Consider the following 288,358-nt stretch of genomic DNA (forward strand, 5'->3'; position numbering starts at 1 on the left):
AGTTCAAATGTTGTAATTCTTATGCTGTTCTTGTACTTTGTGTTGCAACAAAAAAAATTCCTCACTTTGGACTGAATACAATTTCTATTTTCTTGTCTTCAACATATTTCTCCATGATAAATATATTTTTTCCTCATGTCATCCAAGGCAGGCGGTAGAAGCATTTTCCGTTTATAACCCTTTCAACTTTGGTGCTTTCCGTCCGAAATGTTGTGGTATAAACAGGTCCAGGTTGCAAGGCTCAAGTAACAGGCCTTTACATGAGCTCGTGGCTGGGAGGCAGGGAGCAGAGGTCTAAGAGAAGTGATTGTAGATACGGTGGTAAAACCAAATTTGAGCCCACATGAAAAATGGTGTACAGGCTTGGGTTTTCCACAAGGGCACTTTCCTTTATACTGTTAGCTCCCATAATTTATGTGTCTCTCTGCAATGGAGTTATTTGAAAGTAACCTTTGGCCATTGGATGTTGTCACAGAGTAGACAAATAGGCTTAAATGAACTTATTCTCTCTGGTGGCGCATAGGAGCTGGATATCCAAACACCGAATTTCATTTCGCTCACCTGCTACCCCCGCTGCATGTTAAAATGTGAGGCCATTGTGTGGGCGGATGATTAAACAGCCATTGTGAAAAGAGGACGTGTATTTCTCCGGGGCCATGGGGCAGCGCGGGCTCCTGGGCTGAGGGCCGCGGGTCCAAGGACAGCCGCTGGAGCTCTGCCTGCAAACAATATACACACTAATAAACTAAAATGGAGAGATATGGTCCACTAATGCAACACATATATTATACGTCTTAATAAAGTAATCTGGAGAAGTGAGGTCCACTGTGTCTATTCTGAAGAAATACACTGTTAATAGGAACAGTTTACTTCACTTCTTTATTCATTTTATTCCAGAAGTTGCCGTAGTCGCTGCCACAACTATTCAGGTTGTATTATTTTGCAGGAGGCTGACGATCTTGACAGCAAATAAGTTCAATAGGGACGACAAAGCCATTTTAATACCTCTAGAGAATCAGTGCAGTGTTGACTAAACATTGACCATTTGACACAAATCAACTTACTTTATATCATGTTTTAGTAGCAAAACTTTTCCCAAATTCTCCATTGAGAGGAACGGGATTCCCACTTATCCGGCAGTACCAAGAAAGCGTGGTTTAGTCGTATTTATGGAAAAAGTGGGCAGGGCTGAATAAGGTAAATAATGCCTCATCAATCGCATACTATCTCACCTAGAAATCAACCGATACGGGTTTTTTCGTAGCCGATGCGATAACAATTGTTTAGAATTCAAAGAAACCGATGGCCGATAAGCTCTGCCGATATTTTCTGGGCCGATATGTAAGGCTGATTTAGATTATTTTCCCCAAATTAAGTATTTAATTACTTAATTTACTACAAACTCCCCCGCAACCCTTTTTAAAAACAAACCATGAGAGAGCAGTTTAGTGACATCTATTTGCACCAAAGTGTTCAAATAAAGCTTTGTGAGTAATGTTTAGGCAGCAGGTCAACCAAACCTAAACATGGAGATTGAAGGCAGATAGCCAATACGCTAAAAAGTGCAAATATTGACCTGATATAACGGCCAACCCATATGTCGGTCTATCTTTAATCTCAACTCAAGTTAATCATAAATCATCAAACTACTATATGTGGAAAATCATTCTTCTTCAAATAATAAGTCACATATGTGTTCAAAGAATCGTAAAACATATGAAGCAATAAAAAAAAACAACTCTAAAGTTCATGAAGGGGACCTCATGAATGTCGATTTTATAAAATATCAAACAAATAAAACAATATAACTTAGAACAAACACAATTGATCAACATGATGAACCTCGTTAGCTAGGATCTCTTCAATAACACACAGATTGCGTCGCGTTGTGCTCCTCTTCCTCCCAGAGCAGTGGACAACCGACCTGCAAAGACACAATCCAAACTGTACTCAAACGCATAAGCCATTTACAATACTGTCAGCGTTTCAGAGCCAGCAGCTGCAACCTGTGAAATCCTACTCCGTCCTGAGAGTCATCCTTCAGATCCAAAGCCTCCCCTCCTCACCCCTGTACCCCCCTCATCTCCCTCACACCTTCCCCGCTGCTCCGGACTCGGCCCAACAGCTGATGTACAGTCGCTGATAGAAGTCTGCGGGTTCGTCCTGGTTTACGGCCACATCAGCACCTGAGACTTGACTGTGAATCAACTAGACGTAGAACGAGGAACATCAGCGTGTCGGGTACATTTGGGATCATCGTAGTTGAACTGAAGCTATATTTTTTCATAATTCAAATTTTTATTACATTTTCAAAGATATAAAATAAAAGTGAGCTGCAGCATCAAAACATTTAGAAATTTAAACAGGGAAAGAATTGCATCTGTTGGTTTATCATTTCACTTTTCTATTTTGGTTGTCGTAGTAACAGCTGTTCTTTTTTTGTTCGGTTTTTTTTTTCATGTCAGATGCCTTTTGTGTCACAACCAATTACATACCTGTTTCTAGTCTGAGAAATGTGAAAACACGAGGTTTAAACCGGTCGCCGTCTGGTTCGTGGGCAAATACTCAACCCACTGCTTCACTGTCACCCTGCAAAGAGACCCACACGCATAAACATCTTGTCATCTTGTCAATATACTAATTTATGTGCTGCTAATATTATTAAACATATTCAGACACTTTACACGACACGTTGATGTTGACTTTGTGGAAATGGCACCTCCTTTGTTTGGGCCCACACTTAAGATAAAAACATGAATATTCAGCAGTACAATACAACTGCACTTTGTCTTAGCATTTTACTGCAACTGTAGTCAGAGGATAAATTTGTACTTCATGGACACACTCTCCTTTTATGTGTACTTGGATAATAACAGTACTCTTACTTGAGTAAAAGTTTTGGTTCCTCTTCCCACTGTGAGTAAGTCGACAAGTGACAAAAGTTTAATGTTGATAATATGAAATAATTTGAACATTTGTGTTTCTTGCAGCACTCTTTCAGATCTTATTTAGTTTGTTCTTCAAATCTTTGCGTCTGTGTAATGTAGCTATGTAGTCCATTACATAGACCTAAACTTAAAGCGCAGAGGTAAAAATGACAATACTCATAAAAAGTTTTAAATGTTTGTCAGTTGGTTGCAGTTAAAATGGCCTGTAACAAAAGAAATGAGGAAGAGCATTGGCTAACTACTTGTAATTGAATTGTTTGAATTTTTACTTACCTGTATTGTCGGCCATCTTAGGTGTTACGGCCAAAAGAGTCCCCAGGCAGCTGGAGCACATTAACAAAGTTCCGGGGCAGACAACCAGCCGTGTCTCAATTCGAAGTACCGTTCGCTGTACCCTGCTGACGAAGGGTGCTCCTTCGTGTAGCCTCCGTCGACCACAAAGGCCGTGCCGAAATGGGACACAAAGCGTACGTCAACTGCTGTCTGTGCGCTTACATCGCTTATGTTAAGTCACCGAGCAATCATGACGGTTGCTAATTAATGAGCTAAACATGCAAAATGGACACCGAAATAATTAGTTTTATTTTTAATTGTTTATTATTTCATTGAGGAAGAGTCAAGGTGTCGTTGTCGCAAGTGTTTATTTCTCTTTAGATTGAATGAAGTAAGGAATTTATCTTTCCCTTTGAATATCAATAGGCAAATATAACTTTATAGGTGATTTTTTTCCCAATTGTAGCTAGTATTACATAACTAAGAAAATATATTACATTTCTCCCATAGAAGAAGTCACGCACGGTGCATCCCCATGGAAACGCTGGAAACGCAGGGCACGTTTGTCGACCACATTCATGGAGTACATGAAATGGGACAAGCCAAACACAGGAAGTGACGTGAGTGCCCTTCAAATGCAGCCGACAGTGTGCCATTGAACTGTGCTAAGGAGGAGGTGTTTAAATATTTGAGCTTTTTGGTATCGAGTTAGTTTTCTACAGTTAACTCTGCTAAATTAATATAGAGCTCTATTTCTGATTGAATGAATGTTAACACTGTTTTTTAAATGTTAACACTGTTTTTGCCAAAGCTAACTTTAAAAATGTAATTAGACCAGCTTTTGTGCATTATTTTTTATGTTTTCTTCTTCCAATTACATGAGCTAAACACAATTACTCTAGCTACTTGAAAAATGGTTTCCCCAAACACTTTTTTCTTCTTTGTGCTTTTATTTGTGTAACTTAAATAATGACGCTCTCACTTGAATACAACATTTGTCAGAGAACTGGACAGATTTTTTCCCTGAAGCAAACACGCTTTCCCTTTTACATGACAAATCCTCATGACCGAGTCTGTGGCATATCTTGTCGTGTAAGTGGCGCATTACTGATAACATAACACAAAATGAACACTGAACGCCGCGGTGACATGCTAGCTGCCTGCGGTGCGTTCATATCCCTAACAGGGCCTCTGCACGCTCTTACTTCTGTCATTTGTCCCTTGTCTCTTTACGTCTCTGCTATCTGATTGGGGCTGACATATTTGCATTACGGGGCTGGCTAGGACTTCCCCTCTCTCCGCTCCGTAGCTCGGGTTTCCGCGGCTTCTGAGGGTAGTAAACAAACAAAGTGACAGCGGCGACGGCTCGGACGCGCTCGGTCGACACAGAACGGGGAGGTGGGAGCGCGGGGAGGCGGGGAGAGGGGGGCGGGGCGCATGTTTCTCGTCATTTGTCAACACTGATTTGAGCGATCCGGCGGACATCTTGAACAGGCCAGGAAGAGGCTGTCAAATGGACGCTTTGAAACGGGCTGACGAGGGCCAATTGTGGACAGCAGACGTGCTGGTGTAAAGTCGATGTAGATATAAATATTTCTAAACTTTTTTTAACTTACTTACAAAATAAATACAGATGAAGAAAGACCTTTGGAGAAGAGAGGGCCCATCACATGCTTGTCTCCATGTAGATTTTATGACTTTGGCTAAACACTAGCACTTCATTTATCTATCTTGCATTTATTCAATATCAGGCGCCTTTAGTACTTGAAAAAACATGCATTCTTACCGTGAGTGGGGTCATCGCTCCACAGACCTGACCTCTAATGTTTCAACGGAGATAGAAATGTTGAATGAATCATTGAAGTAGCCCAAGACAGAGAAAGGCAAGAAAGTACAGGACCCAACGACATGAACACTCAACAGATTGCGGTAGTATTGTCCATTGAAGTCTGCTTATGCTTCCATTGTAGGGAGTATTATACCTCTGATAACAAGGACTAAGCTGGAGGTGTGTAAAATGTGTTTTCAAGTCGATATACCTTCCACTTTCCACTGGTTGCGTTTGTTGACTGAGTAATTTTATCATCTTAAAACATTGGGAGTTGAATTCACGCAACTTTCACTGCACAAAACCGTTGTGTCCATGGGCAAGACACGTAGCATATGCAGGTGTTCTGTGACGCTCTAATTGTTGATGATCAGAAGTGCTTTTGGCGCAGTTATCTTTAAAAAAACAACAACTGAATCCTGTTTTAATTTGACATCACTTGATAAAAGCTTTTTGGTTTGGAGTGCTCTAATTAGTGTGATAATTCATATTCATGTGCACGGGAATATCATAGTGGGATTTTTAGCAGTGTTTGGTCTCTCCTCTTCAGTGATTACATTGTGCACAGAGCTGGGAGCATGTGGTCTGTTTGGAGTTTGCAGCTGGCCCTCCAGGAATCACCAAAAAAACTTAAAAAAAAACAGTCTTGTCTTTGAGCAGCGGTGAAAAGCTGGGACTTGCAGAGATGTAGTCTGTGAAGCTGTTTATCAAAGATGGAGAAAGTGTGATGCAACAAAACAAAATGATGTATCACAAGATTTTAAATAGGTTGGGTTGTTTTCCAGTATTGCATTGGTTTACAGATTCAAATAAACGGAAAACATGTTGAAGAGCCTAAATTACTGTATTTTCTGATCTATGTTATAATGTGTTTCCTCATCACAAACATACCTGGAGTTTGTTTCAACACACAAACCCTGTATATTTAGGTTTAAAAACACTCCGTTCCACTTTGTGATGTCACATGGTAATACAGGAAGTGCTCCACTGTGTTTTTAAACTCCACACACCTTCACTAGAATCATTTGGATCATTCAGCTCTGGAATAGACAATTTCTACTGAACGAATGAGGTAAAAGGAGCTGTTAATGTGAAAACTATATGACATCACAAGGTGGAACTGAGAATTTTGAGCGTCAGAGATGTGACAGACGAATAACATCTCAACAATAACATCTCCAGTTTAATTTTTTTAATTTTTTGATGGGATAACATTCTATCATGTCTTATTTTTAAAGCTCAAGAATCCATTTTGTGTAATATAGGACCTTTATAAAGAATTGTGATGGTTGGATCGAGGTTTGTTTTGACGGTTTTGTGTCAGTTTGGCTGGAATGATTTGGGTGTGTGTGTGATTTTTCAGACACAAATTGCATAGATTTGCGATTTTGCGATCTAAACTACAGGGTTAGCAGTTTTTGTGCGGAATAAAACAGGAGATTTTGAAATGATAGTACTTCAAAAATTGCAGACTTTGTAAATTGCATGCATTCAAATAGCTAGTTGGGGGTCTTTCGTGTGTGTTTGTGGATTTTGCATGTTCTTCCTGTGCCTGGGTGGGTTTATTCAAATACAAAAATACACTGAAGCACTTGGGTACCATGGACTCACCCTGGATGTGTCTTGATCTGCAGCTTGCAAGTTTATTTTGAGTTCAAAGTCTGACGTTTCACAGGAGCCTCTTATGTGTAACAAAGGTTAAAACAAAGTAGCTCTTTTTAGCTTCTGTATTCTTGAATTGGAGCGTGGGCTTTTAGATAATGATGACTCAACATTAGTGCTACTTCAATGGACTCCTGGACTCAGAAATGGAGGATTCATGAAATATTCGCTTTTAAATAGGATTTCCACTGAACACGCGGTGACTCACACTTGTTCTATCTATGCACATGACTTTTAATTCAAGTTTGAAAAATGAGAAATTGAGACTTAAGGTATGGCAATGCGTGCGTTTTGTACGATTTCTGAGACTGTGATCCTCTGAAGGAGCTGTACAACCTTAAAAACAGAAAAAACAGAACTAGTTTTATCATTTTAAACGTTTGCAGTGGTTAAAAGTTATTCCTCACTTATCCAAGACATTCCTGGCATTTCAAATTATTTGCCATGAAGAGCTTTTAAGCACATTTCACAGCTGAATTTTGCCATCACAGTGATGCTAACAACAACTAGCATGAAAAAAAGAAAAATTGTAAAAAATATGTGTGTTAGTTTCAGTGTAGTTAGCTCGTTCCGATAGATATAAGGCAGTGTCCATGAGTAATCTGACCGGAAATGAAGAAGCATCATACCTGGACGCCTGAGGGACTACACAGACAACAACTAACATGCTAACAGTGCAATTCCTGATTCACCGAGGATAAAATACTGATGTAGACAGCACAAAACTGTCTCATTTCAACTTAAAGGGCCCATATTACGCCATTGTCTGATCTATGTTATAATGTAATGTAATCAAAAACATACTTGGACTTGTGTTTTGTTTTATTTACACATGTTTAACACACAAACCCTGCCTATTTAGGCAGTGTTCTTCTCTCAAACAGAAAACACTCTGTTCCACCTTGTGACGTCATGGGGTAATACAGGAAGTGTTTAACTTCATACACCTTCATTAGAGTCATTTGGATGATTTCAGCCCTGGAATTGCCAATCTGTACTGAACTAAATGTAAAAGGTAGCTTGAAAACTACCACTTCATGACATCACAAAGTGGAGCAGAGCATGTTGAACTTTGGAGATGTAGACAGACTTATAATGCAGGATTATTCAAACATGTGTGAATGAAACAAAACATAACTCCAGGTATGTTTTTGATGAAGTAGCAGAATTACAACATGGCTTAAAGTTTGCAAGACTCAATTTTGCGTAATAAAGGACCTTTAAGAGCTGCACATATGATATAGATAGATAAACAGATAGATAAATACTTTATTAATCCCCAGCCAGGGAAATTCACCATATACTGTATCTGTACTGGGGTAAAATGAATTTTGCCCAACTACACAGAAACAAATAGTGTACAGATACTTTCACTCTCCCAAAACCCCATGAAATTTGCACCTTTAAAAACCCTAATTCTATCACAGGAAAATGTAGAGAACTGTAGTCTACTTTACATACTGTACAGTCCTTAGCGGAGCCCGAGGCCGCGGAGACTTTAAGCACTGGGGAAATCCAGCTGCAATGATTACTCCTTCTCTGCCGCTTTGCATTTTAGAACTTCTTCAGACAGTCTCCATCAGGAATGTGATTATATCAACAAAACGGTGTCAGGTGCAAATAGCTGTGAGCTGCCCCACAACAATACCAGCCCAATTTTCCACGCTGGAGATTTCCTCTGGGAGCGGCCGGCCACATTAGCGGCTATAAAAAGAAGCAAATTGCCTCCGTAGCCGCAGTGCCACGGACAGGGTCTGGGCGGGACTCAGGACCACAGATGTAGTACAGGGGTGTGAGAGAAAGAGAGACAGAGAGGAGCTGGGGAGTTGTAGGCTTCTCTATATCAAGCAAAAAGCATCAAATACTTGTAATATTTGTAAAACTGTTCTTAGTCATGGTATGTGTGGAAATCTATTTAAAAGCACTGTGACAATTTTTACTGTCTTTTAAATGTGAAAAAATAACTACTACTACTATTGTATATGTTTTTATAGGAGTCCAAACTTATCCCCCACTTTCCCTTTTTTTTTTTTTTTTTTTTTTTTAAAGACAATAGAAACAATAAAAAACATTAGACATTTTGGCTTGAGGGAAGAGCGAGTGCATACACCGAGGTTTGAAAGAGGAAACAATAAGAATTGCTTCTGTTTTTATATGGGAGTGTGAGTGTGTGCGTTTGTGCGTGTGTGTGTGTGTGTGTGTATGAGTAGCTAAGTAATAAACCAGAAAAAAACAGAAATAAGAAAGAAACGGCAGAAAATTAAGAAAGAAGAGGAAAAAAAATGTGTGTGAGTGAGGCTCCATTTTTTCCCTTTCTTTTTCTTCCGTCCTTTTTTTATTCCTCACTTTCCTAATGCATTCTGAACATCCTAATTACTCACCACGATGAGTTTGTAAGCGATTGGAGTTTTGATGTCATGTCCTTGTTAACAATATCAAGCTAACAGCGCACTAACATTACTTCCTGGTTCGTGGATGATAAAAAACACTTTCTGATATATATATATATGTGTATGGGGCGAGGCACATTTTACTTTAATACATGAAAAAAATGGGTACAGGACCTTCCATTTTAAGGATTCGTCACTAAATTTCATTGTATATAAGTTCCAAGAGTATGCAAAATCAGTATAAGCGTCAGAAGAATTCATTTTTGCCTTCACCCTGCGCTGGCCGCCTGGATTTACAGTGTACAATGGAACATATGCGATTGTTTCTAGCCTGTTGTAAACCCAATCCATTTGTGCTTGATAGCTAATCGAGAACAATCAGCTCCAACCCACAGTTAAAATAATCTGTCACTGAAACAACACAATTTGAATGACAACCAATCAGAGAAGTGGCACAGTGCATAAAGCCTGCTCGTTCACGCGGAGCAAAAAAATAACATTACTGTCAATCAAATCATTGCTGGGTTGATCAGGCTGCCTAAGGTCACGTTCCAGTCCTGGTTTAGTCCAACTCTAGTCTTGGTTTTAGTTCTGGGTTCAGGCCCAGTTTTAATGTGGTGATTATGCAAGTGTGAACGCGCTACAAATGAACCCATGTCATAAAATTGAGCTGTATTTTCAGCCTCAGTCTTATCTCTTAAAAACTCACCCCTCAAGCGATTCATATAAATACACTTTATTTCCCTTACATCATCCCTTGCCTTGCTTGTCTAGAATTATATCTGTCATCAGTCACCACTCCCTCCATCACGCCTTGAGCCGAAGTCAGTAATTTGTTAATTTCATGTGAACCGAAGGAGCTCATTGGTCAACCAACATTTAGAACAAAATCAAACTTCTCCCACCACAAATGAACAGTTTAGCGCCAGTTTGCGTCTGTTATTGATTCTGTAGAAATCTGTGGTGTTTTTCATTATATTTTTCCTTCCTTCTTTCTTCATAAGCTGCCATTTTTTGTTGTTGTTTTCAAACAGATGGACTACTCATGTCCGTGATTGGCTAATCCACCTGTCAATCACGCCCATCTGAACTCTAAGAGATTCAACGACCATGCTCATATCTCCGAATTGTGTCGAAGAAGTGTGTACTCTGGATCCCAATAACATCATCTCTTCACGCCACGTACCATATCCACCTCCACCGCAGCAGCAAAACCGTCAACCTCCTCTTCCACTCCATTTCCTCTTCACCACCTGTCAATTTCTTTCACTATCTCATCCGTTCTTTAAACTCTGCATAGCACCTCATTCGTTTGTTAGTTTCATTTCTGAATTCCGAACATCAGAGAATTCTTACGGGGCCTGAAAATATGTCATCATTCCACTATCTCCAAACTTAATTATGAACCGAAGGCAACAAAGGCTAAATCTGTTTTAATATTCAGACAGTGGCCAACTTGAGGGATGTTTCTGCTCCCCTAGCCTCTCCGTGCTCCGTGTGTGGGACTGCGCGGTACATGTAATCTGAGCCCAGCGGTGAGAGCAGAGACGCGGGGATGAGACCGGACGATTGCGCCGGAATATTAAACAACCGCCGTAATATTTAAACGGTAGATCTTATCCATCTGCTATTTAGGTTATAGAGAATGAAAAGCATTTACAATAACAATGATAATACTTTTTATTTCAGGACACTCAAAGACACGTTACAGAATGAAATATTTAAAGTGGGACTAAACCATAGACTGTTTATATAAATGGACATAGCTAACCTGCTAGCTGTCACGCTCCAAACAGGAAGTAATCATGGGCACACCTCGTAATTTTAGTCTTAAATTGTTCATATTAACCCGCTCTATGTGATCCCGGTATTTTTTATTTCGCTATTTTGTCCGTAAATCAAGCACACAACCACATTTCAAACAGAGCTGCTAAACCGAGCGGTACTTTGCTTTGACGACTACGAGGGAGAGTTAAGGGGTGAGTCTGAACACATGAGGATCAACGTGACAGGTATCCACATTTCAAACTCCGCCCCCTCCCGCTAGGTATTTGTAATCAGAAACACGTGGCTCTAATCTGGGCAGCCTTGCGTGATGTCACATAGTACTTGGAATCGCAGTACTGGAGGCAGACTGGACTACTCACTTCACTAAAACATTGTTGCGATCATTTTGCAGAAAATCTTGGCTAGTTTTTTGTAGTTTTTTCACATTTTTGGAGACGATTATAGCTGTACTTCCTGGTTGGACGCGCAGCAGATGTGACATATGTGGAGATAATTTTGTAACTGTTACCTGGCAACTACACCGTGAACAAGGGCCAAAATACGTCTGCGCTTTATAATGGTTATGATTAGACTAATAAAAATGAGTTATTTTGTTACAATGAGGTTTAGACTGCCAGAAAAATCCCTTGCACATAAATTTGGAAACGTTTTTTGAACTCACCGCTACTCCGTCTGTGTAATGCATCAGTCGTCCAGGTATGATCCATAGACTCCACACTCACCGCTACTTCCTGTATTGTTGTACTTTTCTCCTCGACATTTTTTTTTTTTCACAAATTGCCACTTAACTGACATAAAACTATGATAAATATTTACCACAGGTGCTACCCACCAAACAAAGCTCTATATGCCCTTTCATTCCTCCGCGCTGGCTTCATAGGTTGCCGTGTGTGTACATATCACAGGGTCATAAACTCCCGCACAGCTGTTCTCCTCGGAATACAAGACAAATTGTGCGCCGGGCTCACGGGGAAGTCTAATTACGGCCAGTCACCAGAAGGAAATGTCGCCACTGCATGTTTGAGAGAGACCACAAGGATGTTTCTGAGACCAAAATATGGTTCAAATCATGGAGCCCACTGTCTAATTAGGCTCTGACATCACTTACACTGAGAGAGAGAGGGAGAAGGAGAAGGGGAGGGAGGGAGCAAGAGGGAGAGGGAAGGAGAGAAGAAGGAAGAGGGAGGCAGAGAGGGACAGGGAGGGAGAAGGAGGGAGGTAGATGGAGGGAGGGAGGGAGGGAGAGAGAGAAGGACAGGAAAGGGGTGAGAGGGAGAAGGAGGCAGGAGAAGGAGAGCTAGAGAGGGAGGGAGAAGGAGAGAAAAAGAGGGAGGGAGAGAGGGAAGGAGGAGGGAGAGAGAGAGGGAGAATGAGGGAGGGAGAGGGAGGGAGGGAGAGAGAGAAGGACAGGAAAGGGGCAAGAGGGAGAAGGAGGCAGAGGGAAGGAGAGCTAGAGAGGGAGGGAGAAGGAGAGAAAAAGAGGGAGACGGAGGGAGGGAGAAAGGAAAGGAGAGAGGGAGACAAGGAGGGAGGGAGAGAGGGAGGGAAGGAGGGAGAAAGAAAGAGCGAGTGAGAAGGAGAGAGAGAGAAGGAGGGAGCAAGAGAGGTAGAGCGAGGGAGAAAGAGGGAGAATAGGAAAGAGAGATGGTAACAGAGCAAGAAAGAGGGAGAGGGAGGAAGAGAGTGAGAGTGGGGGAGAGAGTGTGAGGGAGAGCGAGTGAGACAGAGTGAGACAGACAGACAGAAGGAGAGAGGGAAAGAGGGAAAGGAGAAACGCCAGGGCGGAGGGCGCACTGACAAGAACACAATGATAAAATGGCGACTTCAGAAAGCACGATCAGAGGAATGTGGCAGTGCAAAATGTAAAACGTATAGAACAAGTGTTGAATGAATCATTTAGTGGAACGTGCTGAGGTCAGGACTGATGCACACACTTCAAAATCATATATGCACAAAGAAGAGCAGTTGTTCATTTCATGAGCCCAGTGATAATCTGAGCAGTGTGATCAGTGAGGTTACATCATTTCTACTCCAAGACATTTTTGAACTGGTCTCGAAAGTATTTTTTATGACGGGGGTTTATTTTTAGCACGTTAAGAAAAGAAAAATATACAAATAAAAACATCGACACAAAAATATTCAACAAAATTCAGCACAAATCTTTATTAGATCTGCATTTTTAGTGCATTTTTAAACAGATACTTTAATACTTTTACTTAAGACGATTCTTTCATATGATACTTTTTCTTTTACTTGAGTTTTTTTAAGTAACAATATTGAGTAGCTCTTCCATCACTGCTCATAGCGCTGCATGTCCAAACCTGACGTCTGCAGGACTAACAGGATTTTTTATTGAAAATAATTGCAGCCTTTGTAATTTTATGATTGTGTCTCCTCAGATTGATGATTATTGTGATTGTGATTTATCGTGTAGCCTGATCACATTCATCATATGTATATTTCATGTTTCATCAAGAAAAGATTATGAGAAAAACTGTCAAGTGTCTTTGTGTTAGATTCCCTGAATAAGTCGCACTTTTTTTCATAGTTTAGCTGAGGGTGCAACTTATACTCAGATGCGATTTAGATGTTTTTTCTTCATTATTATGCACTTTTGGGCTGGTGACTTATACTCCAGTGCGACTTATACTCCAGTGTGACTTATACTCCAGAAAATACGTGGTCAATAGTTCCTTTTGCTTTGCTTTGTTGCTCCTAAAAACCACAGCATTTTTTGGTCCGTGAAACAAAACTCTAACTATCGCACAAGTTCTTCACAATATTGTTACAAACGTAGTATTTATTGACAATGTTTTTTATTGTTATTTTTATTTTCCACCTTCTCAAAACGCTTTACGTCAAAAGAACCACTCACCTAGTCACACACACATTCATACACCAGTGTACACAGACACTGGGGGCGAGGTGGGTTAAGTGTCTTGCCCAATAACGCAACAATAGCATTCATCTGTGGGAGCTGGAATCGCACCGACAACCTGTGGATCAGTGGATGTGACCGCTCGACCGATGATACGTAGGTCGAGAGCGGGATTCGAACCGCCAACCTTCTGCTCTAGTACTGAACTCATGGAGAATACTGCAGTTTCTAAGTATATATACTCAATTTACAACGATAATAAACGGAACATAAACTAGAAAAGGCCGGGCACTTGGATCTCCACTCACTATTTTTACAATTTAGTCTCAATACTTACATAAATGTGCCGAAATAAAACCATATTCCTCGCAACCTTCCACCGTGCCCCGACGCAATAAACTTTTAACTGCAGTCTCATATATATATATACGCCTAAATGTGAATATAGTCTTGTTGTTTCTAGTCATCAGCGCTCTCCAGCCCGTTCCCGTTCGAGGTGTAATGGCGCAGCTTGTTTTAAATTGAAAGCATCGGGTAAGATGTTGTTTTGTGGTGTGGATGGTGAGCCCGCTCGTCATCGCGTTTCTTCTATTATCTGCGGCGGAGAGCCCAGATGAGGGGTTCATTTGGAGAGCGAGACGTGGCACGCTTCAGCTTCAGCTTCTCTGTTCCTCCATTGTCTCCCTGAAAGGCCTCTGTGTGTTTGATCATAGCGACGGCGGAAGAATTTACACATTTAGTAAAGAAGAGGTTTAACCGAGCTCCGCTTTACTTTGTTTGCCCTTTACCTAAAGTCGCCATTCAAATCCAGACTGGTATCTCTGGATTTTTTATTCCCACTCGCTCCGTTTATAGTAAATCGAGTCCAACCAAACACTATACAAAGAAAATCGAATTCCTCTTACCTCAGATTAACAGAGATTAGCGCTTTCCTCATCGATTCTACAGAAATCCGCAATGTTTTTCAGTTCCCTGTGATATTATTTCCCATCTTTTTTTCTTCATGTGCAGCCAGATTTGTTTTGATACAGACAAACCATACGTGTCCCTGATTGGCTAATCCACCTGTCAATCACGCCCATCGCGATTCATAGCCGTTTGCTTGTTTTCTGTTGATTCATTTGCTGGTCTGTTTCTCTTTCATTGTTGATTTTCTTACTTTCGAAGAGGCGATTGCTGTTGTTATTTTGGGCATTACAAAAAAAAATTGAATTGAACATGTGTCACTGAAATAACAGATGTGATTGGACGATCACACCGGGCTTGACACGCAACAGAAAACGTGGAGACCAGACTAATTTCAATCTGTGTAAAAAATGCAGAGATATCATTCTGGATTTGTCAGGTAAGGACATAAGCAGAACTAAGTAACATTGTTTACCTTATTAAAAGTCACTGTTAGTCCTTGTGTGGAAAACCAGACTTGCAACATGGCCCACACCCAACCCCAAGAGGAGTCTCCTGAGAATCCTTGGCTCTTTTTGATATTTGGCAACACTATATGCTTTTTTATGTGATTATTTTTATTATTATTTCAATAAGAGAAGAAAAAAAAACCCTTGTGAGTGTGTTGGCTGACAGGGTACGCTCAGGGGGGAGCTGGAGAAGGAGCTTTATCACCGAAAGTTACTTAGTTCTGCCTTGTAAACAGGATTAATGAAAGAGGCGTGAAAGAAGCGATACACAACTCCAGGTGTGTTTGTGACGAGAAGACGGAAATACCATAGTGTTAAAAGCTCAAAACTTGTTGTCTGATGTTTCTCCTGTAAGTTTGTGTTCATTTAAATGTCCACTGTGGTGAAGATCTTGGATTTCGGTTTGTTTTAAGTTTCAGAGTTTCATCAAACTGAATCAGGCTGTACTATGATATTTGTATAATATGAAAACAAATAAAGTATGTCTTTACACTGGCAACTTACAATCAAGTTTAATTTTAAAATGTTGCAATTTGATCTGGAAGTGAAGTTTTAAATGTGCCAACTGAGAAACAGAACGATGATTCATCTCAAAGTCAAAGTATCTGCATCGCACCGACATTAAGAACTGAAAAGGCTGTGGATTGATTCTGCTGTAATTATTAGTGATGCTTTTTCTTTAAGAATAATCCCCCTGTGAAATCTCTCTCTCCATTTCTCTCTCCCTCCCTTTCTCGCTCTTCATTTTCTTTCTCCATCTCTCTATCTATTTCTGTCTCATCACCTATTTGTCTCTCTCTTCACCATTTGTCTCTCCATCTCTCTCACTCTTTATCCCTCCATCTCTCCCTCCCTTTCTCTCTCCAACTGTCTCTCCATCTCTCTCTCTATCACTCTCTCCCTCTATGAATCTCTCTCACTCTTTCTCTCCATCTCGCTCACTCTCTCTCTATCCCTCTCTCGCACTCTCTCTCTCGCTCTCTCCATCTCTCTTACTCTCTCTCCCTCTCTCTTTCATCTCTCTCTTTCCATCTCTCTCTCTCATTTCTCTCTCTCTCTCTCCATCTCTCATATCTCGCTCTGTCTCTCTCTCTCATCTATCTTATTCTTCATCTCTCTCCCTCTCCATCTCTCTCTCTTTCCATCTCTCACTCTCTCTCTCCATTTGTCTCTCCATCTCTCTCTCTCTCCATCTATCTTACTCTTCATCTCTCTCCCCCTTCATCTCTCTCCATCTCTCTCGCTCCATCTCTTTCTCCATCTCTATCTCTTTCCATTTCTCTCTCCATCTCTCTCTCTCTGTCTATCTTACTCTCCATCTCTCTCGCGCTCTCTCCATCTCTCTCTCCATCTATATCTCTCTCTTTCCATTTCTCTCTCCATCTCTCTCTCTCTCCATCTCTCATCTCTCTGTCTGATCACTGTCCTGATCAGATCTGACTCTTCCTTCAAGTCTTTTCTTTCTTCTCGTTCACTTCAGAGAGACCACATGTTGACATCTTGTATTATAAAGTTACATTCTACTGTCTAAAGATGTAACGATCCTTTTGTTGTTTTTGTTTTTGTGGTGTGGACGTCAGAGCTGAGAGCTGAGCTTGTTCCTCGTCTCTGAGTTTTGACATGTCTGCACCGTGACAACACTGGTCTGTATTTATGTCCATCCATAACTACATGTTTGTGTATGTATGTACTCTGTGTATGAAGGACCAGGGGGGGAGAGTGCTTTTACTTAAAGCCACAGTATGTAACTCCTGCTTGTCTCCATGGAAACGTTCTGAAGTATGGTTTTTCAACTTTCTTTTTCTGTGGAATCATGCAGTAAGTCCACCTCTAGAAAGTTACACGCTGTATCTTTAAAGGTCGGTGCATGTAACTTGTCCGATAACTTGACATGATGAATGAATATGTGACGAATAAATAAATAAAATAAATAAATAAATAAATAAAAATAAATAAAAATAAATAAATAAAAATAAATAAATAAAAATAAATGAATAAAAATAAATACAAATAAATAAATACAAATAAATAAATACAAATAAATGAATAAGTAAATAAATAAAATCAAATAAATGAATAAATAAATAAATAAAAGTGATGTGGATGTAATTATAATTCTAAACAAACAAACAAAAACAAAACAAAAACATATTTAAACAGCTCCAAATTATTCGGAGCACAGTTGCAGTACCTTCACAGTCCTTGAGGTGCCCGGACTCTACTTTGAGAACCACTGAAGTATGAAATGATGCAAAGTAGCAGGTCTTGTTGATTCAGGTTAATATAGAGTGTACCTCAGACGGGTACAGCGTGTTCAGTACGACCCGGTGACATGTGGCCGTCTCGTGTCTCCTCCGGTAGAGACTCTTTTAGGACACAAGCGGGCGAGACGCTGGCAGCTTCATTACTGTCAAACATAATACCGCTAATGCTGAGTGTCAGTTGCACGAGGATAACAGGAAAGCTTTAATTAGCCGCGTCCATGGCAACAATGAGCATGTTTAGGTTAGGCCTCAGAGAGCGTGAACAGACAGCTCCCAGTTTAGCGCCGAACTTCTCATTAAGTGTTGTTTTGTTAAGCCGACGGTGAATGTTAAGACGTTTGATGGGATTCTTATGGACGAGAAAAGCGGTGCAGACGTGACTGAAGAACACGTACTACACTGAAGTTAAACAGACAGCGCCAGTGCATTTGGAAGGAAATATTACGTTAGAGCGTCCTAGATTTTCTCCCTTTTAGCCTCTGCTGATGTACACAGAACTTGCAAAGCTCTACAAGTCCAAAACTGAAGCCCACACGTTAGAAAAATTAATTATCCCATTATTTTAGGACGCACTAACTCCACAACTATCTGCTGATTTGCACATGTAACAAGTTAAAGGCGTTGTGTCCAGTGGTGGATGAAGTACTATAGTTTTGTTAGTACAGATACACAATTAAAACGCCACTCAAGTAAATATAAAAGTATGAAAAAACTTAAAAGACTTAAGTAAAACTATTTAAGTACGCATTTAAATGTACTTTAAGAGTGGGAAGTAAAAGTATTTCACACATAATTCAGTAAAGTGTTGGTTATTTGTGTGTTAAAGTGTTAAATGTGGTGACACGGATTAAAAAATGAGACATATTTTGGTCATCAGAAACAATACGAATCATTTTCTTCATTTTTCTTATGAATTTTGTGTGTTTATTGTTTAGTCAGGATGTCACGCGTCATGTTTGAAGTACGTATTACTTTTCAGTGCAGTTCAAAAATGTACTGGAGTAGAAAGTACAGATATCTGTCTCAAATGTAATCAAGTAAAGGTAAAAAGTATCCACTATAAAATGTAGTAAAATAAAGTACAGATACTTAAAAAATTCTACTACACAAAAGTACTTTACTACTTGTACTTCGTTACCGTCCACCACTTGTTGTTGTACCAAATTCAAGTCAAGTTTATTTGTATAGCACAATTTGTACACAAAGTATTTACAGAATAAGAAAATGTGAAAAACAGAATTACTTCATTTAAAAAAGTTTGCAGTGGTTCAAAGTTATTCCTCACTTCCAATATGCATTCAGAGCACCATAATTATTCACCGTAATGAGTTCCTAAGTGTTTCAGCAGAGCGCAGTTTTGCCATCACGGTTAAACTAGCATGCTAACGTGCACTTCCTGATTATTAGACCATAAAACGCCTCATAAATAGACACAGGCGACGTACTTTGACCTCAAGAGCTGCTTATACAATATATCTGTACTGCTCAAATACATGGGAAAAATCGTGTACTTGCCGTTTAACCGTTTTCCAACAATATTCCTGGATTTACATTTGACGAGCTGAAGCGCAGAGTCATATAAGAATAAACATTTAGTGTCCATTTAAGAGGCGGTAACACGTCTTATGTCTTAATACGTCCCCTTTAAATACACGGTCAGAGCTAAGGGCTTTAGTGCAGTCTCATCATCTCCTCTTTGAGTTGCTCCGGCGTTGTAAACCCGGGCGGACACTGGATATTGATTGGAGTGAGAGTGTAATTTCCCGCTGCTACAGGTTGGTGGCCTCTGTGCTCCTGCTGGCCCACTTCACTCCGTGGAATTTCAAATGGAAAAGTGAAAAGTGTTCCTCGGGATATTATCAAGGAGATATTGACGCGGTGTGCTACAGTTACAAAACGAGAGGAGGCTCGGTTTTATCATTGGGCACGCTCTATTAGATCGGGTTCAGTTTGGAAAGGAGTAGTTTTTTTGTCTTACAGTCTCATGAAATTGCTGTAAATAATTTAATCCAACTTGGCCAGAAGAGGGCGCACTGTTGCACTGAGGATTGAAGCAACGTGGCAGAGCTAAAAGAATTGCACCCAGCTCCAGGCCTGTACATCTTAATACAGCCAAGTGATGAAGTAAGGGAAACTTTTCTTTGCCCCTGTCCAGATATAGTGTAAAGGCAGGTGTTTTATCACCCTAGAACCAGGAAGTGCGCAGACTAATGTTTGTTAGCTTTACCATGACGGCAACACTCCATTCTGGCCTTTGAAAAAGAACTTATCGCGCTGAATAATTAGGATGGTAAATGCGTTTGGAAAAAGAGGAACAACTTCGGAGCGTTGCAAACAGTTTAAAATGAGCTAGTTCTGTTTTTGGTGTTTTAAGATGTGAAAACGACATGTCAAAAGACGTCAGAATACTGTGGGAAAGTGACGAGTTAAAGTGGAGCCTCACAGACAGGACTGGAGCAGGAGGCATCCATCCACAGCATCCAGACCAGTCAGTGACACACTGTGCACCAAGGGCACTGTGGATTAGCCCCAATCTGCATAATAAACAGGGGACAAACAAACACAGCACACCGGAGAGAGGGAGACAGGGAGGAAGAGGGAAGGAGAGGGGGAGACAGAGAGAGAGAAAGAGAGAGGGATGAGCAGCGTTACCTTTGAGAGGCAGAAATACAAGGAGGAGGTCTGAGGAGTGTCTGTCCACGTGAAGAAGGAGAAAAAGGAGAAGAAGAAAGAAGAAGAAGGTGAAGGAGGAGAAGAAGAAGGAGAAGGAGGACAAGGTGAAGGAGGAGAAGGTGAAGGAGGAGAAGGTGAAAGAGGAGAAGAAGAAGGAGAAAGAGAAGGAGAAGGAGAAAGAGAAGGAGAAGGAAGAAAAGAAGGAGAAGGTGAAAGAGGAGAAGAACAAGGAGGATAAGAAGAAGGAGAAAGAGAAGGAGAAGGTGAAGGAAGAAAAGGAGGAGAAGGAGGAGAAGGTGAAAGAGGAGAAGAAGAAGGAGGACAAGGTGAAGGAGGAGAAGGAGAAGGAGGAGAAGGAGAAGGTGAAGGAGGAGAAGGAGGAGAAGGAGAAGTAGAAGGAGGAGAAGGTGAAGGAGGAGAAGGAGGAGAAGGTGAAAGAGTAGAAGAAGAAGGAGGAGGAGAAGGTGAAGGAGGAGAAGGAGAAAGAGAAGGTGAAGGAGGAGAAGAAGAAGAAGAAGAAGAAGAGAAGACTGTTTTTTGGTTGATTATTCAATTTTTTGTTGTTTTTAAGTTGCGCTATGTAACTTTTATCTCCTCGTCTCCATGGATATGCTATTGCTTTGCCTGGAATTGGTCATTACACTTCTATGCAGGTGAAGTTCCAGGTCAGATCTGTGCAGAGTCGATCCCACTCATTGTGAAAATACATAAAAAATGTGATCAAATAAATGCAAGATAAGTTTAATGTCATATTGTGGAACATCCCATAATACCATCTCCACGGATACAAGCAGATGACACGCACCCCCACCAGAAAAATTACAGAGTGCTTCTTTAAAGATACATTACATTGACGATATGATATAATGCAATGTTCCAGTCTGCAGTACTGTTTGGTTCGCTCTGGATGCATCGTTTTGGTGTTGAGCCAAATAAGCAATGGACTGTGTTTTTACATTGAAAGTACTCTTGTTATGAAAATCCAACTTCAAATAAAATGTGAGTTTGGTTCTTATCCACACAGTTCTGGCCCGAGGAGGCGGATAATGCCGAAGATTTCGACGTGTTCATCAATCAGCCATCACGTACGTCCTTGGATGCCGCACGGAAAATACTTCTAATTTCCCCAGAAAGTAGTATGTGTCTTAAAACGTCTAAATGACAACATAATGTACTACTCCTAAGTGTCCTTTTTGTTCAAGGTCAAGTACATACTCTGGTTCAGTTCTGCTCTCACGTTGTTAGACCTGAAAGTTGAGCTTGTAGCATTTTGGGTCACTTTAATAGACGCTTGTATTTTTAGCCTTGGAACTTTTAGGACAAATTGTATGCAGTAATTCTCTGAAGATGTCCTTTGTATCAGGACTTCTGTTAGTGCTCTTTGTCCAAACTTTGTCTCAGATAGAAGTAAAGTAAGAGTCTAATTGTAATGGCTGAAGATTGTGGTTGTTTCCTGTGGGACGCGCATGGCCACAGTTGGCACACATGTACGGGAGGTGTATATTTATTCAAACTCTACTGGAGCATCCCTTTCACTTCTCCCAAACAGGCCAGGAATATCTGCTCCAACTTGTGCACCACCCCCAAAACCCCCCTTACGCACCCCCTTATCCACCTCCGTGTCCATCTATTGGCCGTGCGCACCTGTGACGCATCCCTCCTCTGTCCTGTGATTGGTTCCGCGTTGCGCCCCTCCGTTTGACTGACACGGGACTGCTGGAAGAGCCCTCCTCTGAGCTCAGTCTCTATTAGAGTGGAGCCGCGGAGTGTTGTACAGAGAGCCGCTGTACAGTCGTCAATGGGAAGCACACGAGACGGTGGCAACGCGACGCACGTTCTACAATAAAACACCTCCAACACCACGATGCTGTCTGCGTCCGAGCCGTGTCTGTGGATTATTACAGCGTGCCTTTACGCGTCTTGTCACGTCCAAAGCGGAGAAGCACAGAACCCGAAAGAAGGTAAGTTCCGAAAGTTTGAACGGCTCTGTGTCCGAGTCCAACGCGCTGTCACTGGCCTGGATTATTGTCCCTCTTGAAGCGCACCATGACCGAGGACTGTGTCTGTGTTTTACTACAAATGTAACTCGGGATTACGCCAGTGGTTCTCGCACGGATTACGCACAAGGTTCTGTCTTTTTTTTTTTTTATTCCTCCACGTCTCTCCGCGTAACTAGCCTTCTTTTGAATAGATTAACAATCCATCAAAAAGGATCGATAACTAGTCAGCTCCAGCAGCGGCTCCTGGAGTTGACTGGAGCCCTGTGTTGAGAGCGCACAGCCCGGTCCGCTGCCTTGGGGTGTCCCGGGATCGAACGCGCAATACCCCTCGGTTTTTACAGAAGCGAGGATACAAAGCTTTACTCTGCTGTAGCTGGCGATGCCGTGGCACTGTGCGTTTATTTGTTTATAGCCAAGAACCTTTCCACCTGGCGTTTTTCACCTCACTCCTGGTAAAGTCGCGGGGTGCGCACTGGATTGATTTATTACAGTGCTCCGACAACGGGTTATTTGGACATATTTTGTGTTTTTTGTGATTATTTTGTCATTTGATGTCTTATTCCCCGCGTTTAATATTTACATTTTTAGTGCAGCCTTATGTTATGATCCCTGCACCGCGAAGCCCTCGTCTCCCCGTGAGAAACCGGGCTGCTGACACAAAACAACTTCATTTCAGACGCTGTATTGCTCTTCCGTCTGCAACAACCTGCTACCTTGTCTGAACAATCCCCACACTCAAGATTCGTCGTTTTTACAGGCCGTTTTTTGGCTCATTTCTGAACCAAAATACCGCTTTGACCTTAACAGTGCCATGCGTCCTCTGCTACGAGTTGAATCAATGGCAAATAAAAGAGAGCGCGATGCGTAAACGTCAGTCAAAGTTGCCCCGTGCTGCAGTGCATTACTTATTGCGTGTTTGCTGCCACTGAAACGAGGTCATGAGTATATATACTATACCCATGTGGCTACCACTTTACAGCAAGGTTATAGCGGCTTTAAAGCGATTATTCAGGCGTGCGCACGTTTATGTTAGGTAATCCATAAATAAAGATGGCACCCCAAATGATGTGTTCGATGCAGTTAAGTTAAACGTGTCTGTCTGACGTGTGTTTAACTTTGGAATAGCAACACGCAGCCAAGAAGCTCAAATAAGTAAAGTCCAGTTAAATTGAACCAGCGCACAACCTTTGTCCATCCTGCGCACAGATACTGAGTGATTACGCACAGAACATACACAAAATCAGCTTGGTTTGAATCAAAATTGGAAAATACACACGTATGTTTTTGAAAGTTGTAATTGAAAGAAAATGTTGTGAATATTTCAGATTATTTTGGTCAATAATTCTCTTTTTTTGCTCTTTTGTTATTACTGTACTGTAAAATCAAGAGAGCAGCTGTGGAGGCCATTTTTTTTCTAAAAGTGAGCTGAGAGTAAACTAATAGAACCAACTACTCGAAATTGATTTTAACGCTGATTACCTTCATGCGTTGGTTAGATGAGCACATCCTCTGATAACCTGATTACAGATTCACCTCCTAAAACAGCCCCATTCTAAAACAGTACCTAAATGTGTCAGTGTCCCTGTGAGATTTAACCACCTGCCTCTCTCTGTTCCCCCTCGCTTTCCTGTCACCAGTGATTTTGTTGGACTCCAAGGCCCAGCAGACAGAACTGGAGTGGATCTCCTATCCTCCCAATGGGGTAAGTACTGCATGGCCCACATCCCCAACCATCACCGGAGCCTTCTTTAACAAGATGCATTCGGGTGTTTCAGCATTCAAAAGCAGGCCTGAAGCGAACCCCAGCTCCGCTCTGATTAAAAGCAGTCCGAGTGAGGTTTTTTTAAATAAATAATGGGAGCGGGAGACGATAAAGGCGCCACAATCATCCTTTAAGATGTTTGTGCGAGATAGTGGGGTCTAATCTCTCTCCATTCAGCGCTGCTCAGTACTGTGTTATTACAGCTCTCTGTCTGCGATGGCTGCACTTCATATATTCATTAGCGCTCTCAGCCTGCTCCACTGCACTGATTGGGTGCCTTGTGTTGATCTAGTGTTCACTTAAGACTCAACAGTCTCATGACAAAGATAAAAAATATAATCACATCATATTTGAGAAATGTATCAGAAATGTGTGAAAATGTCTGTAAATGTCTTGGTTACTGAATACATTTATTTAACACAAAATGCTGAAATATCTTGGAATATTATCCTGCACCTTTATTTTCTTTTGTCATTTTTAAGCTTTTTACAATATTCTCATTATTGACAATATATTAGCTATTTTACCCTTTTCAAAAAATATTTAAATGATATAATGGCGTCCTGTACTTCAGTGGTGGAATGTTACAAAGTAAAAGTAGGAAAGTACTGTACTTAAGTAGAATTTTTATGTATCTGTACTTTATTTAAATACATTTTATAGTGATTACTGTCTACTTTTACTTCACTACATTTGAAAGCATATATCTGTACTTTCAGCTCCAGTACATTTTTTTAACTGAAGTGAAAGTAAAAAGTACATTTCGTTTGATTTGAGGGGTTATTTTTATCATGTTTGTGGAAATATCCTGACTAAAGTTTTTGAGTTCAAGCTTCGAGTTTGAGCAAGCAAAAATAAATACACAAAATTCTTACAAAAAAAACAAAAAATGTGTTCATATTGTTACTGTAAATGTACTACACTACATTTATACTTCAACAAATTAACAACACTTGTGTCAAATACTCTTACTTTTTACTCTTAAAGTACATTTTTAAACAGGTACTTAAAAACTTTTACTCCAGTCGATTTTTTTCACGTGACACTTTTACTTTTACTTGAGTAACTTCTTACCTCTGTATCTATACTTTTACTTAAGCAACAAAACTGAATACTTCATCCACCATGGCTGTACTTTCATCCCTACTTTTGCCAAAAGAGACAAAAATAATAAGGCTACTACTACAGTATACGACAAATAGACACTCAGTGAAAAGAATTGCAGGAACTGTTGTTTAACTTTTGAAAGAATTGCCAAACTTTCGCACAAAGCAGTAACTTGCATGATATATTATTTAGACTGTTGAGCAATCCACTTCCCTTGTATTTGAAGTCTGCAGTTAGGCCTCCAAACCTCAAGATTGACAGCGTAGATACAGCACTCTCCCCCCCTTTTTTTTGTCTGCTGACTTTTCCCAAAACTTGAACAATGCCTAAAGTTTTTGTCGTTCCATTGCAGTGGGAAGAGATCAGCGGCCTGGATGAGAACTACACTCCCATCCGCACCTACCAAGTGTGCCAAGTCATGGAGCCCAATCAGAACAACTGGCTGCGGACTAACTGGATTGAGAAAGGCGATGCTCAAAGAATATTTGTGGAGTTGAAGTTTACCTTGAGGGATTGTAACAGCCTGCCCGGAGTGGTGGGTTCCTGTAAGGAGACTTTCAACTTGTATTACCAGGAAACCGATTCGGAAGTAGGACGTAGTTTACGGGAAACGCAGTATGTCAAAATAGACACCATCGCAGCAGACGAGAGCTTTACTCAGGGCGACTTGGGCGAGCGAAAGATGAAATTGAACACGGAGGTGCGCATCATTGGCCCTCTGTCCCGACGCGGATTCTACTTGGCATTCCAGGACGTGGGCGCTTGTATCGCTTTGGTTTCCGTCAAAGTCTACTACAAAAAGTGCTGGTCCATTATCGAGAACTTGGCGACGTTCCCGGACACGGTGACGGGGTCGGAGTTCAGTTCGCTGGTGGAGGTGGAAGGGATGTGCGTGAACGATGCGGAAGAGGAGGCCGACAATTCTCCCAAGATGCACTGCAGCGCGGAGGGGGAGTGGCTGGTGCCGATTGGGAAATGTATTTGCAAAGCTGGATTTCATCAGAAGGGTGACGCATGCGAACGTGAGTGTCTTCTCCGCTTTCATTGCTCTTTCTGTCACACTTTGCGTTGCCTTTGAATGCACCTGCAGCGGCTCACAATGGCAACCCCCTTTGATCAGGCATTACAAAAGGGAGATGTGGTAACAGGGCGTTTGACTACTTCAAAAAGTACTCTGAAAGCAATTTGATGAGGTAGCAGGGTTGTGTATATAGATATGTGCGTATCTATATAACACATTGCGTTTGGGGTTCGCCAGAGTGTAATATCTGCAAGTAGAGCTGGACAACATCGCAAAAACAGTAGAATGGTAGAATGGATTTTTGCCATAATATTCAAACAAATAAAATGGCTTTCCATCATAATCTCATTAGCATAATAAAGACTGACTTTTAATTATTTCCTTGAACTCAAAAAAACCCAAAACAACATTTTCCTTCAAAATCTGACAGAGAATTGGCTGCAGACTTCTCAAATCAAAAGCTCCAAACTGATCATTGACGATTTGAAACTTTTAAAACTCAAACTGATTAAAAATGAGTAATTACAAAGGCCTAGTTGCAAGGTTGCAGGTTTTATTCCTGCTAAAAAAAGATCACATACATACTGACATGACGTAGTACTGGCAAGTTTTGAACCTCTGTCCTTGTGCCTGGCGAACAAACTGTAAAACTTGCTCCATTTGATTAATTGTGCACATAATAATGTCCAAAATGCTTGTTCAAAATTGACCACTAGGAAACAAAAAGGCATTTATAAGCATGCAGCTATATCTGTTATTTTAAGAAACATGTATCTTATGTTGCCTGTAGAGTGTCATTGAGTGTGTTCGCAGTATTACTTGACTAGAGTAGATGTCATTGGTGCTGTTGGTATATGGGATTAAAGCTCGCGATCTGCACAAGGATGCCTGAGATACCGCGCTGTGGCTTTTCTCAGCGCCATAATTAAAATCCCTGTTAATTGATTGCTGGACTCTTCATTTCCAGCCCTGATCCTGTTGACACTGGGATTAAATAATAACTGGAGTTTAGCCTCTCATCGTGAGCTGGCTGCGTGCCAAGGGAATTAGCCACAGAATACACCGGGCTTGTGGATCCTTGGAAGCGGTCCGGCAAGAGATGCGTTCAGGGTCTGTGCATTTAAAATACGCTATTCTGGACTGTGTCTGGTTCACTCTGCCGCCTTCAGTGTCTCTGACGGAGCAGGAAAAACGAACAGCGTGGCATTTCGCCTCAGGATATTCGAGCAGGAGTGGAGAGGAAGGGCTTGACCGATAGAGCGGTCTTGATTCATTGTTGTGGCACTTGTGATTATTTGGTCCGTACTAAACAAAAGGAAAGTTAATATCAGGAAATGCCACATGAAGGTAGACGAAGGCAATATACAGGAATGTGAATATTCAAATCTTATTTTATTTTATTTTTTATATATGAAGTTATTTAGTTTAGCAAAAAGTTTTAGGTGAGACATTTATTTTATGTAGAATTTTTCTCATTTAATTTATTATTCACTTTTTGTGCACGAATCTGAATCTCAACCAACATATTTACAGGCACAGTTTAGCATATTTCTAATAGATTGCAAAAAATATATATGAATGTGATTATTTTTATGAAAAGAATCTAAAAAAAAAAAAAAAAAAAGATAAAGGTGCTACTTTCTGGGGGTGGATAGTGAACTGCATGATTCAGTGGAAATAGAAAGTTAAATCCACAGTTTTGGAGCATTCTCCCAGGAGATAGAAAAGTTTTATGGCTCACTATGGACTATTTTCATGGAAACAGTCCAAAAAAAGAGTCAGGTTTGCAGGTTTGCGGAGATGCAAGCCTGTTCAGAGTAAGGCTGTATGTTTTCTAATGTTTTTCAGTGCAATAGCATCTAAAAACGAAAAAAAAAAAAAAATGCTTTTGTAAAAAAGTTACATGCTGGAAGTTTAAGATATCACCAAACTCTACATGTTCTTCAGGCCATTCTTTGAATTTCCAAAGGGTCAGATATGTCATCCGTGCTTTGCACTGTGCCTCGCTCTATCTGAGACGCTTTACAGATTCACTCGCTTTTATATACTTGTACTGCTGTAAGGTTGAATGCAGTGTTCATTTTCAGCATAAATATTGCCTCATACTTTAGAAAGTAGGTCAGACGAACGCAGCTCTTGAACCAAAAAGATTTAAACAGCACGAGAAAAATGTAAATGCTAGCACAAATGTTCACGTTACCTCCACCTCTGCAGCCTTGAAAGAATCCTCCTGTGGATTTCTTCTACTGCACGTGTTGATCCAATATTTATGGCGAACCCGCATGCCACGCCGATGATGATGACACGATATTTTTAGCGCCTGTCACTCTTATTTACTGCTATGTCATCGCTCCCGGTTAAACCTAGATCTAACGCTCATGGGGATTATTTTGGGTCGTCACCTGACTTAAAAGCTACAACCCTCCTGTGGATTAAAACGGGGGTCACGGAGGTTGCGAAACTTAAGTGGCCCCCCTTGTCATGCCAGATTTTGTTTTCCTTCCTTACTGGCGAAGTGGGCAACCTCTATCTAAGTAGCTTACGAACCGCGGCAGTTGGTAATAATTGAGCGGAATGGATCTAAGAACAAGCGTTGGTTAGGTCTTTTATGGCACCCTGTCTTCCATTAGGGACACCGCTGAGGGAGGTGTGCTAATGAAATAAATTAGGCCATGTAATTTACAGCAACGCCGGCCGCCTCGAGTCTGGCTAATGTTAGCAGCGATCACTCATTCAAACCCGCGGAGTTACTTTTATTGTTGTTTTAATATGCACACGAGCCCCGAGGTAGACGCAGTGTTTATTTCCACAGGGAGGGCCGGGCAGGGGGAGAAAACAGCAGCCAGATTTTCTTTTCAAACTAATGCCTCCATCCATTTCTTATTGTCGGAAGCAACGACCACACTTGAATTAATGAAGAAGTTGGGTTGACATGATCTAAACTGTGGGCTTTGGTTTAAAATGGAGGTGGCGAGCAAGTCAGAATTTAATGGTGCGTACGCTATCACGGGCTGAGCTATGTTTTTACTAAAGATAGACTGATATATGAGGTAGATATTTGCACTTTTTAGCGTGTCGGCTATCAGACTTTAATCTCCAGTACACGATTCTTTTTTTGGCCGACCTACTGCCTAAAGAGTACACACAAACACTTGAATGCAAAGAGTTAACTGCACAATATCTGATTACACAGCTCTTTTAAAAGGGCTGTGGATGAGTTTGTAGAAAAATCGCATTATACAATTTGGGAGAAATATTCGGTTCTAGGGATGGGACAGTAAACAATAATATCATTTATCGTTTTGTATAATCGCCAACAAAGATAATGGCCTTTATATCACCAGAATGTGCAGAAAAACAATACTTCTCTTCTGGATCATTGTTAAATTCAATCTTTATTAAGAACAAAGTATATCTGGTTAATAGTGAATAGTAAGAAAAAAAGATAAAAATACATTACTATAACAATACTACTATACTACTATGATACAGCACTATAACAGTTGTTTAAATATTTAACGTATTCACGATATTTAAATTATAATCATTCATATCCATAACATGTTTAAACTGAGCAACTTTAATCATTATCGTAATATAATCATTAATCATAATTATTTTGGCCATGTTAATCGTATCACCAAATTTCACTATATCTAGTCAATACTTAATAACTACACTATTTACAGCCTTAATAAACTTAATATATAATGAACAAATGTCTTATTCAGAATGTTTCAGGCTTTATAACTGTATCATTAAGGGGTTAACAGTTTGGGTTAGGGTAAGTCAGCAAATATCATTTAAGGTCATTTTCTTCACAAAACAACTGGTATTCAAACTTCTAAGCAGAAATGGTGTCAGTTGAAAGTAGCCCTGATGGGTACTTTTTCTTCGTGGTGTGGAGATTTTTCTTATTTTAGCTGTATTACAATTAGATTTCAGCTGTAGAGGGTTGAATAAGTCACTCTTATGGTTAATTATGCTGCTTATTTTTTGCAGCTCATGTCTTTTAATGAAGCCGTCTATTTGAAAAAGGTTTGCTGGGAATTTTAACCTGAATCAGTGGCATTAAGTAGTTTGAATATTATTGTTTATCATGCATTAGTTATCATGCAGGACCTACGGGATTATATTGAAAATTTGTGGATCCAATTCCTAACAAAAGATTATAAAGGTTCAACTTGGCTTTTCGGTAACACTCCCTCGTCCACAGAGTTATACAAAGACCCCAACCGTCCATCTGTAAAGTTGACAAATTTTTACATTGCCCATGCTTTATATTGTACAAATACCTGTAGATAACACTGACTACTCCACCTTTATGAGGCTGACTCCAGCAAGGCCTGAGAGGCATTGTATTAAGGGGTAGTTCATCTAAATAAAATGAGAACGCTCTGCACCATCAGCACTTCCTCCAGCCGCTCCACTGACGTTAAATTGTCCATTCAGGAGTTTTCCCCGAGACCGGTTCGCCAGAGCAGTTCGGAGTCCTTCGATCACGCTCCAAGTGGATGTGACTGCTAATAAAAAGTGAACCTATCTCCGGGAGCCATTCTGGTCTGGTTTATTGATAGTTACTGTTGTCATGATTTCAATACTAAGGGATAGACTTGATACTCGATATTCCATACTGACTCAGATATCACAACGATGACTCCCAAAAGCACTGTAGAACGTGTTTTTTAACGTTAAATCATGGTACTTTCTTTTCTATTCCCATGTGGCCTTATATCTGTGTAATCCCTCAGTCGTCCAGGTAGGTTCCATAGTGAAAGGTTCATTTCTGTTCGGTGACTGTGACCTTTTTAGTATCGAAATCTGCTCAAATGATAATCTAGTTCCGATACTAGATTCAGTGTCAATTAGTATCTGATTTTCGAAACTTTTGACAACTCTAATGATAGTACTGTTCATATGATTTTATGCAGGGCTGTTGATTGTTTAGTCAATTAATCGGTCAGTTTTAGTCGATTATTTTGATTATAAGGATTTATATGGGACAACAGTAGAATGGTGAAGTTTTTGAGTGAGTTAGCAAAATATTTGTGTTTTTTTATATTTATATGTAAAAATGCAGTTTAAACTCATGAACACAAGTATAAAGTTTATAAAAATGCATTGTTTACGTACATGTTTCTGCATGAGTAGTTGATTTTGAATGAACTCTTGTGCAGGTGTAGTCTTGTGGGTGCAGTTTGGGTCAGATACATAGAGATACTTAATAATTTTGAGTTTTAAGTAAAAGTATTGACAACATTTTCAAGTATTCCGCTCAGTACTTTCCCCTGTCTCACTGTCATATATCCGTACATACCTTCACCTCTTCCAAACCAAACCTGTCGTACGTATGTGTTTGGGTGGTGCAGGTGGAGACGTAGAGCGGCAGAGTAGAGCGCTGTCCGTCACATGTCACGCCGAGCGCTGTTTTCTTTCCTCGCGCGGACGACAATCTGTGCCGTGATGTGCTCATTCATCACCATCACCGATCAGGGAGCCCACGTCTTTCACCCCCACACCCCCCTCCTCCCCCACCCGCTTTAACCCTTTGTGTCCCGCTCCATCTGCGGCGCTAAAAACGTCACTCCGTCTAATAGGGTTGCCAAAAGCATTGAAAATCTCTTATCTCTTATCGGTACTAGAACTTGTATCGAAACTAGATACTCATTTGAACAAGGATCAGTACTTTCATAGAACAAAATGAACGTTTTCTGAATCGCTTTAGAATGATCTTGAGCTGTATAAAACCACGTAGACTAGTATACGCCCAGGGACAACTATGGACGACTGAGGGATTACACAGATATAAGGCCACATGGGAATAGAAAAGAAAGTACTACGATTTGATGTTGAAAATAACATTATTGAGTGTTTTTTTCGTGGTATCAGATTCGGTGTTGAGTATCGAGTCTATTTCTTAGTATGGAAATTGAGTTAGACGTTTTGGTATCGTGATATACCATCTACTAGGGATGCGAGATTAACCAAAATCGTTTTTCAGGTCAATTTGAAACGATGCCACTAGCAAACCACAGATGCTGCAATTTTTGAAGTTCGAAGTGTTCGGAAACAAATGTGATTCTTGTGTTAGTTTGTCAGCTCATATTTCTTTTTAACAATTCTCCTGGATGCGTTTTAAAATGTGAACGTGGTACAGGATCTTATTATTAACACATAAATCACAAATCTAATCGCAATGCTTGTCAGAAAAATCGCAATTATCATCATTTTTTTACTAAATCGATCAAGGAAAAAGCTGAAGTTCCTAGCTGAAGTGTTCCCGCTGTGAACCGAATGGACAGACAATGTTTGGGGAAGAAGTGTGGGGAAAATACTGGCCATTCATTCCGTGAGCCTGTTTAGCGCTAGTCACTGGAGCCGCAGAGTCGTTTAACCGGAGAGGGAGCGCTTTGTAAGGGACACAGATCCGGCTTTGTCCCACCACTACACCCACGAATGGATGTTGTCCTGTTGTGATCACATAACTTTGAGCGTCAGGAAGCGTCAGTGATTAATACAAATGGACAACTGCCATTTAGTAAAACACAAAAGCTGCAATTATTTCGGGAATGCATTGTCTTGAAATAGCCACGATGTTTTTGTTATGTTGAATAATAAATAGCTTTTTAAGTCAGGCTACAAGATTAACCACAATTCAATTGCAAATAGAGTCAGAACCAGCCAGAACCGCACGCTTTGACAAAACTTTACAAAGACGAGCGGATCTGGAGCTGTAGCCTGTCGTCCCCATTTCAGAGGGCGTGATTGACAGGTGGAGTAACCAATCAGAGAGAAGCATGGTCCGTTTGTGTGTAAAAAAAAACATGAGTGAGAAGAGTGTAGCGTTTTGCAGAATCAACAATCAAAAAACCATACTCAGGTAAAATAAGTTATATATATGTCGTTCTGAATCAAACTGGAGAAGGGACTGGCTGGTCAGGTAAATATTTAGGTCATTTAATGTGGTTTTCATAGAACTAAATATCCTGTTTCCATGACGTCTTTGCACAGCTTCACAGTCAATCGAAAATCAAATCGAAATTGCAAGTTCCGTTTGAGCAATTATCAAATTATAAAGGCTGCAATTATCCATATAATAGAATCTTTTTATTGAAAAATGTTGTACCTGCAGTTGTGACATCTACAAACACATTCTGAAATACATCTAGTATCCCATAGTTAAAATGATTTTGCATGGATGATATTCTGTTACGGCCCCAAACTCTTTCAGCCCTTGTACTCCGAAATGATTGACTGTTGACCCTCACCCGCGGGGCTCTACGTAAAGCCGCTAAGCCCGAAACAGCATCTAGACACTATCAGCTCATGCTAACAAGAGAATTAATGAGGATACAGGATCTTGTAAACACTGGCCCCATCCATCTTAGCTGTCAGGGAGTTGGACACAAGTTAGTTTGGAGACTGATTGATGGTGGAGCCCCCCGGGGGGAAGGGGGCTCCACCAGCTTGGGCCTGACCAGCACTTATAGGCCACCAGGCGGTCCACTGCGTGCTTGCGGACTTAGCATTTCAAATAAAGCAGGAAGCTAGCGTGTCAGCGGGTTGTCCTGTGATCTGACGGAGCGTGATTGATAAGGTGTGGGGGATGTAGCATTTCGAATGTCAGGTTTTTCGCAAAATCAGTATGTAGATGACGATGATGATGGTGATGAGATACGCGCTAAGTGGTGATGGAAGGAGGAAGCTGGTAAAGAGTAGCAATCTGGTCCTGATCAAGGGACTTGGTCGGTGGGGTCGGTCCAGCAGGTAGCAGTGTGTCAGGCACAGCGGGGTACTCTCAGGGCAGGACTTTAAAGAGAATTTCAAAGTGGGAAAGTTGTCGTGGGTTAAATGGTTAAATCGTGTTCAGATGAGGAAATGTCATCTGCGAAATCGAAATTGTTCTTAATTTAAATGGTTTTGGGTAATTGTAAACGCACAGTACTGTAAGTCCAGTCATAAAATGTCTGTTAAATGTCTATTTCTTTTGCCAATTATCCTAAACACACGGGATGACAAGTTTTTTTCCTTAATGTGAATGGCTGGAACCAGATTTCATTTTTAAAAGAATTAAATCTTTTTCTTGTGAATTTTTATGCATTTTTATACCTGAACACAGCACAGAAGCAGTGGAAATACGAGAGAGAGATTTGTGAACAAAAAAAATGTTTGGGATTATTTGGGATAACAGTTCGATTTAAAAATTATTATTATTATTGTAGTGCAGTGTTTTATTTCGATTATTCATAATTTCAAAGGATAAACGCTCCCACTCTCAGTTTGAACCATTTTAAACACATCTGAGCCTTGGTTGTCTCTCTCTTTGTAGTTAAAATGAGTTCTCACATTGGCTTCTGTCATATAAATACATAGTAAAAGAGCCAGGCTTTTGAACGGCTCTTTGAAACAAACACATCCAAAAGATTCAGAACCCCGAAGAGAGCCGAAAGTCCCATCACTACTGGAAAATTTAAAATGTGAACTTTGAACAGAATCCTGTTATTAAAACATAAACCACAGATCTAATTGTAATGCTTGTCTGAAAATTACTTTTATTTTTCACAAATTGTGCAGTCCATAGTGCAGTGTGGAACTTCGTGATGGGAGGTCCGCCACCTGCATGTATGAAGATGTTATTGTTGCACAGAATGTTTCGCTGTGTGGCATTAAACTTGTCTATCTCCATGGTGACAAGCGGGAAATGTATCAAACCAAGTTGTAGGATCGAGCTATTTTTTCAAACAATGTAACACCTGTAACTGAATGAATAGAAGCTCCATCACTTTATTGTCATACTTTGGAACATTTCAGATAACGCATTAACATCTCCATGGAGACAAGCAGGTGGCCAACCCTCCACCAGAAAAGTTACATAGTGCACCTTTAAATATTATCAAGTTGCACCAGGGAAACAATAACTTAATTTAAAGCCACAGTATGTAAGTTTTTAGCAAAAATAGAGACTAAAATTAAAGCATGTTGTTGCATATATTTATTTTTTTCATTTTGGTTGTATTTATTGCACTGAAAAACTTTGAAAAAACATGCGTGGTTACTGTGAGCGGGCTTGCATCTCCACAAACCTGCCTCTTATTTGGCCTGGAGGACGGTCTCTTCCTGCTTGTTTCCATGGAAATGCTCTTCCTCAGGCTATAATATTCCACATTATGGCCCAAAACGCATCTGTCTCCATGAAGAATGTTCTGAAGCATGGTTTTAACTTTGTATTTCCATGGAATAATGCAAGTTCCACGTCCAGAAAGTTCCATACTGTAGCTTTAATAAAATGTGGTGCTGCTGATGGTTCGCTGTATAGGGCTATGCAGTCACGAGGAGTTTCCGCGGATATAACAACGGTAATTTGAGTGCTTAGTGCAGACTCCCGTTTCCCTGTCAACACTGGAGATTAAATAGGCATGGCCCGGTGCACACACAGAGGTGCCACTGATCGTAAATATTTGATTCAAGGCGTTTTAATTGGACAGAAAGAGAAAGTGTAGAAGTACAGCCCTGTGTATAGTATATATGGAGGTGTTTTTGTGTGTCACAGAAGGCTTGGCTCTTGAGCAAACGCGGTTGATTTGGGAAGCCAGTGTCTCGTCTGGGTAATAGGTTTGTCTTTCACCTCTCAGATAATACAGCACTGACTCATGCATACATGAATAACAAGCAGCGCCAGCAATGTTAGGCCACTCTGCTGTTCGACAACTTCATTTGACAGTATTTTCATCGATGTAAATAGATATAGCAATGCTGATGTCAGGCCGATTTGGTGTAGTGTGTGTTTTCGTGTGAGTTTGAGGAAGTGTGGCGGACGGTGACTTCAGAATATCGTCATTTTGGGCATTATCAATGAAAATGAAAGTGTGGTTTGTTTCAGAGGATGCGTGGGGGTTTGAAGTTGCCAAAAAAAAAAAAACAATTTGAGTTGCAATTATCAAATCAAAAAGGATGCAAATATGTAGATTATGGAATTTCCTCTGCAAAGAACTACATAAATACATCTTTTTGTGTGTTTGTAGCTATAGTTTAGACCTCTACAGCGTGCTCTGAAATGCAGGGGATTTTAGTATTAGTTTATCTGTCAGTTCATATTTCTGGACTTAAATTTTAATGCAATACTTTTCAAAGACTTGTCCAAACTGGTGCAGCCCTAGTTTGACTTTAATCCACAGTTAGATTTCAACACTTATAAAAACCCATTAGAGAAAAAGTACTGCTTATACTCCTTTTATTATGCAACTCTGGATATTTTGTGCCCACCTCCATAAATACACAGTCATAAACCTGTAGTTACGCTGTAAAATAAAGTATCTCCCAAGTATCTCTCTCCCATATAAGCTACTAAATGTTTCCAGGTTTAGCCGTTTCAACTTAAACCTTAATCGAGTTGTATTGTTAGTGGACAGCTGCAGCCCTGACCACCGGGAAGCTCGACTTTTAAACGCCTCAGAAAGCGCTACAATTGATGCTAACGCTAATGCTCACTTAGGTCAAAAGGGACAAAATGAAGTGATGACTTATTAGTTTCCAGGTTCGGGTGAATCTGACCTGCCAGGCCGAATTTGAGCCTGGTCAACGCTCCCAGTGCGAGTAAACAGACCCTCACACATTCAAACAAAAGCATATGGCCCTCTCGTTCTCAGAGACCCCTCCACGTCACGTAGCGTTATCTCCACGGTAACGCCGCCTCCGGGCCGCGGGTCACTCAATATTAACTTCATTTACACATGGCTGCGGCGGAGAGCGGAGCCACAATGGAGGACTGACCGGTGTGTTTAGGAACATGAGCTGCCCGCCTGACAAGACAGTGTCAACACGGAAGATGGATGAACGCGGCAGTTGACCTCTGACCCCTGCTGAGTCACCTCTCCGGCCCCCGCCCCCCGCATGACAAAGGGCCCCTCCCTGTGGTGTGTTGGCCCTCACAGTCACTTGCACTAACAGGTTCAGATGGCCTCTTCTATAGCTGCTACTGAGGCTAAACCTATTCTAATGTGCTGAGTCTGTTTTAGAGGTCCAAGCGCTGGCACAAATGTTTTTGTGATTGTCCAGTTGGTCAGCGGAGATGTGATGAGACAGGCGGAATCTGATGCTCTTTGATTCCTGACCGTGTGGGGTGTCGTGGAAAAGAGTGGGTTTTTAAAGTTAGTCGTGATGATCGCTATATCGACCTATCGTTTAATACATGACACATGGAATCAGAATTTTTTGTGGTCAATATTTATCATGTGTACTTTTTCTTTTCCTTTTTTTTTGTTATTTTTGGCTATGGGATATGTAGTAAAGTGTTTAATTCTGCTGTTTAATTCATTGCGGCTCAATATTGTAGATTTAGAATTGTTTTTTGGGAGTAGCCCTGTTTTTGGGTTATTGTGTCAGTGGAATAAATCAGTTTCAACACTAAAATTAAATATTAAATTAACAGAAGAATATCATATTTATAAAGGCTAATACTTAAAATAAACTTTAAATGATGTTCATATAGAGATTGATTGAGAAACCCAGGTTAACTTTTTACAATTACTGGTTACTTATACAATTTTACATTTTAAATCCTACAATGGTAATAAATGTCTTTGTTGAAGAGTTATCGGAACATTTTAACATTCATTTTGTAGCTTGAGTGTTTGTCCACTGATCCAAAGCTTGGCATTTCAAATCCCTGTCTCGACATGATTACAGCTCCCAAACATGAATGCTGTCGTTGTGTTCTTGGGCAAGACACTTAACCCACATCGCCCCGAGTGTCTGCGTACATTGGTGTTTGAATGGGTGAACTGTTCCATGATGTAAAACGCTTTTTTAATATAGAGCTTATGAAGTTGCATAAGCTCTATATAAAAAATGACCATTTACCAGAATCTCGACTTCTGTTTTTCTTATCTACTCATATTTGCAGCCCAGACACTAAATCTGCCCAGCTAATCTGATGTCAATGCTGGACAAATGGATAACCGTTTTTGTAGCTTTGTAGAGTTTAGAAGCTAATTACCTGGATTTTTACTAGAAGATTTTTACAGAAGATGTGACAACAGTTGCAAATAGTCGTTTATGCCGTAATGGTCACATGTTTGTATAGCGCTTTTCCACTTTCAAGGCACTCAAAGCACTTTATGTCACCCGTTCATACAAGCATCCATTTACCAGTGTACACAAACACTGGGGGCGAGATGGATTAGGTGTCTTGCCCAAGGACACAACGACAGTATTCATCCGTGAGAGCTGGAACCAATGATGTGGATTTAAACCGCCAACCTTCGGATCAGAGGACGAACGCTCCACCAACTCAGCTACTGGCGCAATTTCAGACATCGAAACAATGACAACTAGGCTTTATTAAAAACCCCTCTACCAAGTTCAGAAAAATGAACAAAAAATAATAATTCCAGAACGTGGGCGAGAATAGATTTCATTTATTAACGACTGCTAGCAAGGCACACAAGCTTTTTCATTAGTTCTAATTAACATTCTGGATTTAAGTTAATATGGAAAGCTAATTATGTTTTGTTTTTACACCGCGTATAAACTCACCATCTGGCCAATGCATTAACCACTGCCAAATGTAAAGTGCGAAACAAGCTATAATCAACAAACACAAAAACTAAAATAGCTTTAATTTTATTTTCTCGAAACTAATAAAAGGCCCATATTACACTATTTTCTGATGTGTGTTATAATGTTGTTTCCTCATCACAAGCAGACCCGGAGTTGTGTTTTGTTTCATTCACACGTTTAACACACAAACCTGCATATTTACGCTGAGTTCTTCTCTCAAATGGAAAACACTCTGGGCCACCTTGTGATGTCATCATGTGGTAAAACAGAAAGTGCTCCACTGAGCTTTTAAACTCCATACACCTTCACTAGAATCATTTGGACAATTTTACCTCTGGAAATCACAATCTCTGTATAACCAAAGTTAAAAAGTAGCTGTTAAGTTGTAAAATCCAGCTTCATGACATCATAAAAGTGGAAAAGAGATGTGTAAATGAAACAAAACACAACTCCAGCTATGTTTTTGAGGCGTTAACAACATTCTAACACGGCTAAAAGCTCACAAGAGTCAGCTTTGCGTAATATAAAACATTTAAAATAAAACTGTGTCACCTATATCCAAATGAGATAACAATGATTTATATTCATTCTAAGTCTGAGGCCAGCAGCTGCTTGCCGACACACAAGTCATGACAAAATGGAGGATGGTGCAATCTCTGGGCCTGTTCCCTTCTGTGGGATCCTTCTGGAGAGCCAGGCTGTTTCTGTGCCAGAACACGGCTCATCTGCTCAAAATGTTCCACTCATTCACACCTTTCGCATACAGCCAATAAAACGTGCGCCGTCTCATCCTAAAAAAACACCCAAGTGCTCTCAAGAAAGCGGGAGTTCATCGTTTAAAATCATTTGGAAAAAAAACCTATAATTAGTTAGAAATACTTCCTTGTGCGTTTTGTATACTGCCTTCTCTGCTTGTACCATCGTATAAAGTGGATATAGCTTCATTAGTCTTTGTTCTGATCTGCACAGCGCCGGGGTACAAGGCGGCTCTTCCTCTCTCTGGCTCTCGGGGCAGAGCCGTGTCTCAGGGAGGGGATGCTAATCGTCTCTTTGTTTCTGCTGCAAATCTACTTATCTCCTGCTAAGCACAGGTACCTCACATGAATGGGCCCCTTGTGCGTGTGTGCCCGGTTCCGCGCTGTAGCCAGGCACAACCATTCCAAACATGCGTGGGGTGGGCCCGAGAGCGGGGCTTCAAGTGGTGCAGTTGGTGTGAGCTGGCATCGCTGGCGGCATTGGGGTTAGTGAAGAATGGGGTGGGGATAATTATTGTGTTACGTGCTGTGAATAGCAGCTGTACAAAATATGGCTGTAGTGTTTGCAAGATAACAGCGTGGAGATGTACGAGGTGCCGCTTTTTCACAATGAGCCGCTCTTCGGTCAGTGTTTGTTTCTACGTCAAGCCGAAGCCGTTCTAATGATGTTTACACTGTAGTTTATACAACGCGGGCAAAAATAGAAGTGTAATAACAACATGTTTTTGCTTTTACCTCCGATTTAGAGGTGAGCGGATTATCAAAATGAGAATACTGTGAGAAGGAGATGAAATACTGCAGGGATGAGCTAGAAAGTACATATCTGCTTCACGTTTTAGTCGTAGCAGATACTCAACGCACTGATATCTTTGTCGTAACAGAAAAGTCTAGATGTGTGCAGCTCTACTAAAAAGATACTAATTCTTATCATATTTGGATCATTTGGGATCAGATTGGTGGTTTGAATCCCGCTCTCGACGTAAACATCACAGGCAGATCCACCGACTCAAGGGTTGGCGGTGTAATTCCAGCTCCTACAAATGGATGCGTCCTTGGGCAAGACACTTAACCCACTTCACTACCTATGAATTTGTGTGTACATGGGTGAGTGTAAATCGCTTTGAGTGCCTTGATGGTGGAAATTTACTATTGTAGAGATAGAATGATGTATCGGTTGGGCGATATTGGGCCGATATTTGCACTTCTTAGTGTATCAGCTCTCAGTCTTAAATCTCCAGCGCATGCCGATTAACACAAATGAATTAAATGTAACTACAACTCTCATAGATTTATGGACAAAAAGGGGCTGTGGATAAGCTTGCAATAATTTAAAGATATAATAAATAAAAAATATCGGTGGGTATAGCTCAGGATTCTGAACAATTGATACTGATATGGGCTATGAAAAACCCCATATCGGTCGATCTCTAGTTCATTGTTTTTTATTAATGGTTCTGCACTGTATCCTTTATCTTTTTGTCTCTGCGGGTTTAATACTGTGTTACAGAACATATATCTCCCACCACTGACTCGACTCTGAATCAGGCTGTGGCGTACCCAAGAGTGCAGTTTTCACCCTATGTTTCCTTTGTTACTCTTGAAATCCTCTGTTTAAAAAGGCGTACGAGATATAATCCGCACAATAATATATGATGACTTTATGTGCTGAAAAATTACACAACTCTGGCACCAAAGCGTTCCAGCTCAGTGCAGAGGCTTCATAAATAACCCAGGCAGCGTCTTCCTTCAGGTGTTCGTGATTTGTCTGAACCTGCGCTGCTACAACAGTCCACATTGAGCTGTGAGATCAGATCAATTGGCTCTGTCCTTTGGCTTTGAAAAATACACTCGGCTCTAGTTTTTCTCACTGTTCCCAAATCATCTTCCCAGGAAAGCACCTCAGGCCTTGACCACAGCTCGTTGGAAATAACTTTACTGGACAAGTCAAAGATAGTAGTATTTTTAAGCCTTGTGTACCAGTTTTTTATCAAATTGTGTGTTATGCTGCAGTGGGAAGGGGTTTGCTGGTCAAAATATTAATAGGCTTTGCACATATAGAGGCCCTTAAGTTATTCGAGGGACACCAAAAGCTAAATTATAAATTATTAAAGAAGACCTGCGCTTGTGTCTGCTGTACAGTTATAAACCATGACACCCGTGGATCATTATGTTATAAGTATTACATTTTAAATCACGATATTCATTTAAAACAATTAAATAAAAGTCTGCTGATTTCTATGTCAGAAAACTGCGGTGCCCAATGGGAGCTGGCAGTATCAACATTGATGGGTGCTGTATCAATATGTCACCTGTCTCCCGGATTGTCTTAGATATAGAATACATCAAATATCATAAATTTGTTTTATTACTTTAACCCAGGGCTGTCCAAACTATGGCCCGGGGGCCAAATGCGGCCCTCAGAATAGTTTTTATTGGCCCTCAGGCTGCTGAACTGGCTCAAGTGATCATAAGCAGTACTTTTAACAGCAAATTAAACTATTTCTACCACTATAACCTCAAACATCACATTGCATTGTGAAATGCAACTAAAATGAATGTGTTTCAAGCCTTATTAATAAACAGCGGCTCTGTCAAAACTGTGTATAAAGCACCGCACTGCATTGATCACCGGTCTGTGGTGATCAATGCAGTGTGGTATATATATTTTATATGCCCCTTATATATATTTTGAGATATGCCCCTTAAAAAAAAGTTTGGGCACCTCTGCTTTAACCAGTACTGTGGTAGTAGGTTCCAGAATGGTCCATAGATGTATCCTAGTCTATGTGGTCTTAAACTTGCTCTGATACAGCTCAAGATCATTCCAATTCAGGAAAGGTTCATTTCTGTCCTGCTAATCTGATTTTTTTTAGTATCAATACCTGGTAAAATAAGTATCTAGTTTCGATACTAGTTTTACAATCGATCAATATCTGTTTTTTGATGCTTTTGACAACCCCAACGGGAAGTTAAATCTCTCAGTTTCGTCAAAGCAAGAGCCCACAAAACAGCGTTGTTTATGAAGCCCCGGTAAAGTTAGAAACCAATCAGGTACACACATATGTTCTAAATGCTAATCCAGCACTACAATGTATGCTGTGTATTTGCTAGCAACGACAATACTGATTTCTCATTCACAATTATGCGGAAACAATGGCTTTCACATTTGACACATCACTAAACTCTACGAGCACAACACACAGGTTCAGCACATTACACAGCTGGATGGATGTCTGCACTGGAGCACACAGAGCATAAGTCACATCTAATCATCGGCCCTCGGCGCCATAACGCACTCCAAATAGACTGCGCTTTTGCTATTGACAATCTCCTTTATAGTCATAACATAGCGTCATGGTCCGCACCACACGCCCCCATCCCAAAGTGAAGCCCGCCCAATAGAAAGCAGGAGTAGGTTCTTTAAATACAATTTCATGGCTGTCGAAACATCCGAGGTGTGCTTCTTTTATACAATGCCCGGTGCAGAATGCGGCCATATTAGCAGTCGGCTTGGGTGTGGGGAGTTACAGAGATGTGTCTTCTCCTCCTATCTGATTGTTCGTTTGACATGACCAAACGCTCTTCAGAGTGTATGTGATTTTTTATTGTCAGTTGGCGAATAGCGTCAGAACAGTTGTACCATGCTCGATTTTGATACGAAGGAATAGACTCAATCCTCAATGCAGATTACGATACCACGGTGATATAAAAAACACTTCATTTAGACAATAGAATGTGATTTTCAACATTAAATTGTAGTACTTTTCTTGTATATTTCGATGTGGTGTGTAATCCCTCAGTCGTCCGGGTAGGTTCCGTAGTGGTCCATGGGTGTATACTATCGTTTGTGGTCTTATACTTGTTCTGATGCAGCTCAAGATTATTCCAAACATGATTTTTTTACTTGTTGAAAGTATCTAGTTTCGATACTCATTTTAATATCGAATAGTATCTGATTTCCGAAGTTTTGGCAACCCTAACCTGTAGTTTAGACCTCAAAAACATCTTCTGAAATGAATGGAACTGTTGTGTTGGTTTATCAGTTCATCAGTATCAGATTTCAGTCTGTTAATACTCCCAGATGTGTTAATGTGTAGTTTGAACAGAATTCTACTTTTACAACATACCGCAAATCTAAACCAAAACGCAATACTTATTTTTTTCCAGAATTGTGAAGTCGTAGGTAGAGCTATTACAGTGTGTGTGGTTGGATGGTGTTTGCCGTAGCTCCTTTTTGACATTATATGTATTTATTTGTGTATTGGGGTTGCTAAGCGATAAGACAGAACAGGTAATGAGATGTTTGAGTTGTAATTGCAATTTAAAAGGGTACAATTATTTAGACATTTAGCTAACATTTACAATCAGTGTGTATTCTACTACTACTACTGCACATTACATCAGACGTGCGAAGTTGTAGTGTACAGTTTTGTATCATGCTTTTGTATATTTATGGAAATTTGTCTTGTAGGAGCATAGCTGATGTATTCTTGCGGTCCGAGCGTTGGATAGGATCGTACTACAAACCATAATGAGGTTTCATTTAAGGCCCAGGAGATATCGCTAGATTACTCAAACTTTGGATATGTTTTTTTTGATGAGGAAACGTTAATACATGGTAGAAAGCTCCAAAAATATGATTTCGCATAATGCCCCCTATTTACTTTCAACCCTTGTCTGCTCTTTCTGGTGGTTAGGATTGAGTTCAAGGCTCCCGCTGGAAGCTTATAAAATACATATTGTGGACTTTTTGCAAATATCAGATTGCAGTGTTTGTCCAAAAACTTTGAATTCTACCACATGCTGTTCATCTGTGGACAGGATAGAGTTGAGATCATGCTTGGATGCTACACAGGACAGTACTGGAGCAGCTTCACAGAACACATTGAAACATGATTATAACCAGACCCTTTGGACCACCCCTTACACTGTTTCTGTCCAGCCCCTCCCTCGCCGCCTTTATCAGTCTAATGGGGTGCTATCTGCTGCCCGCTCAGCTCCACCGGCGAGCATTCTTTCCCCCTTTAGAAGCAGCAGCAACGGGGCGGCCTCCACACCTAATCAGAGTAGACATGTGGGAAGAGGTGGAGGGAGGGGGAGAGGGAAGGAGAGAGTGAGCAGTTCATAAGGTATTTCCTACTAGGGTTGGTTGTCAAAAGTATTGAAAATCAGATACTCACTGATACTAAAACTTGCATCGAAGCTGGATAGTCATTTGAGCAAGTATTGATACTAAAAAAGTCACATTCACTGGACAGAAATGAACCTTTTCCTGAATAATGTTATAATGTATCCGAACAAATATAAGACGACATAGACTAGTATACGTCTATGGGCCACTGTGGAACCTACCTGGACGACACATATAATATCTAACTGGGGTTTTTTCCGTCAAGCATCGCGATTCGATTTGTGAGTTGTGTTTTAATAATAAGATCTTGTTCAAAGTTCACGTTTAAATGGACATAAAAACTGAAATATGAACTGACAAACTAATACAGGACATGTTTGCACAGATCTAAACTACAAGATTAGCAGCTTTGAACAGGATGTTTTGTTGTTTGTGGAGGAAATTTACGATTTGCTAATTATGTCCATTCAAATAGAGATTTTGATTTGATTGCGATGAATCTGGCAGCTTTATTATTCACACTTTTGAATGAATAAGACCAGTAATCAGTCAGTAGAGTTCGCTAAAGTCAAAATCATTATATTCTACGCTAATGCTACACTAAGACGTACCTTGAAAAAACTGAGCGGGATCACCTCTCCACAGATCTGACATGTAACTCGGCTTAAATACGATTTAGTTTACCATACACATCCGGGAGCAGAGAGTACTAAAATGTTCATTGCGAAAGTATAACAGCAATCTATCAGACTTTCTATTATATTACCAAGAAAATCACATCCTTTCTGAACTCTAGAAAGAAAGAAGAAGAAAAACTGCGAACATTTTCGAAGTAATGATTAGCTGGTTTATTACTTGGGGATTTCGGTGTTCAAAAGCTTCGCCAAGGTAACAGTGGTACTTTTGATACAGGGCCTTGGTGCGGACGTACGCTCGTACAGAAAGTTTGTTGTGTTCTTCCAGGACCAGCCTGTGGATTAAATGCTTCTAATGAGTACAGTGGCCTTGGCTGAATGCGAGGCTATGAACTAATGAAGCCTATTTACTGTACCTTTAATGGAAGACAGGGATTCTTATGTTTAGCTTCACCTTGATACAGTACAGGCTCTACATTCAACTTAAGCTTATATTTCTCTGTCTTTTATCCAAGTTATTATTAGGTTTCTTCAGTAAAAGCAGAAACTCAGTCATTCTGTTTGGTTAAGTAATGAGGTTATCCAAAGTATCGAAAATCAGAGACTGTATCCAAACAAATATAAAACACACAGACTACTATACGCCCATGGACCACTATGGAACCGACCTGGACGACTCAGGAGTTACACACATATAATATCTAACTGAGATTTTTATTGTCATGGTGGTATCAGAATTAGTTGAGTATCGGTTCTATCCTGTAGTATCGAAAATCTACGGTAGTTTGTTAAAGGTGATATTTCAGAAGCAGCGTGCGTCTTAAGTCATCTTTAGCCATCCAAAAGGTATATAAAGATGAAAGAGTGCATGAATTGTGATACAAATCGAAATTGCGATCCAGGTTCGATAAACTTTTAACTTTTAATTCTGATTTCAAATTCAAATTTTCTTTATTTCTGCTCACATTATAGGTAGTTAGCCATCTTCCTTCACTCTCCTCTGCTGTCAAGAGAGGACATCAGCCTAATCAAAGCATTTAAACGGGCAACTTCAGGCTGATATGTCTGTTGTTAATGTTCACATCTTGATTTATGGACAGAATAGTGAAATAAAAGCAGCAGGATCATGTAGAGTGGGTTAATACGGACATTTTAAGACCAAAGTGACGAGTTTTTACAGCAGCATTTACGGAGAGAGGGGCGATTGATAGAGGGTTTTGATGGAACACAGCGGCTAGTAGATTAGCTATGTCCATTTTTATATACGGTCTATAAATTTGGCATGTTTTCCATTAATGTGAAAGAACCCAGTCCCCATTTACTTTGCTGGCTCCGGCATATTAACACCATTAGTCAGTGATGATAAGACAACAATACATCATCTCCCATAGAAGCCGCAGATTACACAGAAATGGGAAAGGTCAAATTCAGAATCCTGTCCGTCAGCAAAAAACACCAGATTAGCCACAAGAAAAAGTGAACTAAAACTAAGACAAAGAATATAATTATTGACCAACTGGAGATTTGTCATTTGTCAAAGCTCGAAGTCTGTCTACTGCTCTCTCTTCTCTGGTCTAAAGAGCCGGGGAGGAGTTGGATGGTGTTCAAGAATGTTAAAACGCTCAACTCAAAAAAGCAAAAATCTTGTAAAAATTGAGGAATTGCTTTGCTTTTGTGCGAGAGAGATAAGGAGCCGGGTTGGGCACAAGAGGATGGTTGACAGCCTTTGTGGCGCTGTTATGCATTATACTGGTGTTTATATTGTGGTGTGGTTTTTGTAATCTTCTGGTATTGAATTCAAGAACTTATTTTTATATATTTTTTAGCTTTGTCTAGAATTCCTTGTGGGGGATTTAAATATAGCAATTTGATTTTTGAACAAGTAGCTACTGGCATCAGTTTGCTGCCCATGTTATAATCTCATCATGTATTTCTTTATAACATGTTTTAAATTTGACTTTAGTAGTACAATTACCGTATTTTAGTAGGAGGAACTGCCACCTACTTGTCTCCATGGAGATACTATTCATTCCATAGTATCAGATTAAACCGTAGACTGTTAAAAGAGGTGGACTAAGTGAGTGTGACGTGGTCCTGTCAAATGAAGCTCATCGACTAGCGGTTATTGGGGCGAATTTGGAGCCGAGTTCCGACCTCGAGTATCATAGCAACCAAAGAGCCAATCTGGAGTCAGGCTGTTGAAGGTAATGCCCCTTCCCGCCCGCACCAGTGGTCAAACTTGTTGCTACCTGTTGATCGAGCCAGGAGCGGGCCCATGACCACTTCCTATTGGCGGCTAGCTACGTCCATTTATATGTACAGTCTGTGAATTAAACTTTAAAAAAAACTTGCATTCTTACCGTGAGCAAGCTTGCCTCTACTCAGATCTTACCTCTTGACACGTTTAATGTTAAAAACGTAATGCACCTGACAAAACAGTGCAAAGAACTGTACATTTTTGAACAAGACACTGATGCTGTTGCATTTAGACCCAACAAACGTCTATACATCCTTATATCACATATTAATAGGGGTTTCAAAAGTATCGAAAATCAAACAGTAGTACCGAAACTAGATATTTATTTGAGTATTTATTTTATTTAAATATTAAAAGTCCAGAATGCATCTGGAATAGATGCCCGAGCCACCTCAACTGGCTCCTCTCGACATGGAGGAGCAGCGCCTCTACTCCGAGCTCCTCCCGTATGACTGAGCTCCTCACCCCATCTCTAAGGGAGCGCCCAGCCACCCTGCAGAGGAAACTCATTTTGGCCAATTGTATCCACGATCTTGTCCTTTCGGTCATTACCCCGAATAAAAGTCACATTCACAGGACACAAATGAACCTTTCCTGAATTGCTTGAATGATCTTGAGCTGTATCAGAACAAGTATAAGACACATAGACTAGTATAAGCCCATGGACCACTATGGAACCTACTGGACGACTGACGGATTACACAGATATAAGGCCACATGGTAAAAAAAAGTAATATGGTTTAATACTGAAAATGCCTTGTCTAAATAAGTATCATCATGGTATCGGAATCTGAGTATCAAATCAAAATCGAGTTTGAAATGACTGCAGTCAGACGTATCGGCCTTGTACAAAAGGTAAATAGCTGTACTGTTAGGATGTCATACTTTCTCCTACTGTCTGAGGACCCACTCATTTTCCAATATCATAAATAAACCTGTCTGTGTGATCTCAGCCTGCAGCGGCCCGATTTCACACTATAGACAAAATTCTTACTTGAGCCTGGGACGTGGGACGGGGATCACTTCTCATGTAACTACATACAGTACAGTGCTGGGAGGGGTCTTGTCACATCTGAAGCGCTAATGTTTTGCGGTGCAGTCTGGACTTGCCCTGTGTCAGCTGGTATGTCAGGTTGTGCTGATTTGAGTACTATAAATGGCCGCAATCAGTGCCTTTGGCCAAATGTTTCAGATCACTTCCACTTTCATCATATTTAAGTGATTATAGTTTAATTAAACCTTAAAAGTTTGTATTTTTTAGGCATTATGCGTGCTAAGTGAGTGTTGTAAAACGTCAAGGACTATTTAGTCTGAAGAGTTTGACTGCTGTTTTAAAAAAATCAGTTCAGCTATTTCTTTTAAAACATAACCGCTTGTACTCATGAGATGTTCTTGCTTTGCATATTGTGAAACATTGCAGTCAAAGCGATTACATTGAGATTACTCTTTGGAAACAAACTTTTACATCCCAACTGGAAAAGGTATAAAGCACCTTCAAACAGAACATTTCAAACAGTAGATCTTGTACGCTAACACCGTACTTCTACATTAATTTGTCTTGGCGTTGCACTAGGGATGCACCAATCTAGATTTTTCAGTTCTGATACCGATTGCAGGACAGGGCCAATACCTGATATCACAAATAAAATAAGGTAAAAGCCAAAGTTAAATCTATAAACTGGACAAAAAGTTGTAGTTGACAGATTTAACTGACTTTTACCATGGATCAGACCTGGACGACTGAGGGATTACACAGACGTCTTCTCAAAAATAACTTAAGACAAATCAATCCAACAGAGTAACTACAGAACGACTTTGTGTAAATAAAATTTCTTTCTGGGCCAAATATGACCAGTTACCAGTCTTATTACATCAATGTCCAACAAGGATATCGTCTGAATCGATATTTGACACGAATGGCCACGAAATCCACCAGTATCGAATTTAGGTCTGTCACGATTGCAAATTTCGAAGTTCCATATATATCGCTGAAGAAAATGTAGACAGTAAATGTTAATATTGAAACTAATTTATGCCCAAGACACAAAAACCCAAGAGCAGACTTAAACCACAAAAACTATTTTCAAAATTTACAATACTGTTAAAATTTATGAGCGGCAATGAACTAAACAGCAGAATGAACCACTTTAGTACATAGTTTGCATCTCTAATGAGTCGTAGAAGTTATTAATTCAACCTTTTATGGCTTAAATCTGATCATATAGTCAAAAAATAACCAAAAATGTTCCCAGTAGTGCAAAGAAAAAGTACACACGATAAAAACTGACCCTACATCTTCTGCATTTCTTCTCCTCTGTACAATTTGCCCTATACCACTATGTATTGTTGATGTCAGATACATTAAAAAGACACAAAAAGTCTGTCTAATGAAGATGAACAGTGATGCGCTGTCAGTGCATTTCCAGGCTAGCCCAACTGCTAATTGAAATGCACAGAACGGAGAATTGATTGAGTGTGCATTGATTATTGACGTATTTGTCTCTGTGTGTCGGGGTTAGCCACACTAGCTGACAATGGAGACAGTTTAAGCTGCTTTGTCTGTCTACTTTCACCCACAGCTCTTCAGTGTGTCCAACTGTCCTTGTCTCTACCACATAAACGGACATATGGATTTATCGGCTACTTCACCATCTTGAGTTATTGTAGTAAAAAACAGTCGTGACCTGTGAATCTGAATCAGTGTCAACCGAAAAGTGATTGGTCTGCAGTTAAAGTTTGATGTTTCTGTTCTAATCCCAATGTCTTTTTGGTACCACAATTTTGTCTAATAGTATTTTTTCCATTTAAAACAAAAAAAAAAAAGTGCTACAAGATGCTCACTGAGGCCAGCATTTGCACTTCTGAGAATCAGGAGGTGTGAGCTTTGCATGCTAGTTGTCGTTAGCATTACTGTGATGGCAAACGTGGCCTCTGGAAGTCGCGAAACACGCTTATAAACTCATTGTGGTGAATAATTAGACTGTTGCAAACCACATCAGATGATCTAAAGGTAGTGCTGCTTTTCACATTTTAAAACAGTAAACATCAGGTACATCTCTTTTCAATTTGGAGATCGTACATTACTATAGCAAGTTTTGGCTCTATTAGATTAGCCAATACCAATTATCTTGCTCAACAGATGAAATGCATTACATGGACTTTTTTGTGTTTTCATCTCTGCTATTGGACTGTGCGGTCAATGTGTTAGAGGTCTATAGACACAACACTGATTCAATGGGGTTTCAATTCATTAAGTGCATTAGGCCCTATGTTGTTCCAGTGAAGGCTGAGGCAGTAAATCAAAAACAACGCACCTGCCTCCTTGTAAACGCATTGACCGGAGGGCGGGGTTGTTTGTTGTTTGTGAAGGGGGAAAGGGGCAGGTGGGATGGGCAGGGGGTGGTTGACGGAGTATTTTTTGGGGTTTTGTAGTTATTGTGAAGAATGTTGGGTCGGGATGGACAGTCTGTGCGATTGGTTATTCGAAGTGTTGGGGAAATGGTCATGGTTAGGGTTAAGTTTGGGTTTGGTTAAGTTTGGTTAAGGAACAGGATCATGTTAAGGTGAGGAACATCTTTTGGGTAAGTTAACGTGCTAGTAGAAGTAACCTTAAAAACATCCGCTACTAAAATAAAACATAAAACAGTAAGAAGGCGACTGCAGCTCAGTTGATTGAGTGGTCACATCTACTGATCCACAGATCCACAGATGAATGCTGTCGTTGTGTCCTTGGGCAAGACACTTAACTCTCTCTGGCTCTCAGTGTCTGCGTACACTGTGTGAATGTGTGTGTGAATGGGTGAGTGGTTCCTTGATGTAAAGTGCTATAACTGCCTTGAAGGATGAAAAGCGCTATATGAAAATGTGACCATGAGCATATTTAAAAAAAAGTAACATTTTAGGCCTGTTTATTGCTGCAGATGCTAACACATTACCGTGGCAACCAAAGCTACGTGATCACTTCAGTCTAGCAAGTTCATATCCATAGTTTTTGGTTTGGTTGATTTGGTTGTTAAGGAGCTAAGCAAATATTCAGATAAATATTTACCTGATGGAATAAATAAAAATGTTTTCCCCCATGTTTTTTATTACATAACTTTGATGATCTGAATAACTTTTAAATGTGCAAGCAAAACAACAGTTGGCTTGTAGGAGTAGCCTGAAGTCTCACTGGCTGAATGTAAGCAAACATTTGAGCATTTGGCTGTTTTCGGAATTTGAAATATTAACACACAAAAATTTTTTTTTTCCAAAACTATGATATTATAATACTGAATTAATCTGCTGGCTTTATTTATTTTAAAAAATGTCCATAGATCAACAATACAGATTCCAAAAATAAATAATAATGCATTTCTTAGCATTTTGCATTTGCAGATTGCTTTATTTACACATGAAGGCTACGATGTTGCCGTTTTTTTCACAGTATTTATAAAAGTTGTACTGCTACAGTCTGGCATGTCGAGGTTTGGTTGTGCTTGGTGCAGCCTCACAGCAAATGTCCATGTGTAATTTTGCATTTTTTCTTCTTGCTTGGATCAAATCTTTACACATCCTCGGGAACGCAGGAACATGGGCAAAAGTCTTGAGGATCCTCCATTTCTCATATCTGCGAGAAAACAATGAGTTAGTTTCATCTTAGACATCTCGATAAATAATAAATAAATAAATGTTCCTCATATACTGTAGATGGAGGAGTGCCTGAGGAAACAAAGTGTGTTTAAAGCTCTGTATATAAAGAGAGTGTGGAAGGAGGAATGTAATAATAATAATAATAATAATAATAATAATAATGCATTTTACTTATAAGCGCCTTTCAAAACACCCAAGGACACTGAACAAGATAAAAATTAGATAAAAACATACAAATACAATAACACATTACAAAAAAACTGATTGATAAAAGATGTGTGATTGGTTACAAAAGGTAGGACAGTCTGAACAGGTGAGGTGAATGTGCAGCTTTCACATGTCCTGTGTTCAGCAGTGCAGTCACCACTTGTCCATAGTTACAGTTTTGGACCAGGCAGCCCAGGGCCACTTTGATCCTTTCCTTAATATAGGTCTTTGTTCTCTGTTCCAGCGTCAGAATCAGGGCTTGAGCTGTCACCTTAGGGGCCATGTTTTTCTGCAGATGGAGGTAGAGAAGAGCCAGACTGTCCACAGCAGTGCAGGACACACAGATGATGTATGATCAGGCTCGGTAGAATGTCCAGTGCACACATCATCTTCCTGTATGGTCAAAAACAGAGTGCGATTGTACATTTATGCCATTGTTTCTTTTATAATTATAGTACATATTTGCTTTATAGTCGTTAAAAGATCATTACCAATTGTCATTCTGCAGCAGCTCAAAGAATTTAGTGTTTTGCTTCTTTGAGTATCGAAATGGGCATCTTATATAACTTTTTCACAGCAGTTGCTCTTTTGGCAATGTTTGTTTGGTCCAGAAGGGGGATCCAGGGATAACATAGGATCAGGACTGCTGGCCTTAGATGGGTGAGCTTTTGAAGAGATGGGCACCCGATCCTCACCAGGGCTTCACACAATTCTATAGGAGCCTGATGGGCAGTGGGCTGGTGTACTGGTGCCCTATGAACGGGACTGAGGATGTTTTGGAGGCGAGGGATTAGAAACCGCAAAGGCAGGTAGGCGAGCTTTGTACACACTCAGGTCTCCCCACGTCACGGGCTGGTTTGTAAAAGACTGAAATCAGTTCAAGACCTCATCTCCTGCTGCCTCTGAGCCTCCTCCAGGTACTCCTCAGTGAGCTGTAGACAGATGTTTCGTTAAAGAACTTTATTACTGCAGGACACACACAGACAGTCAAGGCAAAAGGACCATAATTACACACCATATATCAAAGAAAATGTGCCCTGTGCAGTTGCCAAGCCTGGTAACTGAGCCGGTAGATGATAAACATGTGCTATGTGAAAGCCAAGTCGTACCAGGTTGTCCCCCAAACTGGTGCTGGTTTTGACCTTTCTACTTTGGCTGGAAGGACCCATCTGAGAATTCATCAAATTCTCTATAATTCACGTTTAAGTTTCAAACTGTTGGGAGGTCAAACGCTCATGTCTTCCTCTATCGCCTGTGACTTTGAAATGACAGTCGAGGCAGTGCACAGGTACAACAGAAGCGGAACAGACTGTGATGATACGGTGATGACACGGGCGATGGCGTGTTATCATTCTGGGGTTATTCAGGAGCACTTTTAATGCCATACGCACAAAAAAAACTTTAATATGAATTCTGCACGGACTTTTTAACTTTATTTCAAATCACGGCTTCGGCTGTGAAAAAGGACCCAACAAATCCTCATCTACTGTCTGTAAATCTTTACCTCCCAACAGCAGCTTTACCCCTACTTACTCTTGTAAATAAGCGCTTTAAGATTGTGCTTTTAAACTTTATGGAACTGTTTTGTGTGGGAAAAAGCCCAACTAGGGACAGTTGAGTTGAGAATTAGCACTAGCTATACACACTATAAGCCCCTCCCCCCAAAAAAAAACACAAACAAAGGACACAGTCATGGTTTAAAAATAGATTTATTGCGAAGTCTGTCACAATAATTACTATATCAAGTTATCGTTGAGTATATGAAACCTGGAACAACATTTTATGGGGCTCAAGATGTATCGTGTGTGCAGTTTCTTTGCAAAAGTGGGGAGATTTGGGGTATTTTTGTTTTAATAGAAGAACATTTGAGGCTAAATAAGCGACGTCTATGGTTCATTCTGTTATGTATTTGTTGCAGCTCAGGCCTTTTAATAAGCTTGTCTGTTTAAAACTGGTTTACGGGGATTATCTTGCAGTATTGTTATTGTGTCAGTGGCATAAAGTATTTCCAGTATTATCGTTTATTGCAGTATTCCTCTGTACCAGTATATCCTGCTTCAAAAATAGCGCTTATAAAGAGAGTAGACCAGACAGCAGAGGCCAAAACTAGAGCCTCATCTTCACACGGAGCCCAGCCTTTTGTTTCTATTCCAAAGAGTTCAGACCCAGATTCTGCTTGAACTGAGATCAATTTTCGTCAGGCGTTTTATAAAAAAAAATAAAAAAATTGGGGGGTTTAAGTCCATGTATTATAAAATATCCAGGCATTCATGCAGCGTACAGGTTTGTCGGTAAGAATCACTTTGTTTGCTCTTGTCTGTAAGCGACAAGAGATTGAGTAGCCTACGCAGAACCCCCCACTCCTCTATATACACAGGCTTATCAGAATGTGAAACCAGACATGGAGCTAGCGCAGTTTAAACAAGGTCATACAATCTTCAACTGACCAGGGCTGCAGAGGGAGGGAGGCGCTTTGAGATACCGTAGTTTGACTAACGTTATCAGCAGTAGTCTTTCCGTGTATACATGCAGGTTGAGGAGAGACGGGATAAGGCCGGCGTGTCCACTGACTGGCTGCTCTGCCTTGTGTTCAGTGACCATCTGGAAAAAGTCAAAGCTCCAGTGTGTGGTGGTACAAATCCTTTCCGTTTTGAGAAATGCTCCTGGTAGCTGGAGTCCCTGTTTGCTGTGTGATGAATGGAACATGGCAGGGCTTTGAAGTGGCAAAAACAGGGGAAACCCACACCTTTTAGTAATGCTGGGATTCCTCCAGATGGAAAACCATGTGGAGATGAAATTAACGCGTAACACTGACAGGGCGGGAATGTTGTAGTTAACTGGGAATTTGACATATTTGGACTGTTCGGAATTTCAACTCAGCAGTTAAAAAGAAGGAATACTTTTGTTTTTCTTGTATCTTTTACCAGTTTATCTCAGCTAATCGAAAGTACTTAATTTTAAGTACATGTACCAGATTTTTTTCGTTGTACACATACAGTATATTCTATAAACAACTCATGAGGTCAAAATAAGTCCGCTGCGTGCTGTTTTTATCCATATAGAAAGCATGTTATTGTCCGATAATCATGATGTTCTCATTAGCATCCTAGTTGTTGTTCGATACACCATCAAAAACGAGAGTAGGAGTAGTCAGCGCACTTAGAACTCATCATGGTGAATAATGCATAAGGCAAGTGAGGAATAACTTTAGACCACTGCAAACTGTTTTTCATGTTTTTAAGAGACTAAAATTGACCATGATACAATCGTTTTTGTTTTTTTTTTATCTGTAATTGTATCTTTTTAACTGTTTTATCTATACACAACTCATTAGGTCAAAATATGCATGTTATTGTCCGATAATCATGAAGTTTTCATTAGCATCCTAGTTGATGTTAGCTATACCATCACGGAAAAAAACTTAGATCTGGTCTTTGAGAGTAGGAGTAGTTAAAGCACTTATAAACTCATCATGGTGAATAATTAGGATGCTCTGATTGCATATGGAATAACTTTGGACCACTGCAAACTGTTTTTCATCTTTTTAAGAGAGTAAAATTGACCATGATACAAGCATTTTTTATCTGTAAGTATATATACATTCAAATGGAAGTGTATGTATTAACGATTTTGTATTTTTGTCTGATTTGACTGAGTCTTGGAGAAAATGCAGTTTTATGAAGTCACTGCCAATGCTATTTTTAGTCAGGATTGATTAAACTCAGCGTATCAGTACAATTTATATGTATTTATTGCTTATAAACAAACTTTTTATACATATTCTTGCTTTGAAAACTTTGACATGTTTCCAGCTTTACGCCAGCAACCGAAAAACATCTCAACCTATTGTTTGACAGAACCTATGTATATATTCTCGCTGCCAATTCGCCCGTCCCTCCTATGTCTCATGAAAAATGTATTTTGGGCACAATTTGACACTTCTCTCACATTGTTATCAAAATGGCTTCCTAGATTGCAGCTTTGCACAGACTTCGTTTTGGTTCGCACACACACACAACCCGTCATTACGGATTAGCGCACTTGAATCTAAAGAACACGCGTTTACTATAACACTTTAAACTCTCACTCTACTCACGGGTTTACGTTCTGTCACATTCTCCGCCACACAGGACGAGATAAGTCTTTTTTGATTAAATACTGGGTCGCTTTGTTTAGCTGCAGATCCCAGATAGACGATGCGAGATATGTACTCTTATCTGTGTGTAGTCTGAGCGCGTATTTCTTTTAAGGTTGGGTTTTGCGTGCAGTCGGGACCTGTTGCTAGGGCCCTGGGAGGTTCATTTTGTTGGAAGGCACCGCGGCGGCTCCATAGATTAGAGTTTGTTGAGTCTTGCCCTCCGCGTGATGGGGAACCAGGTGCGATGTGAGAGGTCCCGTTTGCACAATGCCACAGGTGATTGACTGGAGGCTGACGATTGGCTGCTGAACCAAATCAACAACACAAAAGATATCGGGAGAAGGTAGTTTTGAGGAAATTTGGAAGATACATAAATAAATAACCGCTATTCCATTTTGCAATTTTTATGTTTTGTTAGTTCGGTTTAGTAAGGGTGACTTAGTTTAGCGGGGTGCATTGAATTTCTTTGATGAATGCTGGAGGCTACCACAGAAGCGGTTGGTCAACGAAATTGCGTTCTACTTACTACAAGGATAGGTTAGATTAAAGTGGGATTGCTTGTATTTTTGGGGTCATTTTTGTGTGCGTGGCGGGATAGGGCAGAGGTGCAAAAAAACATTCTGTGCCTGCTGCTCGGAAGTGGCTAGATGCTCTTGTTGAGGTACACCTTCATTTAGGGCATGTCCTCTGCATTTGACCCATTCCTAATTGCCAGTGAAGCAACCCAGCTGGAGCGTTCACAGATAAGAATTGATGATTGATGCTGAAAAAAATGACACAAACAGGAAATTTCTTGAATATTTGTCGATGTTTTTATTTATACCAGGGCTAATCTAACACTGCATAGTAAGATGAAAGAAACTACCTGTACTTTTTGTGTATAAAATTACATTATATAGTCTAAAAAGAGTGTTCTTTGTCATTGCGGTATCAAAAGTGTACAGTAAGTTAGGAGGATTAACTTATTCTGCGTTAGGAGCCCCAAAATAGTAGTAAAAACAGAGACAACATGAAAACCCAAAACAAAGACCAGTCTAAGAATCAAACTTGGGACCTTACGGCTGTGTGGTCATATGGTTAACCACTATGTCATCAAGCACAAACATAAAAATTGTATGTATTTTGACCTTCATATCCCTCGTGTGTGCAGCCTGCGGACGTGGATTCTACAAGTCTTCATCCCAGGACCTGCAGTGCTCCAGATGCCCCGCCCACAGCTTCAACGACCGTGAGGGGTCCTGGAGGTGTGACTGTGAGGATGGATACTACCGTGCGCTGTCTGACCCGCCCTCTGTGGCCTGCACCAGTAAGTCCCTGTCTGTCCACCCATTTCGCTGCTATTTCACGTGTACGGTTATTATTATTTGTCTGTAAATGCTTGTGTGCCGGACCAATTTGCCCATTATTTATGAAAGAAATCAGGTTTTATCACAGTGAAGAAAGTTTTTTTTCACTCAGACCTAAAAGTCACATGACCTGAAAGTTGAACTGCGTATAGACTTTGCTAAATACTGCAGGCCTATGTAGTGAATGACAGGTTAGAGGCTAGGGTGAACATTCAGATTTTTATTAATTTGAATTTGACGTTTTATTTTATTTATTTATTTATTTTTATTATTTTTTTAAATTTTTTATTTATAATTTTTTCATTTTTCATTTTTTTTCATTTTTATTTTATTTATTTTTTCCTCACAATTCATTCTGTCACCATTTCGCCTTTATTGCATCTATTTTCCCATCATTCCTTGCGACACACTTTATCCCTAGGGTTAGAGGTTAAGGTGAACATTCAGATTTTTATTAATTTGAATTTGAAGTTTTATTTTATTTTATTATTATTTTTATTATTTATTTATTTATTTTTTATTTTTTTATTTTTTTTATTTTAATTTAATTTTATTTTTTTCTCACAATTCATTCTGTCACCATTTCGCCTTTATTGCATCTATTTTCCCATCATTCCTTGCAACACACTTTATCCCTAGGGTTAGAGGTTAAGGTGAACATTCAGATTTTTATTAATTTTAATTTTTTATTATTATTATTTATTTATTTTATAATTTTTTATTTTAATTTATTTGTTATTTTTTCATTTGTATTTTTTTTTTTAATTAATTAATTATTATTTTTATTATTTTTTTCCCTCACAACTCATTCTATCACCATTTGGCCTTTTCTACATGTATTTTCCCATCATTCTTTGCGACACACTTTATCCCATATCCTTTGTTGTCAGTAGTGTATATACATGTAAAGTCAGGTCAAAACTCCTATAGACACTTCCCAAGCTCTCGCCCTGTTTACAACCTCAGCAGATACACGCCTGGCCCTGCATGTACTTCCCGGAGGGCGTGCCACTCCTCCTCACATAGTAGCTTCAGTAGTCCCGACGTGCACCTTAAAATAAATATGTCCGAGCCCCACCCAGCACCCAAAAGAAGCCAGCACCCGATCACTCTCTGGCCCCAGTAAATGAGCCGTCAGCCGTCGTGACAGTAAACGTTACACTGGCCCTGGGCACTGGTCGACTGCAGACCGCTACTGTTACTGCTGTTGTGGGTTTCAGGCTCTGAGATGGAAAAGGCAAATTGTTCCTCTCATCATTGTAACAGCCAAGACAGAAAACAGACACACGACTAGAGTTAGAGTAGAGGTCAGGGGAGGAGCGAGTGCGGGGCGACGGGAGGACAAGCCTGAAGAGTACTTCCATGTACTTCTAATGCAACCCAGTAACATCAACCTGTTCAGATATAGGACAGATGTTGTTGTAGTGTTTTAAAGCTACACCACGTATCTTTTCTGTTGTCCATAGAGATGTTTTCACTTTGCCTGGCATATCCCACAGTATGGCATGAAACTTATATCTCCATGGTGATGAGTGACACCAAGTTATAGGTCAGATCTGTGGTGTGTGTTTATGTATCCAATTTTTGAGCAATAAAATAATGAAATACATGCAAAAAAGATTAGTTTAAAGCCATGCCACTGTGGAACATTCCAGGCAATGCATTAACATCTCCACGGTGACAAGCAGGTTGTATAATCTCTACCAGAAGTTACATAATGTACCTTTAGAACAATAATATGTACATGTATTCCAAAAAGAAACATATTGAACTAAATAGACTGATAGAAATGTTTAAAAATGTAAAGGAGCATGGTGTAACTTTTCCGATGGAGATGCTATTGCTCAGGTGCACAAAAAGTACCTTGAATATCTTGCATTCTTACTACAGATCTGACCTGTACCTTGCCGTAATGACATTTCCTGCTTGTCTATAGATATAAAAAAGTACAAATACATAAACAAATGCAGTAAAAACAAGTATATTTTTTGAGATACTATTAAAACTCTCTCTCCAACTTCCTCCCGTTGTGCAGCAGGACCAGGCTGTTTCCCAGGCAAATCTATTAAACTGCACGGATCATTTAACTTTCCACTTTGCCATTTTTCATTTAGCCCCATTTGCATTAGTTGAAATCATCACCCACACACAGTACATATGCAACCCACCCTGTTTCATTGTGTTGTTGCCGTGTTACCGGTCCTTCCCTGTATGCATAAACTAGGCCAAGTCAGAATCTCTAATGTGCCCAAGTGTGAAGAAAGTGGTAGCGTTCAAAACCGTGGAATTTCCAGCTCTGCTCTGGCTTGTCTTTGCGTTACATCTTCGAGCCATCTTAAACATTTGATTGGCGTTTGATTTTATTGCAGCGTGTATCAAATGAAATGTGATTACTGTCATTTATGAGAGTGCTAACATCGCCTTGTCTGTGCCTGCCCTGATCCAGATTTTTTCATTTTTTTTTTTTTTTTACAATTTATTTCTTTTACTTTTTACCGATGCAGTGTTTTACCTGTGTGGGTGTGTTCTCTGCTGCCACCAGCTGCACTCATGAATAATTTGGGAGCATCTAAAAAGCTACCTCGGCGCTTATCGATAGTGAGGGAATGTTATTTTATACAAACCTTACTCATGATTTATTGAGAAGCTGGCAACGCTTTCTGTACATGTTTTTTTTTGTACGAGGTGTGAGGTAAAGTGAGGTTGACTACACTGTCGGGATATATTTGTGTCAGTTTGATTGGGGAAATATATCAGGGACAGATCTGTAGGAAGAACTAGTTGGAGGAGGAGTTTACGTTGATGGGGTCAAACTGGAATATTTCAGAGTAGCCCACCAAGACAGATGGAGAACATGCAACAGAGACAAAGACACACAGAGAGATCTCACACAGTTCAGGAATCGAATCCAAACTTCTTACTGTGAGGCAACAATTATTAACGGGCTATAACAGTGGTTTTTGGTTTGTCCCATACCAAGTGATACCAGGGCAAGTATTGCATTTTCCATACAGTTTTGATATCAGTGTGTTTTGTATTAAAAAAGCATTGAAGCTCCTCTACTATGAAGAGTTTTAACTTGGCAGAGAGAAGTTAATGTTAGTTTCAGTCCACTCCAGTTCGAATTCCTCAAAAAAAAACAAAAACTAAATAAATAAATAAATAAATTTAAAAAATGAAAAAAGGATTTAAAAAATCTAAATAAATAAATCATGATAGCAATAAGCCACTATGCTACACTCCAACCCAGTTTGAATTAATAAAAAAAATATATAGAAAAAATGTAATAATAATAATAATAATAATAATAATAATAATAATAATAATAATAATAATAATAATAAAACTTAATACAATAAAATGTCTATTTAAAAGATGATTTTTTTTTACTTTAAATATTTTTTTGCACAAGAATCAATATTTTTATACCCCAGTCAGTATAGTCACAATAACAATGAGGCTAGCCACTGCAACAAAATATATAAATTGTGTATTTAAAAGATGCATTTTTAAAATTTAAAGTATTTTTAACAGAAGTATCGATGTTTGTTTTTTTTATACCCTAGTATTGATATATCAGTACTATGGCATCTCTCTGTCCATCATGATTGCGATCAGGCCCCTCCACCACCACAACAACACTAAATAAACACTGCAAACCCAAAGATTATTAGAGGAGCGGAGTTCGGCACAGAGCCATCATCTGAACACTCCGCAATTTTCAGTTATTTTTATCTAAGTGTAGATAAATGCGGCTGACAGACTTGCCGTACTCGCGCCCGTGTTTATCCTGTCAAAGCATAACTGTAGCGGATAATGTATAGTGAAAGACTAAGGCTAAAGCGGGGCTCGTTTATCACAGAATGGCCTTGGATTAATTACCAACGAGCCGCTCCTGCTAACTTCTGAACTCCTTGGCTCTCCTTGTACCCACATTAATCTGTTTGTTGGTTTCAGGAAGAATTTAAAAGCGAATCCAAAACGAGACCACACCAAATTCAAACCAGGGCGTGATGTATGGGGATAGATCTCTGCAAATAATTCAGGATTTAAAAGCTAAATAAGGTGTAAGTGTGTCATGTGGAAGGTAGTTAGAAAAAGTTTGCGTTGTATGCTACATGCTGGTATGTGATGGAGTGATTTATATAGATTTGGCACTGGGACGTTTTTACAGTGCGCCGGTTCACTCGTTAAATTGATTAAGCGTCATTAAAAACAGTTTTAATGGAGCTTCTGGGTTGATGGAACTGAACCGAACACCGGGGTAGGTTGTGTTTAGGCATTATAACCCATGAAATTGCAATTGATCCGATGCCCCTTGATGAAATGCAGTAACTGACTTGTGCTGGAGAGTGCTTTAAGATGAGTTCTTATATTACCGCATTTATCGTTTAGGTATATGTTTATTGACCCTGTAGGGAAATGTGTTCTCTGAGTTTAACCCGCCTTTCAATGCCACTGGGGTAACCTGTCTGGAGCAGCTGGAGATCGTTTTTTTCAGATCAGACTATGAAGGAACTTAGATATGGCTATTGTACTGTAATAGGTTGAACTCTTTATAAGGAGGCTCCGTAAAGTTTAGGCATCATTATTTTTGTACTGTGAGCAGGGCCGAATTAAAGAGGTAGAAAAAAATCCCCAAAAAACATCTTCCTTGGTCCTAAAATGCTGTAGTTTCTTGGATGGAACTTCCAAAAACCCCTTAAGTTTGTTGTTAATTTCCTTGACTGCACAGAGACAAGGAGAACATGCAAATTCCACACAGTTTCCACACGATCTGAGAATCAAACCCTGGATGTTCTTGTTATGAAGTGAGAAATCGACCCATTTGAGCTGTTGTTGTTGGTTACCATTCTACCAAAGGCCTAAATAAGTACGTTTAGTTGTGTGAAATTTGCAGATTTTCTTCCAATGCCATTAGAAAGTCCTTAGAGCTACATATTCTGGCAAAATCTGTCAGTGCATTCGGTCTACTCTGAATGACTTTAAAACCACAAATGCGACCTATAAATATAGATGTTTAATCCAGGCCTGACTCTGTGGGTATGAAGTCCAAAAAATTACAATAGATAGTTGTGTTTAGCTGACACGACAAGAACTTTGACATCACCTCAAAGAACGGCCTCTGAGCTCCCTCTCGTCTAACGGCACTGACAGAACTGAGCAAATGCGAGCGCAGCCACTGACCACAAACCAGAGAGCGCGTGGTTCAGCTCGGCAACAGGCAGCCATTCAGATCCTGTTCCTCCGACAGCCCCATCACTCACTGCTCTAACCAGCCGGAGAACACCCCCCCTCCAGGATCCAAGCCCACCCTGCTCCTGGCGTCCTCTGGCTGCTCTCTCAACATCACCTTGGCCAAAGTTGCGGAGTAATTATCCAACTTGCCCAATCCGCACTTTCCCATTATTCTTTCTCATTAACTGGAGGTCTCTACTTGATGACCCCTATATGGTAATATGTAAATATGTATTTTTTACTTGTATGAATAGCTTCCACCTCCTCAATCAGCCGGCTCAATTTGTGCACGGCTCCTCTGTACGTGCATCCGCTCATTCAGCTCTGGATTAAGTCCCTGTGACCAATAGCGGCTGTGCTTTTCCCTTTTCCAGTCGTATGCAGAGCAGGATTGAATGTAATTGAAAATGAATTTGCCTTGGCTGAATAAATAGCTTGATTGACACTTTTTTCAATGGGGTTTTTTAAGCGCCCATATTGTAGGCTTTAGCAAAACACTGAGATGGATCTCTGGCTGCTCGAGATTAAGAATGTGCTGGAGAGGATTTGAGTGGGAAAAGTGCAAATGAAACTGAAAAGAAGTTACAAATCACAGATGACATCAAACTTTCTTTGGCACCAGTGTACAGATTTTTTGTCAGAACTAGTCTATTGTTTTTAAGGACCTGAAACAAAATGCTGGACTTATTTCATTCTAGTTGTTTGAAATATCCACATATATTAGTGATATTGCGATTATAGAATGTGATGATGTCGTAAACTCAGATGGGAGGCCAAGAGTAATTATTGATTGCATTGTGTTTCCAAAAGGAATATCCAAGATGAACAAATGCTGAACATGATCAATTTTTTTTGTGAGTTGACCTTATAACTTGCTATATTACAACACATTTTAACAATATTCATTTGAGCCGCTCCCCGTCTGTATTCAATATTATTGACGTTTTCTAATATAATTAACTTATAAAATGTAGCTCCTTCCCCCTGTCACTTAAACGAGAGAGCTCTTTTACTAATGTAAAAGACACTCTTGTTTTTGTTTGTCCAGGCTGGACTTATGCAAAGTTTGGAGCGAGATGAAATATAGATTCAGAGCCTGGCCTCTGGAGGCCTGGCAGAAAGCAGAGCCGCTGACAGCTCGGGAACTGGCCATCAATCACACAACAGCTGTGAGCTGCTGTAGTGAAGAGGGCCCTGCTCCGGCCCCCCTGACCCTTAAAGAAATGTGCCACCTCAACAAGTCCTGCTGTCAGAGGGACTGCACCCAGGGACTGTACGGAGGGACTGTACTAAGAGACTGCACACAGGGACGGACTGAGGCAGGGGACAGAGAAGGTGGAGGGAGAGATGGACTGGCACTGCAGACTACACACTACATGCTATAGTTGAATAAGTTGAATAATGTGGTGGAACATGGAGGGACACACTTGGGAAATTGTATCTCATAGACAATAACTGGAATAACACTGTCTTTAACTTCAGTTTTTATATATACATTACTTTGTGCAGTGAACCTTCAACCAACCCAACATACTCTCTTCTTTTTCATTAGAAGCATCATGTTTTCTAAATAAATTTCACTTTTCAGACAGTTAATGCAGCATCAAGAAAAAAGTGGAACATTCTCTAAATAAGTAGGACGCGGGACAGGGGTCGAAATAGCTGTGCAGGACAACCAGAAGGGGCCAGGTGGTCGCCCTGTGTGTGAAGGAGGGCAGCATCTGGACTAATGCGAACTTGGATCAGACCAGACTTGTTAGATTAGAGAGGAGAGTATTGGCCAAGTTCTGCCACACACACTGTACACTGTAGAGCGCAACGAGAGGACAGAGAGATAACTGATAATGTGTTGAAATGTGTACTTGGTTGAGGCGACGACTGTTGGGATTAATTTAGTTTTATTTTATTTTAATCACATGCACATGCAAGTGACACAATGTCCAAGGTGGGTCAATACGAACCATCAAATCCATTTAGAGTTACTATCACAAAACTCATTCATTCATATATTACGTAGAAAGCAGTTGCCCTGGGCCCATAATGGCTCTGTGTTAACATTTCTGCTCACATGAATTAGAAAACAGTACCGTGAATTATCTAAAAATGTCACTGTTGCACCTCCGGATGTTTGGCAGATACGAGTGCCTCTATAAGTCCCATGGGATTATGCAAAAGCGTCCTGTCTTTTGTGTATATTTCCTGCATAAATCTGGGGCTGTAGCATTAGCAGCTGCGTCGCTAGCGCTCTATTATATTGTCCTTATGCTGCCTTGGCGCTTCTCCTCTGCAATGTTTTATTCCTGTCCACTTCTCTCCAGAGATGAGACTCAAGTGGATTTTTAGCTTGCAGCACACATTTTCCGCAAGTAGCAAATCCAATATTGAACTCAGCGTAGTATTGAAGTAGTATTGAAAATTTGGTTATTGCTACGGCAACGGCAGTGGCAGCCAAGAGCGCCATAAAAAAATTATATCGACGTTAGTTAAAGAGACGGGAATTACGAATATGGATCTGGATTTGACAAGTTGAATACCGTTTTTGGCCTCAGTAATGTGACTTGATTTGAGGTGTTTCTGCCAGGTTGCAATATGTTCTTTTTTCCTATTTTTTTATCGGAAAGTTGATGGAAATTGTTCAGGCACATTTGCGTAGCGATTTTCCAGGCAGGTTAAACGTCTTGCCCAAGGATACAGGGGCAATATGCACAGGTCAAAACTCGGATTGAACCATAAACCTTACACCAACCCCAGTATTTTTTAGTAGCCGTTTGGACAGTGGTTCTATTCTTGATTTTAAACAGATGTTACTTTATGTATTCATTCTATAGTCCTGCATTAGTTGGCGTGCTTTTGAGCCACTTCAGTTGTGTTTCAGTTCTGGTTTAGACCTGGTTTAAACTGGATTTTGTCTTGATGAAATATGTTATCAGATGTTACAAACTAGTAAATCAAAACTGCTAAAAATACTCAAAACATGTTTGTTAAGCCTGAGTAATATGATAAATGTTTATTATAGTATATTGATGGATCACAGTTTCCAATTTTACTGTGCATATTGTGTTTAAAGCAGACCTATTCTGCAAAATGTACTTTTCCGAGCTTCTAACCTCACCATTTACACTCCCGAAGTAGTTTTTGGAGTGATTTGTGCATGTTTGAGCAATCTTTAATCACTTAATTTCCACACGCCAATCAACCCGCGTTTTCACCACCACCGGCATAGGCTAACTTCTCTGTACTTACTTCGTTCTTTGAGCTTATTTTTTTAATCGATGATACATGCAGGATTTGACAGTGTTGTGTTGTCATCTTGGTACAAATGATAAAAAGTCTGCTGTTCGCTTATGTGATCTGCTGTTATAGAAGGGGTGGAGTCTTTATTGTGATGTGGTTTTCTAAAGCGGATTTGTTTCTTTTATTAAGTTTTTTTAGATTAATACAGTTGTCTTTCGATATACTGCGGTTCACCTTCCGCGGTCTCACTGTTTCGCAGATTTTTTTTGTCCACTTTTGCATACTTTTTCTTACAGCGTATGAGTGTGCATTGCGTTCTGCGTCCTAATTGGCTAAGGGACTGTAGACCATTGTCCATCAGTCTCCTCCGTGCCGTGTCTCTTGTACAGTACAGAATGTGTTCAGGCAAATTTACATAAACGTTTGATCACAGTGTGACTCTAAAGTGCTGTATGTTTTTAAGTTTTCTCCCCGACAAAACCCACAATGTCGATGAAAGTTCTGCACCGACAAATTTCAGAAATGCTTTGGACTTAAGAGTTTCTGTGCACGGAGAGGCGCCTCTGTGGAAAATGCTGGAGCAGAGGCACGTGAACAACACATTTAAAGCGATCATCGAGGAAGAGGGATATAATATACGGAGGTTTGAACTTTGAGAGTGTTTAAACAAAAGAGAAATGTGAGAAAATGTTAATGCCTGTCTGAGAAAAGTGTATAAAGTGTGTGGTGAGGGGGTTTACAGCTGCAAAACATATATAATAATTGTAAATAATAAAGCTGACTACTTTGCGGATTTCGCCTGTTGCGGGTTATTTTTAGAACGTAACCCCCACGATAAATGAGGGACCACTGTATAGCGATTTAAAATATGGAAATGATGAACGGGTGTCGTAGATTATAGCTACATAGCAGACACAAGCACAATATGTCTTCTTTAATATTACTTTTAACACCAAAACAGTACAAAACCGCATACTTTCACTCATAGAGAATTGGCTGTAGACCTCTTGATTCAAAAGCCCAAACTGATCATTGATTATTAGAAAGATTAAACCAAATTAAATTTCAATTAATCGTCTTAACCCGTTTCAATTTATAGATTTATCCCTTTTCGCAGTGAACCTCCAAACCACAAAACCTCCTCTCCTCTTTTTCCCATCAGTCTCGCCGTAGCCACATCATTACAGGCGGGGTCGGCGGGTCACTCCACACATTTGTAGAGTGCGGATTACCTCATACAAACCATTTGAATAGCAGGGCCCCCCTCAGCGCCCCCTCTCCCCCCTCTCCCTACTACCTCTCCAATTAGAGCACGGCGGCTAATAGGCAGACAGGGCCCGGGCTCGATAAGCGGAGGATTCTTCTGGCTAAGCTCGGATTTAGCCAGGTCTCACAACTCCGCGGCGGCTTTGAAACAGGACCTTAAATAATCAGACCCCCATACTGTCCGTGATATGAGATTATTAAATGTATTGTGAATGTAGTACACGGTGATGTTTTTTTAATGCAAAAATCCAGCAGCATTGTAAAAAATACCAAGGTAACGGCATGAATGCTGTGCCCAGATGGTGAACCCGTGATATCTGTAACGGTGAGGTTAGGAGATTGTATGTAGAGGGATTAGTGTGAAAGGGCATCTGAGGTAAATTGTGAAAACAGCTGGAAGGAGCAAAGTTGAACGGTGTATGTTCACTATCGCTGTCCTTTATCTTTCAAATCTTGTATAGTAAATTGGATGTTATGGTTCCCGGCGCTTGCATGTGGGTTGGTTTATCGTTATCGTACAGTATCACTGGATCACAGCCACAGCAACGTTACTTTTGATACAGGTAGAGATGAGACAATAAACAGCAGCTGATCACACTGTAAAACCAAGACAGTCATTGTTAGTGGGACATGTAGGATTTGGTAACAGTTCACACCACTATTGTCCAGATAAAGCTGCTTACCCATGATACTTCCTTGTTGTTGTTTTAACTAATAACAAAGTACATTTCTGTAATAGTTCTGTTCATACAGAGTGATTCTTTTACAGGGATTATATATACATAATATTTCGATTTAATGATTGTATTAACTTAAACTGTGACAAAAAATCCCAACATTGCCCCATGCTCAGTATACAAATTAGTATTTGATTTCGATACTAAAGAATCGACTCCATACTCAATACCAATTCCAGTACCGTAAAATCACTCATCACAATTTAGACAATAGAATGTGATTTTCAGTTAAATCATAGTTCTTTCTTTTAGGGATGCCGATGATATTGGTCACCGATAATTACTGGCCGATAATGACATTTATGACGTCACACTGATAATGCAGATAGTTAAAATGTCCATGGATAATTTTATCTAATAATTATAAGCCCAAAATACAGTCATCCAGCTGCTGTTCCCCTGAGGTTTTCTCCCTCAGAGCGCTCACTCTGAGCCCCTGCCCCGTTTCAGCCGCACACAGCTCAGGCCCGGGTCAGAGGCAGAGAGCAGAGTACATATGTTTACATATACTGGCTTCTTTTACATTTGGAGGGAAGATATTTCAGAGAAACTGCTTTGTACCAACCTCACGACACAGAAGAGGAAATATAGTCTGCTCACTATAGATCTAACAAGTCATCTAAAAGTTTCACCGCGACGCTGAGTGAAAACACGAGCATCCCCGATGGGCAACCCAGACTGTCACAGTCTGTGCATTAGCGCTGGAGCTTCACAGAGATGCTATCAGGCTGATGGGCTTAGACTGTGTGAGCACAGTATTTTAGTTCTCAATCAACAGCCAGGGGAGTTTGTCTGTTTGAGCTGCCGCTGTGACCGTGTGACCATGTGCTCCGTGTGCTCCATGTGCTCCATGTGCTCCGTGTGCAGACGACAAACATGTGTCTGGACTGTCTGCATCTGCCTCTCTCTGCTAACTTTTTATTCATTGTCTATATTCACAATACACAGAGGCTGCTTTAAGATTGTCACTCACAAGAGATTGTCATCTCGTGTTAAAGGAACCTTTTCTTCTGTGCTCCACAAAGCATGAAACCCACTTGACTTATTTTAAAGCCTATCTGAAACATGTTGTTAATAATAAGGGAAATAACAAACTAAAACAGTTTTTACAACGTGGCAAGATGAGTTTATGTGGCCTAAATGAAACATTACATGGGAAGTCAGTAATTCATTTATGTTGATCTTAAGAGCAGACTACAGCCCAACACTGTTACTTCATATTTGTAAATGTCATATTCTTAAGGCTTTATCTGTTTATATGGTCTGCCTTAGTCACATTTAGGCCTATAAACTAAAACAAGCGAATCAAATGATCGGGTATCGATTGAAAATTCCATATTCATGCATCACTACTTTCTTATAATACCATGTGGTATATATCAGTCTAGTCCCTCAGGCGTGCAGGTAGGTTCCATAGTGGTCCATGGGCGTATGCCAGTTTATGTGGTTACCCTAAAGCTATTCAGGAAAGATTCATTTCTGCCATGTGTATGTGACTTTTTAGAGCGATACTTGAATATGAATATCTATGAATATCTAGTTTTGATACTGGTTTTAGTATCAATTAGTATCTGATCCTCGATACTTTTGACAACCTTATAATGGAAACAACAACACAACTCCATGATACAGCAAAATCGAAACTTTTACAAATCTTCTTGTGAGCCCCTGAATCTAAAAGGAATCTCTTTTTTCAGTGGCTGCTGTACCACAAAAGACAACTACAAAGACCATGATCCTTTGCTACGGTTCAGCGACGACAATTTCCTTTTATTGCTTCTGAAAGATGGCATATTGAAAACACTGAAGTTTCAAGCACTTTCAACAATATTGTTAACCTCCCCATATTCTTGCAATAAATTCTCCACTACGAGGGCAATACCGACCAAGATCCAAGAATTTTCTAAACTTGCGGCATCAACAAAGACATTATTGTTGAGATGAGATGGAAAAGCCCCATTACATGACAGGAATAGTAACACCTCGATTTAGCCCATGAAATTACAACTAGTGTCGGAGTGGTGTAAGCAGAGCCCTTACATAAGCATAAACACTTTTTTCATCACGAAACAAAGTACGCGTGCATATATTGAATATTTATCCGCAGCCGAATTCCCTCGCAGACCCGGGAGTGATTGAGACGTTGGAAGCTGTGGGGCTCGGGCCAGACTAATCCGTGAAATGAAACTGGGAGGGGGGAGGGAGGGAGGGAAGGAAAGAGGGAAGGAGGGGTGGAGGAGAGGAGAGGGAGATAAGACTTACTATAGAGCTCTGTGTGTGTGTGTGTGAGTGTGAAAGAGGGAAGGGGGGAGGGGAAGAGAAGGAGGGATGAAGAAAAGTGCACTAGAGGAAGGGAGAGACAAGTGCTGAGCTGCAGGGATGAGCAAGCAGAAGACAGGCAGACGGGGCGAAAGGCGACTGGGGTTCAGACCGGAGCAGGGAGGAGATGGTTTTACTGCAGCTGCTTTAACAATACGTTTGGCAATATGGATATAGTAAAGCTGGTAGGAGTAAATCAATAAAATTAATTGCGCTGGAGGACGTAGCTGTTCCTTGTATTTGCGCAAACTTTGTCTTAGACCTAGTTCAGATCAACTCTTCAGGGCACAATAAGTCCACCGTGTACTATCCTGCATCTAATTATAAAGCGTTTGATTGTTTGGAAGAGCATTGTTAGCATGCTAGTTGTAGTTAGCTTTACTACGATTGCAAAACTTAGCTCTGGTTTCTGAAAGTTGTGAAAAGCGCTCTGAATGCGTAACTATGGACTAGTGTAAAGTGTTTAAAATGAACTAGTTTTTCCTGTTTTTAAGAAAATCTGGTACAACGCCTTTAACGATAATACTTTTCAGCTACTTTTAAGTTTTAAAGCTTACAAGAGGAAGAAGAGATTTGGTTCTGATTACGTTTTGAACATGTTTTGACTGCAAGGCCTTATTATCCACCTTATGTATATAGTTACATCTTGTCCATACCACGACTAACATGAGCTGTTCTCTATAGGCCTGACTGTGTGACCCACTTTTCTGCAGAATTTTCCAAATGATTTAACCACAACGTTCATGCCACATGGAATAATACTGTATCTGTTTTCCCAATTCATTTTTCCCATTATAGCAGTCAACATATATTTTCCTGCTAACCTCCCCGAGACCTCTGCCAGTTCAGTGCTTGGAAAGAGCTGAACGAGAAATGTTTAAGTGAACATGTATGAAAATAACTTGAAAAACATGCATGGGCTCGACTCTCCATAGATCTGAGCTGTAACTTGGTCTGGTAGCGTCACCTGCTTGTCTGAGAAGATAGACAAATGTTTTATTGTTGAGCATTTAAGGTAAAGCAATAACATCTTCATGGAGACAAGCAAGTTTTGTTCAGAAATGTTACATAATCCACCATTAAAGTAGAAGCATAAACTTTTAGAGCTGTTATCCATGTTATAGTTGTTTCCTCTCACACTTTACACTTTTATTTGGAGTGATTTGTTCATGTTTGAGCATTGTTTCATTGCTTATTTTCAAGACACTCTGTACTTACTTCATTCTCCATTTTTATTTTCTTATTTGATGATACACTTAGAATTTGGTTGCGTTGCGTAGTTATTTTTGTACAAATGTGTGTGTGTTGTGCAGCTATCCGTAGGGGGCGCCGACAGCGACGCAGCTCTTTGTTGTGATGACGTTTACAGCGACGTCAGCTGCCTCTGCGGCTTTCTAACACAGACGTCAGCGAACTTGTTTCTTCTATTAAGTCGTTTTAGATGAATATTGTGATTTAAAATGTGCAAATTATATAATGATCCATGGGCGTCATAAAGTGTAACTGTACAGCAGACACAGCACAATATGTCTTGTATTCCCATCTGTAATTCTAATAGAAGTTGCTAGAACACAAATTCCTAGAAAATCACAACCCCTGCACTTAAAAAAAAAAAAAAAAAAAAAAAAAAAAAAAAAAAGTTCTTGGACAGTCCCCTGTATTGTCCTCTTGGATCACGTCCCGTTCTTCCATGCCAAGCGGTGCCGCCATAGAATTTCGATATAACATTAATAGCAATCTAGCAGATGATGCATTAGCCCTGTTCGGAGCTGGACAGGCGACGCGGCATTGACAGAGCTGATGTCGGACAGGAGGAGGTGGCTCTCATCTCATTTCCCTACACCTTCACTGCCAACAAGAGCCCACTTTGATCTGCAGCACCTGGGACCAGCCCGAGTGGCACGGGCAAATGAGATGTTAGCACCACTCACCGTTACAAGGACCCCAGCTCTCTCAAGAGGGGGCCACGTGTCTGAGGGCACGAGGAGAGGTTTTTGTTCTACTGATGAGAACTGTCCTTATCTGATCTTGGAGAAATGGTAGAAGTTGGCTGTTTATATGAGAGATTATTTAGTGTTGACTTCAGGTTTGTTTAGTCCTGGTTTAGTTTTGATTTTGTCTTGCACTTGTAAAGCCAAATGTTTTAGAATAAATGGTCCATCATTTTCAATGCATTTATTTGCTGGTTAGACTTCAGTAGAGAGTAGAGAGAATAACTGTTTCCTAGACTTTTGGGGTTGGTGAAGAGGAGGATGAAGACGAGGATGAGGAGTCTGCTGGTTCAGCTGCTGCAGTGGTCCTACATTATGCCACATTGACTCTTGTGAGCTTTAAGTCATGTTATAATGCTGTTACCGCCTCAAAAACACACCTGGAGTTGTGTTTTGTTTCATTCACACGTTTGACTAACCCTTTATTATTAGTCTGTCTACATCTCCAAAGCTCAAAATGCTCTGTTCCACCTTATGATGTCATAAAGTGGTAGTTTTCAAGTTACATTTTACCTTTTATTCAGTAGAAATGGGCAGTTCCAGTTCCAAATGATTCTAATAAAGGTGAATGGAGTTTAAAAACAAAATGGAGCTCTTCCTGTTTTGTTTTTTTTTGTTTGAGAGGAGAACTCAACCTCGACTTAAATCTGCAGGGTTTGTGTGTTAAACATGTGTAAATGAAGCAAAACACAACTCCAGGTCTGTTTGCAATGAGGAAACAACATTATAACATAGATTTTTTTTTTAAATAGTGTATTATGGGCCCTTTAAGTTATTAGTTTGTATCTATAATGAGTCACAGAGGTTCATAATTCAGCCTTGTACAGCTCAAATCTTACAGAGCAACCGCTAACCTCTAGTATAAAGTACAGGTATTTATTTATATATTAACTGACCCCAAAAAATATAGTTCCATCTGTCATATTCTGAGCGATAAGTCATGACATTTCTAATTGGTGGATCCTTATCCCGGTCCAGTGCCAGTATTTCCCCCCCGTGTTCCGAGCTAAGCGTCTGTTTGGATGTGGCACTTCCCCTCCTCTAGCAGGTTGTAGTCTGGTGTAGCCTATCGGTCGGAGCCTTGTGCCGACGTTCCCATAGTTGTGTCCACTTGAGCAGTTCACAGGTGCAGCTTTCATCTCCCCTCTCAGCCCACTCTCATGAATATGGATGCCCTCACTGCCGACGCCTGCCAAAAAGTGCTCCTAATGAACCCGCACAAAATGACAGGAGCGTGTAGATGCATATGAAAGACCGGTTTTACTGTTTAAAAGGTGATATGAAGTGAAAATGTACTATGGAAGTTTGGTAAAATGAGCGTATTTAGGTCTCCAAAGCATGAAAAGTATAAAGTGTTTGTTTCATTCATATATTAGTAAGTGAGTAATAACCTAAACACTTGGATTCAACTTTAAGTATAAAAATTAGAAACCAGGAAGTGCTTGTGTCCATTTCAGTTTTCAATTAAGGTTTACTGTACTGCAGTGGTGGAAGGTAACAAAGCAAAAGTAGTAAAGTAGCGAGCTTAAGTCAAATTTTTAGATATCCGTGCATTTTACGGTGGATACTTTTTACTTTTACTTCATTACATTTGAGCGTAGGTGTCTGTACTTTCAACTCTACTACATTTTTGAACAGGGCTGCAAAGTAAAAGTACTTTACGCATGATTTGAGGAGTTATTTTGACCATGTTCGTGGTGATATCCTCACTAAAGTTTTCCGAGTTCAAGCTTCGGCTTTGAGCAAACAAATATAAATACTCAAAAGTCATGAGAAAAATTAAGAAACTGATTCGTATTGTTACTTTTTACCCAAATATGCATCATTTTTTATCTTTATCACTACATTTACACTTAACACTTATTTTTTACTTTTAAAGAACATTTTTATACAGGTATTTAATTTTTACTTACATCAATTCTTTCATGTGATACTTTTACTCTTACTTTTACTTGAGTAACTTTTTACCTCAGTTTCTATACTTTTACTTAAGCAACAAACTGAAGTACTTCATCCACCACTGCTGTATTGTGCCTCTTTGAAGTTTATCCTCTGCATTTGACCCATACTTGAACGCCTCTGGAGCTAGGGTGGGTCAGGAGTACCTCAGATGGAGGATTTTACGTGGGTTGAAGCGTTGAAGTGCTCACAGAGGAAACCCACATGAAGCAAGACAGATGTGCGGCGAGAGTGCCCAACTTTTCCCAGCAGGGGGCATCAAAAACCCTAATCCAAGCATTTAACGTGCAAATAAAAACACGATTACTGACATTCTGAGTTCAGTTGACATGATACTATTTTAAGGTATGTAAAACATGAAATACCAATCAACAAAAGTGCAGAAAAACAGAATATAGTCCTCTTTAATGATAGCCACCATTCCCCTCCGGTTTTGCGCAAATAACTTTTAAAACATTCATAAACAAAAGAATACAAGTCATATAATTTTTACTGCATTCGAGGGAGTTTATTTATGTCAACAGCTGGCTCGTAAAAGCTAACAGTCTGAAGTTTGAAAGATTACTGCAGCCATTTGTTCACCCTACTTTTATGAGGTGTGCTAATCTGTTGGCCATTACACGCAGGTCCAAAGGGGAAACTGCCTGTGGTCCCGTGCACGCTGGAAATCCGAAACTAGTTTGTGTCAAGTGCGGTTGTATATAGCAGCTACAGCGTTGCCATAATCCAGTCTCAAATCTAGCTCGTAAATCGCGAGGGGGACGTTTTTAGCCAGCCTTAAAGTGCATATGACAGGTTTTCATGTTTTTCTAATTCTACTTGGTTTGGTGGGATTGTAACTTCAGTCAATATTATAGTTTTACATCAGTCACATGGCGGTTTGTGGGGGAAAAAGTTGAGAAGAAAAGTACAGAAATACTAACTTTTGTACAATATAGACAAGTTTTGGCACTTGTTAGCATAATGGTTGCTATAGATAACAGTTATGGAGTGAGTGTTCGTCCACAGATCCGAAGGTTGGCGGTTCGAATCTCACGCTCTACGTAAAGAAAAAAGTGACCATTTACCATTTATAGAATTACCTCTACTTATGTCATATCTAACCATGTCCAACCAGGAAGTAAAATTATTAACTTATCTCTGTCATATGCGCTTTAACTTTGACATTCTCCATCCTCTATGATCCAGAAAAGACAGCACCAAAAGCTGCCAGCTAGACCCCAGGACGATGCATTATTTTGGGAGCTTTTTGTTGAAAATGCAGGCCCCTTGTGTCACGGTTGGTTGTATCCATCACAGCTGCGCTCTTACACTCGCACCCGCGCCATGTAAACAGAGGCTGAGTCAGAGCCCATGAATCACTGGCTATATTTGCTCTGCATGGATGCACCGTAAAACATTAGCCAGTAAAAAAAGAAGTGTAGACCACGCAGCCGCTCGGACCGGTAAAGTTCAACACTGTTACGTTTACGCAGTTCAGGTACGCGTCAGGAAATCGCTTTGGTAAAGGTCTGAAGCTACTTTTAGAAGCTTAAGAGGTATTTCGCGTCATATGGAATAGAATAATGTGTATGATTTGGTTCAAAACGCCAGAGGAAAGGGCAACAGCTCCACCTGCGAGTGCACCGAGGAGTGGGATAGTTTGAGTTGGGCCAAAAACTATAGCTGTGATAGAACTGAAGTTGGACAGCGATATGTGTATAGTCAAAGCAATATGAACAGGCTAAAATGAGCTGAGCAATTCGGGTGAAGATGTATGAAGGAGACTTTCAGGACTACCACCTAATGACATCATGAAGTGAGGCCTGGCATTCTGAATTGTAAAGAGAAATTTGTTGTGCTAACCCTAGACCACATGTGTCAAACTCAAGGCCGGTGGGCCAAATGTGGCACTCAACATCATTTTATGTGGCCCTCGACAGGGTCAATTAAAAGGCACGATGGTCTTAACATTTCATTTTATCAAGAGATACGCCATTACATAGACATATTTTTACACCTATGCAAATTAATATGCAATATTTCTAACTTGAAATAGTAATAAATACAGAAACAGTTCATTAAAAAGTTAAAAAAGCAGTTACATTTATTTTACATCTGGCCTTTTGAGAGGAGCCACTTTCCTGATGTGGTCCTCGATGAAAATGTGTCTGCCCTAGACTGTTTAAAGAAGTGGACTAAGTGAGTGTGACGTCACCCATAGCGTTCAGCTCCAGCCAAATGAAGCTTATCGAGGCTAGCAGTTAAAGGGGCGAAATTGGAGCCAAGTTCCATATTTGGAATTCTGATTACGGATATCATAGCAACCAAAGTGCCAATCCAGAGCGAGGCTGTTGAAGGTAATGTCCCATCCTGCCCACTGGTTTAGCAAGAAGTGTTATTAATATCCAAATTTTGCGTTACGGACATAATAGTAAAATAAAAATACCAGAATGTGTATATGTAAAACGGGTTAATACGAACATTTTAAGACCAAAATAATGAGCCTGAAAGCAGCAATTACAGAGAGAGGGGCCACAGTTTTCCAACATGAAGTGAATCGGCCCATGCTAACTTCCTATTTGTAATGCTAGCAGGTTAGCTATGCCCATTTATATATATATATATATACAGTCTATGGGCCCGGGTTTACGGGGGTGCAAAAGGGTTCATTGCAACCTCATTTGTAAAGGTCTGCGCCCTCATTTAAGGTGGGATAAATAACAATATAGACTTTGCACCCCTTTGAAACTCAAACGCACCCTCACTCAGTTTGGTGTGGACCCGCCGCTGCCCTCTGCTGACCTGAGTTGTCATTAATGAGATATTGTGTCTGGCTCTGTGTAGCCAGCAGCACTTGTGGCTTAGCACTGGAGCCTCTGGTAAATACTGGGACCATGATTGAATCTTTTTAGCTCGACACCGTCTGAATCACAACATCGTGCGCTAATCCTGGGATCCATATTTACATTATCTGAGAGGACTGTCTGGTAGCCTTAACTGGCAACGTGCTAGTCTTCTCTCAAACAGAAAACACTCCACCTTGTGATGTCATGCAGTGATACAGGAAGTGCTCCACTGTGTTTTTAAACTCCATACACCTTCATTAGAATCATTTGGATGGTTTCAGCCCTGGAATCGGACCTTTATCTAATCTTAATGAGCCCAGAAACGCAACATTTTAGCACTATAGCCTTGTGTTTTGGGGAACTTAAAAAGTGCAGTGTGTAACTTTTCTTGTGGGTACTTTTCCCTTGTATTTTTTCCATTACAGATGATTTATGGCTAAAAATTAAATGTAAAATGTAAGCTGCTTATTGCTATGGAGATAGAAGTTTAATGCCATACCGTTGAGCATTACAGGCAAATCATTAACATCTCCATGGAGACAAGCAGTTGGCAAACCCCTCCAGAAATGTTCCATAGTATGTTTTATTTGGCCTGACTGAGTTGGTTCTCCGGTTCTTTTGCTGTACTCCTTCCTGTAGCATAATGATGAATTGTGTTAGTATAGTATTTTTTTCGTACAACCGCATGCCCATAATGATGATTAATCACACTCAAGCATACTGCGTGCTAATGAGTCATATTTAAAATGACACACTTTTTTATTTTATTTATTTTATTGCAATAACTTTGTGGGTTCTTGTAGGGAAAAAAGAGATAGGATTTTTACTTAGCCCTTTGTAAATATTCAGGAGTCAAATAGTGAATGAGCACCTATATAGAGTATACTAGTGTTGTCACGATGCTAAAATGTCAAACGCCACTTCGATACTAAGGAATAGACTCGATACTCAATGCTCATTCCGATACCACAATGATTCTTTCCGATACCACAACTCTTTATTTAGACTCATTAGAATAATTTTCAACTTTAAATCATAGTACTTTCTTTTATCTTACCATGCGGTCCTATATCTGTGTAATCCCTCAGTGTCCAGTAGGTTCATAGTGGTCCATGTGTGTGTACTAGTCCATGTGTGTGTACTAGTCTATGTGTCTTATACTTGTTCTGATACAGTGTAAGATCATTCTAAAGCTGTTCAGGAAAGGTTCATTTCTGTCCTGTGAGTGTGAGTTTTTAGTATCAATACCTGTTCAAATGTATTTTTAGTATCGATTAGTATCTGATTTTTGATACTTTTAACAACTCCAGACTATAGAGTGTAAAACACCTAAAGCACAGCACTAAAATGAATAACATAGTCATTTGTGGAGTATAGCAGATGGCACACGCTATTGTAAGTGCATTATAATGAACTGAATGAGTTATTCATAGTGATATTTAATTGAGAGTAAACAAAACGACAAATAAAGATTGTTTTATTATTATGTAATTTGAATGAAATATTCCATATTTGTTGTCCCCAAGGCCACAGGGACAGCAGCGTTCCCAGAGCTTGTACAGTGGTGTAGGTAGAATCTCATTACAGTAAAAGTAATGCGTGTGATTGGTGCTGCCTGCGTTTTAACGAGTGCCTGTAAACCTGTGTTTCTGCTCTGACACGGCCCCTTTGAATAGCTGCCCATTCTCCAGTCCCTGCTCTCCCTCTGACCTTGCTACCTGCCAGCGCCGGCTTCCCTTTTCTGAGTAGCGGCTCTTTTCCGCGGACCTGAATCTTATTATAATTGAGTGTCAGTGTTTGGCTCGAGGCTGGTGCCGGCTTGTCCCATAGTGTTCCTTTTTTTCCCAGAGAACAGTGAACGCGCAGATCCAGTCAATGCACACTCTTTCCTGTCACTTTCCCTACTTTCGCTGCTTATGTAATTCCCACTTCCTCTGTATCCACCCCTGACAGGACCTCCCTCAGCGCCGCAGAACCTGGTCTACAACATCAACCAAACCACGGTGAGCTTGGAATGGAGCCCGCCGGCCGATACGGGAGGCAGGAACGACGTGACGTACCGGGTCATCTGCCGACGCTGTAGCTGGGAGCCCGAGGAGTGCGTGCCCTGCGGAGCCAACGTGGGCTACTCCCCCGGTCAGTCGGGCCTGGTGGACACGTACGTTAGCATCACGGACCTGCTAGCACATGCTAACTATACTCTGGAGGTGGAGGCGGTCAACGGGGTGTCCGACCTGAGCCGCACGCAGAGGCTGTTTGCAGCGGTTAGCATCGCCACAGGCCAAGCAGGTAGGAACATCAACTATACCTGAGTGTGTGGGATTGTGGGTAATTTCAGAACAATGCATGTTTAAAGGAAGACAAGTCGGCCTATAGTTTTATCGCTAGAGGGTAACATTTTTAATCGTTTCTACCAGTGCTATTTTAAAGGTGTTCAGATTCAGAATTTCAAAGTGTTTTATGGGCAACGGGGTCAGTTTAGGGTCAGTGGTCAAAAGCTTAACGGGGTCATTTAACATTTTCTGAGTTCTCGACGTGTTCTGAAGGATTGTATATCTATCACAGTATTGGGTGTTAGCGATTCGATCCCAGCTGCCAGTGCATGTTGTCTTTGTGTCCTTGTGCAAGACGCTTCGCCTCTTTGGCCTTCCTATGAATATGGTGTTTAGTGTAAATGCCTAGTGATTGATGAAGGGGCAGATGGCGCAGATTGGCAGCCACACTACCCCGGGGCAGCTGTGGCTAGATAAGCAGCTTCCTATCACTGACTACAAGGAGTGAATGAAAAAGCATGAAATTGCAGTGTGATTTTGAGTGTTTGGAAAAGTGCTAGACTAATGCATTGCTATTAGTTTTTGATATTCTCACATTGTATTTCCTACGCAATAACTTCATCCCCCAGTAAAAGAACTGCGAGAGACACCTTGTATACCTTTATCGTGAATTGTATTGTCCGACGCAGCTCGTATCTGTCTGCTGTGGCAAACACTATAATCTCGCAGGCTCCCGCAGGAATCCTAAGTGCTCCTGGAGTATTTGCATCTAGGTCGGAAAGCAAATCCGATGTAATTAAAATGCCGTAATGTGAAATGACAATCCCGCTGCCTTTTATTCATTATTTGTATGGATCTATCTAACACGATTGCTCTTTCACGCTTGGGCGTCCACGAAGCGCTCCGTTCTGCATGCATGGATTCACTGACCCCAGATGCTAAGCTAATTGCTATTATATAAACATAGCAACATTCCAGGTCTTAGGGAAGATGGTTCTCTGTGGATTGGAAATTCCCACACTAATACTTCCAATAATTTGATGACATTCTAAGTGGATCATAGTTTCAAATGGAGGCGGAGGGCTGTTCTGTCTTAGAATGTGCAATCATTTTGTTCATATACCTGGGCGACAGAGAGATATATAAATAAAATTATTGTGAGTACTCTATATAAAAAATACAGATCGATATCAGTCTGGATTTGCCTGGCAACAAAACAAAAAAAAATCATTTGTATTCACTACGATGTCACCACAATCTCAAAAACAATTTTAAAACTCCCCAATATGTGCTTTTGCTCAATTAGGAATGAAATAGTATCTTTATGAGTGAGAAATTGAGACTTACCCACTCGAATCTCTACTTTCTGGAGAGGCAGTCACTTTCTATATAGTTTGAAACATTTTTCTCCCTGAGTTCGAAAAGTCCCAGTGTAGCTTTTTGTGTTTTTTCTGCTTAGTGCAGCACAAAACCTCCTGTGTGCTCCGAACTGCAGTAGAGACAGTGTGTCAGCCGCGCACACCCAGAGAATGATATATAGACACGGCGGGCCATGACAGAGGAGAGGGCTGGGATTTGCCCGCTGCTTTTGACCAAGGACAGAAATACATCTAAAATGAACTGTTAACCTGTTTTGAATACACGCTGATATTGGAGCTGTGTGTGTTTGACAGTCATTAGAGACTTAACCTGCTTGTACGCTTAGACGGTTGTAGTACACACAGAAATTGCTAGCCAAGAAAGTGCCATGAGGAGCAGGATATTTACAATTTAAAGTTACAGTATGTAACCTTTTATATTGCCTCGAAAAACATTAAAAAAACATTCATCTTAACTGTGAACAGGCTTGCATCTCCACAAACCTGACTTTCATTTGGCCTGGAGGAGGGCATACTCCTTTTATTATATTTACAAGAAGTTATATTCATTTAAAGCCACAGTATGTAACCTTTTTAACTTTTTTATTGCACTGAAAAACATAAAAACATGCGGGCTTGTATCTGCACAAACCTGATTCTTATTTGGCCTGGTGGAGCGCATACACCTTAAATTATATTTACAAGAAGTTATATTAATTTAAAGCTATAATATGTAACCTTTTAAACCTTTTAGTGCCCTGAAAAACATAAAAACATGTGTCCTTACTGAGAGCGAGCTTGATCTTCACAAACCTGACTTTTATTTGGCCTGGAGGAGTATACTCCTGCTTGTTTCCATGGTAATGTTGTTCCTTTGGCTTAAAGTGCATCAATCTCCACGGAGAATGTCACAAAGTATGGTTTTGACTTTTTATTTCCATGGAATCGTGCAGTTGATAAAACAGATGACGTAAGTTTATGTAAATAGATTTTACAATTCAGGAGTGAACTTGCTTTGATTGTTAGCAATTAGCTGTAGTAGAGACTGAGATCACTCGCCAAGAATGTGTCAGGATTTTGTATCTGATATTCCCTGGATGAGTTTTAAGGGAGATAAGAAAAATATGAATCTCACAGTGTCTTGGCAGTTCTTAAAGGATCTGAAACTGATTTTTAGAGTTTTCCTTGTCCCAAAAAACAGCTTTTAGGTCAAAATAAGACTGTTGTGTGCTGTTTGTGGCTAATTTATAGAGAAATAGGAAGTTCACTTTTACATGCTAGTTGTTGTAAGAATTTCCGTGAATGCTAAACTCCGCTCTGACCTCTAAAAAGTTATATTGAACAGTCGGGACGCTCAAGAATTCATTTAGGTGACTGCAAACCATTAAAAATGAACTAGTCCTCCTTTCACGTTTCCGCAATACATACACTGCACATAACCTCATGCCTTTGTTTTTATAAATAGTATTATTATTTCATCTTTGTGTAAATTAAATCTTACTTTTGAGCGCTTACTCTGCGTTGTCCCCACTTTTTGTTGTGCACCTGAGCCAGGCATAACATCAGTAAAAGTATCGCCTTAACCATCACCATAAACCATATTTTGCACATACTAACTATCGTGCATGCAAGAAAAGATATTTACAAGGAATTATATTTAAAACAAACAAGATTTAAGCTTTGCGAAACACGCTAAAGCTGCTGTTAGCTGATATAAAGTTTGAGAAATGCATGTTTGTCGTTGTATAGTCAGATCTGAGCAGTGTTCTGGGACCGTGGTGTGAATGTAATGAAATGCCACAGGGGTTAGCGGCTCTTTACGGCTGCGCGACCCACTCCATCTGTTCACAGTCACGCATACACACTCAGACTGCAGCAGAATAGGAACCATGATCACCAGATATACAGGCATATGGATGAAGTCATATGGCACGCTATTGTTGAATACAAATAAACACTTTTGCTTTTTGCATCTACTTATACATTCATTTTTTTTACCACTAAAGCAGCCATGTTGTCATATTACATTGATATCGTTGCTGATGTGTTGTTTAAGATAGCTATGCATATTTATATTTGAGAACTTGTTACTAATCTTCCTATTTGACGCTCTCCACGCTAAGTCACTCCCTCTTCAGAGCGCTATCACAACCCAATCAGGGTGCGTCCCGTTAATGAAACTACTGCACATCACTTCAGATTTGTCAGGTTGCTGTGTACAGTTTTGCATCATGTTTTTGTAGATTTATGGAGATTTGTCGTGTGGGAGCGTGGATGACGTAGGTTTGTGGGCTGAACACAGAGTCGTACCGCTAACCATGAGGAGGCTTTGAATAGGGCCCAGGAGGCATCGCTAAAATACTCAAACATGCATGGATGACATCTCACACATCTTCAGGAATGTTTTTGATGAGGGAACAATGTTATAACATGTTACAAAGCTAAAGAAAATTCGATTTTGCATAATACCCCCCTCTTTAAACTGTTTGAAAGTCTATGGGAAAAATGAATGGGAAATCTACTTACAGAACCACAGCAGGCTTCGAAGTGGGCGGGACTATTAAACCCTATTATTAATGAAAATAAAGTTAAATGGATTGGTTCATGCCTTGTTTGCTCAGAAATAGATTTGACTTTTAAAAGCACTGCTATACAAAGCCTTCAATTATGATTTTTTTTTCCTATTAAATTAAATAAATAATAAAATAAATTAGCTTCTTATCTCCACAATTATTATTATTATTATTATTATTATTATTATTATTATTATTATTATTATTATTATTATTAATAGTAGTTTTAGTACTTATTTCTATTTATTTTTTGTTTTTTTTAATTTTTTTTTTATTATTCCTTTTCCCTTTTTTTTTTTTTTTTTTTTCTTTTTTTTAACAAACATCAGCACCATACATGAGAAATATTTGCAGGAGTAGCCTTGTTTGGTCCTTGTCTCATTCCAGCACTGGTCCCTGTGTATCCCTAAACCTGTGGTCTGTGTATCTAAGTGTGGCCTGAAGAACTCCTGCTCCTCCTCTACTCTCCTCTGCTCTCCTCTTCTCTCTTCTCCTCTACTCTCCTCTGCTCTCCTCTTCTCTCTTCTCCTCTACTCTCCTCTGCTCTCCTCTTCTCTCTGCTACTCTACTCTCTACTCTCCTCTGCTCTCCTCCTCTGCTCTCCTCTGCTCTCCTCTGCTCTCCTCTGCTCTCCTCTGCTCTCCTCTGCTCTCCTCTGCCCTCCTCTGCCCTCCTCTGCTCTCCTCTGCTCTCCTCTGCTCTCCTCTGCTCTCCTCTGCTCTCCTCTGCTCTCCTCTGCTCTCCTCTGCCCTCCTCTGCTCTCCTCTGCCCTCCTCTGCTCTCCTCTGCAGTCTGTACTTAGACTCATTTAAGACATAGCTGAGAGGTAATTAGATTTCCTGGAACAATAAGCGCTGGGCACCTCGCAGCTCCCGCCTCATACAGACAGTTCCTTTGGTGTAATTAGTGGAGGTGTGAATTCCTCATCACACGGATCACCATCTGCATTCACATTCTGCTCCTCTGCTCCCAAAAGCCCTCACACTCGCTCATTACCGGAGTGAGGCAGAGGAGGGGCGGGGAGGGAAGAAGAGGAGCGAGGGAGAGGAGGAAGAAAGAAGAGTTGCAGGGAGGTAGGAAGAGAAATGCATGGAGTGGGAGGAAGAGGGACTGGGAGAGAGGAAGCAGAAGAGTGAGATGGGAGGAAGAGGAGATAAGAAAGAGACGGCCTGGGACGGATAAATAAGAGGGAGGAAGAGAAGGGGTGAGATGGGAGGAAAAGGAGGGAGGAAGAAGGAAGAGAAGGTGGGAAGAAGAGGGACTGGGAGGGAGGGAAGAAGAGTAGAGAGTGAGGAAGCGAGGATGGGGACGGATTTGGGAGGAGGCTGTTGATGCTGGTTTGTAAGATTCTGCGAGAGGGAGTGAGGGAGGGAGGAAAAGGAGTGAGGGAGGAAGAGGAGTGAGGAAGGAAGATGAGGAGTGAAGAGGAAGAGAGGAAGGGAAGTGAGGCTGCCGCTGCTGCTGTTTTTTAAGGTCCTGCGAGCAAGACTGAGAGAAGGAAGAAAAGGAAGAAGGAAAAAGGAGGAGTAAGTAAGGAGAGGGAGGGAGGAAGAGGCTGCCGCTGCTGGTTTTGAAGGTTCTGCGAGTGCTTTGGGGCGACGGTTTGCCACCAAAAGGTTAATCAATTCTGAATGATGAGCCATAAAAGCTTTAATAATGCAGGGGCTCTCTAATGAGCGGGCAGAGCTGAAATTGTTTTAGGAAGGTCCAATTACAAAGCGCCGGAGCGTTCTGTTACGTCCGGCCGAGCCCACGGGATGCAGTCATCCGGGCCAGAGGCTACGGACCACGCAGAGACGAGACGGAGAGGGTACTGGAGATGCCGCCGTGTCAGGGAGGAGGGAGCGGAGCGGGCGGGATTCCCATGTGCTCACAAGTTATAATGGATATCTGTCTATTAGTATCAATGCAAATATTTCAAACTCGATTTCCACACAGAGGAACAGACTCGATACTTAATACAGATTCCGATACCACGATGATAATAAAAAAACACTTTCTTTAGACAGTAGAATGTGGTTTTCAACATTGTAACTTTCGTAGGTTACATAGTGGTCCATGAAGTTATTCAGGAAAGGTTCATTTCTGTCCTGTGATTGTGTCTTTTTAGTATCGATACCTGTTCAAATTAGTATCTATTTTTGTTACTAGTTTTAGTACTGAACTCTACTTTTTCTTCCCGTCTTATACTTAGATTTACACCTGTACAAACATGTTCTGAAATGTGATGGTGGTTTGTCAGTTCCTATTTCAGTCTTTTTGTCAATTCTTGTCGACATGTTTGAACAGAATCGTATTATTAAAATAAAAAAATCAAACATATTCTATTGATCATTTGTGGCTTAATAACTTTCGATAGGACACTCCCAAGAACCACCAGGCATCAAAACATGTTAACAAGAGGTATTCTAGTTTTAGCTACCCATTTTCTTTCCATAGTAGTACCACGTCGTAGTACTTTAACCTTTGCGGTTCTCCACACAGTATGTACTTTGAGCACTTGTTTTAATTGTACTGGTTTATACAGTGCAGTAGTCACCACTGACCTCAAGTTATCAGTAGAAGGCTCATTCACATATCGATGATGTATTATTTTGTAGTAGCAGACATTCTTTTAAAATTTTGACTACTTCATGAAATATGAAATATTTGTGTTTTTCAGTCTGACAAAATGTACCAGAGAATTCCCTGTACACCAGCGGTAAAACCAGGAAAACAACCTGTTGACAACCTGAAGGACACTCTACTTAATACTGTATTGTATTTTGTTACTTACATAAAAGTACAGATACCGGAGTAAAAAAAATACTAAGTAAAAGTAAAAAAAAGTAAAAGTATCACATGGAAAAATCTACTAAAAATACCAGTTTAAAAAAGTAAAACTATTTAATTCAGATTTAAATCTTCAAATAGTGATTTTGATAAAGATTTGTGCTGAATTTTGTTCAACAGAAACAATTGAAGTACTCGTAGTTTTTTTCCTAGCTTTTTCTTTTTATGTTTTTGTTTGCTGAAAATAAACCTCTCAGTCTTTTCAGCAGGTCTTAAACAATCATAAAAAAATAATTTTACTTTTCAGCTCAGTTAAAAAAATGTAGGGATTAAAGGTAAAAAGTATCCACTTTAAAATGTACTTAAGCAAAGTATAGATAACTAAAATGTATACTTAGGTATCAAACTTTACTACTGTTACGTTCCACCACTGATTGTATCTTTGTGTCACATGCAGATTATCTTGTGCGTAAGTTAATATTGTAGGACTGTTATACCGCTGCCCAATCCCATAATTCTTTGTTTGGTTATAAACGAGCCCCTAGAACCAATTTGTTGGAATAATACCTCATATTTACTCCAGTGTATTCAGTATGAGGCACACAGTCTGCACGGCTGAGATGGAACAGAAGACACAAAAGTGAGGTTCATGTTGGGTTGTGTGTTCAGATTATTGTTCAGTCTAATCTGAATGATATTTCGAGTGTCCGCTGTTTGTAAATTACAGCAGCTACAATTATTCAGATATAATTTCGGCTCTAAATTGTGCAGAGAACAAAACATCCTGCCTCATGGTGTCTTATGATAAAAGCTGCTTGCCCCTGTAGTTTAGACTCCTCCAAACTTATTCTCAAATGCCTTTTTTTATTTTTTTAAAGGTATACTATGTAACTTTTTTGGTGTACGGTTATCTGGTTTGTTTCCGTGGAGTTGTACTTACTTTGCATGGGATGTTCATCTGTTCATACAGGTTTAGGGTTAGCATTTCTATTACTCAAAAATACTTTGAAAAAAAATGCATTCTTACTGTGAGCAGGGTTGCCTCTTCACAGATCAGACCTGTAACTTGACCTGGTTGTGCTGCCTGCTGGTCTCCATAGAGATAAATATGTCTGTGGAACATTGTAGGCAAAGCAATAACATCTCCACAGAGGCGAGGACAAAATGGGGGGAAAAAAGAATCAAGATTGTTTTTTTTCTTAATATCGATTGATCTTGATTTCAATTCAATCTTCTTCCATCTTATTAAAAACATAGAGGTGGACTTCAGGTTCAAAGAGCAGGGTGTCTGGATCACCACAGTTTATATTTTGTGTTGATAGAACCAGTCATTCCGCAGAAATCCACATTTAAAGTTTGAAGTGAGTTTTGTATAATATATGAAGCCTAAAAGCATGTGCACGTTATCGCTATCAACAGAAACACGAGCGATGTCCGTGCGCTAAAATAGGTCTTAAGTTCCACTCATAAATGATGAGAAAATAGTCATTCACTTTCGTAACTTGGATTATAATGATAAGAAGCACAAGAGGAGGGAAAGAAGAAAAGGTGAGGAGCTGCTGAGAGGGAGCGGGGGCAGATGGCACCACACACAGCGAGGAAGAGGGAAGGAGACTTTTAGTCAAATTGTGCAGATTTAAGTCAAAAGTTGTGAAACGGGAGGACACATGAGGAGGCATACAGACTCAGAGCTCTGACTCCTCTTCAGCACCACTCGCTCTACTGCCGGAGGGTCGGCTCTGTCGATTAAAATGCACTCGCCTTATCGTCGAGATCGACCAAAGATTAGATTGTTTAGATTGCGATATGTCGATCTTTCGAGCTTTGGCATAGCCTTAGAGACGAGCCAGAATGCAGACCCTCTACTAGAAAAGTTGCACAGTGCACCTTAAATTATATATTGCAATTATACAATTAATTTTATTTAATTTCTTTCCAAAATTGATCTGTCCTACTTCAGATGTGTCGTGGCTGTGGTGATCAGTCAGATTCCTCTTATGCTAACAGTAGCATAACGTCTCTTCTCTGTTGTTCGGGGGAGCGAGGTCACTGTGGAGAGCCCTGTCCTGAACAGGCCTGTGACAGCGGCAGGGCATTATTTATTTACACTGCGGTGAGGTGCACGAGGAGCAGAAGGAATGCTGGGAATGTCCGAACAAGCCAACAAAAACACTGGATACAGACATTCTTTTTCTTATTGAATACTCGCTCAAAAATGTTTATCCAAACAGTAGCGTGCGGAGCTGTGGTACATGGGCTGCAGATGAGACACTGTTGTCACAAAACAGACTCAGAATAGAGTAATATGATAAAAATGTACAGTGCAGCGGTTAGCACTCTCACCTCACAGCAAGAAGGTCCTGGATTTGATTCTGATGTGGCACGGGGCCTTTCTGTGTGCAGTTTGCATGTTCTGTGTAGGTTTCCTCTGGGTGCTCCAGTTGGGTGCTCTGTTCTGCATCTAAAAACATGTAGAACAGAGTCCCCCCTGGGGCCTGGATTTCCCTGAAAAAGCGATTCTTAATCTCAGCGGGACGATCCTGGTTAAATAAAGGTCAATAAATAAAATATAAAACGATACATGCTTTTGATTCAATATTAATGAATCCCAGGAGACGATACAACAGAGAGTCTCCTAGAGCACAGCAGTAACAGTAGCAATCAAGGCTATGTTTGTCTCTTTACTAATAATGCGTACTGCCATTGCACCCTTTGGCAAGACACTTCTACAACCTTGTCTCCAATGTTGTTATAGATATGTGTATACAACTGTGAGAACATGGACTTGCAATTGAAAAAAAGTTCTTTGATTTTTAACAATTGAAGTTTGCAATAAAGAAAATTGCTTTATAAATTGGACTTTTGTTATTTGACCAGATCGTTTCATTTGGCTATTCAATCTAAAATGTGGTTCTGAAATTCTTCATCTTCTTTGTTATTTGAATTAGTTTTGTGTTGTTTTTTTTTGTGCAACTCAGTCCTTTGTTTTGGATCAATAAAGTTTGTGTAATTCAAACAAACTTTAAACTGTCAGTCGTATTAAAATGTGCCCATTGTTTCCAGAAGTCAGAGGAATTCTTCAGATCACAAAACCCACCATGCCATCACTGCCAGTTCACTTATTGTCTGGAACGCTCAACAAATTGACATGTACTCCTCCATAAGCCTTGTTAAAGATGCAAGGGATTTTTCATGTTGACAATATGAGCTGCCTTCTTACGGATTTGGCTAGAGCCTGCTGTTTTTCATGACATAAGCCTTAAATACCAGTGATTCCAGCAAATAGCGTCCCATGGGTGTGTGGGCGAGATTCCTCATCAGACAGAATGAGATGTCACAGTCAGACAGATACTGGTTTCAATGCTTTACGTCTACACTGTACACTGTCAAAAGAATATCTGGAAATATCTGGCACTTACAATATTGAGTTGGATGTACTTTCCTTTCCTTTTGCGAGGTCATTTCTATAGGTTTCATATTATTTTACTGTATTTTATTAAGTTTGAGAAAAAATATTTGTCAGTGGAGTCAAAATCTCCATGGAAATTTTGTTTATTTACTAAGTGTTCCACAGTATGGCATTAAACTTATGTAAGAATGTAAGAATGCATGTTTTTCGAGGTATATTTTTAGCCATAAAACACGATTAATGACATTTAAGTAAAATTATAGCATTTCCAAACCAAGCAAGAGGTGAACGCTTCAACATAAAAGTTACAGAGTGAATCGTTAACTGAAAAAGTAAATAGCCGATTAACTGGATCGGATATCGGCTTTCAGGTATCGGTTCAGTTGATATCCTGGTTGGACCTTTAAACTGATGCAATAATGTACTGGTTGTCACTGGCCCAGAAAGTCTCATAAAATCTGTTCATATGGATCAGTTTTGCCTTATTTTATTTTTGTATAAAGAAAATAAATGTCGTTGGTATCAGATGATATCAGGAATCGGCAGATACTTAAGCCCTTAGTATCGAAATCTGTATTAGAGCTGAAAAGGGTGGATTTAGTTTGAAACCAGAAAGAAGAAATGAAATATAGTCCCACAAATTTACAACCTACAAATCAAACTTAATATTCTGAACTCACGTTATGCTGTCTAAATATCTCTTTTTTACAGCGTTCACACATCTTCTGCTCTTTATTTTTAGCCGTTGCGGTTTGTCTTTCCGTGCTGTGAAACTGGGATGATGTTATGGTCGCCCTGGAGTCCAAACCTACTTAAAGATTCAAAAGGAACAACAGGCCTCTCCCTTTTGTGCGCAGAATGCATGCAGCCAGTCAGGAATGTGAGCTAAGCACTGACTTTGAAGTGAAAGCCTCTGCACTTGCGTTCGCGTGAGAGGCAAATATTGGTGTTTTTGTTGGAGTCAAGAGAGAAGAGAGGCGGCGTGTCCTGGAGCCAAACGTCTGGAATCGCACCGGCAACCACAACGCGCGTCACTGTCCAACGTCTGTCTCTGGCTTCACCTATAGGCGTATCTGGTTTAGATCGGAAATATGTTCAGACAATTGTAATGGAATGATGAATCTTCTCTAGCATGGAAGTACGGTGGCCCTGAAGTGCAAAACAACTTTATATCCATGTCAAAACATTTTAAGAAATCTACAAATTCTAAAAAGGCCAAAAGGTTTTACCAACCCACTCAACTAAACTGAAAGGAATTGTTGTTGGCCATACGTTAGTCGATTCAAAGTTGCACACTGATTTGGCAAGACACTTCTTCCAACTTTAGCAGGTGCCCTTTCAGCTAAAGTTGAAGAGTTTTGTCCAACGTAGTACGCGCTCTGTCAAGGTTCAAAGTCTTTGCAGAACCCATAAGCCATTTTTCTGCTTCTATCTTAATCAGTGCCAAAAAATTACTTCAAAAACATGACAGTGCAACCTTAAGTTGATCTAAACTTGCTAACTTTTGTAGAACCAGCTCAAACTCTGGTCCATACATCTGGCTTCTTTCCACTGACACAAATACGCACTGGGCCATTACCGCAGAAGTTAAAAGTCCTGCTTATGTGTGCGCTAATCCATAAAGACGCTTTATTGACGCGTTGTCTTTGCTAAACGGATCCCGAGCATTTGTGAAACCGACACCGGCGTCCCACTCCGCCTTGGTGGCCTTGGACAGAAAGGACCGATTGATTCATTCGCCGTTCGCAGCTCAGCACTCCCAGTCTCGCTTTCCAGTTAAGCGGATCCCTCTTTGTAGCGGCGGTTTAGCATTACCTGGCACCCCGCATCCACCTCCCCCCCGCCTAGTACAACTCCCCCCTTAACTACCCCGCATAGCCTGCCCTCACGAGAACTGGGCAGAGCTCGAACATCCAACGGCATTGAAGAAGAAAGCACTTAACCTGTAGTTTGCTGTAACTGCCTCCCGATTTGTCCGTCACCCAATCCATCAGCAATGAATAATTTTCATGGAAGGTGCACTTTAATTACTTTCCCATTTAAATGGCATTATCGTGGCCTATCGAGGTAATTAATCTCACCAAGTATCCAGTTTCAGCCTTTTATTGCTGGCAGATGAGCTCCTAAATCCCCCTGAATGGTTGTGCTTGAGCAGACCCCCCCTCTCGGAGAACAGGAGCTGGCAGTCTCTCCTTCGCTTGGTCCCATTGGCAGTGCGGGGCCGGTCTGGAGCGCATGCAGTCTGTAAGAAGCAGCGGTGTGTTTCGGGGCTGTTGGAAAACAAGAGATTGGCTGTGGAGAGCTGGTATGAGGAGTCTTCAAAGCACCACGCCAGGATAAGCATCAATACACCACAGTTATTTTTGACTCCACTTATCGATCAGGCGCTTTCTGATCCAAATCTCTAAGAAAAGTACACTCCGGTGCTAGTGAGGCATCTCAAAGACGATTGCTATTCTTAACACATTTTCCACAGGTGTAGCACAACTGTTTTGTTAAAGATAAAAAGGTATTGAGTTAACACGGAAAGCTTATCACTAGCTTATCTGGTGACACTGCGGTCTGCGTTTCCACTGGAGCGGTACAGTTAGGGTTAGTTTGGCATTTTATGGTTCAGAGACTCCTAAAGAAGCTTGTGTTTCCGTTGAGGAACAGCGATGCAACAGGTAACCAGTTTGGACCATGTTAAGTGTAGCTATTGTTGCTAATAGAACAGCTTGATAATAGAGAAAAAACATGATAATTTATGATGAATTTGAATCATGTTTTAATACCAAATGTAGATTACACAAGTGGCATTGCTGCAAGTTTGGAGAGGGCGAAGGAACGAACAAAAACAACTGAATAATTTGAGAACATCTTTTAAACTTTGTCTCCCTTCATCGGCGTAATATCAGTTTGGACTTTGCTGGTTAATCAACAAGAACCAGAACTGATCGGTCATTTTAATCAACCCAAGTAACTGCACGGCCCTTGTTGTAAAGTTTCTTCTAAAAATTTAAACGTTCTATTCCTTACACTGACATAAATTGACCATATAATACGCAATTGTACCCTAGCAGTAGTTATCAACATCAAGCTTGCCATTTTCGCCTTCGAGGTCAGCACAAACAGTACTGAAAATGTAACTATTGATACGTGTCCAATATCTTTTGAGACAGCAGCACTTTGCCTTACTTACTTGGCACTATGAACTCCTCGCAGTCAGTTGAATCCATCTCTTTCTCAGTGCGGCCGAACCTCTGCGGCAGAAGCAGCTGTTATCATTTGTCCTTTCTGTACGAGACAACAAACAAAGAGTCCGCCGCGGCCCTGTTTGCTCCTGTCCTATTAATCTGGAACACATTAGCTCATTGTGCACCAACGCCATAGGAGCGTTTTGATGCATTGAGGCCGCGGCATGTATAGAATTGAAAGGGGAAAAAGTTTTAACCGCTAGCTTTGTGGAGATTGCGATGGGTCCTGTTGTAGCTGGGCTTTAATTATTCACCGCGCCACAGAAAGAGATTGAGGCCAGATTCTTTTGGCAGTCAGTCAGGCGCTGTTTACCTCTACGGCGCGCCATTCACCAAACGCATCATGCCCCACGAACGTCACCACGGAGCATTTATCTGCACCTGCATTTGACAACTCATTTTCACCGAATTTGGTCCAAAAAAAATAGTGTTTCCTCAAGCGCTGCACCCGCTCCTCTTATCAACATGTTCCGGGATATTAATAGTTAGTGTAGTGCCATGCGTAAATAAAGATAGGCAAGTAAGAAGGATGCCAAGGAGAATGTGGGGCAAGTTGGAAGTGGTTTTAGTTGTTGACGAAAAAAAACAACCTTGCAGAGCTCACTGTGGAAGTCCAAAGGTTGAATATGAGCAAATGTCGCTAAGCAGATGAGTTCTGAATAGTTATTTAAGATGTAATATAACAATAGTTTGTGCCGCAAGAATTAACAGAATCCGTTAGGTTGTTGTCTCCATGGAAACAGACTCTGAAGATGGATTTTTTTTTTTTTTTTAAATGAGTAAAAAGAAAAGTTAATTTAAATCAATATTCAATTCTGAAGCTTTTCACAGATCTCAAAGTTATAAAGGACGCTGTGAAAACTTAAATTGAAATAAAAAGAGAAGCCTCAGAAATAGGTATTTTGTGTCGAAGCCTGGAACGATTGGTGTCCATTTTGTAAGCTTACCTTTCACATGTTTGACCCATCACCTATTCGCCACCTATTGAATAGTTTTGGAAGTTTTTATCTATTTAAATGGTTACGAGGGAGCAATACACGAAATACACTGTACCGATACTTTATATGCACTTTATTGAGTAACACCAACTGCTTTGTCTGCATTTGGACTATTAAAGATATACAAAATTTGTCTTGTTTTTGTCTTGTTTGGCGCTCTCCCCAGCAAAAGGAGCTGGACTCAAGAACCAAAGGAAATGTCCAGATTTAGCAGCACACACTGTTCTCACACATGGCCCAGATTACTCCTAATCTGTCTTTAAAAGCTGCTGCCGCTGCTGCCTTTTGTGTGGAGCAAGACCCATTTTTAAACAACTCTAAAATAGTGGCCAGCGCAGTTAGACGCATTAGGAACAGCGAGAGAAAAGAGAATAGGGCATGAGTTAGTTTGACCTTTGGAGAAAGTCTGGGGTTTCGAGAGGTGAAAAAAAAACAACATTTTCCTATATCTGCAGTGCTCTAAATAATGCTCAGAATATATGAAAGATGTGTGCGCTCTTTGCTGTATAAATCATATGAACAGTAGGCTGAAATCTGTCAACTCTGTCTGTGTAATTCCTCAGTCGTCCAGGTCTGATCCATAGTAGAAGCAAAATGTAAAATCTGTCAACTGGACAAAAAGTTGTAGGAGTGAAGACATTTCGCTGTTGATCTGACCAGAAATGAAGAAGCAGCTTGGAAAATGAACGAAACAACTTCACTCCTACGACTTTTTGTCCAGTTGACAGATTTTACATTTTGCTTTCTGTCAACTCTTTATTATTATTTTTTTCTATTTAAGTATTTTCTCCAGTTGACAGAATTCAATTTTCTTTCTATGGACCCTGACTGGACGACTGAAGGTTTACACAAACACCAGAAGATATTGCTAAGATGAACGCTAATGCTAAAACACATTTCGTCGCCTTCCATTTTGCTAAATCCATGCTATTGTTTGTGGTTATATTGGCTTTTTTGACTTACTCTTGTAATACTTTTTGTTCTATTTCTATTTTGTCCAAACCTCCCTTAAGTATATACTGTTTTACCCTTGAGCAAGACATTTCACCCACATAGCCCGACGCTTATCACAATATAGTTGCGAGAGTTGAATCTGGCACTGCGGCAAGCTCAAATAAAAAATGGACGATCTGGACTAACACATTTTATCAACAAACCATTGCATTTACATTGATGTCCATAATGAAGTATTTGTACTAGGTTCCGCGTGGTTCCTCTTACCCAGCGTACACTTGTGTCCCAGCCCTGTGCCTGTGTTGTTTGCGTAGTAATCAGCCTCAGCTTTGACAGGCAGAACACGCTGAGAACCGGCTATAAATCAGGCTGACACGCTGTAATTAATCCAACAGTTAATGTGCAGAAAATGTGTCACTAATTCGGGAAGTGTAGCAGTTATTTATCATAAACGCAATCGGAGGCGGTGTGCGGATCGCGTCTGAACAGGTGTGGAGTGCGGGTAACCATTTAGAGCGTTTTCTATTCAAAGACGAAGGCTTATTTGAATCTAAGACTGCAATTAATTACAAGTCAACACAGGCTCCAACTTTTAATCATGATTGTCTGAGGTGGAATTTAACATAATCGATATTTTCTGTGGTACGTGCGTGGACATCGATGATACGGGAAAGTAGTGCCATTTTTGTTGGGTTACTGCATTATGCTAACATGTAGCTTACGCGAACGCTTTCTTCATTATTTTGTCCTTTATACAGTGTACGCAGCTCATGAAGTACAACGTCACAACATGAAATAACCCGTGCTATCATTCAAACATGCAGACCCCAATTGAGTATGAGAGTCGTATTGGGTTGACAGTCCAAATGAGGCAGAAAACTATACATTTTTACACCTCAACAATAACCACCAATCTTCTAAACAAGACTCAGATCCTACAAACTTTTATCTCACCTCAAACTCCCCACTTTAAATGTACCTCATGTATTTTAAAGCGCTGGAATGCAGTCTGCTGGTTTAGTGCCGCCGGGCGATCGTATGGCCTCCGTAAACACCAAAACACTTTCTCCTCTGCACTCATAACTACCCAGAGTGCACCTGTGCCCCCGCGCCCCTCTTTATGCCCAACACATGCTTGCGGTGTCACGGCCCGGCTGCAAATGGCTAGCCCAGTGTTTCATTTCCTGCCCAAGGAGTTAAAAGGACTTCCAAGGGTAATAAAAAAAAGCAGCTAGCACATGCCATATCGCTAGCTGCCCAATAGCATTCAAATTCCCCCCGCCGGACAAGTGCGGCATTCCCCAGTCAATAGCACATGTTTGATTGCTGCTTCCTGGAGGCGCTAGCTGGTATTTTGTTTAGGGGGGGGGGGGGGGGGGGGGGGCGGTGACAGGATTGTATGGAGTCCATGGAGTATTAGCATGCTAGCAGCAGAGGGCACATTTCATCTTTAACACTCTGGGGAGCAGCTAGCACAGTCCCAGCCTGCACCAAATGCTATAAACAGAAAAAGTACAGATGGCTATAAAATACTTGGTCCTCTAGGGGGAACGGAGGTGCAAAGAGAAATGTTTCAGTCAGCATAATTGCAACTACTTTTTCAAAATGGTGGACGCGGTACGATATAGCTGCGTTATGCATAAGTTTTAAAGCGCTGGCTAATGTATGCTAACGGCGCAGAAAGAATGACGAGTATTATATGGTTTGAGATTTTTTTTATTCTTTCAGGGTTTATTATTTTTGATTATGATTGGACATGGAAGTGCCAAAAGTGATAAGGAGGCAGTGGAATTTGCTTTTGGGCCAGTCTAATTTATTTCTAATTTGTTTAAATCATAGCAATTTAAAATGTCCAAAGTAGAGCAATGATCCTCAGGTGTTAGATTATAACTATATTGCAGACAAAAGCACAATATGTCTTGAAGTTTTTAACAGGTAGTCACTGGCTCACTGTGTGCTTGCTCCAACTAAGTCAGACACTGTTGCTTATTTTACCATCAAAAGGCCAAATGACAAGAAAATGTTTTAAAAGTATATTGCTTAACTGAATTATTGAGGTGAAACGTAATTATAATTTTCTGCCAATAAAATGTCAGCTCTCAATTACCTCATGTGCTCTTAAAAGTAGCAGACGTTTTAGTAACACTGAGCAGATATTCGGGATCAAACCTGACCTGGATTGTGTTAGCGTTAAGCCTACTGTTCCGCGCTGAGGTGGAGAGATGCTGGAGAGATGGTGGATTGGCAGAGGCTGGCAATGCGTTCGGGTGCTGCCGGCTGCGTGGGGATTTCGGCGATTCCCCGTAGCAGCATTACGCACTGGAGCTGCGAGAGATAAAAGAAAGGCAGAAAGATTGACAGCCGGGCTCTTTGTCTCATCACTGCACTGACTCCTGCAGTGAGGCAAACTAATTATGTCTTCAGCCCCCTGCCTCCGCCCCTCCTCTTCTTAAAACTGGGAAATCAGAATGGGTTCGCAGCAGGTCGATGCAACTCTATGGGCAAATCTCTATTTTTAAAGGTACACTGTGTACCTTTATGGAAGTAACATGTCATCTGCATGATGCTACAGAAATAGAAAAAAACGTACTTGGGGACATTCTCCATGGATACGTTTGATGCTGTACAGTGCAAGATTATATCCAAATAGGCCAAATAAGAGTCAGGTTTGTGGAGACGCAAGCATGCTCACAGTAATTACATATCTCCTGTTTTCCAGTACAATAAACATGCTTATTTAGCTAAAAAAAATTGCATACTCTGACTTTAAGTTATCAAAGAGAAACTCCACAAATGTTGTACCTTATATTTATTTTTGTTTGAACTTGAGTCCATATTGCCACTTTCTAAAAATCTGCTCACTGAACACTTTTACTGAACTTTGTGTTGAACGGCCACCACCTGCTTCCTCCATATAGATGTTATTTTTATGCTTGGAATGGTATTAAATTAAAGTACAAAAGAAAACAAAACACTTATCACGATCGGTTAATGCCATACTGTGGAACATTCCAGACAAAACAAAATGATCTTCGGAGAGAGTAGCAGAAAAGTTACATAGCAAATCTCGCATGTTTTGCTTCTTGTGGTTAGGCCCAGAAGTGTCCTCCACCTCAATTTGAAAGTTTAGACTCTTTTGAATGCTGCGGTGCGACGTGAACCCAACCTCCTGAATATCGAAAAGGAAAAACACCTCCTCTTCCTCACACAGCCAGTGGCAATTACTTCCAAACTTTGACCCTTGAAATCTGTTGTTTTGAATCCAAAGTGAGGAGTTTATCACCGCATCTGGTGCCCTTGTTTTCTGTGTTTTTAGTGTTCAAAGCAGCACTAGTGTACAGATGCAGTATAGCCATCTGGATAGGACTTTAATGTCTGAGTCTAAAGCAGAAGTGAAGACTGGGGCCTGGAACGTGAGCGTCACTGCACCAGATGGGCTCTTCACAGGGGACAGGGGTGATGAGGCCGCTGGGCTGGTAGGGCATCAGAGTGTGTGATTTGAATGGATTCTGTGGGCTGTTTACTGATATCCGTAATTAACACTCTATGATGTGGAACAAATGTGTTGCTTGAGCATCTAAAACTACTTGTAAGTTCAAATGAATTCTGAGTTTCATTCCTGAGTGGAGTACATTTGAGAAATTTGAGGATTTTTAAATTTTACTTTATTTCTCTGTAGCGTCAGTGTAAATAAACAAAAAAATGTTAAAATAAGGAACAAATAAAAATAAAAGAGTAAAACAATATAAGCTAAGCAATCAACTATGAATGTTTTTAAAAATTGCTTTTTTTTTTTTTTTTCAAATGTTGAAAACTTGTTTTAAAATTGCATGTGTTTTTAGGGAACTGGTTCTTTGTACGACCCATAGACTGTATATATAAATGGACGTAGCTAACCTGGTAACTTCCACGTTCCAAATAGGAATTGATCATGGGCGCACTTCCAGCTCCACTGACTCTGGCTCCAATTCACTTTACGTTGGGAAACTCCCCTCCCTCCATAACCGCTGCTGTCAGGCTCATGGTTTTGGTATTTAATTTTGCTATTGTGTACCTAACTGAAGATATGAGCATCAATAAGAAACAAATCAGCCACCTCCTTTCCCCCGAGGTCGCTCCCGCTAGCATTAGCAACAGGTTTGATTGACAGCTTTGCTAAATGCACACTCCCTTCTAACCCAGCTCCTTCTAGATTGGTTCTTTGGTTGCTATGATACTCGTGGCCAGCTCCAAGTTTGCCCTATGACTACTAGCCTCGATGAGTTTCATTTGACTGGAGCCTAAAGCTATGGGTGACGTCACACTCCCTTAGTCCACTTCTTTATACAGTTTATGTTACTACCCTTCAAAATATAATGCAATAATAGTTCAAAACCAAAATCTGAAAATCTGCAGTCTCAATAAAACAAAAAGACTGGGGATAAAAATGAATCCTGCAATTGTTATGACTTTATTGAATTTCCCTTTTCCACATATCCTTCACTATAATAAAAATACAAGTGGACCGACACAGTTTCCATTATTATTAGTCAGATAGAAGGTCAGCTAGTCTTGTGTATTGATAATGCAAAAACCATTAACATCCATAAGTCTCCATAAAACTCTGCAGCCAGTTTTAATTGAAAAGCGCTTCTTGTGGGTCTCACTTTCATAAAACGGTCTCTTATGTGGTTCCCAGACTTTAACCGAGCTGCAGACACTGTAGGACAAACACGTCACCGCACGTCCAGCCAAAAGAATTCTCTGAAGTCAAATTATACTGAAATGAAAGTTGGAAGAGCTCAGATCCTCGGAGACCTGTTAATTAAATTTGTAGATTCCTCCCCAAACGTGTCCATTTCTCAAAGTACGCCGCGGTGTGCTAAGACCATGTGCTTTGGAAGTGTAACCACTCCTTCTTATGGCACTTTTTATCCCGAGTCAAAACAGCATCCAGTTTGAGGAGAGCAGATAATCACTTATTAATGTCATGACGTGATTTGATTTGCTGGGAAAATTAAATTACATCTTACTTTGAGTTCGGTGGGGCGGCTGGATGTATTTCAGTGCTATGTTAATCTGACGTCTTCGCTGATAAGATCCGTTGGTTCAAATGAAATGCAGGCTGATAAGACCAGAGGGATTCAGAGAAGGTCCGGGGAGAGGAGACAGTGACAGGCATAGAAAGAGCCTCCAGAAATGAAAGCGCAGACGACGACTTGATTTGAATAATGTATTTTATCATACATCTAGGATTTTAAAGAACGTGCTTATTACAATACCTGCTTTTTGGATCTGGATTTGGTGACGGTTATTTATATATTTTTCTTGCCTGAACCTGATGAGAAACATTTAGGAACTTCAGCATTTTTGACAATTCAATTTTTAAGTAATTTTGATCTATTGGATCTATTGGTTAAACAAAGTCAAAAGTCTGTTATTAAAATGTTAAAAATGGTTAATGGTAATTGGTCACATTTTTATATAGCGCTTTTCCATCTTCAAGGCACTCGAAGCGCTTTACAGGAAGGAACCACTCGCCCATTCACACACGCATTCATACACCAATGTACGCGGACACTAGAGGCGAGGTGAGTTAAGTGTCTCGCCCAAGAACATAACAGCAGTATTCAGCTGGAATCGTACCGCCAACCTGTGGATCTGTGGATCTGAGCACTCAACCAATGATGTTTATGCTAAGAGCGGGATTCGAACCACCAACCTTCTGATCAGTGGGCAAACGCTCTACCAACTGCTGTGAAAAACTGACCTCTTGCCCTCTCCTACTGTCCAGGATAGGCCTACAATATAAGTCACATATTTCAAGTTTATAATTTTTACTACAGAATGCTAAATTCCAATACTGCCTCTCTCCTTCCACACATTTGACTAGCATTAGCGCATACCCAAATGCTAATGAAAACCACTGAAAACCAAAAACTTCATTTGACATTGTCACCGCCAACTCTTGAAACTCCTCTCTGAACTATTCAAATGACTTCTTCACTCACTCCAATCCCCAAAACTTGTCAAACTTTTCATTAAAGACTGTCACAAGTCACTGGAAGTCGCTAGCGGATGTGTGAAGCTAACGAACGTGTGTGTTAGCAAACAGTTGTCAAATTGGTCCAAAGAAGCTTAAACTAAAACCCTAGACAAATATAGAGATGAGAACTGACATCCTGATTACCTCTTGCATGGGGCCCATCATTGGCGGCAGTGACCGGGTTTGCCATTACAGTAATTGCTAATTTGTGAGTGAGGAGTCTTTGCTAGCGCCGCTGGACACGACTTCCTTCAAATCTGGTTCCAATTACCTCGGGAACAATGACACGGAGGCAGGGGTGGCATTCTGTCCCACGTCGTCGCGTTTACCTAGCGTATCTCCGTCCGTTTTGTCAGGAGCTAATTGGAGAGCGCTGACGTATTGTGATGCTAATGCCAGACGCGCGGTTAAAGTAGCGTATACCTGGAGGACCCTTAGACGGAGCACAAACACTAGAACTGTCACGGGTGAAAAGTCGCTTTGTCTCAACAGTCGTCTGCGTGTGTGGGCTGAACTGGCTGCATGTCTGGGGGTTCGAATAGAGTTAGCGCAACCTGAATGCTACAGTGCTTGCCAACTGACACAACCTTATACAGTGGGTCTATGTCAAGTCACAATTTTGAGTTTAGCTTTATGCAACTAGTAGTGTTAATGATTCTATAGACCAAAACTGGACTTGGTAAATCATAAACGGTCACATTTTTATATAACGCTTTTCCACCTTCAAGGCACTCAAAGCAGTTTGCGCTTTTTCATGCAAGTTTGATGTACAAATCCAGATTTTAATAGGTTTATCACCCCGTATATTGTTGCCAGAGGTCGATATCTATAACTGGACCTGCAGACTGTTGTTTTGTCGTCCTTTGGCAAGACACTTTGGCATCCACCTTGCCTGTGTATGCGTGTCATGTCACTGCGTAATGTGTGAGAGTCTAACGGTGTAGAAAGAGAGCCGTGTGTCATATGGCTCTTGGGCATCTGTGACTTGGCTTGTCAAAAGCAATCTTGTTATTATCCTATTATTTCTCACACATTAACTTACTATTTTAGGATATTGCTTTTTATTCAATTTTTTAAAAGATAATATGTTGTTTAGAACCTGAAAATGGACCAAGAAAGTGATGGTTAATAGTCCTCCAGCTGATTGAGCATAGCCAGGAAACCTCATTGAGTAGCATTGTGTTTTTGTCTTAGGACGACCATTACCAACACCCCCACAATTAAAAACACACACACAAAAAAAATAAAAAAAACACCCTGCCTTTCCCTTGTCCTTTGTGAATGTGTGAGAATTGCCTAATCCCTCACTAATAAAAGGCAGAGTCCATTCTTTGCTATGAACTGAGGTATAGTGCGGTTCAGAGCGTAGGACCAGCGGGGGGTAACTCTGGAGGTGACTGCGGGGGGAAGGGCTACTTGTGGGGGGCGCGGCTGGTTGTAAGGGGGACGGGGGGATGATGGAGGTTTGAGATGCAGATTCCCTGGCAAAAACCGGACCACCAGCCGAGAACAACCCAACGTGCAAATACAGCCATGCCAGTGAATCGTATATCAGCTTGTACTGTACGCTGCCCCCTGCTGCTCGGACCAGGAGGTGGGGGCTTTACGGCGGTAGGTGTCGGAATTCTTTGTCGTGTTAAAAATTGGTGCAATTCAAGTTCAGTTCAGTACAAGGACTTCATCTCCTCCATCTGACTTTGGTGTAGCCTTTACTTTGTCAAAGCAAGAGAGAATAGCTCTTTTCAAACTACTATAGGCTGTATTGGTGAGAAAGACTCTGGTTTTCTGGATGAAATTCTGTTGAATGTGAATGAAAGCTGATGTCATCTGATGTTGATCTTGTATTTTGATATGCAGTAGCTCTTTAGATGTAATATGTTGCCTTTTAAAGAATCTTTTTATGTGGTTTCTCTGACACAGCTGTCTAGATTATGAGGAACAGTAAAAATATTTGAAATGCGCGTCATAACCATAGACTGTATAAAGAAGTGGACTAAAGGAAAGTGACGTCACCCATAGCATTCGGCTCCAGTCAAATGACGCTCATCCAGGCTAGCGGTTATAGGGCCAAATTTGGAACCATGGAATTCCGACCACAAGTATCATAGCAACCAAAGAGCCAATCTGGAGCGAAGCTGTTGAAGCTAATTCCCCTTCCCGCCTGTACTGCTGGTTTCATGGACAATTAGCGATGCTGTCAATCAAACCTGTTGCTAACGCTAGCGGGAGCAGCCTCGGGGAAAGAAAGCACTTGATTTTTCTCTTAATGTCCATATCTTAATGTCCATATCTTGACTTACGGACACAATAGCGAAATAAAAACTACTAGGACCATGTAGAGTGGGTTTATGTGAACATTTTAAGACCAAAATGATGAGCCTCACAGCGGTATTCACAGAGAGAGGCAACAGTTTTGAATTGGAACAGTGAATTGGCGCCAGAGTCGATGGAGCGTGCCCCATGTCCACTTTCTATTTGGAACGTGGAGGCCAGCGGGTTCACTATGTCCATTTATATATACAGTCTATGGCCAAAACACATTCAACACCCTGATTTGAATAAGTTGGTTGAATACATTTTGTGGCGGTAACACAGAAGACAATTACAAATTCTTACAAAAAAGACCCAACACAGAACAGTAAAAAGCCAGAGTTAAAAGTTCAAATCTTAAAAGTAATATTATCTCTGATCCAAGTTTGAAATATTAACTTCAGACTGAGAGTCACACAAATAGACCTGCCAGGATAAATACTATATCAACTTATTGTTCAAAATATATGAAAACTGGAATCATATATTTTGGAATTCAATATTTATCGTTGCAGTATTGGGGATATTTTTTTTTTTTTTTGTAATACGATACGATTTGACCTGCAGAGGGTTTAAAAACTCACTTCTCTGGCTAATTATTGGTTCATTTTGCTGCTCAGGCCTTTTAATCGTACAATTTCAAAATTCTCTATAAAGTAGTTTCAATATTATCGTTTATCGCAATATTTCTTTGTAGTGAAATATTGTGCTTCAAAATATGTTATTGTGACAGGTCTACACACAGAAACAGCAGACTTTGTAACAGATAGACCTAAAACTGGCCTAAATATTACAGAAATGGTACAAATTTGACATTTTGAACCAAATAAAAGTGTTAAAATACATCAAAATATTGCAGTTTGCTTTAGTCTATAACCCTTCAGGACGTTCCAACCTTAGTGCACACCATAGTCCACTTTCCCCGTACCGCTGGACTTTTATTGGAGCTAGGTCGTCTTTAAACCCCTGTAATTCGCTCCCACACACAGTAAACATCGAAACATTACAAGCTGGTCCTGTTATTATGTTCCCATGTCCTTCTCAATATCACCAACGTATCTCCGCGCGGTTCGGCTGATGCTCTTTGACACCTCATTACGCCGTTTCTTACCCGTATTACCCGCTCCGAGCTCGCGATCACGCTGGATATTGTCAAGCAAAGTCCTGTAACTAGCCCAAGAAAGAAAGAGTCATTATCACGTCGAATATACAACGAAGAAACACGCGCGGAGAGGCTAGCTAGAAGATTGTTTCCCTAGATACGTTTTCAAGGCTAATTATCTCACAATAATGACATCGTTGTAAAGACAGGGCCAGGGCGAGAGCTGCGTTCACAACCGCCCTACTCGTGTTTCACATCCAAGCGTTCAGTTCGACAGGCTGAGTGGCTTTGTTCAACTAAAATAAACACATTTTTAGCGGCGGTCCGGCCAAGTTTCCAGCGCTATGACACCTGTGAGTTTAGTAAGAGCTCAGAAATGTAACTAGGCTATTTGAATTGAATTGCTTATACATAACGTGATACTATAATAAGGAGGGCAAAAAGCATATCGCTGCGTTTTGGGAAGGTATCTGCTATTAAAATGTAACTATATATGGGTATGTATTTAAATGCTCTTTCTGACTTCTTTTGCCAATAATAATAACGCTAGACTGGAAATTGTTTGAATTATTTGAATCCGTTATAGAGTTTTGCTTTTTTAACATATCCAATTGGGTTGTAGAATGAATCGTCAATACGTTTAATTCAAAATTTTACCTCCTAACTTTTCAGACGTCTATAAACGTGTGGTTCTTGTATTAGTTTAGTTCATTTTATCAGTTTCTACTCAGTTTGTGCTTGATTTTTTCATGTATTTGAGCAAAATTTGTCTTGCCGTAGTTTTATTGTCTAAAAAATCAGGATGCATTTGTTAGCATGCTAGTTATTGGAAGATATACCGTTGCTGTTGTCTCTAAGAATTGTGACAAGCACTTTTAAACTCATCCCGGTGATTAATTAGAATGTTCAGAATGCATAAGGTAAGTGAGGAGTAACTTTGGACCCCTGCAATCCATTTAAAATGAACTACCGGTAGTTCTGTTTATTACTTTCAAAATCATGGACAGCACCTTTTAGTATGTGCAAGATTGTAGATTTATTTTTTTTTTTGAATGTTCATTGTCTATTAAATGCAAGACTTTGACACTTTGCAAAGTCAAATCCTATGTTATGGTTGTTCGTGTTTTATCAGTGAAACGGTGAAACATGTTGTGGATGCTATAGGTGCCACGTTGGCCGCGGTGTCTTGACAGGTCGCGGCGGGGTGCCAGGTGCTGTCAGGTGCAGGTGAAGACAGCCGAGCGGGGACTATGGGTGGTGGAGGAGGGAGGCGCGATTCAAGCTCCTGAAGCCTCCTGTTGCCCTCCTCTGACAGATGTCTCTCTTTCTCCCGCTGTATCCACGGGTTTCAGAGTGATCAGAAATTAGGACCGTTGCCATAGCGATTAAAATCTAAATATTATAACTTTTGAATGGGAAAAAGTCCTTAAAATGTAAGCACTGAGGTTGTGTGTGTACATGGGTAACCTGACACCTGACATGTTCTCACTCACATGGCACTCTCCCCAATGCTGTTTCGGGCCTGGTTAACTCTGCAGTGTGGGAAGAAAGACCTTTTATAAACTGAATATAAGAAACCTTTTGTTTGTCCCACATTGAAGGAATTGTTATAGTTCTATAGATAGATACTTCTACATTCAACACTCTATATTATATATTTATGAAGTACACATTTATACATATATATATATACTGTATAGCAAAGGTCAGTTATAGAACCCAAAATTAAGAATAGGTGAAATAGCAGTGCTGAATCAAATGTATAATTAAGATCTATCAACTCTATCAAATCTAAATCCTTGCCAAATATTGTTCCTAAAATTAAAGGATACATATTATGCTGAATTTGTGTGTTGTGTGATGTCACATAGTACTTGGACGCAGCACGCACTCCACAAAGCTGCAAATATACAAAGTTTGCATCAAAATAAATGACTAGAAACAGTACAGAGTATATACAGAGAAGTAATTGTCCCATTTCTGTTATTTCTGTTAAGTCATTTAGATCAGTATTGCTGTTTCTTATGATATGGCACAATACATATAATAAATAAAAGCATAATACCTCTTTTTTAAGTAATTAGCTGTTTGTTTATCCCTATTTAAAACTTGCACAGCATAGATCTCATATAGATGTTTAACCATCACCCTCCTTAATGTGAGCAGACAGCGTTTCATCGCACAATGAGGCGAGCCTAGCCGGCCTCAAAAGCGCTAACAGTTTTCTTTGAGAAGTCCTTGAGAGCTCTTTAGATCCAGTGGTTCCCTGTCTGCCCGTGTCTGCGCTCCCATTCATCTCCATCATTTATCCGTCCGACTGAGTTAACCAAACAGAGCGCTCGGAGGTGGCTGGGAGGGACCCGGATACTCAAACATTTCCCCACAAGACTCAGCAGCACGCCCGGGGAAGAGGAGCGAGCCTTCCCCTTACCCCCCCCCCCCCCCCCCCCCGCACGCTCCACGCCGCGGTGTCACGTGGGCCGGGCCGATGAGGGATGGTCCCGGTGACAGATAGAAGGATTACGCTCACAACGGTGCAGTTACTATAGAAGCATTTAAAGGCTTATGTGTTGCTTTGAATGTTTGCACAAGTGTCTGGAGTCTAGTATGTAGGACAAAAATAACCGCCATACTTCTGTTGTAAGAGGTTTCAAAACTCATTTTAAACCTGCTTGTAGTTAAATGTATCCAGTCAGAGTAGCATAATCTAGAGCTGAACGAATTGGGAAAAACAAAACAAGATTTCCAATTTTTTTGTTCCAGGATTCTGTTCAAAGTTCACATCTTAAACGCATCCAGAAGAATTGACAAAAAGACTGAAATATGAACTACATTTCAGAACATGTCGGCGCAGATTTAAACTACAGGGTTAGCCATTTTTATGCAGAATAAGACAGTTGTTCGTGGAAGAAATAATGGGACTTCAAAAAATGCAGCCTTTGCGGTTTACTTAAATGGGTCCATTCAAATTACAATTCTTGCAGCTCTAGTTCAAGTGTGTCCCCTATCAGAGCAGCGTAACTGAATAATGAGACACTTTTACTAGCATTCAGCAATACAACATTTTTATAGTGGCGAAATTTACGAGACACCATGAACGCATCACAGCGACCAGCAATTAGGCTTTTTTTGTCCTGGATGTGGACTGGGTTGGGACAAGAATACGGTCTGACTAGTTCTTTGGAGAAATCAGACTACAATCAGACAATGAGTGTATTGTAAATGCGGTTGCGACTGGAATTAGCCACGGCAGACGTCATGGACAAAAACAGTTTGAAAGGACTAAAGTTTTGTTGACGTCCAGTGAACACACCTTATTTTTAGCTCTAAACTACTTTGTGTGGAATGGTAAACATGTGTCAGTCATCAGAAAAAGTCATTTTCGATGTTGAACTTTCGTGAGCCGTTGTTCGTGACCTTCGGAGCTGGTTTCGTAGTGCGCGTGTGTTCCTCTGGGTTGGTCCTGTCCCGTGTGTTTAAATGGCGCGTGAGCTCTGATGGTTGTAATGCTTCATCAGTGAGTGTGCAGGAGCCAGCTGGGCCCACCAGACCATTGCTCTCAAAACATATGAACTACTGTAGTCATATTTATGTCAATATATTAATGCGAAACACTTCCATAGTCCCGATAAACATATGCAGCTGTACCAGAAAAGTGACAGACGACATCCTTTATTTGCAAATGTAAACATATTTTAGTACTACTGTGTACTTGAACGTGCCCAATTTTATAATGCCTTCGTAACAGAAAAAGATCTATTGAGTCCTTGTTCGAATATTCAGAACTGATTTGGCCCATCTTTTGTTAGTGGCATTTCACAGTAGCAAGGAGAAACATCGTACTTGACCTGAGATTTGAATTTTTTGAATGCACTGGTCCCTCGTTTATCGCGGGGGTTACGTTCTAAAAATAATAGGCAAAATCCGCGAAGTCGTCAGCTTTATTTTTTACCATTATTATATATGTTTTCCAGCTGTAAAACCCCTCACCACACACTTTATACACTTTTCTCACACAGGCATTAACATTTTCTCACATTTCTCTCGTTTAAACACTCAAAGTTCAAACCTTTGTAGATTATATTCCCCGTCCTCGATGATCGCTTTAAATTTGTTGTTCACATATGCTTCTGGTGCTAAAATTTCAAACTTGATTTCTATACTAGGGAATAGACTTGATACTCAATTCTGACGATACTCTTTCTTTAGACCAGGCATGCCCAAACTGTGGCTCAGGGGCCAAATGCAGCCCTCAGACCAATTTTTCTTGGCCCTTAAGCTTCCATATTACCTTGAACAGTACTTTTGACTGTACATTTCTGAAAATCTACTTAAACAAGCCCATATTAAATATCTAGTGTGTCTCATTGAGAACGTAAGCATGAATAAAGCTCTAGTGGTTCATGTCTAACTTGTAATAATAACGCTGATTTGAAGTATTCACTGTATTCACGATCAGTCTATGGCCTGCAATCAATTGTTTGTGTTTTTATATGTGGCCCTTAATGAGAAAAGTTTGGACACCCCTGCTTTAGACAATAGAATGTGATTTTGAACATTAATTTGTAGTACTTTCTTGTATCTTACCATGTAGTCTCTTATCTGTGTAATCCCTCAGTCGTCCAGTAGGTTCCACAGTGGTCCATGTGTGTATACTAGTCTATGTGTCTTATACTTGGTCTGATACAGCTCAGGATCCTTCTAAAGCTGTTCAAGAAAGGTCCAGTTCTATCCTGGGAATGTGACTTTTAACTATTGATACCTGCTCAAAGTTTTAGTATCAATTAGCATCTGATTTTCAATACTTTTGACTATCCTAATTGCAAGTATTCCAGAGCAATGGCCAGAGATTAGCGGTTGTTGGAAGCTGAAATTTTATGAGCAGTCAAACCTCGAATGCAGGGCGGTGCAGAATTACTCAAACATGCATAAATCAATCACAATATGTCCCTTTTGAGAAATGGAGCGCACTTAGTTTCATGAAGACAGATAGAGGCGCAGACCAGACGAGACAGGGCCCAGTACAGAGCAGTTGTTTTGGTGCTTAGCCGGGCTGCAGATCTGAACGGACATGTCTCAGGCTGCTGCTCACACATAGGTCAGGGGCGGCGCGTAAGCAAATCCGAGCGTTCTAACAAGTACCAGCTCGGGTCCTCATTGGAGTGTGTGCCTCCTGTTAGCGTCACTGCTGAGTCCCCCTGACAGCCCTGTAATAAGGCCATTACGCCCAAATCAGTAGCAGCGGCTTTGGTGCGGACTATTCTAATGTGCACGAGGCTGGGAGGTTTGCTCCTAAGGTAGTGTATGCATGGTCTGAGATATGTAAGGATCTCGGCCTTTAGTTGTTTTTCCGATTAATCAGTCGATGAATGATTAAAATGTGTATGAACTGACTAAACATTTGAATTAGATCATAAAGATTTATATATGATGACATCAGAAAAGTGTTAAAAGGCAGATTAAACTCCATCTATTTGAATATGTTGAATGAAAAAAGGAGAGAAGAGGTCCTGCTTGTCACCATGGAGATGTTATTTTTGTCTGGAATGTTCCACAGTATAGCATTAAACTCATCTATGTTGCTCGGTGCCATAACGAGCTTCTCTCCATGGAGGTAGATATGTTTAATACCACACTAAGGAACAGTCCTGTTAATATTTTTTTTCTATGTTGCTGCTGCCGAACTTTGAATTTCCTTCAGGATCTATCCGTCATTCCGGTCAAAGTAATTGCATCTCCATGGAGACAAGGATGTGCCAGACCAAAAAAGTCACATAGTTCATCTTTTTGTAAAAAATAGTGCAAGGAACATAGCAACGCATTTTGTCAGGTTTTTATCAGGGTAAACACGATGTACAACAAGAACTGTTCAGAAATCAAATGTAGCCACTGTAGTTTGTAACACACTAAAGATAAACATTACTCAAGAAATGAAACACTTGTCATTTCTCAATTTGGGAGGAGGACATCACACCCCATCTGGATTATCACAAATCTTGAATAAATACCATGATAATATTTCCCGTTGCTATCTGGATGTTGATGTTGAGTCAGTGATATTTTCAGACTGTGAGCATCCATTTAAAAATACCTTAGACTTTATATTGCTTATCTCAACTTACCGCAACTAAGGAATTTAAAGGCGCAGTCTGAATGATTCGTTTGTTCAAATATCCTCTGGTTATTGTCTTGAGAATCATCTCAAAAATGTATATATTCACTTGAGTCAATATCTCCCACACCTAATTGCAGTGACTCCTCTGTTTGTAAGATTTATTCAAGAATAGCTTTCTGAACTTCAAAAATGTATCCAAATCATAGACTGTATATATAAATGTACATAGCTAACCTAGCTACTGCATTCCAAATAGGAGTTGAGCTCTTTCGGCTCCATCGACTGGCTCATCGTTTTGGTCTTAAAATATTCATATTAACCCGCTCTGTGTGATCCATTTTATTTCACTATAGTGTCCGTAACTCAAGAAATGAACATTAATAAGATACAAATCAGCTTTCTTTCCCTGAGGTCACTCCCGCTAGCGATAGCAACAGGGTTGATTGACAGCGTTGCTAAGCGTCGCTGGTTTGGCAGAGGTCGGGACATGGGAAGGGGCGCTATTTTCAACAGATTCACTCCAGATTGGCTTTTTGGTTACTATGAAAACCTTAGTCCACTTCTTTATACAGTCTATGATCCAAATACAAAATACTTTTCATAAATATAAACCCAAGATATAGAATATGGCATGACTTATGTGGAAAAAAAGTGTCTCTCCACAGCACCTCCCATGCAAAAAATATATAATAAAATAATAATAATAATACGCCAAATTTTTGCCCCTGTGTCTGTCTATATTCCACATTCACTGGACTCTGAAATAAATATTGCCTTATTATTTCTATACCCCTTTCCCTCTTCACTGTACTGTCCATATTAGCCCGTGGTCCTCCATCATTAAACCATGGTGACAGGGGAAGCTCTGAAAGCTCTGACACCTCTCCATTGATCCGGATAGGTCACACGGAGCATGAACCAGGAATAATGAGGAGATTCTGGAAAGAGTGGAAGTGTCATCTGTCAAATATGTATTAATAATAATCCCATCTTTAGCTGATAACACATAAAAGGTCCTGGACATTCTCTTAAACTCAGAGCTAGCTAATTGCTTTGAATCATGGTGAACTTTGACCTCTCCACGCGGTCACCAAAGCTACGAGGGCATACATTGCTATTCCGTCTGCGATCCGTCCTCTGCCCCGTTCTCCTAAAAGTCTGTTTTCAAAAGCGCTAGGTTCAAGGGTATTCCGTGCACCTCGGAGTTACCGGCGCTGTTGGCTCGGAATAGGAATTGTAGTGTTTTTCCAAAATGTTTCGGGAATGACGCTTTTGATGGAGGACAGGCAGAGGGTTCAGCCACAAGGTCAAAATGAGTCATGCTGCTTAAGGGAGAGAGAGGAATTAGCGGGATTATAGTGGACACGGGGAGGAAAAGTTTGAAAATGTACAAAAATGAACCTATTTCCTTAAACTTTCGAATGAATTATTGCATCGTAAAAGTTGCTACATCAAATCTTCTGCATTTTTGTTGACCCTAACTAACCCTAACTAACTATACTGTGCCCCCTTTTTCTATATTACACATTTACACATTTTAAAGCCCCACCATGTAACTTTTAGCTGAAAAAAATTGACTAAAATAATACAGTTTTTTTGTTTTGTTTTGTTTTTTTTTTTCATTTTGGATGTTTTTAATGCCCCAAAAAACTGGAAATGCAGGCTTGCATCTCCACAGACCCGACTTTACCTGACCTGACTAGCATCAACTAAAGTCTTTGCTTATGAAGAAAATAAATGGGATAAGGTGACATAATTTACTTTATTTTGTTAGGGTCAACATTGTTTTTTTTGTTTTTTTTGGACTGTAATGATAAAAAGAAAATATATATGGTTTAAAATAATTTGATTTCAGAAAATTAAATCCTGAATTTGAAATCAAGTCATCGTTATTCCATTTTTCACCGTGCAGTCACTTACAAACCCACCCACGTCCTCCTATATAACCAAACACGGTGTAAAACAGAGTGTAAAAATGTGCAGGTGACCCATGGGAGCGTCGCGTGACCCTTCTCCCAGACGCAGGCTTGTGTTTGGGGGGGGAGGTACACGTCTTCACTGACCCCTCCCGTCTGCAGGTCTGAGTGCCGCACGCCCCAGTGAAGCCTTTATGTGGGGCGAGTATGGAGAGTGCATTAGGCAGAGGAGCACAACTGTGATCTGTGTTTTCACTGTCAGAAAGTCATGACACACAGTCTGAAGTGGAGTGTGTTAAAACTGCATAGGCTGAAGTTAAATGTATACCTGAGACTCACCTGCAGGTACACACTGACAGTGGGTGTTGGCAGGAGCCGGGAGACAAGATGGCGGTTGTAGTTTGGTCGTGCTGTGCTATAATCAAGCTAAACGTGGGTTTCAGGATGATGCAGATTAGGACAGCTGCCGTAGCAATTTAAAAACTAAATATTTTGAATGGGAAAGTAGTACCTGGAAGTTAAAACCCATGAAAAAAAAACAGTATTGGGTTTTTCCTATGACATTGACAGACTTATTTTTGCATCATTTGTGCATCACTTGTGCTCCTTTCCATTGCAATGTTAAAATAAATAGATAAACATAGACACTTTTAATACACTGCCAATGCCTGCATAATTCTGGCATATTTCAGAATGATCATTTTACTTGATCAACTTGCTAATTGCTATGATAATTACAAACAAAGTAGTTATAGACCACTTGTAAACCAACATAGCTATGGTGATACTGAAATTTCAAAACTTGGGAAAAGCTCTAATACCCATTTCGATACCGTGATGTCATTTTCAAAACAGATCTTTCATCATCGTAACCGTTCACAGCAATTCATCGAAAATAATACCATCACAATTTTAGTTTTGCAAATGCAGATAAGACATAACATGCATTTTACAAAACATTCTCTTGGGTAATAACTAATAGCTAATTTCACCCAATCAGTAACATTATTTGCTAAGAATCATGGGAAACAACTTGTGATGTGACGACTCGGGTCTTTGGAACGGTTAATTAATGTGAACGGTTGGAACATGATCAAATTTTTGAAAAGAATTGAGTCTTTTTCTTTCCACTTTTTATGCATTTTTATACTGATTAACGCTGAACCAGCACAAGAATCGCGAGCACGAAAGCAGAGGAGGCGACACGAGTGAGAGCTTTGTGCACAAAAACCTCGTAATAACAGTTAGTTTTAAAAATATATTATTATTGTAGTGCAACATTTTATTTGGATTTTCATCATTTCAAAGGGTAAACACACTCCCACTCTCAGGTTGAACCATTTTAAACACATCTCGGTCCCTTCTCTCTGTGATTAGTTTGTGGATAAAATGAGTTCTCACATTGGCTTCTGTCGTATAAATAAATCGTAAAAGAGCCAGCCTTTTGAATGGCTCTTTGAAGACAACAGATCCAAAAGCCCCTTTACTAGAAACAACTGTGTGACCCTATGGCAAACAGTTGACTCTCTGTCACGGTGCATTTTAAAAGTGAGAATACCACACACAGTTGTTTCTGTGTTATGGAGCGGTATCAAAGCGCTAGAAAGAAAGAACCAAGGGGGCGGGGCTACAGTTCACACTCAAACATGCTCCTCATTCATGTTTTAAAGTCAAGTACAGGCACTTTAACTTTCAGTACACTCGTTTCTTAGTTTCTCAGGGTAAATACATGTGTTATGGTGATTTACTCATGCACAATAATGAATGATCTCCCTGTCCTTCACTTTTGGTTGTGCTACACCGTGATTTGACTCATGTCCCTCGTCCTACTTCTATAGATAATGTCCCACTTGTTCAAAAAATACTTAATGACTAACTAGAAATATACTTTTTTAGGGGAGCTGTGTTTTGAGTTTTGAAATGATCTCTTGTTATTACGAATTTTCTAATTGTGTTTAGGGATAGACATTAAAAATCATATGTTTTTACAGCAATCTCAGTCATAATCTATACACTTTAAAGTCTGATGTTCATCCAACCACATTAACCAAACTGCCCAACCTATACAAATATTTGTGGGGGTCAACTAAAAATAAGCGTTACTCAATTTTGTACTCTATAATATTTTAAAATTCTTATACAATTTTAGTTTTACATAAAAATAAATAAATAAATAAAAAAACGCATCACCCTTGTCTTGTCCCTACACAGTCAGAGTCCATTTTGCGGGAAGTGGCGAAGTACTTGGACTCCGCCGACTGTAGCGCCAGGAAATAGTCTGTGCCACTTCAAACAGATGTGTGATAAGTCTGGAGCAACAAGTGCAAAGTGTTTCTTATGTGAGTGTGTGTGAGAGAGACGGAGAGCGTGAGATGGGGTAAGGGAGAGAGAGAACGAGCGATAGAGAGCTAGAGAGAGTACATTTAGCACGATGTAGCTTTGATGTGGATAGATTGTGAGAGCGATGGCGGTTATCGTCTGGGCTGGGCTGCTCTTCGCTGGGGCAGGGTGTGGAGGAGACAGTCACACGCTAGTCTTAAGTCTTAAACACTGCTGATGTGGTGATAAAGACAACAATATACATCTAGATATGTTCTTTATAGCACAATAGGAATCACGCTGGCTTACATAGATGTTTACTGACGCTTTTGCCGTTTGATTTCTGAAAGGTGCAGTACCTGATTTTTACGCAAAACAAAAGTAGTTCATTTTAAACTGTTTGCAGTGATCCAAACCTAATCTAACACATTCCCAGCTTTCTTAACATTCACGGTGGTGCTTTTCACAACAACGAAAGACCAGAGCAGAGCTTTGCCATCAAGCCATGATTAAAAACAATTAGCATGCTAACAGAGCAGTTTGCTTACTTCCTGGTTTCCAAATGTTTAAACTGCTTTATGATAAGATAAGATAGATTTGATTGTACTACATGATCCGGTAGCATTAGTAAACACACTGGCATTATTGCAAAAGATTTGGTAAACTGTGGTTTGGGCGTTACAGTTCCTTTAAAACCCAAAAGCATTCGCCTCCACATTTGCGCAACCACAAGAATTTTTCAATTAAATCTGCAACCATCCCAACATTTTTTTTTTGTTTTTTTAATAAATGAACCAATTGTCAAATGGCGGTACACTGTGTTCTCTAATAGTTGTCATACATGTAAAACAAACATTAACAACAGCAATTTTACCTCTTTTTTATCTCTCACCTCATTTAAAGACTTATATGGGGTTTTAACTGCTAACACGCAGCATATTTAGTTCACCATGTTATCTTTTATTGTTTTGAAAATGCTATATTTGCCAAAAACACGGCATTAACATTTTACTTTACATCACTCTGAGTCTCCCCTCTCTCTGCTCTCTGCGCTAAGTTACTCCCCATTCAGAGCGAATCACACTGCTAACCATAATGAGCGTTCGAAAAGGACCCGGGATAGATCGCTAAATTACTGAAACGTGCATGGATGACATCTAAAACCTCTTCAGGCATATGTTTTTCATGACGTAACAACAAAAAGCTGTAAAAAACAAATATCAATCTTGCATAAACACCCCGCTTTAAACATTTTATAAGCCTATAGAATGTTGCAATACTTCCATCATAAAAAAACAGCGCAGCATATCCCAATCGCCAGCAATCTCTCCACAGTATGAATAGGCCATCTGCAGACTATGAAAGAGCCTAAATTGACTCAGGACTTAGACAAGAAGCATCATTTAACCATCGCAAACACCAACCAAAAGACTTCACAGGATACAAGACCCCAGTATATCACTCTGCCGTCTGGATGGGGCACGAGGAGCAGCCAAATTGGATGAAGTTAAGCTGCACTAACTGCTTGTTGTGACTCGGGGGAGTGAACTCAATCGTGCTTTGAGCGGCCAACTGCGAGGGAGAAAGACCCACATTGTTGCGTGTTTGTGGTGGATTATGAGCCCCATGTCACAACGCTGGGTCTGTGGCCGCGGGCTCCGGGATGCGGCTGTCGTGAGCAGGACCCGGGGGAATGCCGATGGGGCCTAATGAGGTCCAAACCCGGCCCCCGCGATCAGGAGCGGGTCAGCGGGTACAATGGAGGGTCAGGAGAAGGGTGGGGAGGGTCAGTGAGCATGGATTTGACCGCTCTGTGCCAGGACTGGAGTGGAAAGGGGGTTTATGTCACGTCAACAGTATGTGGTTTTTGCGTTAGTTTTTATGTTAGTAGACACAAAAAGAGTGTATATCTTCCAGTGGGTAACTTTGCAACCTGCTTATCTTTATACAGATACTTTGCCTGGAATGTTCCACAGTACAGCGTTAAACATACCTATCTTGCATTTAGACATTATACATTAAAGATTATGTTCTTTTATTAAAAAAGACAACAAAAAAACAACAACCCTGACTTACATGCATTCTTACTGTGATTGGGCTTGCATCTCCATAGATCTGACCTGTAGCTTGACCTGGCGCTTGTCTTTATACAGATTCTTTGCCTGGAAAGTTCCACAGTACATCATTAAACTTATCTACCTTGCATTTAGACATTATACATTAAAGATTATGTGCTTTTATTTAAAAAAAAAGAAGAAAAACAACCCTGAAATACATACATTCTTACTGTGATTGGGCTTGCCTCTCCATAGATCTGACCTGTAGCTTGACCTGGTTGTGGAGATAAGTGTAATGACGTACTGTGGAACATTACAGGCAAAACGATTACAACTGTATGGAGACAAACAGGTCGCGAAAAGTTGCATAGTTCACCCGTACACTGTATTGTTGTCATTACATGCTGCCATTGTGTCATTGGGCAAGACACTTCACCCAGTTCACTTGTATAAATAGTGCACATGTGTGAGTAACAGAGGTAGACAACGCTTTTGCCACAGAAAGGCCGTCTTTTTCCCGATCATTCCGCCCCAGGGCAGATGTGTCTTCTTCGAATCCTTAGCATTTATAAATATAAACTTTCTTGGAATTCCTTCATCACTTCGCTGAGCAGAGCAGAGCCGGTGGCGTTTGCTGTTACCTGAAATGTGAATCCATTCCCAGACCGACCGTGCAAAAACCTGCTCCTGCGTGCTAATGAATGTTGTGCTCCCATGGCTCGTGAGTCATCATTTCTCCCAGTGTTTACAGGTGGTTTTGGGGAGGCTCCGGGTTCCAGGCTCTGGGCCGGCCTCTGGGCTCCAGGCTGGGGTAAGCAGGTCTGGACTGCCTGGTGGGGCCCTGGGCGAGGCTCTGTCTGGTTTGAGGCTTTGGGAGAAATCTGTAATGACGGTGATTATGCGGGGATGATGTTAAGTAAGCAGAAATAAAGCACAAGGTATTAGCTCAAATGCATGGACGTCTACCGAGTGGGATTTTAGAGACGGATCACTCATCTCAACGTTCATTATTTCTATTTTTAAGTCGATTTTTGTATCACGCTGAAAGCTGAACATGACTTTTTCGTCTTTTGCGTAATCCCTTTATTAAGCACGAGTTGCCACAACAAACAGAGATTTGGCAGCCAGATACCCTTCTTGTCACAACCAGTCAGATACAACATGAATGAAGTAGGTCTTGACTGTGAAGTGTTTTGCTCAAGGATGCAACAACAGCAATGCATACTGGCATGTGAGTTAGGTTTAAAGTGGGTGCATGCGCCACCTCTACTTTAAATTAGGCCTGGGCAATACGCCAAAGAAAATAATCACTTTCTATTTCTTATTATGTGTCTTATTAAAATCAAATCAAACTGTCTTTCAATATGTAAAATCCCATAAACGATTTTTTTTCTTATGTATTTGACCAAAATTTGTCTTGCCTTAGGACAGATGTATTGTATAAACATCTCTTGGGGTCAAAATAAGTTCACCGCCTTCTTTTATTGGAAAGCATTTTACTGTCCGATAATCAGGAAGTGCTAGGAAGTGCATGCTAGTTTGATGTTAGCAGTACTGTGTTTTCTGAGCACAATGAATACCGTAGTGGGCAATAAATAGTGTATGAACTTTAAAAACGCAGTGGAGAGACTTTAATATCCTGAACGTAAACAACACAGATTTTAAACGTTGCCATTCAACACAAAAATTGCTACGTTTCTTCTTCCAGACTCCACGTCTCCGTTAAAAAGACCCAGGCTGATCATTGACGTTAAGAACCGAACTGATCACTGAAGAACTTATTTTTATTTTCTCTGCATGGACTCGTTTCATAACAACAAACCAAATCTGAAATTGCGAAACTCCCATGAAACCTGAGAATTCATTAGGCTGGCTTGTCTTCACTTCCCAAACTCTTCCTCTGTTTGACTGTAATTGGAATTTTGATCATGCGGTGTAAACACTGGGAGGCGTTCCTGTGAATATTCATGGGGGCGGCTGAGACGGGCGGGGATAGCGGCGGTCGGGGGGGGGTGCGCTTGTACGTGACCTCTGCTCATTGACGTGTTCTTGTCCAAACAGCGCCCTCCCAGGTCAGCGAGGTCATCAAGGAGAAGATCCAACAGCGGAGCGTGCAGCTGTCCTGGCAGGAACCGCACCACCCCAACGGCGTCATAAAGGAGTACGAGATCAAGTACTACGAAAAGGTAAGAACTATTTACGTTGATGTGTGACGTGTTTAGTAGTAATACACAATACGCTGCACTACGCACTTTCAAAACTTAGCAATTTTTTGTGTGGATATTGTGAAAGCAGCTCTTAGGGTCAAAACAAGTCTTCGTACAATTATAACGCATTTAATCGTCCATGAGTCAGGAAGTGGGCTGTTAGCGTGCTAGTTTGTGTTAGCAGTATTGTGTTTTCTGAGCTTAAAAAATCCTCAGAAAACATAAATCGTTGTATTGTCCACAAACCAGGAAGTGCGATGTTAGCATGTTAGCTGGTGTTAGCAATACTGTGTTTTCTAAGCACAAGAGATACCACAGTGGCCAGTATTTACACCTGATGATGTCACAAATTGGAGCCAAAAACACACTGTGCGCTAAACTCCAATTGTTAAGATTTCTACAAAACCATGAGAACGTTGTTTGTAATTGTACACTACACTTTCATCACAAGTGTAGTCAAAAATATAACAAAATAGTAACGTCTTCATGAATTGACCTTGACCAGTATAAAACGACCTCTACGTGAATCGCTTTGCTCTTCTGGACATATGCTAATGTTGACTTCGAAATGGTCCAAACTCAAACCTGACCACGTTGTATTGCCCAAGTCTGAGTGTTATTTGTGGCAGGACTTTGCTGATTCCAACATTTCGGGCTGTTTTTCTCTCTATTTTCTCAAAACCACTTTTTTTCCATTTCAAGATGCCAATTCTTCTTCATTTGCTATTCTGAGTGCGCGCTCCAAAGTGGAATCCATGCAATCCTGCAAGTACCTACTTTGTCTCATAATTGCAATAATGAATGAGAGGCTCATAAGATTTTAATCAGAGCTTCTCTACTACCCCCACACACGTTAGCATACACGCCAACCCCCTCCAACAAGCAGTTAGCATGCTACTATTTTACTGTGTGTAGCGTCATATTAGCGCTTTATATTGAGATTTCAAAGAACATGTGCCAGGATAAACATTTTTTTTTTTTTTTTACATTTTACTACAAATGCTGCCTAGGTTTTTTTTCTTTTCTTCTTGGAAATGGGCAGCTAAGGGCGGCAGTAGTTCAGTTCATGATCCGAAGGTTGGCGGTTCGAATCCCGCTCTCGACGTAAACATCACTGGTTGAGCGCACAGATCCATTGAGCCACAGGTTGGCGGTGCAATTTCGGCTCCCACAAATGAATACTGCCATTGTGTCCTTGAGCAACACACTTATCCCTTGATCTAAAGTGCTTTGCGTGCCTTGAAAGTAGACAAGCGCTATACAAAAATGTGACCATGACTATCAATGTGACATGCATAACTGTTAGCTAGCTACCATATGCTAAAACTTAACCAAAATCCACAACAGTTATGATTAGATAAATAAATTACAACTCAAATAAATTGTTTCTGGATGTAATTTTTGGGATTGATGACATGGGTAGAGGTATTCCTTCCTAGAACGCACTACTTCCTGTGTTTTTGTACTTTCTATTTTCCACAAACTGCCGCTATAAAACTATGATGCATATTTACCACAGGTGCTAAATCAAGTCGTAATTAGACAGACATAAAAACGTGGCGGTGCACTTCAGATGGACCGGCCGTTGGATCGGAGGCGCGGAGCCGTGGTGCCAGCTCAGCCTCTGGTACAACTCTCCACATCAGCTCCTCTGTCACGTCCTGTGGCTCTGCTCTGGCCAGCTGGAAAAGTGGAAAATTGGAAACAACGATGACTTCACTAACAATCCCTGGCATTCCATTTTGGCCTGGGCTGCCCGGAGTGCTCATGTCTACAACTAAGTACACAATGTAGCCTATATATGCAGGCCGAATCTGAACGAGCCTTGTAATCACAAACTGCTGGTGGTTTGAAAGTTGTGAGCGGAGGGAAGACAGACCGCATATGAAATAGTAGTACTTGTTATGTTTCGTAATGTGGATGTATTATTATATTCTCAAATCAAGAGGTACAGATACTAATTTATACAAAAACAACTAGCGCAACTACATATTCAATCAATCAACGCAAAGCAATTATAGTTTAGAGCAACTGTTACCATGGCAATCCACTATGTTTGAAGCAGCAGCGCAAAACATCTATAGAGATGCATCGGACTAAAAAAAGAAACGCAATTCAAACTCAAAATTTAGTACGTAGCTTAAATTGTCTTTTTGTTTAACATTAGGTTCACTGAAAATTCCATGAAGAGTGACATCACTATCCCACGCTCTGTGAAATTGAAACTTTCCTGAATTGTTTTTGAATAGTAATAACTTATAGCAGAACTAGTTTAAGACCTTATGCTAATACCAAAAATACAACAGTTTTTGTCTTTAAAATGACACGTAATTGCACAAAAAACTGTTTCCATAGTGGTTTTGAAATTGGTATTCATTTAAATGCTTAGTCACTTATAAATAATGTACATCTTTGGTCAGTACGTGTATGAAATGTGGCATTGTCTACACCTGCCTCTGGCCTCACCGATCACTAGTTAATGCTTCAAATGAAGGTAAAATGAGGTAAAATAAGCGTCTGTATTTCCACGACCACTGTTTAAAAGACTATAACACACGGCATAAATATTAAAATTACTCTTGAATACAGTTTTATCAGGCTCTTTTGTGCGCACTGCTGTAAAGTGGTTAAATCCATTCAGTGCTTTCACAAAGTGCAGGTAATTACGCCCTGTGAAGTCTATCTGCAGTATTTTAGCAGCCCAGCCATTAAGATAACCGCACTTGAATGGGACTCAATTATGAGCCGGATTCTCACATTACGCTAGCGGCTACAGTTCTGAGCTCCATGCTGAAAATCCTGTGTATTCTTCTCCCATAGGACCATAAGGATAAGGTGTCCACGGTGCGATCCCGGTCCACAACGGCCACAGTTAACAACCTGAAGCCCAGCACGGCTTACGTGTTCCAGATCCGAGCGTTCACCGACGCAGGATTTGGAACGTATGGCCCCCGAGTGGAAATCACCACCAAAGAGGAGAGCACAGGTAAGGCTGTTATGAGAGTGCCACTGGGGAACAGTCTGAGGATTCGAAGTAGGAATTTGAATGGTTGTTGCAATTATTGTTCTGGGGCTGGAGTGTGGATGAAGTGATGGTAGTGGTTATTTGGGTCATAATCAGGATTGTTTAAAACTATATTAAAGTTAACCTGAAGAGGAAGTGTAGGTGGACAGATTGGTGACAGTACATCAGTTGGTGTTTGTCCACTGATCGGAAGGTTCAAATCCCGTTCCTGACATAAACATCATTGGTAGAGCGGGCAGATCCACTCACCCACTGGCAGTGCAAATCCAGCTCCCATAGATGAATACTGTTGTTGTGTCCTTGGGCAAGACACATAACCCACCTTGCCCCTCCATAGTCTGTGTACACTGGTGTATAAATGTGTGTGTGAATGGGTGAGTGGGCCCTTAATATAAAACTGCTTTGAGTGACTTGAAGATGGAAAAGTGCTATATAAAATGTACTATTTACCATAGATACAGCTATCCATTATTTAGAATAAATGTATTGACTGCAACCACAATTTCCCTTGCAATTTAAATTGTAATAAATCCACAGTATGTCACTTTTTTAGCCAAAATCAGACTAAAAGAAAGTGTTTATTGTACTGAAAAACAATGCCTCATCCCCCTGCTTGTTTCCATGGAAATATTGTTCCTTTGGCGATAACAGTCCACAGTATGAAATAAAACATATCTATCTCCATGGAGAATGTTCCAAAGTATAGTTTAAACCAGGCATGCCCAAACTCTGGCCCAGGGGCCAAATGCGGCCCACCAATTTTTCTTGGTCTTCAAGCTTCCAGATGAATTGGCCCATATCACCTTAAACAGTACTTTTGACTGTACATTTCTAAAAATGTACTTTAACAAGCCCATATCAAACATTTAATGTGTGCCATTGAGGATGTGAGCATGAATAAAGGTCTAGTGGTTCAGTCTAATTTGTAATAAACAAATTAAACAGATTTGAAGTATTCACTGTATTGGTGACCAGTTTATGGCCCACAATCGAACCTCAGCTTTGTCTGTGTTTTTATATGTGGCCCTGAATGAGAAAAGTGTGGACACCTCTGGTTTAAACTTTCTATTTCCATGGAATCATGCAGGTGACATGCCGCCTCCAGAAAGTTTAATATTGTGCCTTTAATTGCACATGCTTAAATTAAGAAATGTTGACCTGCGATAAGATAATAGATAATAAATTAAATCTATCTCAGAGTAAATTGTGCTCTTTTTTTTCTCACTTTGTAGAAACTTTAAATTTGCTGTGGCATCTTAATCCATCATTAAAACAACTCTAAAATTGAATCCATGCAGTGGAATTTCCAAACATAATTTAGAACAGTGATTCCAATTGTCCAACTTTAATTACTTTATTTTTGTGGCGTTCCATTCCATAATCTTCTTGTTAAAATCATATTATTTCGAGTAGAGATGGGATCAGAGTAATGACTACAGGAGCAGGAGGTGTGTGCTGTGACCGGCCTGGTATCTGTAGCATCATGTTTAGTCCACCGTGGGATAAGCTAATGCTCTCTGTAATAACCCAGGGAAATGAAGGCTTTGGACAAAAGTAAACACAAAACCATTTAGTTTATGCAGACAGAAGGGAAGGGAGGGAACAGGCGATGTCATGGAGAAGTTGTGGGACTGTTTGTTGTATCATAGGAAAGAGAAATGAGATCAGATTTCTGCTTTTCAGAAAAGTAAGTCTGGTTTACTTGTTATTTATGTATTTATTTATTTATTTTTACATACATATATCGTTGCAAAAACTATACACCAAATGGCATATACTTTTGGCTTTACAACAGTAAGCATTTTTGTCTTGAAACTAGTAACATTAACAAAACTGAAATGTAGATAAATTGTTAAAACAGGTCTTTAAATAAAAAAACAAACTTATTCTATTAATTTTTCTGTATTTCTTAGATTTTTTTATTATTATTATTAATTTATTTTATTATTTTATTTTTTTTATAAATAATAAACCTGATGTTCAAATTTCACATATACTGTATTGAAAACATAATTCATAATCACTCAAGCTTTATTTCACACATGAGCGCGTCCATATAGAAATTGCAATATTGTGATAATTCTACATATTCCCCACCTCTAATTTCACCGAGCCCTCCTCTGGATCTCCCACATACCCAGCCTCCCGCCTTGTATTAGCTCGAGCTTTTGTCAGCGTTCCTCTGCGTGTGATCGGGGCGGGAGAGTACGCTTCCCCAGTCCAACCTGAATGTGTCTTTGTTGAGATGAAGGGCAGCGCGGCGCCGTCTGGGACTATTAAGCCCACTTTCTGAGAGCGAGCGGCGCTGAGGACAACGCAAAAATAGCACCCCTTCCCCACACACACACACCCCCACCGCTGAGGAGGAGCGGGTGATCAATCTGAACAGGCTCATTAGGCCCACTTTAGCACAAATGAAAAGTCGGTAGGTTACAAAAAGACGGCAGGGTTTGTATTTTTGTGACATTGTGCGTATATGCGGCGTGTATACATTTAAATTAAGGCTGCAGCTGATTTCTTTAGTGGTCAGAAATATTTTTTTTTGAATTAATGAGATAGTCAAGCTGTTATTTCTATTGTGAAATGAGGTTTTTCATTATTTATAGCTGCGCCTTGGACCCCTCTGACCACCAACATTCACTCACCACATTCATACTAGACATGATGGGAGAAGTGTCTTGCCTAAGGATAATGTTACAACTTGGTCCGAACGGGAATCAATCCTCTGACCTTTGTGTTGGTGGTGGATAAATGATGTAACCACTGAGCCACTGGTGAAAAAATATCACTGAATGCTTCTAGATAAAATATTTAGGAGTATTTTTAGTATATTTTAGTATGTCTGTGTAATTAGGGGCCTGAATGGTTACACTAAATATGACTCAATAGAAAGAAGCAAAGAAACACTCAAACAACTTTTTGTCCAGTTGACAGATTTGATTTTTTTTTCTTTTACTCCATATTTTAGTATTTATATTAATTTCATTTTAGGAGAAGGCATTTTTTTGTCAAACACTACTGCCGACTGTTGTCAAGTACGAAAGAAATGACCATAGAACACCCCACATCTCTATGTACTAACCCGTCCCTGTGGTGTGTGTGCCCTCAGCCACCGTCGTGTCCAGCGAGCAGAACCCAGTCATCATCATCGCCGTGGTGGCCGTGGCGGGGACCATCATCCTGGTCTTCATGGTGTTTGGCTTCATCATCGGGAGAAGGTACGCTCTCGCCGGCCCCATAGATTCTCCGCTTCTGTGAGTCTGCGCTTCAGATTTCAGCACATTTCTGTCACTGGACCGTGCACTCGAACGCACCATCGTCTGTCTGTGCTCGTGCTGATCATCGTACCACTCCATCCACCAAAACAAATGTGGAATATGTTCACACAGCACAACATAAGGTCACCTGTGATGTGATCGTGTCATCTTCATGTTTATCGCAGAAGCCGCTATTACTGCCACAACTCGTCTGGACCATTGTAGTTTTTATGAAAGGCATCTCAAGGTTTATTCTTCGAGTCGATATTTTATTCAATAGTGTTTACAGACACAGCAGAAGCTAATACGATAAGGAACTAACATCCAGATAGAACGTAATTATTTTCCATCAAATAAAACCTCTGAAACTTAAACATATCATGAGACTTTTATGACATTGTTTCAGTTTCAGATAATTATTTTAACTGTTATGACCATTGTTCGCCGCTCTCTAGTCAGTCCTTTTCATCGAACTATATGAAATACAAATATAAGACTCAAGTTCACTTAACCTTTTAACAAATCTTTAATGCAGAATTTTAGAGATTATCCTCAGAAATTAGTCAACGACCTCCCAATTGTAAACATAAATCGAACAATAAAAAACTATCCAAATCCATTAATCCGAACCTGTTTAACGAGGAACTTTGCCGGGCAGACTGTTTTTTTACGGGTTAGCGCTCGGAGTCGTCCTTGTACAGGCTTTCTGAGGGATCAGCGAGCCCGGTTGAAATCCATGTCAGTGAATGCATGTCCATCATCTGTGGATTACCCAAGGTTCCATTCACCCCTCACTCCCATACCCCTCCTCTTCCATCTCAACCGCTCCGGGCAACCTTCAACACATCAACACATCAACATCAACATTACAATATGGCTGTCCCCTGCATGTACTTTGATATGCAGAAGTGTTCCCAGGTGGATCAGCGGTTTTATAGTTGTCATGTGCATGTGTGGTGTTTCGGGGACTTGATCCGGTGAGCTGATGGTTGCGTGTGACTCTTTCTGTGCAGACACTGTGGATACAGTAAAGCCGACCAGGAGGGGGACGAAGAGCTCTACTTTCAGTGTAAGTCTCATTGGTGTCCTTGCTCCATTCTGATTCTGAAACTAGCTAAAAACACGTTGTATTGATGCTAACAATGTGCATAATATCTGTACGCTTTGGATGTAACAAGATAAAGACTAGTACATTTTTTTTCTACATCTTGTGTGATGATGGTGCGGTAAAAAAACAAAAAAAACTCACTCAAAATGCCCTTACTACTACTCCTGCGCATTTAAGTGTAGTCATTTTTTTGTTTTTTGGGTTTTTTTTTGTGGGGGGGACATATAAACACTCATTCTACACTACAGTCGTGTAGATAGGCCTGTCACAATAACAAATTTTGAAGTGCGATTAATTGCTGAAGTAAATATAACCGATAAACGATGATACTGAAACCAAACCATGACGCAGAATTTCTCCTAAAAACTATTGTAAATGTACAAAATTACTAAAAAATCTCATTGTGGTACAAAAAAACTAACCAAAATATGGCATTTCATTTCCCTTGTGCTTATTCAGTTCTGTGTGTTTTTCTTTGCCAGAGAAATACCTTGGAAAACATGTAGATCAATACGTTTAATGCCATACTGCTGAAAATTCCAGGCTTACCAATAGCATTTCCATGGAGACCAGCAGGTAGCGGACCCTCAATAGAACTTTTAGCTCGTTCTACATAATCTTGTAAACTTATGACTTGAAATTCATTATCCTGGAATATTGTCATCATTATTATAACGGCAAATATAACAAGATGTCTAAGTTTGCTTCTGATTGGCTGTAGCTCTCTGAAATAAAGAAATCATAATAGTACTAAAGCAACTCTGTGACAGCTGTCTGAAACTCACCTAGACTCGACCTGAAAAGTGCAGTTCCTTCTCTCAGAAATGCACAGGTTTAGACATTTACACAGAGGTTTGGTTTGTGGAGCAGTCCCTAATGATGCCTCCGGAGACCCAGGCAACGCTCGTTTTTTACCCCATAGTCGTGTAGCCATGAGCGCTCTAGGCTAACGGCTAACTCCTCCGCACACACAGGTCATAGGTCGACCAGGCACGACTGGTGCTAAGTGTCTGACAAATCTGTAGAATATAAACATGCTGGTAAGGAGCAATGTGCTAGCAAGATGAGATATATAATATAGATGGGATCACAACAGGAGACAAGAGGTTGGGTCTATGAGAAAGATAAAAAAATTAATTGGGCGATTCAGTTCACAATTTTGGCATAACCATTTTTGCACTGTTGTTTTGTAAATAAAGCTCTTTGTAGCTCTTTTGTGCAAACGGAATCAGAGATCGGAGGATCTGTAGTTCACCCTCATTGGAGAAATGTCAGTGTTGCAACAATAAAGTACAGCAGCAGTATAATAGGAATGATAAAAAATTAAATATTACAGATAGATAAAGATCAAATTTGGCCTAATGATAACCCAAAATTAACAGGAGACAATGCACTACCTTAATAAGTGCCTTTGAATGGTTCTATTAGTGTCTGCACTAGTGTTGTAATCAAGACCGCATTAATCGAGACCACAGGGTCCTGAGACCAGGACAAGACCAAGACCTCTGAGGGTCAAAACCAAGACAGGACCAAGACTTTTAAAGGCCAAGACAAGACAGAGGCCATGGCCCATTGAGACCAAATCGAGATCATCTTTGTCTTTGTGACACAGGATTTTTAAATCTGACTGGAGTTACGTTTTCTTAGTGGATATGCAGTGATATTTTTTCCAGCCTCTGCACATTTACCAAACCAAACACAGTGGATTTGTGCACTTTTATTAGGCAAACCTAAGCCTACATGTTGCAGTAAGCCTACTCATGTCGCAGTCGGTCAACTCTGTAAAGACACTGTAGCATCATTGGTCTTTGCTCCACGTTTCAGCTTCTTCTTCTAATCAGTGTGTACTTTGGAGGGAGCCTATGCGCTCTCTGCACATGGAGCAGAGGTGTGCTGATGGACAGATACAATGTTTTATAAACTCAAGTCCAAACCTGTGTTGTGACGAGGGAACACACTGTCATGAGTGTGTAGTGATGTGCCGCACAGTGTCTGCTGGCTCCAAACGAGCATCCTGCTCTGCACTCAGAAGCCCCGTGTGGTCCAGGACACAGTACACGTTATTGTGGGCAGCAGTGGGCATGATGAAATATGATCACACTCGTTGAGTGTCAAGACTGAGTCCAAGCACCTTCAAGACCGAGACGAGACTGAGTCCAAATGAGCTCAAGTCCGAGACGAGACCAAGACCATAAAAAAATAGTCCCAAAGCCATTCTTGAGGCCAAGACTGGTCTGGAGTACTGCGACACTAGTGTGCACCCTCTTCTGCAAACAGTGGTGAGAGACACTGATTGTGAAATTAAGCTGGTAATTTCAATAACATGACCACTTCTTGAATGATGCACTATGGTATTGAGAATTAAGATGCACAATGCAACTTTTTTGATGGAGGGTCTGCAACCTGCACATCTCCAAGTAGGTACTAGCCTGGAATGTTCCATACTATGTCATTTAATTTCTCTGTATCCATGGAGACAAGCAGGTTATGTTACCAGGTCAGATCTGTGGAGTGGCAAGCCCGCTCCCACAGAAAAAAATGCAAGTTTTGAACTATTAGCAAAACAAATAACTGCAAGTGAATAATCCAAGATAGATTCTGTTTAATGTCATACTGTGAAACATTTTAGGCAAGGCAATAACATCTCATTAGAGATAAGCAGGTAACAAACCTCCCATCAAAAAGTTACACAGTGCTCCCTTAAACATTAAAGTTACCAGAACAAGTTGGAAAAAAGCCTCTGTTTTGTCCTCCTAATGTGAATGAACCAGTTTTGTTTTTTTTTTTTGTTTTTTTTCGTTTTTTTTTTTTTAATCAGGAAACAACTTTCAACCAGAAGCAGATAGGACAAATCCATTGGTGCTGCACAGACAAGCCAGTTACACAGAAAGTGGAGAAGGAGCTGCAAAACACTATATATTCACACAGCTCAATGCATTATGGATAAAAGCCACATTATGTAACTACTCTTTCTAACACATTGTACACTATAACAGAACCTACCTGCACAAAGGAAAAACATTGCTTCCTGTTTGAACGCTCAAACCACCATATTATAACACTCTCTATATTCATATATGCGTCGTCATTTTGGGCTCATTTTGCCTGTATGTTAAAAAAGTGAAATCGGGGCATTGCTGTTACAAATGTGGATGTGCATAAGATAGAAGATAAGTTTATATTGTAATATCTCAAACACCATCAGATACAGAGGCAGCTGTCCAGTGCCATCTGCAGAGAGAGATGGATGATCAATCAAGTTGTCTAAAGAAAGTTTCATATCAAATTATAAATGGTATAAAGTCATTTTCAGATTCTGTCCAAAGCGATGGAGCGTTACATGTGAAATTAAGCTATGAATCTTAGGCTGCTATTTCACATTTCTTGTTGTATTCCACTGTTGATATACCTGCGTTCACACTTGTCCTGGTTTGATCCTGGTTTAGTCCTTATGGAGACTTGGTTTGGTCCTGTTTTAGTCCAGGTTTAGTCCAGGTCTAGTACCAGTTAAGGCTGTTATTGATTAGTATCTGGATATCGATTATATTGATGACCTTCACTTGGACTAGAGTTGGACTAAACCTGGACTAAAATGGGACCAAACCAAGTCTTTGTAAGGACTAAACCAGGATCAAATCAGGACAAGTGTGAATGCAGCTAATACCAATACTCAATTTAACAAATATTAATACTGAAAAAAACATTTATAGATTTGGATAAAGTGGCAACGTTCCTGAATGGTCTCAATTATCTAAATCCTAACTATTAGTAGACCACATGGAGATATTAAAGCACAGTATGTAATGTTTTGCCAAAAATATACTAAATTAAAAGCATGATTTTGTTTAGTTTTGTTTGTTTGTTTTTTTCTTTTTTTTTTGTGTTTATTGCCGTGAAAAACATGCGTCCATACTCTGAGTGGGCTTGCATCTCCAGAAACCTTACTCTTACTTAGCCTGGAGGAAGGTCTCTTGCTTGTGTCCTTGGAAATGTTGTTTGTTTGGCTATAATCTTTCATCGCATGGTATGAAATATGTCTATCTCCATTTTTGTATTATTTTTGTCTATACATTTCTATTATCATTGGGTTACCTCACATTAAGCTTATACTTAATCTCAAGTTCGAAGTGTGCGTATGATCACAGCATCGTATCTTAGTCCTGATTTTGATGTGATGCTAGTGTAAACACATCCTAATCTCTTTGTACAAACTACACTAGCGTTAGCCTCCCCCCGGTCACCGTCCAGCGCTGCAGTGGCCTGGTCCCTTTAAGCCCTTTATGAAGCGTGCGCTCTCATTAAACTTTAACGCTGACAGCTTATATTGTTATCAGTGGGCTTTAAAACTCACAGTGCTCCGGCCCCGCGAGTGCTCTGTTCACTTAACCGCACATAATGGCGTAAATTGCTGTTAATTCGAGGCCGCGTTCGGAGTGCGGCCCCCTACCCCTGTCCTGGCCCTTGGGTGACCCCGTTTGTTTTGGTTATTTCCCGTTTAATGTCTGGCTCGTACCTTGTGGATATTCATAAAATTGCTATCATTGGTGTTTGAAATTGCAATAGAGTGTTTTCAAAATCCCAGCAGTTTGCCCAAAGCTGTTTAAACGTAGCTTTCAATTCATTTACCATTTACGGACAGAAGGTCATGATGTTTTCACAAGCAGACAGAGAGTCCAGGGTAATCGTACATAGAGATAATAATCACACATTGTCAACTGCAGACCAATTATAGATGGGCATGTGGCAGACTGGAGTTATAATGTTGTGTTTGTCACCCCAGAGCCACACAATTACTTCTAATACAGGGCGTTAATCTTCAAATAAACATATTCCAACAGAAAAACATTGCTTGACAAGTTCATGTTTGTGTGAAATGGCTATTTTAAAATGCCATTAATATGCATGTACTTAATGCCAGTTCTGTTTCTATGAACATTTTCAAAGTCGTCTTTCAGTGTGTTTTGAAGTAAAAAGTAAATGTGACCTGCATTTTAATTACTCAGCATTAAACAACACTATAATATACTATAGAAAATTAACAACATTATATCAGGTTAAGATTTCATTATGTTATGAACTAGTACTACTACTACTAGCAAACTACCAGCAAACAGCTACTAGCAAACTGGTTCACGTTTACAACCAACATCATCATTATTATTATTATTATTATTATTATTATTATTATTATTATTATTTATTTATTTATTTATGAGAGCTGTTATTTTTGGCTATGGAAATAACGCTGCTCACCCTCTACTAGTTAAATTATGATATTGTTAGCGCTGCAGTTAGCAACATGGTGCTAAAGGATAAATTAAACATTGTATACAAAAAAGCTACGTGCTTATTCATGGGTGTGCATGTATTTGGCTGAATACCAGTCCCGTTTCTATGAACATTTTCAAATAAATTTTCAAAGTCGCCTCTCAGTGTGTTTTGAAGTAAAAAGTAAATGTGACCTGCATTTTAATCACTCAGCATTACATAACACAATGACATATTTTCAAAATTAACAGCATAAGATTAGGTTAAGATTTGCTATGTTATGAACTACTACTACTACTACTAGCAAACTACCAGTAAACAGCTACTAGCAAACTGGTTCATGTTTACAACTAATATATGTTTTTGTTTTTTATTGTTTTAAGAGAGCTGTTATTTTTGTCTATTAATGTTTGTCACCCTGTACTAGCCAAAATGATGATGTTGTTAGTGCTGCAGTTCTTATTCATGTGTTTCAACTTCCTACAATATGCATGTATTTGGCTGAATACCAGTCCCGTTTCTATGAACATTTTCAAATTAATTTTCAAAGTCGTCTTTCAGTGTGTTTTGAAGTAAAAAGTAAATGTGACCTGCATTTTAATCACTCAACTTTAAATACTAGCAAACTGGTTCACATTTACACCTATTTTACAATTTATTTTTTTATTTATTTTTTATTTTTTTAAGAATGTTGCTGTTTTTGGCTATGAAAATAACACTTGTCAGCCCGTACTAGCCAAAATCATCATGTTGTAGCGCTGCAGTTAGCAACATGGTGCTAACACATTAAAAATCTTATACAAACAAGCTACATTCTTATTCATGGGTTTCAACTTCCTATTATATGTGACATTTGGATTACTTTTCACCTTGCGATAGATATAATATTTAGTTTTAAATTGTTAGTTGTTATGGCAACAGTCCTAGCTTTTCATAAACCTCTGGATAGCACACCTTGAGAAGACGTTTCAGGACATGTATTAGCATATTGGATTACTTAAACATGCATGAATAAAATGAAACACTGCTCAAGTCTGATAAGGGATCAACATTATAATAAATTCAAAGGTAAAAAAAACAAACAAAAAAACTAATCCTCACGCCATATACCCTTGAAACACTGCATTTTTTTAATCCTAATGTTTTTTTTGTTTTTTTTCCCCACAGTTAAATTTCCTGGCACAAAGACTTACATCGACCCCGAAACCTACGAGGACCCCAACCGAGCCGTCCACCAGTTTGCCAAAGAGCTGGACGCGTCGTGCATTAAAATCGAGCGGGTGATCGGAGCAGGTGAGTCCATCCTATACTCAGGGGCAGTACCCTCTTTTAGAAAGGCCAATGCACCCCCATAGCTCCCCCAAAGATTTTCGCCCCATTCCTAGCACATCCAATCTCGACTAAAAACGTGCAAATGGCAAATGGGGTGTTCTTGCATCCATAAAAGGCTCCAAATTAACATGTTAAGTGTTAGCACCCCCCCAATGAAGAACTTAGCACCCCCATAGCTCCGCCAACCAAAAATATCTAGCGCCTCCCCTGCCTATAGCACCCATAGATCACGGTGACATCCATATTTACACTACAATGACACCCACATTACACCTTGAGTAGGGACACAACTCTACGCGGGGGATATTGATAGCACAATCGCAAAGAATAGGAAAAAAGTTCTTTGCAATTAATGTGTGGTCCTGTGGAGGGCTTCGGCGTGTGAAAAATGGCCGCCGTATGGGTTTTCCAAAGGCGGTCAATGACAGTATCTATGCATCTCCGGCTTGTCTTATTATAGGTCCTGCTTCTACTCCCCCGGGGATAACAGGATGTCGCGCTCCAATTTGTATTCCAGCTGCTTTGTCTCTGGGATAAATGTGTCATTGTGAGGAGGCTGATTGTGACGCGGTTCATTCTTCATTCGCAGGGGAGTTCGGGGAGGTGTGCAGCGGGCGACTCAAGCTGCCCGGGAAGAGGGACGTGCCGGTGGCCATTAAGACCCTGAAAGTGGGCTACACCGAGAAGCAGAGGCGGGACTTTCTGTGTGAGGCCAGCATCATGGGGCAGTTCGATCACCCCAATGTGGTGCACCTGGAGGGGGTTGTCACCAGAGGTATCAGGCTGTTTTATCTGTTTTTTTGTTTTCTGCTATTTGTAGAATTTGGAAGATATATGTAGATGAAAATATTGGGAAAACTATTATGCTGATGTGAACTTAAATCAAGATGGATGTCGCTAAAACTGGACGAAGTCAGAGCCGAGCTGTACACATGAGAATGGTGCATGAAATGATAATGTTGTGCACCTACTTTAGCTGATTTAAACTTTTCTAAAAGACTCCTATGGACAGGTTCCTATCTTTTGCTATACCACAATGCATTTGGTTCATCGATATCAAATATTGCTGGGACAAAATTAGGGGTTAAATGCGGCTTACATCTCTTAAAATGACAGCAACAGCTCCTGAACTCATTTGGTCAGTAGGATGCTGTACATGGAGGAGTAAATGATTCTTGGCTAAGAGGAATAAAAGTCATTTGAAATGCAAATTTAATATCCAAAAGATTCAAAGGTAGATTACACCAGCTAATATTCAGTGCACTTGTTTCTGGAGCTTATTTTCCCCACAAATGTTACCTTAGAAAAAAAGACTTCTTAATATTTGTAACTTGGTCCAAGACAAAACTCTATTGTGCGTAAATGGAATGTCATTATCAGTTATTAGATTAGCCACACTGCCTGCTTCACTCTGTCTGTTTTCGACAGTGTAATAAAAGAGCAGATGGTAAGTTTTAATTAAAAGCCAATGAAACAGCAGCTAAAAATACCTGTAAAGCCGCATCAGCGTTATGGAGGCTCGGTGTAAGCACGCAGCGTTTAGGAATCAATTAATCACAGCGTGTCTTGTCTCAGGTAAACCAGTGATGATCGTCATCGAGTACATGGAGAATGGATCATTAGACGCCTTCCTCAGGGTGAGTACAACTTCTACTACTACAACTCAACTTTATCACAATCTCCCATTCTGCTTTAAGACTGCAACTTCAGATGAAACGTTATATTCATCAGCACTGGCACCTTTACATGGATAACAGAGAACTACAATAATCAGACAGCACAACTGATACTTTGCAGCCGATGTCATCAACATTGCCTGGGGGTGTGACGCTAACTGAGGCAATGCTCTGTCTCTGTCTCTGCTCTTTTAGACTTTAATCTGAGCTTTATTTTAACACTATCTGACCATAAAGAGCTGACTTAGCTCGAACTACAACAGGTGAGCTGATTTATGCGCTTAAACACGTCTCCCTCACGTACAATTACAGTCACAATTTTTCAGTTAGTCACTCTCACCTTTTTGTTGAAAATAAAACACCTAAACAGGACTATGAATGTTCATGTTGATCACAGGCTCCTGAAAATGTGTTGTTTGATTCCATTTTGCACTTTTTCTTGAGTTTTCAGACTATTTGAATGTGTTTTTTGACCGTACTTGCTGAACCTGCTGAACATTCTACCATTCTACCCCAGTGTTACATGTACAACACCCCCAGCATAGTGTCATTTCAAAGTATCAGTTATTAGATCTGATTTTTGATGTGCGTTTACATGCTCAAAAGAAATCTGATCCTCAAAAACATCGTCAGTTCATCAATGGAGTAACTGTTGTACTCGGAAGACAAAGCACAATTGTTCTTAACGCGTTTTCTTTCATTTGTGTTTTGCCACATTAATTGTCCTTATTTGCATAATTTCCCTTGTCAAAACCAATGCAGGAGCGAACAATCAGAAACAAATCAGATAACACATCAAATATAAGCGTTTACTTTAATAATCTGATAACCCAACAATCCTATAATGATCAGACAACAATCCTACAAACACAGCCAGTGGTTTGTAATGGAGATTTCTGCAGATGTATATCTAAGGTATTTAAAAATGTGTTTTTTACCATTGGGCTTCTCTCAGTGAGCATTATGATGAAGCCTCCTGAAATACTGCAGTTGCCAAGGTTCATTCTGGGATGCCAAGAGTTTAAGAAGCAGTGATCAAAGCAAAAGGTGGCTATTTTGAAGAATCTAAAATACGTTAACATGTTATTTTCACACTTTTTTTTTGTTTACTACATTCCATTTATGTTCACTCTTCGATTTAATCCCCTCAGTGAGAATCTCCAAAGTAAAAATAAAGAAAAAACATGTGTCTAAACTCGTTGTGTAGTAATTATCATGAGATCCGTAGCTAACAGTCTATAGCGTTTTGTGAGGCCTCCGTCTCTCAGATTCTCCGTGACACGCCCTCCTCTCTCCTCCTCAGAAACACGACGGTCAGTTCACGGTGATCCAGCTGGTGGGCATGCTCCGGGGAATCGCAGCCGGGATGAGGTACCTTTCCGAAATGGGATACGTGCACCGAGATCTGGCAGCACGCAACATCCTGGTCAACAGCAACCTCGTCTGTAAAGTGTCGGACTTCGGCCTGTCGCGCGTGATGGACGACGACCCCGAGGCTGTCTACACAACAACCGTGAGTCAATTAAAACGCCGCGTCAGGCCGGGCGTCTGCATTCTCTCTCCAATTAGACCTGCGCCGTCTGAGTACGTTTATATGAGGGAGCCATCCATCACATACTGTTTACAGCCAGTCTACGGTAACAGGATACAGTGACAGGACAAGTATCCACACGCATGATATGGAGCAGGCTACAAGTACATGTGGGGCCGGGTTACTAATACTGTATGTGTTACGTACAAGACATAAAATGCAACGTCTCAGATATTGGCGTTGATCCAGGAAAATTTGCTGGATCGGTTCTATAATATTGGTTCAGTCGATATCCTGGTAGGGCATTTAATTGGATGTAATGGGACGATTTGCAGACTGTGCCATCATATTTGAAATTTAATTCATACAAAGTTATTTAGTTGCTGCCTGTTGGACAAAAAACAGGTACATAACATAACTGAATCACCTTTGTCATAGATTAACACTAGTTTCGGTTAATATTCGTTAACGGTAGATACTTAAAACCTTAAAAAGTATCGTATCGGAACTGAAAAGTCTGGATCTGTGCCTCCTTAGTCCCAGAAACAACAGAAAAAATAGTTTTACATTTCTAACCTGTACAGCTTGTTGTGATGTTGCCTGGTCATGTAACCAAGAGTGAAAAGTATCTAATTACAAATACTTGCAGTATCATAGTAGTTGTTAAATCCAGTACAAGTCCCAATTGTCCCAATTAACAGCTGTCTCCACACTGCCTCTGCTCCTTTCTAAACTGATAAAAACAACTTAATTCAGCGTTAAACAGCTTGATTTAGCAAGTTTTATATAAAAGACTGATCTAAAATGCTACAAAAATCCAGTAATAATACATCTGGTACTCTGAATAGTATTTTTCATGCATACTGTATACTTTAACTTAAGTCCAGTGTTGGTATTGTACTTATAATTGAGTACATTTGTAACCATGTACTTGTGCAAAGTTTCAGTACGGTTTCTACCTGAAAACAGAAGTAGTTCATTTTGCAGTGGTCCAAAGTTATTCCACACTGATCTTATGCACTTCAAATATCCTAATTATTCACCTCGCTGACTTTATAAGTGCTGTTCACAACTTTCAGACGCCAGAGCGGAGTTTTGTTGTCACAGTAAAGCTAACAACAAGACACACAGAAACACAGAACTGACATATTTTGACCTGGGACAAATCAAATTGAGGAAAAAAATTGATATAGGGCTTTAAAGGTTTGGCAGCAGTACTTGTACTTGTAACTTTTGCCATGTAACTATACTTTTACTTATGTACAAATTTCCAGTACTCTTTCCACCACTGCATGTAACAGTTAAACCTATTAAAACGTTGCATGCACTTGAGTGTGTACCTGTGTATATATCGTCTTTATACCGGCCACTAAATGTCCGCTTTCTCTGCTGTTTTAGGCGAAGAAAAAGGATGTGTTGAATTTGCTGTTTGCTCCAGCCACTGACCTGCGTTTTGCTGAACAGGGAGGCAAGATCCCAGTGCGATGGACCGCTCCAGAGGCCATCCAGTACCGGAAGTTCACCTCTGCCAGTGATGTGTGGAGCTACGGCATCGTAATGTGGGAAGTCATGTCCTACGGGGAGCGGCCCTACTGGGACATGTCCAACCAGGATGTGAGTCTCTTTTCAATCCTGTACATATGCTGGGTTAGCCTGGTTAGCCAGACTGGAGATTTCTATACACAGAGGATGGCAGTCCGGTCACAAGTTACTTAGCTGCATCTTATACTCAAACAAAATGACCACTTATAGCTCTGTTTGGTTAATAGGGCTGTTAGTTACGCCCAATGGAATTATGGGAGATTGTCCTTGTAAAGTATAACAATTGCGTGTAGTCTGGGCCAGCAAGGTTAATGCATAGTACCTCGCCATACATGTTTACGCCTAAGAATGGACTACAAATATCTTTAAATCAATACAAACAGAGGAAATACATTGTTTATATTTTAGTTTATCTGCAAATATTTCATGTTTAGATCAGTTCAAGGAAGGAGCAAAGATAATGATGTTTCTTATTCTTAATAATAGTGGAATTTCAATGCATTAATAGTAATACAAATACAAACTCAGTAGTCCATAGTTCAAAGTCATTATCACATCGGTATCAGATCGATATTGTGATCATTTCCATAGTGTTATTTGGTATCGAATCAAAACAAAAATCACGTGTATCACTTGCAGAAATTCATGATGCATAACTTTCCCAGTCCTTGATATGGAATAAGACTTTAGTCGGTCAAACGCCAATAAAGACTCAAATGTCCTGAACAAACTTCTTCGTGTCCCAGAATGAAAAGTGTCACAACCTTGGACTTAATGAATTCCACTAAAGCTCCAATAATCATCCGAGTCTGAAGGGGACACGGCACAGCTGAATAAATCCATGTTATTATTTGGGACAGAAATATAAATAAGACAAACAGAAGTCGTCACGCACAGTCGTCCTTTAAACTTTGTAATGATTTATGGAAATGATTGTAAGCAGTGTTCCAGTCACAGCGGAGGAACTTTTCGAATGAGCAGAGGAAGTTTTGAAATGATCCGAGCGTAGTAAGTAACTACTGCATTCAGGGTTAGGAGTTAAAGGTACAGTGTGTATAACAAAGAATATCATTTAAGTGTTTACTAAACCTCACTAAGTTCTCAATAAATAATAATCAATAATAATCTGAGTGAAAGTTTTACCTTGATTTCTCGTAGTCATATTTTATATCATTTGTGTTGACACCATTGTGCGATTCTGCCTATTGAACAAATCTCTAAAACTTCTTTAAAAGTGATAAATGTTCAGCTTACCACCTAGCTTTTCACAATCTAAATTCAAAGAAGCTAACGCCCCCAGCTCAGTGTGGCGCAGGTAGCAAACAAAGCATCTCTCCACAATGACTCAAATCCTTTCAACAAATGTCACCGGTTCACACGCAGTCTGACTCTCCAACGGTGCAGCCAACTTGGGACCAACTCCTGAGTGGCCCCTGCTGCTTAGGGCCCCACTGCGCCATGGCTCGTCCCTCCTCCTCACTCCTCCTCTCTCCTCCTCTCTCGTTTGACACAATGTTAATAGATGCTGCAGTCACATTCTATACTGGCAGACAGACATATCACAGGTTTTCATGTTTTTCTAATTAGTACTTGGTTTAGTGGGATAGTATGTTCCAGTTTTACACCAGTTTTATGGTTTTAGCCCTTTTTAACATTATGGTTGCTATGGGTAACGGCTATGAAGTCTAACCAGAAAGCAAAATTTTAAACCACCAAAACTTCAAAACTAGAAAAAACTAGTACTACTTTCTTAAATATGTTAATGTATTTGTGGTGAACTGAGTAGTCTAGCCTTTGATGTGCACTTTAAGATCATAGACTGGCCCCTGAGTGGAGTCCCCTGCGCTGTCTGAAATACTGAGGGCCCCCGAGTGATGCCGGTGCTTGACAGACTTCAGTGTCAGAAATGTGTGTCAAGAGCATCAGCGCAGCTCCTCTGACGGGGGGGAGGAGGGGAGGGGGTTGCCGTAGCGATCTCATTTGCATTTCTCCCAGTGTCTGCGAGTGTTTTGACACCTCTCCTCTGTGACTCATGCGGGGAGAGGTCCTGACAGCACCGATGATGAATATGTGCACGAAATGCGTCTTATTCTCAGTAGAAAACACGATGGGAATGAGGCTGACCTGTGTGCAACCTGCTTCGTCTAAACTTAAATAACTCAGAACTCATGGAACTTATGGAAAACATTTTTTCTTCTGCTGTGAGTTTTGGGAAATCCAGCTTTTTTTTTCTTTTTTTTTTCTCCCCTCAAGAATGCAGAAAATCAGATTCAGTGACATTCTGTGGTTGCAAGTTTCAAAAATGTGCTTGTTCCCCAGTTGATGTTTAGAAAATAAATATAATGTAATCTAAAACCTCTTTTCATAAAGTCTAACAATTGTGGCAGAATCATAAGCTGTCACATGTCTGAAACAGCTCCAGAGCGCCCCCTCACTGAAGCGGAACTAATGCTCTGACGTCAACACACTGGTTTGTAGATTCTAGAAAAGCCATTATTTTTGGCATTTTGAGCAACTACGCCTGTTTAGAGTTGAAATCATCTTGGAAAAAAAAAATAAGAAAAGGTGCTGACAAAAAAGGTGCAAGACAAATGTTGCTCACAGCCTGAAAAAAAAAAAAAAAAATGATACAAGACCTTTAAAGTAATTTAGCCCCGATTTGTGTGTATTCAAAACATCACGGTTACCAGCAGAGGGCACAAGGAACTGGCAATGGGGAACACTGAGATCAAATTTAGAGAACAAATACGCAACTATGACTGGGTTCGTAACCTGTGTGTCTCCATGGAGTTAGAGAAGTTTAATGCCATACTACGAAACATTTCAGACCAAGCAATAATATATAATAGCAAAATCACAACTTTAAAAAGTAAGAAGCTGGCTGAATATCACTATATCTTACTAATAGTGATAATGCTGGTTAAAATAAGCGTCCCGTTGTCACAAGTGGTTACCTGGCCTCGCCTCCTGAGCCCAGAGGAGCTGAGAGGAGAAAGAGGTGGAATCGGAGATGTGAGTGGAGTTAAAAGCCTGGCGCAGTGTTAAGCAGCTCTTTATTTGAGGATCACAAAGGAGGCTTTCATAAACCCCGCAGAATGGAACTGGCACAAAACACTGGCATTGGTCTGATGTTTCAACAGCAGCAAATATACCCAGCTTCAGCAACTTTACACAGGAAGTCAAAACAATGGATTACACTGTACTGTTTGGAAATATGTTGGTTACACTTGTATGGACTTAAGGTATTAGGGGACAATGAGCCGCCCATCTGTAAATGTTCATTTTAAAGCCGCATTATGTCATTTTTTTGTGGTGGAGAGTTCAAAATCTGATGGAGATGTACTGCTTTGTCTGGAATAAGTCGGTGTGATCCCTCATTCATCCAGCAGTTGTAGTCATCTTAACTATACTCACGCTTCTGTAGATTTAATTTGCACGTATGTGTTTAAATCCTAACGACTTAATGTTTTGCAGGTGATAAAGGCCATAGAGGAGGGATACCGGCTGCCCGCGCCCATGGACTGCCCCCCCGGCCTGCACCAGCTCATGTTAGACTGCTGGCAGAAGGACCGGGCGGAGCGGCCTAAGTTTGACCAGATCGTGGGCGTGCTGGACAAGATGATCCGGAACCCCAACACTCTCAAAACACCAGTGGGCACATGCACAAGGTGAGACTGCGCTGTTTCAGAGTCAGATTATACCTATAAATGTTTACTGCACATAGTGAGGCTCGATCGTCTTTAAAAGTTATCAGTCAGTATTTATGGAAGTAATAATAGTGTTTGGAGCGAGCCCAGGAACCATGAATTGTAAATGAAGTTTGGTTGGATTCACGTTCCAGAGTACGACATGAATGGAGCACACGCAAAAGTTGATTTCTTTTAATTGTATGAATGTATTTATTATAACGTAACTCTGTAAACTCAAAATTGTCTCACGCTCTTTTGACTGACTCCGATCTAACATTTGTAACTGAAAGTGAAAAATGAAATTCAGTCTTTTTTTTTTTTTTTAGCTGACAGACAAGTTAGCCGTGTGCCAGCTCTGTGGCTAAGCAGTTTAATTACAGAGATATTAGCTGTAAACCACCACCATAAATTATGATTTCGACACATTCCTCATTCAGAACGCCTACCTTAACATTGTTGTTGCTGTCCTTCATATCTTTTTATGACAATGATTAGTCTATTTAATATAAAAAACATCAGGTTCCTGGCAAGAGTGTCCATATTACGCTTTTTTCTGATCTGTGCTATAATGTTTCCTTATCACAAACAAACCCAGTGTTGCGTTTTGTTTCATTCACACACATTTAACACATAAACTCTGCATATTTAGGCTGAGTTCTTGTCTCAAACAGAAAACACTGCATCTTCTTGTGATGCGCTGTGGTAATACAGAACATCAAAAGGTGGAACACAGAATTTTAGATTTTAGACAGATTAATAATGCAGGATTACTCAAACATGTGTGAATGAAACCAAACACAACTCTGGCTATGTTTTGACAAGTTAACAGCATTCTTAAACCTCACAAGAGTCCGCTTTTGCGCAATATCGGACCTTTAAGCACAGTATGTTCACAGTGCTTGGCTATAATGGACAAACGCGAGTATAAGTAATCTCAAGTACATTATTATAAGATTTTCCATTTCCAGCAGTCCTGTAGTTACAACCCTCTGTGAGTACATCTCTATCTTTACACCTGCTCTGACGCCGTGGGGAGTTTGAACACATTAGCAGCAGATCCCGAGTCTGAAGCATGATTTAGACGCCGTCATTCACAGATGGACGATAAATCCTCTCAGATCGCCCCCATAGACCTGCCGTTGTGGCTTTATGGTCAATAGCAGCCTTTTAAATCAATCTCTGTAATGAGTTCCTGGTACTTTGAAGTGAAGGGGGGAACAGCGGGCCTCAGTGCCGACGTTTGTCAAATGAATTCTATTTGCGTTCGCACCATAGTTTCAAGAGTGGAGGCTGATGCTAGGAGGGCGGCGTTTGGTTAAAGAGCAGTTTAATACTTGCAGAGTTTTCAGAAATCCATACAGGGAGAAGAGTTATCGAGTGGTTGATTTCTCACAAGGCTGCATCCTTCATCTGTGGCTCAACTTAGTATCGATTCATCACAAGGAGTTTTTTGAGTTTTTTTTACACTTTTGAGTTGTGGTTGGGTGGGTGTCTTCGGTTGCTTTAAGTAGTTCTGTCAGAGCTTTTTTGGAGAATCATTTTGACTTTTGGAACAATATTTATTTATTTTTGCTCAGTTTAACTATAGATTTATGGATAGATAGATCAAAGTTGGTGGAGAATTATTTGATTTGCAGCCAATTTACCCCCAAAAAAACCCCAAACAATACCCACATACTAATGATGTTCATAGCAAAACTAGATACTTACTTGAACAAGTATCAGCATTGACAGTAATTAACATAAACGGAGCAAAATTTGACTTTTTCTGAATACAGTAGTTTTAGTTCTGAAATTAGGATCTATATCAAATCTACTTTAACTTGCTTTGCTTGTTGTCATATTGATCGAAGTATCAAGATCAATCTTTACCTTAATATCATCATCAAGTTTGAAACATCCCTAAGTCCAGGTATGATCCGTAGTAAAAGAAAAAATCTAATCTGTCAACTTTCACTCCAATTTTCTCCATTTCTTTTTAGTATCGAGTTTGAAATTTTAGTATTAACACACAGTCGTCCGTCTGTGAGGTACTTACCAACAGAAAAAAGACATGCATTCTTACTGTGTGTGGGCTCTCCTTTCCACAGATCTGACCTGTAACTTCTCCTGTTGGCGTCACCTGCTTGTCTCCATGGAGATAACCCAATAACATCTCACTGCAGACAAGCAGGTGGCAGACATTCACATCATCTTAAGTTAACCTCAGCACAGTTTATACAGTTGTCAGCTTAACTATATTTATGATTTTGTAGATTTTTATTTTTGTAACATAACTTTTTGCAGGTAAAGGAGACTGTTCTACTCAAACAGTCTCCACAGTGTGATGATGTGTGTGTCATATATTGTACCTGCTGCCGCTCCAGTGTGCCTCCTCCTGTCCTCTGCTTGTTAGATCTAAACATGGCGTGTTGTCGTCCACAGACCCATTAGCCCGCTGTTGGATCAGAACACCCCAGACTTCACGGCGTTCCGCACGGTGGGAGAGTGGCTGGAAGCCATCAAGATGGAGCGATACCGAGACAACTTCACAGCGGCAGGCTACAGCTCCCTGGAGTCTGTGGCCCGGATGTCAATCGAGTGAGTACTTATCAGCTAAAGGCGCATTACTGATGTATATAGAGAGAAATGTGGCAGAGCTGCTCTTAGTCATATTTGATGTGTTACTATTTAAAGAGCCCACATTACACTTATTTTTACAGACCTGGAGATGTGTTTTGTTTCATTTATACATGTTTTACACACAAATCCTGCATATTTAGGCTGGGTTCTTCTCTCAAACAGAAAACACTCTGTTCCACTTTGTGATGTCATGTGATAATACAGGAAGTGCTCCACTGTGTTTTTAAACTCCATACACCTTCACTCGCATCATTTGGATAATGTCAACCCTGGAAATGCTAATATTTACTGAACAAAAGGTAAAATGTAGCTGTTAACTTTAAAACTACCACTACATGACATCACAAGGTGGAACAGAGCATTTTGAGCTTTGCAGACTAATAGTAAAGGATTACTCAAACATATGTGAATGAAACAAAACACTCCTCCAGGTATGTTTTTGAGGAGGTAACGACATTATAACATGACTTTAAGCTCACAAGAGTCAATTTTACATCAGAATGTATTATTTAAGAATACTTACTACAGATACTGTATGAACTACAACTCATTTTTCAAGACGTGAAACATGTCAATAAAAAGACTGCAGCGGTTTGTGTTTTTTTGGCTGTAAAAGTCTTTCTGATTGAAATCACAAAGGTTGCTGCTATAATGCTTAGTTTACACGTCTACAAACACGTTCTGAAATACATGGAAATCTTGTAGAACAATCTCAACAATGATGACGCCCCTAAACATTTTAAAAAGTTGCTAATATTATCTAGAATTTATACTAATCTTAGTGTAATCACAAATCACAAAGAACTGCAATATAAAATAAAAATAAAATAACATTTGAATCTAAAATGTTACATCCATGGGTTTCAGAATGAGGACAATTAGGTCAGTTGCCATAGTGATTAACAATTTAAAACAAAATGAATGGGGAAAAGTCCTCAAAATGTCACATATCGCAGAAAGCTGAAACAATCCATGAATAGTGGATTTATTATTGCTCAATTTCCCATTTCACCAGTCTGTGAGTTTGGGGCCCCTTGTAAATCTAACCAAAAGGGACACTAATAAGTAAAACCGTGCCCAAGCCGTAGTTTCGCCCTTGAGAACGACCATGTAAAATCACTTAAAACGTCACCACCATGATCCATGTCCCCCACAAGAACATCCAAGAACGAGTCTAGAATCAATCTCTCCAAACGCTTCCAAATAAGTCTGCAGCCTCTGACCAACATTATACTCCTGGTAATGAAACACAATAAATCCCAAACCAAGTCATGACAAATGTGTTTTTTTTTTTGTTTTGTTTTACTTTTGTTTCCAGAGACGTCATGAGTTTGGGGATCTCATTGGTGGGTCATCAGAAGAAGATCATGAGCAGCATACAGACTACTCGCGCCCAAATGTTGCACCTCCACGGCACCGGAGTCCAAGTCTGACGTTACCATGACGATTAGGCGGAACTCTTAGTATCGTGCGTACTTCCGGAGCGGTACCCCGGGGATCTCTTCCGGGCCGCGGACTTATTACCGGAATTTTGTTCAGGTGCGGAGCGAACCATTCCTCCGGGAAGGATCGCCGAAGTCCGACTCTACTGAGGGCGCTGGCAACATAGGACAAGTGCAAAACCTCCAACAGCAAAGAAACTACCTGGATGACTATTTCATTTCTACTTTTGTTTTTGTTTCCGAAGCGCTTACGAACTCTTCCACATATCAACAGCGCTTTGGGATTTTGATTTGATCTTTTTGAGAACATTACAATGGATTTACTGAACTTGACACAGGGTAAACTATCTTGTCTGTAACGGAGTATCAGTGACTGTGACAAGAACGGGGAGGAGGAATTTCGGAAGATTGCACCTGTCCGAACCTTTGAATCACCACTTTTTTGTATTTTTAGTAGCAATATCTATTAGTGTTCACTACAGGAATGATCTGATTGTATCGGCACCGCAAACTGGCTTGTCTTTTCTTACCTGAAATGTTTTCGATGGGAAGTCCTGATACTGCCTTAAATGTATTAGAAGTATTGACACTGTCTTAGCTTGGGGAATGGCTAGCAAGAAATACTAGCAAGGTCTTTTTTTTTTTTTTTTTTTTCAAATGGAATCATTCAAGCTAAAGGCACGGACACAGCGTAACGGTTGGTAGATTGACTAAACAGAGCAATAATTACAAGTTGAATACGATTATCTATTACGGTGCTAGGGTTTGCGGTGGGGCTAACAATTTGTAAAGCGAGCTAGGAGCCTGTGATCAAGCCTCAGTCGCCCCAATGAAAGACTGTAAAGATGTATTTTCGCTGCAATGACATGCTCGGTATTTGATGAGAATCTGAGGCGGCGTTTCAAAGCGGCGCAGATGTGAGGGGCTGGAGAGGGCTGTTAGCTACGGTGACGTCATTCGCTAACACGCTAACACACACACACAATCAAAGAGCGACTACAGACCAAAAGGCAAGGCTCAAAAATGCATAGATGTGTAGTAGAGTGTATCCGACCGCTGAGTATGTGCGAAATGCTAAATGGATCCATTGGGTGCCATCTGCCTCTCCTTCTAAGCAGGCGAGACGTAGGTTTAGATCAGTGCTCTGAGAGTAGAACATGGGGGTAAAGGAAAGAGACATACATTTAGAACAAAACTGGTTCAGCTGCTGTAAGACAATACTTTATTTCATACAGGTGGCAATGAATAAAGAAACACAAAATTACACATTTTGGGTTTTCAATTGTATTTAGATGTATCCTAAAGCACAGTACAGACTTACACCAATACACTTTACTTAAGTATGAATTTGAATGACATACATAAATGTGTATAGACTGCATTTTCAATTTGGGCCCTGTGGAAAACGATAAATGATAATCAAAACATTTATTTTTAACACATTGTACATTTCCACACAAAATGATTGTACTTTGTCATGTTAATATGTGGTCTTGTACAAGTTCTGATTTAGGTCACGATCATTTTAAAACAGCTCAAGAAAGGCTCAACTGGCTGTGTGCACAACAGGAGCTAGTTCCAATCAGAGGGGCAGCTGGTCCAACCATTTCCAGCGTAATGTAATCCCTATAAGGTCTTTGCCAAGTCACTCTAAAATCAATAAATCCTGACAGATCAGACAGTGGACGGGGAGCTGCGGATGGATGTCACTGACAACGTGTTAAACACTTTACAAATGTGACAAAAACTTCACCAAAGGACACTTCTGATACTGCCTTATCAGTATGTGTCTGTGAGTCGATGCTAATGCTAATGTTTACTAGAACGTCAAATGTAACATAACAACGAAATTTAATTTGTTGTAAGGATGACCCAACTATTTTTAGGCGTAGATTATTTCAGTCAGTGGCGTTATTAAATATTTATTAAGCTCTGACAATAGCATTAACCCCGACACACAAAGATGTACCTGAAGTCTCGTCTGGTGAAGTTTTCTCTGCATTTGTAAAGTGTTTAACACATTGTCATTGACATCCACCCGCAGCTCCCTGTCCGCTGCCTGATCTGTCAGGGTTTATTGATTTTAGAGCGACTTGGCAAAGACCTCATGGACATGACATTACGCCGGAAATGGTCGAGCCGACTGTCCCTTTGATTGGACTTAGCCTGCAACCTGAGTAAAGTTAAATGCTGTATAGTTACATCCACTTTTCTCCTTGTGAGACATGAGTCCACCATGGTGAGCGGCGCTGCTCAGTCTGTGTAGCGGTGCAGAATGGGCTAGCTAGCATTGGTGCCCGAGCACAGGGCCGTTTTCACAGTCGGCCTCCCCTTAGTGAACGCTGTGAGCAGTGAGCCCTCGGAGCCCGACACACAGCCTCTTTATCCATCCAGCGCGCTCAGCAGTTGGGCTCCAGCCAGAACCTTTGAATTGAACACTGACCTAAAGTCATTTGCTCAGCACAAAAACACACGGCCCCCTCTCTCTCCACCTTGCTTCCACCAGAGCGGGTCGCCCCCTGGAGGCCCCCCGCGGACCCCCGAGCTAAAATACCTCTGCCCCTGTCCCGCTGTGCTGGAGAGGCGGCAGGTTCAGCCAAATTGAGATTAAGGCCAGGATACAATCGATAGAGTGTCCCGATCCCACACAACCTTCACCAATGACAGCCACTCTGCGACTCCCAGCGTGTTTGGGCTCTGCAGTGCACTGTCAGGACAAGGCTAACACAGGAAAATGCAAAAAACACACTATGGAGGAAGTGGACTTTTGAATGAAATCAGGGCCGCGTTGTTTAGACACATTTCCACTGAGAGGTACACTGTGTTGTTGTTGTTGTTTTTTTATTTATTTAATTATTAGGACAATGTACAATTAGGCTACATTAAGCATAGAGATGTACCAGACTGTAGCTTAACTAATAATTGAACTAATACTCATACTAAGCTAATGTCCATCTCCTTGGGTGGAGGGCTCATGGTGCATATCCTATTGAGCAGATAATACATTCGACTCTTTCATTATCACTTAACAACTTTTAAATTAACCCCAGCATTCGCACTCATACAGCCTAGAATGGACTAGAATTAAACTTTTAAAAACATTTAAACTGCAGTAAAATGTATTGTGTAACGTATTCCTTTACATGGTCCTACCAGAGTACTGTATTCTTCTGAAATACTTAGAATACTATACTGAATACTTATTTCTGCTACATGTATTTAGTTTCCTCCCAACACTGGAGGTACATTATAGCTGTTATGAGTACTGTGCATCATCATCAATACAAGTACATGGATTCTACAGTTTGTACTTTACTGTAAGCGCTGGCACTAAATCGTAAGGTTAATATTTAAAGTATGCCAAGTCATTTTAATAATAAGAAAGTTTACTATTATTCAAAACTAGAATAAAGTGAAATCTCATTTAATCACTGGCAAAAGTATGATTTTTGAACCTCAAAAGAAACAAAAAGATATTGAAATCTTGCTTCAGAACTGTCAGATTTTGGTGGTCCTTAAAACAATAAAACATCACAAAACTCCACCACAAACCGCTGTGTACCTCTCGGTGGGACTGCCCCTTTGTCGACAGAACAGAATGAGGTGTTGGCGCGTTCCCAAAGAGCAGCACCACTGATTGTCCAGAGCGAGGGAAAACTTTGTAGGCGTTCTAATTGTAAAACTTGTACATTTTATTTATATGTTTTTTTACACCTATTACTCAGTAGAGCTCTGAATACTTTGAAATGCACTATATTTTTCTATGTCCAGAGGAATTATTGTCACACCGACTTCAGTTGTACATACTTTTTCATTTAGGACCAAAGACGGCTGGTTTAGTAGGAGTTTCATGATTTTCTTTGGCCCGTTCTGTTGACTGTACAGTGATGCAAAGTGTTGATTTGATTATTTATTTCACTCTGATGGACTTTGAGCAGATTCACTGGTCATGGTACAGTTTTCCCTCCCCACGTTGAGTTAAGACTTGTTACATAGACAATTCTTTTGCTTTGTAACCTTTGTACTAGACTGTACATATATTTTTGGAAATATATTACGATCTCTACAGAAGCACTGTGTCGTTTATTTTGCAAATCAGCTCAATTTGGAATAACATTATTTACACTTAAACATGTGGTTTATACGGCAATTTTTGACTGTTGGTGTTTTGCTCCATCCAGTATGACACCAAACATGTAACACCACAGATCAGATATATGGAGAGGCGAGCCCACTCTCATTTATATGGCTTTTTTAACAATACAAACGCTACTGAATAAATCCATATCAATACGTTTAATTCCGTAGTGTGGAAAATTCCAGACACAGCTATAACATCTCCATGACAACAGAAAAAGTTGCAGAATCTTGAACAACACCTTTATTCAAGTAGAGCTATACAAGGGGTTTAAACTACAAAATATTTAAAGCTACCAATTGTAATTAGACTGGCCGACCCACTGCTGTTGCATTCTCACATATGACCACTAGATGCTGTCTACATTAGTGCAGTTTGACTGTGTTCAAGCTTTTGTTCAAGCTTTGAATTTTCTGAAGTTTCTATATGGTATACACTAGCAGAGGATGCATGTTGGTGCAGAGTGAGGCACCTGGAACTAAGCTTTAAAATAAAATGAACAAACGTTGAATGGCTGTAAATAAAAATAAATGATGATGATGATGATGATGATAATAATAATAATAATAATAATAATAATAATAATAATAATAATAATAATAATAATGCATACATAAAAATAAGATAAAAATAAATAAATACAAAAACATAAAATAATAATAAATACATAAATAAAAAATAAGCCTGGTGGAAATGTCTGAACCTTAACCTCCTGAGACCTGCTGTCCTCATCTGTGGACAACACATTTTGGATTGTTTAGGCCACAGTGCAAATTTTTAGAAGAACAGCAACAAGAACATGTTCAATTTTGAATATTTCTAAGAGTTTAGAATATTATTATTTTTTGTTTATTTTTATTTAATTTTTTATTTAATTATTTTATTTTTATTTGTTTTTATTATTATTTTGATTGTATTTTTATTTTATTTTTTATTTACTTATTTTTTTATTATTTGATTTGATTAAAGCTCGGGTCTCAGGAGGTTAAAAACACAAAGGAGTGTCGTGATTACCACAAAATGATATATAGTTGCCGAGTGTTTTAAGAGCTAAAGAAGGAAACTGAATATATATGTTCCATTACTCTAACATGCAATACTGAAACACAACTCCATGTGTGTTTTTATTAAAGCAAATTCTCAAAGGGTTAAAAAAGTTAAGATCCATAAAGATGCACTATTTAACTTTTTCATCAAGCATCACGCCACCTGCTTGTCTCCATGGAGATGTTGATGCTTTGCCTATTTATTGCTCCATCCAGTATGACACACGAGCATGTAAGACCACCAGGCGTAGTTACAGATCAGATGTATGGAGAGGCGAGACCAGGCTCATTTATGTTTTGCAATGCATGTTTTACCAATTAAAAAAACGCTAGTGAACAAATCCAAATCAATACGTTTAGTTCTGTAGTGTGGACAATTCCAGGCAAAGCTCTAGTTACACAGTGTCCCTTTAACAACATCTGTCTTCAAGTAGAGCTACTCGAGGAATTCCATTTACTGTATTTACCAAATGAAAAGCTGAATTATTACATATAGATTACTGTTATGCATTTAGATGATTATAATACAAATATCGTGTTAGCTGACAGAGCATACGTCGCACAAAACAATCCTAACGCCCCAGGGAAGTGCTGGCATAGTCAACCAGCTAAATCCTGCTGACGGTATTACATTAGCTTCTCCCTCTAAAACTGCTCCTACTTTATATCTCTCCCACATTCCCAGTTATATGCTCCCGGATCAGGCCGCTGTGTTCCTGATCCCGAGAGGACATATTGTGAAACGCTCGGAGACAGAACAGTCCCAGCAAGCGTCTTCGGCTGAAATCCTGCCTTAGTCCAGCGCAGGGCTCGGGCAGTCGGGCTTTCCTCAGATCTGCGGTGGATTGGGTTAAGTCTGGAGTAGCTGACCGTTCTGTCGCTGCCTGCTCCGACACTCCGGAATAACAGGAATTACTGGAAAGCCGCTCTTTCATTCGCCGAAGAATAATAAATGGTCTTTTATGTTGTACAGGTCGACCAAAGCTTATCAGATATTGCAGGATTGAATAAAAGCTTGGGTTTGAAGTAAGATTAAGCTTCTTTTTCCATTTATTTCTATGAATTGTGATAAATGTAAATTTTATCCTGACCTTATTTCTGTCTGTTCTGATTTTAAGCACTTTCATATATACACTGCACGTCAGGGCTTTTGTGATCCATGAACTCCTTAAACTCTATTCATTTTGTGCATCTGTAACTTGAACCTAATTTCCCTACATAAAAGTGCAGCTTAATCTCATAATGCATGTTTTGGGTGTAGTGCAGATGAGTACGCTGGGACATTTCACACCCATTGTCCACTGGAGCCAAAGTTTGGTTGGTTGGACAGGTACAACATCCGGCTTGAAATAATTGCCTATTGATTTTGAACTGTAGCCAATTCAAAACAATCTCTTTATCTCTTGAATGAACAGTTTTATGTGTATATGTGTTCTCTCCAATACTACAGCAGTTCACAGAGAAGCACTCAAACATGGCCGCCTGCCAGAGAAAGAGAAAAGATTAGCGCTTGTTGATTCTGCAATAATCCGCAGCCGCGTTATTACACTATCTGACATTCTGCATCTAATACAGAAGTCAAACCTGGATATGGAGATGAATGCTGTGTGACGGGCTAAATTGATTAGTGTTGCACGGGGCCTGACTAATGCTTGAAAATGCATTCTGTCACACTGGCAGCTCAGGTACTAAGGTGGAATTTGCTGTAAGTATGCTGTAAAATTATTTGAAATTCTGTCTAGTTTTTGTAGCTTTGTATTTGTACATGCTGGAAGACTCAACAAAGTGCATATGACAGGGTAGACTACTTATTTCACTAAAGAGTAGTCAGCAATATGACTAATAGTTAATTATATTTAAGATTTTACAATGAATCATGTCTATTTCTTGTATTTATTTATGTATTTATTTAGGAATAGCTATTCTTTTCATCGAACAGGAGAGTTTTTTACATTCTTTGGCTAGTTTCTGTTGCTTTTCTTAGTGTAAGCATCACCAACTATCTGGCAAAAACCAACTAAAGCAGCGTACAAGACACATCACTACATCACACGAGGCTTCTTGGTAAGGCTACAGGAGGTAAAAACATGTAAAGCAGATAAACAAACTCTCCCATGTGACAAAAAGAAACATTAACTCTAATGTAGCAACTATGATGTTAAACCAGAGCCACAATAGTTATTATCAGACTAATAAAGATATATACCACCTTTATTTTCCTAAATGGATATATAAAGTGCCAGATTTGCATTTTGGATAGAATTGCCCATGTTGATGTTTTAGAACTCACTGCTACTTCCTGTATTTTTGCACTTTTCTTCTCAACTTATAAAAATTTCATACATATTTACCACAGGTACAATTCCACAAAACCCAGTAAAACACAGAAGAACATGAAAACCTGTCATATGCACTTTAAAACATAAAACAAAAACTCTATACGCTGAATTTCCTACCTGTAAAACGTATTTCCGTAAGATCTCAAGCTTTCAATGATTCACATGAAACACTCCAACCAATCAGAGTCTAGGATCAAGGCAGAGCTCGTAAAAGACGTGAGTGACAGTTACTAGGGCGACGCGACAGGAAGTTCCATAAAAAGATGTGGTGGGTGTTGTGTTGCCAGATCACTAAGCTCCAACCTGTCTCATGAAGTTATTACTAAGCCTTTAAAACAGCACTTCAATGGGTGTTCATGAACGCGGAGGATAAATCTACACTGAAAGACTTACACAAATGACTTTTATTTTCACGTTTAACAGGGAGAAGTGCACTGTACTGACATGACGGTATGGGCAAATAAAAAACGTGGTGGAATTTAAGTCAAATTGTCGTCTCACGTCAACACGGTTCGCCACATCAACGCAAAAATACACCATGGGTCAAATCTTCCAGCGAAGTCCTGACCAAAACTAGCTCAAGACTGGAGAATGGGTCAAAAGCAGAGGGCATTTTCCCAATGGCTACAATGAAGTGCATCGTAATCTTACTCTGGATATGGCATGTGGCAGGGCAGGTTATTGGTTTAATCCCAGCTCTAGTACATATTGTTGTCGTGCAAGGCGCTTGAACCCGGGACACACGAGAAGATACCTTGAAAATCTGTATATAATGCCAAGAAAATTATACTGGTATTTACTATGATTATGGGATTATGTTTAAATCTGCATCGGCCATGAAAAAACAGCTGACATTTACAGGTAATTAGCATAAACCAGCCGCGCAAACGATTCACAAAGCATACCGATATGACAAAAGCATTTATTCATATTATATTTACAGGATTTTGTAGTAATACCTGGCACGTCTTCTTCTTTTTCATATGAGCGGGTGTGTGATTGAGCTGGGGCTGCAGATCCGAGCGGAGCAGTTGTGAGTGCGGCCCACAGCACCTACCGCATTAACTATTTAAGAGGCTGATAAAAGATGGCCGCCTTCTTCCCCGTGATCCAACTCCCCTCCGGCCCCGCGCCCCGGCGTTTACTCACCGGTCCTGTATGGAAGTGTGTGAGACTGCCCACGGTTTTTAGACATAGTGACATAGTGCAAAGAGTATGACTGACGAGGGGAAAATAACATTAAGTGGATCTGAGTGTATGGAAAAGCAATATATAACCACATGACTATTATTATTATTAGTTCTATATATTTTTCCTGTAAAAAAAATTGAAGAAAAAGTGAAATAGTAGTTTGCACATATGTATATATTTTTTTCAAATACTACAATACTATTCAAAAATGAAAAGAAGGGATGAGCAGTAACTAAATCCAAGCTCATATGAAAGTACAAATTGCGTTTTTTTTTTCTTTTCTTTTTTTTTTTTTTGGTCCACTAAAGGCATGATAGAATCCGGGTAAAACGTCAAAAATAAAGACTGAACCTTACCTCCTTTCATCTGTTTTTCACTGTTAGCCAATCACAGCTTTTTTATTTTTATATAGTGCTTTTCCATCTTTAAAGCTCTGAAAGTGTCTGAAAGTGTCTTATTGGAACTGGGATCACACCTCCAACCTGTGGGTCAGTGGATCTGATGATGATGATGTTTAAGTCGAGAGCGGGATTTGAACCGCCAACCTTCGGATCAATGGACAAACGCTACCACCTGAGCTATGGTCGCCCCAATCACCTTTCATGTCACACACACTCACATACACTCATGCATTGACTCACATTCACTTCCATGATCCGCACTATTTGCCTAAACTTAACCTAAACCCAAACCATAACCAATTTTAACCCATATCTGAACTTTAAATCATGTGGTTGATCTAATAATAAAGGACCTACTTCACTAAGACTTGATTTTTGCCTCCATAAGGAAAGCAGATGTCCATTATTGTGCGTACATATTTTAGTCCCACACACACACACACACGCACACTTCACCTCCCTCTGCCCAATGCACCACAGCAGCAGAACCCCCCAACCTCTTCAGCCTATCCAGTTGTCTTCACCATCAGTATTTACTATCTTCCTCATATCCCCAAACCTCTACCTCCAAACATCTAACCCTCCAAAACGTGATCTCCTCCATAAACCATTCCCTCATTTGTCTTTACTTGGCGTTTGCTTGACTCTCGGTGACAGTTGGAGTGATTGACTGAGTATAGCCGGTGTTAATAAAGACGTCAGCTTGTGTTGTGTATGGTAGGGCGCGTGTATAGCTTTTCTTTGTGGGAGGAGCAGGTTGTGGAGCAGAAGCCCTTGTTGGTTGATGCCTGACTTTTGTAATAACACTGGGAGATTGAGAGAGGTTCACCAGATCCATCAAGATGCATTGACATTTGGAGAAGGCGCAGCACTGATGGGGTTATAATGAGAGAGGCTGTGCTATGTATGCAGCCAGCTAATGCTAAAGTGATGTGTGCACATTTGTCTTATACACATTAATATTTGTGGAAGGAGAAGTGATTACAGATACAGAGGTAAAAAGTTACTCAAGTAAAAGTAAAATTATCACAGGAAAAAATGTTGTTAAGTACCTGTTTTTAAGTACCTAAAAAAATCTAACGACGTATTTAAGTACCTGTTTAAAAATGTACTTAAAGAGTTAAAAGTACTTCACACCAGTGTTGTTAATTTGTTAAAATGTAAATGTAGTGATGTTGATTTACAAATGATACATATTTGGGTCAACAGTAACAATATGAATCAGTTTCTTAATTTTTTATTTTTTATTTTTTTTAATGAATTTTGTGTATTTATTATTGTTTGCTCAAAGCCAAAGACTGAACTCCAAAACTTTAGTGAGGATGTTTCGACGAACATGGTAAAAAATAACCCCTCAAATCATATGAAAAATATTTTTTACTTTTCAGTCCAGTTAAAAATGTAGTGAACTAAAAGTAAAAAAGTATCCACAGTAAAATGTACTTAAGTAAAGTGCAGATACCTAAACATTATACTGAAGTACAGTACTTTACTACTTGTACTTTGTCACCTTCCACGATGGTTGTCCAGATCAAATGTTTGGTAGATTCTAAAATATATGGAGGATTCAAAATGGTGAATCAGATCAGTGCAAATTAAAGATGCACCATGAATCTTTTCTGGAGGAGAGTAAGCAAACTGCCTGTCACCACGGAAATTATATTGATTTGTCCAGGATGTTCCACAGTATGGCATTAAACACATTTATCTTGCAGGTGTTTTTATTGCTCAGTGATATCTTGAAAGACAGGCATTCTTACTACGAGATCTAGTCTAGACGTGTCGTGTAACCATGGAGATAGATGCATTTAATTTTGTACCGTGGCACATTCCAGGCTTAGCAATTAATCTACCTGGAGACAAACGGGTGGTATGCCTAGTGTAGCCAGAAAAGTTACACAGTAGACCTTTAAGTATGGATTAAAACTGGAGAAAATTTATGGCAAACAGTTACATTTTTAGTTTAGTTTAAAAAAATATATTATGTTGCTCTTTCTCCATTTTACTAGCTTATTTTTTTCCCCCATTTTGCTAGGTTATTTTTTCATTTTACAAGGTTATTTTTTCAATTTTACTAGCTTGTTTTTTTTTCCATTTTACTAGCTTTTTTCAATTTTACCAGCTTATTTTTTTTTTCATTTTACTAGGTTATTTTTTACATTTTACTAGGTTATTTTTTTCCATTTTATTAGCTTGTTTTTTTCATTTTACCAGCTTATTTTTTGCATTTTACTAGCTTATTTTTTTCTTCTATTTTATTAGGTTATTTTTTCCATTTTACTAGCTTATTTTTTCCATTTTACTATTTTTTTTTTCAATTTTACTAGCTTTTTTTTTTTTTTTTCATTTTACTAGCTTATTTTTTTTCTATTTTACTAGCTTATTTGATGTCCAAACAAATCATTTTTAAAAAGTACATAAACCACATCGCTCTAACACTGACCAGCTGAATAAATCCACTACACTACAGCTCTACTTGAACCTGAGCTCAGAACTGGACACCCTTCCCAAAGCCAGGACTTTCACCTTGCTTACCGGACTTGTACAAAATACTGCTTGGCCCTTGACATCTTAACAACACCATAAAAATATATAGTGAGAAATATCCCTTTTACAGAGTTGTTATGTCCAGTGCAGTGACCGGAGCGTGTGTTTGTCCCGCTCTCTGGTTTGTGTACAGCGCTGTGGTCCCGTGTAGTCAGCCTGGTCTCATTATGTGCTCCTGAGGGCTGCAGTGTCAGAGTGCTCGTCCCCACAGTGCAGTCCACTCCACTGTCTCTCTCACACACACTTCCACTACCCCAGACCGCACAACGACACACAACTGGACACAACTGATACCATAGTTAACATTGTGTACATACAATTCATATTAGAATCCTGCAAAACTTGGGACTATTGGGATTACAGTTGTGTGTGAACTACTGCATAACTTTTATAGAACGGCATTAAACGTATCTATCTCCATGGCAACACCTCCAGGCCAAATTTGAGGTCGGATCTGTGGAGAGGCACAACTGCTCAGAGTAAGAATGTTATTTTATGAGAAACAAAAACTGCAGTAATTCTGAAAATGGAAGAAAGATATATTTAATTCTACACTGTCCGACTTTTGCAACGTAATAGCATCTTCATGGAGGCAACCAGGTGGCAGACCCTCAACCGGAAAAGTTACCTAGTGCACCTTTAAAAGAGACCTAAATAATTGTAGTTTATCTAGTACTTTAATTGCTGTTTATAATTGTTCCTACATATGTACCCCTTTGCTTGGATTTCTTGTATTTAAAGTGATAAATATGGTGAAATTAGGTGTCTAGTTCCCTCTGGTGGTAAGTTTAGGGAGTGAATAATTTCCAAATGAGAGTTTAGCAGCGTGGCTATTGTTAACGTGAACCTTCGTAGGGGCTGGTGAATATGTATAACCTCTTCCATTTTGATTCATAAGTAAAATTTATTACTAAAACTTGTATAAATAAAACAAAAAAACATGACCAATTGCATATTTGCGTAAACCCGCTAAATATCTATCGTCTCATGCTGTGTTTTGTAATTCCAAACAGAGACATTCCCAACAGTATTCCTCACAAGTCGCTAAGCAGAATTCCTCGTGATTTCACCTGAGTTCATTTGGCTGATTTTATTCATGGCAGACTTCCTTTTATTCCTCCACTCTCCATAAACTCCGGTGTTATTGATCGTTACATTAGCGGTGAGTGCTGTTCATTAAGGTTAGCTGGCTCCTATTCTTTATAATGATGGCTGCATTAGCTCTATGCCTCACACCTGCACTGCACTGCTGTCACATCAAAATGAACTCGGAGCATTTCGGTTTTAATTCTCGCTAAGTGCATTGTGCTGTGGAGGATTTTTAACATTTGGAAAGCGGTTTGACAAGACGTTGGCTCTCGGTCTGATATTCTGGCTTGGATGAACGGGAGCGCGCACTAAGAATAGCACAAATACAACAAGCTAATGCATGTATTCAGAAATATATAGGCTAAATATTATATAAATTAAGGATATCGGATTATTTATTTTTTTATTGTAAGGCTGTAAAATGGTGTTGAGGATATTAATACATTGTCAGCGCACAGACTCAGAAACATATTATTTAAAGCAGACCTATTCTGCAAAATCAACTTATCAGAGCTTTTAACCGTGTTAAAGTTGTTCCCTATGTCCTTTACTCACCCAAAGCTGTTTTTGAAGTGATTTGTGCGTGTTTGGGTGAGCTTTAATTTTACTTTCTTAATGATACACATAGGATTAAGCAACATCACATAGTCATTTGGGTACAACTCAGAAAAAAGCAGCTACTCGCAAGCGTGACGTGCAGCGGGATTGGTGTGATGATGTTTGTGACAACGTCAGCTCCCATTGGGTACCGCAGTTTGTTAAGTGGACTTGTTTCTTTTATTAAGTTGTTTTAGGTGAATATTGCAACTTAAAATGTGCAAATTATAACATAATGATCCACAGGTGTCATAGATTATAATTATAAGACAGACACAAGCACAATATGTCTTCTTTAAGGTGAGAAAGATTCAGTTCAGTGTCTGATCCCACACTCTGTACCAGTGATAAAAGTGTGTGTAGTCTGCAGTGTCCCTGTGGTTTAACTACCTGTTTTTATACTGTTTACTTGATTTTCTTGTTTTAGATGTCAGGGACAAACTACACTTTCATATCTGTTGTTAAACTGTAGCAGCTCTTTCACATGTTAGATCTGTTTTGAACTTTTGAACTATTGAAAAATCTCAGGATCAAAGATTCAAAGTTTCTGGTCTCAAAAAGTGTTCCAAAATAAAAATAAAAACTTCAATTAAATAAAGGTTGACTTATATAGTACACTGAAAAACGTCTTCAGCTGACCAAAGTATAAAAAGTCAACAAAAAACAAATACACAGATTAGATGAAACATGAGCAAAGAGCAAAGAGAAATAAAACACCAAGATATCCTGTCCAGCTAGTATTAAATGCCAGGGAGAAGAGCTGGATTTTCAGTCTAATCTTAAACTACGTTAAAGTGGACCCATTTGAACGCAATCAATAACATTCTGAGTCACACCTGATATGAAATAGGAGCCAGTGGAGGAAGGATGTGTTCTTAGTTTTTGTCAGTAGACGAGCTGCAGCGTCGAGCCAATGAAACAGGACACATAAATAGTCCTTTTCTTACCCCTTTGCTTTTCAGATTCCCATTACATTACCTATGCGCTGTCTGTTCCCACCGTCGGCCCTAAGCGCGCAGGTGTCTGAGTAAAATAGAAGCTACTTGTCAGATTAGTGTTAATTCCACCGCGCCGCTGCCAAACCACCTCTGTATGACAAATCACTCAGCAGCATCTACGGGACAGGGATCGTTCCACACAGCACCGGAGCAACGCTGAACTTTCTCTTGCCAAAATGTAATCAGTTTGGAATTTATTTAATCCTGGACTCACGGGGTGAATATAATACAGCTTTTCTTAATCATTGTGTCTCCAGCAGAGTTCAGTAGAATTCCAAAGTCTGACAACACAAGGAAACTCGGCCAACGTGGAAGTGTGGACATAATCCGACCGAGATCCCGCTAAGACTGTTAAAACAAGACTCCGGCTGCAGATTAATGTGAGTCCACCTTTCACTCCAACATGGAATACAATCTTATGATTATCTGTGGTGCAGGTTGAATATATGTATGTACTGTTGAATGTGCTATACAGGGGGCTTTTTCAGAAGACGGTGTTTGATCAAATGCTTTTGGATTTCTCGGCAACAAGGCAGTATGGCTTTCAGCGGCACTAACTAGTGAACAGATACATTATGTTGAAAGAATTTAAACCGGATCAGAACAAGTTGGGTGGCAATCACTACCTTTACATGCACATCAGAAAAACAAGTGGATAACTGCTCTTTATTCTAAGGTCTCAGAACCCAATAACACACCTGGAGAAGTTGGTACGTACCTTTCCCACTGCAGGTAACAACCGTAGACTGTATAAAGAAGTGGACTAAGTGAGTCTGACGTCATCCACAGCGTTCGGCTTCAGTCAAATGAAGCTTGTCGAGGCTAAGGTTATAGGGCTGAATTTGGAGTTGAGTTTCATATCTAGAATTCCAACCACGTGTATCATAGCAACCAAAGGACCAATCCAGAGCGAGGCTGATGAAGGTAAATAGTATATTGACCCGCTGTAGTTCCTTAAGAAGCTTGTCAAATTTATAAAGTGCATTATAAAGTGGCCATAACTTCAGGTTTATGTTTTCATCTGTGAAATAATGTCTACTCTTACGTTAGCATCCCCACGTGAGAGCAAAGACCAGAAGAAGTCCTTGTTGTACACAGCGAGACTAGCCATTTATCTGTTTGCCCTGGAACCTACACCCCCTCTCCTCATCCCTCTCTCCCCTCTCCCCTCTCCCCTCTCCTGCCCCTCACCCCCTAAAGCCCTTCCTGCTCCGAAATCTGGATTATGTCTCCTCTGGGGCTGCCGAGTCTCTAAACCCCAATTACTGTGCGACCACTTGATTTATGGGTTTATTTTTAATGACACATTAAAATGCAATTAGCATCTGTATCCAGAACAAACTGTGTGTGCTCGCTGAAGGACTTTGAGGGGAAAAATGATGCAGGCCGCAGCTCTCAGACCACGAGTTTAGACGAGCTGTGCCTCTCCTAATGAGACTCTATTAAAGCTACATATATTGACTTTCCTTAATGGCACAGTAGACAGGCCCTCTCTGCAGCAGCTTACACTGGACCGCGCTTTAAGTGTATAAGGGGGTATCCGGTAGTCCATATTCTGTCCCGTTAAAGGTGCACTGTGTAACTTTTCTGATGGAGGGTCTGCCATCTGCTTGGTATACGTCACACACTACAGGATTTTTCAGATTTTTAAAGTGCAGACCACAAACTCGGAGGAAATCATGTGAGATTTTAAACTTCCGAACACAAAAACTGCAGCGGGATATGGCAGTGAAGAGACCATACACCGCAAGCTAAAAGTTATGAGCTCACCTCGTGTCAGCAGTTTCAAAAGTGTTCAAAATATCAGATCATGGCACTTCTAGTTTAAGATGCAAGTCAACACTGTGTTATTATTATTTGCGACATGTAGTTCAGATAAATGCTTTCAATGCACAGAAGGCTAGCGATAACTTACACTGAAAGTAGAATCGTTATCGCTAATCTGCTGCAGCTTCTCCACGTTCCTCGCTGTTTGGCTTTATGTAAACAGAACCAAGTGAGGATCTACTCTGGCTTTTTTACTTCAGACTGGATTAATAGCTCTGTTTTGTGGACTGGGTGCCAAATTCTAATGGATAATATGGATGAGAATGCTGCAGTTTACAACTTTACGAGAGGTGAGTATAAAGTCATCTCATTATTGTCTAACTGAGCTATAAATAAATAAATAAATGGGCAACGGGTCTAATGCTGTGCTCATTTACGTAACAGGACAGTCCTCTTTAACCTGATGCGTTTTTAATCACAATATCAGTTTAGAGACACGACTATTACGGGATCCCAACTCCAGCTTCAGTTTTTGATGCACGATCCTCTCTTATACCCTCATATGTACCACAGGCATGTTTAAAAAAATCAAAAATGTGTCTGCCGCTGTTTCTGTCCTTTATGATAGCTCTGACTTTGCTCTGTCTTTAAAATCTCCCCCGCTGCTGCACGCTGCATAGAGGCCCTGACAGCTTAACCTGCACATGACCCAGGTGAGCGCGCTTTGACTGACAACCTCCTCACAAGCACTGGATCAAAGCCAGGGGTACAAAGCATCTGGAGTCCGGGCGCGGTACAGCGGGGAGCGAGCGCGGCCAATCAGAATGCAGATCAGGTCAGTGAGTGGGAGGAGAGGGGGAGGGGTGAGGGAGACTCAAAGGGCACTATTAGATAAATTACATTTGTACAAGTTTGTCAATACGCTCTTCTTGGCAGTAAAAAGAAGCGTACTCTGTGTGATAACGTGTTGCCATGGCGAAGAAAGTCTGGCAGGAAGGCAGGTTTATTTGAATGTTTGATCATTTACACGATGAGTATTTTAATGCGATCCATGTTGAGATATTAGCTAAACCAATAATTTGTCACGCCTATAAATACTAATTATCTGGCCCTTTAAAGCGGAACTAAATATCAAATTCACATCTAGTTATTTTGGGGAACTGTAGTGCAAACTAGATCAATTTGCAGTTTAAAATAAAACAAGTTTGTGCTGCTTTGAGTGGCCAGTAGTAGGTGACATCACACAGAACTGCTTTGATTATAATAAAACATATATGTAGTATGTAAATGAATATAGAGACAGTATGCAATTACATTTAAACTAGCTCTACGGATAAAATCAGATGACGCCACCAGGCCAGGTTACAGATCAGATCTGAGAAGAGGCAAGCCCGCTCACAGTTAAAATCCATGTTTTTAGAAGCGTTTTTATTGCTCAAAAGTGCAGTTTGTTTTTAAAATTTGCATTTGTTTAGCTAAAAAATACTTGGTGTCATTTAGATGGATAAGTCTGTAATGCCGTACTGGGTAACATTCCAATATTAACATCTCCATGGAGACAAAAACGTGGTAGCTTGGTCGACGGTTCACCAGAAAAGTAACAGAGTGCATTTTAAAGATACCAGTACTGCTTTGTTTATGTATGTTTATGTAAATGCATTGTGTTCATTTTAAGCCGTATAGTTCTACGCTCCGTAAATATTGACCATCTCTACGATTTGAAAATAATGCACACCCACATACCCATGCTCCACCTGCGCTCCACCGCTCCATCCTGTTATCTCCTCTGCTGTTTACTCTGTCAGCAGAATGTCAAAGTCACCACGACTCCTCTCTCCCATCCCACAAATATTCTAAATGAGCCTAATATTTGGAGAAGTCCTCGCTCGGATCCCCCTTCTATCAATCACGCAGATTACCCCTCACCTTGCAATATTTATGATAATGCACCCAAAGGCGACGCTGTTAATTGCACCCATCCCTCAGCCCCGTGAAGGTGCTGCGTTCAAAGGTGGGCAGAAAAACTGGGTAATGTCCATCCATCAGTACCAGCCTGTGAGAAGCCCCTGATGAATGATGCGTTTAGGGACCATTATTTCTGTTGTTTTTACCGGCACACTGCTGACTCCACTGACACACCTCACTATGCATTTGGGCTTGTCCAACTAGAACTAATTCTTTTTGATGTCCCCGGCAATGAATTATTCTGGGTATTACAAAGTTCCAAGGGTAGACGTGTGAGCGCTGATTAAATGCTCATCAGCTGATTGGCAGAGTGAAGGACGGTTAGTACAAGTAAAACTGGAGTACTTTACAGACACCATGTTTGTACTTAAATGTTCTATTTTACAGTGTAACGGTACTATTACTTGAGAAGAAAAACACTTGCGGGAGGCGGAGTTTGAAGTGTGGATACGTTTTTGACCAATCGCACGCTCTTATACCTCCAGACGTTGAGTAAAAGTAAAAATACATGAAATAAGTAAAGGAACAGAGGGAATAATGTGTACTATGTAACCGCTGGGTCCGCCACATGCTTGTCTCAGATGCTTTGCCTAGAATGTTCCCCAATATGGAATTAAATATGGATAGAAGCAGATGATGATGAAGTTACAGGTCAGATCTGAGGAAAAGCAAGCACAGTTAAAATGCATGTTATTAGTTATTGCTCAAAAATACCTCTAAAAACAGCATTTTTTTTTTACTCCTACTTAAGTGCATTATTTATTTATGTATTTATTTGTTTATTTATTTATTTATTTATGTTCTTATATTTATATATTTTATATGTTTATATATTTGAATTATACTTGAGTAGACTCCCCCAAAATTTTTTACTCCGACTTAAGTAATTGAATGATTTCTTGTAATAATTTTTTGAACCAGTACTTTGTACTACTTGAGTAATATTATTTTGAAGTAACAATACTGTTGGTTTAGTTCAGTTTTTTGCTTCTCTGCAGATTTGCGTCTGAATGGAAGAAAATCTTACATACAAACTGTACAATAATACAAATATGTCCCTAATGGCTACATGGATTTTGTCTTATGTCTTTATGTATTTATTTATTCATTTATTTATTTGTTTGTTTATTTATTTATTCATTCATTTGTTTATTTATTTATTCATTTATTTATTTATTTAGCTGGGAAATGGACAAGGCCTCAGAGCACATCCTTGTTTTATTATTTTGGAGACATGCCAATTGTAAACCCGACTTACTCTGCGTGTAGAAGAAAAACCAGATGTAAACTTCTTCTGCCTCACCATCACACACTGGGAGGGCATCTGGCACAAACCCAGCTCTGTGCGTGTGTAGTTTGAAAAGTTTTCCACACAGAGTTTTGCGCTCGGCTGTGCTCTGTGGCGCTCCTCTGCTGCAGATGTGCCACCACCTGACAGCTGCACACTGCAATACGAGGCGCCATGGCAACCATCACTCTCCCACAATTACATCTGAATCTGATCTGAAGGTTAATTTGGTAATCAGTGAATGTGATCATGTGAGCTGCAGTAATCTGGGACAGCCACACACATTTATCACAGGCTCATAAAACAAGTCTGAAAATGACATAAACTGACTTTGGATTATACAGAGTTAGACTGGGGCCAAATTAGGTCTGAATGTTTCTGTATGATGAATGAATGAATGATTTCTATTGGACTGAAGCTATTTGAAACATGGCCCCGCCCCCTTGTGCCCTAAACGCCACAAAAATATGAAATAAGGGTGGTTTATTTGTGTACTAACAGTTCAACACTGCGGCAATTCTGTGTGAGGCTTTAAAACGGCTTTGTGGTCCCTATAGAACTTATTTGCTGTCAAGATCGGCAGCCCCATGCAAAATAATCCAACCACGATGATGATGGTGCCCATGGTAACTTCGAGAACAAGATGAATCACTCATATTTAAAAGCCTGACAAACTCCTTTCTTTTTTGAATTAGAGTTGTCGATGGCAGTGACATGAAATAATAGTAGTGTTTTATGTGACAGTGTGGTCTTATACTCGTTCTGATAAAGCACAAGATCAGTCTAAAAATGTTCAGGAAACATAAACTATTGTCCTATTTTTGTTTTGTTTTTGGTATTGATACTTGCTTAAATGAGTATCTAGTTTCGATACTCAGTCCCTCATACATTCTGTTGGAATATCAGGAGGAAACAAGGGCAACAAACAACCACATCTTCTAATTGTCATTCATTTAGAACAAAACATATAACTTCTTTTACTTGAGATAAATAACAGTTTAGTGTTTCCCTTGTTTGTTTTTTTTTTTGCAGAAATGTGTCATCTAATCTGCCATGTTTGTCTTGATGTACGTGCACTAAGCTTTTCTCTGATTAGTTAATCTGCTTATAAATTACAAAATTAAATTATTTGGTTTGAAATCAAGTAGAAGAGTAAGGTTCCAGATCACAGACTGTATAAAGAAGTGGACGAAGTGAGTCTGACGTCACCCATCGCGTTCAGCTCCAGTCACATGAAGCTCATCGGGTCTTGCCGTTATAGGGGCCAAATTGGAGCCAAGTTTCGTATTTGGAATTCTGACCACGAGTATCATAGCAACCAAAGAGCCAATCTGGAGCGAGGCTGTTCCCACCTGCACCGTTGGGTTAGCAGCACGATCAACCAAACTAACCCTAGCAGGAGCAACCTCTGGGAAGAAAGTGCCTGATGTGTCTGTTATTAATGCTCATATCTTGATTTATGGACAAAATTGCCAACTAAAAACACCAGGATCATGCAGAGCGGGTCAATATGAACATTTTAAGACCAAAAAAATGAGCCTGACAGAGGCACATATGGAGAGAGGGGCAACAGTTTTTCAATGTAAAGTGAATCAGAGCCAGAAATGATGGAGCCAGATGTGTGCACAGGCTCACTTCATACTTGGAAAATGGCGTCTAGCGGGTTAGCTCTGTCCATTTACATATACAGTCTATGATAGAGGTGCATATGTGACTTTCTTCTGTTAACACAAAATCCATGTCTTGTATATTTTATCAGACTCCACTTTCTATTGCCTTTGCACACTACCTTGGTCAGCTGTGGTTGTTTTAAATGCGCTTTCTAAATAAACTTTGACGTGACATACAGATCTAATCATAGCTTACACCTCAGTGTTCTAGCAGAGAGAGGAGAGATGTGCGCTGAGTGAGTGGGACGGGGCAGTGTTTGTGTGTCCTGTGCCTGTCTGACCTTATACAACAACAGCATTACAGCTCCTGGATCTCTCTGAGCACGTAAACATTCTGTGGCCTACACCAGGGGCATTATGGGATATGTAGTCTATACATCACACTGAAGGACAGATTTATATGAGAAAATGGCAGAAAGAAAGTTATTGAGTGAGCGAGTTATCTGACAATGCAGTATTTTTTTTATATTTATATGTAAAAAGACAGTGTTATGACCAAGAGTAGATCAAAACATATTTAATGAAGACATGGAAAAACCCTTAGCAAACTTCGTATCCAAAAAAACAAAGAAAAAACAAAGTAACAAAAGAAAAAGACCATGGTGAGCTGGCCAGCGTCCGTACTCTAACAAAAAAAAAAAAAACCTCTCCATAAACTATCCTTATACAAAATAAAGAATTAAAACAGGACATCTGAACTCATCTGAAAGCAAAGGTGACAAAAAAAGCTAACAATTTGGCATAGGTGTACCAGCAGGCACCAGGCTCAGAGCGCGCGGAATAATGTGCGAATCAAAAAGCAAACACACAAAAAAACCTATGAAAACACTACTTTACTACAAAAAAAAAAAAAAAAAAGAATACCTAGAAGTAACAAAAATATACAGGAAAAACTAGGACTAACTTGGGAAAAATACTATAAAAATGTAGGTAATACAAATTAAAAAATACGGGGGAAGTGCCCAAGCATAACAAATTAAACTCATAATTCACTTTCAGTATATTGTTTGCTAGTACTGCATATATTATCTGCATACGTAGTTGTTTTTGCATGTACCCCTGTGCAGGTGTAGTCTTGTGAGTGCAGTTTGGGTCAGATACACAGAGATACGTAATCATTTTGAGAGCTTTCGCCACGCCCCCTTTTTAACCACCCAATCGATGGACAGGACATGTTTTTAGTCGAATGCAAATTTCTTTAGTCGACTTCAGTCTTCATAATATGTTCTCTCCTCCAGCGACGCCTCTGTCCAAACAAACAAACGTCTCACATTGCAGTCTGGATCTGAAGGGCACAGCAGAGTGAGGGAGCCGCTGCCTGATGCCATCCACAGCCACTCTCCTCTCCCCGGACCACCAGGGCCCCAGGGTGAGACAGGCCCAGATCGGATCGATGCGGCCCCATTAGAGACCCCCTCCCCGGGCCTGGCTCCTCGGCATTGAGCGGCCTCCCTCTGGATCCCACAGTCTGGAGGTGGAAACAGCTGGTATTTTCACCGCCAGTCCTACACCAGCAGCACCACACGTCCTTCAAATGTTGCTCTTTTCAGTTTGGGAATCTTAGGGGATTTGGAAGAAAGATTGAAGTTGTATTACATGTTTTGAGTTGCACAAATACAACACATTTTGGGCTGTCTAGTATAATTTTTTTCTTTATAAGGTCTTTGTGTCCACATATTAGGCCATTAAGCTGTGACTTAGTGATGACAGAAGAGTAAAACACATCATAGTTTAAATTCAAGATGGACTTTGTTAAAGGCATGTGTCAACACTTTCAAATGAGACACATTTTTCCAAGAGGCACAATTGCTGTTTCTCATTTTGTTTTTACACTCTGCTGTTTCAGGCACATAATAAATAGCTTTTCAAATTATTATTCAGTAGAACGAATGTGGTGTATGATGTATGTGGACATAATTTTTCTCATAATGTAAGAAGATAATTCTTTATTTTTACACTCATCAGATCCTAATCAGCCCAATTAACAAAGAGAAATTAAAAAAGAATGTCATGCAAGAGTTTGGGTCTCAGGAGGTTAAAATCCAGGCTCAAAATGGTTCTGTTTAGTCGGGCATATGAGCGAAAAGAGTTTAATGGTAAAAGGTCTATGGTCACTTTTTTATATTGCACTTTTCCACCTCCAACACACTCAAAGCACATCAAGGAAACACTCACCCATTCACACACACATTCACACACCAGTTTACGGAGAAACTGGGGGGTTATGAGTCTTGCCCAACGATGCAACGACAGCATTCAACCTGTGGGTCATTGGATTCGACCACCCTACAATGATGTTTTATGTCAAGAGCAGGATTCGAACTGTCAACCTTCAGATCAGAGGACCAACTAACTTTATCACTATTATTTATGTATGAGGTATGTGTATTGTGATTTTAATGTCTTTCTTATTCGATAAAGCACTTTGAAATACTTGCATTGCCTTTTATTCTGCATATTTGAGCAAAATGTGTCTTTTATTGTCTGGTAATCATGAAAGTGTGTGGTTAGCATGCTAGTTGTTAGAATTACCGTAATAGCAAAACTCCGCTCTGGCCTCTGAAAGATGTGAAAAACGCTTATCGACTCATCTCTGTGAATAATTAGGATGTTCAGAGCACATAAGGTAAGTGCGGAATAACTTTGGACCAGTGCAGACTGTTTAAAATGAGCTCCTTCTGTTTTAGTTCAGCACCTTTAATCATTTTTGAAAACAATATTTATGTGACCGCTTTAGAACGTAGTAGACAGATCACAGAAATCACATTACTGTATTTGCTGAGTAGCGTTTTGCAGCTGTGTTGGTTTGTCTCTCATGTATCAGCTGTACGCAGTGAAGCGCATTTAGATGAGGAATTGGTGACTTGTGGCTGATTTAAGCACAAACTTTCCCACATTATCTGCAAATGTTTCTGAGACAAAAAGAGGAGGAGACAGATGTTCCCCGTTGCTGTTTGCCTGATGATGATGTGAGCAGTCTGATGCCTCCTGAGGGGACAGGAGACAGGCGTGTGGAAGAAGAGGCCCCCGGGAGCCTTCATCTGTTCACACATGTCAATCACTGATGTGGAGATATGCACGTGTTTGACTGCTGCACCTACACCGGCCCGCTCAAAGCTCCAACGACCAGAGACAAGACCTGGGTTATATAGGTGCGTATGTAGAAACATGATAAATAAAATAGACTGTATATATAAATGGACATAGCTAACCCTGGCTCCAATTCACTTTCTATTGAAAAACTGTCGCTCATCTGTAACTGCTGCTGTCAGGTTCATCATTTTGGTCTTATTTTGGTCTAAAACTGAGACAAAGTCACGGGCCAAACTCAATATTTATACAAAAATTGACTGCAGCTGATATGTAATGTTTAACCGTTCAATATGGAAATGCTTAAACACAAAATCTGGAACAACACAAGCTTGATATTAACATATGATAAATTAAATTTGAAATAAAAGGCTCATCAGTAGTATTTATTTATTTAATAACTAAATAAAATAAAATATGTCTCTCTCTGTAGTAATTAATTTGGCCGATGTGACTAGTAGCTTGGTTGCTCGGTCTCTATCACACGCCAGGGCACAAGCAAAGCATTCTGGGATTTGTAGTATTAGTGATGCAGGCGCTATGTACCGTGGGCCAGCTCTAATGCAGATTTGATATCATCTCACGGGCCAATTGTAGTTAGACTGCGGGCCAGATTTGGTTCGCGGGCCTGAGTTTGACATATGTGGTCTAGATGATCTTGTTTTGTTTTTATAAATCAAGATATGAACATTAATAACAGACAAATCCGCCGCTCCCGTTAGCGTTAGGAACAGTTTGATTGACAGCATTGCTAAGCACTCACTCACAAGAAGGGGCGGTACCTTCAACAGGTTTTGGCTATTTGGTTGCTATGATACTCGCGGTTGGAATTCCAAATACGAAGCCATGGGTAACGTCACACTCACTTAGTCCACTTCTTTATACAGTCTATGTTCACACCACCGCTTCACACTTTTTCATTAAATCCATGTTTGGTCGCTTTGGTAATCCGCCGTCCAATCAAACGGCCCCATTCTGGTAATCAGGGCCCATAATTGAGTTTGTGGAGAGGAGGCGCTCGTACGGGGGCGACACTGGGGGGACTGCGCTTGTTCAGCTCATTTGAACAGAATGACAGTGATCCAAAACCACCAAGACAACAACAGCGCACCTACCTAAACGTTTGGTCCAATCAAATGAAAAGTGACACGCGCAGGAAGAAGGGTGGGTCTGGTAGTCTCAGAGGGGAGGGAGGGGTGACTGCGGGGGGACAAACATAATGAATGTACTGTGGCAGTTTATGAGAGCGTCCTGTTGGGTTGTGTTGTCAAGTGTCAGACCGTTGAGGAACTTTGTCTCTTTCAAAAGTTATTAAAAGTACATTTGCGGTTCTGTTTTTCTGAAAAGTTGTGAGTGGAGAATGATAAAATAGCACACTTGCAATTCAACAGCATGACACTGACTCGACTCTGTTTCAGCTTTTTGCAATAAACTATAACATTATATTATATTTTATTCATTGTAAAACTGGTCTTAAACAGCTTCATAATTGAAATGGACCCGTTGACGTAAAAAGTGCAGAATTAACAAGCCCCGCTTCCTCATAGCAGCATTTTTAGAGTTGAGTGTTTAAAATAATTGCTAGTAAGTACAGAGCAGTGGGCGGGGATAAGGGGTAGGTGAAAACAGGAATTATCTGAGCACTCAAACTTCGAATGATACGGGATTATCCAAAATATGAAATCTGAGTACGCTAATGATGAGGAAACAATGTTGCTCAAACAACATTGCACCTGATTTCATAAAAAAAAACATGAAAAACTGAAGAACTAGTTCATTTTAAACAGTTTGCAATGGTCCACAGTTATTTCTCACTCACATTACGCATTCTGAGCAATTATTCACTGCGATGACTTTAATAACTTCCTGATTTTTCACAATAAAACGCTTTATAATCCGATGCAGTCAGGACACAGTGGTTTCATTTTGAGCTCAAGAGCTGCTTTTACAATATATGTGCACTGGGGCGAAACTTAAAAGCCAATTTTGCATAATATGTCCCCTTTAATTACGCACTTCCTGTATTGCCACATGACATTATAAGGAGGAACAGAGCGTTTTCGATTTGAGAGAAGAAAACTCAGCCTAAATATGCAGCGTTTATGTGTTAAACATGTGTGAAAGAAACAAAACACAACTCTCAGGTCTGTTTGTGATGAGGAAACAACATTATAACACAGATCAAAACATAGCGTAACATGGGCCCTTTAAGATAGTCCCAAAAACAACATCGTCTTATGCACCGGCCTTGGTCAAAGGGGGCAGTTTGTCCCCGTGTCCGCCCCCGTCTCTGCTTCACTGGTGGGGGATATATTTGGGACGGCGCTGGAGCAGAGGCAGGTGTTTTAAATTCTGGAGCTTTCCATGGCCAGCCCAGAGCCATGTGTCACTGTCACATGCTTTATCTGTCAGCAGCTCTGTGTGCAGACAGTCAGGGGCCCCGGGGGACACTTTGGTCTGGGGTCCCTGATGTCAGCCTGTGGCAGCTGAGGACGCATCACATCTCTGTTAGCTGCTCTGTGTCACAAACCTAAACATTAACCTGCTGCTCACTGCGCTGTTAGCATCTGCGCTAGACTGGACCTAACCCCGAGCATGGGCCCCTGACGATTCTGCACCCAACTAAACAATGCTGCACCCATTTGGGGACTATTGCATCCTCCTGGACCTGTCTGCACCCACTTGGAAGTCTGGTTCGCAAAAGTAGCAATGTGGATGTAATATTTTATTTTTGTGTTACGCCTGACCACCAGCTCATGAGGGTTTACGTTATAACCAGTGTGAATGTAAAGGTAAAGGCACACTCTATAGTCCCCCGTAGAGAAATTTGTCCTCTGCATTTGACCCATCCTTCAGTGCGACTGGAGCAACCTGTCAGGAGCAGTGGGCACCCATCTTCAGATTATGAGTTAGGCTTAGTCAGGACGACGTTAGCTGGAGGATTTTACCTATGAGCAAGTTTTGGGTTGATGGGACTTTAATTTATTATCATTAGGCCCGAGCCTGGGACAACATCCCAGCAAGAGACTAATTAAAACTACGTTCGGAGCATGGAAAATGGCAAAAATCAAGTAGTAAAGACGCCCCGACATGGCAGTGAGTGGTGTCAAAAATTTGAACTCGACGAGCTCTAATTGTCACAAAAGACCCCGAAAAAAAATAACGAAAGACGACTCGGTAGCGCCACCTCAAACTTTGATTTTCATGGGGCCAATGGGAGCCCGACTCGGAAAAAAGTCAATGTAAAAATTTGAAACTCACATAAAAAAATAGAACATGTCGGGACATGACAAAAATGATATTATGGTCCCGCCCTAAAATGTACAGGAAGTCGGCCATATTGGATCAAACCCGTGAACGACAAAAGTGCACACCCTCACATTCAGGACATCTCCTCACACAGTTTTCATTACAGCCACTTCATATTTGGCCAAATCCCACTAAACCCATGTGTGATTAAAGATTATCAATTACATTTTGATTATGACTTCGGGTGTGGTCAGGGTGAATTTTCAACAAAATCGCAATTTTTGGAATATTTCAATAAAATATTTATCTTTCACACATTTTTTGGTGGGAAAACGCTAATACAGCGTTTATGCACATTTTTGAGCTGAACACAATGATATATAAATTGTGGCACTATTTCACAAAATGGCTCTCTAGCGCCATCTTCAAATTTCATTTTCAAAAATTCATAGAAGACAATCTATTTGTTGTGGACTCATGAAAAAATTCACAGGGGCCTTATTTGTGATGGGGCACAATGTGAGAAAGTCGCATGACTGTAGCTGTTATGGTTTAGGAGAAAAATAATTCAAGAAACTTGCAAATAGGACAAAATGAACTAGACCCATGTGGGATTATAGGCAACTCATTTGGAATTTTCTAAGTCATAAAATGTGGGTGTGGCCAGCCTGCAAAGAAAAAAGCAATTTTTTGAAGTTTTAAATTGCATTTAACTCACACATGCAGTGTCCTATTTCCCAGAATTAATATACATTTTGTTCAAAATGTTGATCTGAACACATAGATATATAATTTTCATAGCTCAGACATTATATTGCTCCACAGCGCCACCTTGAACTTTTGAATTGGACCAAAAAAATTACTTTGACATAAACATTTGAAATTCGGCACGGACATCTGAACAAAACTGGCAAACTGAACAAAAAAGCCAATGAGAACATACCTCTATCTTCAACCATGTTACCGTGGCAACATAATAAATGTGTCATTGAAATACCTGGGGTACTGCACTTTGTTGTAGACTAAACAGATGCTCTACACTAATTCAACTATGGCCTAAAATTCAAGATTGGTGAAAAATGTATTATTTTGATGCTCAAAAATATTAGCGCATCAAAATGATTCAATAGCGCCACCTCAAAAATCTAAATACATTACGGCAATGAGAGACCTTTTTCATTATAGACAAATGAAATTTGGTACAAATATAGAAGGTAAGACAAGTTTATTTGTATAGCACAATTCGTTCACAAGGTAATTCAAAGTGCTTTACAGAATAAGAAAGACATTAAAATCACACAAATCAAAAAATAATCACAAAACATCTTCATAAAATTACCATTAAAACAGAAGAGTGCAGAATAAAAACCTTTCAGTCGTATGCACAGATAAACAGAACTGTTTTGAACCTGGATTTCAACATTGTCAAAGTAGAGGCCTGTCTCACATCTTCAGGAAGATTGTTCCAGGTTTTAGCTGAAGAAAACTGAAACACTGATTCTCCATGTTTAGTCCTGACTCTGGCACCAGCAGAAGGTCGGTCCCTGAAGTCCTCAAAGTGTGAGATGGTTCATGTGGCTCTAACATGTGGGAGATATACTTTGGACCTAGGCCATGGAGAGACTTATGAACATGTCAAGACAAGTAAAAAATGATATTATGACACCACCCTAAGCCCTACAGGAAGTCGGCCATTGTGGGTGGCACCCAGTTTTTTCAAAATTTTACCTCTCACATTTGAATTTTTTGCAACTTACAAATTGGTCAAAATTAACTAGATCCATGTGAGAATATAGGCTACTCTCCTCAATTTTCTTAAGTCATAAAATGTGGGTGTGGCCAATCTGCAAAGAAAAAAGACTATTTCCTGGCATTAATATACGTTTTGTTCAAAATCTTGTTCTGAATACAATGATATTCAATGTACATGGGTCAGACATTATATTGCTCCACAGCGCCCCCTTGAACTTTGAAATAGGACAAAAAAAATTACTTTGTCAAAAACATTTGAAATTCGGCATGGTCATCTGGCTTGACAAACTGAACAAAAAAGCCAATGAGAATATACCTCTATCTGCAACCATGTTACCGTGGCAACATAATAAATGTGTCATTGAAATACATGGGGTTCAGAGTACTGGACTTTGTTGTAGACTAAATAGATGCTCTACACTAATTCAACTTTGGCCTAAAATTTAAGATTGGCAAAAAGTTTTGTATTTTCATGTGCAAAAAAATCTATGTTTCAAAATAACTCAATAGCGCCACCTCAGAAATCAAAATACATTACGGCAATGAGAGACCTTTTTCATCATAGACAAATGAAATTTGGTACAAACATAGAACATGTCAAGACAAGAAAAAAATTATATTATGACTTCACCCTAAACCCTACAGGAAGTCGGCCATTGTGGCCGGAACCCATTTTTTTCAAAATTTTAACTCTCATTTTTGAATTTTTTATGCCATGGATGTTCATTCAAGAAACTTGCAAATTTGTCAAAATGAATTAGAGCCATGTGGGATTATAGGCTACTCTTTTGGATTTTGCTAAGTCATTAAATGTCAGTGTGGTCAACATGCAAACACAAATGGCGTTTAGTATTTACTTGCACTTAACTCAAACATGCTGTGCCCTGTACACAAGCATTAATATATATTTTGGTAACACTGTTGATCTGAACCTAATGATATACAATTTACATAATTGAGACAATCCATTGCTCCACAGCGCCCCCTTGAAATTGTGAATGGGATCCCAAAACTTTTACGTTGTCAAAAACATTTGAAATTTGGCATGGACATTTCCATAGTGAACAAAAAATCCAATGAGAACATAGCTCCATTTAAAAGTGCGTTGTCATGGCGACATTTCTCATTGAAATACATGTTTTTTTGTTAACTGGGATGAAAAAAAATGACTGTCATAGACCATTGAAATTTGCTACATATGAAAATGTGTGAAATGCTCTCATTGGAATGGAGTAGTATTACTCAGTCGCTGATTTGGCGGGGAGGGGCAATGTAAACTGGAAGGAGAGGCAAGAACTCCATGGTGGCATGTACCCCGCAGTCGCAAGGGGTGGCAAGGGCCTTTATCACACAAACCCTGTAAATTTAGGCTGAGTTCTTCTTGTAGACTGAAAACACTCTGTTCCACCTTGTGATGTCATGTGGTAATACAGGAAGTGCTCCACTGTTTGTTTTTGTTTTTTTTACATCTTCACTAGAATCATTTGGATAATTTTAGCCAGGAATTTGCTAATCTCTACTGAACAAAATGTAAAATGTGGCTGTTAGGTTGAAAACTACCACTTCATGACATCACAAGGTGGAACAGAGCATTTTGAGCTACGGAGATATAGACAGACTAGTAATAAAAGGTTACTCAAACATGTGTGAATGAAACAAAACACAACTCTAGATGTGTTTTTGTGGAAATAACAACATTTGAACATGGCTTAAACTCACAAGAGTCAATTTTGCGCAATATAGGAGCTTTAAATAAGGTTAATTTGCACTTTATTGTCGCTGTAGTGTGAGTTGTCCCCTGCAATTTATCTGAACCATCTCCACCCTTCAGTGTGTTTAAAGACAGATTAAACTTACTATCCACATCCATAAATCCAGCGCCTTACCTCATTTTTTATTTTTTGGAGGTAGAAAAAAAAAAAAATAGTACTAGACTAGAACCTTAGGGAGCCACAGGGAGAGCTGCCAAATCCACACAAAAGGCTATAGTACCTGCCAGGAATCAAACTTGGGATCTTATTGCTGTGAGGCGAGTCTTACCCTCTGCACCAGCATGTTTTCCTTGGACTTTTTCCAGAAATCTGAGCACCTGAAGACCTGGAACACAACATAAGCGCTCGTACTTACTTGCAAACACCATTACAAGCGTTCTATTATTACAATTACACCGTTATGGCCCAAGTCTACGCTATCGTGCAGTTTATAATGATTTGCTTTAAAATGAACAAAAATTACCAACAACTCGAGAACAATAGAAATTTGCTCAAAACACATACGGCAAATGGTTGTAATTCCTCAGTGTGGGATGCAGTTAGCAGTTAGCAGTTAGCCGTTAGCGGTGAAATTCACACTCCCGCCCAGATCACCACTAAACCGCTACCCGCTGAGCCCACTGTAATTCAGCCTGTACAAAGTGTCCGCGGTTGTTCATTTAGCAGCTCAGGGAAGACTAGCATGCAGCACTAAAAGGCACGTTATTGAAGCTACATTAGCGCTCTCCCCCTCCATTCCGCGAGCGCATTACCTAGCGCACTTTTCAATTAGCTAGGAGAATTTGTGTCCACCTCTTTGAGATTAGATTCTAAATGAGGAGCATGTTGTGCCATTAATTATCACCGCTCTTGTTTGGTCGGCGAGGCTCTTTAAATGAAAAGAATAAGCGCACAAAGCAAGAGAAAAGGGGATGGTAATGTGTCGGGATCTAAGGGGACCGCTGGGAGTGCAGGCAGGCCCGGTCATTAGCTGATTCACAAGAGAATTATGACGGTTAAACTCCCACTGTCCATCATGACCATAGCCTTACATCAATGCGGTTTGATTAAGCTAAAGGTTGTTGAAAGTCATCTATTACAAATACAGGAGCAGCTGTGTTACAGTGGGAAGTTTTTGCCCTCGTACTGAATGGTCATCAGTTCAAATCTTCAGTCACATTTCAAGCTGAATAATTAATGACATAAAATAAAGCAATATGTTAAACAAACTGGGCGACTAACTGCCAATATTAATGGATTTGTACCAGATTTTTACTGTTTTACGAAGCAGAAAAAAACAGAACTAGTTCATTTTAAACTGTTTGCAGTGATCCAAAGTTATTCCTCAGTAAACTTTTGCATTCCGAGCATCCTAATTATTCACAATGATGAGTTTATTAGCACTTTTCACAATTTTTGGAGGCCAGAGCTGAGTTTTGCCGTGACAGTAAAGCTAGCAACAACTAGCGTGTTAAGTGGGACTTCCTGATTATCAGAGAAAAATACATTATTATTAGACGTAGACAGTACACAACAGACTTATTTTGACCTCAAGTGCTGCTTATACAATATATGTGCACTGGGGCAAGAAAATATTTGCTCAAATACATTTAATCGAATTATTTATTTGATTAGTGCTGATGTAGACTTGGTTTGGTTCTGTTTGGTTCTGTTTAGTCTTGGTCTGATTCAGTTTTAATTCTAGTTTAGTCCTCATTTTGACATGGTGTGTGAAGTGTGAACTCAGCCTAAGTTATAATAATTATAAAACTGAGCCAAACAGAACAGCTAATATCCCTGAAGCTTGTTGTCATTTAGCTCAACATCACAGACATTAGCTGCACTATAGTCTAATAAACCACAAAGCACAGTTCACACCACCGCTTCACACTTTTTCATTAAATCCATGTTTGGTCGCTTTGGTAATCCGCCGTCCAATCAAACGGCCCCATTCTGGTAATCAGGGCCCATAATTGAGTTTGTGGAGAGGAGGCGCTCGTACGGGGGCGACACTGGGGGGACTGCGCTTGTTCAGCTCATTTGAACAGAATGACAGTGATCCAAAACCACCAAGACAACAACAGCGCACCTACCTAAACGTTTGGTCCAATCAAATGAAAAGTGACACGCGCAGGAAGAGGGGTGGGTCTGGTAGTCTCAGAGGGGAGGGAGGGGTGACTGCGGGGGGGCAAACATAATGAATGTACTGTGGCAGTTTATGAGAGCGTCCTGTTGGGTTGTGTTGTCAAGTGTCAGACTGGTGAGGAACTTTGTCTCTTTCAAAAGTTATTAAAAGTACATTTGCAGTTCTGTTTTTCTGAAAAGTTGTGAGAGTGCTTGATGGTTCTTTTTTTTCAAATAGTGTGAAAAATTACTAAATGTCACACTTGCAATTCAACAGCATGACACTGACTCGGCTCTGTTTCAGCACCATGGACAGCGCTGTCGCTAACACAAAAACAGGAGGGAAAAGCACATGGGTTGTGAATGTCAAGATCTTTCCTTAAAGTTTGAGAAACACTTACTGAGACTAAATGAAAATTAAATTAATTAATAAAGACATGTATAATCCCTCATCCATCTCAAAGAAAATTGAATTCGGTCAACTGTTAGAGTGAATACGTTTCACCACTCATCTATGTTGCTTCTTAGTACCAAATAACAGAACCTTGCCAGAAGTGAAGACGCTACTTTGATTTGTATTTATTTATTTATTTTATTTATTTTTTTATTTTTTTTTATTGTTTTTGTGACTTAAAAAAAAAAAAGTGTTTCGGGGACAAGCATTAATAATTGTTTACTTCCACCTGCAATGCACCATACAAAATGGATCTTGTTTATGGTTAATAACCAAATAAATAAACTACTACTATTACTACTAGTACTAGGCATGTCGCATACAGAGGGTCCAAAGAAAGATTTAAAGTCCAATATTGCATTTAAAGTGCATTCTCTCTATGATTGTTATTGTCGTGATTTTAATTAGTGGAATTAATTTTAAAATGCATTTATTAAAAAATAAATAAAAAATAAATAAATAAATAAATAAATAAAAACCTCTGGAAAGATGCTGTAGACACAATTACATGAACTTAAATGGACTGTAACAATAAAATAAAATTAGAATCAATAACACATTCATATCGATGCTGATAAAATGTGTTTGACCTTGGTGCAGTTTTATTATAAAATGCTGCAACTTTTTTGGTCTAAATCCATACAGTACGCCCTCAAAAAAGCTGCTGTGTGTATGCGTTCCGGTGGGGGGTGGGTGCACAGGGAGGGTGGTGGGTGCTGTGGTGGATGACCGTAGTTCTCTGTGATCCGTCACAATGCGCTGCTCCCTTGGGTGCTGGTATTTGTGTCAGTGCTTCCTGTGCGTGTATTAATCCTCATTAGGCCAGGAGAGAGGCGCTCATCGACTGCTCCCAGATCTTTGAACCTGCGCAAGCTCAGGGCCCTCGACGACGGCCCCGGCAACGGCCCAGATCTGTCCCCGAACGGCCGCCCCCATAACATGACAGCAAACTTCTCTGTACCTAAGAGACTTTATCATGTACATGTACGTTGATGTATACTCTGTCTCTTGGTTATGTATTTAGGTACTAAGCAGTTTTAAACAAAATGTAATCATGACTAAAAATGACAGAAATCACTCTTTTTTGGTAGACTAACAATGACAAAATAGATATGATCATTTGCAAATTAGCTTAGCGTATGGTGGCACAGTGGGTTCAGTATATGCTCATTAACCAGTTCATTTCTGGTTTAAATACACCTAACCTATATTTGAGTTGCCAGTTAAATGTAGCAGGAATGGTGTCCACATTTATGTGTTTATGTATTTGTTATTTTTATTTTGTTAAAAGTGAAGAATACATCTATCGGAATGTATGTTTTTATTTAATTTCTGATCTGAAAATTAGACTATTATTATTATTTCTTTATTATGGGTTAGAGGTTTAGGATTAGGTTTATTTATTTATTTATAATTAAAAAGTGAACAGTGTATCTATGAGAATTTTTAAAGGGTCCATATTACACTATTTTCTGATCTATGTTATAATGTTGTTTCCTTGTGTTTTGTTTCATTCACACCTGTTAAACACACAAACCCGGCATATTTAGGATGAGTTCAGAAGGCTGGTTCTCATGTGGCTCATGTGGTGATACAGGAAGTCCTCCATTGTGTTTTAAACTCCATACACCTACAGTAGAATCATTTGGATTATTTCAGACCTGTAATTTCTCATCTCTACCAAACTAAAGCCAAAATGTAGCTGTTAACTTGAAAAGTACCACTTCATGACATCACAAGGTGGAACAGAGCATTTTGAGCTATAGACAGACTAATAATAAAGGGTTACTCAAATATGTGTGAATGAAACAAAACACAACCCTTGTAATCGTGAAGGAAGAGATTGCCGACCAGGTAGAGAGTTGAAAGAAGTTTATCTCATGAGATGAATGAAGTTACAGACAGCAGGCACATGCGTTGCGTTTCAGAGGAGTTTTCCAGTACTTAAAGCCCCATTCAGGTACTATCTATAGAAGACAGGTCTTATAAGGACATAACTCATTTTACATACTGTCCACACAAGGTCACAAATGGATGTATAGTTAGCTGTTCACAGAGAAGTAGAATACGTCGCTAAGAGATGCTTGCAGTCACTAAAAAGACAGATTACAAGACCTCTAGTCAACCTGAAAAGGAATACCAGTATCATGTGACTGAAGCAGCTGGTTCTAGTGAAGACATCTTAAAATAAGTAGGAGACACATTCTTAAAGAGAAACAAGTTCACCTCAATGCTTAAGACACAAAGTATTCAACTCAAGATTTAAGAGTAAAGTAAAAATCATGCTTTCAACCCTGGATGTGTTTTTGTGGAAATAACAACATTCTAACATGGCTTAAACTCACAAGAGTCAATTTTGCATAATATAGGACCTTTAAATAAGGCTTTATTGTCCCTGTAGTGTAATTTGTCTCCTGCAATGTATCTGACCCATCCCCACCCTTCAGTGTGTTAAAAGACACATTAAACTCATGATCCACATCCATAAATCCAGTGCCTTACCTCATTTTTTGGAGCTAGGGAAAAAAATAGTACTGACTAGAACCTTAGGGAGCCACAGGGAGAGCTGCCAAATCCACACAAAGGATTACTCAAACATGTGTGAATGAAACAAAACACAACTCCAGCTATGCTTTTGAGGAGGTAACAACATTATAACATGACTAACAGCTGACACGTCTCCATTTTGCGCAATATAGGACCTTTCAAAACTAACTGACGTGAAATAGCTTGATCAACAATCCCATTTTTATGACAGAAACGCCCACACGTGACCAAACACCCGTATCCATAACACGCCTGACGGGCCGACCACCTGTCCACCCCGTCCACCCCGTCCACCCTGTCCGACCTGCTTCACCAGAGCACTCAGAGCTGGAGCGGCCATGCTAAATGAAAGGTGACATTAGCTAGCCTGAAACGAGCTAGCCGCGCCGCCTCATAAACACATGTCCATTTGCCAAACATCTACTAGCGCATTACAAAGAAGAGTGTGATTCAAAGTGCCTGGTGACTGATATGCATGGCTTACCTTTGTAATTGTCTTGGTGCGCTGGACCCGTGCACTCTCGCGGGCCGTCGCAGCCACGTGCTAATGTCGAATGTGCTAAAATAATGGATCCAGGAGTGAATTATCGGCGCGGTTCGTGGTATCGAGGTGTTCCGGTCTCACGGGGGTTCATGTCATTTCACCTAGCTAGCTTTGCCGCACTATGGTTAGTCATGTGGGTGTGTGTGTGTGACTGCGTTAGCCTGCTTGTTCTGGGCTGTAGAAGGTCAACGCGACCTCCTGGGGAAATGGGCATAGGTACTATAGGTCTCGGAGGGAGCCAATGAACAAATCCCAATTATAAAGTGAAAAGGCATTGAAAGACCTCCAAACTTTCACACGGCTGTCATCAGTAACAGTAGGGCTCTAAATACTACCTCCGCAACCTCCAGGACTGAACAGCAAAGACGTGTCATGGGTCATCGCTTCTGCTGTTTGATTTTAACACATGCTTTGGACAGATATGGTTTGGTTTTTTTCAGTGGAATGGGGGCCAAAAATTACTATTATTATGCTTAGAATTATGATTTCTTCAGTCTTCAAGCTTTTGGAGATAGGAAAGAATCTAGTGTGTGATGAGGGTGAAGAGAAGGAGGAAACATTCAGATAAGTGTCAGTTGGGAATCAATTTGAAAATACTAAAAGAGCAAAAAAGTTTCAAGTTTTCATGTCTGGTTAAATGAATAATTAGCTCTTGTGGTCAAAATTAGGCCAACTCCTTTTAATTGTAAAGTTGTGAATTCCCATTGTGGTGAATAACTGGAATGCTATAGGAATGTTATCCAAGGACCGCAGAATCAAGAAAAAACAGACCTTTTTTTATTGGCCCTTGGGCTTCCTGCTGAACTAGCCCAATTGATCACAAGCAGTACCTTACACAACAAATAAAACTATTTCTACTACTATATCTTCAAACATCACATTGCATTGTGATACAGAACTAAAATTAATGTGTTTCAAGCCTTATTAATAAACAGCGGCTTTGTCAAAACTGTGTATAAAGCACCGCACTGCAGTGATCACCGGTCTGTGGCCCTCCGCTTCGAATATGTTTTGAGATGTGGCCCTTGATAAAAAAAAGTTTGGGCACCTCTGCCATAGACTGTATATATAAATGGACATAGCTAACCCGTTAGTCGCTGCATTCCAAATAGGAAGTGAGCGTGCTCGCACTTGCGGCTCCATCGACTAATCCAATTCACTTTACATTAGAAAACTGTTGCCCCTCTCTTTGTAACAGCTGATGTCAGGTTGGTCATTTTGGTCTTAAAATGTCCGTATTAACCCGTTGTATATGATCCTGATATTTTATCTTGTTATCGTGTCCATAACTCCAGATATGAACATTAATAACAGACAAATCAGGCACCTTTCCCCGTGGTCGCTCCTGCTAGCGTTAGTAACAGGTTTGATTGACAGCGTTGCTAAACTCCCGCTCCCTGCTAAACCAGTGCTGCAGACAGGAAGGGGCGCTACCTTCAACAGCCTTGCTCTGGATTGGTTCTTTGGTTGCTATGATACTCCCAGTCAGAATTACAAATATGAAACTCAGCTCCGAATTCGCCCTTGTAACTGCAAACCTCGATGAGCTTCATTTGACTGGACCGAACGCTATGGGTGACCTCACACTCACTTAGTCCCATGATTAGAATAGTGATGTATAATTTTGAACCTCTGCTTACATTTATCATTTATTAGTTTTGCTGTAGAAAGGTAAACATTGGGTACAGCCCCTTTATATTTCAGGCGTAGCTGGATAAATATACTCACTAAGATTAAGCTTAAGACAACTTGTAAATGATCTCACTGAACAATAGTGTATTATGATTTGTGTGTATACAGCTCCAGGAAATCAGACAATTATGATTGAACTTGACAGAATACAATTTCTGAGTTTCCTTTGAGAGCACCATGTCTCCACACATAATTAGTTTGTTAATCTTGTTAAAAAAAAAAAAAAGTCATTAGATTATGTAACTGTAGCTCCCCCCTTTAAATAAGAGATTTTGTAAAATTTGCATATCCACATTAACTCCATGACGCAGGACCTCTACCCCTTGTTTGGACGGTAGAGTTTAGCCCCACCTTGTCGTATTTCACAAAGTTTGGGTGACCTCTGGACAGACACACAGCTGTTGGCTCCTGTCCCATGGTGAATACAGAGCGGGTTTGCCATCAGCTAATCCTGTTATTTTTGAAGCCGGTGAATTTTTGAACTTTTAATAGCTACTCATCGGTTTCATGGATTAGCGTTGAACAGAAGCTAATAGGATTTATCTGCGCTCTCCCAGTCCAGCCCCATGAATGCTGCTGGTGTTGGGAAGCAGCCATTACAGCTTAATTGAGTCATATTTGTACGTAAGTGTTCTCTCTGTGGGGGGAGGGGGACAGTTGTGGTGAGTTGCACAGGGAGAAGAGTGAAGGATTGCACTCTTTGCAGCGAGACTAGACTGATCACAGACTGTATAAAGACGTGGACTAAGTGAGTGTGACGTTCGCCTCCTGTCAACTGAAGCTCATCGAGGCTAGCGGTTATATGAGCGACTTCAGAGCCGAGTTACATATTTGGAACCGCGAGAATCATAGCAACCAAAGAGCCGATCTAGCGCGAAGATATTGAACATAATGCCTTCACTGGTTTGGCAACGCTGTCAATCAAACCTGTTGCTAACGCTAGCGGTAGAGACTTCGGGAAAAGAGTTGCGCGTAATTAATGTTCATATCTTGAGTTACGGACACAATAGTGAAATAAAAACCCAAAAATCATGTAAAGCTGGTCAATATGAACATTTTAAGACCAAAATGATGAGCCTTGACAGCAGCAGTTGCAAAGAGAAAGGTGACAGTTTTTTTATGTAAAGTGAATTGAAGCCAGGGTCGATGGAGCCGGAAGCGCGCCCATGATCACATCCCATTTGGAACACGGCGGCTGGCAGGTTAGCTATGTACATTTATATATAAAGTCTATAATATATACATGAGGCTTATGTCATATCCACATCTGCATTATATCACCTATACGTAAGCTTTATCCTGCTCAGGCTTTGATCACTTGTCATCTTTTATCTTTTATATTTTTTTCACAAACCTCCACCACCAACACTTTCAAATTTCAGCCACACCAGATGAATACGACACTCTACACTACACTCACAGGCTGTGTCCAGATGTCCACACAGTTTACTACTATTAAGAGGTTGTGCCATTTTTAGTGGCGTCTGAATGTCCAGCTGGTGTAAAAGTAGTGCAATCAAAATTTCCCACAGCGCACCTTGGAAAAAGTACTGTACAGCGCTGGTCACTAGAGCGGGCAGTAGAGACCACGATGCATTGCGGGGGGTCGGAAAAACAACAGCGTGGCCGCAGGTCTTTAACTGGACACAACACGACTGAATGAAAGCAGAGAGAAGCGCTGGTTTTACTGATTCCTGATTATGATTTAAACCGTTTCTGGGTAAAGTTGCTAGCATTAGCCGCTTACCTTAGCTTGAGCTGTTAAAAAAAGAGATCGTTTCCATATCTAAGACAAAAAGCTGATGAATCCAGTCCATTTGTGTGAGATGAGATTCTAGCTTGGTAAAAACTTGTATGGTTATTATTACTCCATAAATATTTACGTGCCAGTCAAATCTGATAATTATTTGCGGGGCTGTGTAGTGAATGAGGGGTTATGGGCTAAGGTGAACATTCAGACACAGCCATAGATTATTATTTTTGTGTTATTTCCTTGTTACACCGTATACCTTTAGTTTTTGTTTAGTTTACATATAATGAAACCCATCCAATTCACTTTATTTGTATAGCACATTTTTATAAAGAGTTTCCAAAGTTCTGCACAGAGACGTGTAAAAACAACACTAAGAAAGAAATGCTCAAACGCTTCATCTCATTCTTTTTAAAACAATAAAACCAGTCAAATCAAACAAGAGTAAACAATAAAACAGAAATACATAAATCAAAGTAAAGCATAAATGTTCAAAGCTTACAGTCATCGCCACTAACAAGGTCTACATCACATAACAATTATGAAACAAGACACAAGAAATAATGGAAAAACAGACCATACATTTTGTACGTACTGAGATGAACTCAACGCAAAGACAAAGAAATGATTGGACCTTTAAAATAGGCAGATCATGCATAAGTTTGACCTTTATCGTCGGTTCGACTTGTTTTTGGGCAACTTGGCATTAAATGTGTTTTATTTGGAACATAAAATAATGCCTGTGTGTCGAAAACAGATTTAAAAAGTAAGGTCCTTATTTCCAGGTAGGGCCAGAAAGTGTAAATAGTGTTAAAGGCTCTGTGAGAAAATTGTTCTTTGATTTCTCCAGTCCTGTTAATACAATCCAGCCCTTTCTGATGAGTGAGGAGCTGCTCAGGATGGGTGTCAGATTCTCCATTATCTCCTGGATTGCCTCAGTATGTGCGATTGGGCGACTGTCTGATACCGTGGTCACTAATGTTGGAGTTCCTCAAGGTACAGTCCTGGCTCCATTCCTGTTCACCTGCACACCTCTGATTTCCTGTACTGTGCTGGGTCTTACCACTTGCAGAAGTTCTCTGATGACTCTGAGGTGGTTAGGTGTATCAGGGATGGACAGTAGCTGGAGTATAAGACGAGTATAAGATTGCAAATTTTGTGGAGTGGTCCCAAGAAAAGAGCAAGGAAATGGTGATAGACTTCAGGAGGAAGAGGACGTCAGTGGAGCTGTCACCACCCAGTACCATGAGGTGGAATTTGTGGACTGCTACAACTTCGTGGGCATCCACGTGAATAACAGCCTGGACTGGGGGGACCATAGTAATGCTGTCAACAAGAAGGACATGAGTACACTGTATTTCCTGAGTAGAGATAGTCTGCTGGAGGAGCACCACCAGCAAAAGGGACATTAGACGAACTGACAAACTGATCTGTGAAGCTAGTCATGTGATCGACTGTGAGACACTTACAGACTATAGAGGCACAGAGGAGCCATTGTCCAACAGGCTTCTGTACAGCTCAGCTCAAACTGCGAGAGATACAGGACTACATTTAAACCAAACTCCAGAAAACTGTACATTTCACCCTTATAGATAATGGTCATAGATAACACTAATTCATATCAAATCATTATTTCATCGTTGCAGTGTTTCTCTTTATCCACCTCTCGTTTAAAGCCTAGACATACTTTGTACTTACTATATTTTGATTTGTACATGTGCAGTATATGTTATTTATGTATATTTGACGTCACTACTTATGTTTAATTTATTTTTACCATTTACATTTTTGCTCTTTTATATTATATCATATTGTAAAGTGTGAGCTACTGTGTCCAAATAATTCTCTTGTGGATCAATAAAGTTTGTCTAAGTCAAAGTTTTAGATGATGGAATTACACTATAACAACACTAAAAGCTAAGTATGTCCAGAATCTAAAAATATATATACAGAAATAATGTTGGGATCAAATCTGTCAAAAACATTCAAAAAAAATGAATATGAATGAAAATGTCTCTGCTCTTTCTATCAAAGTTCAAATAGACGTACGTGCTAGCTTTAGCCTCTGATTCTCCTGATGGGTCTCCTGCTTGATCTGCCACACACTGACAATTACAGACAATTAGCACGCTCTGGTCTAATTAAGCTGTCAAAGGCACAGCGCTCATCAGCGGCATCCGTCATCGGCACGGCAACAGGGCTTCCGCTGGATTGACACGGCAACCTCCTGGTAACGCGGCACTCATCAAATTATATGTTCACTCTCAGCTTGAGTCCCACAGGCCATTAGTGTCATCCTCCCACCACTTCACTGCAGCACGCCGGACCACAGCAGCAGAGGAGCATGGGGGTTTCAATAGGGGAAGTGTAATGTTGTTACTCTTCTGTACATAATCACACATCAGCTCCCATCTCTGTCTGTCACATCGTAATGTCCCCTTATGTACGTTAGCTTGCCGTTTCTTGAGTGAATCCACGCCGCTAAAAAACATTTTATCTAAAAGAAAACATGGGATTTTTTATTTTTTTTTGACGGTTAGTCCCTTGTCAAATATGATGTAATAATGATAATGTCTTATACTTGCACTGCACTTTACAAGTCAAAGCTGTACCATGTAGTCATTATTCAGCTCTATCTGCCCCTCCAACCACCACCGCTCACGCACACACACTTTTCACACTAGCCAAGGTGGGGAAAGTGTATGTTTTGTCTGAGAATTTCATATGAATTAAAATATAACTTGATAAAAAAAATATCTATATGTAATGTAATAATTCTACCAGGAAATATCACACTCATGTCAGTTTTGTTTTTCTTTCTATATAGCGCTTTTCCAACTTTAAGGCACATTCACACACACACACACACACACATTCATACACCAGTGTGCACAGACACTCGGGGTGAGGTGGGTTAAGTGTCTTGCCCAAGGACACAGTGACATTATTCATCTGTGGGTCAGTGGGATGTGACCTCTCAACCAATGATGTTTTTGTCAAGAGTGGGATTTGAACCGGCAACCTTTGGATCAGAGGACGAACACAGGACATGGTTTGCCAAAAAAGTTAAATTGCCACACACTGGTTCTTTTTGTACAGCAACATTTTCAAAAGTCAGTTCCCCTTAGTATTATTTTGAAGTATAATATATGTTAAAAAAAAAAAAAAAAAAAAAAAACAGTAACAGAAAGAAAATAACTTTTTGACATAAGTTTTTCATTATTATTTGATATTTGAATTGTTCTATTGGAGCTGAACTGCACTTTATGTAATACGTCCCTAATATGAAAGGCCATATGCCGTATTACATACACCCAGTTTCCATGTGTGATTCAGTCTTCTGTTCTGTTTAAAATAATATGAGCAACATCTTCTTGTCTGAACCCATTTCAAGGACAGCGGGTCCTGGGGGTAAACACCAGCAGCTCTACCATTCTATATTCTGTTTCAAATAGATAAATGAACAGAGGAGTATTGAATATTAATTATTCATTTCACAGAGCAAGCAGAAACAAGCGGCCTGGTTCAGACGTGTTGAAATGAGCTGGAATGACGTGTTGAGAAAAGGTGAGGCGTTGTGAGCTGCATGCTAACTGCACGGTCCGGGAGGCACTTTTGATGGCCATTTTTACTGTTAATTTCATTTCAGTGCAGGTTAAATGTGTGTATAGGACCTGTAATAGAAAATAAGTATTTAAAGAGGGCGCATTAGACTTCTGTGGAGTATTAACTGCTAACGTGTAACATATTTAGATCAATATGTTGCTGTTTGTTGTTTTGAAAGTGCTATACTCAGCCATAGCAATGTATTAAAATGTTTGCTCCCCGCACTCTGTCTCTCCCCCTTCAGAGCACTATCACAACAAAATCAGTTTGCATCCCGCTAATTAAACTATTGCACGTCGATTCAGATTTGTGAAGTTGTAGTGTATTGTTTTGTATCATGCTTTTGCGTGGATGATGTAGGCTCGTGGGTTGAGCATTGGACAAAATCGTACTGCTAACTGTAAAGAGAGTTTGAAAAGGGAGCGGGAGAGATCACTAAATTACTCAAACATGAATGGATGACAAACCTGTGATAATAACAAACATAATAACTTGGCAGAAAGGTACAAAAAGTTGATTTTGGTTAATATCCCCTTTTTAATGTTATGATGTCTGTTTTCTTTGGTTGAGAACATGAAGTTGCATTTGTGAATAGTGTTAAAATGGGAAATTGTCAGTGTGGCTATTGGCAACATAAACATTGATGTAGTATGTACCTGTTTTAGTATGAGGACATTTTTGGAAAGTAGTTTATTTAAATTATAGAGCAGATTTAATCCAAAAAAGAAACAATACAAAGTCCTGAGTCTGTCGAAAGCATCTGGACATGTTTAGAAAGTAGAAATGTGTGGAAAAGTGCACTTGAAACCAAGGCTTTTGAGTTTAAGGATTTCAGACCTGAAAAGTGCCTGTGTCCAGCTGTGTTTTCGAGTTGCAGACAGCATTATACAATTGCTTAAAAGCTGAAATAAGTGGGGTTTCCAACTGAAATGTACAACATCTACACCTTTCTGCGTCAACACGCTTCAAAACTCAGCGCTACTTCTTGTCATTTCCCACTTTTTCTTCACAAATTGCCACTTTTGTTGTACAACTATGATTAAAGGGCCAATATTACGCTATTTTCTCAGCTATGTTATAATGGTTCCTTATGAAAAACATACACATATTTAGGCTGAGTTTTTCTCTATTCTACCTTGTGATGTCATGTGGTAATATACTAAGTGCTCCACTGTGTTTTTAAACTCCATACAACTTCACTGTAATCATTTGGATAGTTTCAGCCCTGTATTTTCTCTACTAAACAAAGGTAAAAGTGGCTGTTAACTTGAAAGCGACCACTACATGACATCACAAGATGGAACGGGACTTTTCCAGTTTAGACAGACTAATAATAAAGTGTTACTCAGTGTGTGAATGAAACAAAACACAACTCCAGGTGTGTTTTAGATGAGGAAACAACATGATAACATGACTTAAAGCTCACAAGAGTCTATTTTGCGTAATATAGGAGCTTTAATATTTATCATGGATATTATTATTATAATATCCATGATCCACCCAATTTTCTTTTGGAAGGGTCTGCTTGTCTCCATGGAGATGTAATTGTTTTGCCTTGTTTCACAGTATAGAATTATCTATCTCCATTGAGACACCACTCAGCCAAGTCACAGACGAGATTTGTGTACACGCGATCCCACTCATATAATTATTTTTTAACCAACTCAGTTTACCAACTTGGAAATGTGAAAGCTTATAAACCCATCTATCGGAAATGTTACACAGTGCATCTTTAAAATGCGCATCAGTCCGAGAGCACACGTTCATCCTCTGCACTTTTAGGATTACAACCGCAAGTACCTCTGCTTCTGTCAGCACTGTGCGCCCTGAGCTCCAGTCTCACCGTGACCTCTGCGTGACCTTTCACACCTCCCACTCTCCCCTGGCACTGCCTCTCCATCCGCAGCTCCCAGACACTCCAGCGATTCCGGAAAAAGGAGCTGTTTTTGCTGCCAAACGCGCGTCTTCAGTTCTGTGGGCGGTGCAGACACGGACAGGCTGGCAACACAAGCACTTAGAGGATTTAGTGGGATCAGGGCTGACAGGGGCACACCGCATTTAAGAGGACTTTGGGACGAATGGAGACAGAGGACGTGACAGAATACAAGGTAACATTTACTTTTAGAGTTACTTTTAATCATAGTGGGAGAGCAGTTGGAACATTTCCGCTCTTGGTCCAGGGTATTTGGGAATGGTGTCAATATATAACTGTAGACAAGTTAAAAAAAAGAGCTCTAAAGGGTCTCAGACAACTTTGCGGGAGGTACTTGGAACTATTATCAGAATCAGAAGACTTTTTATTGCCATTGTCAGTGAACCCAGCTCACAAACAAGGAACTCTCTTTGGTGATAAAGTGCAACATAAAAACACTGAATAAGTACAAATAAGGGCATGCATAAAGTTAATAAAATAAAATACTTACAGGTAAATATATACAATAACATCATAACAACAGTGCAAACATGGCTTAGTAACATAACCGGTATTGTAAAGTGTCCAGTATGGCGTATTTGCACTCTGAATATGAAGTTTTGTGACACTTTCAACTCTTAAATCATTCATTTTAAACAGTACAGTGGTCCAGAGTTATTGCTTACTTACCTTATGCATTCAGAGCATCGTCAATACTCACCATGATGGGTTTGTAAGCTTTCACAGACTAGACTAGCAAATTCAGTTCAAAGTTCTTCTCATCACTTTCAAAGCTCTCCATAACCTGGCCCCCTCCTACCTCACAGATCTGCTCCATCACCACACTCCCTCTCGCTCCCTCCGCTCCTCAAACGCAAACCTCCTCTCCCTCCCCTGTAGGACCAAGCTCCGAACCTGGGGAGACAGAGCCTTCTCCATCGCTGCCCCCACTCTCTGGAACACTCTACCGCAACAACTCCGGGACTGCACTGACCTCACAACCTTCAAAAAACACCTAAAGACTCACCTGTTTAATGCTGCTTTTAATCTTTAATTATTATGAGTGTTGATTTTAAATGTTTGTATATTAGTATTTTTTTTTTTATTGTTCTTCTATGTAAAGTGTCTTTGAGTATCTTGAAAAGCGCAATATAAATAAAATGTATTATTATTATTTATTATTAGACTGGAGTCAACAACATCTAGTATGGTTATAGCGCACTTCCTGGTTCATGGACAATAAAAAAAACGCTTTATAAGTAGATGTAAAGAGCACTTAATGGTGCCATTTTGAGCCTAAGAGCTGCTTTTATAATCTATAGTGAGTGGGAGTGGGGTGTGTTGCATGAAAAAAATGGATACAGACCTTTTAACTACTTATGTTGATTGGCATGTTGGCTGCTACTTCATATATATATAGCAAGTATTATCCATTTCATCCATGTTTGTTTTTAAGCTCCTCAAATACTGGATAACGCACACATCTGATCTTCTGAAAGCCCAGAGCTCTGTTGGCTATCGCTGATTTTAAACCCACAATGACAGCCTCAGCTTGTATTTTCCCCCGTCTTTCGCTCAAACGTTAGGACTACTTTATAGCCAGGAATTCCACAAACATCAGACTCACCCACTCCACCACAGGCTGCGGTATGCGGGTGGTATGGGTGCTGTTGTTTGTTGGTGTTGGTGTCGGTGGGGGATGCGCGCGTTTAAGTGAGCCGTTAAAACCGTGCGCTGTCAGTGGGACCTGTCAGAGGAGCGAGCAGCGTGGAGAGCTCTGACTGATGTAACACTCAGTAATGGCTCCTATACCCACACATACATACTCCATTAGGGCTTCTATAAGCTGAGAGAGCTGTCAAGGTGTCTGCCTGTACACATGAGGGCACCTTCAACTGTCAGGAAAATAGATGTATAACGATCGATAAGAAGGAATATGAGGCCATTTCAGTCTCAAAAATTAAGTTTGTCAATTCAAAATATATTCTCTTGTTTTTGTTTTTTTCTCCTTTTTTTTTTTTTCTAAATTACAAACCAAAAAATACACTCCCTGGCCAAAAAAAAGGTACCACCTGGATTTACCAACTGTTGCTAAGGTCTAGGTTCAGCAACAGAGTGTGCTCAAAGAATGAGGTCAGCTGACACCTGAATATACTGAATGACCAGGTTATTCCATCAAGGGCATATTCCAAGATGACAATGCCAGGATTCATCGGGCTAAAATTGTGAAAGAGTGGTTCAGGGAGCATGAGACATCATTTAACCCCATTGAGAAACTTTGGGATGGTAGCGTATTTTCTGGACTATACATCGCTCCGGAGTATAAGTCACACTGCTGAAAAAATATGTATGTATGTAATGAAGAAAAAAACATATATAAGTCGTACTGGACTATAAGTCGCATTTTGGGGGGGAACATTACTTTACATAATCTGAGACCAAGAACAGACATTTTATATTTAAAGGCAAGTTATAATAATAACAATAAAAGAGACAAGTTGCACCTGAGTATAAGCCACACCCCCGGCCAAACTATGAAAAAAATGTGACTTATAGTCTGGAAAATACGGTAGTCTTGACCAAGCCCAGCCAAGATAAGATGGCCTGGAGCTCAAACAGTGACTGCCCACCCCCAGGTTCAGGAAGAAAATTTCTCATTCATTTTTCCCATAGACTTTCGCCAAAAAAAATTATATTAAAGTTTGAAAGCTTGCTAGGTGGTAACTAATGACCACAAGACCTATAATGTTTCTGAAATGCAATAAAATGCTAAGTTATTAAATCATGTTGCTGAATCTTGCATTTTAAATGTTCTTTCTGGGCTTAAAACGGCCACATTATGGATATTAGTTAGCATGTAGCTGGTTAGCCTCCATGATGTCTTTGAACTCTTAATATTTGAATTTTTAAAAAGTATACTGGAAAATTTTATGGAAAATTTACTTTTAGAACCAGAGCGGGCGGGCACTGTTATGTTCCACTGCAGGATGGGTCAAATGCAGAGGACAAATTTCCCTATGGTGGCAATAAAATATACCTTAACTTTACCTTAACACCATGCTACTTTTTTGAATTGCTGCTTTATTTAAACGCTATTGCTTTGCGTATGTTCCACAGTACGGCATTAAACATAAATCTGTTTCCACTCTCCACCAGAAAAGTTACTGTCCATTTAACTCAGGTAGTATTCTGAATGTGCAGTGTTACTAAATCCTAACCCCTCCAGTGTTAAGGTGGATGGATACAGTTGTGGAAGTCTGAGCGGTAAATGACCTCTTGGAGTATTCCGGGGATGCATAAGTTAAGTCTGGGAATAAAATTCTACCAGGAAGACTGTATTTCTCCTACCTCCTGTCACCTGCCTGTCACAGCCAATCAAAGTCTGCTACATTTGTCTCTCAATCACTTCTAGAAATGTCCCACCATCCCCGCAGCAGCAGAACTGTAAGCCTCCTCAGCCTCTCAACCACAATAGTGTCTATAAATCTTGGAGGAAGAAAATACCATGGGTGGGGATAGGGGGTAAGTGAACATAAACATTTTCTGAACACTCAATCCTCAAATACAGGGCAGTACAGGATTACTCAAACAGCAGGAATCAAAATATCAAATCAAAATACAATTCGACTTTACTGATCCCTCATGAAAGAAATTAATTTCTCTGCATTTGACACATCCTTCTAGCAGTGCTGTCAGGGTCACCTGTCAGGACCAAGGGGACCCATCTCTAGATCTTGAGCTAGACTTGGTCAGGACTACTTTAGTTGGAGGATTTTACCTGTTGTGCAAGTTTTGGATTGATGAGGGAAACCGTAAATCTGCCCAAACACAGGAACAAACATACAAAGCCCTGCATGACCCGGGAGTCGAATCTATAACCTTCTTGCTGTGAAGGATCAGAAGTTCTAACCACTCAGCCACCCTGCAACATGGTCAAAGCTCATAAAAGTTGATTTAGAATAAGACGTCTTTAAAGGTCCTATATTACGCAAGATTGACTCATAGCAAAAGACAAAGTTAAAAATCTGTCAACTGGACAAATCATTGTAAGAGTGAAGACGTTTTGCTGCTCATCCAAGCCTCTTCTTCAGTTCTAATACGATTTGTCCAGTTGACAGATGTTAACTTCGTCTCTTGCTACCAATCAGACCTGGACGACTGAGTGTTTACACAGATAAAATTGACTCATGTGAACTTTAAGTCAAGTTACAATGCATCTCCAAAGCTCAAAATGCTCAGCTCTTTAAGCAGTAGTTTCAAAGCTATCAGCTATTGTTTACCTTTTGTTCAGCAGAGATTGGCAAGTGAAGGTGTATGTAGTTTAAAACCACAATGGAGTACTTCCTGTATTACCACATGACATCACAAGGTGGACCAGAGTGTTTTCCGTTTGAAAGAAGGACAGAGTCGAAATAAGCAGGGTTTGTGTGTTAAACATGTGTGAATATAACAAGACACAACTCCAGGTCTGTTTTTGATGAGGAAAACATAGATCAGTAAATATCTTAGCATGGGCCCTTTAAAGCACTGAGGTGGATGGCTGTTTTAGATGCTATAGATCATGTGTTGACATTAACTGTGTCATTAATGAACACTAATCACTACTAAACCAGAAGAGGCCGATGAAGAGCTCAGTGAGAGGTCCTTCTTTATTTACCTGCCGTTGCTGTGTTTACTTCCATAAACGCAGCAGATGTTTGGTCAAACATGACAAGAATCAATACGGACTGAGTGTTTGGAGGAGCTCGTGTCCCTCTGCGCACCAATGAGACGTACACTGTTTGACGTGCTAATATTGTTTTGAGTGATCATCATTTCCCAATAGGAGCACATAAGTGGGTAAACAAATCTGAATTATGTGTGTCGTCTGCGCTGTTTGGAGAGCCTCGGGAGGTTCTGATGCTAAATGCTAAAGCATGATGCACAGTGCGGAGCAAAGAGCAGTCTCCACCTCTCTCGGCTTCGCTCTTACAATAACTTTGATCTAATACTGGTTTGAAAAAGGACGTTGGATCAATAATAATTTGCAGTATTTTAGTGATTTTATCCATGTAATAAGGTGGCATTTATGTAGCCCTACTGTAGACGCAGCTCTCATTGTGTGCTGTCTGTCATATAGAGTGTTTTATCCTCCACAAACCAGGAAGTAACACTGGTTCGCTAGCAATTAAGTCTGAAAGCTTGCTAAGGGCTAATCTGCTATGAGGTAACTAATGACCACAAGATCTGTAATTTTATTTCAAATCTGCTTCTATAGTGTTAGAAAACAGTAAGTTATTTTGCTGAATCTTACATTTTAAATGAGCTTTTTGGGCTTAAAACAACCACATTATGGATATTAGTTTGTACGTAGCTGCGATACTCTTAATTTTTGAATTTTTTGAAAAGTCTATGGGAAAAAAATTTATGGAAAATTTACTTGTGGAACCAGAGCGGGAGGCCACTGTTGAGTTCCATTAAAGCAAAGGTGTCAAACCCATTTTCACCGAGGCCACATCAGCAAAATGGTTCCCCTCAAAGGACCAGATGTAATGTAAAATAATGAACAAGTTAAAAAAGTAGTTTAACTGTTTCTGTATTTATTACTTATTCGGGTTACAGATATTGCATATGCATGTCCATAAATATATAACTACGCATCTCCTGTTAAACTGACATTTTAAGGCAGTCATATCTTTTAATCTATCTTGTCTTGGGTCACATAAAATGACATGATGGGCCACATTTGACACATGTGCATTAAAGCATGGGTCAAATACAGAGGGCAAATTTCCCTACGGAGACAATAGTAAAGTGTATTAGCCTTACCTTAACACCATGCTACTTTTCTGAATTGCTGATTTTTGAAAATGCTATTTCTTTTTGTATGTTTTACAGTACAGCATTAAACCTAAATCTATTTCCACCCTCCACCAGAAAAGTTAGTGTAGAAAAAAAGTTGTGTCAGTAATAATTTGCAGTATTTTAGTGATTTTATTCATGTAATAAAGCAACGTTCATGTAGCACTACTGTAAAAGCAGCTTTTGAGTTCAGAATGAGATTGTTGCACGCCGTCTCTCTGCATATAGAAGTAAGACTGGTTCACTGTTAACACGCTATGTTGTTATTAACATTACCTTGACGGCAAAACTTTGCTTTCGCCACTGAAGGGTCCATCCTTCGGGACTAATGCTTTGTTCCCTGGACCATCGGGATCAGCACATCCGACCTACAGCGACCACAGTTGAGTCGAATTGATAGGAATAGTCGTAATGTTCGTTATCTGCTCGCAAACCCACAGCGTGAACACAACACAGGCAACACGAGGGCAAGAGGGCAGTTATCAGGTGGACCAAACGCTGACCTCATCTTGCCATACATTTACATATGTTTTTGAGGTGCAGATAAAAAATAAATACAAAAAAAACTCAAGTAAGTATCCTTTTAATGCCACGCTATTGTGAATACTCCAAGAACATATCTGCGTGCTTTGTGCCTCTATTAGCAGCTGTCATCTTATCACTTACCCCGCTGGCAGACGCTCTCCCTCTTCAAGATGGAGTTATCCTCGGAGCGCCAGGAGAGAGAGATAGATAGATAGAGAAAAGGAGGAGATACAGAGGACAGAGAGAGGGGTAGGGATGAGGAAGACAGAGAGGGGAGGGAGGATTGTAATCAGAGGAGTCCATCTGATGAACACACGTCTGCAGCTCTGGCCCTGGCTCCATAAATCATCCTCAAAGCAAACAGCTCTCCACATGTGAGGGCCTGAAGGCTGAGGTGCACGACAGGTCCAGGAGAACATCTTGTCCGAGCAGTGTCCAAAATGTCTACTGCGTCCAAAACATCTCGACGTGATTACTCTATTACGCTGTGAGTTGGCTTCTTGGACAAATGATGGCGGGATTGTTCGGAAAAAACGGGGGGAAAAGCAGCACATGCCAAGAACCTGTAAGTTAACACGGCTCTAAACAGCTTCACAAAAACAGTAAGTAAATAAATTAATAAATAAAAAAGTGAACTTGTATTTTTAAGTATATGTAATAATGACACGAGAGGATTATATTGGTACAGTGTTTCTGCAGCGACAGGGGCTTAGTGGGTTAAGCAGTTGCCAACTAACTGGAGGGTAAGAAGGAGATGCCAAGAACCTGTAAGTTATCATGGTACTAAAAGGCTTCACGAATTGGCAAATTTGACACAAACAAACACAAAAATACAAGTGTAGTTGAACTTTTAAGTGCGGATTATATTGATATGACATTTATATTGGTGCAATGTTTCTGCAACAACAGTGGCTTAGTGGGTAAAGCGTTTGCCCACTAACAGAAGGGTACGTAAGAGATGCTAAAAGTCCGTCACAAAATGGCAAATTTGGAAAAAAAATGACAATAATAATGCTGATTTGAACTTTCAGGTATATTGGTTATAGTAATAGCAGGATATTTTATTGGTACAATGTTTCCTGAGTGACAATAGCTTTACATTACAGGGTGGTAACTGGTTCAAGTCTCCTTTCAGCGCATACTCCCATTGTGCCCATGAACAAGACGCTACAACTGCAAGCACTTAGCGCAGAGATTGTCACGAGTTTGTAAGTAAAAACAGTAAAAAAAAAAAAAACTGCATCATCCCACAACTGGTTCACATAGCAATCCAAAAATTTCAAATACAAGTTAAATGAAGATTGCCTGAGTAGCTTTATTAATTCCGAGACACGCTCCCATCATGAGAGGATAATCTGACGTAACTGGGGACAAGGCTGCAATTAATACAACTCTTATTTAACTAAAAGCTCCTCTTGAACAAAATGAAGTGGTTGATGATTCTTGTTAGAAATAAGACCACACAACTGTGAAAAGGATTTTTATTTGGTCGATTTCTCGTGTGACCGTGGGCGTAAATGCTAAGAAAACTACAAGAGAAATGAAAACAAAATGGCCGTCTATGGTACTTTAACCAACATTGTGCGATAATGTTTTTCCATTATGGGGAGCTTTATTCTATCTGACAGCACTGTTTGTATTGTGCGCTCCTGGCCCATAGAGAACTAGTTAAAAGCTCATCATTAGTTAAGCTTCTGCCTGGAGCTCAGAACAGGTCAATACATCTTGGCTATATTTCTGCACATGTGGTCAACGTGGGAGCTGGAGTATTGAACTGCAAATATATTCCTGTTTAATAATCTAGACACGTGCAGAGTCCATAGATGTATAGAGAGGGCATTAGAGGCACAGTTCAGGTGAAGAGGAGGATTCTGGGTTGTAATCAGTTTTTTCCAACCCATGTCATGCAGGGTAATCAGTGCAGATAGTGGGGAATTTGCACCGTTCTGGATATATTCATCTTTCCCATGGCTTTTGAAAGACTTATAATGAGCAGTAGACTTATAATGGCAGTAATGTAAGAACTGATAGCTCGAAATGATCTAAAATGGATCTAGTAATGCTAATTTGGGTAGTTAAATGTGCTGCACCCAATGTATTAAGATGAAATGTGCATCTTCTATAGGGTTACAATGAGACCGCTGTGTGCTGTCTGCATCTAATTATAACATGTTTATATCATCCGCAAACCAGGAAGTAGCATTGTTAGCAGTCAGTCTTGTCTCTGAAAGTTGTGAAAATGCATAGGGTCCCGGGTTCACGGTTCTTGTTAGAATCTTTTATACTTTATATCTTTAAAAGTACACAACCCTGACGGGGATGTAACAGTATTGTAAATATTTTTTATATTGCTTCCAGTAAGTCTTACTCATACGGTATATCAAATGGTAATCTCCTGGGACCAAAAGGCATTGTTTTGTTGAAGCAGCACGGTAAACAAGTGGAGGCAACTACATAGAAAACCCTATTTGGCGTTAATCTTTTGAAATATTACAACAATGATTGCGCTAAGGGCTTTCAAAGTCTTACGGCTACAGTGTCGCAGTAGATACCAACTTTTCCTGGAAACATTCAACACTGTAGGTGTCTTAAAACTAGCATGCACACAGCACAACAGCATGATTTCCTGGTTCGTGGAGGATTAAAAAAAACATTATAGACCAATCTAACCTTTATAGTTAGATTAAGACAGTGCGCGATAGATTTTATTTTATTGGTATACACACAAAATTGGTTACTGTCCCTTTAAATTTCTCACCTATATATATATTTTTACTAGGTGTCGCAATTTTAAGTAAGTTCACTATGCTGCGAACTTTCCACAAACTCAATTTCCTTAAAATGATGGCGTTCTTGTATCTCGTCTTCTTGTTGTCCAGTATCGGTGTAGTATCTTCGAAAACATCATGTCTGCTTATCAGTGACGCCATAGAGAGGATGTTTTGGAGCCAAATATCTCCCCCTTTCTATTCATTTTTCACTCTTACAAACCCATAGCCCCAAGCCAACGCTCACGTCCCCAGCAACGTGCAGAAAAACAGCAACGCCACGAGGCATCATTTCAAACCCAGCATCAACATGACAATACATTTGATTATGGTGACAGTCATTAAAGGCTGATTTCCTGAGTTGGCAGAATGAAGAAGTGCGCGTTCAGCAGTGTGGTGATACAAAGCTGATGAATACACCTCAGCAAAACACGCATTGTCAATCTATAGAAGCTGTAAAAAGTTTCAGGTAACTGTGTTAGAACTCTATGGATTTTCTGATTCGGATTGTGCTTCTGTGTACTATATAGTTATAATCTATTACACCAGTGGATCATTAAGCTGTAAATTGCACATTTTAAATCACAATATTCATCTAAAACGACTTAAGGCGTCGCCATAAACATCGACTGCATATCATGTTAGCGAGCAGCATTTTTTTTCCATTTGACCCAAAAAATGACTATGTGATGCATGTATCACCGATGAAGAAAATTAAATTGGAGAATAAAGTGAGTACAGAGCAGTGGGCGTGTGGCGGTGGTGGTGAAAACAGGGGTTGATTGACAATATGGCGTCTTGAAAATAAGTGATTAAATATTGCTCAAGCACCTAAGAATCACTCCAAATACAACTTTTAGAGAGTAAATGGTGAGGAGAAACAACTATAGCGTGGTTAAAAGCTCTGGAAAGTCTATTTTGCAGAATAGGTTGCATGTAAAATTTAATGGTGCACTATCTAACTAACTATGGCATAAACATCTTTTTCCAATGTCGTAAGCGACCATAGAATGCCACTCGTCCCTCTTCTTTATCAGCAGTTAAGTGTTGTCCAGTCTAGTCCAAGCCGTGATACTTTTAAGGAAAGTTCATCTCTGGCATCCTCTGTCATACTTCCCATTTATATATTTGCGATGAGGAAGAGAGTCCATCCCTTCCTTCCTCATGCTGTGTCCCAGAAAGTCTATAGCAAAAATAACTATATGTATTTATTCAATTTCTTGTGTATTTATTATTTATAGATCTTGAAACACAAACATTCTCAAGCAGTACGAGTGGAGTCGCCTCTACACAGATCTGACCTTCAGCTTAACCTGATGGCGGCACTTGTTTGTTTTCATGGCAATAGATGAATTTAAAGCCATACTGCAGACGATTCCAGACAAAGCGATTACATCTCCATGGAGACAGACATTTATTGGTGTCTATGTAAAAGCCTATAATACCCATTCAGTAGAGTTTTCCATAGGTCCAGATTAGCAGAGGGGTCAAAGGTCGTCCACAGTGGCTAAAGTCATTCTGATAGTCTGGCCCTCTGCATTCTCCGCTGACACTGATGTATTACAGGCGTCATTATGAGCCATGGGCCTGTATCTGTGTATGCAGATTCATCATCATCATGTCTCCAACAAGTCTGAGCTTCCACATTTTAAAATATGCTTCAAGAAGTACTTTTTCTTATTTTGTTTTGGTTGAATTAGTCATTTGAATTTCCTGTTGTGAAAAAATGTGCAGTCAACAGAGCCCTTTTGTTTTCGAAAACTGGTTAAAATAAATGTTGACAACTTTTGCTTCCTGGTGGATCCTGGGAGAGCGCAGTAGTTACTCAGAAGTGTCACCCCGAAATATATATATATAAAAAAAATCCTAGTGTCCTAATTATTCACCACAATGAGTTTATAATTGCTTTTCACAACTTTCAGAGGCAGTCATTTTAGCAGTAATACTAACAAAAACTAGTATGTTAGCACCAGCATTACTTCCTGGTTCACAGACCATAAAAAACACTTTATAATTAGATTCAGGCAGCACATTATAGTGTTATTTTGACCTTCAGAGTTGATTTTATAGAATCTCTCCACTGGAGCAATAAAATGAACAAACAACAATCCAATACAGCCCCTTTAAATTTTTATCACATATATTTGTTACTTGGCATCACAATGTAAATAAGTTCACTGTACTGCCCTTCAGATTTTCTTCAATTACAGCATATTTAATACAGTTTATGAACATGTATTATACAAGACCAATCTATGTGACCATTACAGATAATAATAAACATAGATACAAGGTACAAAAAAGATCGCTTAAGTACCTGTAGGGCTGTAACCTGGGCTAGTTATTAGCACCGGTCGGGCCTCTGAAAGCTGTGAAATATATAGGGCTCTGGGTTCACAGCTCTTGTTAGAATTATACTGTTTTAAGTAAGCAACTCTGAAGGGGATGCAACAGTACTGTAAATACTTTTCATATTGCTTCAAGTAAGTCTTACTTTTTACCGTCTATCAAATGGTAATCTCCTGGGACCAAAAGACATTGTTTTGTTGAGGCAGCACGGTAAACAAGTGGGGCAACTACATAGAAAACACTGTTTGGAGGTAATGCTTTGAAATATGACAATGATTGTGTTGTAACCTGACTCACACCTTACTGATTTGTGCAGCACTCTGAAAGTGATCGGAAAAAGCAGAACGTCATGAGGATTATTTTAATTTGATTGGTTGAAATGGCAGAACTGCGCAACAAGACAAAAAAAAAAATCACTATTGTTACATTTAGTTGAGGGAAAAGCCAAGGCATCTTCCCTGTCCACAAATGCCCGAAGCTTTTGACTTCTGCACAATTTTCACAAACTAAATAGTCCATATTGTTGTGAAAATAGACTGAAGTAGGTCTTTTGGCATCGTCATGTTTGACCTTTGGCTTCAGCTCAGACCTTGATGCTGCTCTGTGATTGGTCTGGCCACTCGATTATCCTTATGCCAAGATGAATTCTAAGCAGTATCACGAGAATCCAATGATGGATTCTTGTGATACTGCTTAGAATCAATTCAGATTATTAACATTAACTCTTAGGTGTGTTCAATGTACATGAGTTGAGTGGAAAAGTACACTATTTCTGTGACATATGGTACCTGTTTTTGTAATCAGTTCGTTCTTATCATTTTTGGTGAACAAATGCCCCAAGTCCTTTCTAAGCAAATAATCGTTTCAATAATCATGATTCAAACTGTAGTTATTATTTTTTCCATAAACAAGAAATACCAGTACCAAAAATCAGTGTTGTTCAAGCGCTGGTACCAAAACACTGACAGACCCACAGCCCACACACAAACTGTATAAACTGCACTGACGTTGGGAGCCTTGAAGCCTTCAGCTAAACATGTTAAAAGAATGTATCTTGGTGACAGGATCATCCCTCCTCCTCTTCCTCCTGCTATTCCTCCTCTTCGACAGTCAGAATAACATGTTTGAACTGGCACAAGCCTGACACTGACTTATCGTAAAGGGACAAGCCCAGAGCTGAACCCCTAACCCCATGTCTGTCTGCTGCCTGTCCATCATCACCATAGATACACCGACAACCTTCTCCTCCCACCTCCACGCTGCTGTTAGGTCCAGAAGATGTGTTCACTGGGAGTTATTATGGATCGTACCACTAAGTTTAAGCAACAGGGAAAGTGCTAAAGAATGGTGCAACACTTTATATTATTAGGATAAACCTTAGAGCTGGTAACTTGCAACAATAAAAGCATTCACTTAAACTGGGCTAATACTGTAATGTTAAGTGTAAAAGGGGCTGTGTCTGATTTTTGCAGTGTGAAAAGGTGAAAATCTAGTGCTTTTCAATCGGTTTGTAGTGAGCCAAACATATTCCTCACTTACTCTATGCATTCTGAGCATCCTGTTTATTCACCAATGACTTTATGAGCACTTCTCAAACCTCTCAGAGACCGGTGTGGAGTTTTGTCATGACGGTAAAGTTCACAACGACTAGTATGCTAACGTGCACTTAATTAGAGGACAATAAAATGCTTTCTAATTAAATGCAGACAATACACAGCAGACATATTTTGATCTCAAGAGCTGCTGGGGCAAGACAAACGCATGTGAAAATTGACTACAGGGACTTTAAATAATTCACACATATTTATTAGCATTCTTGAAAATAAGAAATAGACTTGATGTGGTGGCTGTGTATGCTAACTACAAGGTACAGATGAGCTGGATTCATGAGGTAAAATGAGGGAAGGTCAAAATCTGTGCATAAAAATTGCTTAGACATATGATTCCTGCTTGTATGCCACAAGGTTACTGGTTAAAATTGAAATACCACATTCGGACAAGCCAATTATACAAGTGACAAGCCAGACCTGACAACCACCGGTGCAGCCCTTTTACAAAGCTACAGAGGACAAGACACTTTATTCAACAGCTTGATTCACTGTATATACAGATGAAACCAGAAGTTTATATACACTATATAAAAAGACAGATATGCTTGAGAGAGAAAATTGAGACTAAACTTTTTTCTGTTTGAGGTCATTTAAGATTACCAAAAGAATTTCTATTTGGTCAATGCCAAAATAATAAGAAAATTATTTTTGACATTGACATTTTTTCATTATTTTCTTCAAAGTCAGAAGTTTACATACATTTCGTTAGTATTTGGTACCACATAAACTCTATGACTTGGGTCAGACATTTTGGATATCCTTCCACAAGCTTCTCTCACGATAGTTGGCAGGAATTTTGGAAATGGTGTAACTGAGCCAAGTTTATAGGCTGCCTTTTCAGCTCTGCCCATACAGTTTCAATAGGATTGAGATCAGGGCTTTTTGATGGCCACTCCAAAACATTGACTTTGTTATTCTTAAGCCACTTTGTAACCAGTTTGGCAGTATACTTCAGGTCATTGTCCTGTCAGTACAGTCTTTGTTTCACTGTGGACAATGACACACTCTTACCAGCTTTAGAAGCATCTTCACAAGGTCTTTTACTGTTGTTCTAGGGTGATCTGGATATTTCGGACCAAACCATGTTCATCTCTGGGACACAGAACCCGTCTCCTTCCCGAGCGGTGTGACGCCTGGACATTCCCATATTTATACTTGTGTATAATTGTTTGAATGAACCAGACTTGTCCAAGTCCACAATTCTCATATCTTGGCTGATTTCTTTTGACTTTTCCATGATGTTACATAAAGATGCAGAGTGTCTCTAATTAACTCAAATGTTGTCCGATCAGAAACTTCCAAAGACATGACATCATCATCTGGGTTTTCTCAAATTGTTTAAATGCATAGTAATCTTACTGTATGTAAACTTCTGATTTTGAAGAAGGTAATGACAATTTGTCCCAAAAAAAAAAATGTCTCTCATTATTCTGGCATTTAGCAAATAGAAATATATTTTTTTATAATCCTAATTAACTTAAAACAGGAAAAGTTTAGTCTGATTTCATGTCAAACAGTGAGAAATAAAAGTGCATGTGTCTTTTTATATAGTGTATGTAAACTGTGTAAATGGACATAGAAAACCTGAAAATGGGTGCGCTTCCTGCTCCATTGAAGAACGTCCCTCTCTTCATAACTGCTGCTGTCAGGCTCGCCATTTCAGTCTTAAAATGTTTGCATTAACCCACTCTTAATGATCCTGGTGATTTTATTTTCGCTATTGTGTCTGTAAATCAAAATATAAACATTAACAACAGACGAATCAGGCGCCTTCTTTCCCTGAGGTTGCTTCTGCTACTGTTAGCAACAGGTTTGATTGACAGCGTTGCTAAGCGCCCGCCCCCTGCTAAACCAGTGGGCGGGAAGGGGCGTTACTTTCAACCCTGGTTGCTTAGATAGTTGTGGTCGAAATTCCAAATATGAAACATGGCTCCAAATTTACCCTTATACCCTTTAGCCTCGATGAGCTTCATTTGACTGAAGCTGAACGCTATGGGTGTCATTACACTCACTTAGTCCACTTCTTTATACAGTTTATGTTCAGAACTATCAGAGCGCAAAACTATTTCAAGGTTATGTTTTGGTAGATCTGTTATTACCTTTCTATTTTATGTAATATTAACCTTTGACTCAGACTGTTTTCAAGATGTACAACCTTTGGCCTGACTGGAGAAATTTGAGGTTATAGTTATAAATTATTTCTTCAAAACCATCAAATAAAAATCATAGCACTCACTCATTACTGACTTTATGTTTTATGCCAGGGATAAATGTGAGATTAGTAGAATTTCAAATAAACCTACTTTCCTCTTGTCATCACCAGGCCAAGTTACAGGTCAGATCTGTGAAGAGACGACCCGCTCACTGTAAGAATGCATGTTTTTCAAGGTACTATGTGCAATAAAAACATGCAGAATTGACTAAATGTGAGATATGCATCCAGTCAAGGCGATTACATCTCTTGACCTTCAACCAGAAAAGTTCCATAGTGCATCACTTATGTCATGAGTTGGTCGTCATGGTGAGAAGATGAGACTGCTTGTGTTTGTTCAGCCATTTTGGGCTTTATTTAGAACCTGTGGAACTATGAAACATTAATGAATAGCCCAGCAGAGACAGCAGCTACATATTTAATGCACCTTGTCACCATTGGGCCTTGCCTCCTCCAGAGACACAGATTAACGGGAGATGGAGTGACAGATGACACCCCCGGGGAGAGTCCACTACAGCCATCAATATGTCATTAAAGCAGACTGCACCGCGGGCCTGATGAAGTGTCCTGCTTGTGATTTGGATGTTTAGGAGAACCAGTCTCTCAGTAAATGATTCTTTACTAAACAGGTCTGGGGAAAAGGGTTACCATCTCAATCAGTTGTCTTATCTCAATGAACTGGGGAAGTTTAAAGCAATGAGATTAGAAAGAAACTGGGTGTACTCTGAAAATAGCATCGAAATACCTTCTTGGCAGTGGTGGAGGAAGTACTCAGTTTTGTTACTTAAGTTAAAGTACAGATACAGAAGCACAAAAATACTTAAAGGTAAAAGTATGCGTTGTATGCTGGTGCAGGTGGGACCAAAAAGGTGCAGAACTCGGAGCCAGTTTACAGTGTTTATTTACAGTTTGTGAATTAACAGACGAGGAGCCGTGTGCGAGCCAGAGTCCGGGAATGCGGCGCGGAGAGCAGGGGCAGGAACAGGGAGTAACCAGTACTGGAGCAGGCAACGGAGGCAGGGAGTGGGAACCAGAGCGGGAAGCGGGGTGCAAGCCAGGGTCCAGGACGAGACAAGGTGGTGGAGACAAAACAGACAATACCGGAGCAGGAACACGGGGTCAGGAACAGAGCCAGAGGCAGAGGAGCTGGGACGGTCCAGGGAGCAGGAATCTTAGTGAAGTAAAAATCCAGTCAGCATCAAAAAGGTAACAAGAGAGTACAAAAACAGAGCAGGAATAGTCACATTTAACACGCGGATGATCTGGCACCGAGTGTCTGGTCCTGGCTCCGCTTATCCGCGGCAGGTGGCAATGATTGCGCTGATGGAATGCAGGTGCGCGCGGGAGGAGCCAGGAACTCCGCCCAGCTCCAGGTTCAGGCAGGTGAGGGAGGGGAAAAGCACACAGGGAAACAACACAGGAGAAATACGTGCATCATGACAGTATGATATGAAAAAGTCCACCTAAGTAAAAGTAGTTCCCGTTTATAAAATGTACTTAAAGATTAAAAAGTAGAAGTATTTCACACAGATTTTGAGATCTAGTAAAGTTTCAAATGTAGTGATTTTGATAAAGTTTTGTGCTGAATTTTAGTTCAACAGAAACAACTGAAGCTAGCAAATCCATTTTTTTTGCTTAAATTACGAACATATTAAAAATAAACTCCACTACTCAAGAGCTACTTCACTACTTTTACTTTGTTATATTTCACCACTGATTCTGAGTACTACATAACATTTTCTGGTGGTTGTTTCCATGGAGTTATTGCATTGTAGGTTTAGGGCAGTGGTTCCCATAGTGGGGACCTGGGGGGCCTCAGAAGCTTTGCAGGGGCCCCTTAAAGATCGTCCATACAACCAGCAAGAAAGAAAATTTAGTTTTAAATTAACTTTACATATATATATATTTATATTTCTTTATGTTAGTATTAGACCCACAGTGAAGTATTGTTTTCATACATAAATCTAAGGAGAAAGCGTTCCATATTCTTATATTATTGAGGGGCCCTGTGCAATCTTTCTATCGATAGTGGGGCCGAGGCCCTGCAGACTTTGGAAATGGCTGGTGTAGGGAATGTTCTGCAGATCAATCCTCAGATCAACTCTCATTACCAAAGCTACTGCCTTTCATTTATAGAGCATTTCAAGGTGCTGGACATTATGCTTCCGGCTTCATCGACTCCCATTCTCTTTACATTATTATTATTGACCTGCTCTACATGATCCTGGTGTCTTTGTTTTGCTGTTGTGTCCCTAAATCAAGATATAAACATTATCAACAGATAAAACAGGCACCTTCTTTCCCCGAAGTTGCTCCCGCGAGCGTTAGCAACAGGTTTGATTGGCAGCGATACTGCTTAGCACCGCCCCTTCTCACGGTGCAGACGAGACGGGCCTTCAACAGCCTGGCTGCGGATTGGCTCTTTGGTTGCTATTATACTCGTGGTCGATATTCCAAATTCGCCGTTATAACCACTAGCCTCGATGAGCTTTATTTGAGTGGAGCTGAACACTATGGGTGACGTCACACTCAGTCCATTTCTTTATACAGTCTATGGTCTTGCCGAAGGACAAAGCAACCGCAATGTTTTTCATTTCGATAAAGCATGTTTGAGTCGTCCAGTGTCCTGAGGTGATGCCCTTCTCAACAGCTGAAATCTGTTGTCTTCAGGGCTGTCTTTGTTGATTGTCTTATAGAAAATAATCATGAAGCATTCACCTGTTGAAAATAAATCCTGTTTGACACTGAGGCAGGATGTGTAGGTCCAGCAGAGGTCAGTGGGAACAATAGCCCACGCTCGGAGCAGCTGTGGACCTATGGAGATAAAGTTGTAGCAGATTAGAGTTTGTGGTGCTGGCCGGACACTGGTGTGGGGGTCCAGGAGAATGGAGGAGCCAAACAAAAGCAGAAGGTGTTCCTGTGTAGATAAGGCAGCTCTGAACTGGGCTGTTGGATCTGTGACTGATGTGCTCCGCTGCTGCACACTTAGACTCGGATAATGGAAGAATCATGACACGGTGTAATGTTTAATGGAATAAACCGGTATCAAAACACCAACTTGATAGCACTTTTTAAATTTTTTTTATTTTTTTATGTAGTTTTATGTATTTTCCATTTATGTTTTAGGTTAGTGTGTCTATTGTTGAGCAGCCTTCAACAAAAACATACATGGTGAAATTCACCCTATTTAAATATATTAAGTCCCCTTTTTTCATTATTTATTTATGTATTTATTCATTTATTTTTAAGATACAGTATGTAACTTTCTGCTTTTATTTTGTTCTATTTTATGACTAAACATGGCATACTGTGGTTTTAAATGAATATAACAAAACATATAAATCTGTTGCCATGTTATAGGGCCATTGACTGTATAAAGAAGTGGACTAAATGAGTGTGACGTCACCGATAGCGTTCAGCTCTAGTCAAATGAAGCTCATGGAGGCTTGCAGTTATAAGGGCAAATTTGGAGCCGAGTTCCATATTAGGAATTCCGACTATGAGTATCATAGCAACCAAAGAGCCAATCAGGAGAGGATACTGTTGAAGGTAACGCCCCTTCCTGTCACTGTTGGTTTACCAGGGAAGGAGCGCTTAGCAACACTGTCAATCAAACCTGTTGCTAACAAAACCTCAGGGAAAAGGTGTCTGATTTTTTTGTTATTAATGTTCATATCTTCATTTACAGACACAATAGAATAGAATAAAAATACCAGGATCATGTAGAGCAGGTTAATATAAACATTTTAAGGATAAAATGACAAGGCTCACGGCAACAGTTACATCAGAGGGGCTACAGTTTTCTGATGTAAAATGAATTGTGAATTATTTAGCATTTTAAAATCTCTATAATTACATTGCGGTAAGTGATGATGTCACTTCCGGGTCTAACCAGAGAAACTTGTTTTTGTTCCTTATTCATAAAACGAGAGACAATTAGATTTCAAAAGTGTATGTTTAACCACAAACTGTATGAAATATGTAAATACATGTAGTAATAATATATCATAACTGGATTAGCAGTGTGCATATTTCACTAACTGCCGGTCACGCTAAAGATATCTTAGCCTAGCCTAGCTTCTTTTCTCAACCCCCCTTGCACACTCTCTGTCACAGGTACAACCATAGATCCATGCTTATAATCTCATTAGCTTTAAACGACTGCAATCTCTTTTTAACGTGGGATGTGCTGTTGCTATAAAAAGAGGAAATTATAAACATCTTCACTGTTTGCAATCAGCTGATGGACCCGGAAGTGACATCACATTTAACAACTCTATACTATGGCCGAACTGAGAATTTGCTATTCTTCTGTGTGGCCATTACAGTCAACTTTACATTATCCATACTTACAGGGGCATCGGACTGGGGGGGTAAAGGGTACTGTTTACCCAGGGCCCAGTGCAGGATGGGGCCCTTTAAAAACTCTGTAATAACATGTAGTGTGGGCCCACCAAGATGATTTGTGTCCAGGTCCTAAAAATGTGTTTCTCCACGCCTGCATACTTATACAGTTTCACTTTCACTGTGTGGGACTTTGTAAATCTGATATTAAACCCAGTGACCACCTCCTCCACTCACACATGGCCCTAAATAAACAGCGTACGTGACTTATTATATCTGCCGTACACCCAGTGCTTCTCAGCGACACAGACAACTTTACAGCTCTTTAACAAGGCCACGTGAATCACAATGATCTCTCATAAACACAGGCTGCTGCTGCTTTATGGACTCGTTCTGAGCACTTATAAAATATCAAGGATGGCATTAAAAGTGCTTCGCTCTGATGGCTCCATTTGTTTGTTAATTATTATGCCTTATAATATAAATAATGCAGCAGGCTTTACACCCATTCTGCTCACAAACACCCAACTGTTAGACGCTCTGTTGGTTTTTCCACATTTATTGTCGTAGCCTCGTGTTTATGGAAATTGCCTAATAGGTGGTGGGTTATGTAAGCAACGGTTGATATTGTTACGGAGAGTGTGATGTTATTCTGTGTCAGTTTTTAAATAAAAAAAAGGGACTGTGGTTGAGTGGTTGTACTGACCTCACAGTAAGACACAGCCTGGTTAAATTCCACAGGTAGATGGGATTTTTTTTTTTTTTTTTGCGGTTTTATATGTTGTGTGTGAATCTTTGTTCCCAAAAAATGAGAGCGAGATGGAAGGTGGAGGCAAAGGAGTCCGGAGATCTGGGGCAGAAGCGCAAATGGGTCAGCAAACGTCCAGTTATCGGGCACATTCAGGTACACAGAAAAGCTTTATCTCATAAAAAAAGAGAGAGAGATGGGAGGTGGAGGCGAAGGCATCCAAGGATTCGTAGGTTGTGACAGGAGCACAAATGGGTCGGCAAAGGTCCAGTTGTCAGGTGGGGTCACACACGCAGAATCCAACATCAGGGGACTTAGCTCTGCAGTACGGCCATATGGACGGTGTTAGCTTTGGACAATACATGGAGCAGGGTGCTAAGACGAGCATGAAAATACCTGTGTTTGTATTCAGCTGTCGGTACTGCAGCTGTCGGTACCTCTTTGTTAAGTTAAAAAAGGATTGTAAACCCGCTTCAAATCCTAAACTCATTATATTCGTTAAAGTATGTACAGGTAAAATTTCACTCTGATCTGAGCCAAACCTTAATTTGACTTTTTGAGCTATTATGCCAATGACAAGCCCAAACTCTGAACAATGACAAAAGTTTTAAATCCTCTTGTCTCATGTTTCCCCTGCTGCTTCGCTCTGTTGTTTAATCCAAAACCTTACGAAGGAGCATATTACAGTGGGACTCATGTCTGCCTCACAGTACAAAAGACATTTTATGCTGCAGGGCTTTTATCAATAATGAAAATAAATTTAAAAAAAAAAAAAAAAAAAAAAGACTGTATAATAAGGATTGTATGAATAAAAGTCAATTTGACCCCATTTTGTTTCTTTTATAACTCAGCCATGGAGTAACATATTTTTTTCAATAAGTTTGGGTTCTATTTTTAACAATTAGTAAATAAATTGTCCAATAAAGCATTTAATTTATGTTTTAATGCAAGACAAGGATGGGATTTAATACGTTTTCTTTTTCACACTCCTTTTTGGGCTTAAATAAGAAAAAAATATGTGAAATGTGAAATATGTATATGGATATATGTTTATCTACTTCATCTGTTTATTAATCTGTTCGAAATGAATGAATGAAAAAAAAAGAAAGATAAACATAACCAAAGCTAATGACAATTATTCTTTTGAGTGTCACCATCTCTGTCCTGTCTATGGCTCTCATCCACAGACTTCTCTTTATGGACTAAACTCAGTAGCACCCTAAGTCGGCAGGGTCAGCTCTGGAGTGAATAAGTTGATGAAGTTTGGTGCTTAGCGTGAAATGAAGCGTCCCCGACTCCACAGCAGTACATCAGCGGGCACATGCTCTCCATCACCGCGCTGAGGAAAGAGCTGACAGCATAATTATCCACTTCCCTCAGCTCCATAAATAAATAAGCATAACTCGTGTTTGTGTCTGGTGTACATGAGAGGCCCAAAGAAAACAAAACAGTCTCTGATCGGACAGGAGTATGTAGAAGTGGGTAGTCCCCTGTCTGCTGCTGCTGCTGCTGAGTCATAAAGCCGCTCTGTCCAGACAAAACATCTCTACTCACTATGTCCGGTGAGAAGTCAGCGGGTAAAACAAAATGCGTTGGTTCAGAAGCAGGATTTGACAAACGCAGAGGTAGGGCGAAGAAAAAGTGATCGTAACAGAATATGAGTATCAAGAAGAAACCTTTTTTGTTGCAGAGTGAAATTAACTAACACAAATCTGCATTAAAAGTAGTAAAATGTTGTGGAGTGTTATTATCTACTAAGACCTTTACGATTTTGTAAGAGCGATAACTCAAGAAATGTGACATCTCATCTGCCCTGGTTTGAAAAAGGGAGTATCACGTCACTATTACTTCAACTCTGAAAAGGCTAAGTAAGAGTAAAAAACTAATTAGGTAAAACTGGACATAACATTTCAAACTGAAGATAGAGAGGGGTTATATTGCAACATCGACTTTCTGGAGCTTTCTACCGTGTTATAACGTTGTTTCCTCATCAAAATCATGCCTGAAGAGGTTTTAGATGTCATCCATGCATGTTTCAGTATTTTGTGATCTCTCCCGGGCCTTATTTATGAACCTATCCAAAACTCAACCTCAGCCCACAAGCCTATGTCACCCATGCTCCAATGCAGGAATTTTCCAAAAGCAGGATGCAAAACAATACACTACAACTTCACAAACCTGATGCAATGTATGCCAGTTGTAATGTAATAGCGCTCTGAAGGGGGAGCAAAGGGGCAGGGCTCAGATTGTCAAAAATGAAACTGAAACTTATGAAACATGTTAATACGTTGTTTTTTGGAGAAAATGGCACTTTCTAAACAATAAAAGGTAACATGGTGATCTATTATGCAATGCGTTAGCTGTTAATACCCCACAGAAGTGTAATACCTCTTGTTTAAAGAGAAGGTGAGAGTGTAAAAAAGTAACATTCACAACTGAAACTGGATTGCCTGTGCCTTAACCTACTTAGTACAGTACGAAGTTTTGTTTTTTTTCCCCTCATTCTCAGTATATGGACAAACACAAAACATTCGCTCAAGTAAGAGTTCTGTTACTTCAATAAAATAACTTGAAAACTACTCAAGTCCAAATTCTTTTAAAAGTTACTCTATCCAACCATCCACCAAGGAAACAAGCAAGCGATGAAACAAAGCAGAAAGCACTGACTTGACAAACACACACAGTTCCGTAATGTGTCTACCGGGTTTGCTCATCTATCTCTATTCCATCCTCCGGCCTCGCTCTCTCTCTTCCTCTGAGCTAATGCACTACTTACAAGCTCAACTTTACACCATACAACTTTCCTGCAGTTGAAAGTATCTCTTGCACCTCTCCATCTCCATCCTCCGAACATCTCCGTGCGTATTCCCGCCGTCGTTTTGACCAGTCCTCATCAGCGGCTGCATTCATCTCCCCGTGTCCTTGACAAATAGCTCTGATCACGCAGCGAAAGGTCTCATTTGGTTCGAGAGCGCGAGCATGATTGATTATAATGATAGCTAAATTGCTAAGCTAAAGTTGACTCATTGCGATCGTCTATATGCTGTGAATGAGTTTTGATGCAACCTTTGTGCCAAATCTATCTTCCTTATAGACGCTGCCCAGGGGAGAGGAGACGTTGTGGGGTTAGCAAAAGGAGAATGCATGGGCGGTTCGTCCATTAGCGAATATAAAAATACGTCTGAATACTGCGCACAGGTCAGTGAATAGAAAGGCATTGTTCTAAACTCGAACCTGAGCACTGTTGACTGTGTTCATTTTTTTATGAGCCAAATGGAGCTATTCTTTCTTTGCAATATTACTTTTATTTATAGTAGCGTGGTGCCTTTTGTTTTGTGAGAGCGGCACGCAAACACATTACAAAGCAAGCTAAAAAATATCTACTGCTATTACTTTTTGTCCTGCAGTTTTGAGCCCAAAGGCTGCAGCACAGATATATTGTAGCTGCTCTGAAAGTTGTTAAAAGCGCTAACAAACTGATCATAGTGAATAATTAGAATGTGTTAGGAAAGTCTGTAATAACTTGTAAACTGTCAAATCAACTAGTTCTGTTAAAAAGATCGTATTATGCAAAATCGTTTCTACAAGTAGTGACAGTAGCTCAGTTTGTCCACAGATCTGAAGGTTGGCGGTTCGAATCCCGCTCTCAGCATAGACATCACTGGTTGAGCGGTCAGATCTACTAACTCACAAGTGCGATTCCAGCTCCCACAGATGAATGCTGTTGTTGTGTCCTTGGGCAAAACACTTAACCCACCTCGCCCCCAGTGTCTGTGTGCGCTGGTGTGTGAATGTGTGAATGTAAAGTGCATTGAGTGCCTTGAAGGTGGAAAAGCGCTATAAAAATGCAACCATTTACCGGGTTATAATGTTGTTCCCTCATCAAAAACATGCCTGAAGAGGTTTTAGATGCCATAAATGCATGTTTCAGTAATTTAGCAGGGCCTATTACAACTCTCCTTATGGTTAGCTGTAAGATTTTGTCCAATGCTGAGCCCACAAGCCTACATCGTCCACGCTCCCACAGGACAACTCTCCATAAATAGACAAAAGCATGATAAAAACTGTATATAACAACTGGACATACCTGATGAGATGTGCATTAGTGGGATGCAAACTGACTGTGTTGTGATAGTGCTCTGAAGGGGGAGTGACTTAGTGCTGGGGGCAAAGGTAGACAAGACTGAGAGCAACAAAAATTTTCACTGTTTTTAAAGATCAGGTAAGATTCCATCACCTTTAATCTGTCTGGGCTTGGGTTGCCTGTAGTCTTTGATTTTATTCTGTCACTCCAAAGCGAGCACACATTGGACTGCAGTAACGTAGATGGCATCTAGTGGTGAAGTGTGAGAATACAACTGTGCCACTCTAATTACAGACTGTAGCTTTAAGGAAAAATAGTAACAATTGAGGGTCTTGAAAAACTAATTTTGGGGAAATGAATGAAAGAAATGAATAATTCACACAGAGTCTCCTGATGAGGTGTGTCCAGGGGCCTAATGTCTCCCATATCATTCAGACAGCCTTTCTCATGAATGCTTCACTTACAAGCCCTGAGCTCTGTGAGTGATTAATGACAACTTTCTATTTTTAGGCAAAACACATTGATACAAATGTGTAATTCCACTAGAAGAGTAAGGGCCATGACTAGACTGTATATATAAATGGGCTAACCTGCTAGCTGCCACGTTCCAAATAGAAAGTAATCATGAGTGCGCTTCCTCCATCAACTCCAATTCACTTCACATTGAAAAACTGTCACCTTTCTCTCTGTAACTGCTGCTGTCAGGCTAGTCATTTTGGTGTTTTTCATCTGTATTAACCTGCTTTACGTGATCCTAGTGCTTTTATTTTGCTATATTGTCCGTAAATTAAAATATGAACTTTAATAACAGACCAATCAGGCGCCTTCTTTCCCCGAGGTCACTCCCGTTAGCATTAGCAACAGGTTTGATTGACAGCATTACTCAGTGCCCACTCCCTGATAAACCAGATTGGCTCTTTAGTTGCTATGATACTCGTGGTGAGAATTCGGATCCAAATTCGCCCCTATAACTGTTAACCTATGTATACAGCCCATGTGCCACTGATGGTTTATTTTCACTCATAGTCTACACACAACATTTACAGCGGAAGTGCAGTTTAACAACATCTCCATTGAATTGTGTGCAGAGCTATGTAGCAGTTATGGACTCCACTTCCTGTTTGAAAATGATCATAGACACAACAACCATGAGGCAGAAGTAAGTACAGTCATTCCTTTTTATTCCCATTTCCTTTAGACCAACCTCTTTGCAGTTCCTGTTTGCTCCGGTCCCTTTTTTCAGCTCCAGTCTCCATTCTCGGGCCTTGTTCCTGGCTCTCATCACAGATTCCAATCTCGTCCGTGCTGCCCCGGTGTCCCTGGCTCCTTTAACCCTGTGAGCTGAGGTTCAGTGGCTGTGAAGGAGGCTCTCTCTCGATCGATCAGGATCACACAGGCCTCAGCAGCGCACCGTTTAAAGCTGTTTGTGTTTGGGAGAAGGTCGGAGGAGCGTTGTCTAAAATCGGCCAAGATGTCTTCACAGTGGCAGATTATTCAAGGGAATGCGACCACAGACTGGGCTACAATATATATAAACGGTGATGGGATGAATCTGTACAAGTTTAGTTCAGAGAGTTTGACTGACGGGTGTTTTGTTGTCAACTCGAAGAACTTCCACTTATGCAAAGGTGTAGTGAAGTGTTTTGCCTAAGGACACAACTGATATCCCCAGGAGTCGCTCATCGCAGTACCTCCCAGGCCCAACGCTGCAGAGTATTTGGAGAACAGACGAGATTGGGTATTGTCAAGTAAATAAATAACGTTGCATTATTTATACTTCCTTTGGTGGTAAGCTAACTTTGGAACAGCTGCCCCAGACAAACTGACAAAAGTGCGGCTGCTAATATATGTCACCACCACTGAACTAAACTCCACGAGAAAAGCTATGAGAGCAACCCAAGAACCCTAAGGACAAGAATAAAGTTAATGACTAGATGTCTTTAGCGGCAGAAAGATTACTGACACAAAGTTTGACCCTACTTTGGATAACATATAAATGAGGATTATGCTAAAAATATATACTTGAAAGAAACTAGGCAATATAGTTGAAAAAAAACCCTCTCTTGCCCATGAGTCCTTATGAACTGCTGACCTTCCAAACTTGCAGATCTGTAAAACTCCTCAGACTTTGATCCGCGGCTCTCCTCAGACTAGGGTGAACTGTTCTTCGTGGATGTGAACAGAACATACAGTTTAAATAATGCATGCTTTGCCCTGGACCATGATTGATTCCATTAGAGTTTGTCGGCTATTGTTCCGCGAGTGTTATTTTTGCATGCCGGGTTTTTGAAAATACTTCTTCCCTTCTTGAGTTTGTTGCATTCCGCTTTGAGCACGTCTCCATCCCCTTAAGAGCACATCTGAGTGTTTACATGGTAATCTGTGCTGTTTATTCAGCCTTGACAGTATTCTTACACCACAAACAACATCTCCAGTCATTATTGAAATCAGATGTGGCTGGTGGGCCCCACTGCACTATGGGCTAAGACTAAGGTTAGCTCTGTGTTCTACGTTTGCATAATTTCATTGGATCTGTGTCGGGCTTTTATCTGTGAGGAGAATTAGACTGTGGGAATGACTACTGGGTGAGGTGTATTACATCCATCAAAGAATATACAGTCAATACACAGTTACTTTACCGACACACATAAATATATTACTTTGCGTTTCTTGTTTTGATAAAGACATGACTACCATTCTGTGCTATCGGCTTCTCAGACCACCCCCAATCCCTCACATATCAGATTCAGAGGTTAGATCAAACCAACAACCTGAACCACTGCAGGCCCGGGTCCAGACCAGACTGACTGAGGGTAGAACTAAATGTCAAAGGGTTGGTTTTACAATATTTTTTCCATTGAGTGTCATTAATTTGTGCATCTAAATGACGTTCCAAATGCTCTTGCAGTGTTTCCATTTGCACCTCTGATGAGCCACTGTCACATCTCAGCATTTTCTTACACAGTGGCTGCTGGTCCATAAGGGCGATGGTGCAACGTTCGCCCTTTCAATCATGCAAATACACTGCCTGGCTAAAAAAAACCAAAAAAACAAAAAAGTCGCCACCTGGATTTATCTAAGTAAATAGATAGTGGGGTTGCTGCAGTTGGTCAGGTCTAGGTTCAGCAACAGTCTGTGCTCAAAGAATGAGGTCAGCTGACACCTGAATATACTGAATGACTGGGTTTTTCTTCCCTGATGGCACGGGCATATTTCAAGATGACAATGCCAGGATTCATCAGGCTCAAATTGTGACAGAGTGGTTCAGGGAGTGTGAGACATCATTTTCACACATGGATTGTCCACCACAGAGCCCAGACCTTAACCCCATTGAGAATCTTTGGGATGTGCTGGAGAAGGATTTGTGCAGCGGTCAGACTCTACCATCATCAATGCAACATCTTGGTGAAAAATTAATGCAACACTGGATGGAAATTAATCTTGTGACATTGCAAAAGCTTATTGAAACAATGCCACGGTGAATGTGCGCCGTAATCAAAGCTAAAGGTGGAACAACGAAATATTAGAGTGTGTGACCTTTTTTTTGGCCCGGCAGTGCATGTTCAAATTTGAGATAATTCATCAATATTAGTGTTTAAATAATACCTACATGTTGACTATAAACAGCATAAATCACAAGAAAATCTAGCCTACTTTATTAGTTTCTTTTTTTCTGCGTTTCAAAGTATGCAACTGGACTTTTTGGGGAGATCTGAAAAATACTCATCGGCTTCATTGAAAGCCTATTGGACAAATGTGACCATTCAGATCCTCGTGTTTGTGCGTCCAATGCATTTCAGTGATATGTGTGAGTTTAGAGTTGGGGTGGTGTTATTGTGGCGCAGTAGCTATTCCTGTAACATGCATGTCTTACCTCCTGTCCTGTTCTGTTGGTCCAAAATGGACTCATTCAGTCCTTATGAGCCAAAACAAAAGTATATCCAAAAGTACGTCCCAAACTTATTGATAATGACCTATTTCCTGTTCTGAAAATAATAATCATCATATTGCAGAAGTTGAGTTTATCACAATTTATTTAATAATGAAAAACTTGCAATAGCCCTCCCTAGTGTTTACATCACCAGCCACCAATCATTCAATTTGTAGTGTGGGCCACAGACTTAAAGATCTATCATGCAACTTTGCTGATTGAAAGCCCACCATTTACTTGTGTCTATGCTGTTATTGTTTGGTCAAGAATGTTCCACTATAAGGCATTAAACTTTACTGTCACCATGGGGTCAAGCAGGAATTGCACCACTAGGCCAGTTTACAGGTCCAATCTGTGGAGAGGCGAGCCTGTCCATAGTAGGCATGCATGTTTTTCAAGGTATTATTGAGATGTAAAATTAAAGAAATAAATGCTATTGATATAATGCTTGACAGTGGAACATTTCTGGAAAAGCAATACATCCATGGGAGATAAGAAGGCAGGGCATACTTCACCAGAAAATTACACCTTTTATAAAAGTACTGCGTATGTTTGACATCAAAATCTTCGCACCCCTCAACTGGGAAATGTCTCTGTTTTATCTGTCATCACTGTAGAAAGCCCCAATCAACAAAACAGCTCCTTTCTCTGTCAACACAACCTGCTCATGTGTACGTACTGAACCACTGAGGTTATCCTGCAGACAGCTCCATCATGGCGGCCGGTCGGAGGACATGCTATGCTAGCGGGCTCTTCCTGTAACATGTGCTAAATCATACGCACGGACATGACAGGCTCCTCCCCAGGTGAAGGACATCCTGATTCACTGCGCCGCTGCTTTGTGAGCGCGGGCCGTGAGTGATGGAGCTGTCCCGCCGGAATGAGGAGAGCCCGCCCCCCTGTCGCCGTGGGACAGACGGATGGGTCGTCACGGAAACGGGGGCGGATTAGACCAGACTCCGCGGGGCATAATGAGAGAGGTCCCAGGAAGACATCATTTAACAAGTATTTAAAGAGACGCCCGGTGAGAGGGGCCGACCTGCGAGCTCTCTATCTGCATCCTGACAGGTGTGCGACACGGCGGGGGTAAAACTGAGGGGCTGGCCGGGGTTAGTCTTGTGGTTCTTTTGAATGATAATCGTGGTTTCCTAATATAGCCTTTCCTTGTCATATCTGTCCTGAGTTCTCAATACAGCATAAGACGACAATGACTAAATCCACTTATGTCCAATACACTATATCAATATTTATCGTGTATACTTTTTCTTTGTACCAGTGGGGAACTTTTTGTTCTTTTTCTGTACTATTGATAGGCCCATTGATACAGTGACATTACGCTAGGGAAGGGAGGGGTCTACATGTATGTCTATGGTGGCGTGTTCAGCAGTTACCATGGTATAAAAACAACACATTTTCAGGAGTCTGTGATCAGTACAACCGTTCATGGTCCCATTTAGGTGTTTGATTTTCAGAAAAAGGTGAGCGTGTCTAACTAAAAAACTGTCTGATGCTAGTTAGATTGTGACTGTAATTTTATGTGTGAGAGACTTGACAGCACACATCATCTCACCTGTTGCAGTTCCAGCTAAGTTAATTCTTTAGGGTCAGATTGTGTTAAAACAAAGATGAGACTATAGTCTAACTTCGGTAACAGAGATTCAGACAGAGCAGAGCCTTCTGTTAGCAAGATTTGAGCTTTAAAGGGTTGAATACATAACATATAACATATAGATTTTTATTTAAGTTTTTATTCTGCTTTAAGGTTATCATGTCAGTGGCATAATGGCATTCAGTGTTATCATCTAAATTTTCTTAAGCAGTGTATCCTACTTCAATATGTGTTATCGTGACAGACCTTGCATAATCAAACAACGTCTCTGCTAATTTGACACCTATTACCATTTGGATTCTAATTGGTTGCATGTAAAGTCTTCATCTTCGGAACTCAACTGTCTAGTCATGAACATGGAGCAATAGCATGTCATCTAGACTGGGGATCGCTCTATAATTTATTATTTGTAGATCTCAGTCTGAAATGAAAGAGTGGTAGAATCAGGCTCCTTTGATTTCAACACGTGATGCCAAAGATCATCTATCATTTAAATGGTCATATTTTTATATAGCGCTTTCCCCCCTTCGAGGCATTCAAAGTGTTTTACATCAAGGAACCACTCACCGATTCACACACACATTGATACACCAGTGTGCACAGATACTTGGGGATGAGGTGGGTTAAGTGTCTTGCCTAAGAACACAGCAACACCATTCATTTGTGGGAGCTGGAGTCACGCCGCCAACCCATGGATCTGACAGCTAAACCAATGATGTTTATGTCGAGAGCGGGATTCGAACCACCAACCTTTGAATCAGTGGACAAACACTACCAACTGAGCTACTGTCGCCCCCTATTTAAAAAAATATATATATATATTCAACATCTGCCAGCTCTGAACAACTACTTGTACTTCACAGATCAATCCTACAGAAGTCGGTCATGTTTTGTACTTATAATACACTTACATGTCAATCCCATCAATCATATTATTATTTGAACTCTGTGAGACCGGGTCCAGACTACACATCTTTGTATATGAGGCATGAGAAAAGCCTGTAGGAGGCAAGGCAAGGCAAATAAAGAAAGGGATTATTCTCAATACAAAAATATCCACAACCGTTCAGTCAATTCAGCATTGTTCATTTGTGCTAGCAGGGAGAAATGGAAATAAACTGCTTTTGTTTCTCGTTCTTAGCTGCCTCTGCCTCAGTTTTACGGCGTTCTAAAAATGGTTCATCATATAAACACAATCTATTACTCATTTAAGTTTGAATTCCTTTTGGTATTTTTCAAACTTACGCATATCCAATCTTTCAGCTTTCGCACATTTGTCAGGTGTTTCTGCAACTAACCACACCCTCGTTGGACCAATATCTTTTTGCCATAAGTATATTTTTCCTTGCTTTTGAACTCCATACATTTGTATTTTATGTGATCTAAAATAATGTTGTGACTTTGTTGAAAGTGACACTTACATAAAAGGTAAAAGTAGGCGGGATAACAACTGAAATCTGTCCCTAGTGCTTATTATAGCGCTGCCCTGGTTCTTTGAATGGGACGTGGCTCCATTCTTGCACATGTGATGATCTCCTGCAGCCTTGTGGCATTTTCATCTAAATATCCAGTTTATCAGATGGACCCTGAGCGTGCACAGTCCCACAGAGGGGCTTACCTTCCCTCAGTGCTGATCCCAATCTGGGACCGTCCCGGCACTGACCTTTAGAGGCGCGCTGCATAATTGACCTGAGAACGGGAGGGCGCTTCACTGTCACAAACCGAACCCGCAGCTATCCAATGAAACGTGTGGAGATTTACCAGCAGAAGAGAGAGCGAGGCTTCTAAACGTATTCACTTCTGCCTGGACCTGGCTGATTACCGAAATGGAGGTTCGGAAATTGAGCTTTTTTAAATGCTTTTTCAATTTTTTTTTTTACCATGCAGCAAAAAAGCCACGTATTTTGACAGAAAACTGGATGGAACAAACTGACTTAGAGTAAAACATTTGATATTGCAATATAATTTCATTTTTATGATTGTGATTCTTATGTATTGATCTACTTATTTTGTATGGTTTTATTTTAGTTTTTTGGGGTTTTTTTACAACAGAAGTCCCACGGAAAAACAGAATTTCCTTGCCCAATTTTGCTCGTAAATATTTTTGTTCGTTGTAGAAATCTATACAAATGCCTGTGTAATCCCTTAGTCGTCCAGGTCTGTTCCATAGCAAAAGAAAATCTGTCAACTGGACAAACCGTTGTAGAATTTTCGCTGCTCATCCAAGCCACTTCTGATCTGGTCAGAAACTGGAGACAAAAGCTGTTTACAGTTTCAGTGTAGTCAGCCCCTCCCTTCAGACAGATATAAGGCAGTGTCCAGCAGTAATCTGACCAGAACTGAAGAAACGTCTTGGATGAGGAGTAAAACGTCTTCACTCCTACAACGATTTGTCCAGCTGACAGATTTAAACTTTGTCTTTTGCCATCTATAGAAATGTCCAACTGGTCTTGGATTCAAACGCAGTATCTTCTTGATGTGAGGCAGAAGTGCTAATCACTGTGCCATCTAACAACCGCCTTGTTTTGTATTCAAAGGTGCACTGTGTCACTTTTTTGGAGAGTCCGCAACCTGCTTGTCTCCATGGAGATGCCTTGCCTGGAATGACCGTAGCAAAGTTCCAAAGACTTTTCACTACCAAAGTTACCACTGCTATCCGCTGTCTACGCTATGATTTTATAAAGTCACCTTTTGTGAGTCAGCCATTTTGTTTTCGCCAATTATTTCACAGTAACCTTCAAGGATTGAATCGTTGTGTTACATAAGACTATTAGAGAAGACCACTGGTAGAGTAATTGCATCCAAAATGGGCACTCTTCCTCCGGTGAAAAGTATTATCTCCACAATAAAACATTAATACTCCTGTGATCGCAGACAACAAAGAGCCACACACAGGGAGGAGGAGGAGGAGGAGGAGGAGGATGTGGTCTGGCGCGCTTGCCAAATGGACGGAGATGGACACGTTTAGCGCCGGGTCCTGACAGGTGGGATCCGGGGTTGAACTCGGGCCCGTAAATGTACAAGCTCCGGCCCACTGAGGGATTTGTGCCGTGATGGAGTGGTGCGGTGGCACGGGGAATACTGATCAGAAACCCTTAGACAATACTCTGGCTCCACACTCCTCTGCAGATCCAGCTTGATAAAAATAGACCCATTCATTCTAACAGAGGGCTTTCTCCAACAACAAGGCCATTTTCAGCCCCAGAATAATGCATTTCCTCTAGGTATTACCGTGGAGTGGCTAAATGGACACGGATGACTTTCAACAAAGCACATTCTGGTTTTAAACTTTAAATCGCCCATTCACTGGCCCACTCCAAAGCTGCACATTTAATGGCTGACTATTCTGGTGATAGAGACTACAGAGGAATATAAATAGCTTTATTTCTGACACTCAATATTCAGGGTCCATAATGGAAGAAAGTAGCGCCGTGCTTTTGGACAAACAACAGACACATTTCAATTCAGGTGAATACAACAATATAGTCTCATTGAATGTTGCACAGTGGCGAGGTCAGCTTATCTTACACTGACGCCGGGTTTGGTTTGAGGTATTCAAACAGTCCATTTTGTTCAGTTTGGTGTCAGATAACTTATTTTTTTAACACAAGACAGACAAACATCGTGACCACTCACATACAGAAGTGACAAGTGGTGATAAGACACATCGAGACACATCAAGAGACAACAAGAGACAACAAGAGACAACAATACACACCAAGACACACCAAGAGACAACAAGACACATCAAGACATACCAAGGCACACCAAGACACACCAAGACACATCAAGAGACAACAAGACACATCAAGACACACCAAGACACACCAAGAGACAACAAGACACATCAAGACACACCAAGACACATCAAGACACACCAAGACACATCAAGACACACCAAGACACATCAAGAGACAACAAGACACATCAAGACACACCAAGACACACCAAGAGACAACAAGACACATCAAGACACACCAAGACACATCAAGACACACCAAGACACATCAAGACACACCAAGACACATCAAGACACACCAAGACACATCAAGACACACCAAGACACATCAAGACACACCAAGAGACAACAAGACACATCAAGACATACCAAGACACACAAGACACATAAAGAGATACCAAGACATACCAAGACACACCGAGACAAAACAAGACAAACGAAGACACACCAAGAGCTACCAAAACATACCAAGACACGCACACCAAGACACATCAAGACATACAAGACATGCCAAGACATAACATGGTTTGTAGACGTAAAAGAGTTTTACAGTTGTATGTGACAGGTCAGTCCGGTGTATGTGCGTGTGTGATAGTTCTGTGTGTGTGTGTGTGATTTTGTAGGGGGTAAGGTGGGGAGAGCAGGAGAATTCTAGTACTAGTAATTTGTAAGTGAGAAAAGAAGATACATAGAATATAAATACATGAATTAATTAGGTGTTGTGATCGATGAAGCCCAGTTGTTTTCTGTTTTGTTTGTTTTTTTGGCTGATTCTATAGCAGTATTGGTGTGAGCACAGGTGGTTTTTACATTTTGTTGACAGACTTTTTTAAATAAATGTGTAATTGGTTAACAAAATGGAGACCGTGAAAATACATGTTATGCTGCACCACCTTTGTATTGAATATTACAGCAAGATTTTGTAGGCTTTATGTGTAGTTCATCGTTCTTTACTTTGCTTTTGAATAATTTTATCTCTGTCAGTGCTGGAAAATCTGTCTAGTTAGGACTTTTCTTTTAAATAAACTAAGACTTTTAAACTTTTTTTTTATTTTTTTTATCAACTTATCTGGCAAGCTGGAGAAAGAAACCAAAGGATTTTTTTGTCTTTTTTTTTCTGTGAACGCTGTCGGAAATATCAACACGAAATTAATGAGCTACAAGAACAGATATTTGCTTTAGAATATAAAAAGAACTTCACCAGGCGCTCCCAGTGTCCACAGTTACCGCCAGAAAATTGGGTGGAAAAACCACCTTTCTATTTTACTTCACTTTACATCACTTTGGCCTGTTGGATTTAATTCATAAATATTAACTGACTGTGTTCTCCTGATGCTTTTCAGATAGTAATTCTTTATGATCAGATGGAGAATGTAAAAATCTATAATCTATTTTATTTCATTTAGTTTATGCATGCATTTAGTACAGTATATTCACTCTTATTCTATCTCCATATAAGCTATAAACCGAGAGACATTCTATCCAAAAGTTCACATTTCAAACCTCCTTGTTACACACCTGAATGAGAACATTATGTGCGGTGTCCTGGGTGAGGCCAGTGGCAGGTGTAATGTGCTGCTGTAACCCGCTCCAATGAACACCTCCTCATCATCATCTTCCTCATAAACTCGTCCAATCAGAGCCGGCAGGCCCAGAACGAGCTCTTTATGGAACTGTCAACAAGCCGGCTCAGTGAAGGAGCACCAGACACAGCCATGCCTCGCCACCTCCTCTGCCTCCCGGAGAAATAAACGTGTCCTTGTATTTCCGGTGCAGCTGACCTCCATACATTTGTGTTAAAGAAGGGATGAAGACTGCATTAGGTATCTGCTCTCACCCAGTGTCACTGTACGCGGTGCGCACATACGTCTTTTGAGGTAGTGCGTTTCATGCTGCCAGAGGTCGAGGAAAATCTAGAGAATGAAAAATATCATGTGTAACTATATATAGAAAACAAGTATCTTAAATGTAGTCTATTTACTACTCAGACCACTAGGGGTACAAGGACTTTACTCTAATCCCTCTGCAGTTGCTAGTTTTGAGGTTTAGATACTGTCGCCGTGCACTTTTCTGGATAGATTATGACACCTGTAACTGCAAAGTTCTTTCAGCTCTGAAAAGGGAGAACAACTACACAGAATTATGAAAAAAATGAATTGAAATCCAACAGAAGGCATGAGGAAATATTATAGAAAAGAAAAATATCAGTGAGCTTTACCTATTTTACTGGGTTAAAAAATGTGAAATACTGATCTAGTTCAGATTAAAGATGCCTAGATTTATTTCTCACTTCCCTGATGCATTACGCACATCCTAATTATTCACTGCGATGAGTTTATAAGCACTTTTCACAACTTTCAGAGGCCAGAGTCAGTTACCAAAACAGTAACGCTAACAACAACTAGTAAGCTATTGGAACACTTCCTAGTTATCGGACAATAAAAACGCTTTATAATTAGGTACAGATAGCATAAAGCTGTCCGTATAGAGCTTTTCCAATATATATGTACCAAGGCAAAAAAAAAAACATTATTACACAAAAAAATGTGATCCGTCTCCTTTGTACTGTCTTTGTACTTTGCGTTTCTCACTGGCCAAAGAAATTCAGACCAGACTCCCATGCAGACCTCCCAGACCTCAGCGCGTCTTCAGAGCATGTGCCTCGGGGTTGTTCCACAGACTCTCCTGCTCCACAGTGCTTCTTCTCCCGTCACCACGGAGACCGGACACTGAGCACACACCTGGACACTGAAGGATGACTCTATACGCTCCCTGTTCAAACACGCTCTGAGGTCTGGCGGGGTATGTGAGGGCGAGGGGGTGGGATATCTGTCCCTTTGGATGTCTTCACTGTTCTTTCATTTACAAAATGTATGGGCATAAAGTAGATGAAGATGAAGATGATGTTCGGGTTGGGTGTTGATGTGATGCGTAGAAAAAGTTGCCCTGTTTTCACAAATTCATGAGCTTAAAAAAACATTAATGAGAGCTGGTTAAGTGACTCAACAGACTTTTAATTCTTCTATTTCACAAAAACATCACAGAGTATTTTGTATAACCAGCTATATGTGGGAAAAAATAAGACTGACATTGTCTACACATTTATTGGATGAAAACCATCTAGAAACAATTGTACTGTACTTTCCCAGACAGTTGTTTTTTTTATGTCATAGTTCAACATCGAAGCAGGGGGGCTAGCAGTTCCTCCTGAAACTGCTTCTTTTCTCATGGTTGAAAATCCAGTAGAGGCCTTTTAATAGTTCCACCAGAAACAAGCACATTTTCAAGGAATCAAACCATTTTGTGCTTACTATTAGGCATCCCAATGTTTGCTTTATCATCCTAACAGTGACACACTTTTTAAAATTATTATTTTGTTGTTTTATTGCAAAAGACGAAGTTTAAATCTATCAACTGGACAGGTTGTTGCCGCTTCTTCAGTTCTGGTCAGATTGCTGGTGGAACCTGCCTTATATTTATCTGAAGGGAGGGGCTAACTACACTGAAACTGTAAACAGCGTTTGTCTCCAGTTTCAGCTGAAACTACCCTATTCAACATTTAACGGCCCTGCTATTATTCTTTGTTTGGATCTGAGGATGGAGTTAGAGGATGGAGATAGATGACGTCTAAGGCCCCCACTCCTGTTTAAGCAAGGATTGTCTTTCCTAACAAATTAAAACTTTTCTTTGGCTAAGATCTGAACCTCACTATCTTCAAAGGAGTGATTAGTGGCTTTGAGATGGAGATGTACAGCAGACTGGGGTCCAGAGAAGCTCTCACGCCGGTCTTGGTACATTCTCTCCTTCTGCTTCTTTCCAAAGAAATCTTGTTCCTTTGGCTATAATCATTCACAGTACGGCACAAAACATACCTGTCTTCAAAGTATGGTTTTAACTTTCTATTTCCATTGAATCATGCAGTTAACACGCCACTCCCAGAAAGTTACATACTGTACCTTTAAATTAATAAACAAGGAATGTACTACCAGTAGGAAATATCGATTCAATTTCTTTATGGTTGCACATGCCAAACACAGAATGACCGAGATGTAGTTAATGTAATTATGAGTTGGTCAGCAAAGAACACGTTATACAAGTCCATCAGAAGGGCACAGAAGTCACAGCAGCTCTTCAAGTTTCTCTCCATAAACAAACATATATGAACAGAACACCTTCATCCGCCCTTCACCAGGTTAAGCAGTTTCAAACCTGACCTGTATTTCCCCCTCACCTTTCTCTGAGTGAGTTGTATTGATTGGCAGCGTGGCTCAACGTAGCACATTTGGAAAAGCCTTTCTATCGCGGCGCAGACGTAGAAAAAGAGATAATCCTGAGTCCTGACACACAAACCACACTGGGCACATCCTCCTCTCAGCTGCGGGAGTGGACCTCTTTAGTTCCGGTGGCAGTTTTTCGAGAGAATGGGACCTGGAGATGACAGCTCTTGACTATCAGACACGCTTAAGGACACTCACCGCTGCCAACAAGGTTATCGGCCCCCTCTGCACACGACCACCCGCTCTGGGCTCTGTCAAAAGGGCTTTTACTCAAGAGGATGGTAAATGGGTGCAACATGAGATTTAGTTTGACCGGGTTAGACTGTAATACACAGGAAGGAGAGGGATAAAAGTGCTGCTTATGGATTTTGTAACACATTCTGATACAAGGGCCAATTAGAGTGCTGTATTCTGAATACTTAGAATACTGTTACACCGAGTTGTGTTATATAATAGTGGATTTTTTTTTTGTTTAGTATGCATTAATTTATGGAATGTATGGAATTTTATGAAAAAAAAGCACTTTTGTCTCATTATTACTGTGTAGTAAAAAGCCAAAATTGCATGATAAAGCAATTCTGAATATTACCAATTAAAATAGCATAACCCTCTAAGTATTTTTTGTCTTTATTCTATTCTCCACACCCTGCTGCATCTGTCGGTGTCATTGGTTCTGTCCTCGACCAATCAGAAAGACTTTTACAGTGAGTTATGGTGGACTTAGGGAGTTTGTTTTTTTCTATTTTCCTGAAAACCTAGAAAAATTGTTTGAGGGCTAATATTTTGCTCCTACTTTGTTTTTGAAAGCAGGAGTGTCTGGAGCCAATTAAACAACAAATCATTTCTCCAGTAGTTTGATATTGAACCAATCACAGTCGTTTATCTGCAGTGTATTGCTCAATATGAAAAATAATTCTCAAATCTGTCTCTGTAGCAAACTTTTCAGTGCAATTCATGTCCATGTGCGGCTCTGATTGGCGTGTCAATCACAACCACTTGGTCTTTTGAAAAATTGCTATCCATGAGCTGTAGAATCATGAGAAATTAGGATAGTTGTCATAGCAATTAACAATTTAAACAGAATATATTATAGCTTTTGAATGAAAAATATAACATAACAAGAAGCTGCAACTCATGAACAGAAAGAGTCGGTCTTGGCTGGGTAGTCGAGTTGTGATATTGGTTTGAAATCGTTTTTTGAGTTAGAATGGAAAGGCACCCTCCATATATACATATTTTTCTCTCTGAGCTTCACTCTGAACTTCATTTTCTGTTTTTCCCTCTTTTGCAAAAATAATTATACCCCCATCAAGACAAAACTTCCAAGACATAGCCATTATTGCCTGGTTCTTAGATTAGGATTGTGAAAAAGCCTCCAGACTACAGGAGGTTCTGAGGCAGCAGTGGACAGTGTGGAGGTCTTCAGTGATGAGGAGGAAGAGGCCGGTCACAGCCGTCTGCTCTGATCCATCAGGACGGCTGCTCAATTACAGCCCCAGTCCACTGCACACCTCCACGGCAACCCAACATAATTAAGAGCCTGAAATGAGTTTTTCACATGGGATGGTTTCAGTGGGTGAGCACCATTGTACTTGGCAGATTGATATGCAAAAGTACTTTAATATGGAGAAGACAGTAGATCAAGCCGCATTTGGAAACACACCTTGGATACATTTTGGTGTGCTTTTTTGATAACGGGTATTATTAAAGGAACACTATGTCACTTTTTCATTGGAGGCTCTGGTACCTGCTTATTTCCATGGAGATGCTATTGCTTTAATGGCATGTTCCCCAATATAACACAGTACCATATCTCTGACAAGCAGGTGGCACTACCAGGCCAGATCTGGTGGCACTACAGGTCAGATCTGTGGAGAGACGAGCCTGCACACATTAACTTAAGTCAACTGTCTTTAAAGTTTGTTTTTGTTATAAAGTTTTTAATAAATGCTACATAATTTTGATGCCATGCAGGTTAAAATGTATTAACTCATCAGGTTTTTTGTTAAAGACCTACTATACAAAATCGACTTTTTAAAGCTTATAATTGTTTCCCGTTCTCATTTACCCTCTCAAAGTTGTATTGGAGTGATTCCTGCATATCTGAGTAATCTTTAATCGCTTATTTTCAAGACGCCATATTGCCGATCAATCCCCTGAAACTATATGATTTCACTACAGTCCTAAAAGTTTATTTCCTCACTCTAGTCTTTGCTCGCAGTTTGAACACAGAAGAATATAATTAAAGATCATTACGAAACGTTCCTTTTTTTGACAAGAGCAGGATTTTGAAAAGCGTTGTACATTTTGCTTTGGTTTGTATGTCTTTAGTGCTCGTTACAAAAAAGTTGGTTTGTCAAATTCTATCATCATTTCCCCAGTCCGGCTGCCTCTCAGACATAAATAAGACTTCTCTGGAGATACTGCTGTCTCCACAACAGTTAGTGGCGAAGAATGCACGTCTTTATACGGGCCAAATCTGCACCACATGTGTTTACTCGGAGGAGGTGGGCCTGCTTTACCTCAGCCACGGTCCAGGAAACTGCACCTCAGCAACTCACACAGCCTCGCAGTGTTCCCAATCTACTCCGAGGTCCACCCCTTCCCCCCGCTCATCCTTGCCCCCACTCCAGACCTAATGCGCCGGGGTCAAAGGTCAGGAAAAGCTCCTATCTGCTGTCCACACACACCTTAACCCGCGTTGACTCCCCTCCACTCTGATAGCTAACACAGAGCTTCTTACCACTACCAACATTTCTGCAGGGGAAGCAAAATGGATAAAGAGTGAATATATTCTTTGACTTCTTCTTACAGTCTGTCATTCACAAATGGTCACTCCTATGGTTGTTGACCATGAAGCATTTTATTAAAATCTATATTTAAAAAATGACTTTACGCAACTACTGAAATGAACACATCCTAGTCGTTTACAAGTAGTACATCTTATTAGTTAAGTCCATTGAACTACCCTAAGGTGTGAACTGTCACCTGAGTCATATTTTGCATTGTTCAAGACCTTAATTGGTGATGTAACGCATATTAGCATGAGCTGGCTATCTGTTTTTTTTGTGTGTCTGAAGATAGAGTTAACAGATTGACTTAACTAATAAGTGTGTGTAGTTAGCTTATCCCTTCAGACAGAGGCAGGCAGTGACTTACAAGAACCCTGTCAAAACTAAAGAAGCCTCTTGGATGAGCGGTGAAATATATTACCTCCAAACTTTTGTCCACTTGACAGAATTCTGTTTGCGATGCGATGACATCTTTGTAGAGTGGGATTGTCCTGAGCCAGCTCCACTGAAGTGCATCCATCTGTAACAAACACTATCTTCACTTTTGCCTTTTTAACTGCAGCGCATGTGTAGAATATAACAAGAACAGAATCTGAATCACATTGTGTCCCTGTTTAGCAGTGGCTGCCTCTTGGCTTGCCTTATTAATGTGTCGGACTGTATTTGATGGATCCATTACATGATATAATTGAAAGTAAAGCACTGGGGAGCACTGACCTGCAGCGGATGCATCGTTCCAGCGCACATCAGGCCTCATTTGCATCACTTTAATTGAAAACACACCATTGGCTTTTCTCCTCCACTGGAACGCGGGTCGAGCGAGCATGTGTTCTCAGGTTAGTGTCTTGCCCAAGGGACGTGTGGCGGTTCCACTGCTGTCACAACAGAGCTGCACTTGGAGGAGCACTCCAGAAGGAATTGCTTTGACACTGGAGCTTTATGCCAGAGTATTTACTCAGAGGAAATTGAATTGAAAAGCAAAGCAAACCAGAGCAGTCATGTGTGTTTCCAGGCCAGTCTCAAAGCACTCTGTGAGGTCTGCCAGCGGTGTATGCAATTACAAGTTTATGAGTAAATATACATTCATAACACACTCCACATTTATAAATACTGAATGAAGGAGCTTGATTTTTATGCAAACTTCAAAAGCCTGTGACTCCATTTTAATCTTTAATGTGATTATGGGTAAGACTGCACTTTTCCTGGATCCAGTTTTAATGATTTGGTGCATTGCCTGTTGAATACCCTCTAGTAATGGGAGATGGTGGGTATGGCAAAATTCCAAGAACATCTGATCTGGCAATGTTCCTTCACCATGACCCGTGAGAGGAGTTTGACTGCAGTCCAGAACACCATTAGCCATAGAAAGTATCCTGTCTACAGGTGCCAAAGCGCTCAGTAAGGCTCACTGCTTCACTTTTCTTCCTACGGCGAGGAGGTCTCAGGTCTCTCATTTCCTGGGCTGGATGAGGCCTTACTGTGTGGAGTTGGCATGTTCTTTACACTGTGTGGGTTAATGTCCTCTGGGTACTCCTCACTTCGTTTGCCTCTGAAAACTTGTGTAATGTGGTATGTGTAATAATAGATAAAGCACATTGCATCGTGGGAAGAGTTCTAAGGTTGGATTCTAGTAGGCGGGACTATGTTTACCGTATCATCCAAACTTTGTATGAAATTAAGAAACAGGTAATTGCCTGCCATGCTTCCTAGTAGAGATAGATCAATTAAGTCCAGGAGATGCAAGGCAAATATCGGCAAAGATTATCGACCATTGGCTTTTTTAGATTCTGAACCGTTTGTATCCTCATCAGCCATGAATAAAATCATCGGCTGATCTCTACCTCCTCACTCTTTAGTCTGAGTAAATCTTTATCGAAATATGTAAATAATCCAAGAAAAGAATTACACTTTTAAACAAATTGACATGTAGGTCAAACTGTACATTTTGAATCGTGGAATAACCACAAACTGGTCCAATACATTATGTACCACTTTAATAGAAATTAGGTACTTTTTTCCGTCAAGTTGCAACGAATTTTCTTCTATTACCTCCCACAAAAGTTTGCCCCAAAACAGGTATCAATGGTCCTTTTTTGCAGTGTTCACACATCAGGATGAAGTACATTCTCTTGCTGACAAAACCGCTAAACAATCCCTCACTGCTGCTTTGGAGGCCCCAACATCTCTCAGTGATTTGGTTACAATCCGATGATCAGTGGCACCTCTCCTCTGATGTATTGTGGATTCCCCCCGGTCCTGGCGCAGCTGTCCATCAAAACCTGTGCTTTAAAGACTCCTTTAACTCTGTTTGAGGCTCCATTCCTGCTGCATTTCAAAGTCAGCTCTCATCCATCGCTCCCTCCATCCATCACATACCTGTTTCTCCTCACATCTTCGCACCGCGGCCAATAGAATTCTCGGTGTGTGATCTTGCAGCCAATAGCGCAGCCTTTGTTGTTAGCATAGACGTTTTTCCAGAGCAGTTAGCGGCTGTTTTGTTGGTATTTTGATATGTTTATTTACCAGAGGAGGTCTTTGATCGATGCTGGGTCTGGAGTGTGCTGTTTGTGTATGGGAGAGGGGAGGGGAGGAAGGGGAGGTGTGCTGGGAGTCTCTGAGGGAAAGTCCGGGAGCCTTTTGAATGGAATATAAAGAACTTGAGCAGAAAAGACCGCAATTGCTACAAAGTTGGATGAGATGGGGGAGCCAAGAAGAGAAGCCATTATGGGGCAGCAGTTAGCAATTAGAAGAGACACTTATCCTGAAGTTAATGGGTTGATCCCTGCTACAGCTGCTGCACACTGGTGTTGTGTCCTTATGCTAGACACTCTACTCACCTACCTTGGATACACATTTAAAAAAAATAAAAATAAAAAAAAAAACAGCACGGTGACATAGTGTATATCATTATTGCACTCATGTTTCACAAGCAAGAAGGTTCCAGGTTCATTCATCAGGTTTCCCAGGCCTTTCTGTGTGGAGTTTGCATGTTCTCCCCGTGTCTAGGTATGTTTACCCCATCAAACGAAAACATGCATCATAGGTCAAATCCTCCAGCTAAGGTAGTCCTGAGTCCAACATAACAGAGGTCCACAGAGGCTGCCAGATGAGGTGCCCCGTGGCAATGAGGGATGGGTGAAATGCAGAGGACAAATTTTCCTACAGGGGCAATAAAGTGTACCTTAACCTTATCTTAAGACGGTTTCACGTTTGATTTCAGGATAAGTTTGGGGTCTTTCTGTGTGGAGATGTTTTGCATGTTCTTCATGTGTCTGGTTTGATTTCCTTTGGGTTTTTTAGTGTCTCCCATTAACCAAATACATGTTAATGTGTTTCATTCCCAAATACATTTCATTTGTCAATGGAGGTCAGTATATTATTTTAGTTTTTTTAATCGATGATACCATTATCTGCTATTTTACTTGCTGTCAGTATATTTGCCGATACTGATATTAAGATTGTAAAATCCATAGCAAGGACCATAAATTTATGTAAAGTTATGGTTAAGTTCAAAAATTAAACTTTTTGTTTAAGTAAAAATCAAGTCTTTTATATCCATTTTCATTCATCAGTCTGGTGAAAATGACAAATTTGATGCACTGAGGACAAACTTACCAAAAAGATAAAAAATAAATAAAATATCAGCAAAATGTCAATGGACCAATAGCAAAATCTGGCTTAAGCCCTCGGATATTACAATTACCCAACCCTGCATTTGTCCAAAAGAGTCAAGGGTTCAAACCTCTGGGCAGCTGGCTTTTTGTCCTAAATCTGTGCCTTCTCTCTATATTTAGGTGCATTTCCTTCATCCACTCTTAACTAGCATCCTCAGCCACAATTATCAGAAAGGTTCCTGCTCTTGACTGGAATTGAACCCTTGACCGCGCCAACCCAATACAGTGTGAACAAACTACCTCTAATAGCTCGCCCTGTCTTGCAAACATGTCCGGCGTGGATAGATGAATATTTGATTGGCTGTTAATCTGTGAGTGCGTGGAAGTGCTGAGACAAGCCGAAGCAGTGTCAGTGCCACGCCTCACTCCCACCACGCTCGTGTTGACCCCAGTGGAACATGACAAACATCGACCGCAGGTCCGAGCTGCAGTAATTACTATTGATTGTAGACATACAACACTGTGCGGTCTGTCTGCCACCGCCAATTACCACTCGGGCTCCTCTGCTGGCATCCTGCGATCAGCTGTGGAACATTCTGACTGTCAAACTAACTAAATCTGAAGGTGGACACAAATATCGTTTCTGGACAAGGTCAAGCTGGTTGGGGGTTTGATTGCCCACACTGTATGTTGTTGTTGTTTCCTTGAGGAAGATTCTCAGTTGGTGTTGCTATATGGATGTGAGTGCGTCTTTGCTAAGGTGCTTTCACTGTGCTGACATCTTCAACTGTCGCTTTTACTCTCTCTTTTAAACTGTAAGAGATTAAAAAGAATCAGATCGCTATTGGGTGAAATAAAAAGATTAACTTTCTGGGCCTTTTGAAAGTAAAATTCTCATTCATCTTTCTCCTTCACTTATGAAGAAAGAACGCACACATAAACAGTTTGATAACCATAAGTCTAAAATAAGGAGTCACACACATGGGATGCAGTTCTGGAAAAATCACCAGACACTAGGGGGCATAAGCGTCCCCTCGTAGCAAAACCACATAAAGTATCCTACAAGACACTTCACTATACCATCATGAGATGTAAATCAGGTAAAGAAGCGCTCCTTAAGGTTTATAGTCTGATAGAGGCTAATAAGATATGAGTTAATTAACGTCTATAATGTACATAAAGCACAAAGATATAAACACGTTTTGCAAAATTTTGGCTTTTACATTTTCATTGTATTTATTTACTCATTTGGTGTATTTATTTATTTTATTTTTTATTATTTTTAGATATATTTTATCCTCCACTGTGCCTCCAAACTGGCGTGGCGTCAAAGTGGGTGGGTCTGTTGACTTCCGTAGACTTTAGCCTTAAAATGTGATTGTATTTTCTCCTTCAGAAGCACCTCACCACGTCCAGGCTGTGTGAGATTGAGACATCCGGGCCGAGCAGAACATCTCATCTGCAGCCGCTCTGTACCGCTCCCACATTATTCATCATCCTCACACTTTGATCTGTGTCTCCGTCCAGCCTGGATCTGCTCCCCTCCACCCCCCTCCATGCTCCTCTAACAAGACATCAGCCGTCTCACACTGTTACACCAGCACAGATTACATATATTTACAGTACGGCTTCTTTCACAAAAAACAAGCACTTTTTTTGCTATTTGGTAATGATTTTGTTAATTGTAAATCATAGCAAAAGTAACATTTTAACTCTATGTGTTGGACTAGGAGTTTTTGTGTATTTTTTGGTAATAATTGCAAGTAAGTGCAGAGCTGTGGGCGGGGATAGGGGGTGGGTAAAAACTGCAATTTTCTGAGAGCGATGCACGAAATACTAAATAACTGAGTACGCTACTGATAAATGAAAACAATTACTACTACTACTACTGTTATTTAATGCAAACCAGATAAGCATAGTGGCCAGTCATAAACAGTAGTGACAAATAGTGATAAAACATACCAAGACATACCAGTACTACTTCTGTTTTTTGTTTTTTTTACAGTTCAGAAATACACAGTTAAAAATTGCTATTGCTAGAATGCTATGTGATCCCTCTATATGAAGATGTTCAACAGTTTGGTATTTGTGTGTACATTTGACACTGAAATAGTCCAACGATAATTAGAACAAGCAGTCTAAATCAAACGCCAGCACTCCGGGATCAGATCTATATTCACAAGCCCACATGCACACTACTGAGGAATGTAGAATGAGACAGTGGCTGCAGAGTGTTAGAAGCTCACTCATTACTGACATACGGGATCAGGAAGACCAAAGGTGCATGGTGTAAAGGGTCAGAGAAAGGGTAACTATGGAAAAATGCTATGTGTCCACTGATCTGGAAGATGCAGGGTCAGAAAACAGCATGGTGGTGTAGTTAACTTATCACAAACATACTGGGAGTTTTGTTTCGTTCACACATGTTTAACATAGAAACTCTGCATATTTAGACTGAGTTCTTGTTCCCTGTTCCACCTTGTGATGTCATGTGAAAAACTCCATACACCTTCGCTAGAATCATTTGGATGATTTCAGCCCTGGAAATGCTAATCTCTATAAAACAAAAGGTAAAAAAGGTAAAATGTAGCTGTTAAATTGAAAAGTACCACTTCATGACATCACTAGGAGCATTTTGAGAATGCAAATGTAGACAGACTAATAATAAAGGGAAACAAAACACTACTAAAGGTATGTTTTTCATGAGGCTACAATGTTTCAACACTAAAAGCTCACAGGAATAAGTTTTGCACAAAATGTATTGGACCTTGATTTATTTTTGAGTTTCTGTGTGGTGTTGTTTGCATGTTCTCCTTGTGTCTGTTTCAGTTGTGATTAACCATAACAATAATTTTCATTTTGATAGTAATACTATGCCAAGAATCCTGATATTATATTGCTGCATTTTGTATTAAATTGATATATATAAAGAATTTTACCTTGGTGTGGAGAGGTATCATTATCTTCACTCCATCCTATCATGAAATAAAAATAATCAAAATAATCAAAAAAAAAATATATATCTGCAGATTCACTAAAATATAAACAGTGTATTTCAACAACTGATAAAAAATCTGATAAAAATAAAACTGCATTTTTAATTTTTTTTTTATTTTGCAGTATTCATATTATTCAATGAGAATCGATACTTTAACACCACAGTCATTAAAAAAAAAAAAATCTTCTAAACAGAGGAGCATGTATCAAAGCACATGTCATATTGCATTGGGTCTGATGTTTAAGTTGCTGTTAGAGCTGCAGTGTGGAGATAAGGACAGTTAAGGGCCAATCTGAAAAACAAATCATCAACAATGGATTGCCAACTTTAACCCAGAGCCTCATCACCGTCAAAAACCCCTCCACTTGTCCCAATCACGCATCCTCTGACATTTACGCCACAATGTAGTGTATTGTGGTTATGCATTTATGCATGGGTGACTGCTTTGGCTCATGCATACAGATGTGGTGGACCTGTCCCTCATGCATATACATCAGTCTGAAGAACGCACGGAAATATGCACAGCTTTGTCATAGGTTTAAAATGAACATTGCAGTGCATTTTGGGTATATGGCTGTTTGTAGGAAATGATGTTTTAAAGAACACACATTATGCATGCTTTTGGTCACCTGGGGATAAGTATTTCACATTATGTAACTCAAAATAATGTTTACATTTAGAAAATATACTTTCATAAACTACACCTCTGTTTCCAAAGATGCATTTAGGCTCTTTCAGTAACGGGGATCATCAATCAGAAAACAAATGAAGCCCTTCTCCCCGGTGAATGCTACGCTAATATAGCCACACATTCTTTGTGAACACCAGTCGCACAATTTGCAACGTGTTTATAAAAGCTTTTCAACACTCTCAAACTCTTAGCATGCAAACAAACACTTCCTGATTGTCAGACTATGAAACACTTTCTAATTAGGCGCAGACAATACACAGCACAGACTTATTTTGACCTCAAGAGCTGCTTATACAACATATCAGTGCTGGTTTAAGACACATTTTGCTCAGTTACATGAAAAAAAAAAAAAAAAAAAATCTAATAAATGTACAGGGCTTTAAGATGCTGCATTTGGTTCATGATCAATCAATCCAGAATGACGTAAACGCTTGTAAAATGTGTTCTGGTGAGAAGGTGGTAATTGTAAACATAATTCTATTAAATATAAGTCTTCTGTCTTCCCTGATACATATGCATAAGGAAGACTTTTTCTGTACATTTGCATAAACAAGCACTTTGCATTTTAATTATGGCAGAACATATTTTACACCATTTGAATTGTAAATTTTTCACATTTTTCTTCCAAGTGGCCGAGAGGAAGCAGTAGGTTTGGAGTGAAAATATGTAGTAAAATAAGCTTGTTTATTGTCAGTGCTGGTGCTTTCCTCAGATTGTAGAAAACATACAGGACAAACTAAAGAGAGGATAGAGGCACAGGTTGTTTGTTGATGTTTGTAGGTTTGGAAGGGCATCAGGTTTAAAATTCTAAATGGTTGTGTATTTTTCATATCCTGTCTGTTCCAGTTCCAGGTATAGTGTGTGATGAGGATTTGAATGTGGTGGAGTTTGTGATGGTAATTAAAGTTAGAGGTAATGAATGGTAAACAATGAGTTGATCAGCATCCAGCCGCACCACTGACTCCTCTCTCCCTCTTTCTCCGTTATATTCTCCCTTTCTTTTATCCTTCTCTACCTCTTTCCCTCTCTCACTATCTCTTTCAGTCTCTCTCTCTCTCCCTCTTTCTCTCACATACACTCTCTTGACTGTATAGCCCACAAAGACTGCTCTCTCTCTTCTCTCATGCTTTCTTTCTCTCCCCTTCCCTCTCTGTCTCTCTCTCCCCCTCTCTTTCACACACTTTCATATCTTTGCTAATTTCACTGTCCTCTCTTTCTTTCCCTCTCTCTGTTATCCTGCCTCTTTTTTGTCACTTCTCTCTTTTTCCCCTCTCTCCTCTATTCTCTCTTTTCTCTCTCTCTCATACACTCTCTTGTCTGTATAGTCTGGTCATTCTCCTCTCTCTCTCTTTTCTTTCTCTCTCCCTCTCCCTCTCTTAGATACACTCTTTTGCCTGTATAGTCTGGTGATTCTTCCCTCTCTCTTGTCTCTTCTTCTCCCTCTCTCTCACATACACCCTCTTGTCTGCACAGAGTTCTCTCCTCACTCTCTCTATCTCTATCTCCCTCTTTCACAAACATGCACTCTCTTTTAAACATAAACAGAGCTGAGTAACAGTGGATCAATTTTGCAACTTAAGTAAAAGTACAGATACAGAGGTAAAAAGTGACCCGTTTATAATGTACTTAAAGAGTAAAAAGCAAAAGTATTTCACGCACGTGTTGTTAATTTGTTCAAATGTAATGATATTGTTTAAGAAATGATACATATTTTGTTCAACAGTAACAATACGAATCAGTTTCTTAAAGGGTCCATATTGTGCTATTTTCTGATCGATGTTATAATGTTGTTTCCTCATCACAAACAGACCCGGAGTGGTGTTTTGTTTCATTTACACATGTTTAACACAAACCCTGCATATTTAGTTCTTCCCTCAGATGAACACTCTGTTCCACCTTGTGATGTCATCAAATGGCAATACAAGAAGTGCACTGTGTTTTTAAACTCCACACACCTTCACTTGAATCATTTGGATCATTTCAGCCCTGGAATTGCCAATCTTTACTGAACTAAAGGTAAAAGGGGCTGTTAACTTGAAAACTACCACTTCATGACGTCACAAGGTGGAACAGGGGATTTTGAGCTTTGAAGATGTAGACAGACTAATAACAAAAGATTACTCAAACATGTGTGAATAAAATAAAACACAACAGGTTTGTTTTTGAGGACAACATTATAACATGATTAAAAGCTCACAAGTCACCATTTTGTGTAATATAGGAATTTTAATATTTCTCAATAATTTTGTGTATTTATTTGTGTTTGCTCAAAGCCGTGAAAAAAAACAAACATAACAGAATTATATGAAAAGTACTTTTTACTTTTCAGTCCAGTTCAAAAATGTAGTGGAGTAAAATAAGAAGTATCCACTGTAAAATGCACTAAAGTAAAGCACAGATACCTAAAAAGTACTGTACTTTACTAGTTGTACTTCGTTATTTTCACCACTGGAGCTGAGCAGTGGAAACACATGTTTGGGAGGTGAGGCTTTGATAGAACTCATTTCATGCTTATTGTTTATTTAATCACACTCTTAATTACTGAAGGAGTGTAATTAACACAGCAGGCACTAGTCCACAGTACCTCTATGTCGCCTAAATCTTTATCATTACAAACCTGTTTTCTCTGGTGCCGCTATCAGTCAGTACAACAGGCAAAATTAACAAAAGTTGATAAGAGATCGGAACAGTAAATATAATTAGTAAAGTTTAGCAAACATGACCCAAGAATGTGCTGTATGAGAGAGTGGATCAGATGTGTGTGTGATGGAGAGGTTGTCACGGGGAAGAAGACAGGGGCCATCTGGGCAGTGTCATGGAGATGGATGTGCTGGTGAATATTGTGGGTGATTTGCTGCAGGCTCAACAAAGAAAGGAGCAACTTCTTCATCTAGTCAGTGAGTTTAGTAAGAGTAGCAGAGATAGGTACACGTGAGGTACAATGACTTTATCCATCTTAGATTCGGATATGATTACTATGTTCTATGTGTATTCTGTCTAAACTAGACTTGGAGAGACTTATCCATGCATTTGTCTCCAGTAGGTTAGACTACTGTAACGATCTGCTCACCGCGATCTCCAAACGAGCGTTAAAACAGCTGCAGTACATCCAGAATGCTGCTGCTCGGGTCCTGAGTAGAACCAGGAAGTACAAACACACACTGTGAGTCCTGTGCCATATGAACCATCTCGCACTCTGAGGTCTTTCTTTTTCTGTAAAGCACTTTGAAATATTTTGTGTACAAGTTGTGCTATACAAAAAAACGTCCTTGTTCTATTTTTATGGTCATTATCATCTTGGAAGCATCAGAATTTGTACAGTTTTGAATCCACTGTCTCAAGAACTGCAAGTTTATGATAAAAATCTATTAGCTTGTGTATCGTGGCTGCATCCTGACTGCCCCCTTGAGGCCGTGTATTTAAATGTCCGTGTCTCTGTAGGTGGAGTTGGGAGGGGCCCGACGCAGCACCTGTATAAGACCCGCCTACTTCCAGTTGCTCTTGCTCGCTCCCTCCACTCCTGTCCCTTTATACCTTTAATTGAATTTCCACCTCTCAACACGCACTCAGTCCCGCCATACACGCACCTACACCCCTGACATTTCCACAGCTCATTAAAACACCTTAAAGAAGACACATTGTGCTTGTGTCTGCTGTATAGTAGTAATCTACGACACCCGCGGATCACTATGTTATAACTTGGACGTTTTAAATCGCAATATTCATCTAAAACGACTTAATAAAAGAAACAAGTTTGCTGACTTGCGTGTTAGAAAACTGCAGTGCCCGATGGGACCCGGCGTCGCTGTAAATGTCATCGCAACTAAGAATCACACTAAATAAAACTTTGGGTGAGGGGAAACAACTGCAACACTAAAAAGTTAGTTTTGCGTAATAGGTCCGCTTTAATTTGCTGAATAAATACTGTTTGAGCTGGAAACTGTTGTTTTTCTGTATTTTTGGGTCATATCTTAGAGCCAGGTTATGACATAGAGTTTATTTTACTCTGTTAGAAGCATTTAGAGGGGTATTTCCTTTATTTATCACAAAAACTCCTAACTACAAAGCTGTCCAATATTTAAAGTAATTCTCAAGTGTTCTCTGGTGCTCGCTGCTCTAGTCCGTACAAATCCTCTGCTCATGTTTCAAAACAAGCCCAAGACTGGTAAGAATAAAGACTATTTTGTTGGTTCCCGAGTTATATCCTGATATTCCATTTAAAACACAACAGAAAGCAGGAAATGAAACTTCTGCTTTGGTATCTTCACTCCACCTCAGCTTGAACCGAACTAAAATGAAACGCAGTATATGTGCAGATAAACTAAAATATAAACTACGTATTTCAAATATATAAGTCATATTTTTTTTAATATATTTTGATTGATATAACGATATTTTGGCATTGATTTTCACTAGTATTAACAGCTTGGATTCAATATTGCACAGTCTATATGAGAAGTTTTAAAACACAGTGCCCCCTGTTGGACTTAAGCTGCATAACGAGTAGAAACGAGGATTCAGCCGTGATTAGATTTGACCTAACGAGTCTGAAATAACCCATAAAAGTCACAAGTTCCTTATGAATTGAACGCAAAGATAAATTACCCTGCAGTGCTTTGCTGACATTTCTGTTCTGTTCTCTCCACAGCAGGTGCAATACGAGTGGGATGGTCACTACTCCAGCACACCTGACCTCTAGGACCCCCGGGCGCCGCTGGAGAACAGGGCTCCCAGCAGGCGCGCGTGAGCCTCGGACCACCCTCGTCTCCAAATTACAGCCCCGCAACCGCACGGTACCCGGACTAGTCTGAACATACAATCTCCCACTCTCCACTGAGCACCGGGAGACGTCTTTATTAATATTGCATTTAAATAAGCGCTGACATTGTGTGACTTTAAATTCAACTCTGGATGCCTCGAGGAAGGACAGCGTTCTGCACAGTCAGAAACGGAATAAATACTGATTGAATAGTAAAGTATGCAAAGTGACGCGATTCATGGGAGGCAAAGGAAGGCTCGGGGTGAGTTTTTGTTTTGGGCTCGTGATAAGGCAAACTTTAAGTGCCAGCTATTTGCTCCTGGGCTGTTTACTCACTTCCCATTTGAAGGCCATCCCTTATTGTTGGGAGACAAATGTCACCTCCTCCTCTTCGTCGAGTCGCGGTGCCGGCAAAGAGCTGACAGATGCCCGCGTTCATGAATATTCCGCACGGCGCTAGTCTCTGTGCTGCTTTGATCTGGATTTCAAAAGGAACTTGTGTCTGTGTGCCACTCGGAGTAGGTTCGCCAGCAGATCCTGTTTGTGTGAGGGCAGTAATAGAGCAGTGATGGCTCCGACAGTGTCCAAAGAGCAGACCAAAGCACTCATCCATGATAATGCCCCCCTGATCAGACACACACTGAATCAGGGCTGGCAGCAGTTTGACCAAGAGCAGTCGCCAACTCACACTGTCTGAGATTATTAGCTTGACTTATCTATTATGGGTTTATCTATTGTATTTTTAATGATTTATATTAAAGATGCGCTATGTAACTATTCTCTGTGGGGACTATGCAACTTGTTTGTCTCCATGGAGATGCTGTAGCTTTGCTTGGAATGTTCTGCAGAATGGTATTACAGTTATCTATCATCCATTTATTCAATTATTATCTCATTCAGTACTCAAAAATACCTTGAAATTATACGCATTTGCACTGTGAATAACCTCTCCACAGATCTGACTTGGACGTGGTGTCAGCTGCTTGTCTCCATGGAGATACACGGCAAAATTTAGAATATTCCACGCCCACGGATTAGTATCAGAACCCAGAGACATGAACTCTAAAGACATGGATAGTGCTGTTCGTTCAAGTCTGGCTATGCTTCTGTTGTAGGGAGTATTATACCTCTGATAACATAGCCCCAGATAACCAAACCACAGCGCAATTTCTTACTATTAAAGGTGACAATCTTAGAATATCTTATAGCTCCGGGCCTCATGTGCATATGAAATAAACTTTTTAGAGGACTTTTCCAAATATTTCAGTACAGGTGGAACATATGGCACATGGCTTTTCCTGCTGTCTTCTCATATACAGTAATCCAACAGTAAACTCCTATTCTCTCCTCTGCTCAATCGTTGCGGAAACAAAAAGGCACCGCCACCATCTGCGGACTGGCACCGACATCGAGCTCCGCCACACCCCCCCATGCCCCCTCTGACCCCGGCGAAACCCAGCAGCCCCCCTCACACACAGACCGCCCTTTCACAGCCATGCCCTTGTATAGCGCCAGCCGTCACATAGGGTTCTCTCAGCGCAGTGTTTGAGCAGGTGGGGGGAGGAGGAGGGGGCGTCCCAGGGCTCTTTGGTTTTTTGCGTGGACCTAGGCGGAGGTATCTCGTTCCTAGTGCTCCAAAAGCCCCCTGGTGGAGCGCAGCCTTCCCGTTATAGACCGCTCACTCCAGAGGCAGGCTCGCTGGGCTTGCTCTTTTGCAGCACACAATTAATCTTCTCATTATTTGACACCACACCTAAAGAAGGACTTGGCCTAAAAACACGGTGCTCTGGTTAACAATAGAATATGGTAGAAAGATTATGGGGCAACGTCTAGTTTAGCTGCATTGTTGGACACATGCAAATATCAGTTTGGGTGAGATAAGGTAAAATAACGTGCACTGCGGAATGAAGAAACTGGATATTTTGGAGGAAGTTACATTATAATATGGAGTACAGTTATCTGGCAAGAAACATCTGACTAAACTAGTGATCCGCTAACCCATTAATTAGATCAGGTATGTTTACATGCACAAAATAAATCCAATTATTTATTACACATGGTGACATCTTGCTAAATGAATGCATTTTTGTACCTGTTGTATTTGGAAGACGAAGGTAAGATGAATCGCAATCAGACAATACAATAGCTTGCCTTGTTCTGTTAAACCTGTAGTTAAAACCTGTAATATGTTCTGAAAGACATCTTAGACCAATTTTTCAGTCTTTTTCGGACGTGTTCAAAATGTGCAACAGAAACGTATCACTGTATTGTCAGAAAAATCGTAATTAGATATTTTCCCAAATTGTTCAGCCCTGCTCCTGAAATCAGATTACGATCCGATTTTTCGCATGCATGTGAACATAGCCAGAGCTAACAGAGAGACAAGACATATATTGTTCTTAAAAAACCTCTCCGCTTAAGGCCGTACGTGATAAGTGACACAGTGATATTGAGAAAGTGGTTAATCCTCTGCTCTTCACTCAAACTCCGGCGCCCGTCCCTCTCATTTGTGAGATGAAAACATTGCGCATATTTCCTTGACCTGAGGAAAAACTGAGAGATCACTGAAAAGATTTATAGCTGCTGATGTGCACACACAGGATTAAGCCGAGTTAATATGAAGCTGGACCGGAGCCATTTGTGGGCTTTCAACACAAAGATCTGGGCCAAACCCCGCCCCCTCAGAGCGCACAAGGAGAACCAATGTCAGCTAATACAGGTCAGCTCTCAGGAAAACAACCACCTTCACTTCAAAACATGCTCAGGCTCACTCGGACCTAAGGAGAGAGATTGTAGAGGTTATGTAGGTGAGTAAATATACAACTGTATTAATAGAATATTTCAATATCGGTAGTAAATTGGAACAATAACCTGGTTTGTATATTTAGCAATTTATTTTATTTATTTTTTGCTAATTAAATATCACCAAGGAACTCATATTCAGATCTGTTGGAGCTAGTTTATATTATATTGAGAGATGGTTAACAGTTTTATATAGCACTTTTCCACCTTTAAGCCACTCAAAGCACTTTACATCAAGGAACCACTCGCACATTCACACACACATTCCCCTGTGCCCCAGTGTACACAGACACTGGGGCGAGGTAAGTTAAGTGTCTTGCCCAAGGACACAACGACAGCCTTCTGTGGGTTAGTGGATCTGACCGTTCGATCAATGATGTTTATGTTGGGACCAGTACCATCAACCTTCGGATCAGTGGACAATTGCTCCAAACTGAACTAACTACCAACTGAACTACTATTGAATTTGATATGTTAGTCATTTATTTAGGATTAAAATGGACCTAACTTTATTATTTATCTGAAATTAAAAATGCCCTGGTCACCTGTAGAGGCAAGGACATGTCACGTCAGTATTGTTAGTGATGAGTGATCACGCAAAGATTTACTAAAAAAAGTCATCCACAGAGATTATTTTTATTCTTTCAAAATAAATGGATGAAGACAAATGATTGCATCTCTGTGTATTTTTTTTAAAATGTGAGTTACAATGCAAAAGACAGAAAGCACAACAAGACCTTTGCAAACTTATGGACTAATACAGGCAGCTACCAATAGGTTTTTATAGAAGTAGCAGTAAAAACCTATTAAACATCTGCGATATATCATGATGAACAAAACTGATTGCAATTAGAAGCAGAGAGGTTCCACAAGGGACAGTTGTTGGTCCGTTCCTTTTCTGCTTATTTCTTAGTCTGGCTGAAATAAAAATTCTGTGTTTAAAAAAAAAAAAAAAAAAAAAAAAAAAGGTAAAAATAACAGAGCACCAAATCATTGACCTGTTTATTCGTTTCCAGTACAAACATTTATTGCGGCGGGAAGAGTTCACACCAGGTGAATTTTGGATGATTGTTGATGTTTGGGTGTTTCTGCTCACTTTACCCTCTCCACTGCAAAGTCAAATCAATATTACTTTTGCTGTCTTCTGGAGCAGCCTAAACTCCTTCACCACAACCTTGAGACATGCTGCGCACTGTCAGCATCCCACTTCACTCCAGCTCCCTCTGCTCTGGAATACAAAAATATACCACTTACTTGTTCAACTGCCAATTTTAGTGCTTTAGATTTGCCTCATAATAGTTATATTCCAATTTATATTTAATGTATGAGGAATTATAGGTGGTAGAGGGTCAGCCACCTCCTCGTCTCCATGGAGATGCGATTTCTTTGCCTGAAATACTCCACAGTATCGCATTTAACTCATTCGTCTTCCATTTACCATGATATGTTTTAATTTTTTATTTTGTTTGACTCAAAAATGCCATTCTGCGTTCTTACTCCTCTCCACAGATTTGACCTGTAACTTGCTCTGGCAGAGTCACCTGATTGTCTCCATGGAGATACATAAGTTTAATACCACATTATGGAACCTCCTCCAGAAAGGTAACACAGTGCACTTTTAAAATGATGTTAATTCATTTATTTTTAATTGATTCTTCAGAAAAAGTGCCAAGTCTGAATTATCTGGCAACATATATTTGTCATTTTTGTTGATAGCTGTTAATTACTCTGTGTAGATCATCGCGCACCACAAAACACTCAAAAGTATAAGACATTTGACATAGTGACACCCACAAGCCAGAACCCTAATGGGCACTTTACATAATGGTTTTAGTAGATTATTATTGTCTAGACATGACCATGTAGAGTCTGGGAATGACTGACAGTTAAGTCACTCAGCCGGAAAATTCAAGAGCGTTCCTAAATCATGAGCAATTTTCCCAAAGAACACTTAAAGCTGTTATGTAACTGCCATCCCCAAGCGGGTCTGTAGAAGCAGGGCCATTTGCAATCAGCGCTATACCCTTTATGTCCAAATGGAAGCTAATGCGTCTATATGATTTCATTAAAATAGAAGCACGATTAACCCCACAATTTCTGTAAATGCTTTTAACATTAGTTTGATGGTGGGGTAATTTCTATAGGACAAAGTGCAGAAAAAAACAGACGAGGGCTGCATAAATGAAGCTAATAATGAGATTTGGCAACATTTAACCTAACGACAGACTGATATAACTATTCAGCCGCTAACTCTGATCACTCTCTGTAAAGGACGTTGTATTTTTACGTAGTTTAATTGGCCAAGGTTCAATTTAATGAAGAACCAAAATTTTCTTTCGATTTTTTTTTTAATTGTCTGTGAAAATTGATCTTCAAATAATTGTGAATTCTTAAAGCGGCGGCACTGACAATGAACCAAAGGGGTTATGACAGCAAGGGAGGGTTAAACGTGTTGTAGTCTACCTTATTCTTACTGCCTTAAAAATGTGAAAGTTCTTTTTTAAATGGATAGCATCGGTCCAACGTTATTCCTCACTGAATATACTCAATCTGAGCATCCTAATTACTCACCGCAATGAGTTTATAAGAGCTTTTCACAAGCTCAAAGTGGAGTTTTCCTGTCACAGTAATGCCAACAAAAACTAGCATCGTAACTGTGCACTTCCAGATTCTCAGATGAAGAAATACTTTATATTTAGATCAGAGGTGTCAGACTGATTTTCACAGAGGGACACATCAGCAAAATGGTTGCTCTCAAAGGGCCAGATGTAAATGTAAGACAGTATAAATGTAACCAAATGTAATGTAAAATAAATGTAACTATTTTTTATTTAACTATTTTATTAATTAACCATTTCTGTATTTATTACTTATTCAAGTTACAAATATTGTATATGAATTTTCATAGATATGTAACTGTGTATCTCCTATAAACTGATACTGAACTGATTGTCGCGGGCCACATTTGGAGCCTTGAGTTTGACACATGTGATTTAGATGCAGACAATACACAGCGGTTGCATTATGACCTCAAGATCTGTTTATACAATATATCTGTACTGGGGCAAGATAAATTTAGCTAAAGTACGTGGGGGAAAAGTCAGGTTACCGGCCCTTTAAGTGTATATCTAGAATCTATGTCTGAATCTATATTTCCCCATTGTATACTGTCATGTTTTATTCTTGGTTATATTCAGACATAGGCATGGGTTTGTGATGTGTTCTCCCTTTGCGACTGAGCTGGGTCTACTGATGCAGGGCTCTGTTTGAACCGGCACACTTTACATATCACAAGAACACATTTGGTTTCTGAATACACTGTCCACTCTGAAGCTCTGTCCCAATACTTCACTGCTTCTCTATACAAAGATATTTTAATACCATGTTCCTCTACACCCGGCCTGTTGGATATATTTAACACAATGTAAAGGTTATAGTTTCTTAAGCCAAGGACATAAATATTGAAGTGTATGTTAATAAAATGATGGAAACCAGTGCAGGCAGAAGGGCTGCAGCTCTGGGCTGTTTGTGGCCTGCCTTTGAAACTCTAATGAAGACCTCCTGACAGAGACTGGAGCGTGAAGGATCTGCCACACAGGCCTGCAAAGAATTAAAGAGAATATATCATCAATGCATGCAGGGCACATGGATCACAGATGCATCATATTTAATCACATTATGCTAATTTCATGTGTTTTTACATTTCACCTTTACTTAAGTAGCATAAACTAAACATTCTAAACAAAGATACACTTTTATATTGGCTCCACAATGTTTTATACTGTAATACCACAAAGGTTTGGCTTATTTGACAGAAATGTGCAGTTTATTATTAAAATGTCAAAATATATATGTAAGTAATGACTACTAATTGAGCCTTCTTTAGGTGTTTATTCTAGTCTGTTATGTTGTTAGTTTTTATTTGAATTAAACTAGTGCAGCTACACATGAGGGGTGTAAGCATTGTCCGGCAGAGCGCCACTTTGTTGTGATGGTGTTTACAGCGATGTGAAAGGGGCTGGCGGGAATCAGCTCCTCATTGGCTCCTCACTGGCCGATGTCATTGTCTGATCTGAAACCTTATCCGAAACCGTTTTTCTGTGCAAGGCCAGATATTTTGATGTAAGCGCTCAAGTTGCTATAGTAACCGTACTTAGGACAAACCTCATTGTTGAGATTTGTTCCGTCAGATTTACTCTTGGAATATAAACTGTTTTACTGATACTCCTACTTTCAAAGTCCGTGAAAAGTGTGTATTTAAACTTCTAATAAATGTTAGAAAACAGAGCAGAGCTGATTTAAATTGGACTGCACAATTAAAACTGCTGACTTTGATGATTATGATCAAATATGAGGAATAAACTATGGGAAAAAAGTCAAATTGTCAAACTTTTATATATATAAATTTAAAGTGGGCAATATGTGTGGCTGCAGCAGACAGAAAACAAAATAAACCAGTTAAAAAAGTTAAAAAATGCCAAATAAGACTGCTGCTAAATCAGCCAATGACAGGCTTCACAATTTTCCAACCTAGAACTCAGCAGAGAAGATTTTTTAATGAAGTCGTTTTAGATCACTATTACAATTTAAAATATCCAAAATACAGCATATTGATTGACAGGTACCATAGATTATGACGATATAACAGACAAAAGCGTAATGTGTCTTTAAAGAAATCATGAAATAATCTGTAAAAAAAAAACTATATAATGACTCTAGATCAGCGACATCAGTGATTAGGACCACCTCGTGCACACCGCCCCTCCCTCTGCTGTCTCTGTGCTCATTAATCCAACAAGGAGTGGATCCAATCGATGATGTGGCTGTTGTGGAGGAGCAGAGGCACACAGTTACCCGCGCACAGTGACTGACAGCAGCACAGCCATCAATATCAGGGCTAATCAGTGTGATGGCTGCTAATGAAGATGTTTAGGGCGGGCCTCAGCTTAATGCACTGCAGCAGGACTCTACAAACAGAATATGTTAGCTGAATATGTTAGCATCGTCGTGCATTCTCAATGTTCCTGGATAAAGACTCACTAATGTTGAGCCAAATCCTACATCTCCAAATCACATCCGTCACGCTCTGCCTTTTCTATTTGCGGGGTCCTATTATTAAGTCTTTCTCTGGATTCACATTTGCACGCTATTAAAAATGCAATATCTCCATGAGACAAATGCAGTGATGATGTTTTCATTTTGAAGTAGTATTGTGTTTTAGTGGTTTACTTGATTACTCTCGCTCTATAAAATGATGTTTTTGTTCTTATGTACTACCATATGCAGATACTAGTGCCCGATGAAGTTTTTGTTTCTATTATAATCTATGCGGATCTACTGTAGTAAGTTATGAGTCTATGGTAACAGTAGCCTTTAACAGACAACAAACCAGTATAGGGGTAGAGAGCAGGGTGAGACATTCAGATCTATTAGAGGCTAGACCGAAGGTAAATTATGTAACTTGGCCTGCATATGAACTGCAGATCACTAGTCCACCAACTCGAAGGTTGTAGGATCAATTCCCGTCACTATGTATAAATGAGAGATTGGTAGTTGGAGGGTCAATGCCACAGATTGACAGTCTCACTTCTATCAGTCTTCCCCGGGGCAGTTGTGGCTACAGACACATCTTACTGCCACAATGAATAAAAGGTAGTCCTTCAGGTCATGGCTCAGATCTAGACCAGTATTGCTGACACACTGCATTATGGGTTTCTATCAACTATAAAGGATGGGTCAAAGTTTTCACTGTGGGCCATAGACTGTCTAAAGAGGTGGACTAAGGGAGTGTGACGGGTGTGTGAGTGTTAGAGGGTGTGTGAGTGTTAGAGGGGCAAATTTTGGAGTTACATGTTTGAAATTCTGACCATGAGTGTCATAGCAACCAAAGAGCCAATCCAATCTTGTTGAAGGTAACGTCCTTTCCCACCCGCAGCACTAGTTTAGCACAGAGCTTAGCGGTGCTGTCAATGAAGCCTGTTGCTAACACCGCGGGGAAAGAATGCGCCTGATGTGCCTGTTATTAATGTTCATATCTTGATTTACGGACACAATAGCGAAATAAACATACCAGGATCATGTAGAGCAGGTTAATACGAACATTTTAACACCAAAATGACGAGGCTCACTGCAGGAGTTACAGACAGAGGGGCAACAGTTTTCCAATGTAAAGTGTTTTAAGCCAGAAGTGCGCACATGATCACTTCCTATTTGGAACACCCCGGCTAGCGTGTTAGTTATGTCCATTTAAAACCATTCCGGGGACAGGATAGTATTATTTAACATTAAAATATCTCTGGACATTTCACTATGGGGCCTACATTCATTCAGATAACACACAAAAAAAGAATTTAAACATCTAAAACATAACTATTACTTTGGACCTCAAGAACTGTCTATTTTCTGTCTGTAGAGTCCCACAGACCACAGAGTTCAACCACAGGTCAGATCTCCAGCGCTCTCTGGACGTGTTAAGTGCCTCTTCTTTCTACCTTCACACTGATTCACCGGGTGGAGCCTTCCTTCTTGTCTCCTCTTCTCTCCTCTGATATGGCATTTTTCCGGCTGCGGGTTTCCGGCTCGTGTCCGGGAAGGGAGGCGTGATCCGGCAGCGCCCCCAACCCTCCCTCCCCCAGCTTCCCGAGTGCCTTAATAACATCCCAAAGGCACAGATGAAACGGGCTCTCTGCTGCTGTTTATGGAGCGGCGCGTTTGAAGTTGGGCTCAAGATGTCTTCATTTCTGCTCCCGAGGAATGTTCCAAGGCCAGAATAAGATGCCGATCGGAGCGAAGGGGGAAGGGCGGGCAGACAGTAGGCTGCCCCCCTCCACCTCTGCTCAAATCCCAGACAGGAAATCACTAGTGGACATATCAGGGACTTTAATATTTCGTCCGTGTGCTGTCTTTGCGTTCTGAACAGTGTTGAACCAAGGCTTAAAACCTCTTCGCATTCGGAAAGGCCTGCTGTTGGGACCTGCGGGGACATTATTTATTCATGGGGTTCAGGCTGCCTCCTCAGAACGGGCTTCTTAAGTCTCTGTATGGAGGAGGAGGAGCTGAAACGCCCAGTGCATTTCTGCTAATAGTTTCCAAGGTAAATTAAGAGCAAGTAAGATTAACATGTAAGACTGGTCATTAGTGAGAGACTGAAAACTGGTATTTATTGGAATTGTAGGTTTGGGTGCACGGGCAGGAATTAGGAATTAGGAGGAGTCCACACAGCACCGCCATTGGTTAAATAAATTACGTGTTTGTGAGCGTATAGAGCTGCTTTAAACCAAAAAGTAATGAATTAACGTCAAAGAATTGGAGTACAGCAAGTTGTCAAGTTGTCAAGACCCATTTTTGTCCTTAGCCATGGTTTAAGTACACTGTAAAAAAGTGTATTTTTTGGTGGGCTTTCATACTGAACCCATTTGGTCCTATTAAAGCCGTACAGTTTGTTTGGCCTGACCAGTGCTCCAGTCACTTAACCAGTGTTAACCCAACATATTTGAAAAATCCAAACGTCACTAAAACCCGAAGTAGCTCTATTTTTGTTGACAAGTGACGGATCAGGTCGTCATTCTGGCCAATAGGCAAATGCAGTATCTTGTTTGTTGAAGTTCTCTGCTCTTTTTTTCCGCATATCACAGGCCCAGAGAACATGCTATTTTGTTTTGGTTTCAGTTTATTAGACCTGATATCATGATTCGCAAGAAATGTTTAAAGGGCTCAACCAGAAAGAAACAATAGAACCTATTCACAGACTAACAGGAGAAAACATCCTTATATTTTTGGCTACAGTAAGTAATATTAAGGCATTTCCATCTTATGTCAGTGCCAAATTTGTGGTTGGAGTGCCGCGTATGATGTTACGCTCGCCTTTTACATTAAACACAATTCGCTCATCAAATGCAAGGACAAAAATCAACATACCTTTTAATTCTGTGTTCTCAAACTTACACTGTGTATCTGGTATCTTGTGCCTCAGGTTCATTGTCCATCTTCAGTCATCTCTTCAATGATCCTATACTTTCTTTTTACTTCCAAAAACTTTGTCCAGCATGTACTCCTCTGCTCCTCTGTCACAGCTGACTCAGTGCCTGTATCACTGTGTGGTCTCATCTCTGGTCACTCCTCCCACTGTTGCAGATGGTCAGTTACCCATCGCCACCGGCCTGACTAATTCCTGCTGTGTCCACTTGAAAGACTATGGATGTGGACTGAGAGAAGACAAACCGCGCTCCATAGAACTCCTCTCTAGTCACCGTAGTTCAAACAAGCGTACGGCTCAATATTTCTGAGATATTATGTCACGCTATAACACCATGTTGTTTCATAATGTCATATTTTCTTAATAAAAATTCATGCCTTTTTGTTTCGTTCGTGTATCTTTGAGTAATGCTGCACAGTGTGGCTCCCTTAAATTACTTTCTTAATGCCAGGTGTATTATAGCTTTTCGTATTTTTATATTTTCAGAAAGTGCTCTTTAGTGTTTTGAAAGTCCATACACTTTCAAATCACATTAAAGAATAAATTATAATGGTCTATGTGTCTATGTGTTGTTGTTAATGTAACTGCTTTTGTATGTGACACTTGGTTGCTATGCCGATAAGTTTATGTGAAGGTTACTGGTCAGTTATGAGACTGCTGCTGTTTTGTGCTTGTTTTGGTGTGGGTTACGGCCTACAGTAGCCCTTGTGTTGAGAAAATAAACGGCAAGAACTGTTTTCTCACACCAGAGCGCTACAGTATGTCACTATCCTCCATTAAGGGGCAACTAAAGCCATGAGAGTTCACGCTTCACTGCGATTTGTTTAATCCACCTGTCAGTCATTCAGAGCACGACAGAGGCTAAAATCACTGAATCTGATGAATATGATCAACAAAATAGAATATCATCCATAGACTGTGTAAAGAAGTGGACTAAGTGAGTGAGACGTCACCCATAGCGTTCAGCTCTAGTCAAATGAAGCTCATCGAGGCTAGCAGCTATAGGGGCGAATTTGGAGCCAAGTTGCATATTAGGAATTCCGATTGCGAGTATCATAGCAACCAAAGACCCAATCAGGAGCGATGATTGCAATGCCCCTTACCGCTCACACATCTCGTTAAGCAGCAGACGCTTAGCAATGCCGTTAATCAAACCTACTGCCGACGCTAGCGGGAGTGACCTCGGAGAAAGAAGGTGCCTGATTTTGTTCATATCTTGATTTACGGACACAACAGTGAAATAAAAATACCAGGATCATGTAGATCGGGTCAATAACAATAAGTGAATTGGAATCGATGGATCCGGAAGTGTGTGCATGTTCACTTCCTATTTGGAACGTGGCTGCTAGCGGGTTAACTATGTCCATTTATATATGCAGTCTATTATATCATCACATAATTAGACTGCAGTATCACCCAGCTCTATCAGAAGCTATCGTTTTTAGCCTTGTTTGAACTGCTTCACTACTTACCAGCAGAGTTCTTGCGCCCTCTGTCGGAAAGCGCGTGGTTTTTAAGCCCTAAAATGACACCATAAAACGCTTACAATAAACCAAACAAATTAAAATGACTTCAGTGCGTATTCATTCGGAGCCTCCCCACTGCACCCATGTTTCCACTCAAATGAGCGCTAATTAAGATGGTCGTCAAAGCAACAAGCTCTTTTGTGGCATCTCCCTCATTTTCAGCGATCAGCGTTGTGCGGAGGAGCAGGGAGCGCTGTTGGTTTGGGTTTTTTGTTCGTCACGTGCTAATAACAAGCTCTCCGTGGCAGCCAAGTGCGTGTTGCGTTTTTAGAACAAGGAGGAAGAGACGGGTGGGGTCAGTGACAGTAGTGCCCCCTCTAGTGCCCCGTCTTGTGCCCCCTGGAGCGCTCCCTGTTGCTTTGACAAGATCTGAGGCTGATTACAGAGCAGAGGAGACAGGCAAAAACTGAGGAGGAGAGACTTGTCAGAGGGACATACATCAGTCCACATGACAGCTCCGTGTCTGGGCTAGTGATGGGAGGGAACGTCTACGATTTTCCGACGGCTCGAGCATCTGGTTTATTTATTTATTTCGAAGTGATTCAGTCGAGTTTTGTTTCATTCAACAATCCAAGTGTGAGCATTTCTTCATGCTGAGGCCATCTCCTTGAGTTGAGAGCTGAAAATGACGTACCCGTAGGTTTCAGAATGATGAAAAATGTTACTGTTCATCATGGTGATTAACAATTTCAAACTAAATATTGTCTTTTGAATGGAAAAAAGTGTTGGATATAACCTGAAACCCATGAGTTCTTGCATTTTACACTACGCAATATCTCCCCTTTTCCATCTTACTAGAAACAGACTTAAAATCTACTGTTTTTAGCCACATTTAACCCACATAATTTCCCATTGTTTCCCCAAGTATTAGACTATTGCTACTATTTTTTACTTTTTTATGAACTGAAGTCAAGGCTGCTTAACAAATGATATGAATTTCTACAACCTAGTCCATTTTAAAGTCATAAAACGTGCAGTATACCTACATATGTCCAGTGCTTTTGAATGAGACTTGCATCTTTCTCTCTTCTCTCTTCTTGTCTTTTATTGGCAAATGCGTGTTTCCTTGTTTGATGTTCTGCCTCTCTTTTGGCTGACATACATTGATATATTGGTATCAACAATTTTGTGAAGCCCTGGGAGGCGACTGCTGTTGTGATTTGGGACTCTCCATAAAATAAACTGATTTGAATACATATATACTTTTTATTGTGTGTTGCCAGCCTACATTCTGAGGGATAGCTGGACATAGACTACCTGCAACATTTAATGTGCTTGTTTTGTGTTTTTTGTTTCGTTTTTGTACATTATTTTCTGTATTTTGATTTGCAAAAACATTTGAAGATGTCATCAGAGGCTTACAGGTTACTCTTAGTATCATAATAATTCCAAACGCCCAATTTTACTGCTACAAAAGTACAATTCCATCCCTTTATCTTTGTCACTTTTTCAAAACTATCAAATATCTCTTTCTGCTATTTTGATTTTGAGTAATGGATCACACCCGGAGGTCGAAGGTCACGGAAAGGACACCATGTAATACCTCTCCCTGGGAAGTAACAGCAGCTTATGGGACATAATTGAACCCATGAATTACAATTACTGCCACATATTCATTTTAGCCCCTCGCTGAGACTAACGACTATGATCTGCTCATCAATCAGAGAAATATGGCCAAGAGAAAGTCGTATTTATTTCATTAGCTCCAGCAATCAGACATCCATTATGGTACTTGCGTCACTTTCGAGATTCAAACCCAGCTCTGCGTTCACCTTGTGTACAGTAGAGCAGTGGTTTACAACTTTCTTTTTGTTTAGTACCCCCAAACTTAAGACTAGGCAAATAAACCTGTTTTGTAGTATATTTTCAATTATTACTGTAAAAAAAATCTCGTTTTCAAAATGATTTAAAGTGCTGCACCTGATTTTCACTGTCTAACTGTCTTTATGATTAAGCTTTAACTGAACACAACTAATTCATTTTAAATCGTTTGCAGTGGGTCTAATGGGTTCCTCACTTTCCTAATTTTCACGATTCAATGAGTCTATAAATGCTTTTCACAACTTTCAGGCCAGAGTGGAGTTTTGCATTCACTGTAACGCTATGATAAAATACTTATATCTCTAACACTTATTATATGCAGACGAAACACAGCATTTTGATCGTCTGAGATGCAAGATTACACTTTGGAGTTGTGTTTTGTTTCATTCACACATGTTTAACGCACAAACTTTGCATATTTAGGCTGACTTCTCAAACAGAAAACACTCTGTTCCACCTTGTGATGTCATCATGTGGTAATACAGGAAGTGCTACACTGTGTTTTTAAACTCCACGCTGCTTCACTGGAATCATTTGGATAATTTCAGCCCAGGAATTGCCCATCTCTACTGAACTACTAAAGGTAAAATGTAGCTGTTAACTTGAAAACTACTACTTCATGACATCACAAGGTGGAACAGAGCATTTTGAGCTTTGGAGATGTAACAGACTAATAATAAAGGGTTGAATAAACATGTATGAATGAAACAAAACACAACTCCAGGTATGTTTTTGACGACGTAAAAGGATCATAAAATGGCTTAAAACTGATAAGAGTAGAATTTTGCATAATATTGGACCTTTAACTACTGAAAAAATGTGATATATTATTGATGTCCAAAATAAAGATATAAAATTTGCTTCAATGAACATTTTTATTTAAATTTCACATCAAATTTGGTCTTGATTTAAATCTGACACAAGCCCAAGTACTCTACCCCTGCAGTATAATGTCATATGTAACGACTCATCTGCGTTTATCCCCGTCTCTCCACATCTCCATTCCTCACGCAGCCCGAGTTGAGGCCGGACTTTTCAAAGTGCCCTCGTCGCCGGATCCATTTTCTTCTGAGGCTCAGTGTGACTGGATGGAGGATTTGTTTTGTTCTGGCGCGCGTCCCCGGGTGCGTTCAGAGGAGAATGGGAGCTTTTTAGTGGCGGCGCTCCGAGATGATGGGGTGATTGATGGGTGCAGGGTCTGTGCCGAGAATTCCGATGCCGGGTTTTGATTCCCGCTCCCTGTGGGACCAAAGGAGAACGAGCGTGTTTTTTATGACAGAGGAGGATTTCCACAGCACAGGGACGCACAGAACACAGCACTGTCCACACTACACACACTGAAGGACTGAAGGAGACTGGGTTACTGCGTGTATGTGTGGACTGGGAGTTTACATAAAGGACACAGTAGAATGGATTTGGTGGCAAGGGTATTTCTGGATTTTGAAGCGCATTGGGCACAGTACTTTCAAGATAAGTGATAAATTATAGTGTTGACTGACTTATAAAGACTGTACTAAAAGACTTCTGTGGGGTACTAACTGCTAACACATATTTAGACAGCTATGTTACCTTCCATTGCTTTGAAAATAATATAATTCCTGAAAACGACATTAAAATGTTTGTTTCTGCCTCCCCCTTCAGAGTGCCATCACAACACAACACTGCACACCGCACCAAGTTTGTGAAGGTGTAGTGCATTGTATTTGTATCCTGCTCTTATATATTCATGAAAAATGGCGAGAACATGGGTTACGTAGACTTGTGGGCGGAGTCTTGTACAAAAGGCGTGGGCTCACAGTGCAAACCGTGAATGGATGACCTCTAAAACCACTTCAGTTTTTGATGAAAGAAAGTTATAATATAGTAGAAAGTTCCAATTTTGCATAAATACACAGACGTCTGGTATGTGCCACGGTTTCAAATGAATGTGAGAGTTTTCAGCTCTTGTAAAGTACGGTGCACAGTATTAACAAAAGAAGCGGAACCTTCAACATTTTCTTAGTAGCTTGGGACATAATGCTGACAAATATAAGCTTGACCACATCTTTACAGAGATGGAAAGTATCAAGGATGAGAAAAATAACTGTACTCAGAGCCACGTTGTTCTGTGTCATCAAAGCCAGTGCTCACAGTCCAGGGGGGTCTCGAGTACACAAACTTGACATTTAAAGTGTGTTCGACTGTTGGGGATGGTTACGGTTTATAAACAGTATTTTTGGATACAATTGTGCACTTATTCAATTTACTTTTGTACAGGCCAAAATCAAAACAGTAGTCGCCTCATGGGACTTTTTTAACCAACATTTACCAACAGTTCGAGAAATTAAACAATGATAAAAAAAACAAACAAGCAGAATGATCAACATTCGCTAAGTCTGTACATGTAACCATAGATTCTATATATATATATATATAAACGGACATTGCTAACCTGCTAGGCACTGCGTTCCAAATAGAAACTGAGCATGGCCGCGCTTCCAGCTCCACTGACTCCAAATCACTTTCTATTGAAATGCCCTTTTTCCGTTACTTTTCAAGATATGAACATTAATAACAGACAAATCAGGTGCCTTTCTTTCGCCTGAGGTCACTCCCACTAGCGTTAGCAACAGGTTTGACTGACTGCGAGCACTACCGGCCAAACCAACGGGAAGGGACATTACCTTCAATAGCCTCACTCCGGATTGGCTCTTTGGTTGCTATGATACTCATGGTCGGATTTCTAAATATGGAACTCGGCTCCAAATTCGCCCCCATAACTGCTAGCCTCGATAAGCTCATTTGACAGGAGCAGAACGTTATTGTTGACGCCACACTCTCTTAATAAAGTTACTTCTTAATATAGTTTATGTGTGCAACCGAGTGTGGGAAAGACCTCACAGACTCTCAGGAGGTAGGACCCTAAATCAGTTCAAACTAATCATGTATAGGTGTGCATATGTTAATAGTCTCATAATTACCCCTCAATACAGGTAATTCTCCCTTTTCAATGTTACACAGGAGTACATCAGTCCTGCTTCCTGTCCAGAGCACATACATGTAGTGACCACAGATGTACTCAGTGTGTAAAGGCTCCATTTAGCAGCGACGTGCCTAAGAGACGGTGCCCCCGGGGTGGGCCTGGTTGAGGTGTTGCGGGGGGGGGGGTGGGGGGGTAGCTCCTCACACTGACAGAGATGGATGGGTCCCAGCCAAGGACAAAGGGACACCCAGCCTCTGAGCCTGTAGCGCGGCCGGCCCGGGGAGGGTGCTGGAGGGAGGGGGGTAGATGAGATGATATTGAGAGGTAGCAGCGGGCGGAGAGGGGGAAATAGTGCAGGACGCGTACCAGGCATTCCGCTGATGAAGTCCTGTCTGCTGCTCTGACACTGCATCTGATTTGTGTTGGACAGATTGAATCATTCATCGGTCGGGACAAGTGGAGAGCTGTCTGTTCTGCTGCTCATGCTACAGAGAGAGGGAGACACAAGCGCTTTTTCAGATGATGTTTTAAGAAGTACTGTAGAACACGGGCTCTCAATGCTAACGCAAAGAGCTCAGAAAACACAATTAAGGACAAAATGTTTAAAGCAGACCCATTATGCAAAATATTTTCAGAGATTTTAGCCATGTCGTAGTTGTTTCCCTTCACATTTATTCACCCAAAGTTGTATTTGGAGTGATTCGTGCATGTTTGAGTAATCTTTTGCCCATCGACTCCATTTTCACTACCACTTCTGCCACATTTCTCTGTACTTACTTCGTTGTCTAATTTTATTTTCTTAATCGGTGATACACATAAGATTTGGCAGCATCACTAGTTAATTTAGTAGAAAAGAAAAAAAAAATCTGCTACGCGCTAGTGTGATGTGCAGCTCTTTGTTGTCATGATGCTTACGGCAACGTCAGCTCCCATTGGGCCCTGTAGTTTTCTAACATGACAGTCAGCGGACTTGTTCCTTTTAAGTCATTTTAGATCAATATTGCGATTGCGAAGTCCAAATTATAACAGAATCCGTTGCTGTCATATATTAGAACAATAGCAGACACAAGCACAATATGTCTTCGTTAATACAGCAAGATGTAAGGTATAATAAAACACAGAAATAATCATAAATCCATCAAGAAAATGTCAAATCTTCAACTGATCTGAAGGCACTTTTGAGCGAGTTTTGACTTGACTGAGAAAGAAATATAGTGACATTGGTTGATTATAAGATGGTCCCCAGTATGTCAGTTGTATCCTCTGCATTTGACCCATCCTTGTAACCTGTCAGGAATAGAGGGCCCCATAGTAAGTGCAGAGCCTGGGGACCCATCTCCAGGTCTTGAACTAGGCTTGGTCAGGGCTGGAGTGTTTTTCATTTCGTGCGTATTTTTGTGGAACCTACAGAGCTTGGATATAATACAGTGAGTGGCAGTGGATCAGATGTGAGGACGGACTATTTTTGTTTATAAAAATCAATATAAAAACAGCAAGTGAACAGGACAGGTGAACACAGAAGAAAAATCAAAAGACACAACTTAGTGATACCTTTTTAAAATGACAAATGACAAAATATGTTACTGTGTTCAAAGTGTTCAGAGTGGCAATACATAAAGAGCCGTTTGGGAATCACATTAAGCGGCCGATGGGAGGAATGTATTTCTGAAGCTGTATAAAATATGTTAGATACAGTTATACATTTTACAAGCCATGTTGGGAAAGATGCTTTGAAAATACACAGAATACTGAATACCTATATTCCATTATGTGATCCAATCAGAGTACAATACTGCATTTAAAATACTTAGCAAACATTCACTTTAAGTTGTGTTATCCATCCATACATCAATTTTTTTACCAGGTCAGGGGGGCAGCAGTCTAAGCGGGGACTCCCAGACTTTCCTCACCCCAGACGCTTCCTCCAGCTCCTCCAGTGGGACCCCAGAGTGTTCTCAGCATGACTTTAAAACATCACATAGGATTAAAACAGCTTTTGGATTCTTTCATCATTTGTTATGCAGCATTTATTTAGAGAAAGACAAAAAAAAAAAAAAAAAAAAAACTGCACTGTAACTGTACGCTGAAAACCACCAAATGAAAGAGTACCTGTATTGCAGTACAGTTACTTAGTATTCTAGGAGGGCAGGCTGGAGCACTTGTCTGACACCGTAGCTTCAATTGACTTTTGACAACACATTTATAGTATTTCTTCATTTCAGATAGACAAACTGTGTCAGGTTGTTTTTTGCGGAGTAGCTTTTCATCACAGAGCCATGTTGTAGTGTGGGCTGGCTACAGTGTCACCTCCCACTAGAGCGGTGGCACATTTCAATGTCCCAGCACTAGACAAACAAGAAAGAAAGGAGTCTTAAAAGGCTAGAAACAACACATTTTCTCACAGCTTCCTACTCGCATTACCGTTAGCATAAATGTCATCAGATTTTAGTTAACAGATCAACATTTGCCAAAAACGTTGTAACTCGTACGTGGGAAAAAACACTTTTATGAGACTCATTGCAACAAAGCAGATGTGAAAAGTACTATATTACAAATAATCTTTACTGTATGTACTTCTAGCATGTAATTGTCATTAGTTATACATTTATAGGTGTGTGAGTATGTACAAGTCCCAGCACACACTACTGCACTGCATCTCCTGCTGATTGGCCAGAGCAGTTCATATGGTTGAGGTTTAAAAAAAAATATATAAAAAAAATAGACAACTAGTATGCTAATCGTGCACTTCCTGATTCTCAGACAATAAAACGCCATATAATCAGATATAAACAGTACACATCAGACTTATTTTGACCTCAAGAGCTGCTTATGCACTATATCTGTACTGGGACAGGACAAATATTCACTCAAATACATGGGGTAAAATTTAAGTAAGTACTATTTTGGCAGCACTACGTGTACTTGTATTGAGTTAAGTACATTTTACACCCACCTCTTCTCCCTGGCTTTTAATTCCAGATAGACAGGATCTTGGTGTCTTATCTGTGGTGTTATATCTATTTTTGTTGACTTTTGTGGGAAGCTCTTTGGGCAGCTTAGATGTATTTTAATGTGCTATATAAATAAAATTGAATTGAATTTTTACCCATGTAACTGTACTTCAGTGGTGGATGAAATACTCAATTTTGTTATTTAGGTAAAAGTACAGATGCAGAGGTAAAAAAAAATAATTCAAGTAAAAGTATCACATGAAAAAATCTGCTTCAGTAAAAGTATTTAACCACCAGTGTAAAAAAGTACTTAAAGAGTAAAAAGTAAAAGTATTTCCCACAAGTTTTGTTAATTTATTAAAGTGTAAATGTACGTAGTGCTATTGATGAAAAAATTTATATATCTTGCTCAACAGCAGAAATACGAATCCATTTTGTGTATTTATTTTAGTTTACTCGAAAACTTTAGTCAGGATGTTACCACAAACATGGTAAAAATAACCCCTCAAATTAATGAAAAGTACTTTTTACTTTTCAATCCTGTTCAAAAATGTAGTGGAGAAAACAGTACAGATATGTGCTCTCAAATGTAGTGAAGTAAAAGTACCCACTGTAAAATCTACTTAAGTAAAATTTTTAGGTATCTGTACTTTACTTAAGTGTAATACTTTATTACTTGTATTATGTTACCTTCCACCACTGCTGTACTTTTACTTGAGTACAAATTCTCAACTCTCTTTCCACTTCCGCCAAAAACCTACAGTTGCACAGAGCCGTAATGAAATCCGCCGCCTTAATAAAGATATTTGAACATGTTATGAATAATGAATAGCTCTTTGCTTTTGTTTCATCATTATTTAAATTTCTGCTCTGTAATGAGTGCATTTTAATTATAAGTCGGCTCCACGCTGCAGTCCTGATAATTGGGCCCATTTCTTCAAAGTATTTGCACATATTGTAACAAGGTGCAAGAGTTCGTGCCATGTTGATTACCATAGAACTCGGTGCCTCTCTAAACACCCAAGGTTAAAGTGATGCACGACATATTGGTTTGTGCCAGGCTGGCGTTTAATGTTCTTTTAAAGCGATTATTTAGTGCTGAACCTGGCTCTGCGCCTTCAATTCACTGCAATAAACACAGGAAGGCCATGGGAGAGTGTGGCCTCTGCAATAAACTGTGTTGATTCAGCTTTTTAAAAACACGTTATATATGGGACAGCACACTTTTATCAGATAATATTGACAGTTAAACCTTCAGAGCGCCAGTAGCCTACTCGCTACACTGCTCCTTACACGTACAGTAATGTTGCTTCCTCATCACAAACAGACCTGGAGTTGTGTTTTGTTTCATTCACACATATTTAACACATAAACCCTGTACATTTAGGCTGAGTTTTTCCTCTGTTCCACCTTGTGATGTCATGTGGTAATACAGGAAGTGCTCCACTGTGTTTTTAAACTCCACACACCTTCACTAGATTCATCTGGATAATTTCAGTCCTAGAATTGCCCATCTCTACTGAACTAAAGGTAAACTGTAGCTGTTAAAAATTACCACATCATGACATCACAAAGTGGAACAGAGCAATTTGAGCTTTGGAGATCCAGACAGCCCAAAATGCAGGGTTACTCAAACATTTGTAGAGTTTTATTTGCAGACTGAATATGTCAGAAAATGAAATAATAACGTCACTCACAAACATAAGATTCAGTGCAATCCACTATCAGTCCAAGATGTGGAGACACTGGTATAGTTGTCTTTTTAAAATGTAAATGTTTATTGTTTGTATTGTCACTGTCCTTGTCTGTGTTAAAAAATTTTGATGAGATAACGACATTATAACATAGATTAAAGTTCACAGGAATCCATTTTGTGCAACATAGGACTTTTAAGGTTAATAAACTCTTTGTTCCTTATGAATTAAGTCCTTGCTCTTGCTTTATAAAGGTTATTTACAGAGTAGTTAGTAGTAGGTAGTAGGTTCTAAGCAGATGTGGAGTAACCAATTGTTGTACTCAAGAAAGAACTGTTACTTCAAAATAATATCACTGAAGTACAAGTTTAACAGTAGTCATTCAAGAAATTACTTAAGAGTTTAAAAAAAAAAGCATTTGGGGAAACTACTTCACATGTAAGAGTAACTGTGTATATATGAATTATCACATTTATTTTGAATAAAACAAAAGAACAAAACATCTATTATCTGGTATTTTCAAAAATGAGAAAACACAATCGTATCTGAAGGTAGGCCTGTCACCATAACACATTTTGAAGTTCGATATACTGCTGAAGTACACAGAAGTAAACAATAATACTGAAACTAATTGAACTGACACCAAAAAAATCAAGAGCAGATTTAAACCACAAATACTATTCTAAATCAACTTACTGTAGCTTATGTTTTTTAAACAATATTGTAAACAACAGAAAGAAACAGATCAGTACTGAGTTTGTGTGTGTAATGAGTCACTGACGTTATTCATTTAAACCTCCAAGCTCAAATCTTATCATATATATCCAAAAAATAACCAAAACTTTCTCACCAGTCCAAAGAAAAAGTACACATGATAAATATTGACCCCAAAAACTATTATTCTTGTCAACATAAAGCTTTTTTCACTAGAATCACATCAGAGCACTGTTACAAACTATTTTGGTTGAGTAAAAAGGGAAAGTCTGGCATCTACAAAGTGAAAAAAGAAAATTCCAGGAAGTACTATACTCAAGTACAAATTTTAGTTATCTGTAGTTTACTGAAGTACATTTTAAAATGGATTCTTTTTACTTTTATATCACTACATTTGAGAGCAGGTATCTGTACTTTCTACTCCACTACATTTTTGAAGTAGTAGTAGTAGAAATTTAAGGGTTTTTTTATAATTGTCTGAGACCTGCTGAAAAGGCTTTATTTTAACACGTTCATAATTTGAGCAAACATGAATACACAAATAAATTCAGCACAATTTGTATCAAAATCACCTCAAAGACCTCAAAATATGCATTAAATACTTTTACTTTTGCTCGAGTATTTATTTTTTTTGCTCCAGTGTCAGTGTACATTTTACTTAAATAACAAAATATAGTACTTCTTCTTCTACAACTGAAGTACATCTTTATTACGTTACTCAAGTAAAAGTACTGCAGCAAACTACCCACATTTGAACCTGCTGATACAACGACTACTTTGAGACTCTTCTACAGAAAAGTTAGAAAAGTACACGACACATTACTTTGTATTTTACAGCTCTGCACATTCCTGAATGGTGAAGAAGGCGCTCCATGTCTCGCAGTCTGGTTTACAAGCTCAGATTCTGTTCTTTTTAACAACCGTTCCGCTTTTGGCAGGGACAGATTTATTAGCAGGCGCTTATTGGAAAATATGAGCCCTATTAGCATTTAATTGAGACAGCAGATACGTGGGGCTGCTTCAGTTTGACTTCTTCAAAGGTGAACACTGTAAATCAAATGTGCTAGTTAAAATGGCCCCCGCTCTCTTTGTCTTTCACCAAATGAAGGCTCCGCTGTTGGCAGAGTGGTCGGTATTTTCCAAAGCCCAGCGGATAATTAGGATGTCCGCTGATGAGGCAGCTCTGAGAATGTGTCTCTGCTGATTACCAGTGTTTTTCATAACGCCGGGTCTCAAGGTGACACTGCCTTAAAATAACAGTCCGTCGTTGCCCTGGTCTCACTGAAGCAGAGTTTGTAAGTGAAGAGAAGATTGGAACATTGTGCAAGGCTGTTAGAGCACTTTTGTGATTTTAAACTTGGTTAGGGAATAAGGTTTTTAAGGACACATATTACACATTTGCTGTAGTGTTAGGTGGTTGTCGTGAGTGCCTTTGCTTTGGTATGTCATGTCTCAGAACAAAAATGCCTACGTATTGAGAGCACACATTACGTTTTATCAGTCTGTGCACTCTCACCTGGATTTGGTGTTAGTGCTGTCTGCTGAAATCAGTGGGGAAAAAAGAAGAAATGCTCAAATGGAGACCTATGTGGATTTTTACAGCTGACGTCACAATCCAGGGAAGATTGAAGTTGAGTGATTTCTGAGCAGGAAGACCTTGTAAACAGGATTAATGAAATAAGCATAAATGCAACTCTGTGTATGCTTTTGATAACATATTTAAAACTTGAAAAATGCTACTTTGTATAACATGGGCTTTTAAAAAATATGTTGTTCCTCTGTTGTTAAATGTAAGTGCTGTGATTATTGTAAGTTGTAAGTTGTTGTAAGTTTTGTATTTGTTTGCTCTTTGACACCACGAGCAAACAAATACAAAATGATGATACAGTAAAGTGTGGCATAAACAGCCAGATAAAAATCTCATATTTAGTTTGGGTTTTTGGTTCTTACTATTATATTGTGATGAATTTACTGAAACTTGGCATCCCTATTTGTCAGTCACTGCTGTGTTGATGGAAGCGCAGAGTAATCTGTTAAAGGCATTTTGTCTTTAATTCCTTAGTCCTATTGGAATGGCCAGCCAGCCAAACAAATTGCCTTGTTCTGCACAAACAACTTAATCTCACATCCCTTTCATTGACTTTCAATTTCAGTAGGAAGAACAATCACTGATACCCCAACCAAAACTACCTCACATTCTAGTCTTTAGACACTGTAAGTGTAAGTCTTTAAAACTATATGTGCTCGGCTTGAGTTTTTACTATTTTATAGAGATGGTATATGAGTCAATATCGGTATCAGTTTTGTTTTGTTTTTTTCAGTTTAGTATTAGTATTTTATCCTTTAGAGCTAGGGTGAGGAGCATCTGTTCAAGATGGCACCTGGGCGCCTGCCTGGGGAGGTGTTCCAGGGATGTCCCACCGGGAGGAGACCCCGGGGAAGACCCAGGACACGCTGGAGGGACCATGTCCCTCGGATGGCCTGGGAACACCTTGGGGTCCCACCGGAGGAACTGGAGGACGTGTCTGGGGTGAGGGAAGTCTGGGAGTCCCTGTTTACACTGCTGCCCCTGCGACCCAACCCGGATAAGCAAAAGAAAATGCATGGATGGTATTTTCTGATTTTGAAACTTTAGCTGATATTTGTGTGCATCAGATGTGTCTCGTTAAAAAAGCTGCTGATTTAAAGGAGGCCTATAGTCCAATGAGTTTTATCTGGTCTTCTGATATTTTATTTGAAAAGACTCTTTTTTCTGACCGAGGTTTAGTTTGTTTTCATACCTGACAGTTTCCACTGCTCAGACTGAAACATCTTAGAGAGCTACTATGCAAATATAAAGTTTTTGAACCATGTTATAATTGTGATGTTCGTGAACAAGTCTGCTCTTTTGAATGATTCCTTAATGTGAATGGGTGGACCCTGATCTAATTTTTTTTTAAATAGACTTTTTCTACCTCATTTTTATGCATTTTTACACAAATTAATGCTGCACCAATACAGGAATCAACTTAGAAGCAGAGCAGGCAAAAAATCGTAATAGTAGTTAGCTTTAAATTTAGGCCTGTTATTATTATTGCAACATTATATACCAATAAATAGCAAAAGAGCCAGTATTGTGAATGGCTCTTGGAAAGGAACGAATCCAAAAGATTCAGATTCCACAAAAGAGCCGAAAGTCCCAACCCTACCCTTCACATTTATATATCTGTCAACAGCATGTGGCACTTAGTTGTGATGATGTTTACGCTAACGGGGCAGGCGGGAATCAGCTCCTAATATCTCATTGCACACCGCAATTTTCCAACCCAGAGGTCAGTGGATTTGTTTCTTTTTATACATCAATTTCAAAACTTAGTTGCTATAGATTTTTAGAGAAGAGAAATAGAAAATTCATATCAGATCATTTCTAGTTTTTAATGCTTTGTGAACCCCATCAGTCAAAACTTACCATTGAAACGCTACATCAGTTCAGATCCTTTTATTGACAAATCAAACATGAAGCAGCCCATATCCAAATGAGCACTTTATCCAACAGAAATTAATGCGCGACACATGTTGGGATCTGGGTCGACATGGCTTTGTTTTGCGCGATTCTCCGTCTGTGCGTTCTGAGCCTGCCAATCTGCCAATAGCACCCAACGTTTGGCTGATAGCGGCGTACGAACGACATCGCGCGAAGATTTCACATGCATATTGATTTTATGTTTCAGACGGCAACACGCACAATGCCTTATGGCGCTGGCACAGGCACACTGACGGTCTGTGGGCGGGAGTAAAGAAACGTTTAATAAAGGAATAGAGGTTAGCGAGATGAACAGCGAACATATAGATGAACGCAAAAGCACGAAAAGGAACAAATGCCATACCGAGCCGTGCCAGGTCTCATGCATCCTTATGTGACTGGAGCAGGACTGATCAGAAGAGGAAGAAGAAGAAGAGAGACAGGGGCTATTCAGCGACTTTTTTTGTGGAATAGGGAGACACGATTGCGCTGGGAGACAGATTGGTGTACACAAAACTGATCCAAATGATTATTATTCTGGACGCCGTGAGGATGTGTAAATTGGTTTCTTGTGTGCCAGTCACAATTTTGGATTTCCCGCTCACGGCTGCCCTTGGAGAAAGTGACACAACAAATAGAAAAGGCTAAGTAGAGACCTTCATTTAGATGACGACGCTAAAGACCTTATTTAGAAGTGATGCTTAAGGGACAAATTCTTCTAGCAGGTTTTAGTATGGAGGAAAATTGAAAAAAAAACAAAAAACGTGTCAGTCACAGGACAGAACCATTGGAATCCACTCTTTGAAGCAGCACTGTGTAACTTTCCTGGCAGAGAATCCACCACCTGATCGTCGTCATGGAGAAGGTCCTGGTCTTTGTCTTGAATATTCCAAAGTATGGCATTTAATCTACCTTTCATCTATTCAATTACAAGCGAGTTTATTGCGCAAAAGTCCTTTGAAACACATGCTTTCTTAAGGTGAGCGGGCTTGCCTCTCCACAAATTGGACCTGTAACTTGACTCCATGGAGATATGCAAGATCAATGCCATGCTCTGGAACATTCTGGTAAAAACAGAAACAAGCAGGTGGCAGATGCTCTACTAGAAAAGTCACATTGTGCACGTTTAATTGAAAAATGCTGGTTTATGGATAACAGGTTTGGTCACACCTGAATGTCGCTCCCCACTCCACAATACCACCATTTTACATTTACTATGGACCTCCAGGATGAAAAGGAGCTTAAAACACACTGAAGTTACAAGTTTGAACTGTGTGTGTCAGGTAGGGCTGAGGTAGAACTGCCATCTTTTATTGTCCAAACATGGAAGAACGCAATGCTTATAATAACACTGAAACCTAAACAATACTAGAAACACACAGGTGAAGAGTTTGAGCAGAAACCTTGCTCACTTTGTTGCGGGCTGGTAGCTGGCTCTTCTCACAGCGGACGGGAGGATGCCGAGCTACTTTCTTTTTTAAGCCCTGGATGAACGCGATGCAGAACACCCTCAGGACTGCAACGGGTCAGTTTGATTTGTTCCCAGCTTCTTCAAACGCACCACCTCCTATGCTCATGCCTCCCCAGAGCTACATCTGTGTGTGGGAGGCCTGCATTGTTTCACTACAAAAACAGAAACAGCCATCTCCGGGCGCTACACAGCCGTCGCCGTAGTAACAATGCAAAGCTATTGGATTCTCTCCAGCCTTAGACAGATGGGGCCAGTTTGGATTTGTTGCTGGTGTCCAAAGTGCACACAACAAAAAAATCAATATTCTCCTTGGCAGAGCGGTGTAGAGCCAGCCTTGTTTGCCCGCTGGCTTGCTGGTCGCCAGGTCAACTCTTTGAGCATCCATCATGGGGCTCGTACATCCAGCCACAGGCCAAGCCGAGCCCAGACGAGCTGCAGGCGAGGGGGTGTGAGAGGGTCCATGGGAGGGACGGAAAGAGGTAAATGAGACCACTGGAGGGATGGGCCACTGTGTAAATAATCACTCCAAGACTTCTTAGCAAACAAGGAAGGAGAGTTTCCATTACATAGGGTTTAAGTGATCAGTATCAAAATGTCAGGTTAAAGGTGTGCAGTGTACTTTTTCTGGAGGTGCATCTGCCATTAACGTCATGGAGATGTGAATGCTTTGGCATAACTTAGCTATCTTGCATTTATTCAATTACAGGGGTTTGTATTGGTCAAAAAACAAACAAACCTGTTGGCATCATCTGCTTCTCTTCATGGAGATAGATACAAGATACTTTTAATGCCAATCTGTGGAACATTGTAGGCAAGGCAATGACCTCTCCACCTTTCCACGGGGAAAAGCTGAAAAGTTATATGTTGTGTTCCTTTAAGTCCTTCGTCTGAATCAGAGAATGTTGGCTCTTTCGGTGTCCCTTAGAGAGATTGCAGAGCCAAGATGCTGCAGGTGATCCATGTGAACCATGCACAGGCATGTTACCACCTCCACAGGTCATCAGTTTGGTCACACAGACCATTTTCAGGCATGGTTAGTCAATGTAGCAAAAACGGCAACCTGCAGATTCTTCAACCGTCCAGTACTGTCTGTGGGTTTTAGTTTCAGTTAGAGGCACCATGAGCCAGGGGCGGCACCAGACGTTTTTGGCTGGAGGAGCTAAGGGGGTACTAAGGTCTTCAATGTGGGTGCTCACTTAACATGTTCATTTAGAGCGAGGGTGTCAGACTCATTTTCACAGAGGGCCACATCAGCAAAATGGTTGCTATCAAAGGGCTGATGTAAATGTAAGACAGTATAAATGTAACTAAATGTAACCAAATGTAATGTAAAATAAATGTAACTATTTACATTTTACTGTTTCTGTATTTATTACTTATTCAAGTTACAAATATTGCATATGAATTTGGATAGATATTAAAAATGTCTGTGTAACTTTGTCTCTCCTGATAAAAGGTATGACTGTCTTAAAATATCAGTTTAATTTACCTTGTTGCGGGCCACATAAAATAACGTGGCGGGCCGCATTTGGCCCACAGGCCTTGAGTTTGACACATGTAAGTTAGAGTCTTTTAACAATGGAGCGTGCCTTCCTCCAACCCCTTGGCGTCACCCCTGCTATGAGACCATAGGCTTCAATTGGCTTGGAGTGTGGTTTGGTAAAAATAGCATGACCCTTTTTGGATATTTGTCATAAAAATACCAACCGACCCACTGAATGTTCACGCTGATTCTAACTCTCAACAGCATCTGAAAACAACTTACACATTTTAGTTTTATCATCAGAAAACACACATTTGAACCCTTAATATACTTAAGTTGACCACCGGTGAATACGGTGCCCTGGTCCCCGGCCTGTATACGTGCGTGTATTTTTGTAATGAAAATCTGTGTTTACTGGAGTGGACATCTCCCGCTTGTACATAAATTATTTTCCCTGTTGTTTGCTGTGCTTGTTCAAACAGCTCATTACCATTGTGGCTGTGGCGCTCCTCTGCCCCCTGCTCGGGCCTCCTGTCTGAGCCCACTAATTGCTTGTCCCAAACACACACTTTTTTTGTTGTCCGCGGATAAAACCAACCGCAAACCATGCCTTTAATTAGTACCTATTTTAATAAATATAATTGTCATGTCCGCACAATGCCGCAGACATACTTAGATAATGAATTGTGTAACGATTCATTAATGCAGGGAGGCTAAGCACTTGTAATTTCATTAGCACTTTAGCAAACAGTGTGTGAAAGCATCCCCCAAATTGGTTTCATTATGTACAGCTAATTGTACTTTTCTGCCAAACAGAGCAACATCAGAGCGAGCAGCGGTGTCTCCTGAACTACTTTGTTAATTAGAATGTCAAGAGAGTGTGTCTGCTCCCGCACTGTCGTCGCTTTGAGAAAGGCTTTTATTTCACTCGGGTAAAAATAGAGAATGTTTTTACAAAGTTGGGGGTGAATTTTTAGATCACAAGAAGAAATTTTGCACAGTGTAAAGTTCTATCCACAGTACTGAGAGAACGTTTGAAGGGATTTATGTAGGGCACTAATCTGAAGAATAGATTTTGTTGTGTTCATGAGCAAGGCGTTTGTTATAGCTTTGAGATAATTGACAAGTTTGTAAAGTGCAATTATTATCTATGTAGTTATTTGGTTTGAGCTCAGAAAAAAAACTTTAATAAACATAATTAAAACCACAGAGTAAAATGTATACTAACATGGTCACCCATACAAAATACTGTGTGGTTTGTGGTTTTATTTGTGTTAGAATGCAACATTTAGTAAAAAAAAAAAAATCATTAATGCACAGTCTCAACTACATTTCAAATAAAGCTCCTAAACTGGGCACTGCTGTGGATCAGGAGGAGAGTGAGAAGAGGAAGAAGGGGCGGGGTCTAGAGGTACAAGGAACAGTGTGATTGGTCTCATAGGTATCCAAACTTTAAACTCCGCCCCTGTTTCAGACACACCTGGCTGTAATCGGGGCAGTCTTGTGTGATGTCACCAACTACAAGGCGGGTCACGATAACAAAATTTGAAGTACAATATATTGCTAATTAAATATATACGATAAACAATAAAGATTAAACTAAACCATAAAGCAGAATTATCCCCCAAAAATATTCTTAAGGTACAATATTAAAGAAACAACATCAGCTGAAATGACTAAATGGCAAAATGCAACACTTAAGTAGTGAGTTTGTATCCGTTATTGGTCTTAGAAGTTGTTTATTCAACCTTCTACAGCTCAAACCTTATCATATTGCAAAAATATCCCACTACTGCAAAGAAAAAGTACCCATTATAAATACTGACCCCAAAATAAACTGCTCCATCTATCATGTATTGAACGATAAGTCGATGTAGTATTTATTGTGACAGAGCTACTAACTACTGGACATTACAGAGGCCACTGAAGAGAACACAAACTTAGTCTTAGATGTTTTTTGAGAAGAAAAACTGCTAATTTACCTAGTTTGTGCACTCAAGTTGCCAAAAATGACTTATTAAAAATGACTGTTAAAACAGAATATACAAAGTTTAGTAGCATTTAGTGTTTCATTCCACTTTAACATGCTTCTGACCCTGTTCTGAGAAAACACTGGACTAATGTTGGGTCATTTTAGCCTCTCAACTATATACTTATCAACGAGTTCATGTTGCATTTTTGTCAGTCCCACTTCAGTTGAGTGCTTACCCCGAGCATACTTCACCATAACATCTTTCCAAATGTACTCTGTTCTATTTTCGCGATGAAGTAAAGTCATTGACACAGGAAGTCATCATTCAGAAGATGGAGCGCTCCTCAAACCAAACAGTCGTGAGTGATTCCTGACATATCTGCAGAGAGGAGAGAGTAGCATGTAAATGAGGGGTGATCATGTAAAGCACCACAGGGACCCGCGCTACAAGAGCTTATGACTGGAATCAAAGTGCTCACTCATATTTGTGGAAAACCGGCAGGAATTAAAGTTGCACCATATGAAGCAATTTTAATTACTTTCTCCAAACATGGGGCTAAGGGACACCCGCTTGGACTGTAAATGGAATGGCGGGGTGGAGAGAACATCAAATTAATGGCAATTATGAAGGCTCCGGTGGTCCGTGTGTCCTCCACAGCACATCAGGTCCAGAGGAGCAGGTCCCAGTGAGGCACAAGCACGAGGACAATCCCTTTAAGAGTGTACTAATGAGAGCCAGCACGATCCTCCCGCCCCCACTGTCCGGCTGTGTAAGCATGGAGCTGGGCTGTCTGTCTCAGGAATTTATCAAACTAGTCTCAAGTTATTACAAAATATGTATGCAAAAACCTCACCTTACCTCTTAATTTCTAGCAAATCTCACAAAATGTTTTATTTATGTATTTATTTATTTGAAGGACAATGTGCAGATACATTAAAAAGATGGCTGCACCAGATTTAGCAAAATGCTAATTTCCATCTGTAGTCCTTGGTGTCAGAAACATTAAAAAACAATTCACATATAAAAAGTGCAATACAAAAGACAATGTACAAGTGTGCAAAATTTTCAATACATAGTGCAAACTGCAGGTTATTAAAGTGCAAGACATATCAGAATATCCAATACAGTGCAATATTTAATGTAGTGCAATATTTAACACAGTGCAATATTTATCAGTGCAATAGCTAATATAGTGCAATACTTGTTCAGTGCAGTATGTGACTCTACAGTATTTACTTTGCATTCTATTCTATTCTAATAAATACAGTGTAGTCGCTATGAGATGATACCCACGAGGGTAGCATCTGATAGCTCTGTACCTTATTGGTATTATAAATGTAAACAAGACAGTAATATGATACTAAGACATTGTGCATGACGCTCATGATCTGGTGGCCATCAGATTGTACCCACGAGGGTAACATCTGATGGCCGAATACCCGTCTGGTATTGTTGTGTGAGCAGGACTGATGGTCAAGAAGCCAGTTTTTAACAGCCCATGAAAAGCTGTGATAATCTGCTATGTTCTTAAGATTAAACTTGCAGAAATAACTGCAAAGTGCTGAAATATCACATTATCATATCGCCTTTGTATGAAAAATACCCTACAAACAATCAGCCCTTGTTTGCAGCTTTTATTTAGATAAAATATACAGGCTCAATTTTTGTCAAAATATTACATATTGCCCACCTCTCCATGACAAATATTGACATCATTCTTTTGTTGCATTAGAGATTTGAAAATCTTGCTGTGCAAAAAGTACACTATAAACAATTACATATTTTAACAACCTGCAGACACTGTTAGTGTTTTTTGCAAATTATAGAGTAGATTTTTTGGCTGTTCCCTGTATAAAGAAGTGGACTAAGGGAGTATGACGTCACCCATAGCATTCAGCTCCAGTCAAATGAAGCTCATTGAGGCTGCAGTTATAGGGGCAACTTTGGAAACGACTTTCATATTTGGAATTCAGACCGCGAGTGTTGTAGCAACCAAAGACACAATCTGGAGCAAAGCTGCTGAAGGTAACGCAGCGCTTGGCAACACTGTCAATCAAGGCAACTGTTTTGTCTCCTATTAATGTTCATATCTTGATTTATGGACACAGTAGCAAAAAAAAAAAAAAAAAAAAAACAGAATGTAGAGCTATGTCCATTTATATATACAGTCTATGGGGTCAACACAACAGCACAACACAACTCCTTATCACCTTACCTGTACAGGATTCTTGTTCACCCACCTTTGCTCCTCTAAGCACTAAAAAAACGAACACACGCATATACAAAGGTGAATAGCAGAGTGTACCTGGTGAAGTGTTAGGTTTGCGTGGAGCTTTAGCTGAAAGGCTGAGCACAGAGCAGAGATAAGTGGAGAGAGTGTGGAGGGCTTGTGCCTTAGGGCTCCTCTGTACTGGCCCACTGTGTGCTCCGCGGGGCTTTACTCTGCCTAAAATAAGATGTCAGGGGATTTGCTCTGCTCCTGTCAGCAGCCCAGCCCGTGCTCCAGACTCCTCATTCCTCTCCTCTGTGGATTACAACAAGAAGCTATCATCTATTTACACAGACAGCTAAAACCAAATGAGCACAAATCCTACTCGAGAAAGGAACACTTAAACACGAGAGTCATCGTAAAGAGAACAGGGTGTCGAGCAAGAAATGATGACAACCTATTTTTTATGAGACCCCAGAACATATAAAGAGTCATTTTTGTAGGTCAGGACCGAGCTGGCAGCCTTCACGCCCCATGTGCATCCCTGGTCACGGGTTCACCAATGTTCCCTTCTCGGACCATTTTTAATACAGATTCTGACCCCTGCAGACTGGGAAACTCCCACAAGACTTGTCATACTTGAGACTTTGTCAAACTACACAAACTTGATTGTTTCTTAAATCAGATGTTTTCATTCAATTTATCATTTCATTTGCACTCAATTTTTTCTCATTCAAATAATGACACATTTGGAAACACATTTTAAAAACTACTCCCAGCAGCAGTGGGAATGAATGACAATGAAAAATATATAAATGAAGCCATGAGGCAACGTGATTGCTATGCTAATAGAGCCATGTGTTCTTTTGAGAAAGAGTTGAAAATGATTGTAAAAGAGCGCAGTAAGAGTCTGTTGATGATGATTTATCCGCTTAAAACTGCTTAGGAGAAAGCCAGATTTCTATCTGTGATGCAACAATCCAGGGAAAATTGAAACTGCATGAATTCTGACAACCTTTGTGAGAAGGATGGTTTAGCACAAAGACTCAGTTCAGCCTGACTCTCCTTTGAGGACTCCTCTGTGCTGTAGTGAGGTCATGTGATCAGGCTTTTAAAATGGATATTCAGAAGTCTAATCAATGGCCATACTGAGATTATATGCTGCCTAAATCGAAGTCTTTCATTGAGGTGTTTTTGAAGATAGAAAAAGTACCAAGATATAATCGATGATGATTATTTTGAAAAAAGTTAGATTTCTATGTTCCATGTCTCTGAAAACAGCAACAGAGCCAATCAAAGAAAATAGCATTTTCTTATTTCTTAAAAAGCTATGGATTTATATAGCTACTCATTTTATTGATGTATTACATGGTTGTGATGTGCTTGGCTTGCAGCTGACTGTCTGGCACACTGAGCAGTTTTTAAAACTTTTTATGTTACAGTTTTAATTAATATTTGAGGATTTTGACCAACTAAGAACTGCAGCTTGTGCAGTTCAAGGGATGGAAGTTAAGGACTATTAGATGGTGTGATTTGAGCAGTTCGTTTTTCTTGTATCCATTGTTGGCAATAGCTATGTTTTTTACAACAATGCAACCGACGTCCTACACCAAGCAGCTTTCTACACCAAATATGGCACAAGACAGAAAACACTTCAAGGTAATAGCCCATCTCATCATCAACAGAGCAGAGAGAGAGTGAGGCTTGGACTTTCCTGTTGTGTGTTCAGACTTCACCTGGTTCACCCTGGACATTTTTGTCCTGAGGGGAGCTGTTCTTCTCTTCTCTGACACTGGATCTGATGACCCCAGTGTCTGCACTGACACTTTTGTTTGCGCTTTCCTATAATTATTGTATTTTACTGCTCTATGTGCTTAAAATGCCCCTCGGAGACACATAAAGTGACTTTTATACTGATTATTTATTTATTCATTCATTTAAACTCATAGCCTACTCCACCACTATCAACCCTTATACCACATGTGTCAAACTAAAGGCCTGTGGGCCAAATGTGGCCCTCCACATCATTTTATGTGGCCCTCGACAGGGTAAATTAAAAGGTTTGATGGTCTTAGAATGTCATTTTATCAGGAGATCCACAGTTACTCAGACACATTTTTACATCTAGGCAAATGCATATGCAATATTTGTAAATTGAAAAAGTAATACATACAGAAACAGTTAATTAACAAGTTAAAAAAGTAGTTATGTTTATTTTACATCTGGCCCTTTGAGAGCAGCCATTTTGCTCATGTGGCCCTTGGTGAAAATGTGTGTGACGCGCCTGCCTTACACAAACATAAAATATAGGCTATATCTCTCAAAAACTGTGCTCTAAAGAGAGGACTTTAGATACAAGTATATTTGCAATCTCCGCTTGTTTTGGTTAGAATTCTCCTCCTGACCCTGTTCCTTCAGGTTTATCCAGCCCAGCGTAAATGGCTGCTTAAGGTTAGTCAATAGCATAGCTGTGTAAAATTGATCATTGTGTTCCCTGCTCCACTGAAGAGCAGGTGAAATAGTGAAGATCCCTGCACCTCAGACGGCTCAATAAAGGGTGGAACCGGAGGAAAGGGGACATACTATATACTGCTGACAACAGAGCTTAACAAATATCATGTCAGTACACAGCAGCAGGGGCAACACAAATGTCTTATAGAAACAGCATTAGACACCAAACTAGACTTATATAGTACATGTTATACTTTGTGGAGACGTACCAGAAAAGTTATGCATTGCACTTGCCATAATATGCTGAACGGGTCCATATATCTTCACCAAGTGTAATGTATCTCTGGCAAATAACAAATAACAACTTGTGGTGGGCGGTAACAGCTACAGTTTTAACCTTTATTATTATTATTTTTTTTTATAAATACACAAAAATGAAGTTATTCTTTCATAAAAATGGTGAAATAAAGAAAGTGATGTCAGCTGAATAGACTTCAAGCCATAAGATTATAATGGAGCAATGTGGAGCGACTTCAAAACCTGTGACTTACCCATAGAGTTTAATTATATAGACCCCATAGATCAAATTCTAAAATGTCAACACAGCCTATTCTTTCAAAATTTAATACCTGAAATATCAATCCTAGTGTGTTGACGAATTTGAAAACGCCTAAATGAAGCATCATTGGGGGCTTTCCATCTCTATACATTTGCCTGGCTCTGAACTGTCGGCTCCTGGGCTCCGTGTCTGGGCTCTCGTGTGTAGAAGGAAACATTCTAATGGGACTGATTAGATCTGAATTGCCTGGCGCACATCTGATAACACGCTGCTATGATTATCACAGACATCTGCAGTCAGCACAGGGTCACCTTCACTGCACCACTCACCGGCCATCCACCAGACAGGAGCAATCAGATGTGAGACGGGTGAACGGGCTGCAAGGGAGAGCCTGGTAGATTGATGCAAAGTTATGTTAAAGTTTAAGTTCAAACGCAGATGAGGTTTGGACTATGGGTGAGGCAGTGCGGAGTGTTGTTGACGTGTTTGAGATTGGTTGATGTGACTCTTTGTGTACTGGAAACCCACTTCGCGATATAGTTGTATTAGTTTTGGGGTTTGGATTAACACTCAAAGCATACACAGTGCCCTATTATAAGTTTTTAACAAGCAATCTAATGTATTCTGAGATTTTTTCCATTGTATTCTGTCGTGAATGCATGAGGACACTAGCCATTTCTGTCAAAGCATGCGGCGTTGAGCTAAAGACACAAAGTGGGTTCCTGGTGCGAAAAGGGATAATGTATTTAATGTGTATGTTGAATGCACTAGAAGAATGAATGTGAATGCACAAAATGAAATTGAGTTGGATTAAACACAACACTAACTATTCTTCAATACTAAACTCTGTACATGATGTTTTAATACTGTTACTAGTATTTTTTTTGGGCAATTTGCAGCTTTTCGGTCATAGACTGAGCTTGTACTGCCTCCAGTGGCCATTGCAAGTACGTGAAACCACACTGCACTGCCCTAGTTAGAGCCTGGTGTTTCTGATCACAAACACCTGGTTGCAGGGGTGGAGTTTGAAATGTGGATATGTCCCTTATACCTCCAGACCCTTTACACTTCCAGGCACTTAGCTTAGTTGAACTGAAGAAGTCGTTTGGGTGAGTAGCAAAACATTTTCACTCTAGAACATTTGTCCATTGACAGAATTGAATTTTTCTTTCACTGTGGATCATATCTGGGCAACCGAGGGGTTACACAGACTTGTTCCATGCACTGCCCAGTTTACCAGCTCTGTTTGAAATGTGGTTGTGGGTGAAGTTTAGGTGGTTGAACCCACTTTATAAAACAAATCTGCTTCTCAGTAAATGATATTTCCGCCCTCCCAGGCCACAGCAGGTTCCTGTTTGTGTCATGGTGCTGCTGTGATCCTGACCAGTGCCAGACTGTGGATGTGACTCCACACACAGCCCCTGATGGAGGACGTCCAAACAGGAGACAGATGAATATGTCAGCTGTCAGCATGATGACATTTATTCATCTTTTAATTAAAAATATTAAAGACTTCTTTTAACTGGGGCACACAGCCTTTCAAATGACTTTTCAATTCACCATGTGTCTGTATCTGGTTCCAGCCATTTGTTTGACAAATTAAAACTCTTTAATCCCTTAAGCCATTGGCCACTTTCACAGGCAGACTTTATTTAGAATTACCTATATTCATTTGAGAGATTCTGAGCTGCTCAGCAAACTCATTCTGCGAGCATTCACCTGAAACCAGGGACGTTAACAAAGTTGTCAACCTGAATGTCTTTCTTTGCTCCTCTGCCCAGGGTGAGCGTCCTCCAATGAAATCACTGCAGCAGAACTATGCTGCTGCCTTTGAAGTCCCACGCTCCCAGAATGTGAATGCTCTGTGCTGATCCCTTTGTGACCCAGGCCCCACGGAGCCCTCACTGAAGCCTCTTTGACTTAGACTTGAAGTAACACTTGTTCACTTTTATTATTTTAATATTAATTTCCCAATAACAGAAAAAAAAAACACAGTACAGAACAGTACATTATTTCTGTCCATTTTTGTTCATGGGACTTACTCTCACAGTTCCAGTTCAGTCCTGCATACCCCTCTGGAATAGGGACGTCCTCGGGGTAATAACACTCCATACATTATCTTGTTTTATAATACAACAATGGCTTGATAAATGGCTCTAACTTACACATACATAGCCCGCAGATCTGTTCACTTGTATTGCACGCCAGCCCTCCCGTGTTTAGCTCTATAAGCACTGTTCTACCTTTTCTCTCGGGACTACGTTTACCATGGCGTTTGTAGTCCTGCTGACCTCAGAAGGCAGGCTGCAATCCCGACAATTAGAGGCGTTTTCATAATGATTCTCACTGTTCCGGGGGGAGAACTTAGCGTATCGGTCTCTTGGCTAGTGCAATCATTTGCCTATAAAGCCAGGTACTAGTTATTTATAGTAGCCAGTCCTATTGTCTGAAGTCCAAGTCAGTTCACAGGGAATGTTCCGACACTTAAAAGTCCATTCTATCCTCCTGTGTCATCGCTGAGCCAATGCTTTAAGGCTTAATAGGACCTTGGGGTATTATATTCTCACATAAGATAGGTCTCGGTTTGCAGATTAGCTATATTAGCCCGGCCATATACAAAGGTTTAGTTAGAAAAGGTTTTGTGCCCCTGGAGTGAGTTTGATTTCTGTGGGTGGAGTTATAACAAGAGGAGTAAGGAGAAGTTATGTTCTAAACCAAGGGTAACCAAACTTTTTTTCATCAGCAGAGGACTACGGAAAACTCCTTTTTGCATGTAAATATTTCATTTGCAAAGAGATGTATGATGAGATTGGTATTAATAATTATGCCACCAACAAGGTTTTGCCTCCCTTCCCACTAGTGTTGTCAAGATACGAAAATTTCAAACTCTTCGTATCAAAATCTTGATACTAAGGAATAGGCTCCAATGTCATTACCACAAAACAATCTTGTTTTGGGCAGTACATTATAATTTCAGCATTAAACAATAGTACTTTCTTCATGATACCATCCATCCATCCAACTAAGTATCTAGTTTTGCTATAAGTTTGTTAAATTGATATTAGTACCTGATTTTTAAGGTTAAGTTTAGCATTTATTGTCCCAGTAGTGAAATTTATCCTCTGCATCTGACCCATCCTTCAGTGCACCTCTCTCCAGATCATGTGCTAAACTGACTTACTTCTCACTTAGACTTACAGTATCTTAGCTGGAGGTAGCTATTGTGACTGTTTTTGGGTTGCCTGGAGTAAACCCACCCAGGCATGAGGAGAAACAGGCAAACATCCAACAGTAAGACCAAGGCGATCCGGAAATTGTACTCGTAACCTTCTTGCTGGGTGGAAAGTGTGCTAGCCTCTCAGGAACCATGCCACTGGACAATTTCACAGTCTAATCAGGGCACACTTTAATCAATGTAGATTAAATTAAATTAGTTCGCTCATTATACCTACATAAACTGACTTTCTTCATGGTGCTTCATTTAGTACATTCTCTTTTTTCCTTATTGGACCTACATTTTTTGGACAAAGCTTTGAATGCATTTAGAATTAAAGTAATTCCAATGCTACAGATGATGTTTGCAGTACGTCTGATATAATAAGGCAACTCTTTTGTGTCTGGAGAATGACAGTGCAGCTATAAACCAGTACAGTGTAGTTTGTGTGAGCGTCTCTGCACACTACAGCCTGGTCTCTGAGCCCCACAGGTCATTATGTCAGTGTCTGGCTCAGCAGCTGCTCAGCGCGGGGCTGGGGACTGCACATGGGTCACCCCACACCGCGCTGCTAAACCTGTATGAAGAGGACAGATAGAAGAGGTCCAGATCTTACATATATATCGTGTAGAACTTTTAACCATGCTGTTATGTGGATACTAAAAGGAGAAAGGAGGAAAAGGAGAGGTATTTTTGTTGAATGCAAAAGTAGACACAAATATTAGCTTGTCCCACAGCAAAAAAAAACTGACAAAAAAGCTATTTTGTTGTGGATTGTTAAAGATGGCACTCAGACCAGCTCCCACACAAGGGGAGATTGGGGCGGTGGAGTGCATGTAACGCATTGGGATTGACAGCAAATGAGACGCCACAACATCCCCACTTTCCATGGCGTTTTGAGCACATCTCTCTTTAGACATGGAATTGTACATGAGCTAACAAGCGTCGGGTATGACCATTTCAACACACGAGCAACATACTATGGTCCATCCATCAGAGCACAACATGCAGCTCACGTTTGATTTCCTTTCTGGCAAGCTCCAAACAACATCCCTGAAATGAGCGGTCCATAGACACGCAGGAGGAGCTGATTCTATGCAAATTAGGCCCAGACAATCGTGTAGCATGTTGAAGGGTATGCATATTTACAGCCTGGTGTGTGACTAAGCTGCTCATGGTACGTTTCATTAATTTAAAAGGCGTCATCTGAATGGCACATAAAATTAAAGGCCCTATATAACGCAAAATTGACTCTTGTGAGCTTTAAGCCACATTAGCATGTTGTTAAGATCATCGAAAACAGTAGTTCGAGTAATCCTGCAGTAGTTCGAGTAATCCAGACTATTTTGAGCATCCCCAAAGCTCAAAATAGTCTGTTCCACCTTGTGATGTCATGTAGTGGTAGTTTTCAAGTTAACTGCTACTTTTTACCTTTAGTTCAGCAGAAATGTGCAGTTATCCTAATGATTCTAGTGAGCACTTCTTGTATTACCACATGACATCACAAGGTGGAACAGAGTGTTTTCTGTTTGAGAGAAGAACTCAGCCTAAATGTGCAGGGTTAGTGTGTTAATGTGTAAATGGGACAAAACACAACTGCAGGTATATTTACGATGAGGAAACAACATTATAACATAGATCAGAAAATAACATAATATGGATCCTTTAAAGTCAAATTCCATCAAATATATGGAGCAGAAACAAGTGTAAATTATAATGTCTGGCCTAGCTAACAATTTGAGACTGGTCATTAGCCAAAAAATATATTATTATTTTATACTGGATGCCCTTCCTGTCACCATCAGCCTCATATTGACATGGGCAATGTATGTGAAAAGTCTTGCCCATTGACTCAAAAACAGTGGCCATGATATATGCCACTGTCACAACCAAGAATCAAACCTCAATACTGACATAATACTCCTTATGACTTAATAAAAACAAAAGCAATGTTCACCCCCTTTTGCCTTTACTAAACACAGGAACACCTGGGTTAAAGAGTCTGCTTGTTTTAAAAGTGTGAAAAACAGAACGTTTCATTTTAAACAATTTACAGCTGTCCGAGTTTTCCCTCATTTTCCTGACGGTTCTTATCATTCACTGCGATGAGTTTATAAGAGCTTTTCACAGCTTTCAGAGATCAGAGGGGAGTTTTGTCACCACAGCTATACTAACAACTACAGGCATGCTAAGAGCAAAACAGTCCTGTGTTACTTCCTGGTTCAGAAATTATAAAAACGTGTTATAATTGGATGTAGAGAGTACAAAATTAGGGTAACAAGATTTTCAAAATGAAAAACTGGGACACACATGGGTTAGGATAACTGGTATAATTAAAAATGTGAAAAGAGTATGCAATATTGTGCATTCTCGATGCGCTGGGTCAGTATATAATCTGAGGGACTTCTGTTGTATGTAAGGGCCCTCTTTATTTTTTGTTGGTTTAAGATTGGTCAAAAATAGGGACACCTGGTTTAGTCCTGGTTTAGGCTTGATTTAGTTCTGGCTTAGTCCTGGTTTAGACCTGATTTAGACCGGGTTTAGTCTTGGTTTAGACCTAGTTTTGTCCTGGTTTTGTCCTGGTTTTGTCCTGGTTTAGACCTGGTTTAGTCCTTTTTTAGTCCTGGATTAGTCCTTTTTTAGTCCTGGATTAGTCCTTTTTTAGTCCTGGATTAGTCCTTTTTTAGTCCTGATTTAGACCTGGTTTAGTCCTGGTTTGTACCTAGTTTAGTCTTGTTTTAGACCTGGTTTAGTCCTGGTTTAGTCCTGATTTAGACCTGGTTTAGTCCTGATTTAGACCTGGTTTAGTCCTGATTTAGACCTGGTTTAGTCCTGATTTAGACCTGGTTTAGTCCTTTTTTAGTCCTGGTTTAGTCCTGGTTTGGACCTGGTTTAGTCTTGTTTTAGTCCTGGTTTAGACCTTTTGTAGACCTGGCTTAGACCTGGTTGAGATTGGTCAAAAATAGGGACACTTGGGACATTTATTGTAAAAAACTAGGACAGATCAATGGTTTTGGATAAATCTGTTGGGACAAGGTCCCAACAGGGCTCAAAACTGGGACTGTCCCAGGTAAATAGGAACGTCAGGTCACTCTATACAATATATCAGTAGTGCAGGGGATATACTTTAGTAGTGCAAACAGATATACTGTATTACATGAAGAACGGATGCAGTCTGTTTAAGTCTGTTAGTTGGAGCGAGGAGGTTGTTATTTCAGAGGCTGGATGCATTCGACTACAGCCTGTTACTACAGAGAGTGGTGTTAATTTGAGTGAGATATTTGTGTGTCTGGTGATGAGGTGTGACCCGGCGCTGCTTTAATCAGTTGTGTCACCTCCAATCAGCTCTGCACACTTGTATGGATGCTTGGGAAGGAGTTGAAATATTTTCTTGTCAGTAATGTCATTTATAAGAATTACAACATGTATCTGTGCTTTGTAGTCATTTTTAAAGTTTAAAGTATTAAAAAAGGGCAAATTAAAGGCACTGTACCTGATTTTTACTTTGTTAAAAGAAAAAACAACAGAATGGTTAAATGGTTTTGCTTTCCAAGCATTATTCAGCAATTATTCACCGCTATGAGTTTATAAGTGCAACTAGCATACTAACACACACTTGCTGATTATCAGACAATAAAATGCTTTATGATTAGATGCAGACAGCAAGCAGCAGGACATATTTTGACCTCAAGAGCAGCATATACAATATTTCTGTACTGAGGCAAGACTAATTTGGCTCAAATACACAAGAAAAAAAAGAGGTGCATGGCCTTTAAAGTAAGCTCTATTAACTCACCAGAAAAATTGCATTCTCCTTTTTAAAGAAATGACCTCAGAATGATAAGCTACAATTTTGCAATAAAAGATAATGATGAGGACAAAAGGTCTCGTAATTGGCTTACTCCAGCTGCAGACAGAAGGTTAGAAGAAAAATACCCAGGAAACCATTTTAATCCTCATTATTAAAATAAACTGGATTGCAACTTGTTTCCATGGTAATAAGAATAGGGCAATAGTACATTTGAGTATGTGAAGGAAGGTGTTGACTGAGCATATGGATTAAATGCTTAACTTCTAAATGGACCAGATCAGTGGCTAATGACAGTTTTTCATACGATGTACTACAGTCCCAACTAGTGAAGAGTTTTGTTCTAGATTTATAAAGTTTTATGATCCCCGTCACCCTTTCTCACTCCTCCCGCCTGGTTTCAAGCGTCTTTAAAGGATTTTGCAAATATTGTCTAGTAGGCGTAGTTGTTTTTTAGGCATACAATTGATTACTGATTAGTGACCTGCTTTGCGGTGGAGCCTGCCTGTGACTCTGCGCTCCACTGTTTACACGAGCGTGGAGGCGGAAGGAAGCGCCGCACAGATGGAGCTTTATGCCGGATGATTCCTCAACAGACGTTATTCGAATGCTTATTCAATGTTAAATGTGATAAGTGCTGAAGGGGAGGGAGGGAGTTTGTTACTGCGATGTGTGCTAAGAATATTAAACAGCACTGGAGCTCAGAGGACAAACGCAGCCCACCCCAGCCTGCCCCCCCTCATGCAGGCATACAAATGGGACATACATGATCTTAATAAAATGCCGGGCTGTGTTGATCCTGTTAGAGGCTCCGCAAACGTGGTACGGAACCTACTCTGGCTTAGTAGGCAGCTCCAATTAGCTTTATTAAATCCTCCATTTCCCATGAGAAGGCCCTCATTACATTGTATACACACATATAGGCTGAGATGCAGAGGCCACCATGAGGAGCAGCAGTAAAGGTCGATCAACAGTGTCTCGACAAGCCAGAGTATAGACTTTTGTGCAGAGTGCAGACTAGGTTGGGAACACTACCTATACAAAGGGATTAGATGGTGGGACAGAGCTGTAGATTTTTTCTGAATGGTTTTTCTGTTTTAAAATTGATAAGGCAACATACCCCAGTGGTTATCAATGGTCACAATAGCTGCAGATGTACACCTCTACCAAAACAATCAATTTGTTTTTAGTAAGTAGTTTTTAACAGCTTTCTTTATCATTGTATGAGTGAGGTATTTTCTTGTGTTTGGTTGAGAAAAAGTTGAGAACTACGGATTTGCACTTCAGCAAGCTGTATGTGGAAACAAGAGATGTTTATTATGTCTATTGACTGTTCTGCTCTGAGTGATCTTTCAGTTAGATAATGTGATCTTTGCCTTAACTCCAGCTTTAGATGATAAACTCCTGTAGTTCTGAAATTCTTCACATCAAGAACCAGGCCTGGGACTAGGCCTGAACCACATCTCCAGAAAAGACAAAAACGTGAAGG

At 40.1% G+C, this 288,358-nt stretch overlaps 1 protein-coding gene across 2 annotated transcripts; it reads left to right on the forward strand.

Moving 5' to 3' along the window:
* The first annotated feature begins 21,859 nt into the window (after positions 1–21,859).
* Positions 21,860–149,427, forward strand: epha7 (eph receptor A7). 2 transcript variants are annotated; one of them, XM_033990808.2, is made up of 17 exons: positions 21,860–22,080; positions 23,757–23,821; positions 25,341–26,010; positions 57,473–57,628; positions 79,194–79,529; positions 118,719–118,843; positions 121,685–121,850; positions 124,999–125,107; positions 126,160–126,215; positions 132,690–132,815; positions 133,444–133,629; positions 134,430–134,491; positions 135,834–136,043; positions 137,460–137,675; positions 141,078–141,271; positions 143,717–143,872; positions 145,233–146,991. In XM_033990808.2, exons 1-17 carry the CDS (start codon positions 21,984–21,986, stop codon positions 145,345–145,347), a joined length of 3,045 nt encoding a protein of 1,014 aa, XP_033846699.1. In that variant the 5' UTR covers positions 21,860–21,983; the 3' UTR covers positions 145,348–146,991. The 2 variants fall into 2 exon arrangements, with proteins under 2 accessions (XP_033846699.1, XP_033846700.1); XM_033990809.2 differs by having other exon boundaries at positions 21,881–22,080; positions 137,526–137,675; positions 145,233–149,427.
* The last annotated feature ends 138,931 nt before the right edge of the window (positions 149,428–288,358 follow it).

This window comes from Periophthalmus magnuspinnatus, chromosome 24 (genome assembly GCF_009829125.3).
Source record: "Periophthalmus magnuspinnatus isolate fPerMag1 chromosome 24, fPerMag1.2.pri, whole genome shotgun sequence".
In the NCBI taxonomy this organism is placed as follows: Eukaryota; Metazoa; Chordata; class Actinopteri; order Gobiiformes; family Gobiidae; genus Periophthalmus; species Periophthalmus magnuspinnatus.

What these genes read in the sequence shown, in the direction of transcription:
- epha7 (XM_033990808.2), top strand. Translation starts at nt 21,984, where the DNA reads ATGCTGTCTGCGTCCGAGCCGTGTCTGTGGATTATTACAGCGTGCCTT. An exon ending in CATTAGACGCCTTCCTCAGG is followed by an intron (nt 134,492 to 135,833) that starts GTGAGTACAACT and finishes TCTCCTCCTCAG; the next exon opens with AAACACGACGGTCAGTTCAC. An exon ending in GTGGCCCGGATGTCAATCGA is followed by an intron (nt 143,873 to 145,232) that starts GTGAGTACTTAT and finishes TTTTGTTTCCAG; the next exon opens with AGACGTCATGAGTTTGGGGA.